The sequence below is a fragment of the Poecilia reticulata genome, chromosome 5 (assembly GCF_904066995.2).
Source record: "Poecilia reticulata chromosome 5, P_reticulata-male-v2, whole genome shotgun sequence".
Classification (NCBI taxonomy): Eukaryota; Metazoa; Chordata; class Actinopteri; order Cyprinodontiformes; family Poeciliidae; genus Poecilia; species Poecilia reticulata.
In genome coordinates this window covers 10,304,050-10,507,388 of record NC_088834.1, presented here as the reverse complement: position 1 = coordinate 10,507,388, position 203,339 = coordinate 10,304,050, and the positions used below count along the sequence as shown (strand labels likewise).

The 203,339-nt window shown below is 37.9% G+C and overlaps 4 protein-coding genes and 1 long non-coding RNA gene across 23 annotated transcripts; 3 read left to right on the top strand and 2 right to left on the bottom strand.

Moving 5' to 3' along the window:
* Nucleotides 1–1,322: 1,322 nt before the first annotated feature.
* gli1 (GLI family zinc finger 1) lies at nt 1,323–57,121 on the bottom strand. 5 transcript variants are annotated; one of them, XM_017305036.2, is made up of 14 exons: nt 56,670–57,120; nt 33,910–34,019; nt 15,023–15,132; nt 12,082–12,323; nt 10,779–10,880; nt 10,467–10,665; nt 9,950–10,118; nt 9,692–9,802; nt 9,354–9,497; nt 8,615–8,764; nt 8,116–8,280; nt 7,739–7,981; nt 7,309–7,615; nt 1,323–6,618 (listed from the first exon to the last, which is right to left on the bottom strand). In XM_017305036.2, exons 3-14 carry the CDS (start codon nt 15,091–15,093, stop codon nt 4,055–4,057), a joined length of 4,467 nt encoding a protein of 1,488 aa, XP_017160525.2. In that variant the 5' UTR covers nt 15,094–15,132; nt 33,910–34,019; nt 56,670–57,120; the 3' UTR covers nt 1,323–4,054. The 5 variants fall into 5 exon arrangements, with proteins under 5 accessions (XP_017160525.2, XP_017160528.2, XP_008406681.2 ...); XM_017305039.2 differs by lacking the exon at nt 33,910–34,019 and having other exon boundaries at nt 9,354–9,494; nt 9,692–9,799; nt 56,670–57,121; XM_008408459.3 differs by lacking the exon at nt 33,910–34,019.
* A 1,047-nt stretch (nt 57,122–58,168) lies between these two features.
* On the top strand, nt 58,169–77,349 carry LOC103464398 (uncharacterized). 3 transcript variants are annotated; one of them, XR_533650.3, is made up of 9 exons: nt 58,169–59,786; nt 61,725–61,792; nt 61,922–63,576; nt 65,390–65,491; nt 65,679–65,757; nt 71,414–71,515; nt 75,289–75,783; nt 75,858–76,014; nt 77,071–77,349. It is a non-coding gene; the product is annotated as an uncharacterized LOC103464398 (long non-coding RNA). The 3 variants fall into 3 exon arrangements; XR_014087541.1 differs by having other exon boundaries at nt 58,243–59,786; nt 61,922–61,966; nt 71,414–71,451; XR_001776582.2 differs by having other exon boundaries at nt 58,247–59,786; nt 61,922–61,966.
* LOC103464397 (inhibin beta B chain) lies at nt 72,904–77,685 on the bottom strand. The gene is made up of 2 exons (XM_008408458.3): nt 76,905–77,685; nt 72,904–76,054 (listed from the first exon to the last, which is right to left on the bottom strand). Exons 1-2 carry the CDS (start codon nt 77,272–77,274, stop codon nt 75,273–75,275), a joined length of 1,152 nt encoding a protein of 383 aa, XP_008406680.1. The 5' UTR covers nt 77,275–77,685; the 3' UTR covers nt 72,904–75,272.
* A 2,103-nt stretch (nt 77,686–79,788) lies between these two features.
* On the top strand, nt 79,789–130,361 carry r3hdm2 (R3H domain containing 2). Of its 13 annotated transcripts, XM_081606999.1 has the most exons (29): nt 79,789–80,071; nt 80,402–80,455; nt 87,710–87,767; nt 104,006–104,150; nt 105,454–105,613; nt 105,726–105,945; nt 106,533–106,577; nt 107,461–107,547; nt 107,696–107,819; nt 108,305–108,383; nt 109,006–109,065; nt 109,715–109,855; nt 110,221–110,329; nt 111,045–111,140; nt 112,262–112,311; nt 113,670–113,723; nt 117,859–118,094; nt 119,269–119,444; nt 119,911–120,009; nt 121,144–121,437; nt 122,518–122,653; nt 124,021–124,178; nt 124,466–124,605; nt 124,767–124,867; nt 126,124–126,293; nt 126,491–126,635; nt 127,583–127,677; nt 128,216–128,300; nt 128,857–130,361. In XM_081606999.1, the coding sequence occupies exons 6-29, from the start codon at nt 105,787–105,789 to the stop codon at nt 129,237–129,239; spliced, it is 3,222 nt and encodes a 1,073-aa protein (XP_081463125.1). In that variant the 5' UTR covers nt 79,789–80,071; nt 80,402–80,455; nt 87,710–87,767; nt 104,006–104,150; nt 105,454–105,613; nt 105,726–105,786; the 3' UTR covers nt 129,240–130,361. The 13 variants fall into 13 exon arrangements, with proteins under 13 accessions (XP_081463125.1, XP_081463126.1, XP_008406678.1 ...); XM_081607000.1 differs by lacking the exon at nt 87,710–87,767 and having other exon boundaries at nt 106,536–106,577; nt 112,280–112,311; XM_008408456.3 differs by lacking the exon at nt 87,710–87,767 and having other exon boundaries at nt 106,536–106,577.
* Nucleotides 130,362–148,056: 17,695 nt separating this feature from the next.
* On the top strand, nt 148,057–156,242 carry LOC145551582 (uncharacterized). Its single transcript, XM_081606708.1, has 2 exons — nt 148,057–149,641; nt 151,670–156,242. Exon 1 carries the CDS (start codon nt 148,057–148,059, stop codon nt 149,437–149,439), a length of 1,383 nt encoding a protein of 460 aa, XP_081462834.1. The 3' UTR covers nt 149,440–149,641; nt 151,670–156,242.
* The last annotated feature ends 47,097 nt before the right edge of the window (nt 156,243–203,339 follow it).

The window sequence follows — 203,339 nt, the reverse complement described above, 5'->3', positions numbered from 1 at the left end:
TCCACTTAATCTTGGCAGCTTGCTGGAGCATGTGACTGCAGCCCCTCACAGGTTGCTATGTGCTGTAGCTCATATTCATAACAAGGGGTTTTCCAGTTTCTCCACTGGATAAAAATAAATTCTTCCAGAAGTTCTTATCTAAATTACAAAAGGAAAAAAAAAAACTGTGATGAAAAGATAGAAAATTAGTGCAATTTAACAGCTCACATGGGTGAATGGGTATACATTATACCATGTAGTACTAATGTTCTTATGGATGCTGTGAATGGAACTGAATGCATTTTTTTCTCTCAGGCTGTGCTGCCCTCTACAGGAGAAAAAGAGGCCCTACATTTGTTGGTCAGCAAGAGTAAAGGATCAAAAGTGCCAAAATTAGAACATTTAATTTGAAATAAAACAGTGTGCATTAAAATTAAAACAAAAAATAAGCAAATAAGTATTACTATAAAATATTTTTGGGTGGCACAAAGAAAAAGAAGGTCCTGAGTTCAAATCCAGGTTTGTGGTCTGTCAGAGTTTGAGAGATCTTCTCCTGTATATGTGGGTTTTCCTTCAGCTGCCTCCCACAATCAAAAACCGTGACTGCTGTGTCAATCGAATACTCCAACTCTCCTTAGGTATGAGAGCATGAATGCATGGTTGTGTTTTCCTGTGAGGAACTGGTGACCTGTTCAGGGCCAATTCTGTTATTTAAATGATTGATTTAAAATCAAGAAAATGGATAATAAATGTGGAAATAATGAAAATGTTGCCATTACATATCAAGTTCCCATATTATATAAGACATATTACTATAGAAGATGCTTATTATAGCAGAATTAAAAATTCCAAACTGCTAATATGGGTCATTAAATGGACATTTGACATGTTGAACTGCTCAATCATTTAAATAAAGATTAATTGTAGCCTCTCCCCTCATCACTGCTTGATACCTTGAACCACTAAATGAAAGCTAAAATATTTCATCTTATAAATATCCATATATCTTTGAATTATTTCATTTAATATAGATTAGTTACATATGTCCAGTTTTGTTTATCATATGGTGAATTTATTCCATCTTCCATTATGATGTACTGCAGTCATTGTGCAGAATTAGCTATGCTATAGTTGATGGTGATTGGTCCAAAGTGGACTTTCTTTGTAGCCAATCAGATGTTAGGATCCTTTATGGGGACTGTACAGATATAGTTAAAATTACAGTAATGAGCTGCAAGCATATCTGCAATAAGCCAAAGAATCAGTAGGCATTACTTATACATTTAAGATAAGATGAAGTCAATAATATGATGCCCTTTGGCCGTCTATGAACCACTTTGCAATCAGTTGTAGTGACTTTTATTACAACACACCAGACATTTAAGAATTTGACAAAACATTGGCACCCATATCAAACTGCAGGTTTATTTATGAACTGGTAAAATATAGCACATATGTATAAAAATGTAGAAAATTGTACAGAAAATAAAACACTTCACTTTATTCTATTAGTTTTTGCTACTAAAATAGCTTTGTTTTGCTAAAAGTGATAATCTTTTGCCAGCAAAATAAGTCAGAATGAAGAATGACAGTTACAAAAAAGAAAAAAAAAATCTCACACACACACACACGCACACAAGGAGGGCAACAATCATAAGGTTCATTAATATAAAAAAGATTTTGTACAAAACATATACATTCTACATGATGTCACTAACAATTAATGTCCATGTACTTTGGGGTAGTGTTAGTGTTGAGCTTTAATACTCTATTTGTGCATCTTTTCCTCTGTTACCTTGAATCTTTGGTACAATGTGCACTTATTCCAAACTGAGGAAATATTAATTGGTGCTAACGCTGAGGTGACAATACTGTGATCTGCTGAATATTCATGCTTTATGAAATACTTTAGTGTGGCCTCAGGAAGCTTAAAAGGCTCTGATCTTTGACCTAATCAAATACTGTATGAAGTCTGTATAGTCATGTAACTGAGGTTGGCGTGAGTCACTGAAAGGCACAGGGATATTTTCCAAACAGTGCTGTAATCAGTGCAAAACCACTTTACTAAAGCGAGCTGCTGCTTTCTTCCTGGGATACAGCTCAGCTGTTAAAGTACCTCTCTGTACCTGATAAACACTTTACTACAGTGGTAGCAGGATTAGCCTTTTTGTGAATTAGTTATGCAGAATGTAACTCTTTGGGATTAGAGCCAAAGTGCAGTAGGTTGTCCTATGAATGTACCTCAGTTTCTAAAATATAGGAAACGATTACACATTAACTCAATATCCTCAGTTACTATCACCCTCAGCTGTCCTGTGTGAGCTGGTGGTTAGATTATTGTACAGAAAATGCAGTCTGTTAAAACATACATGCTGCCATATATAAATCACTGTTAATGCTGGCGACATTTACTGGAAACACTGAAAAAGATGTGTTAAAAGTTCCAAAATATATGCACCTTTTATTGCAGTAGCAAAATGTCATCCTGAAAAAAGACGTTATTTACGTGCTTTAAAATAAATCAAATCTCATTTGGTGTATATTTTGTATTAAAAGTTGACTTGGGAGGCCAGGAAGTTTTATTCAGTAATTAGTCTGTACAAGACATCCTGAACTGATTGAAATGCCAGATTATTTTGGTATTTCAATCAATAGTCCATTTTTAACCTTGTCTTAAGTTTTTATCCATAAGGAATGGGTAATACACCTATATCTAGTCCAGAGAAATCAATTTAATCTGTGCCGTATTAATGTTGATTTAAAGAGCAACACAGTTTAACGTCATTTTTTTGTCAATGTCTCTTGTATTTTACTATTTGCTTTTCCCATTCATTGCATTTATGCAATAATGAGAAAGTTGCTGATCAGTTTCATTGTATTTATTTAAAATAATAATTTTAAAAAACTAAAGCCGGTATAAATGTACTCAAATTCATTTTTGACATTTCAATGTGAGATTATGACACTGCAATAAAAGATGAACTAATTTTAAAGCTTTTATCACACCGTCAATAAGGACGCCAGTAAACATAAATGTACTATAATTGAGCTTTTCTCACATTCTGTACCTCAGAAGTGGTAGGCACATTCTGTTATAAAGACACCTGATAAAAAAAGTAGCTGCTTTAGAAACACTTAAAGTAAACAAGTGGAGTGCAAACTCTGTCTGGAAAGGCAAGTCAAACGTACATGTAGTGTGCACACTAAAGATTCAAAACAAGTCCTGAGTGTCAGTGTGTAGGGATAGGTGTAGGGTTACAATGCATGTGACTGCTCTGCAATGGTGCATATGTAGGAATACTGATATGTTGCTGGTATAGATTGTGTTGATACTGAAAAGGAGGAAATCAAGAGTAACACAGAAGATTTACAAGGCCAGAGAAACATTTCTCAATCACTAAAAGCATAGCTTTCTTGTCTCTTCAAACAAACAAAAAATACTAACCCCTGAACATTGAGCTTCAAGCAAACTATCAAGCAAACTATCAAAAGACAACCTTTCAATGTCTCATTGTCGTATACACATTTTGTTTATATATATATATATGTATATATATATATATATATTTATAAAACATATTCACATAAATCCTTCTTTGCTCCATTGTTGCCAAAGCCCTCTTCGATTGATAAAAACTGTTCGGCATCCTATGTTCAAATTAAAAAATAGTTCTGTCTTACACTAAGGCACAGAAAAAAATGTACCAAGGCAGCAGGGGAAAAATTATAAATGGGGAAAAGCCGGCACTTTTGGTTTTAAGGTTTTTGATGGTGGTTTGCATATTTTTTAAAAGTGATTAGACTGTATTAGTAGCTTTGCCTCAACTTGCACCCAAAACCTATTAGACTACATTATCAAATCTTTTTATATGAGTCCCCAATAAGCTATTGCTGGTTTTAGTACTATTGATCCATTTTATGAACAGTTCCACTTCACAGTCTTTCTGGTCTGGCTAAGCCTTCAGTCAAAATCCCTCAAAGTGACAGAATCTGATTTTGAAAAACAAAAACAAGGCCAAGGCGAGTGTTTATTGCTTGTCCATAGCTAACGCATGCTAAGATGCCCTATTGTCCCCTAAGACAGAGTGTTCAGGTACTTATTTTCCCCAGCCAGTGAGGTAAGCATGGATGTCATGTCACCCACAGCCATGTTGGACAGGCCAGTGCCCGGAGCCAGGCTGACGGACGTTTGTGGGGTGGTGAGGCGGGAAGAAGCCTGGGAGGATGATCCTGGAAGACCTTGGAGAGGATTGTTGACTGGACTAAATGAGGAAGAATCAGCTTCATCGATGATGGAAGTAAAGTCAATGCGAGCATTCTCCAAGTCCAGGTTTTCTAAGGCATTCGAGATGGGACTAGATTCCGGATAGGGAGCCATAGGGGAAGATTTGGTGTCACCTGCTGGGTCCAAGTTTGGCGGTCCCATATTGGTCGGCTGGTTAAGGCAAGGTCCATTCTGGGGGTCCCTGTGTTTTTCCATATTCATATTAATCTGACCTGTGTAGTACATGTTGTTGTTGTTGTTGTTGGAGGGAGAAAACATTTCATTTTGAGGGTGCTGTGGATGCTGGACAGGTGGAAGGCGCACCCCTCGTCTGGGGCTGGAAGTGGAGTGCACAGGGCTCAGGTGGGGGGAGCCGCCAAGGTAACCCCCTCCTACCTGTGGCAAACTGTTCTGGCGGCTGAGAGGCTTGCGTCCCTGAGGTGGCCTAGGCACAACCATTTCCTGATTGTAGCATGTGCCCTGGAGACCTGTCAGGTGCTGATCTTTAGGTGCAACTGCGGTGGGCCCTCGGCTGTGGGCAGCAGGACTCATGACCAGGTTACGTTCTGGGTAAGAGGGATACATCTGGTTGGGATATAGGTTCTGATTCTGGTGCTCTGGGCTGTGTTGCATCATTGCTGCTTGAGCATTCAAACCCATGTTGTCAGAAAGAGAAGGTGGCTTTATTCCACTCTGCTGCTCTTGCTCTTGTTGCTGCTCCCACATGAGTGCTTGCTGAGACTGCACATAATTCCTCACCATCATTTCCTTCACCTGCATCATTGGGGTTTCTGACCTTTGGCCTTCTGACAGCGCAGAACCGGCACAGCCCAAACTTAAGCCACCTCCACTAGGATACGAACTTGGGTTCTGCCCTTGAAAATCACAGCTTGGGTGGCCAGAGTTTCTCATCATCACTTGACCACTCTGTTGGGGGAAAGTCTGTGTTTGCTGCAGGAGGATTCGTTGCTGTTGGAGCTTCGCACTCTGACAGGCATCTCCACCACCCATACCAGGGTGAAACTGTTGCTCGGGCTTGATGAAAGGTTTGTGAGTGCCATCAGGATTGTTGTAGAGGGCTGTCTGATTGTTAAAGTGAGCTTGTGTTTGTTGAGGCTGCAGACTGGAATCTGAGAACCGCACCGATTGCTGGTTCTGAATTGCATGGCTTGAAGTTTGGATTTGGTTGTGGTTGTCATTCCAAGGACCCCCACTGTCACTGCCTTGACCTATGCCTGGGTAATGCGGACCGGACGGACTCAGCTGGCAGGTGCTCATGCCATACTCGGCCTGTTGGAGAAGTGTATTTGACATCCCATCTGGCTGTGTAGGTCTTGCTTGACCTAATGGATTCCCACTAGCTCTGGATATGACTTCTCCTCCGTGTCCCTGGTAATGCCGCTGCATGTAAGCGGGATCCGGGCAGCCCAGAGAGTCATGGCTCGGGGACAGCTGGTTTGAAAGTGGACCTCCACCTCCCATTGTTGGATTCTGTTGCTGGAAACTCATAAAGTTTCTCTCTACAGGGGTCATCATCATGGAACGATCCCTGGGATCAACAGTGTTGAGATGGGGCTCCATACCCATAGCTTCCATCATTACATTTTCTGTGATGCTCGGTGGACGTGGGGAGTACATGTGGCGGGAAAGACCTGTGTCAGAGCCACGAAGTTGCAGTGCATTTCTGCGGCCCATCATGGCCACATTATTGAGGCTGTTGAAGCGTTTGGGTAGAGCTTGTGGGTCTGCTACTGATCGTACCGGATCACTGGCCCGCCTGGTGTTGTTACCTGGAGCCTGGTGAGGGTAGATAACTCCAGTACCGTATTCTGTGTTGGCACTGTGCCGCCGAGGACCTCCTTGCTGAAGGAAAGGAGGTAAAGGCTGCCCTTGGTACTCACTCAAAGGACCCCCCCTTCTTACTGGTGTACCGGGCTGCTCCATGTTAGGTAAAGGAGTGGGTGGAGGTCCGCCAGTGGCTGCAGCATATTTGGCCTTCAGACTGTAGTGCTGAGCAGGTGTTAAGTTGGGGAGACCTGGTAACCCTCCACCTCCGGGACATGGAGCTCCTCTACGATAGGTTTCAGGTGAAAGAGGGTCTCCCCCAGCTTGTTCTGGACTCAGAAGGTGACATCCGCCCCCTGCTGTCCCTCCTATTTGTGAGACATCACTGGAGCGTCTACTGGATAGGTAAGGGGAAGCCATAGAGGAGCGACGGCTCACTGTGTATGCTGAGCTTAGGCTGCTTGTGCCACTTCCTCTCCTGTCATTAGTAGAGTTTGCTATATTTCCAGCTCCCAGCTCGTGGTTGGACAGCTCCATTACACGTCGATTAAGTGGAGAAGGTGCACACAACCCCATGTTGTCCCCTGAACCTAGAAAGAAAAATTAAGGAGAAAATTATTTAAACGTCTTCCACTGTGCCTGGCAATGTATTCAATTAACATTTTTGCATTTTGATAAACCCATGCTTTAATGGGATTTTGTCAGAATAAAAAAAAAACTTGAAAGTATGGCATACACATGTTGCTTTTTGCTGTTCAGCAAGTCTTTTGAGGCATTTCTCTACCAGCTTTGGCTGATTGTATTTTTGCCAAATAGCAAAGTTCAATCAAAATAGATGGACCATCTGTAAACACAAACTATTGTCTTGTGCCACATTCTGAAATAGATAATTTCTAGATTAAAAACAATAAATTTGCAGCTATGAGTGCATGTTTCGAGTAATTTTCCAGCTGAAAGATTAACTACTTCCATAAGACACTTGCAGCGCTTTCAGCATTTTTATAAAGTGTTGGTCAATATTTACCTTTGCTAATCTTCCAATCAACTTAGGGATTGGAAGATGAGCAAATGAGATATAGGGATAAAGGGGAGTGAATTCAACTCAATGCCACACTTTCAGATTTTTATCTGTAAAAACTTTTGAAACTTTGTACCATTTTCCTTCCACTTCACAATTACGCACAATTTTGTGTTGCCCTATCACATAAAATACAGTGAGTTCTGTAATCAAAATGTGACAAAAAATGAAATGGCTCAAAATCTTTCTTTCCAGTAAGTACCAGAAATGGCAGGAAGTTTGTTACTGGCGCAGCGGCCAGGAGGAGTCGGCCTTCGAATTTGCTTTAGCTTGTCAATCTTCAGGTTCTCCAGCCTTTTCAGAGCCTGAGCAGACATTCCCATTGTTCCTGGCTCCCCTCCTCCGCCGCCTCCTCCACCTGCAACTCCATCCTCTAAAGCTGTGAGGTCATCCAAGCTTCCTGCTGCATTTAGGTTCATTTCCACACCACTGTCATTGTTATTGGTGCTCCCCAGTGGAGAACGCTCGCTGCTGCAAGACGACTGAGCACCAGGACTTGGCTGGGACTTCTGAAAGTCAAACGAAGAGATGAAAAGTTTTAGTGAATCTTCTAAGAATAGTTAAATAGATTTGTCTGAGTTTATTCTCTTTGCTGTTCTCTACAGCAGCCTTCAGTAATGTTTGTCACTGACCATGGTAGTCTCAGGCGCCAACAATTTGCAGTCTTCCCTGCATGTCTCCTCCTTTTCGAGGAGCAGCTCCGATGTTTGGCCTCCAGGGGTCAGCGCTGAGCCAAGGGGTCGTGGGCCTGTGTCTCCACGATGCTTCTTGGTGATATGGGCTTCGGGGCCATGTACTGTCTTCACATGCTTACGCAAAGAGCTTGGATCTGTGTATCGCTTAGTGCAACCAGGGATCTTACAAACATATGGTTTCTGTAAGACACACAAAAACCCCCCATAAAAATTCTTATACAGTAAATAATGGGAGAGGTTTCCCAATAAAGCTAAATTGATTAGCCGTCAGATAGTTGTTCAGTTTCACTCTTTAAACTTGTCTGTCTTAGTACCTCATTGGAATGAGTTCGATTCTGGTGCTTGGCCCGGTCTGAAGCGTTGGAGAAGGCTTTATTGCACCCCTCATGTTCGCATACGTATGGTTTCTCCCCAGTGTGAGAGCGCAAGTGGGTCTTCAAATTCTCCAAGCGAGAGTAGGCTTTATTACAGCCTTCAAACTATAACAGAAAACATTCGCAAAAGTTTATCGTGACAGTCAGGTAACATTAAACATGATCAAATAAATAATGCATATCTAAAGCTTTTATTAAAAGATCTGGTGCTCCACAATAATATACTTGTTGAATTAAAGAGACCCTGAAAAGCTTTTCATTAATATGTTTTAATAATACTTGTGGCTGATATAGAGTAAGTCTGCACAGATTGTAAGCCTAAAGATTATGAAGATGAGAAATTAAATCGCTTTCCTTCTAAGCTACAAAAGGACATTCATTTATCTGCACTTTAACTTTAGATCAGTAAATGGAAGACAAAGACTTCAAAGATCCTTACAGTGCACTTGTGTGGCTTCTCTCCTGTGTGTCTGCGCATGTGAACCACGAGCATGTACTGAGCTTTAAAAGGCCTCTGCTCTCGAGAACACTCCTGCCAATGACAGACAAACTCCTTCTTCTCTCCGTGGATGTGCTCGTTGTTTATGTGCTAAAAGGATGACAAAGACATAAAAAATAGAATGAGTGTAACTGACTGAAGCTCCAAAGAGTACGTTTTTTTTTTTTTTTGAGCAAACAACCAAGATGCTATGTTTAGCAAAATGCAACCACTGCACATTTAGCTGAATACACCATCCTCATGGTGAAACATGGTAGTGGAAGCGTCATGCTGTTGAGGGGGTCTTTTCTCAGCAAGAAGTGAATCAGAGTTAATAGGAACATGGATGGAACTAAATACAGGCCAATACTGAAAGAAAACCTCACAAAATTAAATCATCATCCATCCAACTGAGCTTTTCTGTGAAGAATGTACAAAAATATCCGTCTTCAGATGTACAAAGCAGTTAGAGACACACTTAAAAAAAAAAGTTGCAATTAGATCTAAAAACTATTCCAAATACACTCCACACCACTAGATTTTTATTTACATAGCATCCTGGAACCCATATATCATTTGTTTCTGCATCACGATATTCACCTCTTTGGTGACAGATAAAATCCAGTGACGTTTCTAATTGTATCAAAAAGTTACGGTTTTGTTTTAGTCCAACTGATTGATGACGTGTAAAATGTCTCACATGAACAAGTTGGTCTTGTGTGTCAAACTCCTTGTTGCAGTTCTCCCAGCGACAGTTGGTTTCATAGATGGTCTCCGGCTCCGGCTTCCCGTCCTCCTTGTCCAAGTCGTCTCTGCCATCCAGCAAGCCCATCAGATGATCCTGCTAAAGCATTTTTGTAGAAAAGAAATCTCATTTAGCTCAGGCTTACTCCAAATGCCAAATTGGCCTCGTCTTACAGTTCAGATTTATTCTGCTGCTGATAAAACAAAAGTTGGAACATGGCTTTCTGTCAAATATGAAATGATCATACCTGGAAAAGATCAGATGTAAATATCACAAAAAGGTCATGACTTCACCTGAGTGCCGGTGGAGGAAGGACTGGCTACATCTCCCTCTGACCTTTCCTCCAGGTTCTTTACATTCATGCCGTCCATCACGCCTACCAGACCTGGCTCTGTTTTCAGCTGCTAAACAGTACATACAACATTGTTTTCTTCAGTTCGTTCATACACGTCAGATTCCTGTGTGAAATGTATGTTTTTTCACTGCATCATGAGCAGAAGCTGCTGATCTACTGTCAAAGCTTTGTGATGTCGGGTTGAAAGCCATCTTACATGTCCATGCTTAGGTGGAACGAGGAGTCGGGGATTGTGGGGCGGTAAACGGGAAGCTTGGCAGGGACCTGGTGTGTGAACACCCAGAGGTGTGCCACCATTTCCTCCGTATATGGAGCCTTGCTGTCTGGAGTGGCAGCTAATGTTGCCGGAATAATTCAGAGATGGACTGAGGAGGCAAAATATACCACATTATCACTCAAAGAAAAACAAATTGAACACTAAATTACTAAATTGTTAACATTTAAAGAAGATAACCAGAACACGTTGCTAAGTTGTGAATTAACAACAGCGTTTATGAATGTAACAATATAGACCACAAACATAATCTAGGTGCCACATCAACGAGATGGGAAACGTTTCTAAATGATTTATCATGGTGCCATTTTTTTATTTCACTAATAAACAATACATTTGAAAAACATCTATGTAATTAGTTTTTGTTCCATCAATAGTTTCATCAGGCTACGAACACTGATGGTTGAGGTACTAGACTCATAAAAATGTTGAATTATACCTCATGGCGCTCACAGACAGATGACCATAGGAGCTGGCTCCGTTGGGGTTACAGCGAGAGTTAACGAAGGCCACGAGCGAGTTGGGCGAGGTCCGAATGACGGTCTGCAGGTCTAAACTGGCATCAGACAGAGGTGAGATGGACAGGGCTCTCTTTTTACTCAGCTTCAACATAGAGCGAGGTGTGGAGAACCTTGAGCCTAGAGGGGACAGAAGTTTTTTTGAGGAAAAAAAAAAGAGGATCAGTCTTCATCTTAAATAGAAAGTTTGTGACAGGAATATGTTCATTTTAAGCAGCTGCTTTTTTCCCCACCGTCACCAGAGCCGATCTGCTCAGAGCTGGGCTGAAGCTGACAGAAGTTGGGATGCGACGACATCATGTTATTCTGGTTGCAGTAGGGGGCGCTATTGCTACCTGTAGGATTTGAAAGAGAAAAGATCGAAGTTCACATGCAAACAGTTCCAAAGAAACATAATCAATTCATGAAATTAGACTAAGTAAGATTATTTATAAATACACAAAAGTAAACTGGATTAAAATTTAATTGTCTGAAAACCTAAACTGAAAAAGGCTGAACTGGTGACAAGCAAGATGATTTTAGCCAGTTTGTACTCATGATGTTATAAATGCAGTTTCCAAAACTGGAATTCATTTATTTATATGGATTTGTGGTGCGTGTTTCTAAGTCTAGATAAAAACAAAAAAAACTGTTAAACAAGCCAATCTATTTAAATAAATGATATATATTTAATAACATTCTTAAAGTGGTGCAGAATTTGTTGTAGGAGTTTATTTAACAAGTTGAACCCCAGACATTTACTGTACATAGCATATGTTCATTTAAAAGACACATTGGAACCTTTAGTCACTAAAATTAAGACCTGCATGTCAAATTTTTTGAATTATATCTAGAGAATTGCTTAATCTCTAGTTTATTTTCACATAAATAACCCTTCAATCTACATCATTGTGTTGTTTTAAATACAAAGTACAGAGAGAGATTCATAAGAAAGTCTTTCATCAGACAGTGAGACTTTTAAGTTGACTATCTGCCTTACAATTCTCATCACTGTGTATTTATGCAGGATAAACTCAAATCCTCCTACACTCTTGTTGGTCACAGTTCTAATTCTGATAAACTGTTTAAATATTGCTTTAACTGTGAATATAGAAGATGAATAGTTAAGTGAGTAGATATTTTGTTTTAGCTATTTTCTAAAATATGTTTTGAGGAAACAGGCCTCTGTGTCACATCATCCTCCATCGATAGTAATAGATTACACATGAAAAGATCTCTAACTCAACTTTTAAAACTGAAGTATGAATTCAAAAAAGCTAAAGTTACATTTGTGATTATGGTAAAATATATATATATATATATATATATATATATATATATATTTCTTAATTTTCTTCCCTAATAAATCAACTGTGATGTTTCAAGTCCGATACTTTTGGAGGGACCTGCATTGTAGTAAAGCTGTCCAACTGCAAACTTCTCATCATTCCTCCTGTGGAAATCTGTGGAGGTTAAGTTTCAGTCTCTCAGGTATCTTTAAGTCCTAATCAATAGCAGCTGTGAGGTTAAGGGGATGAAAAAGATACGGTGACTCACCCTCTGTGGGAGGCATGCCCCTGTGGCCCATCATACCGTGTGGTGGAGGGACCTGAGGAGGCCTCATGTATTGATCCAAGCAGTGGCTGCTGTTTCCCTGAACCGGACCTGATCCAGATCCATGAGCCATGCTGGGAGTCATGGGATTGTACATAGTGTGGCAGTCCTGGGGACCGCCGTCGAGGTGCGGAACTCTGAGGGGCGACACATCGCTGTAGGGAGACTGGTCCGATGGTACAATGCTGCCAATAACAGAGAGGCCAGAATTATGAGCGTTAAGTATGAGGAACGAAATTTACAAAAGCTTCATGGTGAAATTTCTTTCTTAATCATACAGACAAGATTTGATACAAACTGAGACAATAATTGAATAATAAAAATACATAGAATAAAAACAGACTGATTTAAAAAAAAAAAAATTATGTATATTTCTAAATAAAATTGTATAGTAAGACTGAACATGCACCAATAAGACTTTAGTGGCGAATTCCAACTTCCAGTTTTCTTTGAGAGCTGATCTGCTGAATCAAAATTCGTTTTTGTTCCCATTTGCTTACTTAAATCTACAAAACCAACAAAACCCATCTGGAAAACTACTTTAATTCAACATTTAAACGTGGGAAACCCACATCCGAGTCAATTAGAATATCATTGGAATGTTACTTTATTTTGTTATTTTAATTCAAAAAAGGAAACGCACATATTGTTTCATCAACACAGAGAGTTGTATTTTAATAACGCAGTTCATCAGAGAGAATGAATGCAACACAATGGTTACATAAACAAATTGCTTTTATTCAGAAGTATTATATTATGGCCACATTTTGTCCTACATCACCACAAAGGAGGAAAAGCCACAAAATGTTCTCTACACAAGCTGACTGTTCACAGATTGCTGTAAACAAGTACCACAGCTCTGAGAGAAGTCTAAAGCAAAGCATCGCCTCTGAAATAATTGGACTCCCGATAACCAAGTCCTCTAACAGCCTTTTAAATTACTCTGTCCTAATATTTGATGCAATGCTTTGCACCCACCACTAGATGTTGCATCTCTCTAATCTTGGTCTACACCATGGAAATTTACTAATCTGGGTTTTCCCCCACAGAAGAAGAAAGAGTAAGCCTTGGAACTTTCCAGCGGCTCCCATAAATTTCAATGGATGCTCTGACGCTCAAAATCGGCCTCTGCCTATTTTCTTCCATCTCTCAGACTCTTTCACTCCTCAGGATCGTCCTCTGCTCCTCCGCCGTCCTTTCACTTCTTTCATTCTTTCTCAACAACGTGTATTCCACACAGGACCTTAATCTCTCCTCTCTAATCCACTGTGCTCCCCCCCCATTCTCGTTTCTTCCTTCTTTTCTCTTCCACCATTCATCCCTTCAGTTGTACTTTTCAGTTTCTCCCTCTTCCCCCCTCAATCCTTTCTGTCTTGTTCTATCTTCCCCTAACCCTAAACCTTCCTTCCTCCCTCTCTCTATCTATCTCTCTCTCTTTTCTGCCCAGCCACCTTTCTCTCCAACTCTCCCTGCTTCTCCCTCTCTCTGGGTAACCTGAGTGGGGCGCGAGGCAGTCATGCAGAGCGCAGCGGGGCCTGGTCAGCCTGTAATTAGCAGCTGTCAGAGAGAGGCCGAGTCCACCCGCAACCTGGGTGGCATGAGCGAGGGAGGGAGCGAGGGTGGATAGCAGAGGAGCGTAGAGCAGGGAGTGAGTGGCAGAGCTAGCGCTGTGTTCACAACAACTGAACATAGACCTGGGCTTCTGCATCCTTAGAATATTTAATTGAGACAGGAAAAGTTTCTTTTTTGACCTCCAGAAGAAATGCTTTGAGGAATACTGAAAATAAATGTTTCTCATCTGCACCAGGATCAATGAAAATACTCAGAGCTCTGCAGCTCACATTATTAGAATAGAGAACACAGATAAGCTATTTAAAAAAAATGAATATGCCTACCTGTAACATCACCTAAATATTTTAAAAGTAGGTTTACAAACTGTCTTAATTACAGCATTATTTTGAGATTTTGACTCATGTTAAATGAAGGCCTAGATGACTTTTCTTATTTTTCAAAAAAAAAAATAAAAAATCTGAACACTTTTTCAACTTGAAGAGTAAGAAAAAAGAGAGTATTTTTTTTTTTCTCATAATTTTTTTTATATTTTTGAGAGTGTGTGTCTTGTCCTGGCAGCTTAGACAAGCAGGAAAATGAGACAGTCTACCTGTTACACTACTGACTACTCTAAATTATCGGCACAAAGCTCCAGATTTGGTTTAAGCGCTCATTCATCCTGCAGTTTACTGGGGTAAAGTGGATTTACCCCAGTATGAAGGACCGACCAACGCTCAGCTGAATATGGGAAGGTCTGAAAATGATGAAAAGGTGACACAAGGATGCCTTCAGACTGTTCACAGATGGTTGTGAGTGAAAATCTCAGTAGATCAGCAGTTTCCAAAATACTGACACCAAACAAACATATCAATTTTGGTAGAAATCCCCTTTCTGCCTAATTCCGATGCATGGTTAAAAACCATTTAGTAGCCTGTAAGGAAACGAAGCAACTAAAGATTGCATTAGGTTACTGATAACTGATTGGTTGATGTGGTATTTGTGCTAAGAAATAGTTGAACAAGTGTTTCTAATAAAGTGGCTGGTGGGAATATATGAGTAAATTATTTTAAATAAAAAATAAAAGTAAGGAAAAAATTGCTACGCCACTCAAAACTTGGAATGTCTAAATATTTTTCTTTATATCATATAACCTTACAGATGTGGCCATACATCTGTAATGAAGACATCTTTCTAGTATGCACTTCTAACTGAGCCATGTTGAGGTATGATAGAGTATAAACCCATGAACACATGAGAATTTGTATAAATGATCATGAAAACAAAAAAAGAAATCGACTTGCAAAGTTTCTGTGAGCAGTTCTGCTGGTCTTACCCTCTGGAGGGCTGGCTGGGTGAGGTCTCATAGTAATACAGCCCCTGATGTGGCTGCATGTCCACTGGCATTGGAGCTCAGAGACCGACTGCTCCCCTTACAGCCTGGACCTGCAACGCAGAGACAAGGACAAGGTTAGACAGAGGAGAAGAAACATAAACAAACCCAACCCAAGCAAACAAAACTAAACTCCACCAGAAAGAAAAGGCCAAATACACACAATTGTGGTTGGAGGAAAAAAAATACATACGTAGGATGTTAATAACAGACTAAACCAAACCAAGAAAAACAGTTTAAGGAGAAAATAAACTCAGCAGAGCTTGAGTCATGCTTATTTTAAACAGTTGGTTTAAAATACTAAGCCCATCACTCATGTGTAAGTCACGGAAAGAAATTTAGACGGAAAAGGTTTCGAAGCTTTATAAATCATAAACAAAAGCATGCAGAACTTGAGCAATAAGTTCAACTTTAGCAGTTTTTAGGAAAATGAGTGCAGCACAATTAAGAAGTTTGTTTTCTCCGCATTTGATGCATCCTTGTTATGATCAAGAGGTCAAAAATCCCAACTTAGGAGTTGATAATACACAATTTGTAAGTGAATATTTGGTCAAATTAATAAAATTATTGACCATAATTAATTTGTGCTGAATAAATAAGCTGACAAAAACTGTAGGTGAATTAATTAATATGCAAAAGCTATTGCTATCAAGAAATTGACTGGTAGTTTGAATCAGCTCATTTTCATGTAAAAATCTTAGCTTTTTCAAATCAGTTTGCTCTTACTAGCATAGACACTGTCACTAACTGAGGAACAGTTAACACTAACTTCTTTCTTTTTCAGTGTGATGTTAAAGAAAAGAGTCAGAAATAAACAAAGATTTTTAATACAGATTCAGATTGCAAAAGAGCGAGAGAGACTTTAAACAAATCATAAGCAGAAAATATTAGCAACGTCTTAGAAATCTTGCATGTAAAAAAAAAGGCTTGCATTCACTCACACAAATACTGATTTCTTTATGTTTTTTTTTTTTGCCTAAACGCTAATATTAAAAGATAAGACTAGCTTAAAATAAAAGAAAAATGCTGTTTTACAATAGCTATGTGGCAACTCTCACATACAGCATGCCATTTCGAATAGAAATAAGATGTTTTCTGCAACATCTACACAATATCGTACAAATAAGGATTCTTAATAAAATCAAGAAAATTACAAACAACCTGGTGCATCTTTTTTTATGAGACTGTTACACAACAAAAGAATGTTTTCAGTCAGAAACTTATTCAGAATAGCTGTAGCACAGACTGCTACAGGAGAGTTTTCCTGCTGACAGACATTAGCATCTACAACAATTCAAATCAAAGGAAAATGAATGTGAATTGTATTCAAAAGTAGCTTTGAATTTATTTGAACATTACTGCAAACAAGATGATTAAAATATTATATAGTTTAAATAAATGTACTGTATTTTTCCACCCTTATGTTACCAGTTTGCTCAGAGACAGTTAGAAAGATTATTTGAAAGCCAGTGACAACAAACATTGAACTATATCTATCTTTTCTAAATACAGTTCAAAGCTTTAAATGCAGACACAAACCCTCCATGCAGGACAGAAGAAGTACAAGATCTGGGTTTAGCATTTAATACCTTAAAAGGACAAAAAAAAAAATAATATGCTTGCAATAGAAACCGAGGAAGAGGAGACCAGAACAACACAGGCTTTTGTGTGAGCCTAATATTGAGAGGGCATCTTTCAGCAGGATTGTATGTGTAAGGTAATTCCAGCCATGAGACCTCTGGAACAAAGACCTGCTCATTACATCCAACCACATCAGTGTAGCCACTAATAGCAGCAGTGTGTGTGTTTAAAAAAGTAATTAGAACCAAATAAGATCAAAATAGGAGCCAAAAAAAAAAGAAGGAAAAATTTTAATCATTATGTGTACCACATCAGAAGTCTCACCTTTTATCCTAAAATCTTATTGTGGATGTGAAAACAAAATATTACTGCTTCAGTTTTTGTGACATGGGTCCCAACCTAAAATGGGACAGCTCCTGTCTAATGCAGATCAAAGCTGTATAGTTAGAGTCTTTATGTGGCAGCACAAGTGTTAAAAGGGCAGCAGGGACCTATTTACGCCCAACAAGTCACCAAGGGGGAGATTTGGTGCAAAAGTTAGCAAGTGTCTAAATCACATGTGCTGTCTGAAACTGACTGAGCCTTTGGATGTGTGCATGATAATTATCCTGTAGAGCTAAATAGAGATCTTGCTGAGCACCTCAGCTGTCCAGAACTAATAAATACCATGATGGGGAGACCCCCAGCCCCAAACGTGCACACACTCACACACACATCAACAGTCACAGCTGTTCGTCTCTACAGGGGGCCAAATAATGATCCAGTGGCCACCAAGCCTTTCAGGGGATGTGCAAGAAAGAGTGTGTGTGTGTGGCAGAGACGTGAATCGGTTTATTCTGTGTAAACCCAGTAGCAAATGTGTGTGAGGAGGGAGAGCATTAGCAAATGCATATAAGTGTGTGTGTGTGTGTGTGTGTGTGTGAGTGTGTGTGGTGGATAAACCACACACACACTCAGAAAAAGCTGCATAATGTATGAGCCAACCTGCAAAGAAGCAAGGTGGAATTTTTATATGCCTAACCCTGTTTCCCCTGAGGAGTGAAGTATAAAAAAAAGTGTGAACGTGTTACTGTTACTCAGCTTCATGCACACACTCAACAGATTGTTCTGTAATTAATTTAACATAACATATTCTTTTGAGCTGAAAATGTTTGCAAAATGAAAAAGCTCAAAGTCTGAGAAGCTCTCACATTTTTTGTTCTGCTAGTAAAAGACGAAGGAAAAAAGATCTGGCAGAAATATTAAAAGTATCTGCCACAACTTTAGAACCTTGCGAAAACCTTCAGATTTTTTTTATTGTAGTTTTTTTTTTCTTGTATCTGCATTCACTGAAAATTTAATTATAATGTTGTGTAAAAGTTTACTATGCAGTGTTTTAAAGTAATCTTGATTTATAGTTTGCAAGACTTTCTGTGGGAAGTTTTTAATTAGATTTTGGCTGCTTCTTCACTAGTTGTGCAAAATGCACAAATAGACAAACAGAGAACCAAGCAACATGTTTTGGGACTAAAAAAATATTAATAAAGCTGATGCTGATAGCCCTTAGAAAATAGAAAAGTTATTTTCTTTGTGTAGAAAAATGTGTTTAAAAAAGAAGTCTTCATGTGGATCTATTTTTCACTTTCACAATTCAGCCATGTTTTTATGTTGTTAAGATGTAAAAAACAGCTGCTGTTCCACTAAACCTCATTATGAAACATCAATAATCATCTAATGTATGACAAGTTTTAAGTTAGTACCACTGGGTAATCACCTGGTTGGCAAAATAATCTAATTTCATATCTTAAAACCTTTTTTTTTGTTATTTTCCTAGATTCACTTAAAGAAACTGTGAACATGTTTTATGTCAAGCCATTGAGTTTAAATCTTATTTAAGCTTGAAAACAATATTTTTTTTCTGAAAATGATCAAGTCAAAGAGTTAAAATGAGTAAAAAGGTAATAAACTGCAGAAAGTATAAAGGTTGGCTGATCACCACCACAAAATATGACAAGAAAGTCTGACTCCTTGGAAACTACAAGGAAAAGACGGATGACTCAAGAGTCTTGTATATTTTAGTATGCACCGATGAATGAATTTACGCACCATGCTGACACAGGTGTCATATGTGCTGCGCTACCATATTTTGTGAGAAACTCTGTGGGAGTTGGCTCTCTGTGGTGCTGCATTTGAGAGAGATTGGGAAGCAGCATATTTAAAAAAAAACCCAAGGTCCATAAATCAGGCGGCTGACCAAACAAGTCCTCTCTGCTGTGGCATCACAGAAAGCTGGGCAGAAACCAAGAAGCTGCGGATGAGGACAGGATGTCCAGCCACCGTCTACACCCAGAAACCTCCTCATTCAAACCCTGCACTAACCCTGAAACATCAAAGACCAGAGCAGGACACTGGTCTACATTTCATACATTCTGTATAAAATAGGAACAGACTAAATCATTTCTAAACTTTTTAATGTATAATGTGACATTTATGCTAGCACTTCAGTTAAAAAAAAAAAAAAAGCCTTTAGAAAAAGCTAAAATTTCCTTAGAAGTGCACACATATATTTCAAGTATTTATTGAAATATATCGTCTTAATTTCAGCATCTATTCTTCTGTGGTAGGAGTTTATCAGATTCCCACATCTAAGAACATCTTTATCGCTCTCATCCTTTAAAATATTTCATAGTGGAATAAATTGAAGATGGTTGCTTATAGGCAAACCCTGATTTTGGTGTTGCCTAATAAATATCCGCTGCAGCTTACATTGGCCATTAATCAACGAATGCCAAAAACCAAACGCCCACAAACACAGATTTTCATTTTTCCAAATATTCACACAAACCAACAGAAGATTTTGTTCCAGGCCTTTTATTAGAATGCAGGCAATATACCATTGCTCTTACAGAAAAAAAAAGTTTGACTTTAAGACCAGTAAAATAAGCTTTTCTACTGCTAACTGTAAATAGAAGTTTCACTGTTCCAACCTCACTTCTTAGACATGTCAGTGATGCAACACTGCATGAATTTTCCCCAAACCACCCAGCCCAAAAATGACAAATGGCTGAAAACTAAACTTACTGTGCTCCTTGAGGGGAAGTGTTATATATATATATATATATATAAGTATGGATGCATGTGCATCCACAACCACTGACCTCAAGTTACAAGTTGGCATAAAAAGCATAATTATCATTATGTCTGTATCTCTCACTGGCACAAGCTCCATGTAAATCTGTGCCAATCAGAGGATGAAAGGGGAAGATTTTTTGTTAGCTAGTGGATCTCATCACTCAGATACAATTTATTTACACCTATTAATTTGTGCATTTCTTACCAGTGCAACCACGGCCTTAAATGTATATAATGTGGATAGAAATACACAAAGTAGTGCAATTGTGAAATGAAAAAATATTGCATTTCTGTTCAGCCTGCCTGAATCTCCAGCTTTACTCAACAGAAAATATTTGTTTTTCCAATTCCTTGCAAAATAACTGATCTGTAAGATTTTGTCTCTGAACATTGATTTTTAGGACTTGCCACATTATTCTCAATTAGATTTCGTTCTTCACTTTGACTGGACCATTCTAACAAATTAGTATTCTCTAACCTAAAATATGGCATTGTAGACCTCACTGAATGTGCAGCGTTGTTTTCCTGCTGGAAGTCTGAGGTGTTTTGCAGACTCCAACAGCTTTCCCTTCATTTTGCTCTGTATTGTCCTCCATCTAACTATGAATAAATTCATGATGCTGCCACCACCACCATGTTTCAATGTCAGGATGGTGTGTTTAGCGTATCATTAATTTTTGCCCTAGACAGTGTTTTTTCTTCAAGCCTAAACAATTAAATTTAGGTTTAACTGAAGGATCACGTGCCACAAAAGGGAGGCCTCGTGGTTTTCGTCAGCTGTATTTATGCTGGTATTAATGATAAACAGTTAAAGTCTATTTACCAATTCGATAACTTCTGGAGAGAAAGGCGAAAACACTGAAGTCTAAAATGAAGAGGTTCAATGGATTTGTAAGAAATTATCATAACCCAAAGTGTTAGTGAGATTAAATCACATTTACTGCAAATTTTTATTATCGTATTATTTCTGGAGCAGAAACAATTGTTTTAGTGAAGAAAAGAGACAAAAAGAATAATATGTAGAAATACTGTTTCTCCTCTATGTGATCTCTACATCCTCTGTTATTCTACAGCAGCTGGAAGCAAATCGGCATCCTTTGGTTTACTAACTTCAAAAATAAAGAGCAGTACCTGTGTAATTTAACTGATTGTTAGACTTTACCGCAAATGGTCTACAGTGCCTCAGCAGGTTGAGTTCTCAGGTGGTGGTTTGTGTTTGTGTAACACAAAGAGAAACATTGTTTGGGCTTGCCCTGCTGGACCATTTGTGACATTCTCATAAAGTGCGGGTCCTCCTACCTCTGGGGAAGTCTCCAGAGAGGACAGACATTTTCACAGGTCACTGGTCGTGTCAGACAAAAGGTCTGATGCTCCTCTTCTCTTGGGTGTAACTCGAAACTGGGGCTCCCACTCTCCGTGATGTAAAAAAGCACCATATAGTGAAAATGCTCTTTACGCTTTACCTCATATTGTTTCAAATCTCAGAACTAAATGTGTGTGTCCTGTGAATGATGTATTACTTTGTCAGCCTTTACATATACCAGACAGATGAAATAAATCTGGAATAACATCTTTGGAGCTGCCTGCACGCTTTGTAAACACCCAAAGTATTTTGCTCCTTCTATCCCCTCCCACCCTTTTCGTCCTCTCGTTCTGCCTTTTCCACTGCTCTGTATCTCTGAACTATCTCCTTCTCCCTCGTCTCCCCCCGCTGCCTCCACCCTCTCCCTCATTCCCTCTCTGCTCATTCCTGCGCGCTCGCCCCTCCCCCTCCTGGCGGAGCAGCAGCAGTCGAGGTGGGTGTTCTCTGGCTGTTATGACTTGAGAGACGATAATGGCAGCTATAATGTAGCCAGCCGTTCCTGATGTGGCCGGGTTTGTGGGGGATTCTGTTGTGTTAGCGCTGGAGACGGAGCATTGGAGGGAGGAAAAAGGGGGTGAGAAGGTGGGGCTTGGGCCCTCGGCCAACAGCGTTTCAGATTCCACCTCGTTTTTTTTGCCCCCCTCCTGTTTCTTCCCCTCCTCTCACACTAAACTTTTTTGGCCCTGTTGTTTTCCTTCAGTGGTAAACTTTGTTTTTAAGTTCTGCCTTTGTTTTTGTAACCCCCACTCGCCTCTTTTTCTTGTCTTTCTCCCCTGCTCACCCTTCCCTGTGTTTTTTACCCCCTTTTTTACCCAAACTGAGTGAATTCCTCACAGCTGCTGTAATGTGATGGGGGGCAATGGTGTGACCACTGAAAGGCCACAGAGATGGAGACATCACTGTACTGTACAATAAGCTGTACTCACTGACTTGCTGCAAGGAAGATTAATGTCGTATCCAATTATGAACAGCAGTTATGAAGTTTAATACCAAGTGTAAGGCAGATATTTTGGAGAAAAAAAAGCTGGCCGTTCAGTACACATCACACTTCTAGTAAAAATCCGTAAAAGGCTGAAAATATAATTTTTCCGTTATTGCAGCAGCAAAATCTTACCCTGACAATTTTTAAAAATGGAAAACAATTCACTTTTTTTTTTTAAATGTGATGTGTACTCTATCAATTTTCCCAGGCCCTTTAAGTAAAAACCGGACCCACAATACCACAGATTCTCCAACACACTTAACAATGGGCAGGAGATGCTTTTCTACACATCAGATCAGATCCATTTGGAGAGTTTGTTGCTAAAACTTATATGACTAAAACCCATGATTCCAGTTAAAGTCTCAGTACAGCTTAGCAAACCCCAGATGTTTGCATTTGTGACAGTAGGAAAGAAAAGAACATTTTCCTGGTATTTCTCTCAAGCACAATGGCATGTAGATAAAGTCTATTCATTGTTGTGTAGACTTGGCGAACCCACAGTTTGTTTCTCCGTTTTTAATTGTGATTTCGTTATTTCTCTTCTTTTTGTGTTTTCCTTTAAAGTACAGTAGTAACAGTTCTCCAACATGGAGTGGGATATGATCCAGAGATGGGAAGATCAAACTCTAACTTCACCACCACTTTGTTTTTTCCTGTTGATGCTGGCCAAAATACAAACCAATCAAAAGTCCAGTTCAATACATTTCAGCTCGTTAGTTTCTGATTGTTTTAAGAAAATAGACATGGACAAATATTACCCAATACAACTGTCAAAAACGGTTTTACATAATAAGTACTGAAAATTATAAATTTAGTAGTCACTGGGCGAGAAGCAGAGTACACCATGGACAGGTCGCCAATTCATCACAGCATCACACAGGACAAACAATCATGCATTCATAATGCTTAAATATGCAGCATGCAGTCTTAAACTCTTTATCCAACCAGAAAGTTATCATTTATCAAAACTGCTGTAAGATTCAGTCTTCAAAAACCTCTACTGCTAAAACTACTTTTTGTCAACACCATAATCCCCGTTTCAATCACCACAGCATCCGACGCCTAATTTCTCTGCAGACAAAGTCTGGGCAGAGAAAGCAGCGGAGGTGACCGTCTCACAGCTGGGGCTCTCACCGTCTTTAAACAGCAGAATGAAACGTTGATCCCTTATTGTTACACAGTCAGAGAGACTGATGACAGACATTCAGGAGGGATTCAACAAAAGCACCTCACCATGACACACAGCCAGAAACAAGAGATCAAACTTGTACATTGAGTGAAGATGCTTCGTCAAATTGCCAATAATAATAGTATGGAGATAGAAATAATAAACTTTTTCCAAATGAAAATCTGAAACAGTTGCAGAAGCACCTCTTTCTGCCTTTATAGTTGAAAGTCTTTTGGGTTATGTCTCTAACATCTTTGCACATGGACAGTCCAGCTTTATAAAGCTTATTGTACTCCTTTGTACACAACCTTATTTGTGGAGAGGCTACGGAAAAAGTAGCACACAGAAACTCACTGTGGCTTACAATACGTGTGATGCTTAAGGAGCCAAGATGGAGCAGTCCAAGACAAATGTTCATTAGTGGTGTAGAGACTTTTCATGCAATATACGGAATCCGGTTCAATGTAAATAGTATATTTGTCAATGTAAATAGTATATTTGTCCCTCTGTCAGAGCTTGCATTAAGCTCAGCTAGCATGATGCAAGTAATTTTTGGCATTTTAGCCTTTATAGTAATTTTAAAAATTATGGATTTCATACTTTTCTCCTTTTTATTTTTGCTATTGACCCATGCATAATAAACTAACACAAATGCAAACCACCCATTTGAGATTTTTATGTGTAAAAAATCTTGATGAAATATGTTATTTTTTCTTTCACAATTATGCATTACTTTGTGTTCTATCACATAAAAACATAATAAAATAATAAAATGTTATCAATTCTTTCACAACGCATTCTGTCTTATAGGGATGTTAAACTACAGCCTTTGAATAATATGTGTAAGGTTAATCCATCATCCCAGTAAATTATGGCCTGAACACTGTAACTAAACCATCATTTTGGTGCAAATGTACAATTAACTGCCTTAGCTGCTGAGTCTTGATTACTGTTTTGTCACTGTTGGTTTGATTAGTCAGTGAACTGATTGTGTTTGTTGTAGGATTAGGTTCAGTTCACCTTTCATTGTTTCCATTTGCCTCTACAAGCACTGATTTGTACCGTCAGCCGCTGAGTAGCTCCACCTCCTCTGAGGCCGTTCAGATGTTCTCAAACAGCTTTATCAAGTCAACAGATGTGCAGCTACCAACACATGTGAGCCTGTTTCCTTCATCCTACATCTCTCTCCCATAACTCACTGCTCCTTCGCTCTTTCATAATCCCAACTTTTCCTCTGTCCTCCTTCCAGGGCGCCCACCCACCATCCTCCACATACCGGTGGTTTTCCTGGTCTCCGCCCTCCTCTCTCTCTTTACCTCCATCTTACACACACTCACACCCACGCAACCATGTACACGTTTCTTTTCTCTCGGTCTACGAAGCTTAAAATGCTCTCGTCTTACTTTCATTGCATCTGCTTAACTCCTGCCTGTCCACATGTCAACTAGGTAAAGGCCAAACTACGAGGATCGCTTTGAACTCCTTTTAAGAAGAGAAACAGAGGAAATAAGGAGAGGAACAGAAGGGAGGGAAGGATGGATGGATAAAGCAGATGAGGAAAGGTTGATTCACACAGCTGGCTCCCAGCTGTGGGCCAAGGCAGCTGAAAAAAAAAACAAAAAAAAATGTTGCCATCTATAAAGAAATTAAAGCCCATCAGTTTTAAGAAAGGAAAAATATAGTTTCGCATTGTACATGTAACATTGTCATGCAAATACTGGCTTTCATCAATCTTTTCCAGCCCCAAAAAGTAAAACTCTCCACGCAGAAAATCATTTAAGACTGCACCTAAACTCTGAAACTGGAATCCACAGTAGTGAATAAAAACCAGATAATAATCTGCCTGGTTTAAAGAAAAACCACAGTGATTATAAGAAAAATAATAATCCCAACAGTCTTGGGTGGGCAGGCATATTTATAACAAGTCTGCTGGTACTTACAGTATATTCATTTGCCATATAACACAGCTGGAAATGAGGACAGAGAGCAGAGGTGGAGAAATGAGAGAACAACAAAAAAAAGAGACAGAGGGTCTCCAAGAGATGGAGGTGGAGAGTGGTGGATGTGTGTGGCTAAAAAGCTGAAAGAGACAGAAAGACAGAGACATGACATGGGCACGCATTTGTGTATTTATGTGTGCCAGTGTGTTTGTATTCGGTGTGTGGGAGAAACCGCAGCTCAGTCCCTCTAGAAGACATCGAGGTCTGCAGGCCACTAGACGAACACAGTGACCACAGCGCTGAGAGGCACTCAAGGAGAGGAAACAAGAAGACATACGACGCAGGAAAGACAGTTTAAAAACCAAACAGACAGGACTAATCATGAGAGAGCTCCTTGGAGCATGGCCAAGCCTCATTTTTCTGCACTCGGCTCTGAAAGGTCTTTCCTGTGCAGGTGACTGCAGACGACAACAAACTGAATGTACTGGTGGAGAAATACTGATTCATAGGCAAACTTAACCTTAAAAGGTCTCTAAAAGTTGTCTAAGTGGTACATCTGAGTGTAGAGGCAGAAATTCCAGCAAATTTGGGATCATATTGTACAAACCTTCTTATTCCCCATGTAGCTAGCCACTAAAAGCTCGTGAATTGCCTTCTTTGTACTTTATGAGAGTAGTAGGCTATATTTTAACTAATCACAGTTTTCAAATATCTAAATGCAAGCTAACAGTATTTTTTTTCTTCACAGTTATCTTTATTTAAAATGGAACAACTGTTAATTAGTTTGACATTGGAGTAAAGCACTAACTTTAAAGGCAGTATTAACAATGTCTATGGAAATGGCAAAATGCATCAGCTACTTTAAAAGGTTTCTCTGCAGTGCGGAATATTTCTATCACTGCCAAAAGCAACTTTTGTATCATTGCAAAAGTGACAGAACAACTACAAACACGTAATTTCTTTCTCCTCATAAAGAACATACAATGAGAAAAATGACATTTATTTTGTTAAAGTAACTTTTTGTATCTAAGTGATCAACCATCATTGGGAGGGAAGCAGCAGAAGGAGTCACCTGTGGAATAGTGGTGCTACTCCACAAAGTAATATCTCTCCAACGGCAATAAAGACTAAAAACAAGAATAAAATCATACCGGAACAGTTTTATTAACATATTAAGCAGCTGGTTTTCACCAACTGCTGAAAACCAAATTACTTAATAGATTTTTATGTTCAATCTGATAGAATGACATAGATTGTTGTATTTGCATAAACATCTTATGTCGAGCAGTGGTTGTTTATTCTGTCACTGTGTTGCCTTGCAAGGGTCAGCCGACATGTCCATGCTGTATCTTGTAAATCACTCAGTGTTGCTGATGCCCATGCTGAAAATCTGAGAATAAGTGAATATAGAAAACGGATGGGTAGATTTTTCATGTATCAAATGGCTAAAAAGAAACTGCTTTGCATTCGAACAGGAATAAAAAATGCTGCATTTGAGGTAATTAGCATTTTCCTAACAGCTAAAGGACAAGTGAAGACTTGCCTTTATACATTCACAGTTCAGTGAGTAAATATTCCTACCTGTGTATGTATGCAGTCTTAATGGAGGATGTAGAATAATCTCTTCATTTATCATCAACATACAGGCTCAGAGGAAAACCTTTGTTTGATAACTACGGGTTTTCAAAACAGAAATCTTTTTGACTTGGTGTGTATTATGTGCGCATGTTAGAAGCTTTTTAAAGTGAAGAAGAAATCTCTTTGTGTTTGTTCACAGTTACAGTGTGAGATAAATATTACTAGAATTAATGACTGGTGAAGCATTTATTTATGCACAAGAGAGAGAGGACGAGCTCCTCTTTCATTCTGCTTGACATTTACTAAAATAAACTCATCGATTCACTCAGTGGCAAAGACAAAGACAGACTACAAGCCGAAGTGTGCATTGCCTGTGTGGTCCTCCTCCTAGCTGCTGACTTCATAACTAATATACTACATGACTTTAGTTTAATATCCAGATGTTGGTAGGCAGAAAAGGCATCTGCGCCTTCACTGACTTTTAATTGTCTGGGATACCTGAGGTGATGTTTGGGTTTTACTAAGTGACTCAGACACACAGCCCCCAGACACACATGTGTAAACACACTCTTTCTCAGAAACGGTGAAGGGATTGGCCCAATGCTGGCAGACTGGCAATTTTATTCACAGTCTGAAGGAGATGAGTCCCAGCTGACCATGAGAGCTTACAAACTAAACAAACAGAAAGCAAAAATACATGCATACACCATCAAGTTGCATCTTTTAGGTCCCAGGACTTCAAGACGCCTTACTGCTGCTAGAAACAAACGTGTGCAAAGCAAATTGTTATTTGACATTCCGTTAGGCTGACACAATATTAGGAAATCGTGCTATTGCTATATTTTTGTTCGCTATTGCAAAGAATGTTTCAGTTAAAATCCCCATTTTCTCCGCTCCTCCCTTATTCTTTCATTTGGTATCATCATCCATGTCAGGTGAGGGCATCAGACTCCATCCAGCAAGCTGAATTTATCATGGCAGCAAAGTGGGAATTTACTGCCTTCCTAAGAACCCTTTGTTATATCATTATTGCACACATTTGGTATAGCGAAGATGATCTACTTTGATGTATTGTTCAGCCTAAGATTACATTGTTAACTACAAAGCTCCACACTGGGAAAAGATAGGAGATAGAAAACTGGGTAACAAGACTGAGTGAGAAACACAGAGAAGAAACAAAGGAACAAAGGAATGATTAATAACAATTAACCATTACATATTAATCTGTTTTTATTCACAACAGCACAACCACACAGGGGGCTGTCAGTCTGAGTTGACTCGTTAACCAAATCTAAACTTGTGAAAAGATCAAACAAGCCACAAGGTGGCAATCTGGGCTAACACAGTTTGTTAAGTGAGGCATGTCCCAACATTTAAATGTTTCTGTCTTCACCAAACTAAAGGGATCTTCTCAACACTTAAATTCTAACACATACACAATGTTTTGACTAGATATTAACTCGTTTTTGCACTCCAGAGCTCAACATTACATTAGTTTGTGATTGCACTCCCAAAACAGGCGTCACCACTCTGCTCTGAACCCCCACTTCACACTAACTCCCCAAATTGGTCCTGTGACTAACACTAGAGCCAGATTAACTGAAACCCCTCGTGTCTCAGTCGATGTCAAGAGGGGAAATCTTAACGTAGGTTAGAAAGTGTTGCATGAAAGGAACTTGTGAAAATACTGCACTGCTGCTGAAATGGAAAAAAAGCACCTTCTTATAGAGCCCCATCTTACCAAGCATTGTGAACATTAGGGGAAAAATATGTCCAAATATGTTAGAAAACACATGCAAGCAAACCTTTCCACTCAAACCATCAGGTTCTCAAAACATAAGATTACTCAGGCAGTGTATCTCATTGTATGTCTGAAAGCTCCTAAAGCCATGAACACTAATGTTTACCTCAACGAGTTATGCTGAAACAAAGGACCTCTTTCTTTGGCCTGTTATTATGTGTGTGTGTGCGTGTGTGTGTGTGTGTGTTGTGGAAGTTGTGATGACACCAACATTATCACACCAGAATCAGTATTTAGACAAAAGCTCATTACAAATAAAGCAAAACAACAACCATGCCCTCATAGTCAAGCGTTTGAACTGAGGTTTGGGTTACATTTGGGTCTTGCACAATCAATGGAAGTGAATGCCCAAGCACAGAGACCAAACCTTATGTGGCTGAGTGAGAGTGTGCGTTTGTGTGTGAGTCTCAAGTTCCCACCAAAGCTGTAATTAAGTGGCATTAGCATAACTAAAAGACAACAAATCAGCTAATCAGGTGGTTGTTAATTGGAGGGATGAGGAGCTCAACTCCCCCACTCCTCCCTCCTCTAAGCATACATATGTATGTAGAAGTGTGGCTAAATCAGGTATAATTTCACCTCTACTCTGACAAAATGGGCCTCAAGAAAAGATGCTCTGTTTGTGCAATCAGTCCTTAAGTCAGGAAAAAAAAAAACTTTGTGCAAAATTGTAGTTTTAGTAGTCGGACACCCCATAAATGCAGAGTTTATTCTTCAATCTTTTACCAACACCTGAAAAATGATTTAATTGCCACCCCTAACCAATGCAATAAAAGTATCAGCTTTGACAGTTTTTCTCCTGCGACATATCTTGTCTGTATCCATTTAAAAAAGATCACATCTTATTTGAGTTGTAATCACTTTCCATTACAGCATATCTGTCAACAAGCAGTCAACGTTAAGCTGTGTTTAATATTTTCATTTACCCTGGAATGAAGTCTGACAGATCGTCTTTCACCATCTGTCAAATGTTGAATTTAACATCAGGAAAATGTTGGGAGAAGTGTTGCAATTTTTCTGCTGTTTGTTCTTGTAAACACTGATCCTATCTCGTGCATGAGCAAGGGGCGCCTTTTCACCACAGTTCTGCTCTGAATTCCAGTCTGCGTCTTCCTGCAGAGCTTAGCGCTGAGCATGTTGCACATGCATGCATGCTAACAAAATGTACACTACACTAAGAAAGCACAAGAATTATTATAGAGGTTTCATCCAAAATTTCATTAATTTTACAGACTGAGCAATAAAAAATTAAGTGAAAATGCTGAAATTTAAGTGGAAAAACCCAACAAAACTCCAATCCTATACAAATGCACTGCAGCAATAGATCTATTTCCGTTTACACAGATTTCAAACATAATCACCAGTACGGAAGTATTTTTTGAAGGAGTGATGGTGATCAGTGCTAAAGTTTCCCACAGCTGTTCTGGTTTTGCATCCTGCTTTGAAAACTTGCTAAGATACTTTTCAAACTAGCCAATACACAAGTAACAGTAAGTGTATACTTTTAAGTGTTTGCTTTTCTGTAGCATACAGAAAAGCATACACTAAGATTGTAGTGTTATGTTTTTCTGTATGCATACAGAAAAGCATAAGTGTATGCTACTTATGCTTTACATAAGCATAAGTAGCCTATGCTTATGCTACTTATGTAAAGCATATGCTACTTATGCTTTACATAAGTAGCATATACTTTACATGAAAGTAAAGTTCATCTTTACTTTTAATGTAAAGATGAACTTTACATTAAAAGTTCATCTTTTAATGTAAAGATGAACTTTAATGTAAAGTTCATCTTTACATTAAAGGGTGCTATGTTTTTGTTCCTGAAGTGACTAGTCTTAAACATTTTCAACACCAGAAGAAGACTGAAGAACCTGGTCAGTTATGATTCCATAGCTGGTTGCCAATTTGGAAATGCTTGCGTAGAGTGAAAATGACAAAAGAAATAATTGTAGGTAAATGAATGCAGGTGGGCATGGTCAGGCAAATGAGGAGGCGAACACCAGCTGGGAAGGGGAGCAAATGTAAAGGCTGGCTTAAGAAAACAAATTCATATAAAAATCATTAAAACTTACTAAAACCTGCGCATTTTACGTTTTGTGCAAAAGTGAACACACTTTCTGTTTCCTGTCGTGAAGAGGGAAAAAAAGCTTACATGATTCACGTTAGATGTTAAAAAATCTGGCAGCTGCAATGTTTCTGTGCAGCTTTGTGACTCAAAGTCTGTGTGTGGTTCTCTAAGCCTGCTTTGTCTCAAACAGGGAACGGAGAGAAATCAGAAGGGAGGACTGAAAGACAAACGAATAAAGAAAGAAAAAAAACTGAATAACTGAGACGACGAGCAATCACAAAGGGGAAAGTAGGGCAGATAGTGTTAGAGCAATTTGAAGGCAGGAAAAGGGTCTTGACTCGTCACTTCAGGATTTCATCAAATAATCTACTAAATGTACAAGTTTCTACTGGAAAACGTTTTTATAAATTAAAAACAATCAGCAAGTTTGTTTTATTCTTTGACAAAAGTGGCCTCCTTCTTGTTTGCCAATCGCTAGTAATTATTTTAGCCTACAAATATTTTTAAACATTAATATTTTGGTGACTCAATACTGAACTGACTCACTTATTTTGATCAAACTGTTACACAGCACAGCCTGATTCATTGTTCACCAGTACCTAAGGATAAACCGCTGCCTTTCTCCAACAGATAATGGACAACAAGTAATCTTGCAATGCACATAAATCTAAGTGTATGTTAAAGTTACCATAAACAGTGAAATGTTTAAATAAAGCTCTTGTCTCCCTATTGGAAAATATTCAGTATTGTTCTCATTTACAAGTTTCCTCTGAGGTTTAACAGGCAGAAATCTAAGATGATTTTTTTCATCTTTTAAAGCCTCTTTTAGTAAATTCTGACTTTTTTACACATAGATCAAATTTTAGTCTTTGTTGTTATTTATTAAAAACTGTGTAAAATATCTTCTGCTAGTTTGCCCATGCTGTTAGGGACAATCAACAGAATGATGGGTCCCAGAATTCAGAACCAAATCTAATATAAATCAATTAGTAGGATGCAGACAAACTCTTACTGAAGAGAAAACTGAATTCTGAACTGAAAAAAAAAGTGTTATAGTAAAGTAGGACTGAAACAACCGACTGGACTAGTTATAACAAATCAATTACTAAAATAATCTGCTAAATTAGTAATTGATTAATTGCAAACTGAAGTATACAGACTCAAAAAATGGCATTTTGCAGCAATTAAGTCAAAATTGTACATTTTGATGAAAAAAAAAATATTTGTCTGTAAATAAGTACAACTCCAAAAGTGGCAAAGTTTTAGCTTCAACCAGTTAAAATTCTGTAAAGAAGACTTTCCTATCTGATTATTAATAGGTGAACAAATTAGCTCCACACTGCAGTGACTGAGTTTCACATGTTGATGTTAGATGGATTTTTTAGCTGCTGATGCATCCGTTGTCACAGTGATCAAACGTACACTGAAGGAATGCTCTTAATCCATTATAGGCAAAAAAAAGTTCACTTTCTGATTTGAAAAATTTACTGAATTATTTATTTATTTGCACCGTTGAGTGTACTTCTAATACTATATATATAAAAAAAGGCCGAAGTGGTTCAATGAAAAATCTACCAAGTGTGCCAATTTTTTCATCCAATAAATCATCAGATTTTTTGTTACTAACATAATTGCTGGCTGCATCCCTTTTGTAAAGTATTAGGTTACGCATAAATCATTATTTCTGAGCAATTCTACAAACGGAGTGATGCAAGTTTTTCATTTTTGATGTTTTCCTTTTCAAAAGACTTGTTCTGCATTTAAATTAGGTGACAACACAACAGCCTTTTATGCAATCAGCCAAAAAAAAAGTACCACTGTTAGAGGAAAACTGCATGGACTGCAAAGATTTTAAGTTGCCCATGAAACTGTCATAAAACTGATAAAATTACTTCCGTCAGAGGACAAACCAAACTGAATGAAAACCCCACCTGTGTAAAAGACAAACACCATCCTCTTCACTACATCCTGATTCATTACAAGCTATAACGCTTGACAAAGAATGAGATTGTGCCCTTCATCTGCCTCTTCATTCCCTCACTACCTCTGGCTCTTCATGAAGAACAGAGTGGGAGGCTGAAAAGGTTAAAGTGTAGCTGCAGGTTGGAGATCCTGCGTCTGCCAGGGGCACCTGAAGAGGGGCAAACATTTACCAGCAAAGAAAACAGGGGGAGAGAAAAAAAAAGCTCAACAGCTTGCCCAAGAGCTGCAGGGTCTGCACTGAGTGCCGGTGTAGAGCCCTCGGTGAGTTTGTCATGTAATTGAGTCAATTGTTGACCCCCTGTTCAGCCTGCCTCGGCGAATCTTTGGAGGAAAAGCCTGCCGAATAATTAATGTTCTCTCCCGTGCTTTCGCTCTTGCTCTTCATATATCCATCTTCTCCTCCTCTTCACTTTGCCCCCTCGTCTTCCCCCACTTGTGTTCTGTTGTCCCGCAGTATAAATGTGCTGCGGGTAAAAGGCCGTCATTTAAGGAGAGAGGGGGTTGCTGTTCAGGGATCTGCTGAGGCTTACAATCTTCCTTTCAGACCAAATCTTTCTTACCCCCAGCCCTCTTTTCCCTCCTGCATTCTCTCCCTTTTTCATTCCTCCTTTTGTTTGCGCCGTGGGATGAATTTTAATCACTCTGCTCTCCACCTCCAATCTCAGTCCCGTCCTATTTTTTCCCCCCTTTCGTTCCTCAATCTGGACACTTATTTCTTTTCTAGCAATAATATTCAGCATTAGTGCAACATCTTCATCCGTGTTGCAACAGATTTATCCCCATTCAAGGTAAAAATTAGGAAGTGCCTCTTCAATAAATAAGCATTTACCTCTCAGGCCTTGTGTTTTTAAGAGGTGCCGTGGCAGATGAGAGCAAGAAAATGGGAAGAGAGGATGAAGATGAGAATGACAAAAAGAAGGGGGTTTATTTTGGGGTGGAGGGGCAGAGAAAGAAGGGGAAAGGAGGATTGCATTCTGTTTGTAAAGAGTGATCATTTTTAAATGCCTCCTTCATTCGAGGACACTTTGTTTGCACAGGAGCTCGGCTGCTGCGCTCCTATTGTGATGCTTATCCCAAGGGACAGCGCAGTGCAGGGACAGTGTTTCTGGCCACATTTCACACACTTTCTAAAAAGCTGCTGCTCTCAACTAGTCACATGTACATATCTTTAAGTTGCAAGGAAATGCTGCGGTAATGTGAAGAGATATGGAGCGTAAGGTTCAACACAGTCAGTGAGCCACTTTTAACTGACCTGGACCAGTTGATGGCATTTACGAGGCGACCAGAGGAGGTCAGATGGCTCCTCGGGTTTTACGGCGATGTTAGGTTGTCATCTCCAACTCTTGTAACATACAAGATTATCTGAAGACAGCAAGATCATTGAGAAATATCATTGATACTTTAAAAAACCTGAAGAAAATCTCTGATGTTGGAAATAACTTTTTTAATTGCTTTTATTACAATTCATTTTATGTTTAAGCGTAACGCAAGTAAAAAATTAAGTACTGAATCTAGGATACGTTTTACTACAATCATGGGTTGTAACTAGAAACGCACTAATTAGACGCATCTCTGCTGCTGCTCATTACCAAGTTTGTCTGGCTCTGATTTCCCTTCAACGGCCTACACATGTTTGCTACAAATCAGCAAACATTGACTATAAATGAAAAATGTCCGACATTTTTCGAAGTAGAGGTAGTAATTTTAAATCCAACCAAGAATGAAGGGATCACAAGATTTTCCCCCAATTACACATGAAAGCATCAGCCTCCAACCTTCATCTATTAATTACGGAACTCAAAACAAAAAAATCCATTACAGGAAATTGCTGTTTGTTAAACTGTTTATACATCAAATAAAGCTAAGACTTTCAGATTTGGTAAATTTAACAAACCGGTCTAAAACGTATGCTATGAACAAAACGATCACGTGTCAGAGTCAATCAAGGGTAAATTAAGATCATTGGTCAATTTATTTATTTACAGTGGAGTCTCAAAATTATTCAAAAAGCTGGTAGATTTAATTCTAAAGTAGTATTTTATTTTTCCTAGAATTCATTATTTCCTTTGAATGGACGCAATATAAATGTTATAAAGTGACCCACCCATATTCCCGACTTGAATCTCACAGTCAATCTGTGGAGGAAGCTGAAGATTAAGGTGATGTTCTGAAGGCCTTACAACCTGAACGACTTGGAGTCTCACATCAAATAAACTGAATAAATAAACATCATTGGAAACCTTCAAAAAGCTGGTCAGCAATTATTTAGGCAGGATGTCTGGAATCCTGCTATGCCAAGGATTATCCAATGATAATATAATTTTTTGAAATGTCATTTCTGCTTTTTAAGAAATATAGAAATAAAAACAAACTTACAAAAAACTTCTTTATGGATGAAAATGGTTTTAAAATTAAATCTGCAAGAAGTATGAATACTATTGGACTTAACTATTTTTATTTATTTATCATATATATATATATATATATATATATATATATATATATAGTTTGTATTTCCTGTTTGTTTGACCTTGAGTGCTTCAGGTAACATGCTCTAATGTAAAAAGAGACAGATGTCTATAATTATTTAACATCTCCCCTCTTTCTACGTCGTTTCTCTCCTGAATACTTGTGCGTGTTCTGCGTTGAGAGCTCGACATCCCAGTCTTTCCTCCGCTGTTGGAACAAGGAGAGTAAAATCCCGACCAGTTTCTTTGCTCTCCTTCCCTCTCCTCCAACTGCAGCCCTCCTCGTGGAGTGTTTGTTAGGAAATCCTGAACAAACTGCAGCTGTTTGTTCTCTCTTTGTCGATGACGGGTTTTTATAGAGTTCTACTGTTGACAATTGTGTGACTCCTGTTGGCCTCACACAAGCTGGATAACACTGTGCAAATAGGTGTATGTACACACACATTCACAGTCTATCCAAAACACACTCGAGGCCTCCGTCCAAATCACTCAGAGATCATCGCGAGGAGATGTAGATAAAGAACGTGACACGTTATGTTTCATCAAAACACTGAAAACATACTGCTGTAATGGCACACTGAAAAGGAGTGAGCTATTTCCTCAGCAGAAAAAATATCTTACCCTGTGATGCTATTTATAATTCGTGACCAGCAAATTAGCAAAACGATTCCCAAACCGTGCCATCAGTGCTCGAGCGGTGCATTTCAAAGACTACATATAAGGATTTGTTAATCTTAACAAGAGGAATTAAATCATATCGACTTGAACAAATGTATGTGCTAGCGCCTGAAATCACACAAAAAATGGTCTTTAATAATGTTAGACAGTGAAGAGGATTTAGAAGAGAGCAAATCAGGTAGAGTTGTGTCATTCAGAATTAAATAAATGAATATTGCTATTACTAAAAAAATGTTAAAAAAATGCATGTGTTTAATTCATAATGGTGTTTCATTTAATGGCACTTTTATTTTGTAAAACTACTTTACGAATTTTTGGGGACTTTAATTTTTTTAGGTCAGGTTTTATTTCAGGCTCTTTCTACATCATGTTGCTATATTTAAATGAAGGGGTGGAGTTTTCTCTGTGGGTCTGGACCGGTCAGAGAGCAGCGACCTGACATACCGTGAACTTCAGTGCATTTGAATGAAATACAGCAAAGTCTGTCATTTTTTTAATATATTTATTTTGTTTTTATTTCATGAAGATATTTAATTTATGGAGATTAATTATTAAGTAGTTATTAATAATAGTGTTTACTAATTTAATTTAGCGTTAAATGGCTCTCCATAAATAAACACTTCATATATGTATTAGGGTAACCTGGACAGCAACTAGGATGCACTCATTTTTACTTTCTTCAGTAAGAGTTTTACTCATCTCAAACAAGAACAAGTGTTCTCAAAAGTAAATCTTCTCTCAGCCATATTTAAAAGTAGAAGTAAGGATTATTGTCAAAACACTACCACTTTGTAGTTTTCCTATATTATTCAGGTTTTTGCAAATGTATGCATTTTCTACAGTCCAAATAAAAACAGACATTTATTTTCACCTTTGTTCTTGGAACACAAATGTAAATTGTAAAGATGTAATATAGCAGTAAGTAGGGAGCGGGATCTGATAGCATATTTACAGCGAATAAAATGCAATTGTTAGTGTGGAGTCTTGACAGATAATGCCAAAAATGACGTAAAGACGTCATGCTTTTGATGAAGTCATTGCCAACATCTTATCATGGGATTCAGGTCACAGGTTGATCCACTGATTAGCAAACAGACCCATGAAAATGACCATTTACTGTGTTAGTGTTTTTTTTCTGCCACAAAACAATAAAAAAGATGAGGAAGTTGCAATTGACTCTTCCAAAAATATAAACCAATATGTTTTGCATTCGATGAAGGTAACTGAAATAAAATGTTTAGTTTTCAAAATGCACCTTGTCCATATATCTTTTTATAAAATCAAAGATTTTTTTTTTTTCATTTCAGCATGACCAGATCTGAAGAAATATTATCCTTAATTAACTAAGAACAGAAAATAAAAATATTGCTGTTCAGCCAAAAAACTTTGTATTGTATTGATTTTTTAAGACATAAACAGTCACGTATTTTTGGAAGGTTGTAAAGGAGAGAAGAAACTGTGGGGAAAAGTTGTCAAGTTAATACCAGGAAATATTTTTTGGATTTCTAGGTTTTTTTTTTATACAGTACAGAGATGAAAGATAAAAAGCAGCAGGCATGACGTAAGGAAATGAAACAATAAAGCGACACAATCAACTTCAATATTTGCAACGCTGACAAATGTACCTTTTTTAATATGCTGGGCTTATCTGTTCAGTGTCAAAATAAAACGATATATAACCAATGAATCAATAAACGAATGCCCTAAATCATATGCATAAAGCAGCAGTTGGCACTGCGCTAAAACAAAACCACAGTGACTGATGATCGCCATGTCATCATCAGTATGAATGCAGCTAACTCAAACAGGATAGAAAAGAACTCTTCAGATTCCTTGGCAATGACTCAAAGCAAAAAGAAAGCGTAGGAAGGAGGTAAACCGCAGCACAAGCGACTGAAAGAAAGGAGGAGGCTGACAAAAACACACAGGGAGCTAAGCAGAGCTTCAATGTCAATGGGGGAGATCATGGATGCCAGTAGGGTGCTCAGCCTTCTGCACAATAGACCCCCAACTGAGCCAAGACCCTTAATACCCATGCTCCCATTTCACACATCTTCTCAAAGCAACCATGCAGCTCACATCCATCTCCCCCTGCCTCCACCTCTGTACTCTGGTTGTGCCCCCTGATTGCAGCAAGCTGACAATAGTGAGAAACTCCTACTGGTGTAACTGGGGGCCGTCCGGGGCCCCACACAGGGACCATCAGCATACCTTGTCTTTGTGTATTGTAAGACAATAGTTACAGCTCAGGAACGGCAGCAAAAGCTTCCCCTGTTCTAGCAAGAAGCTGTTAATAGTTACACTGGCATCAAGTGTCAGCGACAAATGGATTGTTATTATCTGATATAAGGTGGAGTGTGGGGCTGATAATGAGGCTTTGTGTTCAAATCAGAGCTGCAAGGACTTGTAGTGCTGCTATTGAAATGATGACTACAACGTCTTCATGACAAATGCAAGTAAATCACATCAAACTGATCTGCTAAGCACTGATGAATATTTTTGTAATGCAGCATAAAAATATGTCTCTGCAAAACATGAGAAAAAAAAAACAGAGAGAGAGAGACTTGTTACCAAGACGTAAAGAAAGGTAACAGGGAGAAATTTATTCTGGGCTATTTGTAAAAATCCATATTAGGTACTAAAGAATTTTTGTATCAAAACTAGGGGTTAGGGGTTACATTTTTTTAGTTAAACTAGGTTGTTTTTCCATTATATTTCCTGAAACGAATCCTACTTATCGCATCAGTTTCCGTGGGGCATTATAGGCCTCACAAACTAGACTTTACTCATGGCTTAGCTTAGGTCCTCTAGCCTCTCAGCTCTGCTACTGGCCACCACTCAAGCAGACCCCCTCCTCCATTTACAAGGCACTTCAGTAGTCAGCTGGTTGCTAGACAATGTGCTTGGTTATGTGGGTTATGTAAAGACCCTCCTGCACACAAAAGCCAATGTGGGTGCCTGTTATGTGCCACTCTTCAGATCCCCGGGTCAGTTAGCAGGAGAGCTCTGGTCCTAACACTCCAAGCTGGAAACGTTTGCTCTCCAGTGTTTTTGAGGAGACGGAAGGGGAAGCTGATCATCTCTTATGTGGCTCCGATTCTCTCATTCTAGTTCGCACAAGTTTTTTGGGAGGCAATAACACATGAAAAAGGTAAATAAGAATCATAGGTATAAGTTAAATTAAAAATGTTTAAAAAAAAAAAAGTATTACTTCAACTCAATTAAAGCCAAATGCAAAGCAAAAAAATACAAGAAAGGGAAACACTGTACTGGCTGCTACAGTTTTGTCTGTGTGTCATATGACCTGTTCTACTTCTCAGATACAGTCATGTGAAAAAATAGGATATCCTATATTCTCCTTTGTGATTTTTTTCTAACATATTTGTGCATATGGATATTTTTTTTAGAAATGTAGACAGTAATAAGAGATTCAAGAAATCTACATAAACAATCAAGACTGGTGAAAACATTGTAAAGCATATATGCAATTCCTGGTGAGGAAGGATGAAATAAGACACTCATAAGGAAAACAGCTTTTTTTTTTTTTTTACTTTTTAAACTTTTGTCCTCAGCTAGAAAACAAATTCTTGCTGATATATTTTGCTAAATGTACAAGCACAATTCAATTCTTTATTTCTCTGAGATAAATAGAATATGTTTAATTATAAATTCCTCACTAAAAAACGAATCATACTTAGTGAAGTGTCACCATTAAAGGCTGATAAGCAAATATTCTAACAGTGGCAAAAGCGTTGTCACTGTCATAGCAAAAGAACCTGATCTGAGCATCCCTTCTTCAAAATTATTTTTTTTACTTCTCTCTCACCACTACAGCCTTAAAATCCAATATGGCTGCTGTTTAGCTAAATGAATTAATTTGTATTTTTGTCATTTTGCAGCTCATTAAATCCGTTACTCATGTGGCCAGTGGCCCTGTACATCTACATGTGAACATGTGCTTCATGCAGAACTAACTTTTATCTTCGAAGGCAGATGAAACACAGCAAGTGTTTGGAGTCTCCACCCTCCACGTGTGGAACGGCGTGTTCCTTTTAAATATGTGATTTCAGCCATTTTCTTTCCAAGCTTGTAATTTTAAGTTAACATCAGTTTCTAAAAGTTAGATATATTTTTCACTTTACAGAACAAAATTCAATTGCATCTTTGTTACACATGGAGCAACAGGCGAACTGACTTGCAGTTCCTACCACTGTGTAACATTCACATTCGTTTGGCTGCATGGCAGAAAGTGTGGAGATTTAAAAAATTGCAAATTGTAATCAGAAAGGTGATTAAAGGTGAGATGTTTTCATCGAAGCAAATAGATGAAAGAGATTTAGGTTGCATAAACGTCCCAAAAAATGTTTACTCCTTTTTAAATGGCCATAGACAGGAGACAGGTTGGTTGTAGTATCATTTACCAGCACAGCTACAATGCTTAAAAAGGCTTAATTGTGTCCCTTTTCACTATAAACATAATGAAAAGTTTGGTTTCAATAATTCGCACATGCATATCTTCATAACTGTAAATGCTTTTTTGAATAAATGAACGAACAGAGCAGTGGTGACCCTCTCCAAGGGTGGGCTGGGGTTGAAATTCAGATGCCAAGGCTTGGACCACAATCTTTTGATTGAAGAGGTTAATGCAATTCTAAGGAAAGAATTAATGCCAATCCAATCTCACACACAGCAACTGTTACCTTTCTTATGGATCCTGCTCCACTCTCCTGCTACTCTTCCTCCTTCTCGTATCTCACCACATCCACATCTTTCTCCTCCTCCTCCTCCTCACTCCCACTTGGACTCATATTATCCTGCCTCTCTTCTAGATCTCCACGACCACAGATGACACTGTCCTTTTCTGCAACTTAACAGCAACAATGATAAACTTTATAGCACTCTTGCAAAGAATAGAGCTAGAAGACATATACAATATAAAAACCAAGAAAAGAGCTGGAACATTCAGGAAGCCTCCCGAACATCCCGATGGCTAACTCGCTCTGTGTGTCTCTGTGTGGGTAAAGGTCAGAAAAGAGTCATCTAGATGGTAAACCACATATCTCTGACAAACCACCATGGTGCTCTGATGGGCAACTACCTCTGAAGGAAAGCCTGGCGCTGTGTGTCTCCGTCTATACAGATGAATCAACAACATTCAATTCAGTAAACACACATATCCAGCAGATACCAAAGCATCCACAAACTTGCAGGATGTATTCAAGCTTAATGTGGAAGAAAGAAAAAAAAAAAAACTCGAAACTTACGGCTGTATAAAATGCAACTGACAACTTGTTTAGATCAAAATATCCTTTCATTAAAAAAGACCAATTATTATTTCCACGGTTGCTTTCATAAAACAGCCAATACAATCAACATTAAAGCTAAAATAACTATTTCTGAAGACTTTAACTTAGTTTTAGGTCATTTTAAAACTTCAGTGTGCCCCTTTCTTGTGCCCATTTGCTGCTTTTCGTGATATTAAAAAGCATGCATGTGAGTATGTTCATGTCCTACCTCTGTGTCCTGAGAATCAATGATTGTGTACAGAAATATTTCAAAGTATAACCTACCTACATTTTGTGTACTTGCTATCACAAGCTGACAAAAATCAAGTGTTTTTAGGTAACCTGAGCTGAATTTGGACTTAAATGAACTCAGACTAATTGAAATGTTCATCATATCCTAGACAGCCACCTCCACCCACAGAGAGAGAGAGCACCCATATCTCTTCGAATCAGAACACACTGAAACACACAATTGCACACGCAGACGTCCACAGACACACAAGCTTGCATGCTGACATCCCATCGCCCTCGCACAAACCCGGTCTGACAAGCTGCAGCATGTGTGATGGAGCTGGCTGGTTGGAAAGAGATGTCTCTCTGCCCCGAGGCTCAGCTCTCTCCGACAGGAAGCTGGAGTGTGAGCTGGGACACACAAGATGAGGGAGGGGACGAGGACATACAGCACCAGCCAGAACAATAATCACCACTGACTGGAAAAACCGCTGCCCGTTCTTGTCCAGTTAATGATTTTTAAAGTATGATTACAAGACACAAGTGCAAATGGATAGACATACGCTAAGTAATAAGCCAGTGATCAGACTTAGACATTGAACAGTGATCATAGGCCAAATAAGAAAAAAAAACATATTTTATGACTGATCAAATCTAAAAACTTTGAGTTCTGTCAAAAACACAGACCTCACAATCCTACATGGCTGCTTTGCATATAGAAGTTATGGGTGGCTTCAGGAAAAACCTGTATTTCCATTCCTGAAAACTTGAATGCCTTTAAAATGTCTTGCAAACATATTCATACCCCTTGAACTTTTTTTTCATATTTTTGCAACAAATATGTCAATGCATGAATTTCAGTTACCCAAAGCTGATTTTAGGGCAAATAGTCTATTTACCAGCAGTGAGGATGAGCAGAAGGGAAAAAAAACACATTTTTCGTTCTCTTTTACGTCTACACTAATTTCAATTACAAAGAAAACAAATCCAGTTATTTGGGACTGTTTCAGTTTCAACCCGAATAAAACAGGGGGAGGGTTGATGCTTCAGCAGTTGGAAACTTTATATGGCCGTAAATAGTTTCTGGAGACATCATACCTCACTGTGCCACTGCTTTCATCTAGGGTTACAAGCAGTGACAGTAAGTCTGTGACGATGACAGCATCACATGATGAAATCACGGCCTTACAACTGAACAACTATAAACACCACATTGCCAAGATTATTTACAAAGCCAAGCATCTAAAAATTGCAGCCTGGAAAACCTTTAAAATCAAAAGACAGCATTTGATGCTGTTGATGTTTGTTGCTTTGAAAAAATAAGAGGTACGTTGTCTTTCATGGGCGAACTCCTGATAATCAACACTATAGCTCGACCCACAAATGCATTTCTGTACAAATGTTGCACAATTTAAATGACAACATAATTCATTGACACAAGGAAAAAAAATTCTCAGGAACTCCACTTTGCTTTCTTCATTTGCTAAAGTTATATAGTGTAATCGGGGCCTAATGTCAGTGAGGAAGTTTTCCAAAATGGTATGCCGTGGTCAGCCTCTGTTCTCCCAACAATACAAAGCTTGCTACGTATCAGATCAAAGAATTTACACAAACTTCATAGTAATAATATAAACTTTATTTATAAAGGGAAAATGTACATATCTAACGCAGATGTCACCATTTGATGAAAGATATGGCATAAACTAATTCACATCTGCAGTCCCTTGACAGTTTACAAAAATAGATATACAATATAGAATTATATTAAAATGGATCAGCACTGTACTGAAACTAGCATTAGCACAGCCTAAAGTTTAATAACCATCAAAAGATTGCACAATATCTACATCTGGAACCGTTCGCCCAATGTACGCTTAAACATCTGCACACGACACACACAAGTGCTCTTCGTGTCTCTGCTCCACAGCTGCACAATAAGACAAGTGTGAATAAATAACATCTTTGAGTGAGATCATGTGGTTTTTACTGGTTGAAACTCTGAACATCCATTTCCAGTCATATCTCAAATCTAAAACACTCAGAACTCAAAGCCAGAATCTATCTGTCAGCACACCAGAATGCTTTATGGAGCTTAAGAAGGCCAATACATGATCCATCACAGAACAACTGACTGAATTCAAAAAGCACTTAGGGAAATTACAACCTGTTGCAGCGTCAGTAGGTCTGCACAATGGCAATTTTTAAGATGCAAGTCAAGTTCCAAAAAGTCTCAGACAGCTGACAATCTGACACTGTGTCAGTCAGGGGTCACAAGATTTTATTAGATGCCCAGTAACTCAGTCAATACCGACTTCTGTTAAAGTATCAGCTCAGCAGTTCAAATACTGCAATATTACTTTTTAACCCAGCACAACATAAGGCAGAGTCTTTCAGACTCTGCATTAAATAAACATTTATTTACTATTTATCTAGAATTTGATATTTTGGGGAAAAAAGTTAGTCTCAGAGCCAAGATTGTTAACAGAAGCTTAGTTAGAAAATCCTGACCAACTGATTGGTCAGCTTTGTCAAACCTATAACAGTGGTATTCAGTAGCTGCATTTCCTTTGACCATATATTTGATCAATTTCACATTTTGAAAATAAATTTGCTTAATAAAAACACGGAAATTTCAAAAGAACTCTTGTTTTTCGATAAAATGTTTTGTCGCTAGAGTGAGGTGGTTTTTTGGCTGTATCGAAATTGGTTTATTTTGCAAAACTGCACTGGAAACACTTTTTCGCATCACACAACTCACATGATCAACAACCGGTTGTTGCCACTAGCACAAACCATGTTGAAGAGAAGAGAACTGACAGTAGTTGGAGGATCATGGCAGCATGACTTTCAATGATTTATCATGTAAACAAGGCATCTAATAAAGAAAGTTTGTCACATTATGAGAATTATGTCATTGCATGATTTCGGGGTCCTGAGGAGGCGCTGCTCCCAGCATGCATTTGGTGAAAACGGGGGTTTTTGCACATTTCTCCAGATCTATCACAGCAAGAAATCTCAGCATTGTGTGAGAGAAAGGAAAATTGAGCGAGCATCCCTGTGACCACACTCTGTATTCAGCAGTGTGGTCCCTCAAACCCAGCATAAACACCCAGCATGGCATTGCAATCCTCCCTGCAGCCCACCGACCAAGAAGCTCCATCAAACAGGATCTTCCATTCTACTCCCCCCATATTCCCAGTTTTTACCTCCTGTACTCTCAGAAAACACACAGAACTTCCCACCCTCCCTACAACCAGTTGCTTTTCCATTCTCTCATGCTCTCCTCAACGTTTTGCTAGCAGGTGCATTACTCTGAACTCAAACCGACTGTACTCGTCCTCCCCCAAAATAAAACCAACCTGGTTGAAGGCAAGAACAGCATTGGTTAAAAAACAATGGTGCAGAATGAGCGACAGAGTGAACCTGAAAAAATAACAGCTGCAACAAATGTATTGTGATTTAAACATTTGTTTCATGCCGAGTGCAGCAGCAGGTCAGTTCACAGCAGGATCTGCACCTCTAGGCATCCTTAGTGGCACGGCTCTCTGTCCTCAGCTACAATTAATCTCTCAGTGTTTAATTACTGTGCTGATCAGTTCTGAGGAGGGATAGCTTTGTTAGAGAAAAACCTCTAGTGCTGAAGTTCTCCAACCTCATTTCTTTTTCTTTTGATAATTAAATTATGATAAGTAATATTAAGTGAAGATTGTGGGCAGCTCAGCGGTATAGCAACAAGAAGTTTCAGGTTCCAGGCAACATTCCTGCTGGAGAAAGGCAACAGCAGTGTTTGAAGTCAAGATTAACCTTAGTAATACCAAATGTGAAGCTTGTAACTGCCCGAAGAAGGTGGAGTAACAATGGTGGATTACCTTCAAATTCAACACTTTCACCTCAAATCAACAGCCAAATGGTTAAAACTTTGACACAACTGGACTTAATCTGACTGTGGACTGAGAACTGAGAACTCAACTTGAGAAGAAACCAACCATTTTACAAGGAACCTAACAATTTATGACAGGAAAGGTGGCCAACCATCTGCTACAATTGCACCAGGATTTGGATGATGGCTACAAAAAGCAACTTCCTAAAAGATTTTTAACAAAGAGTCTGCAGTTATTTTAAACCTTGTGTTATGAAAAAAATCTGCAATAGATTCAAACTTATACACCCAATTCCTGATTATAATATTTTTTTAAATTGTATTTGGTATTATCATTACACCCTGCAAAATAAAACTTGCATTCCAGCTTGATGCGAGCCGTCATCTGGAATCCTGTCATGGTGTGAAAACCCTCCTCAGAAATCGCACCTGCATCTATCCAGTCACAACATGTAGTTAAGAAATTTGCCTTAAAAAAAACCTCTGCAGGCGAAATGACATGCATGGAGCTTTGTGTGTGGCCAAAAACACACAAAGTATACAAGAAACAACAAACAGCACTGTAGATTTTAATATCTTGGACGCTATTAAACCAACAGCTGCTTCTATTTAATCTTTACTTTGAAACTGTACTCCAACTTATGACGGAGATTTACATAAGATTTATAAAAATAAACATACAGCAGCAGTAAAAATAGAATCCAGTAAAAAATACACAGTTTTGGGCTGCTTTTATAAATAAAAATATATATTTTTTTATGTTTTACTCCCTATAATCATATGTGTCTTAGAGTTTGTCTTTACTGGCTCTCTTTTTGTTATTTATTGGCTACCAGGAAATGAGGGCCCTCCCTGTGTAATTAATGGGCACAATTATGTAATCGAGGAGTGGTCTGCAGTCTGTTGCAAACAGCTCCAGATGTACTGCTGGCCTGGTGTTTGAGAGGAATTCAATTCTGGTGATCACCTATGATGGGGTCACCACCAGTACCAAGCCTGGGGTCACTTCTCCCCTCCCCCCCAGACACCCGGACCCCATTTTCTTTCTCTTGTAAATCGAGCTTTAATGGTTTACAAGCCTTCCAATAACCATAATACCTTCAGAGTGAATTAGCTTGCAAAGAAGGGAGACACACAGGCAGAAATGAATCAAAGTTCGCAAACTACTCAATAATAAAGAATTGCTATGTGCTCACATTGAGAATTTATATGTGCATGTCGTTTTTAAGACACAAGAAACTTTGGAGGGAAACTGGTGAATAATTAACTTTAAAAATATATTAATTGTTAAGAAATGCTAAATGTGCACGAGTAACATTTCCTAATTCAGCAAATTATCATTCCATGTTTTGTGAAAGGGCTGATGAGGCAAGGGGGGTTAAAGTTACCCCATCAGTTTTATGCTCCTGACTTGCTAAGTATGTAGTCAAAGCCACGCGTCAGATGTCTTGAGTAGAATCAAGCAGGAAATTTACAAGAGGGTGATGGATAGGGACCAGGCAGCTCAGGAAGACTCAGAAATAATTTCCAACAAGTAAAGTAGAAAGTCAAAATATATCATTTAAATTTGAAGCATTTGCTAAGCCTTCCACAAGATCATTAAGTTAATCCGCTGTTATCTTTTGAAAAGTATGCTATTGGTGGATCTCCGGAACAGATTTTTTGTGTAACGTCAATGTTGCACCACTCCTCCTGTGGTTCTGTCCTGCTAGCTTCATTTCTGAAAGCTCATAGCTCTGCTAGAAGTTATTGTATGCACTTGTGACTTATGAAAGGCCAGAGTCAGCTCATCTGCAGGTTTGGAACTGTCCATCCATCCATCCATTTTCTGCCGCTTATCCGGGGTCGGGTCGCGGGGGCAGCAGCTTCAAAAGGGAGGCCCAGACTTCCCTCTCCCCAGCCACTTCTTCCAGCCCCTCCGGTGGAACCCCAAGGCGTTCCCAGGCCAGCCAATAGACAGTCTCTCCAGCGTGTCCTGGGTCTTCCCCGAGGCCTCCTCCCGGTGGGACGTGCCCGGAACACCTCACCAGGTAGGAGTCCAGGAGGCATCCTGACCAGATGCCCGAGCCACCTCAACTGGCTCCTCTCAACTGAAACGTCTCAAACCTGTAGGTAGGGTGGGGTGGGGTGTTGCCTGGTCATTGGGTGAAAGGCGGGGTACACCCTGGACAGATCACTGGACAAACAATCATGCACACACACTCATACCTAAGCTTAATATGGAGACATATTTAACAGTCCTGTTTTTGGACTGTTGAGGAAGTAACTAGAGAGAACCTACATATGCACTGGAGAACATGCAAACTCCTTGCAGAAACAGGTCAGGATTCAAAACCTGGACCTCCTTGCTGCAAGGTACTGTTGGTATTATAGTTCTTAAATGAAAACTGGAATCAGTCGAGATTACCATCAGCAAATAAAAGTTGTGCAAAAACCATGGATTAAAAATTTTTTTACAAATGTTGAATTTCTGTATTTCTAGTGTTTACTTCCCACTGGTCTTTCTGGTTGTTCTGTTTGTATACCCAAGATTATTGCTTCAGCGCATTAACTTAGTGAATCAAGAAACCAACCAAACCACCCTGTGTGCTGGATCTTAGATCATTTGAGCTGATTCAGATGCTGCTGATGTCATCCCTTTTGTAGGGAACTATAAGGAAAGTATTTCAGAAGTTGTTTAAAAGAAGGACCAAACTTGGCCAATTTAAACTGCGTGCTTTTGTTTGTAAAATGTTAACTTTCTTTGATTTTTAATGCATCCGTGGGGTTCTTGTAACCGTGAATCACTTGAAGTTATTCTCCCTCATCCCCACATCCTAAACTCATTCTGCTGGCTACATGTGGGTCCAGATGATTCTTCTGCTGAGTAAAACAGTCAGTGCTGGCATGAAATACAGAGGAGGCAGAATTACATCTTATCTGATCCCAGTTCATGAACTGAGATGCAGATCGTTTCTGTTCTTTCTCGAGGACAAACTTGCTCTCAGGGGATATCAGTTTTTAAACATGAAGCAAGTGGTTATTTTGAAAAAGAAAGCACCAATTTCCAAACCCATGAAATAATTTGTTAATAAAAACAGTTGTGCTACACTTTTTTTTTTTTTACCAGAAACCGTCCAGAGTTCCCTACATAAAACCTGCCTTCAAAGCCCCAGACGCCATGAAAAGCGTTGAAAAGCCGCGGTTGCCAAATAAGAAAGAGCCAGCCACTGGAGCTCAGTCAGTTAGGGCAGGGCCAAGCACCCAGTCAGCCAGTCAGGACGGCTAAGTTGTAAATGTGTTGCAGCAGGAAAAGCTTTGGAGCAAGGCAAGCAGTCTGCAGTCTGCAACTTTCCCCTGATCCAGCTAGTGCACCGCCCTCCTAGCAGCCCACCCAAGAAGCAGCCCATGGGCATAAATTTGAGAGGCTGACTAGCTGTGGATTTAAAACAATCTGCATCTCTCTCCCTCTAACTCCTACACTATGAAATGTTTCACTCTTTTTTCCCCCCTGCACTGTCTTTTGCCCTTCTTTCCTTTCCAGCAAATTCCACTTTTAATGAGACCAGAAAGCTCTTTCTCAGAGCGTGCCAACAAAATTATTTTCCTACAGGCTTAATTAAGTTAGCAAAATATATTGAAAATGTACAGGATATGTATTTTTGTGTGTCCATCCAAGCAACAATAAAGAATTAAGACTTCTGTCTACTTAAAAGGAGGCCACAGAAAGCTTTGTTGAAATAAGGTTAATTACACCTAACAAAACTGAACCCCTCTGCAGTTTGTTTCTCCCTGAAATTAGATATTTTCTCTGGACACAAGACGTAAGTTTTAAGGCTGCGGAGCTAAATGAACCCGCTTAATTAAACTTCTTTTTTTAACGCTAAAAAGAATATACACCCAGCTTTAGTTTGCACAATTACAAAACTGAAAAAGCACTGAATCACCTCTGATCACTACATGCTTCAGTGTGTCATAGCCTGACTGTTCAGTTGCAGATAAGTCTTTCTGAAGAAGCTTTTTTTTTTTTTTCTTTTGCTCAGTTTCTGCCTCATCAACACATGTTGCTTGTAAATCAAAATCAAGCTACAGAAATTTTTGCTCTTCAGCTGGAACATCATGTCTGAGGTGTTGTCGTAAACGTGAGGCTGTTTGACGATGAGAGCGGTTACCTTTGACCCACAACAGATTCCTCTTGGCGTATCAGTGACGACTCGGGCCTGCATTTGGCTCGCAGCAGTCGTAAGTCACATACGCGCGTGTCACTGTGCAGTGAATGTTTACCGACTTCCTGTTATGGCATCTGATCTGGCTAACATGGCAACGACTTAGCCGCTGCAGCTTGTAGAAACAGAAGCGCTTGGTTTAAGCAGAGAAAAGACATGAATGGGAACATTTTGAAAAAAAGAGATGGAGGATAATTTATTTATTCTGAAGAGGGACATTTGGAAGAGACGTAACAAAAAGAAACAAGAAGAATTATTTTCTTTGTGGTTCTTGAGCATTGGCTACAGCACCAATGTGGTTAAAGCCATCCAGTGCATTAAAAGGTCAATTTCCATTTTTAAAGGAACACTCAAGTTTTCAAAACATCAAAAAAAAAAAATTATTCGTACGTTTGAAACTTTTTGTAATGGCAAAAAAAGAGTTTCCTCCAATAGTCATAATGCTGGATTAAAACTCTCAGAAAAATTACAGACTCAGAAAAAGGGGGGCAGCCAGAGATTGGGGAGTCGGGTTCAGGTTGATCAACCTGTTGATCGATCGCTGGCTGGTGTGAGACGTGTGATATATAAACTGAGGAGATTGAAGTGATAATGCAGTTTCATGATTCTGGTGAGTGGCGGAGACCTAAGGAGAGGTAAGTAGGTCTTCAGAGGATGTGGTTGGCAAGGAGAAGGTGGGCAGTGCAGCTGGTAACTGTGATTCTTCTACTGTTCCGGGGGGTGGAAGCGTGAACAGGTGGAGGTCTGAGGGTGGACAGGCAAGTGATAGTTCGAGTTTCCTCAGGAGGGCAGTCAGCAGTGAGAGGCCTGTTGCAGGTGAGCTAACACGTAATGCATGGAGCAGGGAAAGGCTGTGAGCCAGTACTGAGTATCCAGAGGTCACTGGACACAGTTTGAGTTAACCATCTGGGCCTCTACCTCAGGAAACCGCTCCTCTTTTAAACTCCTCCTGATTACGCCTGATGAGGATCGGCTGGAAGCCACACCTGCCAGTCGCACCCTGTGGAGGAGGAAGGTACAAGAAGCACCACACAAAAACAAACTGTCCTGTACACAACCCCTGAAGACGAGATCGAACGAAACAAAGTGTAACGTTCCTCCTTCATCACCTGCTGTTCAAGCTGTCAGTCAGCTGACATGGATGCATTTTTGCTTTTGAATAAAAGCAAGAAGATAAAAAAAAATGCATTCACAGAAAATCCAAAACTTGCTTAACCCCTGTTAAAAAGCTGTGCTATTTTGATTTAAGAAAAAAAAATCTTGTACACCTTTACTGTGACTTATATCCAAATAAAAATAAATCTGTAACAGGAAAAATATTTTAAAAGCTAAGAAGCTCTATAACCTGTTTCTTCAAGTGTGTACATCCTTAAAGTAATTCTTTATTGAGATTATAGCGTATGTAAAGTTCACACTCGCCATCAAAGATAAGAGAAAAGAGAGAAAATATCACAATAACCTAAACAAAAGGAAGGTTGTTGCTGTCATCTCAGCTAGATAATGTTTTGTGTTAATGAGCAATATTATTTTGGTGGAGGCTGCTGGTTATCAGCAGCTGATTGTCAGTTTGGTGGGATAATTTCCAGACTTTGAAGAGAGCTAAAAAGGCAGAGGTACAACATTTTCATAAACTACTGCCTGGCCCAAAATCCCAAAGTTTTCTCAATCTTACCAGACTGGGAGCAGATAGACAAGTCCACAACTCATTGAAGCTGAAGTTGTTCAACTGGGAAAGCAGCAGCAGGTTTAAAATGAAGCTGCATTTGTTGTTTCCCATTGTTATTAATGTCTTCAGATTGAGCTGTTTTAAAAGGCTAAAATCAGCTAAATAGGTGACCCTATAACTGCCTGTTGGACCTCCACCACTTTGGTGATTTCTAGACTTTTCTATAAAATTTATACATCTTTTTACTATCCACCAGAGAATTATTGCTAATGACAACCTTTAAATGATCAATGTTGTTAACCTGTAAAGCATAGGTTTAAAGGCATTTCATACTTCAACAGAGCTGCTGTTTTTAAAGGGGAAGTATTCTGCAAATGTATATAATGTTACAATGTTATTCCCTCATCAAGCACATACCTGGAGTGTTGCTTTGACTCATTCATGCATGTTTCAGAAATTCTTAAATATCACATGGCAGCCATTCAGTGGTTCCTAAACATCTGCTCATACATCGTGCTGCATATTTACCCAAAGCTAAGCCTAAGAGCTTTAGTCCCCAAACTGAGTTCCCACCCCTCCCTTGTGCCTTCCTGTCTCAGCTCCTCCAGACTAGCAGCAGCAATTAGCAAACATCTGATGAAACTGCATATGTGCTGTGTTTATCATACAAACTAAGATTTAAAAGAATGGTTGAAAACAGCACCAATAGAGGGCATGGAGAAGCATTGTTGTGATGATGTGCTGGAAAGAGTAGGAGATCCTTAAAGAAACAGGCGCCACTTTCTTTAATAAATTGGTGTCTAGAACAGACACCGGAATCAGAATCAGATCCCGAACAATTCTTTATTGCAAATATCCAGCTGTACTTATGAATTAAACTAAAACAAGAAAATGCTAAATGTAGACGCTTGCAGCACACAGACACTGACGGGAGTGTGTTTAATGTGGAACTGCATGTTTCTCGAAAACATATGGCAAGCCAACATTCTTAGGAAGTTATCTCATCTCAGATAACAGAGTTGTTGTCCAGAAGAGTCATCATAAACACACGCAACATGAATATCCCGCTGCACTTTCTCCTTAGTCCCTTCGTTTCTGAATAGTAAAATCAAAGCATCCATGATGCAGTTAAGGAACTCTATCATTACCTTACTTGTTATAAAACAAAAGGTATAAATCTTTGGAAAATGAATATGACGCAAAACCTGTGATGATCTTTATCATGTCATATTGTCTCTCCTTCTCTAAAACAGCAAAAGGGAAACACAGACGTGTCATTTTTTTCTTCTAATTGATGAATACTACAGTCAGACGTCAGACTCTGTGTTGTAACTTCACTAATTATGTCAGCACCTAAAAGCATTGTGACTATGGCAACCTGGTGAAATAATAAACACCGCCTCTTCTTCACTTTCTGCCTGCCGACAGTAAAGCACAAGATGAGTCATCAGCAGTCGGGAACACACACATTGAAACACACAGACAACCCAAAAAAACCAAAACACACACACACGCACACACACAAGCAAGTTAGAGTAAAAAATAGTCTGAATGAATCTGCAGGAACAACATAAGAAATACTACAAGACCAGGCTGTTCCTGCTTCTTTCAGTCAGAGCCACAAACTGAGCGGATTTAATGGAGAGTAATGAGCATCAGCGTGGGCTGTTTGTGCACACAAAAACAACCCAGCATTTTCACCTGGATGCTATTAGCTGTCGTTTGATTTCTAATATCAACCACATGAGGTGATAGTTAGGCTTGCTTGTGCACAAACCCACACACGCACACTGACACATGGAGGCAAAGAAACCCACCGCCCCAATTCAAAGCAGAGGCACCGAACGACCGGGAAAAGCGTCAGCTCCTCCTCTTACTGTCGGCAAAAAATCTACATCACAGGCACGTATATACAGCGCTGCAGGCAGTAAATTTGAACTTTTTCATCTGTTCTACCTGGCAAAAGTATTCACACCACTTAATATTCTTCAGATTTTCCCACATCACAGACGCAGCCCTCACTGTATTTTACAGGGACTTTATGTGACGTACAACACAAAGTACAGAATCTGAACAATGGGAGGAAAAGAACACATGGTTTTTAATAAATCAATATCTGAAAAGTGTGGTATGGATTTATATTCAGCCTCCTTCAGTAAATACTACAGAAAGCATTTTTGCTGCAATACAGCCACGGGTTATTTGAAGTTTACTCATGAAACTTAAGTTTTTGCTTGTTTCTCTGAGCAAAATTGCCCAAGCTCATTCAAATTGGACAACGCACAGATTTCAAGCTTTGCTACATATTCTCAGTTGAAATCTTAACATTGACTGGGCCATTCCAACTCATAGACGTGCTTGGAGAAATAAGCACATCTTGGCTGGATGTTTAGATTCACCTTGTATTTAGCACAGTCCATCTTCCTATCAGTTCTGACACACTTTCCTATCACAATTGAAGAAGGACATTCAAGGAGCCAGATGCTGACACTACCATATCTCACTGTCCTCATATTATATTCACCTTGAACTCAACATCTTCCCACCATGAAATATGTTGCTGTTGGGGTTTTTTTTTATTCCACACATACCATCTTGGAAGTAGGTCTCAACTGGCCGTCTCATCTTAGCCACGTCTTTGTGGGTTTGTAGTTTTGCCATACTCTTTCCATTTTCCAATTTTTGGATTAAACAGAGATCTGTGGGATGTTTAAAGCTTGGGAAATAGTTTTTTATCCTAATCTTGTTTGCAATTTCTCCACAGCCTTATGCCTGACTTGTGCTTTGTTTCCTGGTTTTCATTGTGATGTTCACATATGGACTTTACTAATTAGGAGGTATCAGAATACAGAAGGCTGTCTACAAATGCATGCTGCACTTATCAAAATTTTGCACATAAATGTGGTAAAATCTGAGTAACATTTTGCTTTCAAGAGTAGTAAAAAACCAAAATAAAACACATTTTGTTTTTAACGAGACAAGATATGAAGACACTGAAGTGATATGCGGTACACCTCAATGCTTCCTCACCAGAATATTTTGCTTCATGAGAAAACATCTGATGAGTCACAACAAGATTAAAACACGTGTGATCCTAGAATTAGGTTAGCACCGCTACCAGCAGTTATCTTCAGCACTGAATTGATTTCATAAAAGTCTTTTTTCATCAAAAACAAAACAAGAAGAATGAAAACCTCCCTTGGACTAATTGCATCAGACCCAGCTGACCTCTGTCTCATTTTTCTATCGCTTTGAACTGATCGGCTGTGAAGATCATTCATCTAATCCCGTCCGCTGTGATTTGTCCGATGCACCCTCTAATGGGTGGGAAATCTCAGAGTGACCACGGACAATGATTTTCAGAATATTTCCCATGGTTGCAACATTTCCCCTCACTATTATGTGTGCCCTTTGACTAATGCGATTCAAGCTTGCTAAGTGTTTAATGCTTTTGCCCTCTGGTGTCAGCTCTTTACTTAGTAGAACCCCTCCTCAATGCTCTGTCTCACTCCAGCGTCATTTAGTCTTTTTACTGTACAAATCTCTGTGAAATCCACAGCTAATTCTTACGCTTTCAAATGGGCTGGGAAGCAAGTTTTGCCTCCAAACAGTTTCTTCACTCTCAGCCAAAAATGGACATGGAGTAAACTGAAGAGGTGCAGCAGATCAGAAACAACGCAAACTCAAATCTGATGAGGCAACAATCCTCTCTGAATGCCTTTCTTCTGATATGTTCATGTGCCTGGAAGTGGTAAAGAGGACAATGAGGAGACAGAAGAAAAAGGAGCGAGTTCTGTGTCCTTTGGAGCGTCCCGGGCCGAAGCTGATCGTCCGTGCGGTTTGAGCCAGGCCCGGCTCAGACAGACAGACAGACAGCTGCTATTAAACCCTGATTGTTTCAGGTTCACAGGGTGTGAAAGGGTCTGATTGAAGGGCTGTGATCCCAGTGAGGGTGGTCCTTCTCCCCCTTACCTCCCCTCTCTCTCCCCGTGTGAGGAAGGTGGGAGAAGAACCGTGTAAGGGAAGGGGGGTGACGGGTTGCAGGCGTCACGTGACGAGTTTCTTGCTGTGCGGACTAAAATGGAATCTTGACAAAAACACACCACTTGTTGCTGCCTGCTTCTTGTTACACCTGTGTCACATAATCAGGGGCCAAACCGTCCGCCCCCACTGCCTACCCTAAACTCCCCAAAAAAGTGACTTTATCATCATGATTAATACCAGAGAGAGCTTTGGCCAAAGTTTTACTTGTTTTTACTTGTAGACGCAAATCCACCCAAATAAAAATTGTACCAGGTCAAAGAAAAACCCATCAGTCCCCTGATATGACTGTGGTAAATCACTTCAGACCTGACCTGTGACTGCAAATCTGAGGTCAGCTGCTTCCTGCACAGTGTATTTATTTAAGGCCAACCCCATTAAGGAGCCTTTCGAGCTCAGTTCACTTGATAAAGACCAGAGATGACGAGGAAGCTCCCCTGCAGAGCTTTTCTCGTGTGGCCAAAGGACAAGTGCAGTCTCGTCCATCGAATGCTCCCCCACGTAAACCTCTAAAGGAGTCAGAGTGATTGCTCATGATGGAAAATGACCCCGAGCTTTTTATTCAGCTTCTTTCAGCATAAAAACCTGATAACAGTAGCTAAATCCACCTCGTCCAGTTGCAAAGCAGTTAAATAATTTAATATCTCATAAATCTTTTCAAGAGTCTTCCTCTTAATGCAGTCTACAAAGGTATACGTGTGAGTGAGGAAGGTTCAGACTGTGTGTGCTCAGCACTTCTCACTGTCACTTTGGAAATAAATAAGTGTTTGGCCTCCCCATTGAGGCTGATGTTGACGCTCTTCAGTGCAGGGCCACTATTAGCAGTGGCCTAATCTTCCCACATTAGCAGCTACAGCCCACTCTTACTCAGATAATTAGATTAGAATCCATCATCTATCCCAGATTAGAGATGGATGATAGCAGGGTTCAATTCATAAGAAGCACCAAAAGTGCAGATGTCAGAAAACCATCAACGTGTATGCATTAAACGTTTTGACAAACTGCAGCAAGAGGTAAGCAAGTAGGACAAATACTGGCACCAAAAGTGTTGCGAATTACAAGAAACAGCTGTTCTCGGGTGGCCCTGCTACTGTCCTCGGGCAAACCTGCAGACCCCCACCCCAAAGGAAGCAGTTTTAGGGGGGTCTGCAATTGAGCCAGGAAATTCAGCAAAACGTCAGCTTGTCCTCTCATGTCTAAGCAGAAAACAATTTCAATATCTTCCCAGGTATCTTTTAAACCTGGGGAAGTAAAATATACTCTACCCCATGAAACCACGAAACCCACAAAAACCGAACACAATATCTTATCAGTGAGGTGGAAAATTTAAAACAAAACGTAAGACGAAAAAAAGAAAGCAACACATAAACAAAGACATGAAAAAGCCTACTGTAACACACAGTTTAAAGTTTTCATCTGATTTAAAGAGATCCAGGCTACAAGGGTGATTATAAGGCTGCGCAAAAAGTTACTTTCAAACCAAGAACACGCGTAATCTAGTCAATTAATAATTCGGCTGTGATTTAAAGAGCGACCATAAATCATCAGCTCTGCTTACCTCAGGGTAGAGGAGAAATATTCAGCATGAAACTCCCTGACTGGAGTCCTTGGAAGAGCTCAGAGGATCCAGGGACTGAGAAAGTTTCCAGTAAAGCCTCCCGTCTCTTTCTCTTTCTTTCTTTCCCCTTTCTTTCTTTCTCTCTTTCTCAACTTTTCTGGCAAGCAGGCGGATGGAGATGAGTGAAATCTTCACAGAAACCGACACATTGTTCCTTCTTCAGCAGGGATCTTGCATACTTTCGAATTCTTCAAAGTGTCTTTAGGCAGACGTTGACAAAACTGCACCCCATGTTCGGCTCTGGAGTCCCGCAAAGCGCCTTGGAGTTGGCTGCACAGCCAATGCGGGAATGCGCACCCCCTTCTCCCTCTCTCTTCCCCCTCCTTCCCTGTCCTCCCTCCCTTTCTCCACAGCCTGTGGACCACCCCGAAACAGGAAGTTCACTTTTTGTTTTTCTTAAAAAAAAAAAAAAAGAAAGAGAGGGAGAGAGAGAGGAAAAAAAAAAAAGAACCACACTGCCTCGGTTTTCTCCTCAAACTTAACATGCAGCCCAGAAACACAACCAAACTGATGGTCGGTCAGTTTCCCTCCCTCTTCTCAGTAAATAAAAGAACATTCCTTTAAAGTAATATAATCAGCTATATAAAGGCATTACAGCCTCCAAGTGTTTATCAAATGCTTGTACGTACACGGCTGCGTCTATATTAAGTAGGTTCTTATCTAGTAATTGTGAAAACCTATCTATAAATGTTTGTGTTTACTTTAACAGTGTAACTTCATAGCAGCCCATCGGACAGCGTGTGTGGCTGCCTGGCTGGCTTCTTGTGGGGATGCTGCAGATTGCTGAGCCTCAACCAGTCAAATCCACCACAAAACCTGGACTGGAATCCAATCCGCTGCCCTGGAGCCGGACCAGAGCCGACGCGACCACAAAGTTATTGGGTTATTAAAGAAGAAAGCCGTGCGTCGACACTTAAACCTAAAACCAGACATGATTATTTCAGGAAGTGTACATGGACACGTGGGCATTTAATAGACATATGAGTATTAAAAGAAAAGTTGTAATTAGATTTTTATATTTTTTATAAATAATCACATATTTTGGAAATAGTTATTTATGTATTAATTCATTTATTTATTGGAAGTGTGGAATAACAATGTTTCAGAAAAAGAGAAGGACCACAGTAAATATAAAAGACAAAAAATATATACAATTTTCTTTGTTATTTTTTCATCTTAACTATTTATTGATTTATTTCTGAAAACATTCATCTTAAAATGGTATAATGTATCTAATTAATTTATTCTATCTGGATATTATCTAGTAGTTTGTTTATTTATGTATGTATGCTGTAATGTTACTATATCAGTTGGTGAAGAGAGTTTATGACTTCGTTGACTTCTTAAGGTATTTTTTGTTTGATTGATTTAATTGCACAATAACCCATGAAATAACCAAGTGCTTTTTACAGTGCTTGTTATTGAATAGATCTGTAAAGATTTAACAGCACTAACAAAAAAAAAAAAAAGGAATGTGTTAAGTGTTTTGTATTCAAATGTTTAGCAGAATCCAAACTTATCACCACGTAACCAAGAGTGTTTATTAGCCGCACGTCAGTGAATAACTACATTCATGAGGCGGTTTTATTTTCAAAGCAGCCGGGAAAGCTGAGTCAAAGCCTGAACAGTTGGTGACCCGAGCCAAGGCTGGAGTCCATTCACAGCATACGGCCAGTGGTTAAATCAGATTTTGTCAATGAGAGTTGTGGTGGGCTTTGGGCCTAATATAGCTGCAGCAGCCAAGCAGGGAAGCCTTGGCTGTTAACCCTCCCACAGATGCTGCAACCATATGTTTCATCTGACAGAGGGGAGAATCTCACACCAGCTTCACTTCAGATTATCAATGAGTGGGATTAAAGGTGAGGAGAGTTTATCGTGGTTGTCGTTAAGAGCTTTTTTGGGCCTTCTGAAACTGGAAAGCATAATTTAGCTAAATATAGGAAAATATATTTATACTTCAGATTTCTTCATTGAGAAGATTTGAACCAGATGGTTTCAGTGCAAAGTTGATGAAGATGACAGCATGCATACAAATTGTTCAGTTAATCTAGGACTATTTAGCAAGTAGTTCATCCACTCACTATTCAAACTTTGACATGCTAAACTATTAAATATAGATATTAATTAGCATCATGAAAAATGTTCATAGTAGAATAGTTCATATCTGCAGCTCTTATTCAGTTTTGTATGCAGCAATATACAGACAATATTGTACTCATACAATATTCTATACATACAGAATTTTGTTAGCTAATGTTTGCAGTTTTCTTAACAGCTAACATTAAGAAAACATTAGCTATTTGAAGCAAAGGGAGAAAAGGTGAATGGGGCAGAAATAAAAAGTTACAGATGTCCACCTCCAAAGCCTGTAGAGGGCTTACCGCACCAAACAGATTACCAACAAGGTAAGCCAAAGGAAAAGCTTTTAGCAGTATCGTTAAGGTCAATAAAGGACCAAAAGCTGCTGACAGGATGAAGTCTCACTGTTGGCTAAATTCCTAAAACTGGTTTTGCACAGTGTTATCACATAGTCTTCCAGTGTTTTACGTACAGAAATGTCTTAAATATGTGGAATAACAGAAGGTTTGTTATAAGATTATATGCACACCATACAGCAACAAAAACATTTGAAACCTTATTTAATATCCACTAGATGGAAGGAAAGTGAAGTCCCTTTCCTTATGGTGATGAATCCAAGGTTACAGAAGGCTATGGAGGATCATGCATGTTAGCCAAGTGAGTAGAAGAGAAAGCAGCTGTCACCAAGGCTCGGGGCATCTGGACACCATTCCCCAGTCCTGCAAAATCCAGCAAATCTTTTACAGGATTTGTTTTTCCATTGCAGATGGTCCTCTGCACATGTTTTCCTCCCATTGGCTCGGGGTCCCTGGCTGGCAGTGCTGCAGCCATGTAGGTACCACATATAAAGGTTTGCTCTGTCTGCAGCAAGCCTCTGCACACTGAAGGGAGGAAACTGGAGTTAAAGACAACAATGTGACCGGCAGCTGGACGTCTCCATGAGCGCTTTAAGCATTTTTGTAACAATCAGGTGCAAAGGTAAGCGCTGCACAGAGATTTTATTTCTAGTAAAAATGTAAATTTATTACAGTGTCTGGAATAATTTTATTCTGATTTGTGCTGCATGCACAACACATCACTATCTACCTTCCTGTAGAAATGTTTACTTCTTCTTTCTTTCTTTCTTTCTTTCTTTCTTTCTTTCTTTCTTTCTTTCTTTCTTTCTTTCTTTCTTTCTTTCTTTCTTTCTTTCTTTCTTTCTTTCTTTCTTTCTTTCTCCCCATCTTTCTTTTGTGTGCTCTCAATTCATTTTTTTCCGTTCTCATGTAACAGATAAAAATATTTAGTAATCAAAAGTTAAAAGGTACACATATATAATTTTAAGTACAGAACTTACAGTTTCTCTAGGTGATAAATCCTTGTTGATCTTATGGAATTATGCATTATTTGCCGAGAGATAATAATTGGTGTGAGATAATAATTGGTGTTAATTGATGTGAGAAAATAATTAGTTGAGATCAAATTCATACCCCTTCACATAGATGTGTAGATATAAAATTGAGAATTTTAACAATATAAGATAGGTTTAAAACAGGAAGCTTGTTTTTTTCTTTTGCCCCTTCTGACATTAAACAGTAAAAAAAAACTGTTTTAGGGCGATAGTCACTAGAGGGCAGCATTTTACAAGCCGACAAGCAGACAGATGAAATGCTCCATGTATAACATCAGACTGGCATAGAATGCCAGGAATTTATGATGTAAAAAAACGTCTAACCCTTCAACATGATGTCAGTTTCAACTGAAAAATAAACAAACACCCTTGAGTGATATAAAATAAATCTAATTGCATAAGTGAGTATATCTTATTCATATTTTGATTTATCTCACTTTGCTTTTAGCCTTCTTGGGTAGACACCTCACATTAAATAGCAAACAGTTGAGTTGTCATTTTAGGATTTTTCCGTCAGATGCATCTTTTTTTTTTAATGTGTTAACTAGGAAGAACAATTTAGTATTTTTTAAAGCCTATTTCAAAGAAGACATTGAGCCCTCACTTAAACATTCAGGCTAGAATATGTCACAGTTTGACAAAACCAGACTTCATGTTTTGTGTTACAGTTTTGCCACACAAATGACAACATAGAGCATCACCCAAAACAGCACCATACCAATACAAAACTTGGTGGTTGTAGGATCCTGAACTGCCGTTGTGTTTCCTGAATGGATGGGCAGGGGTATGTTGCAAAGTGAATGGAATTAGGAAGAGATCCAAATACCAATGAATCCTGAATTCAGTCAGGTAGCAAGTTGAAGACAAACTGGGATTCCCTTTTTCAGTACCATAGTGGGTTCAATGCACCTCTCAAAGAAGCAATAGAAGTTATTTTATATAAGGAAATCAAAGGTTTACAACTGAGATGGAAGAATGCTGTTCTTCTTTTTATTTTATTTTGTTTTGCTTCTACTGCTGAAGCACTAGAGGTGCTGCACAGAATAAGTGTGGAGATTAAGCAACAACGTTATTCTATAATTTGTATATTTTTCTCCAAATAGATGTGTTTATTTTTTGTTGAAAATAGAGCTTCAAGTTTACAGGATATACATCACCTTAACTACGGATACAGGTTATTTTTTTGTTTGGTATTGTTTTAATGGTTTCATCTTTTAAACCCCAAAAACCTGGCACTTCAATGGGAGGACATTCAATTTTGAAATAATTTTGTTGTATGACTATGTATGTATAGCAAAATCTTTCTTACAGAAATCGGTGAGTATATGTGGTCTTTTATAGTCTATAATATTCTTTATAAATTAATACCAGTATTTATACTCATAATGTTTTCTTCAAGCAGACAAAATCTGTAAAATTGCCCTGTTGTGGAATAGTTAAAATTTATATCAAACCTTTTACCTCTCATTTGTGTCTCTGCATGATTTCTTTGTGTCTTTGTGTTTGTTGTTCTATCATCTGGACAGATCACACCAGCAGACATTGTCATGAAACAGCAGGAGATAGACTGAAGCACTATCTTCAGATCAGGAAGGTATGCAATCAAACATTGCGTTGCAAGCTTCTAAACATTGCAAACATGATCTTTTTCTAAAAACCTGACCTAAAGGTTTATGTGAAACAAAGGTCAGCCCTACTTAAATATATCTCAACTCTCCACTAGGGGGCAGCACATTCTGCTTCACAGCAAGAAGGTTTAAACCTGAAGGTGGGTGGAGCCTTTCTGTTCAAGGTTTTGTAAACTCCTCCTTGTTTTTTTCCTCCTGCTTGTTTCTTTCAACCCCCACAAGTTTTTGTGTTATGTATTTGCTTCGTTTGTCATAATCTTTATCAGGTACAGTTTTTTTTAAATATCATTTTATGTTCTCTATAATGCAGCTTAGAAATGCTGAAACATTGTGAAACATTCTGCCTTGGTTAATATATATGTAACATTGTCCACCATGCTCCTTATTTCCTGCCGCAACTCCCCAAGCTTACATCTGTAAGGTCTTACATTACACACATTAGATCCTGACATTCATTGCCCTGATTGGATGGATTCTGTTAAGTTGCCTCTGACAGAATTAGGTCCCCATCGGAAATTGAGTGTGGTAAGACCAGTTAAGATGGAGGTAAAGCAAGAACTGTGGCATTAATTCCTTTAGCTGTGCTGATGCAAGCTCCTACTGGATCCTGGACTGTGTAAATCCAGCAGCCTCTGTTCTCATTTGAACACTTTCATTTATCCACTTTTAAACACGTAGTCACAGAGTGGGTAATAAACAGATATTCTGTGGAAGGTTATCGTTTTTCATGAGTCAAAGTATATGAAGTAATATAGGTATCTAATAAATGCAGTAGGAAATTATAAGTTTTTTGTGTTTTGGCAACATGAGCAACCACAGTAAGAGCTTTTGTGTTATCTATTTTGCTGATTTTAATGGGTACCTTCAGTCCAGAAAAGCTGATAATGATGACCATAAATTAAATCTTTGAACTTGGATAAAACAGCTAGAACAATTTTTGAAATAATATTGAAAGGGATTAGAACAGGGATTTCTGGTCTCCTCCAGCATCTCACTCCGTCTCAAAAAACAAATCCACAACTGTGACGTTCCATTCATACGTTTCCCTGATGTTGTGGGTTTTACTTGCTTTAGCTATGTGTAGCACCACATGTCATGCTTCAGTTGCCTTGTCATTTGCAGTGCTAGCACTACTGTCTGCTGTGACCTTAGTTCATTTAGCCCTTTGTTAAAAACCCCCCCAAAAAACAAAAAAACCTCTTGGAATTTTGCAAACACTGTAAGTGGAGCATCTTCAGAACCAACCCAAGAAAATACCAATTTTAAATAATTATGGTCATACTTGTGCCAAATTTTTAGTTACTTTGCTTGGCCCGGTCTCCTTACTCACTCTAACTTTAGATACTAAGAACCAATCAATTTGATAAAGTTTGCTAAATTATCAAAATTACTTTTTTTGGTTTATTTATTTGTTTTTTTCATTATGTTGTGCCCCCCTGAAGCTCTCTGGTGACCCCCAGAGGGGGGCACGCCCCACACTTTGTAAAGCCCTGCTCTACAATTTATGATTCTGCCCAACAAATTGGTTCCCTCATATACTCCTGTTGTGGCAGACCTATAATTTTCACTCTATAAAGCTGCATAAAAATATTTTCTCTTGTGACTGTGGTGAAACCTAACCATGGTTCTGTTTGGAGTACCTGCTGTTGGAGGAAATACGCAATTAGCTACCAGCTGCTGAACTAAGTTGGCTGCTGGAAGTTTAGTGGAACATAGAACTGAAAGGGAAAGCAACACTAACATTTCACAGGTGAGCTCACTTCATTTCAGTACTAATATTTTGTCCTTGTTAATTTGATTGATTTATGAAGTTATAGATTAAAGATGATATCTTCTGCAACGCATGCGCTTGTTTCTCTGACTGAACGTGCCGCAAAATTAGTAGGAAACAGACTTGCCATGCATCAGTTAATAATTTCATAAATTATTTTAACCAAACATGGTGTTACATGCACTGAAAGGTATATCATGGACACTTTCTAATGGTACTTTTCTATAATGGTTCCAGTTCCTACTGTTAGATATAGCAAAATAACAGTTAAGCTTTCTCTAGCATTTAGTAAATGCCTCCGCAGTACAGCTAGCTGATGGAGGAAGTTTGAAAGCCATAAGTGTCCATGAGTCAAATGAGGACTCAGAGAATAACACTCAGAATTGTTTATTTATCTCAATATGGAGGGTTTTAATAGGGCAGATCATTTTTGTAGTGTGCTATTTACTTTTTAACATGAGTACCTTGCTTTGATTAAGCTGTTCACTACTAGTTTGAAAACTTTTCTAGGATGATGCAATAGGTCAAGTGTTACCAATGAAGTGTGAGGAGTTGCCGGGGGTCAGGAGAGTATTATTATACAATGATATTTATTTCTAAATTAAGGTGTAATACTGACATAATCAAGTCAAAAGTGTAAAGCAGTTTGGTTATTGCAAAGAACCAAAAGCTTAGCTGTAGCAGCAGAAAGGAATTTTCTGTATTAAATTAAACATTTTAAAATGTGTTGTTGAGTCATTAGTACCTTTATCGTGTGGCTTCCACTTGTTACCCACTAAATTTGGACTTTTTTCCAACATGTTATGCTTGAATCTTGTACTCTGGCAGATCAATTCTTGATCAGAGTCATGGTCTTGTGGAACTTGTCAGTATCCACAAGTCTTCTGAGGCATTTTGCTGCCCTCAAGTGGCCATAACACTGTTAATTTTAGATCACATTATGAAATGCATAGTTTTATTAACCCTTTTTAAGCAACAAACTGTTTGCTCTACAATAGTAATTTGAAGAAATGTTAGAAGTATTGCAATTACCAGGCATTGACTGCTTCAGTTGTTGTTCCAGCGTGTTGTAATCAAATAATGCTAGGGCATGTCTTCCTTACATACAATTCTTAACAACATCAATATGTGTGTGTCTATTGCAGTTTTACAAGTGTGTGCCATCTGTAGCATCTATTTTATTATATTATTTAGCTAGGGACAGCAGAGGTACAACTGTTCTTCTTTCTACAACTCATCTGAAAGTGACCAATTTTAAAGCTTTACGGTGGTTCAGCACTGAGGTCCTACACTGGAAAAGGGATATAACCTTAGAAACGACCATCAAATATGTAATACTTCATTGGGCAATGTATATAAAAATGTTTAATTTGGTACGCAACTGACTAAAACCTTTTGCTCTTACATGGTGCTTAGATCAGCATCATTCCTGGCACCTTTATTTGAGGTCCCCAAATTTCTGTCATGTAACTCACACACATTACAGTAAAGATAAAGTCTCAAAACTGCAAAAGTTGGACACGTTCAGGTAGCAGTTCGGGAACAAAATGAACTTCCTTAAGCAGCATTAACTTAGTATTTTGTCTATTGCAACTGCTAAACCACAAGCATGGCATTCATCAACTATTCCTGAACCAAGTCTCTCTGAATAGCTGGGGATGCCGTGAGGGATGCTCATGGGGTCGTTGCTTCATAACACATGTTCATCACTTGCTCAATTTCTTATCTGTTGGAGTACTTCAGATTTCACTGTGAAAGTACTTATGGGTTTTTTTTCAAAATGTCATTAAAGGTTCCATCTGCTACAAATTCATATACCCTCGACATGTTGGCATAGCTGGTGCTCCAACAAGTTTGCATTTCAATGAAAGAGGCTGATTGCTGATACAGCAAGGTATGTAGTTTCCACTAAAGAACTTATTTGAGTTGCTGTGTCCCAAAAGTAACCTTCAGTCAATGGTTTCTGAATGTTCATAAAACTACAGTCTCAACTCCCATTGCTTGTCAAACAAATGCTAAGCACAATCAACGTCTGGACACTGTTTCTGCCCTGCTCTGTACTCAAGTATGCTTTTTGCTAGGTACTGGTGGTACCCAGGAACTTACAATCTACCACTGTCCGAGAAAGGCATGCAAAAGTGTGTTCTATATGCTGAAGATGTAAGTATGTTGCTTCTTTTTCATAGTTCTCTTAATTTGGTTTCAAACAAATTCATTTGGTGTTTTTTGTGTGACGGATGATCCCAAGAGACAATCAATCATATAAGAATATTTCTTTAAAGAACGTAGACTTCTTCAATCTCAGAATTATGAGATCACATAACTGCCCCTTTCTACTTTTGGCACAGATTTGTGTCTAGATTGCAGGCATTTAAAAGTCCATAAAAATTTTACGAGGCACTTAAATGTAAATGTTTTGATATGTTTCAACCTGTGATTCAGGCGCAGATTCTGACTTGCCCCAGTCTAAGGTCTTAGAATAGATTCTTTGTGTTTTGTGTTTCAAGATATTAAAGGTAGGTTGGAGAATGCTGTTGTTAGTAAAGACTCACTAAAATGAGTATGCAAGGCCTATGCTTAGTCTTTCTATGTTACAAAAAGGGTAGCAGCATACCGGTATCTTCGCCAAACAGCTCTAAAAGTTGCGTCAGCTCAATACTCGAGGGATATCTTTTCAATCATATATGAAGGATTTCTTTAATTTAGTCTTTTATTTTACACATTTTAACTTCTTCTATTGACCATTTCCATTTTAGCAGCTAGAAATCTATTTCAACCACAAATATTGAATTGAATAGACCGCTTATCTTACCATAAACTAAGTACTCTGCCGCTTAAGGAAATCATCCTATAATGAGAATTTATTTCATCTATATCAACAATGAATGAAAAAGCACTTGGGGTACGGGTATCAAAGAAGATATTTTGCATAGTCTTCAGCGGGAATTCCCAGGGATGTTAAAATGTTAGTACCTGAAGGTGTTGAGTATCTGCTGTTGCTCTGATTAGAATGGCTAATGGCTAATGGTCCCTAGATCCTTTGAGTCTTTCCACAGCCTATTAGTAACAGTCATAAACCGTTTGTACTAAAGTGCTAGTTACCATTAACATCTCCACTGCCATCAGTTTTCACTCATTCATCCTTAGAGAAATCAGTCTAGTGCCCTCTGCTGTCCAAACAATGAACAACTAAGAAAAGAAATTCACTATAAGTTGTATCTTCAAGTGTAATGGTGTTAACACCATAAAAGAAAAAAAGAATGCATGGATTAAGCATGCGCAATACATCTGTAGTGTGCTATTTACTAGTTCCTGCTATGGTGGATTCAGTTCTCTAGATACACCACCAATTTCAACTCAAATTTCGTATTCAAATTATGTCTATTTATGGAATGTGATTACAAATATCAGCAAAATCTAGACCCCTTAGGTCCTCTGATGCTAAGTGTTATTTGTGTCTCAGCCTGACAACATTTTTGAGTTAAAATATTAGGATGCAATGACAGAGTAAATAACATGATTACGGTAAAGTAAGCGTTAGTTTAATTGGATTATTGGATTATTCTCAATAGTAAAGAATAGTAAGGAATCTGAGAGTGATTCTCTGTCTTCTTACTTTAGAAACGCCACCATTTGGTAAAACTGGATCTTGTAGTTCATTTCATAATTAATATTTGTTTATCAATCCCTGTATTGGTACGGTATAGCCATATGCAAATGTTAGTAAATAAAAAAATAGCAATGATTTAGTATTCACAGTCATTTACAAACTTATCTTGAATCATTTGTATAAAACACATAAGACACATTTTAGGTGACTCATTAAAGCCAAATTAAAAAAATTCACATTAAAAATGTATTAATCTGAAGTGAATTTAACACTTAAAATTTTAAAATGATGCAATTTATTGCAAGTTTATTAAGTCTTGATTTGCTGTCATAATCTAATGTTGCAATATAAGTATTTTTTTATTATTATTATTATTATTTCTGGTATATTACTGTGCTAGCTTTGTTCTTTGTCTCTATTTTTTATTTGAACAAACACACTCAAAAAAATAGTTGGACTCAGATGAGAACTATTAGGTTAGAAAGTAAGTTAAGGGTAAAGCTTTGCCTAGGTTCCCGTTACAGGATATTGTTCTGGAACAAGGTACTCCTGACGTAACTCAGACAGATAAAGCAAGTAACTGGGACTGTCGTAATGGGATCATCCTGTGGATTTAAGAGTTATTTGAAGGTCTGTGTTTGCTAAAACTAGAACACAGTAAACAGTGCAGTTCCAGATTCTTTAAAATGACATTGAAAGTGTCTCCTAAAGGTCCACTGCATTCCTCTATTTTACCTTTCAGAGCTGATGAAATGCAACCATGCACAGTAGAAGATAATCTATGACTTTTCTATTGTATTCTGGGACCTCTGTGATCACTGGTAGAGTTAAAGAAAGTTACAGAACTTCTCTTTATTTATCATGAAAATTGGCATCTATACAGGACATATTTCAAATTAAATATGGAATATTATCGTTTAATTCTCTTTATAACCCAAGTGGCTTTATGTAGTGAAAAAATACATTTTCTAGCACCAGGTATTTAATTTAACAAGACTTAACATTAAATCTAATTGTTAATCCCAGTGAAAGTCACTTTCTACCCATCTGTATGAATTGCTGTCATTTAATTGGATCTTAGAAAATGTATCATACATTTAGTAACTTTGAGACTTGTTACATGGAAGGATCATGTAGCTGTTGTTGTACGCAGTAATCTTCTCACTAAGCCTTGCATCGTTGTTTACTGTTTACCTGAGGAATCAGTAGAGAGAGTGGGAACAGTTTGGTTTCACGTCTCGTCCTGCCATGACACCTTGAGCAGCGACTCTGGCTGACACCTTTGACCTTCAGTAAAGGATTTGTGGGATTGTGAGTGGAGTGAAGGATTTAGGGTTTTAGTGGCACATGGCAAAACAGTGGGTCTGTGGGTCAGTGTGTCAGTATATCAGTGAGTCAGTAGGCTTTTCATTTTCCCAAACTAGGTCAGCTATCTACTTTCATTAAATGAGGCTAATGCTGGAACTTCCTGGTGTCACTCTGCTCACCTGCTCACATGTCAACATCTAACTCTCCTCATGCTCATGTTCCAACACCATCACATGTGCACTCACACCTTCAGCCTTCACCCATAGTCCTCACCAAAGAAAAACAAAAGGCATTTATTCTCTGAGTTGTTAGATAGAAAGGCAAAGTGTATTTTTTTATATGTTGGGAGTCACATTTGAAACAGATGCAAAATCATGCTTCAACATCTTTCCACAAATCCAGCCGTGCTGAGCCGCAGAGAAAACATGATGTCACAGGTTGCTTCCAGGAATCAAATTACAAAAAGTGTACCACTAAGCTGTAACTGAGGAGACAAAACTTAACTGAACCATTTTTAAATTTTCCACATTTTTCCCACAATTTATGTTTGCGTTCAAGCCAATGTGAACCTATCCAGTTAAGATTACCAGAGCTAAATATATTTACATACTTTGCATAAATTTTCTTAGTATGTTTCAGAATTATCTGATAAGCTTTATGACATGGGTAACCTTACACGATGTTCTCTCCATTAGTTGGCCTGTAGTGTGACTGACTCAGGTTTGTTGGCCACCATGCTGCTTGCACACACCTTTTCAGCTCTGCTCGTTCCTGCTTTGAGCCATTGCATTACCAATTTTGTTGTCATTAAGCCAATTTGCATCCACCGTGCTTTGGATCTTTGCATGCGAGCTTTTACTTTCTGGTAAATGTTTTTAAATGGTTTTTCAATATTGCTGTTTCCTCATGATGCCCGCAACTTTGTGAATTGCACCAGTTGTTCCTGTAGCGTAACACCTCCACAACATGATGCTGCCTGTACTTCACGGTTGGGATGATGTTCTTAGGCTTTGAAGCTTCCTTCAGTTTTTTCAAAATGTTGTTAAATGTAGTGTTTATGTCCCTCTGTGAAGTTTAATTTGGCTTTTCATGTCACTTTTGGAATAATGACTTCTTCTTCTGTGTGGGATTTCAGCTTTACCAAATAACCTTTGACAATTCTGGCCTTTAGCAAGCACCTGTTGGAACTTTGCATCTGCTGAGCTTATGTTATGAAATATTTTGCAGTCCAGTGCACTGACAGACGTTTGTAAGTGCTTACTAGAGGGATGTTGATGTGATGACATGCTGAAGGTGGTGTGTAATTGAAAAGGAACTTCTTAAAAAGACAGAGGCTCAATTTCAAGCTGTCACATTGTGAAGTCAAATTTCTTTTAAGTCATGTTTGATATATAAAGCATTTTTATAACAACTGAAAGTGAAAGTTACTTGATTGTGCTATAAAATGACTCTATGTGGCTGGAAAACATATAACACTGCTCCTTTAAATATGTTTATTCACTTGTTCTTATTGTTGTTTATTTTTTTCCACTTCATTGAATTATACAGCACTTTAATCAATTTCAGAACTGTATGTGCTTTATAAACAAATTAACATTTACATTCCAGCCGCTGTTAATAGAGGACTTGTTTCACTGTGGATGATTTATTCAGCATCTCCTCAATATCTTACTTTTTGTTCTGGGTTTATACACATACTTTGAGGCAAAACAGGTTTCTAAAATCATGTCCTTGAAACCCAGAGGTTATTTTCTGGCTGGAAATGACACAAGTATCACCCAAAAGACTATAAGACAAGGTACAGTGGCTTTTTGAAAAGCAAAACAATCTGAGATGTTCTTTATGTCTTAACAAATAGTGTTATATTAAAGATAGTTCAGGCCCTTCTCTTTAATCGTTGGAGACATCTTTTTTTCTTCACTAGTTCACTTTTCTTCTCACAGTTGTTGACAAGCTTGCTGCATGTCTGCACAGGTATTTCCACATTTCTTTTTAAATATCACTGCTGTCTTTTAGAAACCGTGTGCTCATGGAAATTACATTAAAGTTATAAGAGACATAAACCAATGAACCTGCAATGTAACTGACAAAAGGTGGTTCACTCAAGAAGCTGAAGAAAGATGTGCCACACTGCAGGTTTTTAGTTGTGAAACATATGAATCTTAAATGAAATAAATACATGGTTAGTTGTTATATGGCAAAAAAAAACTATTAAAAAAATTCCCTTCTGGGCACTGAATGTGGGGCAGTGTTACTGAACTTTTGTTCCTCAGACAGCAGAATTGGTTGCCCAATAATTAGAAGGTCAGTAGTTTGATCAATTGCTCAATCCGTCCACATGTTCAAGTGTTCTTGTTGAAAATATTGAAACTGAAAAATTACTTTGTTTTAATGTGATTGTTATCCCTGTATATTTTCTAAGAACCTTAAAGGGTGTAGAAAAAATATCATTCATTTCAAAATGTTATGTCTTGGTTATTTCTTATGGCACTTCAAACCAAACTGTACAAAGCAATAGATCATGCTACTCCAAACTATTTTCTGAAAGAAGAGGTGTGACTATTTGCCTTTTTTAGAAAATCACCTGTGATGATTGATAATTTGCTATTGGCACCAAAACTAAATTCTCCGATATAGCTCCCTCTAAAAGTTGGTCCTACGGTTGCTCAAACAAGTAAACAAGCAATGTGCAGAGTGATTTTAAAGTGAAAGTTCAGTTTTCTGGCTCTTCTAGGGTCATTTAGGAATTATCTTTTAACTAGTAGCTGATTGAAATTTGATTTTGCACCTGATTGATAAATACTGAGATTGTCATGTTCAAAAACTTCATGCAAAGGACACATTTTTGAGAATACATCTCATTAACTATTCTTTTCTCTGCTTCTTGGTAATTTACAGGTTCGCTGTGAAATGATTCCCTTTGGTTCAACCACAAGGTGCTGTCACATCAGACATGATCAGGAGTTATTCACCAATCACATCTAGCAGGTTCCTTCTGATGTATGCCACAAATAATCACATTCACAAACTCAAACATATTTATAATTCGTAGGTTTTACCAAGTTATAACCACAAACATCAGTATACTTTAATGGGACTTTAAATTGTAAACGAACAAAGATGGAAAATAAATGTAAACTTGATGAAAAATGTTACATTATCTTTCTATTTTTTTTTTTCAAATTAAATTGGAGAAATCTGTCGTCAGGTTTTCTGAATTAATTCCTGTAGGCTCACGTTTTTCTGCATTATTGCTGCTTCCATCTGTGTTGCATCTCAAGACAGACATGTATCTTCCTTAATCCTCGCAAACTACTTAATGATCAAAGAAATTGGATTTGTGGAATCTGTGAACATTTTCTAATCTTACACAAATATTCTCCCCATTTAAATCTTAGCGGATTTAAATGTGAACTTTGACTAGACCATTTAACAAACTTTTCTTCCACTACTCGACCAGAAAAAATGTGTGTTACTGATGATAACCCTCAAAACCTATGGCTAGTCAAAGAAATGTTACTCAGTTGTGTGACCAAAGTTGTGCCACATAATAGTTGAGTTATTAATGATGAGGATTAGGCATTTATTTGGGATCGAATATGGATAAACAGCATCTTTGCTCTGAAAAACTTTTTTTTGTGCCAAAGTGCCTCAGATGGTGATTATAGTCCATTTTGGATGATGTAACATGACTGTGCTGTTGGCCCCGTAGATAGAGTTGAGAAATTATTTTTCAGGGAAAGAACAATATGTTATGACCTAATGATTTTCATGAAAGTCAAATGTCAAGGTTGTCAGCATTTCACAAAATTCAACAAATTCAAAGCTCAACATAAAACGTTTATATATCAGTGCAAATGCAATTTTTCTTCTGATGTTCAATATGTTTGGTGCATTAGCTTGCTATATTTTAACATAGTAACAGCATTTTATTTTTTCCTCGCATAAATGATTATTTATTTACTCCGATAGTAGTGCCTCAGATTTAGATTGCAATCAATATATAATATAAATGCATGATCTGAAAGTGATTGCATGCCAAGGGAATGGGCTGACTGTTTACTCATCAAACACAGACGGTCCATAAAGCCACTTCTACTGTTTGTATGAGCAAACATGCTCTTTGCCCTAGAAACTGCACCAGTATGATCATAAGACACGTGCATCTTCTTGGAACTAAAAAAAAGCAAGACTGATGATTGTGTGAACAAAAAATCTTATTGTAATGAATTGATAGCTTATTTTCTTAACATAGGTGCAACTACATGAGCGTTGCTTACTGTGAATATTTAAATGAGAATGAGATTCATCTTCTCTCATGGGTTCATCCCATGAGCCTTAAGAGTTAAGGACATGAATTAAACATACACAATTAATGCAACACAATATACTGGTTTATAATACATATTTTATTGAAAAATGCACAGACATTAAATTAAATAAATTCAATATTATTTTAGTTTAAAAGTCTATTATAAATTGTCAGTGTTATACAAAATATAGAATCATACAAAAATAAAGAAAATGATTATATATTTAAATAGACACAGAATGGCTTCTGTCATCAGCAAGTATATTTACAACATAATATGTTTGAACAAAGCTAAAGCTTAAGAAAGTAAGCAAATGGACATTCGCTCCCTGTAGGACTGCTTACACTTTAGGTCATGCCCACCTTAGCTGTAAGTACAGTAAAAAGAAATACCCCTCCAGCAAAGTTTGCACAGAAACTACAGTAAGGGTGATAAAGTGCTTGTCTTAGTGGTGCTGCGGTGGCACTAACATGTCACAATAAGCCCTGGGACAGGAGATATTAGAAGATATAAACAGGGTAAGCTACAAAAAAAAGACAAAAAATGTACATTCATAAATAGAAGATAATGTGATCATGTTCAGCCAAGAAAAGCTTTGATGATTTAAACCAACAGAGAAATAGTTGCCACGAGGTCCTGATTGAAGGAGAACACTGGGTTACTGAGATGTTCAGCAACTGAGAAACACCTTATTGTGAACTATGCAAAGCTATATTGTAAGCAATTTTATGATTTTTTTTACCTCTAACTTACCCATTTGAAAATTGCAAAATAAGGCAAACAATGAATGAACAATAAATGAAAATGTGTGCTCAGATACCATAACAAGCAATTTGACCACCAGTGTGCTTTAAATTAAACTATTCCCATTGAGGTTGTTATAAATAATATCACACCATATGATTTCCAAATAGGGCTATTCTGGTTCAATGACCAAAAAACAATGCCCATCTCAAAAGGGGGGATTGTAGAGCCAATAAGATGTTCTAGCAAACAGAGACAGCTTTTTTATCTATTACTGGAAAGATACTAAATTTACATCACCCCTGAAAACTTTAGACTTTGAAGGCTATAATTGCCAACGTGCATCAGCACATGCTCATTGACCCACCTGCCTCACAGACCTTCACATGAGCAGACACTGAGGCAATAGCTAAATGTTTGCTCATGCTGCTGAGAAATGACCCTAGGTTCATAAACTGTCGAAGCCACCCAGCTCATTAGAAACTTGTGTAAAGAATACAGTGAATATGTTGTTCAAACATATTTCAAATGTATGTTACGCCTGGCTGCCCACAGTCAGGACTCAGGCAGATTTTACCTGCTCTAACCTCTACATCTATGTATGTATCTAGGTATCTATGCATACAAATGTAAAGCATATTTTTGATTTAGTCTTCTCAATGGTGGGATTTCACATTTCATAAATCTACAGAGAGATCCTTGAAATTGTCTTAAATGTGTTCAAAATCCCTGCAAGTCTTCAAGATGCATTTAGAAAAAAAGAGAACATATTTTGCCATCAATGCTTGAATATAAAGAACAAGACCAAATAGTTAGCTGTCTCTTCACAGCCTAAGAGGATGAAAGGAGTTGAAGACAGAAGCAATAAAATAAAGATTTCTAAAGTAATGTGGTATCTTAACTAGTCGGCCTACAATCCAGACCTGAAAAGCAGTAAAAAAAAAAAATCATAAAGCACATAAAGAAAAAAACAACTAAATAAGAAAAAATAAAAATGAAATGACGCCAAGATAAAAATAAAAATTGCATTACATGCCTCTGCCTCAATTTTTTGGAAATTATATTGTGGATTTCCTTTTTTCTTCTTTTTTTTTTACTGCAGGCAACAGATAAAAAAGATAATTTACCGAGTCTATTAAACAAAACAACAACAAACAAAGAACATTTTAAATCAATCTGGCAGATTCGTATACTTTCCAAGTAAAAAGTGGAAAAAAATTTCTGAAAGAAAAACAAGGATTTTACTTAGGAAATTAAAAAAGTCTGATTATTATTATTATTGTTTTGCTAGACAGATTTTTTTTTGCCCAATCAATGTCCCTGAAGTACTATTTATTGTTGCTCTATCTATCTAACCTTAAAACAACATTCCAATTCTGCAAATATAAATCTTTTTTTATATTTGTATTTTTTTTAAAAACTAAAAACTTTTCTGTAAACCCTTTGACAAAGCATTTTGTTTCTTAAAATCTCTATAACAATTACTAATAATACCATAATTTATACACAGCGATTCAGTTTTAAAAGTACACAAAAACGTTACAATATAGGCATTCAGTGTCTTTGCTTATATTTATCATGGTCTATTTTAGCCACGTGTGAAAATCTCCTACTACTGTAGGAAGTCCAAAGCAAACATCCCTCTTTAATTTTTCAGTCTTTAATATCTGCGTATTTCAGATTGCCTCTAATGCTATTGTTTATGTGCATCCGCAGGACTCAACTATCATGTCAGGGACGTCTGTTTTGACGATGCTGTGCTGAGAGTTGAAGTAGACCATGGACAGAGGCCGGCGCTCGGTGGGGATGCAGCATGAAGCTGTGGCTGTGTTGATGCCATTGACTTTAAGCTGGCTGAAGACCGTAGCATGGAATGAGGATGCTATGCCCGGGGAGCCGGCTAGATGCTGGGGGCACTGACCCATGCAGTAGTTCATGTGGTAGCCTTCAGGTGCAATGATCCACTCATCCCACTGGATATCCTTAAACTTGATGTAGAAGTCTCTCTTGCAGCATACCGTCACCTCATCTCCGCAGCGCAGTGATCGCTTTCTGATTAAGTGCTTGGAGTGGTCATCACGCAGACGCACCTGGGCCACCATGAAGGGCTGGTTTGCTTTGTCAGCCGAGCCATTAAAGGAGCAAAGGTTCCTTTCACCCTCTTCGCAGCTGACCTCAAGCCGGAGTCGCCGCTGACCTCCGTCCAGAAAGGTCTGCAGCGTGTGGGTGATTGGGAAGGTATGCCAGTTGCTCTCCTTAACCTCCAGCATCTTTTCTATCACCAGGGTGCGATTAGAGTCTGAAGTTTCTTCATCTGCTGAGAGGAAGACCCGGGCAAGGAGGCGGGAGCTCCGGTGAGGATCTTCAGACGATTTGGCATAAATCCACAGAGAAGACTGAAGGACATGGATGCTCTTGCCTCGTTCCTGCAGAAACTGAAAGGTAAGGCTAAGGCTGGCCTTGTCACCGCTGTCTGAATCATCTATGAAACAATGACAATTTAAAAACAAACACAGACTGTTAATATTTTGAACATTTCAAGAGGTTGTCATCTTACAGCCAAAATGGAATGTACTGAAATGATTGCAAGATAAAGTTATTAAGTCCACTTTCTCTAAATAAAGGTCAGGTATTTATTTTTTTTACCTTTACTTTTTACTTTTGTGATAGTTTAATCTGGCATGAAGAAATGATTCAGCTTTAGCTCTTTAGCTATGTCTTAGATCCGCTTTCAAGCACTTGGCTTTTGGTGCATCCACCTTTTCTTGAAAAACTTTGATGTAGCATTCGATATACACAACATTTTAATCCCACAAATTCCTATATGTTTAAAGGTTATGTAGTTTATTAAGTTATTTGTTCTGCTTTCTAGACTTACTTGGGCGCCAAGCATCCTAGTTATTAGTAAGTCGGCTGCCTTTAAAATGAGCCTTTTCTTTTAAAATATTTCCGAATGGAAATGTTCCTTTATAATAACACAGTTTCCGAACTGTTTAAATATTCCAAATGCAAAAACCACAATAAAATCTTCAGGACTGTTGAAGGGGGCGTGGTGTTAATCTAAAATCAAAATTCAACTAAATGAGCAATTTGCACAGGAATCATCTAACTTCTCTGTATACAAATATGTATATTTGAAAGTAATGCGATTTCACTCATTTCTCACATGAGTATAAGAATTCAAAATAATAATAAAAAAAATGTATCATATGGGGAACACCGACCCATGCTCTATTTTACGCACGAACTTGCGCAAAAGTTGCGCTCATACAAAATGTTTAAAAGTCATGCCAGAAAAGATTTACAGTATGGAAAATGAAAGAAAAACTTACTTGTATCTGCAAAGCTCACTATTTCATAGCCTTGATCTTTGGTAGGTAAACTGTTTTCTAGTTCAAGGGTACCATCCTGTCTGACGCGCCCCGAGTGCAGCTTGCGCAGCGCAGTTAGAAGCGCCACTTTTGGCACAGTCTGAGTGATGTTCGGTCTCTCTTTCAGGTGGAGCTTTTCCAAAAGTTGCTGTTTGGCGATCTCTATCATCATCTTCTCCTCTGCGTCTTTCTCCATTGCCGGTAAGCCACAGGAAGCGCAGGCTGGGGAGCCGCTGACCCGGAGCCCCTTCAGCAGCAAAGTTGCCAGTAGCAGCAGTGAAATAAGTGAAAAAGACGGCGTCATCCTCCAGCATAAAGAAAAGTTTTGCATTTTTGTTTTTGAGTTGTAGTAAGTTTACTAATAAAAAAAACAATCTCCTAAAGCCTCTCCCCTGAGTGCTTCTTTCCACCCAATGTTGTCAGAGGTTCTTGCTGGCAGCTGTGACACAGTCAGGACAGAAGCTGGAAAGCAGAGTGGCGTCTCACCCTCCTGATGCTGCAGATATGTGGGGTAATCCACCAAAACTGGTGACACGTTGGAGAGACGCACCAATGAGCGCATCGGGGCACCGGGGAAATTACGCATCAGAGTGTTCTCTCCCACAACACGGACAATCGCACACGGCACGCGCTCACACGTTGGCAATCGATTAACGATTACTCTTTCTTAACTTTGTGACAGCCTGATCTCATTTTATGGCACCATAATAAATGCGTAAAGTTATCGGTTTGTGGACATAGATCCGATCTCATTTCTGTGCCACCATAACATCTGAAGCGTTCAAAGTTGCAAAGCTTTGCCCTTTTACCCAATTTACGAATGGTACCCGAGAAGCACAATCAGCGTAGTTCAACATGTGAGAAAGGGCTGGGCTCTGTGAAAGCGGGGGCGGCATTTAAAAAACAGGTTCCGTCATGTTGTGTGCACGGTCACAGCACAAGAACCATGCAACGAAGAGGACGCCTCGCTCATGTCTGTGCTGTGTGACGAAGAGGAAAAAAGAGCAGCAGAAGAATAACTCCGTCAAGCCGCTACAAGTTTTCTTAGCCCGGGTTGTGGTGATGTCTGTGAAACAGTAACCAACAAACTTTGAAAAGAAAAGATTTAGATCAAATAATGTGCTACACGTGATATTCAATACGTTAGTAGCACCAGTTCTCCGTTACATAACTTATATAAGCCAAAAATACTTGCAAACAGTTATTCGATAAAGTGGTAGTGGCCTACTTTAGGCCACTATGTAATGCTCAAATATGATGTGGCGGTAGCGTCCTTTGATACTTGCATCCATTTCGTGGTGCATAGCTAATGATATTAAATACACAATAATGAGGTACAACTTTAACTGTTTCCATATAAATTCTAAGATGGTTTTAAATTTCCATTTAATGTTTTTACCTCAAGGCGAAACAGTGAATTTTAGGGGGGATTATTCTCAAGTCTCTGACACATGACTACTTGCCTGCCGACATGTGGGCAATAGGAAGTACTACAACTAAATCCACAGGCTGTCCAAAATGTAATAAAAGACTACAATTGATGAAAATCTTAAATAATATAAACTATGTTCTAAAACACAGTTATGTTATATATTGGTCAAATTATAAGATTACTTTAAACCTTTATCTGTCAGGGTTGTGAATAATTTTGAACTTAAGAGTAGTTTTCTTGGGAATGTTTTTAAAAAGCATTTTTATTCTTGCAACAGATTCCCAATTGAGCTAGGTCTGGACTTTAATTCTAACACAGATTAAATTATTTCACGATCTCTCTTTTCATATGATTGGGGTAATTTTTTTACAGGTTGAAATTAAAACCATAGGAAATGTTGTGAATATGTGTGTTCAACTGATATTTGTGAATTGCACAACATTGGTGAGTGGGAAAATGAAGCGGAACTTCTTCCACTTTGTCACAAATCAACAACTGGTTAAAACTTTGACAGAGTTGGATGTTCCGACAGTGTGATGACCCAAAAACATGTTAAAACTGGTTTTAGATATAATAACGGTGACGTTGAGCTGCTGGAATGGTGCCAACCTCAAAACTATTGTAAATGCAATGACTATTCTTAAGAGTTGCCCCACCCATACCAGAAAACCTGATCTACCCTTAGGTCTACCATTCATGCCAATAAAGATCCTGCCAGAATTATGACAGAAGCCTGTTGCTTGATACAAAAAATGTAATTTTGGTAATCATAACTGACCTAAAACTGAAAAGGTTAAGTCTGAGAACTGGTCCTGAAGAATTGGTCCTGGCTCCTGGTATGGCCCCTGTACTGAAGAGATAATACTAAGTTAATTTCTTATGATGATATGAGCTGGCACATTAACTGTAACTAATTGGTCCCTTTAACTTATTGTTATTTTCTTTTACCTTCACGGTTTTACTTTCGCAATGAAATAAAAAAATATGTGTTGCACTCTTAGTGCAACTATGTTGAGAGGATGACAGTTTCATCTGACAGATCAGGGGTTTGCAACCTGCAGCAGTTCAGGAGTCACAAATAGCTCCTTAGCTCACTTAATATAATTAAGTGATGAACATTTGCATTGTTATTTTTTTTGTTTTGTTCTTTTGTGTTTCCTGTGGAAAAAAAAAAGAAAAAAAAAAGCAAAACAAAACACTGACCCTCTTGGTAATTTGCGCCACAACTGCCACTGGATTCAACTGAAGGTCCTTGTCTGAACGACAACGACTAAAAGGGCGCCCTTTGGTTTTCGCTTGTTGTTTTCGGGCTTTTTGCCTTCTATTTAAGATCGATAACGCTTTAACAACTTTCTCCGCACTCTGAACGTCTCTGAGTGAGCGACGGAAAGGTACGTCACTGACGTCAACAGTCAGTGAGGGGGGTGGGGGGCAAAAACTGACGCCGACACTCAAGCCGGAGCTGAGAAGAGGGGGACTAGTGTTTTGTTTATTTTTTCTTTAATTTATATCGTTTTATTCTTTAGTGTTGTGTTTGTATTTTGCAGTATTCCATTGACAGTATTGACTGCCCTGCTTTTAAGCGCTTGCTTTCCTGCCGTTAACTTTCGTGGCGCTGTCCCCTCACGCGGCGCTATTTTGACAGTCGGGTCGCAGTGATCCAACTCAGGCTAGCAGCAACATCACATTAGCAGCGGTAAGTCATTCTGGGAGCTAGCAAACCTAATCCCCCTATTTAAGGACACAGCAGTACTTGGATTGCTTTATAACAAGATTCCCATCGCTGTAGACATGTATTGTCTTGCCTGATGGACGTTGTTAACTTAAACAGTAGGATTTATGAGCTGTGGATACTTAGCGTACATTGAAAAGAAAAGGCTAGCTAGCCTGGCTAATATTAGCTTGGTGGCTAATTATACTCTTTGGAGGAAGCAGGCTAGAACGAGAAGCTAGCTATTGTTAGCAGCTAATATTTTCAGTCAACTGCACAGCCACGACTGACCATACTGCCGTATATCCTTCACAGTGACAACTTTAAGGATTTTCCACACAGGAGTCTAAACACGCGGCCACCAAAACGGTAAGCTGAGCCACGAAGATGACTTGAGATAATCTATAATTGATGATCTACTATATTTAGTCCCATTTGTAATGTAACATGAAACACCATCTTTAAAGTCCGCGTACTCAATGGCAGGCACGAGATGGCTAAGATAGCTCACAATCTTCTTCGTGGTGTGAGAAAGATGTTGCCGAGACTCGGCGTTTGTGTGAATAAAGTGGAAATTAAGCCATTTATAGTTGCGGATGGGTCCAAATGTTAAAATTGGAATACATTTAGAGAGACGTTTAAAGCACGCATCACTGTGCTGTAGATACTATGTGTGTGTATATATATTTATTTTATTTTTTTCAGTGAATACAAGAAAATGACTTATGTGTAGTTATGCTATAACAGATGAAGTAAAATAAAAACGGAACAAAGTTTTTAATTGGATGATTATGCCAGTTTTTGTTTAGAATATGCTAATCTTCCTTGATTGAATGGATGATATCGTTCTGATACTTTTGATTTAACGTTAAAGGGACTGTATTATGCATTTTCCAAGCTCATAGTGTCGTTTTGTAGCATAATCAAGTAAGGGTTACCTTCAGTTCTTATAAAATTGTGCATATGTCAAACATAACTTAAAATAAATTTGACTTCACACTTTGACACCTTGAAATTAGGCTTGTGTTTCTTTAAGAAGCTTCTACTCTTTCTGGCATTCTGCCTTCAGCTTATCATCACAGTGCCTTTCTATTGTGTCGTTTCAACTGGTCTTAGGTATGTTGGACTGAGAGGTGGTTTGCATGATAAACTCTGCAGATACACAGTTGTACCAGGTGTTTGCTAACTGCTGCTACCGCTAGTCTGGTGGAGCAGAGTAGGGAAGGCGTGAAGGAGGGGTTGTTCAGTGAGGCAGAAGCTCGGCTGGAGACTGCAGCTCCAAGGTGGAGCTTTGTGAGATTAAGTGTCTAGGCACCCCCCAATGGCTGCCATGGGAGATTCAAGAATTTCTCAAACATGCATGAATGAGTTAAAGCAACTCTCAAAGTATGTTTTTGATGAGGGATTAATATTATAATATGAAATAAAGCTCAAAAAGTCAATTTTATATTAAAACAGCCTTTTAAATTGCAATTTTAAATCCCTTTTAAAGTACTCTTTATTCACAAGCAACACCATCATGCAAACAATACATTCTTGAAAATGAAAATAATTGGATTTCATTGGAATTGAATTGAAGATCTCTTCCTACTTGAAGTTTAGGTGGTTGTTGTGCTCTCCCTAAGCTGGGTTTTCGCTGTACATTTATTGACCATCCCAACCTAAAATATTTAATTGTGAAATAATTATTTTAAAAATCTCACGTTGTAAGCTTGTTCTTGTGGTTGATGGTAGAGGTGTGCTGATTGATCGGCCACGGATCAGAATCGGCCGATTTCAGTGAAAAAGTGTATGATCGGTGGCCGCCGATTTTGCCAATCACCAAAACCGATCACATTTATCTCACTTTGTAGCCTGCGTGTGCAGCGTATCTCCTCTTTCCTCCACACTGCGCAATTGCGCGGCAACAAATCCTGTCATGTGGAACTATAACACTCAGAGTAAATGGGCACGTTTGTGTGTTGCGGCGGAAAATTACCTCGGGGTGAAGCACATCAAAATACATCATCACAACAAATTTAATATGCCATTTAAAAAACAAGCACTTGACAGGGTTTGGCTAAATTGATGCTCAATGCAGGAAAAAAAGGACATCCAGAACGGCCAGATAGCAGGCAAAGCAGCGCACAATACCAACACTCACCCAAATTAGCATCATGGTCAGAAAGCTAAACAAATAATCTGAAAAATAATTTAAATCTTCGAGCTGGCGGTGTAAGATGCTGGTTCTGCTTTCGCTCTTGGACCGTCGCTGTGCTACTGGTAGTAATATTTCACAGACGTAGCGCCGCTCAACCTCCACCAGACGGTGAATTCTCACTCCGAACATCTGCTTAAAGCTGCATCCTGTAACTTAAAAAAAGAACAATTTTAAATGTGTATTAAAAATGTCTATTATGTCTAAATTAGGTGAATTTATTGCCAGATAATTTTTCCATTTTGCTAGATAACATAGTATCATTTATACCTAAAGCGAAAAATTAACAACCATTCCAGGCGATTGGCAGTGATCGATGATCGGCAGAGATTGGCCTCATGGATGATCGGTATCGGAATCGGCAGCAAAAAACCTGATCGGAGCATCCCTAGTTGATGGTTGTTCAGTGTGCCAGGTGCATCTCAGCTCTCTCTCAACTAAAAAAAAAAATTAAATGAAAGGTGTCAAATATTATCTGGAAAAATTGAGCAGTGTGACTTTCACTGTGACTGTGTCTGAATCGTGCCCTCTTTTGCCCAGCCATGTCTCAGTTCCCACCTCCTCTCCCTCTTTTCAGCTGCTGACTGACAATAGGTCCATTAACCGCTGTAACTCAGCAGCAATTTGTGCAATCTAGTGTCTTCCATCTAGCAATGTGGCACAGGTTACCATTAAGCTTTTATAATGTCCTGCTTGCACAGTGTGACACATTCAAGTCTTACGATTTTGGAATTTGCACACTGTGTTTTGGGCTTTAATTAAAGGTGGAAGCTGACAGCGGAATTTGAATGTGAGCAACAGGACTGCCACACATTCCCAATGTGAAAATGTCACAATGGGAAGTGACATTTTCAATTTGGTTTATTAATATACACTGCTGTAGTTTCTCAGTCATTTGTAACTATTTACTTAGTGCTAATTCGCAACAAACATTGCTTCAAGGAATTTTACAAGCAGAAAAGTCAATCAAATTGTGCAGACAGACTTAAAGTCAGTTACATGCATTTCAAATTGATCATAGTCATCAAATAAAGTTGGAAAGTTTAATTTTCCAATTGTATAAAAAGTTTTCTTAAGAAATCTAGTTGATTGTATTGACTTGCTGCTTTCAATCCTATAGATAGCAACAGTGGACAGTTGCTTGCATTGTGTCATTGACTTTGCAGCAGTCCCTCATTCTCAGCGCGAATGTGGTGACGACGAAAAGGAAAAGTCCCTTTTTAACAGGAAGAAACCTCAAGCAAAAAAAACCTGGCTTGGTGTGAGTGGCCATCTGCCACAACTTACTGGTAGTTTAAGAAGATAAAGCAGATGTGTAAATAAAAACAAAAAAAACGCAGATGTACTGGTCAAGGATTTGTTTTTATGTTTTATGTCCTCATTTAGGAAAGAAACACAGCTACATGGATACGATTTCAGGTCCAGAGGATAAGACGGAGCACAAAGTTGCTCACAAGAAAGACTCAGCCATTGTTCCTCAAAAAGTTTATTCTTTTTGAGGAAAGACAGAGAATAAACTTTTTGAGGAGTAGATATTCCTTAAAATTTTTACTCGATTAATTAAAACCCTATGAAGTCCTACTTGTTGAAGCTATAATTCTTTTTACACTTATTTTGAGGTATCAAATCAGTATAGGCTTTCTGTACGTTTTTTTTAAAAGTCTAGCATTCAATCATTTTAATTTTAGACCTTGTAAATACGGGTGCACTGATAGCAGTGTCCTGGCCGATTGCCAATTAAACTTTTAAAAATCTGACCTTCCAATTGAGATTTTGGCCGATACCAATTTACAGAAAATAAGCTATAAATTATTTATTTTGGAGTTGCATTTATATCTAAATATTTCTTTAGTTTAATTTTAACCTTATGCATCTTGGGGAAAAAATACTTGACTTTTGTGCAATATGTCAGTTCTTTTCTGAATGAACAATTGCGTGCTTTCATTAATTTAGTTACTGAATATTATGTCATCAATAATAAACAATGGAACTATGTGGACTGTCACAAATCAAATAATTTTTCTTTGTAACTCAGGGTGTCGTTGCAGGTTTACGGTTGTCATTGTCTTTGTATTTACTTTGTGAATTCAATAAGCAAGTTGGTGTGGCTGTTAATATGTTTTGCTTAACTTGGAAAAACCTTTCGTTAAACTGAAAATTTTCCATTTGGAGTTTGAGTGACATTTATTTCTTTACAGATCGGTTTTCACTATATCAATTTTAGCTTTGCATAGTATTTATGTCTTCTTAAGTTTACTGTCCTATTGAAGTCTAATTTCTCGATCCACAAGATGAATTTACAGTTTGTAAAACACATTTTTGTTGAAAAATGGTCATTGCTCTTTGTGTCTTGGCTATAGCCCTACTTTTTGACAGTGAAGCTGAAAATAGCAAGATTGCTGTGATAATTAGATGGGATCACAGCACAGGCTTTCAGAGCTGTGATTCAACCATCTGTTCTGGGAAAGCGACATGTGCATTTGTAAATGGAAAAAAAAACATTATTTGCATTCTCAAATGATGTGAATTTTAAAAATTGCCAATTGAGGATTACCAGCAGAGCCACATTTGCTGATAAAATTGCCATGAAAATCTGTTCTCTAGTAGTTTAATGGACTATTATAGTTTTCTGTGGTTAAAGTTTCTAACAACAAGAGCAATTTTCCATAAAAACTGTAGGTTTCACTGAGAACTAGGTTTTCTGTTTGAGTTGTTAAAGTGCTGACTCTAGCCTAGATAAGCTAGTGCTACTATAGCACCAACTGTTATTGTCCAGAGCAAAGAGCAGTTGACTTCATAGTTTTTGATTGAGACCAAACAGACTTTTTGTGGCACCTATTTAAAATCCAGTGCAATGGAACAAGATGTGTTATGAATTTTGGCCTGCCTAGTGTTTTGCCTTACATTCACAGTTACTTTTTTCAAAGCTAATATTAAACAGTACTTGCAACATCACAATTTATGCAATTCATGAACTAAACAGTTCACATATTTACAGGATAATAAAGGATGCAGGTGGAAGATACAGGCGGAAAGATTTGCTTAAAGATTCGTCAGTGGAAATGTTCAGTGATAAACCAACATGGCTCTGCTGTAGGAAAGAAATCAGACATGAGCTGTTATCAAATTGAAGTAGGACTAGCATCAGTTTCTGGTTTTACAAAAAAAGGCTTGTTGTGGCTGATGTCTCGATGAAAATGTGTGCTCTGTAACAAAACAGACCCTTCCTGAGGTGTTGGTGTAAGGGACAAATCATTGAGAAAACATAATCTATAGTGAGATCTGCTCAAGGTGAGTCATTGAATCCACTATCTACTGTTGCTAAGGCCACCAGTGAGAGAGAGAGAAAATAATCTGCTTCTCTGACAACATATTTTCCCCTTTTGTACCCTGCAGCTTGTGAATCTTTATGTGGTATCTGTTTCTGCATTGCACGAACATTTGTAAATGGATTTAAAACAATTTGTTTTGTGAAGGTGCTTATTTTAGTCTGCTAATGCCCAACTGCAAGTTTTACGACCAGACCTTATTGTTTTTGATTTCTTATTAAATACTCATAATAGCCAGAGTTGTCATTGCAAAAGTATGATTTGAGTATTTTCTAGAATACCATCATGAAAACTCTTGACTGTAATTATGTTTGATGCAGTCAGTTTGTCAGCAAGGTATCCATATCAGCTTCTGTTTCTGAATCTGTCTATAGAGCAGCATAAGTAGAAGAGTGTCTTTTTCTAGAGAGATTTGAAGAGCTATTTATAGATCTCTGCCAAAGCACCAAGCGTGGTGCTGTTGCTGCTGCTTCTCTTCTCTTTACCGCTCCTGAGTCTGTTCATCTCCCTCTCCATCTTTATTTGTTCCCCTTTCTTTCATGTTCTTGTGACTCCTATTGCATTTCCGTTTTTAGTGTTTTTGTTTTTCAGTTTGCTTTTCATGCCCATCTTTCGCTTCAGTTATATACATTATTGACTTGAGCAGAAGGGAATTGACAGCATCAAGTCTGGCCTGAAACTGGGTATGTGTCACTTAAGAGTCAGTGATCCAATAGTGGAGGTTTTTCACAGAACACATAAAGGAAAAACCAACATTTCAGGTTTTGCTTGGTGTTTGTGTATGCCTTTCTTATAGGTTTTCAATTGCAGCAGACTTTACTCACCTACTAATAAGCTCATAATGAAGAAATATATTTTCAATAAATTTTTATTGTTTTAGTTTCTCTGGTTTTAGAACAGAACTAAAACCAAGTACTGCATGTACGTTGCAGTTTTGACATGCAACGTACATGCAGTACGTTGCATGTCAAAACTGAGGGATAAACCTCATCAGTCACTGTTGTTCCTTTGACTTTTTATTCTCGCTGGATGACTCCTCTTTCTCTTCGCTGCTTTCCATCTCTAGCAGTTCTGCAAAAAGGAGCAACCAGGTTGTTCAAGTGCAGTCGCAGCTGGACTTGTTTTAGGCATTAGATGGCATTAGTGCATGGCATCCCCTTTATCCCAGTCATGTGGTCACCCTAAGACAAATTTGTCCAGGGTCATGCTAGGATTACAAAGTCATCAATTGGTTTGTTGTCTTAATGTATATAAGGTTTGCAAGTTTTAAGGGGAGTAGCTATTCATTTTCTCGACTTGTTAATGTTTTGCACAATTCTTAGACTGTGAGTGTGTTGAGGTGACTGCACTCATCACAGTCACCACCGCAGCTAATGCTGCCCTGTTGCATCCAAGTAAAATGTATGATGCAAGCGTAGAAAATCTGCCCTTTTGATGAGAACAAAAAAGACTATGTAAATTTGAACCTTCATCTTTTTACCGATGGACAACCTTGAAGGTAAATGAAAGGGTTTCCCTCCGTGCTTTAGGTGCCAAACTAACAAGAGAAACAAGGTGATTTGTTTTCAAATGAACTGCGGCCAAAAAACATTCTGAAAACAATATGTTGCTTCAGTACCTGAGCTTACTATTTATTAATACAACTCTAAGCTTTTCAGTAAGGACAACGTGCTTTTAACGCATTGATAGTTATCATTGCAATAACTATATTGGTTGCAATTGATACACATTTTCCCAACTCTAATGTTGTTTCTCGTTACCACAATGTGCCCACCACTTTTTATGGTTTTATTAATTATTAGTTTCTCTAAAATCTGTGTCTAATGTGGGCATCAAGGACAGTGAAAATCCACTCAACTGGTTAGATTAATTTTTTGCATGCTGGACATGAATGCATGTTGCTTGAAATATAATATCCTACCAAATATTGCATTCAGTCAGTCCTTTGACTGATTGGATGCAATCAGTAGTCACTGATGCTGTGATGACAGTTGTGATTCAATATATTGTGAAGATATATTGTGAAGCTGTAAAGTTGTCTATGCTCAACAAAAAGGTGACAGCAGTCATCATGTCTTTGATACTTTTGTCTTATAGTTAAATCCTCCATGAAGATTGATTAAGAGCCCTGTGACATGTTTCTGTAGCTGCTGTGGTAAGTCTGTGGAAGAAATACCTTCAGTGAACTAGATGGCAGTAAGATGAGTTCCTTAGGTCATATTTATTATCTGACTCTTATACACACTTAATTTGTTTGAGTATTTGAATTAGAAACGCACATAATAGCTTAGATATGGGGCAGGAAACTTGCAGAATTTTGGCTTCTTGTGAGTAAAGAAATGTTTATATGACATTAAAAGTGAAACATTCAAAAATAGTTCAACAGTAGGTATCTAATCTAAGAGAAATGGTGACTTATAGACTTTATAAGATTAGGGACATTGCTAAATGTTTTTTTTTATTTAACTCATATCTTCAGGTTACATAATTCCTCCATGAAACATCAGATTGACATCTTAAGAAAACATTCATATGGAGTAGAAAAGTTTTAAGTGCAGGTTTATAGTGATGTAATTTTTATGTTTTCAAAATGAATAACATTATAGTGTGATATAACGGAACTGCATATTTAGAAGTGACAAACAATGCTGATAGCGTTTTATTTACTCTTGTATATTCTCAACATTGTATGTAACTTTGATTACTGTTCCTGCCATATTATCTACATCTGGTGTTTTAGTTGTCAGAAACTGGCATGGTCACTATTACTCAAAGATAATTAGAAGCTGGGCCAAAACCTTAGTTGACCACACATGTTTCAGTTGAAGCTTTACCCAATCAGAACACGGCTACAGAGCTTAAGCAACTGCCTTACATAAAGTTTGCTGCTAATATAATTTTTGTCGCTGAACTTTTGATTGCCCCTGTTCCGCAGCATCTTTCAGCTGACGTTTGCAGTTAAGTGACTGTATGGAGAACATGCAAATATGTTGTCTAGTGGGAATAAGGTTTTCCTTGCTAATGAGGTGGTTTAATTTTTTTCTTCCTCAATCTCCTTTTCTTCCCTTCTCACATTGCTCCCTGGGTATAATTTTTATTTTTCATCCATTGCAGCAGTGCTAGAGTTTCACCAGCAGCTGTCAGTACTTGAAGCTTATTCAGTTTGGCCAGACACAGGCTGCAGATGATGACAGAGCTTCCGAAAAATGGAGAGTGATGAATGGTGCCTAGTGTGTCCTCAGACTATGTGACGTATCTTTCTTTTTTCTTTTTTCTTTTTTTTAACAGAACAAAACGAAACCTTGAAACTGCATCTATTAAATTACCATTTACTGCAATTACTCATTACAGAGAAGTGCTGTTGAATCAACTGATGTGCTAACGGATCCAAGCAGCCCTTTTAACAGCTGGGCTTCTTGAATGCCCTGCTTCGGCAGTCATTGCAACTATATTGTTACAGAGGCAAAGAGCAAACAAGATGTGTAGGGGAGAGAGTGAGAATCTGCACGAAAGGGAGGGTTTGAGGAGCAGGGAGCGGTACAAACTGTGCGCATGATAGCATAAGAGTGGTAGGCAAAGAGGGGGCTAGTTTGCGAGCAAGGTTTTTCTCTTTTCCGCTGTAGTGCCTGTGCCACATTCAGATAAAGGGGGGGAAGCCAGAAGAGACCATTCTCATAAAACCAATTAAAAAAGCAGAGCCGATAGTAGCTTCAGCGAGGAAGGTAACGCACCAGGCGTGAAGATGAAGAAAAGTACAATGAGCTGAAGATAGTGGCAGACCTCGAGTCTCTTGAATCTCTCTTCACTTGCTGCAGAAAATGGAATTCCTTCATTTGTACTACTACATGCTGAGGTAAATATTTTAAAAGCTTGGTCTTGATTGAGTGCTGCATTCACTAATTAATCCTTTTTTTTTTAACTGTGGTAAAGTTCTTTTAGTTGTGAGACTCCTGCCTTAGCAGAAGATCAACAAGGCTGTTATCTACATGTAGTTGAGGTTGTGTTGCATCTGTGTAATTGTGAGCTTTATTAAATTGGTGTATGATGTAGTTTTATTAGCGATTATTTATCATGCATTGGCACTACTGTAATGACTTATAATGGCAAGAACATCTTTTAAATGTTCTTCCTCTTATAAAAAATGTAAAAGATCCCTGCAGCATAGCTAAAGTCCTAGAGTAGCTTGGCAATTGTGGCCTGTATCTTAAACAGTTCTCCATATTTATCTAATTTAATTTAGGCAATTCTGTTCTGGTTTTGTTATTGTTGGTGGTCTTTAATAGATGCTTACTAGTCAAGTTTGTGCTTACTGGTCAGTTTGTGCTTAAATAGATGATATAGATGTACAGACAAACATTGTTTTTTTTCTGAAGCATTGATGAGGTAATAAGGAATTCCCTTCCTCTGTCTCTGTGTGGGAGGGTGGGGTTGGTCTGGTGGGGTGGAGAGTCACCAAGAAGTAGGCGCTTCCTTCCTTAAGCTGCAACACTGTCAGTTTAAGGGAGGAGGGAAGAAGTGAGGCTTTAAAACCACTTTCATAAAACACATTTGACATTTCATCATTACCCCCCTCCCATAGATTGATAGGTGCTTTACAATTAAGGGGTATTCAATATGTAGGCTTGATTTAAAGCTAACCTTTGACCTTTCCTGTGAGTGAAATTCAGGTTTATCTGAACATTTGCAATTGCGTCTGCACCTTTATTTATGGAACACTGTGTGCAGGAACAGAGAGTAGATAGGAAGGTGAGAGGGAGGCTGCACAAGCGTGAGAAAAGCATAACAACAGATCCTTCTTGAATAAAAAAATCTATTGCTATAAATAGCAATCCATTCTAATGGTGTGAGCACAGATTCAGGTTTAGAGGGCCAGACTTTTCCTCCCCTTAGCTTGTATGGTGGTTCTGCTGTTTAAAAATCAGCACCACAATGCTCTTCATCATTTCCTCCCCTTCTGTTTTTTTTGTTTTTTTTTGTTCACTTGGCCTAAATCTGTCTTGTGTTGTATCTGGCCTGTTTATATAATGAGTGCCTCTATGTGCATGTGTATGCATCTATCTCAGCATTAAAAACAACAAGCATACATCTCCTTCTCATCAGCTGCTGGATCTGTTCAGTTTGCCTTATTTTTACAAAATGCAAAGGATTTAATGATATTCCCTTGTCGGTTAGAAAAGACAAATGCCCACCAGAGCAACCCAACATTAGATAAAAAAGCTGCATGGGTGTTGGGTTTCAAGACATTTTCCTTCTTCAGCTGCTGGATCTGTTCAGCTGGATCTGTAGGTTTTAGTCAAAAACGTACAGAGAAATGGGACCAAAGAATGTTTCCCAAACTGCACACCAAGAACTGATGTGACCAAACATGAATGTATACCTTTGAGTAAAATTCTGAAATCCTAATCTTTACTATGGGGAAATCGTTTTGTACATGTGATTAATAGTTGCGTAGTTTCCAACTTTGTAAACTGATTTCCTACGTTGTGCACCTACAGGAAACTAAGGGTGCATTTACACCTGCCCTGGTTAGTCCACTTTAATCGAACTCTAGTTTATTTGTCTAGAAAGTCCGGTTGGTTTGGGAGGTGTGAAGGTGCAATTGAACTCTAATGCAGAGTTTCAAACTTGAACGCTTGGCAGTCAAGAGTTTGGAAGTCTTGAATGCCAAGCTGGCCGTTCCTGCTGGGCATTCTGAGTAAATAGACTCACACATTTGTTTTGGTTTTTTCTCTAGCGGGAGAAATTACTTTAAATTTTTTACCAAAGACGAAAGAGAAATTCTACAACCATTAATATCTGACTCCACTCCACTTTTCTTTACATTTTACGACGAAGGAAGTAGTGCTCTTGTTTTCTTCTGAGGTTTTTGTGTCGTTTTCTTCAGTGATTTTCAGTGCAGCGGCACCACAGGCAAGGGGATGAAATGGTTTTGTTGAACACAGTGCAGAGTGAAAACAAACTGCACCAGCGGGAAATGCAACAAATGTTGTAGTTTTGGTCCCCAATTGACCCGAGTCTACTGGACTATCAGGTGTGAAAACACCCAAAGTTGTCAGTATGCTAGCTGAGGACTGATTGTTTTGTTAGAGGAAGCAAATAGAGGAGCCAAAATAAGAAAATGAAATCTTATAGCAAACTTCAAAGAAGTAAAATTTAAAAATTATTATTGGAGAAACTATATACCCTCTGATATATAACGGGTTATGAAGGACAGGAGACTCATGGGGAAGAAAAACGGATGAAAAATGTTTCAGATTTTAGGTATAAAACATATTTAACAGATAAACAGATGGTAGAGCACATTGCTGATGTGACACTGCTGTCAAGTCATCTATGAGACCCAGAGACTAGCTTCTAATCTGAGCCAGAGCAGCAATGACATTCCACAGAAATTATAAGTAGGAAGCAAAGCAACCATGAAATTAACAATGGGGTATTTCAAATCAAAGGACCCGGTGAAAACATGACTAACAGTTTTCGAAGTTTATTAGGGATAGAAAACAAGTTGTAAAATGTCCACTGAAGTTTAGGATTTGCTCTCTTGCCACTGTGTGTACACTTTATAGTGACAGCCTGGCAGTTTGATTGACTAGATATTTTTCCCAGCATGAGGCTAGCTAGCAGGCAACTCTAGAACCTTGATCACTGTTGTTGCATGGCAGGCTAGAGACCCTGCTAAAAGTGTGCATGGTAAATCAGTGTGTTTGTGTTTATCACAAAGGAAAATTCTCATAATTTGAGACAAGCCCGTTTTACATACAAAAAAATGAACATATAGAGTTTGATTCTTACTTTATTAACTGCCAAATTTGAAGGACTCTAATTCCTGGTTCTGTACTATAACTTCAGCCATATTAATAGAATGAGTTTTGAGTTTTGCCTGACTAAAGTAGAAAAGCACAAGGCTAAATCTGAAAACCTGAGTTCCATAAGTTTGCTAACCTAGAGAAAAGTGGAAGGACCTGGAAAATGCCTTATTGTTCTTGTGCTTAGAAGGTGATTGGCAGATATTGGAAAAATATTAACATTTATAAAATTGTAGTTTCAACAAACTACTGAAAAGCAATAAAAAAAAATTGTGTTGAATATCAGGTACCTGCCATAATCCTTTCTACTGTTCAAAATACAGCCCATACCAAATATGAATGTTTTGAGTTGTTTTTATTAGAGGGCTAATAAATTGCTAAAAGGAAAATGTGTGTATATATATACATCATCATCATTAACATAAACCTGCCTGAATAATATACAGCAAAATTTTGCAGTGAATCAAATTTAGTTGCATTGCAGAATATCCAAAATGTTCCTGATTTACACAGATGGGACTACATCTCTTACAGTGGATCGCAAGTATACAAACTTTTTTAAAATGCTTGGTTGTATAAACAAAAATTGGGACCATCTCATTAATCTAAAATAAAGTTCTGTCCCAGTCGGATTTTTTAAAAACTTTTTGTCATTTGCATCCTACATCCATATACTGGTTTACATTGTGAATACAAAAGATGAGAAGAATCTTGCTGTGCATAAGTCATCATACTAAAATATTAAGATTGAAACAAACACTTTGAAAAATATTTATTAGTCCATAGCTTTTTCGTTACCGTAGCAACTTTTTTTTTTAAGTCGCTGGGTTCCTTACAGTTGAGAGCTAGCATTTGTGGCATCTTTTAGCTTTTTTTTTTTTTTTGTTAATCTCCCTCATAAGAAAAGCAACTCCAAAAGATTTTTTTCTTGTTGTCTAAGGAGGGTTGCTTTTTATTTTTTTCTGAATTTACTTGCTATGTTAGCAGATTAAAAACCTTCCAGCAGATTATTGTTTTAGTCATGTGAGCAGCTGTGGCGAGGGAAGGAGCTCTGTTGTTATTGCGTCACTGTTGCTGGAAGAAGTGTGGCAATTTGGGTAGGTGTGAATAGACTTAAATTGATTTTGATGCAATTGAGTATGAATTTTTTATTTTCTGTAGTTTTTTTACATTGAAATAGTAATTTTTTTTTTTTGACAAGAAAATAGGCATAATTTACATCACAGAATTTGTCCCTGGCACAGTGACAAAAGTCCTCAAATATTGAAGTAAAAACTGCACGCCTCTTTAAAATTAAGTAGAAGAAAAGACAAGCAGGCACTTGTTTGCGTTCTACATGTAAAAACATCCAGACCCTAATAAAATCTCCCTAAGGAAAATGTATTTTGCTCTGATGAAACAAAGTTTAAAGTTCTGTGATATTATCCAAAACGTGCTTAGCATCTCCCAAGAACACCCTGTCCATCTTAAAACTTAGCTCTGGGGTTCATTTTCTTCAAAGAGAATTAGAATGTGAACAGTTTGAAAAACCAATTAGTTTTGAACTACAGCTAGTTGAATATAGGCTAGAAAGATGAATAATGAGTTTGTTTTTCAACATTGCATTGAGTCCAAGGATATATCCTAGTTCACATAAGAATGAGGTTATTAGAGGAAAATCAAAGTTCTGGAAAAGCGTAGCCAGAGTCTCAAACCTGGTACTTCAACGAGGAGTTGTACATGTTTGACAGTTAACTATTTGACTCAAACATTAAGATGAGTAACCGTTAACTTACCCATGAATACAAGATGAGTTTTGCATGTGAAGCTACCTACTATCTTTCCCATTAAAAAAATAGTAGATTCTTTAATAAATCTGGATGTAATAAAGCAATATTAATACTAGCAGCAATATTGATGTCAGTAATGATGAAAGTTGAACATGAAAGTTGTCAAAACATGTTGAAATATAAAGACATAAGTATAATCAACAAGGGTGTTGCTGTAATGGATTATTGTCACACCAGATTATTTCATTGCTATAGTAAACTATATGTGATTAAGATGCAGATTGATTATTAAAAGTCACATTTATCACAGCTTTTTGTGCTTTTTTTGTCCAGCCCTATCTGGAAGTCTCACTTTGCTGATGTAAGCTCAATCTGTTCATTTCAAGGTGCAGCTTCAAGAGATCAGATAATCTCTGCCCTCATCAAGATGGAGTGGAACAGAACTGCGTGTGGTTAGACAGCGTGTTAGGGAAAGCATTCGTCTGTCTGCTCATTTCAATAACTGTGTTTGTGAATGAGTCACCTTCTGATCTCTCTGAAAATTCCAGAGTGTCTGTGTGGACACCTCCAAAGCATATTTTGTTGCATGTGTGTGGGCTTTGCTGTGTATATGTGATGGATCTGGGTTATCCGAGATTTAAGTAACTCGTATTGCTTCTGTTCTGTATGCTGTTTTATTTTTGTGATTTTATGCAAGCATCTAAGAAAAATACACCGGGCCTTGTGGTTGGGAAAAGCATGGGTCATGAGAGTGAAAAGGAAAGGAAAAATATGGGGGTGTTCAGGGATATGGCAGCTTTTCTCTTGGTGACAGAGCCTGTTGCCATGGAGCTGGTCCTCCCATTGGTGGAAGCACAGTCCAATCACATAAGAGTGCAGATTGTTTCATCATTGAGAAGTTTTTCCTCTCTTCCTGTCTCACTATCCACCCCTTGCTCCTCCATGTTTCCCTCCTGTCTTCTCTTTCCTATCTCTCCAGCACCCTCTTCCACTGCTCCCTGCTTCCAACACTGAAGGAAGCCGATAAATTACATAAGGTTTATAATAATCGCAGTAGCTGCTACCCATTTTTATTCCGGGAAAGTCAAACCAGCCATACTGGCACTGCAAGCCGAGATGTCCACAGATCTTAACATTCTTAAGAAGACAAGCTACCTAAGCACTTTGAAAATCAAAATCTATTAATTTCACAGTTAAGAAATGTCATTTAGCTGTATCTTGTCACAAAAGGTTTAAATGTTTTGACGAGCACATTAGAGACAGGCCAGCAGCTAAAGGGTCTCTGGTGCTGTTAAATTTTTTAGTGCCTGCCAAACTACAGTGAGGTATCTTTCTCAGACAGCTTAAAGATAATATTATTATATTATGTGACTGTCTTTACTCTGTTGCCTTCCCAAAGCTTATCTTAGTTTGGTGAATTATAACGATTTATTAATGATTCTGAGTTGTTTGGTTTTTTTCTATTGGTCTAATTTCCCTTTAGTTTTCTGTGCACAGTTTAATTATATGTTTGACTAAAAATGCATAGCTTGAGTACTTGGAAGCTTGTTTTTCAACTTGATTGAGCATCACCAGCTCTTTGTAGATCAAATGTCATGTTGTGTAGAGACACACAGACGTTTATTACTTTTGAACGCATCCATCATAGTTTCTATTTTGTGTGCTATGATTGTATATACAGGTCCTTCTCAAAAAATTAGCATATTGTGATAAAGTTCATTATTTTCTATAATATCATGATGAAAATTAAACTGTCACATATTTTAGATTAATTGCACACCAACTGAAATATTTCAGGTCTTTTATTGTTTTAATACTGATGATTTTGGCATACAGCTCATAAATACCCAAAATCCATGTCTCAAAAAATTACCATATCATGAAAAGGTTTTCTGAACGAGCAATGAACCTAATCATCTGAATCAACGAAGTAACTCTAAACACCTGCAAAAGATTCCTGAGGCTTTTAAAAACTCACAGCCTGGTTCATTACTCAAAACCGCAATCATGGGTAAGACTGCCGACCTGACTGCTGTCCAGAAGGCCATCATTGACACCCTCAAGCAAGAGGGTAAGACACAGAAAGAAATTTCTGAACGAATAGGCTGTCCCCAGAGTGCTGTATCAAGGCACCTCTGTGGGAAGGAAAAAGTGTGGCAGAAAACGCTGCACAACGTGAAGAGGTGACCGGACCCTGAGGAAGATCGTGGAGAAGGGACGATTCCAGACCTTGGGGGACCTGCGGAAGCAGTGGACTGAGTCTTGAGTAGAAACATCCAGAGCCACATTACACAGGCGTGTACAGGAAATGGGCTACAGCTGCCGCATTCCCCAGGTCAAGCCACTTTTGAACCAGAAACGGCGCAAAAGCGCCTGACCTGGGCTACAGAGAAGCAGCACTGGACTGTTACTCAGTGGTCCAAAGTACTTTTTTCGGATGAAAGCAAATTTTGCATGTCATTCGGAAATCAAGGTGCCACAGTCTGGAGGAAGACTGGGGAGAAGGAAATGCCAAAATGCCAGAAGTCCAGTGTCATACCCACAGTCAGGGATGGTCTGGGGAGCCATGTCAGCTGCTGGTGTTGGTCCACTGTGTTTTATCAAGGGCAGGGTCAATGCAGCAGCTATCAGGAGATTTTGGAGCACTTCATGCTTCCATTTGCTGAAAAGCTTTGTGGAGATGAAGATTTCATTTTTCAACACAACCTGGCACCTGCTCACAGAGCCAAAACCACTGGTATTACTGACTATGGTATTACTGTGCTCAATTGGCCTGCCAACTCTCCTGACCTGAACCCCATAGAGAATCTGTGGGATATTGTGAAGAGAAAGTTGAGAGACACAAGATCCAACACTCTGGATGAGCTTAAGGCCGCCATCAAAGCATCCTGGGTCTCCATAACACTTCAGCAGTGCCACAGGCTGATTGCCTCCATGCCACGCCGCATTGAAGGCTGCAAAAGGATTCCTGAAAAAGGATTGAGTGCATAACTGAACATAATTATATGAAGGTTGACATTTTTGGTATTAAAACACATTTATTTTATTGGTTGGATGAAATATGCAAATTGTTTGAGACAGGGATTTTGAATTTTCATGAGCTGTACGCCAAAATCACCAGTATTAAAACAATAAAAGACCTGAAATATTTCAGTTAGTGTGCAATGAATCTAAAATATATGACAGTTTAATTTTTATCATTACATTATGGAAAATGATTAACTTTGTCACAATATGCTAATTTTGGACCTGTATAACTCCAAACCATGAACTGCAGTCAGATGTAAGAAACCATGTATCTATGGTGTACACAGTCAGTTTTTAAGAATATCACTCTTTTTATATGCACAGGTGCAAAACTGAAACAGGACATCTGCATTCATTTGTTCAGAAAGAATGATTATTTAAAAATTTCCTGTGTAAAATATTTCTAAATCTTGCTAGGCAGGTTTCTTAGAAAGGAAATACACTGGGGAATTACCGCTGGGTTTGTTTGCCAAATTATTTTTGTACTTTTTACAAGAAGTTAAGTCGTGCATTTGTCTTGTAATCTTCACTCTTTTTGGTCAATCCTGGCAAATGTTATCTGTCCTCTCAAGGATGGCAATATATGTTACTGTAGTACTGTGTGGAAGATAACAATTGTTATCCAACCAGAATGGCTAAGCAATGCGGAGGTAGCCCTTTAGCGATTGGCTGAACGTGCTTTCATAGTTGCATATAAGAAAACAAACTGAATAATTACTATACGGGAAAATGCGAGTGGCTTGTTTTGTAGCAGTTTTTACATGAATGAGTGAAAGAATTATGATGTTCAGTTTATTTTTTATCATATTTTCCGTACTTTTGTCACTCTGAAGTACAAGTTGCATCACTCAAAAAATGTGTAATGAACATAAAATAAAACACACAAGTGGCATTTATTTAGAAATGTGAGGGGAATCTTGTCCATGTTAATCATTTGATCTGGTCTTGTTTTCTGTTGCCTGCACCGTTCACAAGACTCTTCCAGTGGCACGTTCTTTAAAAAACCCAACTATGGACTTGTTCTTCTGGCTTTGACTATCTTGCTTTCAGCCAATGATTAGCTTTACTTACGGCTGCAGATAGTATTGTTTTTAATTCTTGGTTCATATCATTCAGTGTACCGGTCAAAAAGTGCATTTTGATGAGGAAAAAAATGTATACATATAAATATATACCTCACAATAAATCGGAGGACCAATCAAAATATGAAACAAGTGTGCCTTCACTTATTGTCTGGAAAATATGCTAAAATATAAATTACTTTGACAACCCTGTTATATAGACATGAATGTGCCTGTAATTATCCCAAGTCACATGTATCTTAGTGCCAATATTTCTTTTAAGATTAATTCAGTGATAATTTCAATTTCACAATTTTTAAACAAATTAGAAGGAATATTTGCATTATGTATAAGAGAGACTAATTAAGAGGAAAGTAAATTAAAATGGGAAATACAAGTTGCTAAATAAATAGCGAGGAAATGTATACTTGTTGCTAGGCAACATCCCAAAGAAGGAAGTTGTGAGACTGTAGGAGCAGGTTTAGATCATGTGAGAAACCTGTGAAAATATTTTTGGAGAGTCGATGTTTCTTCAGGCTCTATATGTTATCAGCAATGCTTAATTTTAATACTAAGATTAGGATTTTATCTTTGATTTTATGTTTTCTAAACTCTTGAAGAAGCAGGTTTAGCAATCATATTTTTCTATTCCGTTTCATTTTAGGAAAATATCTGAAAGTGTTGGCCAGTAAATAGTGTCTAAAGCGTTATTCAGTCTATTATTTTTTTTAACTGCTTGAGAATACTTTTGGAAAAACAAGTTCTGTATAGAATAGCAACAGCCTTTATTGTTCCTCTGTTTAATATCAATAAATAGCCCTGCTTAGTTCTTGATGATGTAGAAAATTATTCAGTTGCAATATTGTCGTCTATTATTCCAGTGAAGATATTGGTTGCAATAAGCCCTCATTTCCCTCTCCTTATGCTCTGTTATCATCTCATGATCTATCTCTACCACTTTCATTGAGCTCAAGCATTTCAGCCACCACAATCTCAGGTTTGGCCATCTAGGGTAGTCTGAGACCATTCTGCTCATCAGATATATTTGACAGCAGCATTAAATACATTTCACTTGAAATGTAATAGTTGACAAAACCATGCATCCACACAGTCCCAGTGGTTGTGGAATTGCAAACATTAAAATATGAATAGCAATTAGATAAATAATGCAGCTATGTATTCTCAAGAATTTTATGTTTTTTCTTTGTGAGATTTTTAAAGTTTAGATTTTTGTTCACAAGCACTCATTTCCTTCCATCATGATCTTTCTTTCTCTCCCATCTTCATCAAAGATGCATTTGTGAACAGGATCCCCTCATTGTCCTCTTGAATACACTCCTTATGGAGAGTATCATGAGGACAGGATTGTCAATTTTATGGCCAACAAATATATCTCTACTTAGCTGTGCACTTGACTCATCTGTCTAATTTATCTACACAAATCCTTGTGTCCTCTCTTTCTCACAGAACACGAAGCATATCAGTGTATGTACTTTATAACTATTAGGAGAAACAGAAGAGATGTGCAGTAGAAAGGTAGGCTGGTAGGTAACTAGGGAGGGAGGGAAGGGAAAGAAGGAGAGAATGACTCATAGCTCGTCCCACAGGACTGAGTGGGTTGGCTGAGTGGAGGAGGATGGCGTCAGCAGCAAACCCGACAATTTAAGAAAATACTTCAAAAGATGACGAAAGAGGGAGAGAAAGGTAACTTTTAGAGGCGGGTTTAACAAGTAAGATATTGATGTTTGAGTTCAGCGTGGAAGGATGGGGGTATCCTCATAACCAAGAGGAAAAAAGAAGATTGAGTGGCAAGTAGAAGTAAAGAGACAGATTAAAGAGCAGAAACCCTTTCTTCCTCTGCGTTTGACAGTTCGTGATTCCCTCATCTGTCTTTGTGTGTTTGTTGCTGGTGTTCTTTAACCTACTATCGCTTTCAGTCATCCATTGATGCACTAGCTTTTTAAAACTTTCATTGATAAAAACGGGTATCTCGGTGTCAATACTGTCGTATCTAGCTAAATCTTATGCAAGGGAAGCAGAGACGTTGTTAAATTACAATTCTCCGTGGGTTTTTCCTTTACAGTCCCTCGTTCTCTGCCAGCCCCCTCCTCCCCGCCCTGTGTGAAACTGCAACCAACGCAAAGGGGAATCCTCTCTGACACAGACAAGCACTGGTGCGCAAACACTGTGAGGGCTGCTGATATATGATATGTGCAGGCACTGAGCTTGCACAAACTCTCCCGTCACCCCCTAACCCTCCCACACACACACACACACACACCCCCACACGGTTCAGCCTCCACTCGGTGAAGACATAACCTTACTGCCTTGAGTAAAATGAGTTCTCTCTGACGTCAAATGGGCGAGGTGCGCAGCTGAATACAGACGAGCTGAATTGGGTCGAGTTGCCTGTGTGTCTCCCACTTCCTTCTTTGGGTTTGTACGTGCATGCTCCCTCCTGCTTTGCACCTCCATTCACCATTTTATTCATCTCTCATTCAGTTTCCACCAAAAACAGAGGCATGATTCTTCATTGCAGACATTTTTAGGTAGTTGGGTGAATTAAATGACTTGAGCTGAGTATCAAGTGTATCAAGTGCTGCCCGTAAGTATAATTAATAGTCTTCATTTACAATGTGTCTGTTAATTAAAAAATGCTAATCAGGCATATGTCCAGGAAAAAAAAACAATGTGGTATTTGTTTTCTTGCAGTACTATGTAAGTTTATTCTTATGTTGTTTTACAGTCTTAAAGTTGTTTAGAGAGAGAATTAAAATGTCTTGGATTGAAAGTCTGTTTGGGTTTTAGGACTATATAAAATAATCTCTCCACACTTCTCAGCAGCTGTGGAGAAGGGACTTTACCTTTTATTTCTGCAAGTGTAAACTATTTGAGATGTTGTCCTTGTTTGACAGTTGGTCTTGACAAGAAACCTTGTGATATACTTTATTTTGCTTAGCCCACTATCAGATTCGGTGTGGCTGCTTACTACCGCAGTGTTGACCATTGTCATTACTCTTTCTTTCTTTTACCAAACTTCAGCTCTGGGGCTGCTGTGATTTTATAGTGGTAACTTGATGCAAAGAGGCAGAGTAGGAAACCTGACCACAGCGTGCATCATCTGTTTACCTGTCATAAGGCAGCAGGAAGCAAACTGCTTATTTGATGCATCAGTTGTTGCATATGGATTAATTAGTAATTTTACCATAAAACTGTATCATGGTGATCGCTAAAAATAGTTAATCAGAAAGATATAACCTTTAGCATACATTTGTAGAATTTGGCAATCTATAGGCCAAAAAAGCTAACCTTTTATTTGAAAAAGAAATAGAAATATTTTTCTAAAATATAAATGTTTTAGAAAAAGAACTTTTCCAAAGGCAGATTTTATGTGTGACTGCTTTACCCCATGCGTGCACCTGGGAAGCATTTACATATCACATGAAACTTAAACTGACTACTTTTTTACTTGATGTCTTGGAGCTTTTGGATTGACCTACTTATTAAAATAAACTGCACATTACACTGCTTTATTACTTTTGAACTCTTATTGTCTTTAATGGATGCATATCACAACTTACGATATCATTTTAGACATTGTATGCTGCATAAATTGCCGTGCATCAAACACATTGACTATGTCAGCCAGTCATAAATGGATACACATTACCTGTGATGTCTTATTCTTTGAAACCACTGGAGATTTAGCATTAGTTTTCAGAAATCTTATTGGAGAACTCTCGTTTCACTGAATGTTTCATGTGAACATGAAACATGCATTTCTGCACTGCATGCTTTCTTTAACTCTCTACACAGCACACACTGTAAGAAATGCATTAGAACCCAAGTTTTCCATTCCACTAATTCAAGGCCATAGATGGTTAACAATATAACAATTAGTTAGCGAGTGAGATTGAATGAGGATAAAACAATTTGTCATTGCAGCTAAATGAAGTCCAGATGTTTGCTGTTTGGTGCCAAGTGACTGACCCATAGGATGGCGCTTTAAACAGATGATTTATATTTTTTCATAAGTTGGAAATGCTACTGAAAATGTATGTTGGTACTGCAGCAAAATACTTTAATCTGTTGTCTGTACTCATTAGAATTTTGCTATTTGCTATTGCCTGGATATCTAGCTCACCAGATATCCAAGCAATGTAAAATAACCTGGATATCTAGTGAGCTACATTAAACTACAATAATATCTCAAGTTAAAAGAACCTGGATTAAATGGTGTAACTGTCGTCAGTGTTTGTCTTTGTATTAGCGATGGTGAGTGCTCTCTGCATTCAGTGTTGTTTATTATTACTCTTTCGTTCATCCCCACTTTACTCACTCAAATCAAATGGCAGCAGTTAAGAATGACGTTATCGTCTCCTTGGCAACCCAGTGGGCAACATCATGTCTGTGTTGAAAGAAGCTATGGAGTGTTGATGACAGAACTGTGTAAACATAAGAGGACTGGGAGGAGAAGCTGGTTTATTCATAAGCATCCCATTAGTAGTTTTGAGCTACAATTTTTTTCTGCTTCCTCTCTGTTATTAAGCAAGCACTGACATTTGAAATGAATAATTGTCGCTGCTTGGTAGTTCAGAAGCCTTCTCTCTGTTTCTCCCAGAACACACAGAGGGCTATTTTTGGAATGACTGAGTCAGATCTACCTTACAGTGTGGCTGTTTTTTGTGCTGCTGTGGTAGATTTCTGCAAGCAAAGTGAGGTTGGGGAATGTGGGTGTCGTTGTCAATGATCTAGTGTTGCTGCTGATGCTGTTGATAATGACGACTTTGCTGCTGCATCACCTTGGTCTTTCCCACATTGGAAATCCCTGCCTCATCGGTTTCCTCATTCCAAACAATACAGAGATCTTGGTAAATTTATTGTTGCCTTGGTTTGTTTACGCATGTCATCCATTAAACATATTCTTAAATTTGTGCCTCCTGGAATTCTGAACCCCCCGGAATTTACTGACTTGTAAAACTGATCACCAGTAAATGTGTTCTTAATGAGCACTATACTATAGTTCAGTAGTTTGTCTTCCAAATTGCATTTTTATTTTTAAATTAAATATAAAATCTATAATGGTAATTTTAGCCAGAATCGTCATAGTTATTGTTGTAAGATATATTTTTGTTGGTAATGACTTACCATTTGATATACAATTTGTAAATGGAGTTGAAGGTGTGGAATGTAACAAAGTCTGGTCATTTAGAAATATTTGTGTTTGCATGGATCTGAAATGATGGCAATGACAGTTTTTGGATCCTTAATTTCTTTGTAAGCCCAGAATAAAACTTTGACTTGTTTAAACTATTGTTTCTCTAAATTCCCAAATTTTTTTATACTTCCCTAATTATTACCAATAATGGAGAGCAGCTCCAGACTGTGGAACTGGGATCTTAGGTAATCTGAGATTCTCTCTTTTTTGTCCTTTTGGTGCTTGCTCAATTATTTCCAATGTGAATTTTCAGAATTGCAAGCACAGCTTTCAAATGTTCATGCTCAGATTGATTTTAGCATTCTAAAAACATGTCTTCCAGGCTGTAAAAGTCAAACACTGAGCAGCGAGCGTTTGTGCTGATTTTAAAGCCCATTCCCAGTAAGCTCTTAGCTCTCAGCTGCTCTGTCCTCCTCCCTGCCAGAAATAGCAGCAGCAGCAGCAGCGATGAGTCACGCAGTGTGTGAAAGATGACGTCATTCGTGTCTTCCTCTTCTGTTCATGGTGCCCAGGGCTCCAGACTGTAGGCAAGTAAGCCGAAGGCAGAGACGAGAGGCCCTAGACGACCTCTAAAGGTGGTGACTGGCCTGTTGGTGTCCCCCCTCCACTTCACACTCGGCCTGGCAGAGTGCTGCCTCTTCAATTCATCTGACTGCTGTAAATATATTTCATTTCATGTGTTTTTCATTATGTATTGTTGATATTTCCTCACTAAATGTCTCTCGCAGCAAATGTTTTTCTGTTTTGAGAAAATTACTGTTTAGAAGTTTCCTCTGTGTTTTAGTAGTTTGCTAAAAGGGGCCCTTAACTGTCAAAAATGTTTGATAAACCAAAAATCTCAGTTGAGCTTCACAAAATATGTAAAAAAAAATGTATGTAAAAAAACCCCACTTCGGCCTTAGTAAAAAGTAATACTGTACAATGTTATTTGGTTGCCATTTGTTTATAGCTTATATAACATTTCACTAAAGAAATGTGCTATTGTTAAAGCAACAAATGATCTCATTTGATTTGTTTGAACAATATTGGAAAACACAATACTTATTTTTGTTGGTGTCTTTTGTAAAACACAATAAAATATTGCGGTAAAGCTTTAGATGACTGTTTAGTTCCAAATAATTTTTTTTCTCAAATACGTTGACACCTTGAGTGTTTAATTTTTCATTATCATAGCCGGTCTTCAGTGTAGCACAATTTTATCTAGAAATTACTTAAATATATTTCTAAATTGTTTGAAACATAGTATCATAAGAAAATAGCAAATTTCTGGTGTCTAATGCATTGTTTGCAGAATGACTTAATGAATGAACTAGTTGTATTTGTTGCCATAAAGGTAATGAATCCCTTTCATAAGAAATGTTTTATTCTGAATATGTAAACGTGGAGGAAAAATTATTTAGAGAAACAATGAGAAGACTTTTGATGCTGATTCCTGTTTTTTGTGAATCTTTGACTTGCATAAAGTAATTTTAACTGATTCTAATTTATTTTTATAAAAATATACACAAGGAAACCATTTCAAATATTTTATTATAATAGGAGGGAAAATGATGCCATGACACTGTTGCTGTCAAATAGGATTTTTTGTCACTTTAAAATGGAGATTAAATTACTATTGAGTTGAGATTGTAAATTGAGTTTTCTTTTTTTTTTATCAGCAAGGCTAGGATTACACAAATGGCCTCTGTGTAAATTCTAGAAGAGAGGGGCTGGTGCTTACTGAAGCTCTGAAATGTCCAAAACCATAATTGTCCATGTCGCAGAGGTTGAAAACCATAAAGAATAAAATAAAGCACAGGATTATACTTCTTTCTCTTTTTCTGGTATCGTGATGCTGTAAATCAGCTGATTTCTCTGTGCATCTCCAAACAGTTATTTTGCATTTAAAACCATTTTGCTGTCTTAAGTTATACCTTTCATATGGTTTATTACATTTTTTGTTGTTTTTGTTTCCCGACAGCCTTTACCCCAAGACCCAAGGCTTGCCATGGAATTCACTTTACCCCCTGCTGTCGCCCAGCCTAGTACACTACCTTAGTGGATTCCCTTCATCTCCCTGTGTGTGGTTCTTACCCACACTCACTGTAAAAAGTTCAGCATAGACCTGGTACCTTCAACAGGTAACTACTTTAAAGGACAAGGAACAGCATAAAACTTTGTGCTCAGTTGTAAAAAAAAAAAAAAAAAAAAAAAAACTACATCTCTTCTGAAAATGTGCTTTTACTCTCATAGCCACCCCTGGGTCCTCCACCAATCCCCTCCCCACTCCCACCCTCTCCCCTCCCCTAAGAAGATGTCACTGAGCCTGACAACAGACATCCAGCAGGAGGGAGAGAGTGGGCTACAAATCGAGCCCTGCAGTCGAGGTAAAAGCTCTCCTCAACCACAGAGCACCAAGGATGGGACAGGAGAGGGGCCAGAGCCAGATGATAACTCTCCACAGGATGCGCAGGTAAGAGGATGTGACAATAAGAAGTCCCATCTGTATCTCACTTGATGAGTGATAAAATCACTTCAAATTCACTTGGTTTCTCAGCGGGTTTCTCTGCTTTAAAGTTGCACCTGTTCTGCACAGTGTGATGAGCTCTGCAGCAGCATGGAGGTCTGAGACAGGAAGATCTCTACTTTAAATCAGTTTTTGAATAGAGATCTTTGTCATTTTTGTGCTTTAACAATACAGAGGCACTAAGTAAACAGAAATGTTTGTCATGCTGTTCATTTTTAGTACACACATAAGTTATATATATCATTTTAATACTTTTTGAAAGGTATTATTAAATATCTATAATGTCATTGGTAGCTATAGGTCTGCTTACATGATGCATAAGGATGCAGAAGGTTGTGGCATCAAATTTAATCAAATTTAATGTTTAAACATTTTGTTTAAACATTGAGCAGGGAAAACCTAATATTTGTGTAGATGCTGCCACTAGAATGTCCTGTAATCTTTGAATTGGCTTCTAATTCGAATCCATTATTGTTATGAATATTTAAATTGCACCCTAATATTAAAGTATTATTTTTCTTTTGCTTTAATAGCAGAAGCGGGCTACTAACCACAGCCATGGCAGGAAAAGGGCCAAGGTAAGTGAATTTCAGCATAATTGATATTACTTTATAATCCTGGTGCTTGAAATGACTTTTTGCTCATTTGCTGCATGGGATATCTTTTCATCCTTCCGGCTTTGTAATCCACTGACCTACAGTCAACTGTTTGCATTATATCATTGGCTTAAAATCCTAAATCTGATAAGAAGGTTAACAGTAAATGTGCTACTGACCTTAGTAAGGCTTTGGAACTGAATGTTTCATATAATCAGAAGAAATAGCAGAGCAAGCCAATTTCTTTTGAGACTAGAATGATAATTTCTTAAAACAGATGGAATTGGTTTAATACATCTTTCTTAGGCACTTTTCTTTTATACTAATTCCAGTTAATTAAATTTGCTTACTAGATAACTGCATACATGTTCTTAAAATATTATTAAATAGCTATTGTGAAAACATCATCTTGGTGCGTGGTTAACCGTCTATTCAGTTTATAGTCTGACTACATAGTTCAGTGACTTTCTCATCAGTTTATATATTAAACTGTTCTTTTTATCTTTCTTTTCCATTTTCATGTTTTATGGGAGTTAATTTGCCTTTTGTAGGATTATGGCAAGTTTTTGCATTATGATGCATTGGAATATATATTGGGTGCTTTGGAAGCAGAAATGGAAAAACTAGGCGACAAAGGCAATAATTATTACAACAAATCTCTAGATTTTGCACACATGGCAATTGTTGTGCTGTATTTGAAAGTTTATTTTATTCTTCTCATTGTAAGCATCAAACATGTCAAATATTTGACAGAAAAAGGCAAAATAAAAATAAAAATTCTAACACATTTTTGTCTCAATTTGGATGTTTTTTGTATTATCATATTTTATCAAATTTCTTCTCAAATTCATCTTGTTTGTTTCAGTCTAATGCCAAAATGAAATTAGTACGGAGTCTGGCAGTATGCGAGGAGTCATCTGGTCCTTTCCCCAACGATGGACCCCCAGAATCGGTATCACTTTTTAGTTTTTTTTTTCGACATAACCAGTTACCACAGTCTTTAACTCTTAACTCATCCCTGAGTTTAGAGCTGCTTGTTGCTTTTTTTTGTAATTCATTACAAATATTAAAAGGCATTTTTTTTTTGTTGATGTCTAAAGGAAATCATCCAGCTTCACATCAGTTGCCCATCAGACAAAGAGGAAGAAAAGTCTTCAAAGGACGAGTATGAAAATGAAGAAAAGGAGAAGAAGGACAAGACTCCTCGAAAGATGCTGTCACGTGGTAAGACACGGTTTGATGGTGGTCGTTGTTTGTACCAGAGACTGACATAATTGTGCTTCTTTAGATTGTAGGATATTTTGTAATGTGAATGTCTCTTCATCAGGGCTAAGAGATACTTTTGAAACAGTTTCAAAGTACAAATAAGACAATTATAGTACACCGCATTCTTTCTCTGCAAGACTCCTCAGTGTCAGATGGAGAGGAGCAGAAGATGAAATGGCTTACCTGTGTGTCTGTGCAGTGTGGTTTTGAAGTAATGTTGCCCTCTAGAGGGTGTTTCTCTCTGTATATTCTGAACACATCTAGCACATATCTGACTATTTTTCAAAGCATTAAACATGTCTATTTATCTTCAGCCACTTGAGATATCTTCATATGGCATATGTTCACAATGTATCTTGTTTTATTTTTGTTTTTTTGTTTCTTGGTTGTTTGTTTTTAGTGAAATTATTTTTATTCATTCTTTTTTTTTTTTCCTCCAATAGATTCCAGTCAGGAATACACCGACTCCACAGGCATTGATGTTCATGAGTTTTTGGTCAACACACTGAAAAACAATCCCAGGTATGAGTACAACCAAAGACTCATAAGGTTATAATAAACATAGTAAATAATACAAACAGATCAGGGATGTAAAGTAATTTTATTTCTTTAGGCATTGAAAATAAATGCATTTTATTTGCTAATGTTGTTTATGCACTTTGTAAATATTCACACAAAAAGTATTTAGAGTAATCACAGAATTCCACATCTGTTTCCATCATGGATAACAATACATTTGATGGTGATATTTTGATGCACTTTTTCTTTTTTTTCTTTTTTTTTTTACTGTGTGGAGATTGTACAGTGTAAAGACTTACCAAAGTAGTAAAATCATTATATTGTTGCTAATAGGGTAATCATAATTGCTATTGTTGTGTGCAAATGTTCATACTATTATCTCATTGCATGTTTTTCTGCATTTTTTTCTTGCCTAAGTTGATCTTTAGAGTTCTTATAAAGTGGTTAGATTAATGCCTTCAATTTTCATGTAAAGAAACTCCTGGTATTTTTTTCTTAACTACCATCAAAATAATTTGTTTTTATTGATTTCTCAAACTTAAGTGGCGAATTTACTATATTTTAAATGGAGGACTCTGTGGTCCCCCTGAATTCTCTAATTTGTTTTCTCCCTTTGACCCACCAGGGATCGAATGATGCTGCTTAAACTAGAACAAGATATCCTGGAGTTCATTAATGACAACAAGTAAATCTGTCTTTCATTACACTAAATTTGTTTTTACACTTAAGATCATATTTTTTTTCCTAGATTGCTACATTAGTGCATTAATCTTTTCTTCCGAGTGAGTTTGAACTTGATTATCCCATTGTCTACAAGATCCCCATTATGTGCCAGAAATAACTTGCATTTAGACTAAATAGCTCTAAATTTTAGAGCTACTCAGTAGAGAATCTTGACCATCATCACAACCCTAATGTGTCCACTATCACATCTGAAAGTGATGCCTAGATGACACTATTTAATGGGCTGTTATTTTGAGTGCCATACATTCACACCAATCATACCAACAAAGACAGTTTGACTGACTTTTTTGATACCCATTTTTAATGACTGAGAAGCTACAGCTCACAGAGAGTGATTGAAATTCTGTTGTTTTTGGAAAAGAACACATTGAGGGAGGAAAATGGGCATTATTTGCTACTGATATAGCCACCTCAGTATTCAATAATAATATCACAGTTACATTCTTACCTATTACGGTTTACCCCTAATTTCAAGTCCCAACTTCTTAATTCTCTTTTTATGCTTTTTCAACATTCAACAAGAGAGAATTCAACTTAAGAGCAAATAAGTCATGTAACAATTACTAACTTATGCTTTTTTCCACTTGCAGTAACCAGTATAAGAAATTTCCTCAGATGACTTCGTATCATCGAATGCTGTTGCATCGTGTGGCCGCCTACTTTGGCATGGATCACAATGTAGATCAGACAGGAAAGGCCGTCATCATCAATAAGACTGGAAACACTCGCATGTGAGTGTGTCACAATTTAGTACTGAAACTTTATAAATGTTTTGAAGTTTTCTTTAGTGACATGTTTTGAAGTTTATTTACTATCTTGTTTGGCATACAAAATACTTTTGATTTTAGTTTGGAGATAATGGGACATAGTAGATATGTGCCATGGACAAATCTGTGATTAGGCAGATTTTCGATGAGTAACTTGGACTCACAAAATGTATGAACCATGAATAGATGAATAGGCAAAGGTCAACTCTACAAGATAAAGCTTTTTAACATTTTTTCTTAGTTCCTTGCCTTTTGACTTCTCTTAAATGTGGTTCACTGTCATTTTGCATCCTTTAATAAATAACTGTTCATTATATTTTATCCAACAGCCCAGAGCAACGGTTTTCTGAACACATCAAGGATGAACGCAACATGGACTTTCAGAAGAAGTTCATCCTTAAAAGAGATGATGCTAGTATGGACAAAGATGATAATCAGGTTGGTTAGTTGTCATTACCAAATCCATTTAAATCACCATACTCTTATACCGACATACATTTGTTAGTGGTCATTAAGTCACAAAAGGTATCAAGTACACCAAAGCAAGGCAAAAACAAAGTGCTTAATCTTCTATTTGCTCGTTTGATTTCTTTCTTTTAAATCCTGATACATACAGTCATAGAATTGAAAAAGAGAAAACTTGCATGTTTGTCAGCACTGTTACTTTCTGGAACAATAGTTTTTGCAATGCAGACGAGGAGTTTGCAGTTATTCCACTTTGCTGTCAAACGACTAAACTTTCTCTTTAGGAGTCACGACTACAGCATCTTCCATTTGTTTCAAAATTGCCCTGCTGGCAAGTTATGAAATCTCAGCATGTTCTATACTTTGTCCACTTTCAAAGTAACAACTGCACTATTTTCCATTTGTTTAAAACTACCCATACACCTTTTGCAAGATTTGGTACTTTTTATTAGTGCTTTATTTAATTTGGTCCAGCATTTTTCTATAAGCTGGAATAATTTTATTTAGGCCTGGTTGCATAAAGAGAGAGATTCTTCATTTGAATATTGGACCTATAATTTCATCGTTCAAATTGTTTTCAGCATTTTCTTTTTTTTTGACATGTTTAGCGAGGTGAACAAACATGGGATAGATTAGCACTGCCTTTACCATTTTAAGTTGTAATACGTTTTGTCTTTGCAAATTTTAGATCCGTGTGCCACTGCAGGATGGGAGGCGTAGCAAATCTATTGAAGAGCGAGAAGAAGAATATCAGCGGGTACGAGACAGGATCTTTGCCCGAGAAGTAAGTATTTATTTTCTACGGTCCTTTTTTTATTTCATGTTAATATCATGTTTGCAACATTTGCTTAGAATATTTTTGAGTGTATTCTAATTATTGAGCAATTATTTGGTCAAGATTTAGATGTCTTGGGTATTTTAATTATATAAACTATGAAATTGTGGTAAGTTTTAGACTAGTCAGGAAATCAGGAAAAAAAATTGTTATACAAAAAAGAAATTTGAACTTACATGTGCTATGTAAAGGAAAGTACACTGTAATTGCTTTTCAGTCATAATTCCATGATTACATTGGCACAATCTGAAATTGCTTCACTTTCAGAACGTCAGGGAAAGAAAGTTGTGTAACCTTTTGCAGAACATGTTGTTCTTAAGAGACTTTCAGACAGGTAAAAAAAAGAGGAGAAAAAGTACTTTATGTATTTTGTCTAAACTTAAAGGGCTTATGTAAGAATGTCTTGAAAGGGAAAATATGGCATTGAAGGCCTTATTATTAAAGTAATTCTTTTTTTTTATACAGTGGAAAACAAGTTATTGTGCCTTTTTCTATTTTACCGTAATCATCTAGTGCTAACAAATTATTAGTTCTATCCTTTAAGGAGTTCTTGAATCTTAGGTTTGGAGGAAACTCCTGCTGGGTTTTCTTAAGGCTTTTCCACCAAAACTGTTCTAGTGCTCATTCAGGCTCAGTTAATACACCATTTTGACAGCATTTGTGAACATCCCCAGCCAAGCGATCTCTTTAATCAACATTTTTATGAGTGGATGTGTTACCCACATTTACATATGCAGCTCTAAATAGTGTTTGTTGGGCAGATTAGAAGCCAGACTGACTCAGGAGTTTTAACCATGATATCACAACATCTGATTTGATTGTTTGCCTCAAATCTTCTGAAAAAAGTGGTTCTCTCCTTATAGACCGGCCAAGACTTAGTGTTGTGATACAACAAATGTTTTGTTGCTGGCAGCTGTAGAAACGGAAAAACCTGGTGCTAAGCCAGCATTTGCATCAGTTAGGTGGAAAATCCTTGTTGTTGCCTAAACTGTTGAATTTTGAAATGTTGACAAGCCAAAATGATACTGGGAACGTGTTACTAATAGAATTATGCATTTCATAATGTGCAGGTGTCCTTTTTTTTGCAGTCGTCTCAAAATGGATACATCAATGACAACAGGTAAGCTGGTGATTTCCCTTGGATAGCTTTGTGTGTGTTTCGTATAACTGTCGTTTTCACCTCTTTCATAATTAAAACTGCTTATTTAGTTCTCAGTTGATAAGGGGGATCATAAGGCATTGGTAATCAAGTCTTGTACATTGGTTCCTCTAAACTTGTCTTAGTACAGTGGTTCTTAACCTTTTTTGAGGTACCGAACCCACCACTTTCATATGCGCACTCACTGAACCCTTCTGTAGTAATAAATAAAATATGATTTCCCCCCCGCCCAAATTCAAGACATAGGGGTGACCCAACTAAAGTCTAGTCGGGTCACCCCAAGAACACTAAATCTTCTTAAAAGGTAGAGTCTCTGAGAACAGTTCTTCAAAATATAGTCGGTGTTTTCAGCAAAGTTGAGCTGACTGTCCAGGAACAACCCAAGGTATTTAAAATTTGCCACAGTTTCAACAGGTTGGCCATCGAGAGAAACTGGAACCACTTTAAGGTCTTGTTTAGATCATTTAATTAGCTCTACATTCTTAAGAGAATGAATAATAAATAATAAAGACTTTGCGGTATTCTGATTTAGTAATGTAATTATATTAATTGTGTTACCACACCCACAGCACTAGAGACAGTAGCAAACCCGAAAAGATGCGACTAAGGAGCAGATTTAGAAGTACACTGAAAGCTACAGAATTTGGTAAAAATGGTGAGTTTTGCTGACGTAATTAAAGACACAAGTTCAAATCCATGCTGAGAGTGGAAGTCCTTCAAACAGTGCTCCTCCGCAGCTCTGATTGGCTCAGCAATGTAACGTGATCCTCTGCAGCAAGTGATAGCAAAGTGGGGCGTCATCACGACTTTACACAAGTGTGTCTTTACCTCCGCTGCAGAGGCTCCGCCGAACCCCTGAGACCGACTCATCGAACCCCTGGGGTTCGATCGAACCCAGGTTAAGAACCACTGTCTTAGTAGTATTTTCTTTAATGAGAATCTATGAAATAACTTGTTTAAAGATGTTTATTTTTACTTATATTAACTACTATGTTATTTATTATGACACACAGGTTTATTACCCTTTCTGTAAAGCTAAGTTTTAGTAATTTTGCAGTTTTTACTAATGAGTTAGGTCACCCAGCAGTTAGTCTCTTAACATTTAGTTTGGTAGATGAGGGCCTAATTTGCTGAGAGTGAGACAAAGAAGCAGCGTGGGCTTCTCATGAGTTGAATTTTTGTCTTGTGTGCATTTCACCCTTTCTTCTCGAGGTTTTTTTTTTTTTACTGTTCCTACCTTTCCTTTTCTTTAAGCCATTTCCTGTCCTCCTATTCAGACTTGTAACCTGAGCATTTTCTCCTAATGTTAACCCCAACAGACTTTCCACTGAGGGCTACTGCTCTAGCTCTCAAAAGAGGAGACAGATCTTTAGGTATTGGGGAGCTGCTGACTCACTAGTGTGTTGCCATGCCCATTTTTTGAAAGTGGTCTGGTGATGACATTGGTGACCTGTGGTGATTATTATCTTTGCTTGGCGTACTGGGCTGATAAATGGCTACGTTAGCATTGCACCGTGGATGCATGGCTGCTTTGTGGTTTCACTGGAAACTGATCTACTCACCCTTCCACCCTTCCACCATCAGCTACACTGTAATGGAAAAGTATCCACATCAATTTCACAGTGATCTGCTTGTTTTGTGGTTGATTTAGCTGTGTAATTATCAAAATGTTACCCAACAGAAAACTTGTTTGGAAATTAACATGATGTTAAAATAACATTAAAATCGAGAAGAATCAATTATGTTTTTTAACATTAACAATTTTATTTTTAAAATTTGAGATGTGCTAATTTTATTAATGGGTCAAAGTTTATTCCATTTAATATCAACAAAAGGTAAAATCTTAGATTTATTTTCTGTAGGATTATTAGACCAAACAAATGTAAAACATCCTTAAAAGCCATTGACCACTTTTCTGCAGGTGCCAACATGGGGAAAGCGTAACTTTCTGAAGTGAATTAATTCAATCAACAAAGCAAGATCATTTATGATTTATAGTTTATAATGTCTTTTTCACATTGAACAATGTCCAGAGAGATGCTGTTTCTTTGTTGTGCACACACATCTGTCCCACCTTAATTCTCATTCAGAGAGCCAGTCATTCACACAGTGCAACCATTCAGCCTCCATCTTAGTACTCTGGCCAGACAGTTTTAAGGCTTTGTCTTTTTTTTTTTTTGGGGTTGTCTTTTTAAATATAGTTTTGTTTTGTTTTCTTCAAAGTTCCATTAATCTTGCTCTGATCAGTTGTAATCTTCTAAATTGGACATAAGTTGTAGTCGTAATCAAACTTCAGGATGCTCATACACTTTTTACGCTGTCAAAATTTTCTCCCAGTCTGTCACATTCATTAGAATTGCCGTCACATGTAATTCACTTGTGTCGGAGATGGTCCAGAAAGTTTAACTTGGACTGTTTTAGGCTAAAGTGGACAAAATATTCTTCCATCTTGGGCCCACATGTATTGATGTGCAATGTAAAGCTTCTAGAGAAAAGACAATTTCTTGCAAATCACGTTGTCTGATTAACTTTTTTTTTTTTAAATGGTCTGCAATGATTGGTTGCAATCATTGCAGACCATTGAAGCGTCACAAACCTGGCAATTTATAAGTAGCTGTAACAGCTGGTTTCTAGTGGGGTTATAGTGGAACTGTTGAGTGAAATTAACATTTCTTTACTAAGCAGTGTTTCTACTTGCATCTGATCAGAACGTCTTATTTTTCATCCTTTTATGATGCTATGAAGATCTAGCTTGTGATCTGTGTAAGCATCAGCTAGACGGTACAGATTATCTTCTCCAAATGTCATCTATAGCATTGTAACAATGATGGGTAAGCAGTATAGTAGTAATTATTTTTTCATTCACAGACCTTCAAACACTTCAGTTCTTTGTTGAATACTTCTTGTTCTTTACCTGCTTTTTAACTTTGTTGCCCAAGGTAACTTCAACGTCTAACATGCCATCTTAAATATTTTGTATTGTAAGAACAGGCTTTTGCAGATTAAACAGTGCTTCGGTTAATTTGACATCATATTTATCATCACATTCAGTCGTCCACTGATGGTTTTACCTGCTATTCTGTTTACATGTGAGAGGTTTGCTGGCGTGAGAAATTGAGATCAAATCTCATGTGATCAACAGCAGAATCCCTTCTGCTCTCTTCTTTTGCTAATCCTGGCATCGTCTTTGTTTGCAGCGTGAAACCAGTGTGTTCCAGCCTGTTCAGAGCGTCAATGCACTCACCCTTCCTTAAGAGGTTGAGCAGCACACAGCCTCAAAATAGTTCCTCCATTAATTAGTCTTTCTGAAATATTCATGAGCCACATTAAAAACTACTTGCTGTTCAGTAGGGTTTCATAATCTGAATCAGTTCTACCATAAACAAAGTTGCAAGTCCTTTAAAAAATTTATAATTTTCCCTTCTACATAAATAATCAAATTTCATCACTGTTTTACCTCTAAGATGACAATACATACAAAGATGACAAGTGTTGACAGTTCAAATTTTATTTTATTTGAAAATTGCAGAATTGTTATTTTTGATGGGCAGGATGCTGTTGAGTACAGGTTGCACATATAATGTGGCCATTACCAGAGTGACAGTTTCATATCATAATAGGTTGGCAGAGAGTAAAAATACCGAGTGCTCATCTTGTAGGTGGTGTGTGTGAGTCTGAATGTTGATGCACATTTACTTCTTAACATTATACTGTTTGTACATTTTGTGTTAAAATTTTGATGTTTGTCTCATTTGCTATTACTCGAAGAGGGCATGATTTTTTGTTTTGTTTTTTCTTTCCTTGTATTTAGCAACTTTTGATGGTGTTCATTTCATTCATAAGATCTTTGATATAAACCGTGCCCATAGTATTACATGGTTTGCTTTGTTGTGAGTTGAAATTGTGAAACTTTCTCATCTCCTCACCCGAGTAACACCTGGTTGATATTGAAGCATCTTTTCCCCCTGCATGCTTGTTCTACCCATGAGTGGGTTTGTTTGTGGGAATGTGTGTGTGGTTGTGTACTTGAAAACCAAAAATAATTTGCTTTTGATATGTTGCCTGTGTCTGTACTTTGGTTATACAAAACCAGCCAATATGCATCTTTGTTGAATGTTCTATTTGAGGCTTGTCAAACTGTATCCTTCCTAGCTGCTGATGACCTTACTCTGCTCTTCTTCTTGCCTATCTTTCTTCTTTTGTGTCTACTTCTACCCACACACCTCTTTCAAATACTCCAAGAACACATCCTCCTTTGTTATATAGTACATCTCTCCTTTAACCCTATACAGTTGCATGTAATATTATTCTGCACCTGCAAATAATAGGTGTTTGCAATAAACATATTGCACAATAATTTAATAAGGTTAGCTAAATAAGGTTTAATTTAATTTAAAATAAGGTTTAATTTAAAATAAAATTTAATTTAATAAGGTTAGCTAAATAAGATAAGGGTTTTTAGAAAAACAATTCAACATTAAATTTTCTTTTCAGTCACTATTGTAGAATTGTTCATAGGGGCACTTTGTTAATCAGATATGGTTTCAAGCACCCTTGATTCAAACAAACAATCAAGGATTTGATTAGGTGCACCAGGTGTGCTTGAGATAAAACAGGTCAAATACTCGGACTAATTAACAGTAACATTTGAATGCATGTTAGAAATACGGCTAAGTCGAAGGAATCATTTAGAAAATTTAAGGAGATGAAAGGACCAGAAAACTTGAAAAGTCTCAAAATTTTCCTATGACTAGAAGCACGGGTTGCTATTTATGTAGCTAAGGAAGAACAAGGAGGCTACCAAGGCTGAAATGAGATTCCTGAGGTGGCAGGTACTCAGAAACCCTTGAGTAATTGAAAGACTTGCACCAAGACTTGGTGGCAACAGCAGCTGGTTTCAGTTTCCAGTATAAATGCCAAAGTGCTGAAAATACTCCATGCCTGATCTTCAAAATGCACAACAATAGAATAGAATACAATTGCTACAATTTCCTGTAGCATTACTAATTACTAAACCGAACAGATATGGAGGTTCTGCTAAGAGGTGGAATGAATCAAAATTTAGCCTTTTTATCTCAATGGATCCGTGATATGTCGGTAGTTGAAATAAGTATAGGCTGAAAATAACATCATGCACCCTCTGGCTTGGACACATGCAACATATGGAGAGCAAGATGAATTTCATTATCAGGAAATCTTAGGAGAAAATGTTGTTCTGTCTGTAAGGAAGCTGAAGCTTGGGTATCATTGTACTGTCAAGGGGAACAGTGATCCCTTGCAGATCTGAAAAGATATTAGGACCATCATAAAACTAAAGATTTCCTTTATTTTGCCAAAGAATAATTTTTTAAAAGGTTGAATAATTTTAAGTGCAACTGACTCTCTACCTCTGCTTATTTTTGCTAACTTCTTGCACTTGATAACTTTACCTCATTTCTCGACTCAACTGTTTCTATTGTACAGTGGTCACTGTAAAATCTTGATCCTCCCTGTTCTGTTGTCTTTTAGAGGGAACCGTGAGAGCTCCAGTCGAGCATCAAGCAGTCGTCAAAGCAGCACAGACAGTGATATGAAGTGTCTGGAGCCACGACCTTGGAGCAGTACCGACTCAGACAGTTCTAACCGCACCCTTCGACCACCCGTGACGAAGGCCAGCAGCTTCTCTGGCATCTCCATCCTCACCAGAGGGGACAGCCTTGGCAGCAACAAAGGATCACAGGGAAGCTGCAAAGGCTCTCGCTCTGGTAGGGACTGAAGAAAAAAGCTTTTGGGTCTGTTCAGTAAATCTCATTAGGCCTAAGATCTAGTAACTTTTAGGTTAAACTAACTTTTATTAATTGCATACATGTGTCTTTCTAACTACAGACCAACTCTGTATATATTGGGGTTTTCCAAAATACTACAAGTAATAGAAACTTCTCTCACTGCAAAGTAATCTTCCTTAGAAAAGTGTTTTCTGTATATTTTTAAGAACCAAAGATGGTTATTAAAGTTATTGACTGAGTTAAAGAAAAATCATCCATCTTAATGTTTGAACAATAAGTGAAATAATGCCCATTGATACAAGGTTACCCCAAAATGGAATGAATATAAACTTGGCCTAATAATTTTGCCTGCATAGACCAAAGTAACCATGCAGACTCAATAAGGCCATTTATCAAATCTTGTTGAACTTTTCAGAAAGTACCTGATATGAAGTCAGACCTAGTCCATTATCAGTTACTAAAAACGTGAGAGTTTATATGAAACACTTTTGTTTTCTATGAGACCTTTGTGATTTGCGGACCAAGCTGTTTGAGGATTGAATTAAGCCTTTTTTTTTTTTTTTTTTAGCACCACAGATGCCAGGAGAGGCTTATGACTCATTTTCACACAGGAATTTATATCCTATGTGGCAGCAAAACATGTGACAGAAGCAGAAACCCATTGGGTTTAATACTTCAAAGCACTATAACTTTCGAATTATAAAAATGCAAAAGCTGAGTAGCAAAGCAACACGACAGCCACAACACATCATAATAGTTGCAATCTTGTACTAGTTATTTCTTCACCAGAAAACATTGTATTGTTGCTTTTTTTCTAGTCCTTTAGTTATGATTTGTGCATAAACAAGTTTTAAAAAAATGCACATTTCAATTAAATCAAAATTAATTGAGGACAGGATGATGTATCACCTGGGTGTCTTCCAGTTAATGATGAAACATTCTATAAACAGCAATATTTACAGCTGACTCTGCTGTTGGCTCTTTGAAGACAATTAAATATAGACATTCAATTCAGTTGTTTATTACTAATAATACCAAAGTAGTGATTTTTAGTACTTGTAAGTTATACTCGGTTGTGAAGATTTTATTGGTAGCCTAAAGTGGAAAATAATATACTGCAAACGTGGTGTTTCTGTCTCCTTTTCCTTTCCAGGCTTGCCCTTAGTCAGTCCTGATATTTGCCCTCTGCCTTCGGTCTCCCAGTCCAGCCGTAGCCTCCTACCCTGCCCGCCGCAGCCGCCACAGCAGCCGCAGCCCCAGGCTCCACCCCAAACCGCTCTGCTACCCACCCCACAGCAGCACCCCATGGGCAACCACATGATTGCTCAGGTAAGAGCCTCGATTTCATTACAATTAAAAAACAAATGAGAAATAGAGTTATTTTAAATGTTTAAAGGCCAAACTGGAACAGTCTTTAAATCGGCTGTTTGTAGTATTTGAGAGTCTAACAAGGTGGGTAATCCTGAGACGATGCTGAAGTTTTGATTATATGCAGTTTTATGTTGGATATAACAAGATACAACCATATTTCTAGACATTTCCCTTTGTTTCATTCTTTGTAGTTAAAACATTTTATTTTAAATATGGGTTGTGTTGCATTTGCATATTTAAAGAACTGCTTCAGTTTCCATTTCTCTCATTTCTGCTCATTAAAACTTCACCAGTGTGTTCTAACCCTCATTTTTCCTGTCTTCATAATTCTTTCTTGCTTCCCTTCTCTTCTCTTCATTTTTCCCTCCTATCTGCCTTTCTTTCCTCTGCCTGTACACTTGCTCTTTCTTTCTGGTGTGTGTAGCCGGTGGCGTCTCTGCAGCCCTCTCAGCCTGTCTCCTACTCCAGCCCCTCCTGCCCCCAGGTTCTCCTGCCAGTTTCTCCTCCCCAGCAGTACACAATGGTACTGATGCCTCTTGTAACTTCATTACTTCTGTTACTTTAGTCATAGATTACATCAAGGCTGACATCTTCAAACATAAAGGGTTGTTCTACTAAAAAAGCTCATTCTGCTTTTTTGCTGTCATTATTATTATTCATTATTATTAGATGGGTATTTAGCCGCCTTAGTTTTCTTTCCATAGTACACACTGACACGTCTTAATCAGTTTTACTAAAATAGATGTAGCAAAAGTGGTGAAAAAATTAATTGGGTGAAGGCTTTTAAAAATTAATGATTTTTTATTTTTTTTGTCTGGAACAAGATTGCGTTTGATCTATGGATTAAAGTTCAGCTGAACATTTCCAGACTTAGATTTGTTACTATTTTTTTTTCTATACGTCCACACAGAATATTTTGATGGCTGTGGTCTTTAACTTGCATGCTTTTTCTTTAACAGCGATGGAAGTTCTGCTTTGTCCTTTCATTGTGATTTTCTTCTGCTGCTTTATGGCAGCCAGCAAATAAATTGACATATGACCAGCTATTAATAATTGCTCATGTTTAAAACTTATATCACTGTTATAAGGCTGCAACTAACGATTATTTTAGTAACCAGTCACTAATCAATTTGCCTAATCTGCTGATTTTTCCAGTTATACTTTACAATAATTAGTATAAGCATAACTAACATGCTTATACCCTTGTATTTTTTTTATCTTAAATACAAGATTTATATATTTTTTTGCAGTTTTTATTTAATCGTTGCTCTGAATGCGGCGGTGTTCCAGCAAAATCACATTTTTGTGAGTCTGTATACTCACAAAAATACTTATCAATAATCAATTACTAAGTTATTTGACAATTATTTCAATAATTAATTAATCCAGTCAATTGATTCAGCCCTACACTGTAAAGTAGGACTGAAACAACATGTGTACAAACATTTTGATGACGGGAGTATTTTCAGAACAGATGGTTTCCAATAACATTTTGGACAGAAATGCTATGAAGCTATTAATATTTTTAATAGAGTCTTATGATCACTTTGTCAGTTTGTAAAATATGAAACTCCAGATCCAGCTGTACTGAATGTCCTCACTTGGAGTGTATGCCATAATTGAAACCCTCCATTCCAATCATTCCCATTGTTTCCAGGGAGATGAGCTGGCACCCCAGTTCACACAAATGACTCTGAGTCGGCAGGGCTCCAGCGAGAACCCTGAGCCCCCACCCATGTATCAGCCCCCTCCCACTGTGCTATCGCAGCACCCCCCACCCCAGCCTGCCTACATCATGGCTACAACAGGCCAGCCTTTGCCTCCACCATCTGGCTACCAGCCCAATACTGGACACCCGCATCCTCCTCCGCCTCCGCCTCCTCCATCCCAGACTGTCATACAGGCTCCTCCACCGCCGCAGGGCTACATCCAGCCCCCTCCACCGCAACAGGTATGTGGGTTTAACCAACGTCTGATTACTGGAGTTGCATATAGTTTCAAATTCATCTTTAAACTTTTGGTGGAAGAGCGTAGGTCCTAACATCGGTATTCAAAAATATTTCTCTTTACATCGCAGGTGTGTGATGTAAAACATTTTTTCATGGGCTTCAATACATGTTTAAAGAAGAAAATAATACAACTTACATGTGCAGATATGTTTTTCATCCAGGAAATATTGTGGAAAGTTATTTTCCGTTTCTCCACTGCAGCAGGTTTAATTGTGTTTGTCACAGACAGCTTGTTGTTATAAAAATAAAACGTATTTGTGTGACTGGCAACAAGGACAATATGGACAAGAATATTCTGAAAGCTTCCCCAGAAAGTTACACTTCAGTAAATGGGACTTTAATTTACTGGATCAGTTTGGAGTTGCAGACGGTTATTTAGTGATTATCAGTTATCAGTCTTTTCTTCAGTAGATGTGAGGTTATGTCTATGTTGTTTTCTTAATCAGATCTCACAACATTGTTTCAATAACTAATTCAGACAACCTGCTGCTACAATCCAATAACAGATATGTTTTGTTTTACATGTTTGATAGCTTTTGGCTCTGACTGCCATCTTACAGTTTGAGTTTATTAGACTGTGACCTTGAATTTCTTTCTTAATTTTAAACGGCTTAAATCTGGTTTGCTTTGCCATACAAAGCACAACCCCAGTTCTTATGCTTTTGACCCTCTACTTTTGCAGAATGAGGAAACTAGCAATGAAATATTTTGCCATGGCAACTTGTAAGGGGGGGATACATCACACAGCTCATTTCTGCTGACTCCCCTGTGGCTAAAATCTAATATTCCAGGTTTAATGAGAATCATAATATTGATCATGGGCTTCAGAATAGTGCTTGCTCAACTCTTACTCTATGTTATGCTGAGTTAAAATTAAAAGTCCCAATGACATATACTTTCACTACATTTAGGATGTGCATTGATGCAATAAAATTAACCAAATAAATAATAATTGGGGATTAATGCAATGCCTTGTTTCTCAACTGGACTTTCTCTGATCTTTTTGTTGTTTCATTCCTCAGATACAGGTGTCATACTACCCTCCTGGTCAGTACGCCAGTTCAGGACAGCAGTACCGCGTGTCCCAACCTATATCCCACCAGGTGTCTTATCAAGCCCAACGCACACAACCAATGCCTCCGCCCAATCAGCAGTCAGGTCAGTACATTTTGATGTACTGCAAACTTTAAAACGGTCTCTACTTCAACTGAAAAAGCTCTGTGTTCTCATGGTGCATCGCCTTAAACACCCATTTATTTGTCATTTGATTTGAAAATAATTCTGCTTTGACACATTTAATATCAATGTTTAATTCATTTGTACAGCACGATTAACACGTCAGTTGACCAAAATGCTTCATAATCACATCCACAATTCTAAAATAGTAAATTGAATAAAAACTGTAATAAACATAAATAAAACAGAGTTAAGATTCAAAAGTAACTCAATATTAAACACCAAATAAATAATCAGCTACAGACCAGAGAAAAGAGAGGAGTTTTTTTCTGACATTCAAGTGAGGTTGCTCTCTAGAACAACACCCAGATTCCTGACTTGTACTGGACGTACTGGGACATCAAAGAACATCAACTGCACAAGAGGAGAGATATGATTTGCCAAACCAGATGACCTCAGTCAAAGTTAGAAAATTTAACCTCATTCAGCCATTATCTTTAATTAACTGGCATCTTGCTTCAGCTATCTTCTTCCACAGCCGTTGATCATTTTTGTTGTAACATTTTTCACTTCAGTTCCTGTTGAATTTTCTTATGAAAGCTGTTTCATCAGGGTCTTCAAATACCGATTGTTGGCACTATTTTGATCTGACCCTCATGTCACTACAAGGGGTCTAATCTGCATGTTCTTATTCTCTGTGTTTGTTATAGTTGCTATTAGTAATATTCAATAATTTGTCTGTCATGACAATCTTTACTTTGACAAATCTTCACTTTTAGGATATTTAACATATTTGATTAGTATTGTACTTAAAACTGAAATATACGATGAATAGACTTGCTGTCTCTGACCTACTTCGAGTCATCCAGGTGAAAGGTTTGGTTTAAACAACCTTTTCCCTGCATTATTCAGCTAAGTAAATTTGGCACAGTTCAATATTCAGCTCTGTGTCTTTCAAGGAAAAAGTGGCACGGCATGACTCTTTAATTTACACTATGCAAAGGTGGTCTGTGTTAATATACTGGGCGATAAACATTGTTGACGGCTGAAATGGACTTTGAGTTGAAATGAAAGTCTGCCCGTCCACATGGCTAATAAATACTAAGGTCAGTGAGATCTTGCATCAACTATAGTTGCCATTTGGATTTAATTGTGAACACTCATAAATTGATAAACCATAAACTTTTATGTTTTGAAATTATTTATTGATATAATTGATCAAATGAGAATCATTTACTTTTTAAGTTGGCATGAAGCACATGGTTTTTCTGCATTTTTAATACGTCATTTGAAATGAAATCAAATATTTTGTCAAACCTCTGTCTGTTTTTGTATTGTGCTCTCATCAGGTCTTCAGACCATGATGCCTAGCCAGCAGCCAAGCTATCAGAACATGATGGGGGTGCAGCAGCCTCCAAATCCTGGTCTGCTCAGTTCCCAAAGAACGAGTATTGGAGGCCAAATGCAAAGTATAATGGTTCAATACCCACAAATGCCATCATATCAGGTTTGTGCGCTTCTGATTTGTCTGTTTTATGTCGTTCTTTTAGAAATCATGCATAAATACAGCTTGCAGAGTTGCTCTACTTCACTGTAGCTCTAATACACATTTGTTGCAGCAGTGGGGATATATTTGGAACTGAATTAAATGTTTAGAAATCTGAAGTGGTTTGATTAGCATTAAAATTTGAAGTTGACGATGAAACAGTAACTCATTGTCTGACTTTAAGTACTCTTGTGAATCAAAACCATTTACATTTTCCTCCCACTCAATATTTCCATTTCTTGCGTTAGGTGCCAGTGGCAAATGAAAATCAGCAAGTGGTGCAGCAGCAGTACCAGCAGCAGGTCATGGTGCCTGTCAGCCAGTCTGTCCAGGGGCCTATGCCTGTCTACTACAGTGTTATTACACCCACACAGCAAAATAGCACAAGGTACAAGGATTTGTGTGAAATGTTTGCCACTTGACCTCATATAATTTGAATGTTATTCTTTTTAATATTAATTCAACATCTTTGATTGCTGCAGACCAACATTTTCTCTTTTTTTACTTTTAGAAAGTAACCTTTAGCTTTTATTCTTGTTTGTGATTTAGCCCGTCAGTAGGTTACCTGCAGCCTCCCAGCTCAGAGCAGTTTCAGATCACACAGTCACCGTCTCCCTGCAACCCTCAACCATTGCAACAGCAATATTCAGGTATGGCCTCCTGTCACGAAGTACTATTATCAATTATAATAATACAAAGAATTCATTTTAACTGTTTGTTAAATATTTTACTCTTATACAAAAGTCCCTTATTTGTTTTATTTTTTTAAGTCTGTACTTTGGCTGTACACGTCACCTAGACTCAGAAAATGCCTGATTTGAAATTTACAGCATAACTAACTGAGATTACAAGAAAGTTGATCAGCCATCAGACAGTAATAGAATGACATCTGTGGTTTGTAAAACTAGGTGAAAGGTATTGTGGGGAAAGGTCACTCAGGTTTGTGGCGTGAGCTGTAAATAAATGTCCTTGAAAGGGGCAATGTTTGAAGAAAACAAACCGAACACGTTTTTTCTTTTCTACTCCTGATCAAACCTGAACTTGTTTCCAACAATAGTCACTCTATCATGTGACATGCTGTCCTTCACTCTGTTCTGTTTGTGTCAAGCTACCCTTTGATCTTATTTTTAACTCTGCGATCTTATATGCATATTTCTTCACAAGTTAACTTGGCTCATCTTGTAGTTAAGGACTAAATTTAGTTAGTCTTAGCATTTGATTGTTATTCCAGGTACTTCACTATCTCTAGTTCTATTATTTACAGTCTGTTTTATGAACTGTGTTTTTGTAAATCACGTGTTATAAAGGTAAAGCCTGTCTACAGTTCTCTCATTATAATATATTCTTGTTGGTCACTTTATTAGGTACACCTTCCTAGTACATTGGTTCTGATCCTTTTAAAACTATCTTAGCCTTTTATGTCATAGTTTCAGTGAGGTGTTAGAAACATTCTTTAGAAATTCTCCATATTCTCATGACATTTTTACGGAATATTCATGATTTTAATACTGCATTCCAAGCATTCTCCATTGGATTGAGAACTTGTGGCTGTTGTCAGAAATAATACTCATTTTTAAACAAGGCTCAGTTGGTTCAGATGCAAAATATTTGACATTTTTATAATAAATCTGTTTTGAAGTCTGACTATAAATTATTCCTTGTATTTCAACTCCTGCAGTTGTAAATCCATCCTCTGCATTTATAATTTTACAGTGGCCTTTAGTGACATGTTAAAGAAAACATTGTTTTCAATGGGTAGTTTGAAGCTACATTTAAGCTGAATTAAATCTAATATGTTTGGCTGCACATGAAAAGCACAGGGTCACAGAAAAGGTCAGCCCTTCCCTGTCTCATAACTCATAAATCATCCATTTATCTTGGCTTTATCTTTGCTTTGCTCCCTCAGGAGTGGCTCCTCCAGGGCCTGGGGTGATGGTCATGCAACTCAGTGTCCCCAACGGACCGCAGCCTTCCCAGAATCCTCCTCTTGTTCAGTGGAACCCGTGCAAGTACTACAGCATAGAGCAGCGGCCCAGCAAGCAAGGAGAGCTCTACAAACCTGACAACACTCCACAGGTAAACAAAAGCATCAAACCCCTCTTGATTATGAATAATGCTATTTGTTATTGCAATACCTTTTTTTATTCTCTTATCTCCATCATCCTTCTCTGGTCAATTGTAATAATGATTTACTTTAGTATGTAGGTTCTGAATTAAAACTTCTGTCCACTTAATAACCAATATCATACTAATCTTCATTTTTCTTTATTTAGGCCAGCACTCAGCTGACCAGTCCCCTTGCCTCTCCCACGCAGTCCCCCACTCCGTCTCCCTCTGGCAGTCTCAACAGCGTATGTCCAGGCCTCGGACCACTTCCCCTTATTTCCCAGTTTCAACGGCCGGGAGGACCGGCTCAGGGTGCGTGTAAAGGTCCAGATAAATAACCCTCATGAAATCAGATCCTGATGTTCCTGGACAAAATGTCCAGAGAACGAGAGTGAAGAAATTATGTTTTTATCTTTGACAACCAGCCAGTGAGGTTGTACTTTGTACAACCAGATATTCTGCAGTTGTAGCTCCACCCTAAATGGAGAGATAAATAAAGTTTGTTTATAGTATGAATCCTTAACTTTATGCCACGTCATGTTTCATATTTCTCACAGACAGATTCTTATCTCGAGAATAATAAAACTCGTATTTGTAAATATTTCCTAATGATCAAGTACTCCTACACTTAAAAAAATTCTAACAATGTTGTATATCAAAATCTGGTTGGATTAAAAAAAACCTTCTCTATCTTTGGGTTTTAGCTGTGTTTATAAACCCCCCACCATGACATGGCCTTTTTTCTTTCCATGCATACCTTTAAATTTGACCAGGTGGCTATTGGCCTCAAACTAGTAGTGAGATCACTCCGCCTCAGCATGCTGAAATGACTGGCATCATGGGGTCAGACGTTCTACATGACTTTACCTCATGTCTGTCCTCTGACCTATATTTATTTAAACTCTGAGCCTATTTACTGATGAATAGATCAAAGATTTGGAAATCACCATTATACATAGAAACCTGGTGTTGCATCAGTCTGACATTCTCGTCTGTACAGCACAGCATCTCAGAAAAACAATTTGTTGGGCATTTCCATTTGCATTCACCAAAATCATCCTCCTGCTAAAGAATAGAAATACCTTTGTGGTTTATATGCTTCTTCTTTTTATTATTATTATTATTATTATTAAAGCTTTAAATTGCTGCTGTGGAAATGTGAAGATGTTTTTTTTCTATTTTTTAATGAACACAGCTATTTCAAATCAAACATTTAAACTTTGTAGTTTTGATCTTGACTTGCGTTTTATGTCCTTCAGGTGACGGTCGATACTCTCTATTGGGGCAGCCTCTCCAGTACAGCCTGTGTCCTCCACCCCTCATGCATGGCCAGTCCTCCTATAACTCCCACCAGGTTAGTCTGGGTTTTTCTTTTTATATCAATAAAAGATCAAATATTGCCTCATTAGGGATAAATTCAGGCTATGATTTGTCCATTTTAATAAATATTCTTCCACAGACTTACAATGTCGAATCTTCTGAATTATTGGGAAGAAATGAAGCAAACTCTGTTGCTAGATTACAAGATGATAAACTCTGAGAGGTTTTCTTGTCTGTGACGGGCCTGAACTCTCTCCTCCCATGATGCAAGGAGAGTGATCAGGCTTGCAGGTTAAGTGTCCATCTTCAGTCCTCAGTGGCTGATGTCCTGCATGTTTTATGCATCTTACTGATCTAACACAGCTGATCTGACTACATGGATTACCTCCTCAGGGTGTCTTTAAGTAATGAAGCTAAGAAAGATGTAAAACATTCAGAACAGCAGCGCTTGAGGATTGCTTTTGGACACCACAGGGTTAAGGCCTCCATTTGTTGCTTATGTCGCCACCTGGTGTTATGCAGAGTTATTGCAATGCATTATTGAGCTCTCTAAAACCTGTTCCTGTGTTTAGGGCCAAGGAGTAATCAAACACGGAGCACGAGGAAAGAAGCAAACACTCAAATCTGCATCAACAGATCTTGGCACCACAGATGTTGGTAAGTTGGAAACTGCATGAGACACAGGTATCTTATTTAAAAACGCTGGTATTGTAGGTTTTTTTTAAGTATGTCTCAGACCTTAGATTAATGCACATGTAGTCATGTTACCAGCATTTCTTTAACATGGCAGCAAAGACATGCTGCCTTTTAAAAATCACCACTGGAATATTTTCCCCTTTGGGATGTTAGCATTCATAAATTAAGCATCACAATGAAGAGATACATGGGAGGATCAAATGTTGAGCACTACTAATGCAATGTGTGACACGGCTTGTAATATTCTTTTAAAAATAATACCAGTAACCTTGGAGATGACCCTGTTCCATCGCAGAAATGGTTCTTTATCACTACATGTCGCTCTCTGACCTCAAAGCAAGCTTTATTGTTACAGCTACTGTCTCTTTAGACATCACTCCAACAAGATATGTCATCTAAAGTTTAATTGTATTTAACTTGCTGAAAGTATTAAGCAAGTTGTGGAGTTTTTTCCCCTTTTGGGTAGTTTTTGAATTGAAATCAAAATGTTGTTCATCTCTGCTTCTTTCTCATCCAGTTGTGAGTCGAGTACTCGAGGTGACCGACCTGCCGGAGGGGATTTCACGTCCGGAGGCCGAAAAGCTTTTCAACCAGCTGTCGATGTGCGGCGCTAAGATCCAGTGGCTAAAGGAACCCCAGGGAGGCCGAGGAGTAGCCGGAGGCTGCGGCCCCTGTGTCGGAGCCAGCGCGATGTCTGGGGTCGGCATGGGAGCCGGGGGAGGGAAGGGTGACGGCCACGACCCAGCGCACCTCTACACAGTAGTTGCAGTGTTCCCCACCACCATGGCTGCACAGAGTGCTTCCTTCAAACTCAACAACAGCGGAGCCAGCCTCTTCAAACTTCGGGCTGCCAAAAAGAACTATGACCTTCGTGTGCTAGAGAGAGCCAGCTCTCAGTGAGACGAGACGAGAGGAGAGGGCGAGGACAGACAGACAGACAGAGACAGACACAGAGACTTTTGGTGGAAAAGGAAGGACAACTGAGTGGGACTGCTCTTAGTGTACAATTTAAAATCAAAATGGAAAAAAAAAAACTTGAGTTAAATGATGTGTCAAATGTATAAAAGGGAAGAAGGTGTGAATCATGAGGTGGCTGGTGTTTGGGTGCAAATCAGATTTTTGTTTTGTTTTTATTCATTGGTTTTGTTTTGTATTTATAAAGCAGAAGAGCACACAAGACACGCAAGCATGTGTTTCACTGTTGCCGTGGAATGTGTGCTGCCATGATACAATTACACACACCCACAAACACACACGCAAACAAACCAAAAGACACAGACAGATACACAAAGTGCAGGTAACAGGGTCACGTAGCACATAACAAAAACACACTGGACAGTCGATCTCAGTCAAACCTTTTCCTCCTCCTCCCTCCCTCCGTTTCTCTTTCCTCAGCTCGCCGCGTCCCGATTGTCTCTGAATCTCACATATTTATAAATTTTCATACGCAGAGTTGCGCACTCTTTCTGCTCTCCTAAGCTGCCATTTCTCCTCTCACGCTTCCTCCTCTCTTTCTCTGCTTCTCTGTTCCTCTCATGTAGTGTCACTGCGCTCTCCTCTCTTGCTTTCTGTTTGCCTTACTGCTGTTGTGGATTTCTGTATTGCGCCGTTTCTTTATTTCGCAGAAGTTTTCCTTTTTTGAGGGTTCAATATATTTATATAAGTGATGTAAGGAATTAAAGAAAACTATATATTCAGTGATTTTTCTTTCGTTCCCGAGTGACGAAGTTTAGGCCTTCCTTTTCTCCTTTACTCCTTCCTTCTTCATCCCTGCTCCTCTTTGCTGCCCTCTACCTCACTTCTTCAACCCTCTTCCTCTCTCCCTAAGACTGCCCCGTCCGGTCCCCGACCTCGTCCCCGACGTCCCCATTGTGTTTGCGTTTTTCGTTGACAGCCGTGCAGAACGTATCAGAAGAAGTAGTTAAAGTGCACAATGATTGCATATGTCTACTGTAAATTTTATTTAATCTGTTATTTTTGTTTGTTTTTAAAAATATAAAAGTCAAAAAATCTATGAAAACACGTCCTGGCGTCGTGTGGTTTGTTTGAATTCATGGAAGTTTTGGTTAAAGCTGAATCTCAATCAATTAGAATATAATCAGAAATGGTTTATTTCAAGAATTCATTCATAACACAGTGATATGCGTCTTAAGAATTGTTCAGTAAAAGTCAAGGAAAACCCTAAATATTAGTAAAGAATTTAGTTTTACATAAGACCAAAACGATTTTTATTCAAAAACGTTAAGACCAACACTGTCGGCTTCAACACTGCTGGCAACATTCATTATCCAAGCATAAATACTGGGAAGTTAAGTGGAAGGAAAATGTATCAGCAGGGGGTAACTTGCTTCCTTAGGATTGTGAATCAAATCCCATTCAAGAGTTTTGGTCAATTAATAAGCTGTAGGTGAAGGCACTGCTTTTAGAGTTACTACACTCACAGGTGTTAAGAAAGGAAACTGCAGATGTGTTGTTTCTTCAGAGGGAGTTGCAAAAGAGCACAACACAAAACGGCACGACACCAATGTGACTTTATGGCACAAAGAATCTAGTAACGACAAGTGAAGTTGCGGAGTAAAAATACTGTTGAGTGTGTGGTTGTGTGTTTGCAGATGTATTGTAAACACACACACAGAGTTGAACACAATACATCTCCAGTGGTCACTGGGTGAAAGGTGGGGCCCACCCTGGACAGGATACCAGCCTATCCATGAGCAGAGGAATATGTTAGCATTTTAGCCTTTGCACATTGATCAAAAGCTTTCATATGTGAGCATACGGTTCGATCTGTTGCTCAGACACAACTACAGGCTTTAGTATGTCTAAGAAGAAGAAAAAACAGCTGAACAAAAATATGAAGAAACGCTGAATATTTTGGCACTTATTGAGCTGTGTCATTGTTGGCTAACATATGTACCTAATCATTTTTCACCAACAAATTAGTGAATTATGAGACGGGAGCATTTGCAGGTCTTCAAAAGAACGCAGAGCATTTTAACAGCTACAGGAAACCAGTAATTAGACTGGTTTACTGTGTGACGACCATCAAGAATGCTGGAGGAAAACCTTCCTGATCACAGGCTTGAAAAGGCAAAGATTCCACCTCAGTCCTCTACCTGATCACTTAATCATCGTTTGTTGAATCAGCTGCACTTCGCGTGCTCCTGTAAATGCTGAAGCAGATTTGTCCCCTCTTTATTTAGTTTCCTCTCCTTCGCATGTCCAGCGGAGCTCGGATGACGAGCCACCCAGGCGCGCCTCCTCCTTTCGTCTGCCGTCTGTCAGAGGAAAGGAGCCACAAGACCTGCGCAGGTACCGCCGCCAGGCTTCAGCACTCCTCTGATTGGAGAAGAGAGCAACCCCTCAGACACGGGTCACTTCCCACTGGGAAACGGCGTCCGCTTCATGCCGCTCTGGACCAAATCACTGAGAGGAAGAAAAACACAGCAGCTGTGTTGTCATCTCCAACCTCCTGTGACCCTGCCACTCCAGACAGGAGGGATGAAGGAGGATTGCCAAAATGCTTGTTGGTGTGTGTCTGTGGGTGGTTTGGTGTCGCTGTGTGTAGGTGAGCACACTGGTGAAAGGCCAAGGGCACTGAGGAGGAGACGGCTATAAGTGTGGCAATAAATCTGCTCACTCCAGGAGAATTTCTGTATCTGTAAGGAGTGCACCGAGGAGCAGATTTCCAGTTCACGTAAACATGGAAGCAAAGGCTCATCTGTAACCTTCAGGAACATTTGAAGCCTCACGTTTTACTTTAGTTTATTTAAATCAATTCACAAGACAAAACACATCCATTCAAATTAATCATCTTCTCCAATCCAGTTGTAGATGTCCAAAGTGCCTCCCATCAGACATCTGTGACCCTCCGAAGGATTTTATGCAACGGTCACTTGTGAGTAAAGACGACAAACAGAGGAAAGTTAATGAAAATCCATCCATCCATTTTCTTACACCCTTGTCCCTTAGTGTGGTTGGGAGGGTTGCTGGTGCCGATCTCCCGCTAGTTAATGAAAATGTTAGTTAAAACATAAACTACTAATCTATTTTTTACTACTCATTTTTTATTTATTTCAATTTAATTTCATAGGATCACAAATATCCAGTGACTTTTACTCAAAATCAGTTTTAGCAGATGTATTTTATTAACTCAGTGACCCATATCCTGTTTTTCCCAATGAAACAAAAAAAAAAGAAAACATCAAAAAATGTAACGTAATTGTATTCAATATGTGAAAACATCAGAAATTATTTTTATGTTTATGAAAAACAAACTGTTTTTCTACAAAAATCAGACTGATTTGTTTGTTTTGATAAGCAAGTAAGAAAATGTAATAGTAATAAACATTAATGTGTCTTTGCTTATTTGCGTAAAAAAAAAAGAGATTTTTTTTCTTTTTGTTTCTACCTTCAACTTTACAATTTCACTGTCAAAAAATGTTGACACCCCTGATCTAGACGCAAATATTTGGCCATCTTTCTGACTGCTGAAGTTTACTCCAAACTGTGTCATAGAACAGGACAATGACTGAAAGACCCAATAAAAGTCCAGACGCAGAACTGATATGAAATAATATGGCTCAACCATAAGAGAGCTGCGCAAAAGTGAAATTTCTCCCCACAAAGTGAAACTGAAAGACTCCTACATCAAGCTATTGCAGCAAAAGGTGGATTTTTGGCTTCATCTTAATGAAACAAGAGTATAAATGTATCAAACTAAAACACATTTAAAAGGTGATTGTTTGCCGTTAAAATGTATTGCTAAATTTATCCAACAGAGGTCGCTGTTGTACTGGAAAGAAAGCAAACCCTGCTTAAACTGCCACTAACCCAATTTAACACACTGCTGGGATCCAGCATTTGATAATGACAGAAGAGTTTTAATTTATTCGGAAGACTAAGACAAGGTGTGGTGAAACTGGTGAAGAATCACGTTTGGGGATTAAAACTTTTAAAGCAGCTTTGAGGTTTAGAGTGACATCTGAATTTCTAGCATTTAGTTAACCTAAATGTTAAATAAGCATCCTCCTTTCTTTAAATTCCTGATTTGTGTTACAGCATCCATCACAGAACCAATAAGTGTGCCATTTGCAAATTGTACCAGAAAAGCCTTTTGCAAGCATTAAAAAAACATATACAACTTTGTGGGGCGTCAAGCTGCAGCCGTGGATGTGGAGATAGACGCATCCCTTTTTAAAGAGCGCAGGCTCTGCATCATCTCATTGAACCGCCACATTCAGAATCACATTTAGCATCAAGTCGAAGAGAAAATCCATCTTCCCTCCGCCAGCCGCTGAGAAATGTTGCAATGTGTGAGGAAAAATAATAACATAAAACTATATTAGAGATCCTCTTTGCCTACTGTAGCAGAGAAGGTATTGATTTTTAGAGAAATATTTCACAAATCCTCTTCACTGGGCCGATGCTAATGTCACCTCTCTCTTTTTCTTTTTTTTCCCCCAGGTGTCAGGGGCAACATTTCCTTTTTTTTCCCCCAGACTTTTCATCAAGCTTTTAAAAATGTATTTTTTAGAAAGTTTTTACTTTTGGGTTCCTGCAGGTTTTTTTTTTTTTTTTTTTCTTGTGAAAATTTATCTAATTTCATGATTTCACACCAATCCTCTGAAGCACTGAATTAAAAAGGCGACATGATTCTTTTAATAAACGCTTAACACGCCTTTTTTATTCCCCTCCATTTTTCACTGAGGTGTTACAATTCAATTATCTAATTGCATTTGGATGAATATTAATCTCAATTTCCCTTACATTTTAAGCAACTCCTGAGAAATAGCTGAGATTTGTATTTTTATTTTTAAAAAGTAATGATGTAGGTAACGGTGTCAGGGGTCAGCGTTTTGGACCAGACAGTCCCGCAGACAGAGACACTTTCCTGACTGGCACCATTAATCTGTTCAGGGTGTTAATATAAAACCAGCTGCTCTACCACGGGGGAAGACAGTGGCAGTGGCATTAAATTGTGCCTGTGGGTGTTTTCCATCCTGTCTGTCCATCAGAGGCGAACAAGGCACATAAATACATAAGTGCTGGTTAATACATGTGATTTTATCCGTGTGCAGTAATAAATTGAAGGTTGCTGGTGACACCCATACACATAAAGTGACAAGACAAGTTTACAGATTGAGTCCTGAGGCCCACGGAGAGAGAGAGAGAGAGAGAAAGAGAGAGAGAAAGGGAGGCGGAAAAGCAGCGGAGGCTGGAGAGAAGGCTGCAGGGTTGGAACCAATTAGGCCAAGAGAGGCTCCCTCCACCTGCACCCAGGCCCCTGGGGAGAGCCCCAGTGACAAGATGAGGGATCATCATCATTACCATTATTTATTTGCTAAGCAGAGGCCGACTCTGGGGCCAATCCTAATAGCATTCCCGAATTGCAATGAGCGGTTTGCGTTTGGGGGCAGGAACGGAGCTGGGGAGGAAGGTGTGTGTGGATGTGGAGTCGCAGGGCGGTTAACAACCTGCCGAGCCTGAGTTTAGAAACAAACACTAAACTATTGCGACCGACTGATGCTGAAAGTAATGCTGTTCAATCAATTATGCAGGCCTATTGTAGGTTCCCCAAACTATCATCAATAATATATGAGGCTTACCGAGGGGTTTGGTGGAGGAGTCAGGTCGACCTGGCCTCTGAAATCAATCTCGCCATTTCAGGTGAATGCTATTAAATTCAGAGGAGCAAAAGCAGCCTGTTCATATTACTACTGAAGTTTAGAACAATTTAGAAAATTACCTGTTGATTTTTTTTCTCTCATTTTTTTTTGGGGGGGGGGGAATCTTTAAAAAAAAAAACATCCAAAATGAACATGGCCAGATGAGCTAAAGGAATATTTTGGCAGGAGATCACAAAACGTAATTTTAAATTTCACTCTGTCAATCAGAAACCTTATTTAGCCTGTACAGATGTGAGGTCGGCTGCTCTTTGCTGTGGGACATCCGATATTCTCTCAGATTGGAGAATTGGTTTTCATAAAAGACTCATCTGCCCTGGTTTGAAAAAGCATTTGCCCTCTCAGACTTTTTATGCTTGCCTTTTTAAAATGTTTCAGATGATTGAAGACATTTTAATTTCAGACCAAGATAACGAGAATCAATATCAAATCAAAACTAAAATGTTCTGACCACCTTATCCAGTTTTAGTACAGTTTTATTTTTCTACTTTGCAACACAAGAGTCACAGAGTTGGACTAGACTTTTTTTTTTTTTACGACAATGGAAACATATGATGCAAAACTGACTCAGTGTAAAAGTTATACTATAATTTTCTTAGGTTTAAGTCAAATGAGTCCCAATGTATTTAACTAGTTTAATTCCTAAATGGAAATATCACGCTGATTTTTTTGGACTGCTTTTGCAATTTACTGCTGCTAAGATACTGTGCACTGAGAACTACTCGGTATAACCTCCATTTAAAACTCTCTGGACTACCTTCCCCTAAAATATCCATGAGGGAGAGAAGCTCCACTCTAACAACATCTCCAGAAGGACACAATTGTTTGCTAAAACAAACTTTGACTTCACCTGTTAGCACGCCGCACTGTCAGCCAGTTTCATCTGAAATCTAGAGAGTAGAAGTATGCAACATTCTTGTGCTGCCATGTCCCGGTGAGGTGTAATACTCCAGATATCCTCACTATGTCCATTTCAGCACTTCAATCGAATCTACTTTTATTCAGCAGAGATCACACGTTCCCCATGTTTAATCACTTCAGTCGGCGTGTGTGTCTGTGTCAGAGAGAGAGAGAGTCGGGGGTGGGAGGTGTGGATGATACAGCGTCTGTCTGTGATTCAGGTGTTGTGGTGGAGTGACTATAGTTAGTCCATAACTCATGATGCTCTCCATTCAGAAGACACCTTAGGGCCGCATAACACCCTGCGAGACTCAATCACAGCCTGCGCTAAATCGATAATCCTGGAGATAGTTGGGAGGGAGAGGGAAAAAGACTGAGAGAAAGTTGCTGGAGGAGAGAGAGAAGGAGAGAGAAAGAGTGGATGATGTGAAAAGGAGACGGGGGGAAGAGGGAGAAGGAGACAGCTGAGAGGGAGATCAGGGGCTGGAAGAGGGAGATGAAAGATGAGGGCTGATTTTCCCACAAACCCCCAAAGGCCCCCTTGCTGACTGTGTTTTTATCTGATGATGTGAGGACATTGTAGAGGCGAAAGGTGAAAGGAAAAGAGAGAAAAGAAACGAAAGATGACTGAGGAATAATAGCCCAAGGAACAAAACTGCGCAGTGCGAGTGTGCATGTGGTGAAAAAAAAAAATGCATGTTTGCTTCAAAGTTTTAAGAGATATTTGGAGATGTTATGATTTAATCTCTGCCTAGCTTTAAAGGAAACAACCATTTTGTTGTTATCCCCTGTTTTATTTACATCACGTTTTAACCATTTAGTGACTTCAGACCAAAGCAGTTTGTCTTGTAATCCTGCAGAGGTCACACTCGTATCGGCTTGACTATTAGTGTGATCTTTTGACTTCTTAGAAAGAAAAGCTAATACCGGTCTTTTTATATATATATATATATATATATATATATATATATATATATATATATATATATATATATATATATATATGAAAGGGAAGAATTTGAAAGTATTCTTAATCTTAAGCTGCATATTAATCACAAAGATTGGTTTATGTTTGTACTATCTGTTGTGAAATGTGCTTATTTACCCCTAGTGAAGCATTCTCTGGCACAGCTACCTTCACACACTGCCCCCCAGAGGCTTGTAAAGATGCCATCACAAATAAGATTTGGATTTAATTTGTTTTTGGAGAAAGGATTTAGGAAACTTTGATGGGACTAACCCTCCCTCTCCTTCGTCCAGTGGCTCACATTAGAGGTCACCATAGCAGCTCATCTCCTCCCCCTCTCACCTTCATGTCCCTCCAACTCTCTTCAAATCTTCCTTCACCACATCCAGGGAACTTTTATGTGGTCTTCCTGCTTCTGCGCTCCATATTCAGCAGCCTTTGTTCAATATATCCACTAACACTTCAGTGCAAGCCATCTCTGCCTTGCTAATTTTGTCTCCAAGCTGCTTTATTTCCTAATTACAAGTGAATGTTAAAAACATCTCAAATGCCAAAGTGGCTATAATTTGGTTTTATTGTTGATTGGCCACAAGTTATTGATTAGACGCCAGATTTTAATCCCAGCTGCAGTTGTTCTTCTTCTATATTGCTCTAAAGCAGGACATCAAAGAAGTCTGCATCAGCAAAATCCTTTTAAAATTTGAACTTGGAGACGATTCTTATGAAGTGTAGCCTTGAATCATCAGCTCTAATTTTATTGCTCTGATTTTATAACTAAAAATCCCATTTTTTATGTTTGCATCTGTTGCCTATCTCACATTCAGCGTCACTGTTGAAACACCCCTAAAGTAATTTGTTATTAAATGGATAATGGCCAATAAGTTAAATGAATAAAATGCTGACATTCTCTTTTTAAATACAAAGCCTTACTGCACCAATTGCAGCTGTAGTTTCAGCCAACTGAAAGCAAATTTAAACTGTCAATTTAAATTGATTTAAACATTGCATTAAATTACCCTCCACACCTTTCACTGAAACATTTAATATTTTCTGTTGATTTAACTGTAATTAAGAGACGTGCTTGGACGTCTGGTTTGTGGTCTGAACTGGCCAGATGAGAGACTGACACAGATTGTCCTGATGCACAGACTGAATGACATGTAAATACATTTAGACACACTAAAAAAGAGCATTTGTCCCAATCATCCTTTTTCTCTTTTTTTCATTTTTTTTACCTCACTTTGGTAAAAGATCCCTGTAAAATAATCTTGACTGTAGTCTATTTCATATTTTGAAAGACTTCTGATAAATGTTCCCAAATAATTACCCAAAAGGTCTGGAAGTGACTTTATTTGGGAAATATCTGACACTTACCAATCACGAAGGTGCCAAGGAAACCCTTTGTCTTAAAATGGGAGGAGTGAGTGAGAAAATGTAGAGGAAGTGGCACTTTGGTGAGATGTGAATTCTGTAGGGAACCAAGAGGATACTTCCTATCAGGCATTTGTGCAAAGATCACACAGGGAGCCATCAGCTAGTCAGTTCAGAGATGAGCAAAGATGTAGAAAACCCACATCTGTCTTGTAGTTTTCTCTGTCACCCCTTCGCTCTGTCTTTGCACCCTCCTCCCCTCATTTACTTTCACTCACAGCCTCTCCAACTTTCAGCTGTGAACTTCCCTGTTTATCCAGCTTTTCCACTCGGAGGCATCATGGTGTATGCCCCCCTGCCTCCTCTTCTTCTCTATGACTCGCTGTTGTTTTTGAGTGATGTGCGGCTGATGGCGAATGCTGGGTGATGACAGATGGATGTGACAAGCAGATGGTTTTGCTTGTCATCTCTTTAATCACACAAACTCAGTCGGCCATGAAGTTGGAGTTCTGTCTTGTCAAAGCAACACAAAGTGCAGACAAATTTACCCAGCATGCCATAGATTTTGATAGAGAAAAAGTGATGGCATTTGTCGAGAAAAGGACCCAAATGTAAATGGTGGTCTTTGTGTTGAGGTCGGCTTTGATACTATTTTGACGTGTGCTGACTGCTGTTAGTTTGCAGCAAGATGAACGCGACATATATATATTTATATATATAAATATATAAAAATAGCTGGAGGAATATGGCACAGTCCGTGTGCAGAGTCCTAATCAAAATATTCTCCTTAGGGAATGGTGTTTTGAGATATGCATGTATGAACAGAGCCTTGCTAAAGTTATACCTATTCAACTTTTTACTTACATTTTTTCCCTTTATAGCCACCCATTTCAATTATTTTATTAGGATTTTTGTGACAGGTCAACATTAGAACAACAGTGAAGTGGAAGGGAATTTATGTGTTTTTTTAACTAATAAAATCTAATGCATATGCATTTAGTCTCATTTACTCGGACACAGACGAATACAATTTAATTCTGTAATTACTGCTGTAAAAAGTCATCTAATTCTAGTCCTGTGTGTAATTTAATCTCAGTATGAATACAGCTGTTATGTGAAAGCTTCATATTAGTGAACAAACAGCATTTGAAGTCCAAAGAACACACTAAACATGTCTGGAATTTTAAAGCAGATTTAAGTAATAAAACATTATTTCAAACTTTGTGCATCTCACAGAAAACCAAACTGATTCAGACATCCGTTAATCAGCCATCAATTGAAATCATGTGTGTTGAAGTCAGGAAATGCATAAAACATGCAGGTGGAAAAACACTTGAGGGCAATGAGGTCATTGACCGATAGAGTCATTTTAATTGTGCAATGAAAGTTATCTCCTTTTACAGGAGCTTTCCTTCCCTCTTTTTCCATTAAGCTTTATGAAATAGTCCCAAAAATGTGCCACATGTCCTTTTTTATCAAGAGCTAAATAGTAGAGAAATTAAGCAGCTATTGAAGCTGAGGGTAGCTCACTGCTCCTGGATTTCAAAACTTTGCTTTTCCTTTGTCATGCAATGAAATGGGGATAAAAAGGAAAACATGAGATCATATTTCAGTTTCTCCAGGTAATGTTCTAACACACATAGTAAAAGTCCAATTAAGTTTTCAATAAAATTCAATGTCCGCTGAAGGTGACAGACTGTTTTATACATCCATTAATAGCTTGATGACAGTGACTCACTTGTGTGTGATTTTTTAAAGTGCATTAACACACTTCACAAGCTAGTTTTGCTTACACTAAGCACAAGAGCAGTTTATGAATTGCTAAATATGAAAAATGTTTTAGGTTTGCTGTTTTAAGGGTTACTATAAGATCAAAATTTCAGCTCACCAAGCTCACCAGACAGGAAATCGTTGTAAAACAACAAAGCTTGTGAGCAAACAGGAGGTCTCACTTTAGCATAAAGTGTGTCTGTGTCAGGTGGATTCTTAGTTAAAACATGTCTGTAAAATTCAGTAAAATTACTCATGGAGGATCCACAAATTTGAGTGTAACAATGTTTTATAATAATCTTACTCAAGTAAAAGTGAAAAGTATCTCTAAAAGTTTTTTTGTTTTTTTTCTGAGTGAATGTAACTAATTACTACATCCAAAGATGACAAATGAATGCTAGGATAGCTTTGAATGGATGCAAAAGTATGGCTATGAAAAATACATATGTATATAGAATAATGAGAGATTTTAATAATAAATAAGACACAGTGTTTTATTAAAAGCAGAAAGACATTAAAATCCTTGTTGAAATGTTGTTTCTGACAACCACTCCAAACATTTCTTAGCGATCCCATGATGAAACAGAAAGCTCACAGAACAGGTTAAATTTCTTGAGATCTTTGATCTTATGAGCCACCTGATGCCTGAAGCCACAGAAATGAAAAAAATAAAAAATACACCAGGAAAACCACTCTTTTAGAAAGTAAGCTTTTTTATTTTATTTTGACAGATGAGACAAATTACATTCGTACTTCAAATGTATCTTTTCTTAGAAAAGGCAATGATACAGTAAATAGATTGAAGTGTTTTTGTGAGTATTTTGTTGATTGAATTTACGTACCGGGGATTTTCACACATCTCACCAAGCAGGTCCAGGATTGACAGCCCACCATCACCTCTTGCCTCTCCTTTGCCCCCCTACTCCCCCATGTAAATGTTTGTTTAGATCTGCCTCTGCTTCACAGGCACTTCCTGTAGTGCAGTGGTCACATACAATATTCTTAATCAGATTCATCCCGAACAACTTGCAGTGTTTTTGTTTCAAGGGGGAGCTTTACTGGATCAGACATAAATGTTTTATCCCATAACATTTGATAAGAAAAAGCTAATTGAAATTAGAGAAACTTAAAAGTCTCACGTACATAAGACCTGTGGCCAAGAGGCCCCTGCTGAATTTTCAGATGAGAAACATAATTAGCATCTAAGTGATCAAGCCAGCACAATAAGCTAATTGTCTGATACGGCGTAATGTTTAACATCAAGCAGGATCCCACACTCATGAGGTCTATATATCTTTACTCTGACAAGGAGATAGAGTCAGTGATTCCTGCAGGTGTAGTGATACAGTCTATCATTTCGCTCCATCCCTTCCTACCTGCTCTCCTCCCCTCATCCCACCATCAGACTTTCACCTTAGCCTCATCTTCAACACAGCCTTCAATCTCAAAGTGAAACTGGCAAGGTCAAATTGACTTTAGATTAATTAACTGTCAATTAAAGGAGTAATTGTTTCGTAATGTCCTGCGCCCTCAAGACAAGGTGTTGGTACTGTCAGGACTGGTTTAAGCCGATAAGCCTGAGAGTGAAGCCTCTCAGAGAGGCAGCGAGGTGACAGGAAACCAGCGGATGTGTGTTTGTGTGGAGGACGGGTGCGTTTATGTGGGACCTGTAATGAGACAAACGAGGGAGACCTCATCCATTATCCCACAGTAACACCGCTGCTGGAACTGCAGCAGGTCGCCCTCAGGTGGCTCCATATACATCACACATGCCTGACAGAAACACACACGCACACACACGCACACGCGCGCACGCATTCCCAGTGGGTTTGTATTCCTCACTCAAATCAGCATTCATCAGTTCATACAGCGGCTGATGAGGAGATATGTCCACCACCACAGTCAACCGAAAGGACGAGAGAAGGGCTCGTCGAAGGTGATGAAAACAGAATAAAAATGAGAGTTGGAGAAAAACAACTGAAAAGAAAGACGACATAAATAAAAAGAGAGGGGGAGAGGCCGTGCGGTGAACGTTGATGAAATGGTGATTGCCTCTCGCTCGCTAATGGTTGGCCTGGAGGGGTGTCAGACAATGGCAGCTAAGCTCTTCCTTCTGCATTTGTCTTTCCTCTCCTCGACATTATCAGCTACATTTGGCTCCGCAGACAGCTGGAAACCTTCTCTGTTGAGACAGGAGGACATACCAGAAAGAAACCAGACAGTTTTTTTTTTTTATTAATATTAGTAAAAGATGTTAAAATGTTTTGTTTTCCACGTCTGTAAAGTTCAGAATTAGACAGATAAAACTGCAATAAAAGTCACAATTGTAAAAATCTTCTGGTTCTATTATCCTTCAGATGGTTTTGCTTTCCATGGTTCCCAGACAAAAAGGTATATTCCTGTATTTTATTTGCAACACCTTTTTTGTTTATTATTTACTACACTTGTCTTTAGTTAATTGTTGCTTTTGCTAAAGGCCCCAACTAACTATATATATTACTATAAGGACACCAATAGTATTGCTTATCTCTGCTTTATGAGGTGCAGGCAATCAGTAGCAGGGAAAATGGATGGTGCTCCTGGATTGGCTTGTTTGCAAATGGCAGCTTATATCTACCATAAAAGTTTACAAAAACAACAAATTCCATCATCACATTTATGTAACTAAAATAAAGTCAATTGAAAAAATTGCTAAAGAAGTAAATACACCCACAATTTGAAATTGGCCAAATGCTAAACGGGCGTTTAGCAGTACCTTTTTTGACCATCAAAAAAAGAGAAGTGCAAATAAATAGTTTGTTGCTACTGTTTATGTTTACTGCTTGAATGTTTCATAGGTTCAACAGAAAACAATGCGATTGTGGTTGTGTTTTACCCACAGGGCAATACTCAGCATGTGATGACATAAGCTGTGTGATTATGTCTAAATGTTTTGCAGAAGAAAAAAATCACTTTTATTAAAGTTTTTTATTTCTTAAAAATACTTTAAGAAAAGTGTTTTGTTGAAATAAATCCATGTTAGTGTAGACAAAGCAGTAGTGTAATATAATCCCTTCTAGTCTTTCGCTCTTTTCACATTCTCATTTTAGAAAATTTCACCCTTTCATTTCTTTTAGCCACTCTTCAAAATAAGAAATACATTTTATCCAAGAATGTGTGTTGAAGAGCGACATACTGCGCTTTCCCCCCCATAACTTCAATGTCTTCATTCCTTCACTTTACTGTGTATATACCTTTATTTTGTAGAACATTTTTTAAACTGATTTTTTTAAATCAGTTTCTCTCCCTGTGTATATATTTACATATTTTTATTTAATGACCAGTTTTATTTTCATTGTTTTATTGGGTGTTGTCTATTCGCACATTTCAAAAGGAAACTCCTCCCAACACCAATCCATTTCAATTACTAGATTTATCCCTCTTGGTAATCAACTCCATCATCCACTCCTTCAAACGATGGTTCATTATTTACTACAAGTGTCTCTTACAGGATTATCGAGTCACATGAATGCAGACTCCTCTAAATATTGATCGAAGAGCTTGTCTGCTCTGCATTTATCCGTTTGGAGGTCCAGCGCTGCAGCTCATTGTGTTCAGGTGAGGCACTTCAAACAACCGAGGAGCAGCAGCTGGAAACACATGGAAGCAGGACTGTGTAAGAATAGATGGGTGGATGGATGGATGGATGGATGATAGACAAATGGATGAATGACGGGTAGATAAATGGGTGGGGTGATGAATTGCTAGATGGGTGCACAGATGGATCTGTTGATGGACTGATTATGTGAAAGATGGAGGAGAGGCAGAAGAAGAGTGGAACGGACTGGGAGGATTGTCATCAGATGAGCTGATGAATAAATGGGCAGACAGATAGGTGGATGGCCAGCAGGAGATTGATAGGTGCTTTCCTCAGTGGGCCACCTGCATCCTCAACATTTAGAGGAGGGTGGAGAGTGGATACTCATCTGTAATAGGGGTAATGGAGCTCAAAATAAACTCGCAAACAACTCTATTTCCGTCTCTCTTTTTTTCCCTCTACCCCCTGTAACCCTCTCAGCACACTCCCAGTCCCTCTTACACCCTCAGAACATTCGCCATGTACCAGTCACTTCATCTGGTTTTGTTTGAGGAGCTGCTTGAAAGTGAAAACAAGCTAAAACACCATAGAGAGAAAACACAGTGGAGCAGGCTTTGTTAAAGCCCACACAGCAAAGCGACAATTTCTCCCCACTTCATCATATGACGAATCTCTCTGCTAAACATACATTTTATTAATCAGCAGGAACGTGTTTAAACTAGATCAAATAACAAATATTGACATAACATGATGTAAATTGTGTTTATGTGGATTTACTGAGCTATGGTTTTTGTTTTAGAATAAAAAATGGTGAGCTTTTATTTTGTCATTCATGTTACATTTGCAACTGTTATATTACACTATATGACTAAGAAAAGGTCAAACTCCCTAAATGTTATAGATTTGGGTTTAAAATGGGTTTCATTCGTGCTGTTGTGAAGTGTTAGTATTTGGTCCTCTTATATATAGCTCAAAAGGTTGGGCTGAAACTTCATCCCATTGTTAAAGAGTTACTAGACCCTAAATCAACTTTTGTTTTTGCAGATAAACTATAAATTGTATGGAGAGCCATTTCAGCCAAAATTAAATAAATAAATGGGTAAAATAAATAAAAAATTAGTAAAATAAATGAAAAAATGAAGAAAATGAGTGAAATAAATAATTTGTTAAATAAATAATTTAGCTTTTTCATTAACCCAATTTTTCATTTATTTATTTTTCATATTATCAATTTCTTAATTTCCCTTTTTTCATTTATCTATTTTTCATTTACCCACTTTTCATTAATCTATTTTTCATTTAACCATTTTTTAATTTAGCTTTTTCATTAACCCAATTTTTCATTTCTTTATTTTTCATATTATCAATTTCCCAATTTCTCTTTTTCATTTATCTATTTTTTATTTATCCTTTTATCCATTTACCCATTTTTCATTAATTTATTTTTCAATTAACCACTTTTCAATTTCCCTTTTTTATTAACCCAATTTTTTAATTTATTTATTTTTCAGATTATCAATTTCTCTATTTCTCTTTTTCATTTATCTATTTTTCATTTATCTATTTTTCCTTTGTCCATTTTTCATTTATCCCTTTTTCTATTTACCCATTTTTCATTAATCTATTTTTTAATTTAACCATTTTTTGATATCCTTTTTCCATTAACCGGATTTTCTATTTCCCTGAAATAGTTTCATTAATCAATTGAAGTTTCATTAATCAATTTCTCATATATCCCTTTTTTATTTACCCAATTTTCTTTTATCTATTTTTCATTCAACATTTGTTTGAAAAATCTTTACTTTTCCCATTTTCCAATTCCCCTTATTCATTTAGTATTTCCTTATTTTCTTATTTATCACATTCTATTTCCCCGCAATACTTAGGAAAAAAATAAATGCAAATGAGGAGAGGCACGTCATCAGGCTACAACTTCCCCAATTGGTTGGTTAGCGTCACACCCATACTTTGCTTCAAGAAAGATGGCGACCTACTAACGGGTTATCAATAAGCTGAAGCTCGTTAACTTCATTAGAAAATAGTGTTATTACTCCTGACTTTAGTTCTCGTGTGGCCGCTCAGACAGAACGTGTTTCAGTTGGTGGCTCTCATGGACTCAGAGCTTCACCGTCGGGAGTTTTTATAGTTTGAAAGAAGCGGCCGCTGAAGTTGGCTTACGATTGAATGTTCGGGACACCTTCGTAGCTACCAGCTGTGATCCAACTATAAGGAGCAACTTTACTGTACATCGTAAGTGAACTGCAATATCCAGAGGCAGCTCTACGGAGCATCGAGCTGAAAGAATGAGAGTGGCAAGCCTTGGAGATCTTCATCGGAGGCCATCTTTCAGACATGCACCGCTGCTGTCCGTCCAGGATCCTCCGGTTGCCCAGACGTTACACGGTAAGCTACCGCTGATGTTTGTTTTCCAACTACAGTCATATTTAATCAATAGGGCTCAATTACGATCGCGGGAGGTTTTGAGTTGATCTCGGCAGTAGGTGACAAACTGAACGTCTCCAGGATGTTGAGACCAGCACGTCCTCTGATCCAATACATCTTATTAAGGATAAAATCAACAAAACGTCTTCAAATTAATGGCCCAACAGGTTGATTAAAGACAGTAAAAAGGTAGGAGAGGTTTAGAGTCGATCGCCTTGTTTTACCTTTGTAAACAGACAACCTGAATACAGTGACCTTTAGTGAGGGTACAGAAAGAATGGAGAATGGATAAAAGCTGAATTCAAGCTGAATTCGTGCTACAATCTTTGCCTCTCTTGGTTACATCCCTGAAGTGTGCCTGGACGGACAGCAGCGGTGCATGTCTGAAAGATGGCCTCCGATGAAGATCTCCAAGGCTTGCCACTCTCATTCTTTCAGCTCGATGCTCCGTAGAGCTGCCTCTGGATATTGCAGTTCACTTACGATGTACAGTAAAGTTGCTCCTTATAGTTCAGTGTTTCTTGACCTTTATAGGCCCAGCGCCCCCCTATCCTTTATCCAGGTCCCTCACCGCCCCCCCACCAAAGAATTTGCAGGCTACTTTGCACTGACCATTATTTTATCATTAATATTACTATCACTATTGTAGATGTTTTGTTTCTGTATTTATCATCAAAAATAATTTCGCAGAGAACAAAAAAGCCATGGGAATAGATATTATTTTCACAGGCGTCTATGAAAACAACTTAAAATTGGCAGGCCTAACAGCAGCCAATCAGAGTGGAAACAATATTCTTATTCTTTGCCATTTTCTAGTTGTTAAATATTCCACCAAATGACCAGATAAAAGATGTTCAACATGCCAGTTTAAACTTTGAACTATTTGCAAAGGACTGATCTCTGCAACATTAAAACATGGACAGAACTGTAACTACATTAAACATAACTCTTCTTCTCTTCAATGTTTCTGTGCTGCCTTCAGGGGAATGGGACATCAGAGAATCAACCATAAAATGTCACCCTCATGGCATTTATTGTGCAAACCAGAGCTTTCAGAGGAAAAACAAAAGTTTCAGGTCCTTTTAATGCCATACAAATATGAGACAGAAACATGGATTATATCTTTATATAGACCTGCCTATTGATTTATAGATTAATAGTTTTACTGGACAGAAATTACAAAGAACAAATCTGGTTCTTAATCAAATCCTAATGAGTCAAATTGAAAGTGTCATGGAGACATCAGCCTCATGACGTTAACACTGACATGAAAAATAATATTGAAGAAATAAATATATCAAATCTAATTAAAACATAAAAATAAGTGATACAGACTATAAAGTTAAATAACGTAAGATATATTTATTCTCGGTACTAGATGTGGTCTCAACAAACCCATGGCACTTCATTATTATTTTACCTTTCATGTGGAAATAGTGTCTGTTTATTCTTGCCATACAGTCCTCTGTATTAAGTATTGCTAGAAAGGTCTTGCCATAACAGTTTATTCCTTGTATTTTTAAATTGAATTGATACATGGGTCAGCATATTTAAATATTAGTGGGGACTACTGATGTTAGGGCTATTGGTCGGCAGTCATTCAGGCCTGTCACTGTAGAGATTTTAGGGACAGGGACAATAGTGGTGGTCTTTAAGCGGGAGAGGACAGGTGACAGTAACAGTGAGGTGTTGAAGATGTCTCAGACAGTTGATGTACACATTCCCTCAGAACCTCAGCCTTGGTGATATATTACCAGTTGTACTGTCTCCAATGGCCATCAGCTAAGCACAGCTGCATTCAGCCTTAAAGTTTGTTTTCATTCAAAATTCAGCAGTTTTCTAGTTGTTCTGCTGAGGTAGTGACATCAATTTGTGACATCACGTGAATTGATGTCACAAAGAGAATTGATGTCACTCTTATGGAGCAAGCTGCACCATCATAACCATTGCAAAAGTCAAGAGAAGGAGAAGGATTGTCAACAATTTCTAGCTAACGGACCAACAATGAGTGAGAGCAGTAAGCCATCGTCTTACTTAGCTAGAGAGACAAAGAAACTCGAAGGCATCTTGAAAGAATTCAGCAAGTTGTCTATTGAGGGAAAGACTTTGACTAAATTCAATGAAGAGCTCAAGATTAAAAAGGAAAAGGCTGCATATGAAAACGACAAGCTGCTTAAAGAGAAAGAAGAAGAATTTAAAAAACTACTCAAAGTAAACAAAATTTTAAATGAGGACAATACCACCCTGGAGCAGAGAAACACTGCCCTGGAGAAGGAAATCACTGCTCTGGAGCAGAGAAACACCGCTCTGGAGCAGAGAAATACCGCTCTGGAGCAGACAAACACCGCCCAGGAGCAAACAGACAACACTCTGGAGGAGATAAATGCCACCCAGGAGCAGATAAACCACACCCTGGAGCAGAAAAACAACACCCAGGAACAGAAAAACACCACCCTGGAGCAGAAAAAGACCACTCTGGGGCATAAAAACAGCAACATGATGCTTAGAAACATCAACCTGGAGCAGAGTATCGCCAAAGTGCAGGAGAAATACAAGACCCTGGAGAAGGAAAAGATCACCCTGGAGCAGAGAAACACCGCCCTGGAGCAGACAAACATCGCCCAGGAGCAGATAGGCAATGCTCTGGGGGAGGTAAACGCCAACCTGGTCCAGACAAACGACGCTCTAGAGCAGAGACTCTCCAAAGTGGAGCAGAAATACATGACCATGGAGCAGAGAAACACCACCCTGGGGCCGAGAAATGTCAACCTGGGGCAGAGTAACGCCGTACTGGGGCAGAGAAACGCCGTCCTGGAGAAGAGATGCACTGGCCTGAAGCAGAGAAATGCCGTTCTGGAGCAGAGAAATGCCCCCCTGGAGCAGAGAAACACCATCCTGGAGCAGATAAACGCTGCCCTGGAGAAGGAAAAGACCGAACTGGAGCAGAATTACACAGAACTGGAGGAGGATTACAAAGATCTGCTGGAGAAAACCAATGAGCTGCTAGAGAAACACAGCATTCTCAGACAGAAAAACAACATCTTGGAGGAGGAAAACGATGCCCTGAAGGTCAATCGCATCGTCCTCCAGCAGGAAAGCCTCGCCTTGCAGCAGCAGAACACTGCCTTGGAGCAGCAAAACACTGCATTGGAGCATATAATGACTGAACTGCAGCTTGAAATGGAACACCTGAACAATAGGCTGAGGGACATAGAGGAGCAGCAGAACCAGCTTCCATCTGAAGAAGAAACCCACGAAGACATCCAGTCGGTTACAGACCAGCCACAGGAGCAGCCATCTGTATTCAGACGAGTGGTCAGGGGCTTCACTAATACACTTGTGAAAATGTATAAAGCAGGCACACTGAGGTATTGGGTTCAACTTTAGTATAAAGAAGTGTCATGAGAGCCCAAGCCTCATGCTTGATTGTCGGTGGCAGAAAAGTTTGAGACAGCAGGACTGCGGTGTCAGCGGAGCTTGACACTTGGGGGCTGATGGTGGAAGAGCTAATCACTTGAAAGATGTTGGAGGGAGAGCTTGAGGCCCGCAGGACTGCGGTGCTATGGGAACTTCACTCCAACGAACTCAGGTCATTGTGATGATTGAATGAATTATGTTTATGTCCACTAGGTGGCAAGCATGCATTTATGTGAATGCATAAATGTAAAGCATAGAACACAGAAGAAGACAGTTACATTTTTTTATATTGAAAAAGCATATGACATGCTTTGGAAGGAGGGCTTATTAATTAAGATGGATAAAATGGGAATAAAAGGGAAAATGTTTAATTGGATTAAGGATTTTTTTTAAAGAATAGAACGATAGAAGTAAGAGTTGGGGTAAATTGTTCAAATATTTATGCTATACAAAATGGAACTTCAGAAGGTGGTGTATGTAGTCTGTAGCTTTTTAATATAATTATTAATGATATTAGTAAAGCATTATATGCAGATGATGGGGCATTATGGGTGAGAGGAGGCAATATTAGTATTTTAAAAAATAGAATGCAATCAGCAATTAATAAGGTTGAAACAGGGTCACATGAATGGGTGTTTCATTTGTCTGTTGAGAAGACACAAGTAATATGTTTTTCAAAGAAAAGGGTTAATCCTACAGTAGATCTTAGGTTATATGGGCAAAATTTAAAGCAGGTAAATATTGTAAGGTATCTAGGTGTAAGGTTTGATGAAAAGCTTTCATTTAAAATGCATACAGAAGATTATTGATAAATGTAAAAAAGGTATTGATATATTGAGATGGGGCTGCACAGTGGCGCAGTTGGTAGAGCTGTTGCCTTGCAGCAAGAAGGTTCTGGGTTCGATTCCCAGCCCCGGTCTTTCTGCATGGAGTTTGCATGTTCTCCCTGTGCATGCGTGGTTTTTCTCCGGGTACTCCGGTTTCCTCCCACAGTCCAAAAACATGACTGTCAGGTTAATTGGCCTCTCCAAATTGTCCCTAGTTGTGAGTGTGTGTGTGTGTGTGCGTGGTTGTGTGTCCTGTGTGTCTCTGTGTTGCCCTGCGACAGACTGGCGACCTGTCCAGGGTGACCCCGCCTCTCTCCCGAAACGTCAGGTGGAGATCGGCACCAGCAATCCTCCTGACCCCACTAAGGGACAAGGGTGTAAAGAAAATGGATGGATGGATATATTTGTCAGGCAATGATTGGGGGCATCAAGTACATCTTTAAAGAGAATGAATGATGTTTTAATTCGCTCTGTGTTGGACTATGGATGTATCGTTTACAAGTCAGCTGCAAATTCATTGTTAGTCGATTTAGATAGAATACAAACTAAAGCGCTCAGAATATGTTGTGGGGCTTTTAGAACATCTCCAATTCCTGCTCTTCAGGTTATTACTGGAGATATGCCACTGGACTTAAGGCGGATGAAAATGTCAGCAAATTATTGGTTAAATTTACATTACTCAACAGGTATTTAGAGAATGTTGGGAGTATGGTCATAACATAAGGAGTTTTGGATGGGATGAAAATATTCATGCACATCATTTGGGGATAAATTATATAGCATGCTGTAAAACTGGAAGTAAATCTAAACTTGCTCCATGGATATTTGAAATGCCAATAGTAAATTTAGAAACCAAAAAAATAGAACAGTCTTGTGGAGGTTTGTATCAAATTATTCAGCAGTATTTAGAAATAATGTATGAAAGTATGACACAAATGTATACAGATGCATTTAAAGAGGAAAATGGTAAAACAGGAGTAGCAGTATATATTCCTAAACAAAAAGTTTTTATAAAAAGAAGAACAGATAATTTATCAATTATCATTTCGACATGTTCTAGACTCAGAAATATATGTGTGTAAACTGCTTAAAGAAGCTGTGTCACTTTGATCTGACTTATTCTTGCTTTGTTGTTTGTGTGTTGGTATTAAAAGCATGACTCAGCAGTTCGGATGAATGCCCCACTCAGAATACATTTCGATGTCCATCTCCTATCCCATCTCCTTTAATCGTCATACCGCTGACTTCTGCACTCAAACCCTCTTATGTTAATGCGATTTCCGGTTTCAGCCGGCATGATCTTAAACTATTTTATATTAGCTTTATTGATCATTGCGTCGTTGCAAATAATTACAGATAACTGTTATCTGCAGGTGAAAAATGCAAGACATACAGATGGTCAGCAAAAAGCGAAGAGTCCGCAGAATAAGAAAGACGAGTAAAGTGGAGGAATCGATAGAAGGTAAGCAGTTTTTATTCTCTTGGGAGAGATTCAAGAAAACTGTCATGATGTCTTTCAGCAGAAAAAAAAACATTCACTCAAACTACTGGAAAGTCAGGAAAACTGGTAAGTTGTACTGATGATCTTGACTGGGTCTGCAGATACACTAAATAGAAACCTGGTGCTTATGTATTCTGAGTTCTACCCTTAAATGTACTGTTTATTAAATTTATCTCTATTTATTTGCGGGTTGACTGACATTTCCAGGTGGTGACAGAGAGGAATGTCTTTCCAACGAGATAAGACTGACAGACAGAGAGACTGATGGGCACCGACTGTACAGTGCTTCAAGTTTTTGTTTTGTCAGGGTGCGGCTGAATGGCAGAATGGTGCCAGTGATCAACAAATATTCTCAGAAAATACCAGGTCTCCAAAATTCTCAACCCCCCCACCGCAAAAAAACAAAAAACCTAAACCTGATGGGGACAATTTGATCTTTATTTTTTGTATCATTCCTCATTTAATTAGCTTAAAGAAAATTGCTTTCATTTGAGAAATGCGACAGTGATTCAGCAAATTTAAAAATCATTTGATAACTTTCATGGTTTGTTTGTGGAAAATCCCTAAAACAATTAGAATTTTTTTAAAACCTTTATTTAATACCCCTATTTTGTTTAAGGTAAAATTATTTGATTTAAGCAAGTCCATACAGATAAATACCTTTTTTTGTCCAAAAAAGAAAATTGTCTGATCCCAGTATTAACAAATGTTCAATACCAAAATTCAAAAGCTGCAGCAGAATTGAAATTCTGGATCATTATTGATGGCAGCTCAGTTGAAGCATCCCTGACTGAATTCACATTTTGTTTATTATTGTCTCTGTAACAAAAAGTGGAGTGGTTTGATCTTATTACCTGGACTCACCAGGAGGCTGAAAAATGAGATCCTTCTTCATACTGACATTTGAACAATGTTTTAAAGTTTGCAGTTTGAGAAGACATTTTATAGTCTGCAGAAAGGGTTATACAAGGATCTATGTTGAAACTATAGTTGTTTTATTGGTACATTAATTATCTGACAGTTGTAAAAATCTGGTTGACTGTAAACATTTAAACTGTTCTATACTTTAAGTATAAGTTGTCTATGTTTACATAAATATGACAAATGCAATGATCATGATCTCCTTACTTCCCAGTCGCAAAAGTAACATAATCTTCATTAATTTACACTAAAAACCATCTGGCAACATGTAAAAAAACACACAATTGTTTACAAAAAAAAAAAAACATCTAAAAATGTGAAAAGTTAAACCACAGCCAAAAAAAAAAAAGAAATTTGCTGGAAAACAAAACCAAGTATTTACACTGAAAACATGTCAAAGGGGTTATTTCTCTCTAAACCGAGGAACAGACTGCCCTCTCAGTACTGGCTCCGGTTTAGAGTTTGCTTGACAGAAAAGTGTTGGCATTTGTCTGAGTAAAACTACTGGCTGGCAGCCAGTTTGTTCCTTCATTTAGTCTAACTTCTACTTCCTCACATTTACATAAAACCTTATCAAACCACCAGTCAAGCCCATTTCCCACAATTTATGCATATTAGTTAGATTTAAGGAAATTGTTGAAGACCTGATTGTAAAAGAATCGGATGAAATGTGACAGGAATGATGGAAGTCAGAAATGTCGAACTGAAAAAAACTGGATTAACCCGTACACACCGGATGAAATGATGTCAATTTAATCTGCAGTTTCACATGACATCATTATGATCTAAGCCAAACCTGGAAGCAACATTAACACCACAATTATGCAAAGTGACCTGTGGGTGCAGAGTTATTCACCGTCTGCGGTCATCGTTTACAGATGTGCCCTCTGATCATGAGAAATGGTCAAATCTTTTTGCGCACTCCAAGCTGAAATAAGCTGTGAGGTATTACAGCCATATTTAGGAAAGTATGATCTCACACAAGCAGCAGCAGCAGCACATCTTTTACTCCTCACCCACTTGGTGAGCTCTGTCACCAGTTTTAGTCATTTTTAACCTCATTCCTCCTGGTCAGAATGTTTAGTTTGCAGTCTACATATCTAGTCTTCATAAAACAAGGCTGATTATCTTCATCACCTTCCTAAAGCCCAAACACACACAGATTGCATGGATGATTATAGAGCAATTAAAAGGACAGAAATGTCAGATACTTGATGCTGCTTAGTGGATTGCAAGGGAGTATAACAAATATTGAACTGTTAGATCATAGGACCACAATTATTGAAATCAAAAACAAATTTTGTTCAAAATACAGTGCAAAAAGTTCTGAATGTTAGTTTCCTAAATTTTGTAGCAATAAGCAGTTGATAAAAAGAAGTCTACATAATTCCTAAAGAACACCTCTTAGCTCCTAAGAAGATTTGCTTTGAGCACAATAGGGGTTCACCTTTTAAAATAAGATGGGATGTTTATTTACTCAGCAGCTGAAGGGAAGTTAAAGAAGAGGCTCATGGGACGACGAGCCTCGGGAGACATGTTGACAGCAAATGATAAATCTGGATGAACCCTCTGGAGGAAACGAGGGTGAAGAAAGAAAGGTTCCCCGAGAGGTTGGTGGTCTGAGATGGAGGGAAGATGAGCTGATAACTAAAAGTCTGCATTGGCATTCACATATGCATTTGAACCGCACCAGAGTTCACTTCAACCCAACTGAGACCCAGGTTTTTAGGAGAACTAGAGTTTGCTGTTTTTGCATCAGTTTTATTTCTTTTTCAAACCTCCCCAAATGAACCAAACATTTTTTAGATAATCAAATTAAGAGTTTGATTAGAGAAGACTAAACTGCTTAGCTTGAATTATGATCAGTATAATTAGAAATTTGTTTACCTTGATTGATGTCCTTCTCTGTGACAGGAACAATTTGCATTAATTATTCAATTAATTTAATCAACAAATTACCTTTTTAAGTGTTTTATTGTATCTATTTTAAATAATCATTTGGGGGGAAAAAATGCATATGTGTTATTTTAAAAGCCACGTTCTACACGACTACATTAATGTTGAAAAACCAATTTCATTCAGTAAATGTTTTAAAGTTTGTTTTTTTAAATATTAACTATTGCTTCGTGAAGGTGTGAAACCCTAATATTACAAACAGGCAAACATTAAGATAATATTTAATCAATCAAATGGCAGAGAAAATGAATGCATCAGTCAGCACCATGTTTTATATGCAGACTGTTTATATTCAGAAGCGTAACACGATCTTCAGGAATATGCCACAGTTTTTTTCTAAAACACATTCTCTGGAAACAAAAGCCTTTTTCCCCTCATTTTCACTGGAAAGAAAATCTGATTGTGTTTCTGTTTGTGTGTAGAAATGGAAGATAAATTCTCCCTCTGGAAAATGAATTAGTTCGCAGAGTGTGTCTTGGTGAGAAATGGGTCTGTCATAAAATAAAGACATGAGGATGGTGATAATAAAGCAAAGTGATCGCAGAATCGTGGTTGCATGCAACAAATGCAACAGCAGCAAACATTGAGATTTAAAAAAAATACCTCTGGTTATTTCCAAGAGGCAGAGTTGTAAGGTTACAACTATTTTTTATTTTTCTGCTTCGTTTATACTTTTTTTCTTAGCCTACAATTTATATTTGGACCTGTGTTTGTTATCTTTCACCAAAACATACTGATATTTCAGTAGCTGTACAAACACCTACCTATGTCCTAGCTGTCTGCTGCTGAATTAATGGCATTCAGACAGAGTGTAGGCACTTGAAGACAAGTCCTGCTCCTGCTGGGATCTTATCAGTGACCGTGATGGGGGGTAATCAGAAGATGTAATACATCAGACGGTTGACTGACCAGTCAAAATGGAAAGAGCCTCTCTGACTTGGCCACAAAGTCATAACACTGTGAAGAGCAACCATGTCCTTGAAGTGAAGAATTAGGCAAACGTGGAAAAAAAAATTCAACTACACCATCTAGTAAAGATGGATTTGGTTATCTGTGTGGTCCCTCTGATTCTTTTATTGTGCAGACAAGATTGGTTTCTACATGTGGTCGTCGTCTCCTGAAAAATGTTTTTTAGGCTTTTACCAGCACCAAAAATAACATTTATGTGAAAAAAACAAAGAATAAAACTAACAAAAAACAGTTATGCATCTTTTGATATACAGCCAAGTTTATGTTAGCTTGCATGAGGTTATTGTTCTGTACATTTTAGATTCTTATTCAAGTTGGACAATAAAAGTGTATGTGTTAATTCAAAATATTTTTTTCTTTACTCGGTAAGCCAACAACAAAACAGAAGTGTTATTGTCATCCTCCTAGACTCTGAACTTTGGGATTTAATTGGTGTGAGCTTATTTGGCCTCTTTTGGTGGTAACTTTTTATGTTGGGGACAAAAAAGCATTGCAAAAAATTACAAATGTTTAAATTTGAGGACTGCATGTTCTAATAAAAAAAATTATCAAGTGATGTAAATTTTAAACTTGTGAAATAATAAATTTTTAGGTTTCTGCTAAAAAAGAAAAAAAAACATCTTTTAATATATTTGTGATATGCTGGAAGATTGGAGAGGAGGGAGATCCAGGAGAAGTATATTTTGGTACAGTGGAAGGAACATTTTATGGTCTAATCATAAGATTTTTTTTTTATTTTATTGCTCCCTTTTTGTCCTGTCTGTCCAACATGATGTGTGCTACTGCATTTTTTAGTCATATCACCCTTGTGAAAGATATATTTTATCTGGTTAAATATTTAATATTGATAATAAATAGACTTTGGTTATTTCTGATTCCCTTGCTTCTGCATGGAAACTAAAGCAAAGTTTTTGGTTATCCTTAGGCTTTATAATTATTATAAAGTTTATTTGATAGGGACAGACACACATCAACATAGACAAACTGAATGAAACAGCAGTCCCATGTTTGCATCGTGGTGCAATAGCAACAGCTAATTTGCAGCACTTGTCCCTAGATGGGCGTTTAAAAAGTAACTCTAAAAATTGAAATGACAATCAGTTAAAATAGCACAACATAATGTATACAAATAGAAAAATGTAAAACATAAAAAATGGGTACAGGTCTGTTTTTGACATAAAAAGAGTTTTGTTGATTTTTGAACATACTAAAACTGGTTACAGACTTTAAATGAACAGGAAGTGAGTCCAAACTGCAGATCCTCTCACGGACAGAACACTTTGAGCAAAAGTGGTTCTTCGAAAGGGGACCTTACAATTTCCATCCAAAGCTGCTCTGGTAGATCTGCTGTTGCCCTGCAGTCTCTGTATACAATCGCTTAATGGTGTTGGTGCAAGTCCATTTAAACATTTAAAAATAAATTTTAAAACATTATAATTTAGAAAATGTGTAAAATCCAAAATGCCAAATTTAACCAAAATGTGACAGTGATGGAATCTAATCTGCTTTTGATATAAAACCTTTAAGGCCCGATTATACAGACTTGCTAATGGTTTGAGTTTAGTTTGGTTGAGTTTAGTCTGAGACCAGACAGTAGCTCCGTAGGCAAAATGTGAGAGGATCAGTGAGTTCAAAAACATCTCTGCACAGTGAAGTGTCAAACAATGTCTAATAATTTTAAAACAATTTATATTCGATCTAACAGTTTTGCAGATTTTATCGACATTGTCCGACTGTCATTCGACAATGACAGTCGGACAATAAACATGTCAGAGGGGTAGATGCATCTCCTCACACAAAAATTAAATCACAAAGTGTAGGACAAAAACATTTATTGCTACCATACCAGGTGATTTGGGCAGATTTTTGCTGCTTCTCATTTTCTGTTTCTCTCCGAGATTTCCTGAACTCAGCTGCCTCAGCTCTTGGCAGCCACTGGGGAGTGAGTCATCAAAAGGGCCTAATTAGTCAATCATAAGGGGACTTTGGACAACATGCTAGCATGTTGTGCTTCAGCTAGCAGGAAAAATAAAATATGTTTTCCAGGAATATGAACAAAACTGTTCTTGTAGAAAGGGGTGAAAGTAGTTTTAAATTCTTGGGGGTTCTATGACAAAAGAGTATATATATATATATATATATATATATATATATATATATATATATCCCGGCTGGGGAAGTTTGCGGTGAAAAGGAGACCCTTGAGTCTGACAGCGCCACCTCTGCTCTTATGATAGCGGCATTGAATCACTGGACCCGTCAAAAGAGGGCTAGGGAAGTTTGTTTAGACTCAACGGTCTCAAGGAGTCTCAAGTTTAAAAGCTCAACCTCTGCTCTGACGGAAGCGGCATTAGAAGACCGGACCCGTAAAGAGAGATCTGTCCTAGGGGACGATTTGGATGATCTTTTGTCAGAGGAAGTTTCCTCTGAAGAGACTTTAACTAGTACACTGCATCCCTATCATGTTCGACATCTTATGATACCGGAATTTGCCGCAAAGAGAACTCAAGATCAAAGTGCTAAACATCAGCCCAAACGTCACCCTAGAAAGTCTTGCTGTTCTTTATCTTGAAGGACAGCATGTAACAGCTGCCCCGGCTGGGGCAGTTTGCTCATCAGGCCACAGCAAACAGAAAGATCATTCAGGTCGGTCTGATGGAGAGAATGCTGATGAAGGGAATGATTTCTCCATTCATCCTAAAGTGCATAGATTGAGAAGGGTTGGAGCGATAAGGAGGAAAAAGAGGCGTCCAAAAGCTGAACCTCTGCTCTAATGAGCTGGAAACTTCCCCGGCTGGGGAAGTTTGCAGTGAAAAGTAGATCATTGAGTCTAAAAGCTCAACCTCTGCTTTGACAATAGAGGCATTAGAAGACAGGATCCATCAAGAGAGATCTGTCCTATTGAGCGATTTCTCAAATCTCAAAGAAGAAACTTCCCCGGCTGGGAAAGTTTGCCTCTATCGTTTGCTCTGACGATAGAGGCATTAGAAGACAGGATCCATCAAGAGAGATCTGTCCTATTGAGCGATTTCTCAAATCTCAAAGAAGAAACTTCCCCGGCTGGGAAAGTTTGCCTCTATCGTTTGCTCTGACGATAAAGGCATTAGAAGACTGGACCCAACAAGAAAGATCTGCCCTAGGGAACGATTTCTTTAATCTTAAAGAACAGGAACAGGTGAAAAGGAGATCATTGAGTCTAAAGCTCAACCTCTGCTCTGACGAAAATGGAATTAGAAGACTGGACCTGAACCTGAAGAGACCACTGTCCAGGTAATGATTTTTCCAATCTTCTCTAGCAACAAACATGGATACAGGGATATGGATATGGATGGATATGCTAATGAACAGTGAAAAACTTGCATAAAGTGTAAGGGAGTTGTAATTACAACTGTCCATCCATTTCATCCATCCATTTTCTTCCTCTTGAGTCGGGTCGTGGAGGTAGCAGCTTACAAAGGGAGGTCCAGACTTCCCTCTCGCCAGCCACTTGTTCCATGTCCGCTGGGGGAATCCGAAGGCATTCCTAGGCAAACAAGGAGACATAGTCCCTCCAGCATGTCCTGGGTCTTCCCCGGGCTCTCCTCCCGGTGGCACGTGCCTGACACACCTCACCAGGGAGGTGTCCAGGAGGTATTCTGACCAGATGCCCGAGCCACCTCAACTGGCTCCTCTTGACGTGAAGGAGCAGTGGCTCTACTCTGAGTCCCTCCAAGATGATCGAGCTTCTCACCCTATTTCTAAGGGGGAGCCCAGACACCCTACAGAGAAAACCCATTTCGACTCTTGGGACGTGGAATGTCACCTCTCTGGTGGGGAAGGAGCCGGAGCTGGTGTGTGAGATTGAGAGGTTTCGGCTAGAAATAGTCGGTTCTACTTCGCCGCTTGGCTCCGGTTCTGGAACCAGTCTTCTTGAAAAGATTACCCACCTTTCTTGGAGTCCTTGGAGGGGTTTTTAATTTAATAATAATTAAATTATTATTTAATTATAATAATTAAATAATAATCTAATTATTATTATATAATTATATAATAATACAAATATCATTTAATAATACAAATATTATTATTATAAACATAATAATAATAATAATTATTATTATTATTATTATTACTATTTATTATTATAAATAGTAATATTATTTATAAGAACATAATATTTATATTATTTATATATTCTTATATATAAATAATATATATTTATAATAAACACACTGATTGTGTTTTTAATAATAAAAAACAGTGTTTTCTGATTGTTTTTTTAAAATCACAATAGTACTATTTCAGGTGGATGCGAATACATAAATCGGCGCCCCTCCCCCCCCCCCACAACATATGCTCGCTCGACCCCTGTAGCAGCCTATACCTCCAGTAGCCCAGCATCATGACCTGTTTGTTCTGAAGATCCTGCAGCTTCCACTTCGTCACCCTGACTCTCATACTGATAGGAGGAACCACAGAGCTCAGTTAGGTTTAAAGCTCATCTTCTGAAGTTGGGATGTTTTTCCTCCAACAGGTTAAAGAGGAATCACCTCCAACCAGATGTTGGACTGGATTTTATTTCAATGTCATTTGTGAACGTTAGAGTGGAGCTATAAAAGTTGAAAAAAGTTATCATTTTGGAGAAAGTCTCATCAACATCAATATTTCCACTAAATAAGAGGCAAAAAAAGTAGCTTGATAGAGGAAAAGCCTCTCAGACTCTGAGCTCAAAGCGAGATGTCCAAACTATCCATCCATTTTCTATACACCCTTGTCCCTAGTAGACAATTTATTTAATTTCAAATAATTATCACGGTAGACGCCATTTGTTTGTTAAATACTTAATGAAATATATTTACCGTGTTTGTTGTAAATGACATATAGTCACAAAGAACGAGATAATTAGTCCAAGTCAGAAACTACAGGGGCTGTGATGAGCTACAGCAAAGGTAAACAAAGGTAAAACAATCTGAACAGGTGATCAATAAAAACATCTCCTACCTGTTTACTTTCCATCTCTCATTGTCATTTAAGCACACCCGTTGCCATGGCAACCGCCTGCGCGCCACAAGCCGACCAGAGATTACGTTAAAAACATAACATTCAGTCCGTTACAATATTAGGTTTTCAGGCTTGATATTTATTTTGCGACCATTAATAAGCCTCTGTGAACACAGCGGTGGTTGATTAGTTAATTTTAAACTCCTGCTCTGCTCGTTATTTTGGCCTGGAACCGAAAGGCACAGATTTGCGCAACACCTTGTAGAAACAATAATTACATGAGATCATTATTTTTGCTGGGTCTTTAATATGAACATCTTGTTGATTTTTTTAATTTTTTTTTTTGTTGTTGTTGTTCTTTAATAAAGTTACGAACGTTTTAATAAGGAGCCAGAAGAGCACGTGCTCATTTCAGCGTCCTGGCGGCTTTCAGTTTGTCACCTACCGCCGAGATCGACGTGTTGCACCGCTGCTCTAGCAACAGCTCAGAAACAACATGAAATGGGGAAAAAGCTATTTATTAACTGATTAAGTCGTATTTTAGATTGTTCTTGAAAAACTAATCAGTCACACCTGCACCCATTGATTCTTTACAGCAGACAGCCGCTCCCCTCTCTTGCAGGTACTGGGTACTCCCGCTAAATCTTTTAGGGGTACGCAGTACTCGACCGTAGCCCCTTACTTTCACCCCTGCTTGTAGATAAAATTTAAAATTAGCATCTCCTACCCTCAACTGAATTCACGGTTTTCAATAGCCTATGTGGTCATGTATTTAAAAAAAAAAAAGGAATGAATCACTATTTATGGTTAATCTGTTTTAAAAGCTTTTCTAAATGAGCAAAAAATACATATCAGACACTTAAAATGAAGTAATGATTGAACATCTTAGCTTCAGGATCAATTATACTCTGAAAAAGAAGATTGCATCTCCAACTTGTGCAACCTGTTCACAAGTAATTGAAGTTTATCTTATTCTGGATTGCTTTAGGTTTTCGTTCCTTGACAACTTAATAAACTGAATAAATCAACTTGGATAAAGTTAATTTGCTCACTTGTTGTGACCACTGCAATTTTTAAAGTTGGAGGTATAGTCTCTCTTTTCATTGTAGATAAACTGGAGACTCAAGACATTGGCAAATCAAAAAAGTACATCATGGATATTTAGAAACTATTTGAAAAAATCTGCTTTTGAAGCTGAAAAGTAAATTCTTATGTGTTCTATGCACTTCATATCATTTATCAGACTTAAAACAACATTTAATCATCTTCGAAGCTTTGATTTTCATTCTTAATTACTTCATTCTTTTTAATGTCACATATTTGTCTTTGGACTGGAGAGTAGAGTGGTAGTTAGCTAGAGTAGGGCTTGGGTTCACATCTGAGTTTGGTCCAGTGTGTGTAGATGGAGAGTCTCTTTTGGAATCTGCATAAATCTGCAACCTCTACATGGTGTACCCTACATCTTGCCAAATGAGAGGCAGAAAAGGCCCAACAGCCCATAAATCACTCTAAACAGAATTAAACATGTGTAAAATAATATACGGATGGATTTGATTTAGTTTACCTACATATTGAGCCCTAAATTTTAGTCAGTGCAATACCTTATTTGAAAATTATTGTACTTTCACTCCAGTTTGCACTACATTGTAAACCGTTCCGTTCCTTTAGGTTCTAACATCTCCTCTGTTAAGTAAACTGCATTAACTAATGGTGACACTGCAGCATGGGATTGTTTAATCTAAATTTTCTTATTCCATCTGCCACAGTGCTTCTCTCCAGGGGTCCAGCGCTGCTCAGGTGCTGGCTGTCACTGCTCTGCTGCTTGCCTGCCTAAATGAACAACCCTGTCTCAGGGTCACCTTCAAACGTTCACTTCCTCTGCAGCTTTCTTCCTTTGTGTTTCTGCTGCCTCCATTTTAAGTCATGCTTTCACCAATAAACACTTTTACAGTTTAAGATATAATACCAATCTTTAAGAGATGCTGCTGTCTGCACATTTCTGTTAAACTAGAGGATTGGTGTTTTGCTCCTAGCAACTTATCACTTTCTTCTATATTTTTTTTTCACAGAAAGCCTGGATTGATGTTGTTGAGCACCAGTTTTATTAAAATAGAATAGTCCTCATCCTTTAAAAGTGATGGCTAACATAAAAAGTGTAACCTTTGGACTTTAGAACAATATTTTAAAAGTTGAAACAAGTGGTTTTCTAGTTCTCACAATTCCCTGTAGGTTTGCTTTTGTGAAGCTGACTTTGCCAACATGAAACCTCTGAGGAAACAATTTTTGAAATAACTTGGTTATTTCTATAGCACATAGTTTTGCAACATCAAATCATGTGATAGTTTATTATGGCAGAGAATATTGTGCAACTAGAAAATTTCTGAAGAAATTTAAAAGGAGCCTGCCAAAGTGCCCTGAACCCTGTGTTCTGATGCTAAAAATGAGCATCAATGCTAAAGTAAGCTACAATGTACTCAGTAGCACGTGGAGAGTCGCAAGCATATTGAGTAACATGGACTTACTCCTTTAAAATTAGCCAAAATGCTAATGTTAGCCGAAATGCTGCCAGTGGCATGTGTGGGGTGTCACTGGCATGTTATCTTACATTGACTTCCTCCATTCAGAGTGCTAACCATGGTTAATAAATAACAAAATAGCTAAAAAGCTTAGTCAAAAGAAAAGGCTAGCATATTGTGCTAATGTTGATGCACTGCCTTCTAATTTTAACTTTTGCTAAAGGAAAAATCTGATGTTTAAATTTCATCTTATCTGCTCAGACACAACAGATTTACAGTTGGTAAATTTTGCAAAAGTAAAATCAGATGTTTACTTTGTGGCACTTGGTTACCACAAAATGCGCTCATCTCTTAGGAACAGTTTAACAACAAACATTGTTATTGTTCAAAAAACATAAGATTTCTTTTGAAATACTATTTATCTTATACTAAAGCAGAGATTCCCAAACTGTGGGGCGGCAGTGAAGGAGACCTGCTGCTGCTGTGCAGGTGTGTTAGGATCATGGCAGCAAACCAGCAAAAACGCAAATAACTTTTCACAGTTTTTTCTCCCCAAACTAACAGACTATGTTGAGTAAAGGTGTTGGATGCAGGTAATGTTAGCTAAAAGATGAATAGCTAATATCAATACATCACCTTAAGCTTAACAAGTAGCCTGTAGGCTACCGATGTTGTTGTCTATGTTCAGCTACGTACATTAATTTTGCCCCCAAAAAAGTCGATTCCCCCCCTGTTCTTACAGACAGGGAGTCCCTAAAGCTGTTTTCGCACTGCAAGGAACGGAACGGAACGGAACGGAACGGTTCCAGCCCTGTTGCGTTTGCATATACACCGAGGGCGCCATCGAAGCTGTTATTTTTGAAACTAAACAGTGGTTTCGATGTAGCGGCCGAAGCCTTTTCCTCAGAGATGCGGCGGAAAACTTTCTCTTTCCTCGTTGACCGATCTAGCTCTTTCTGTACTCGTTCATCAGCGAGTAAGCGGAGGAAAAAAATTACCTCATAATTAGACCAGGTGATTGCACTATATTGAGACGAATCCATTGCTAATTAAAACTAATAATAAAAATATTGAAACGAGCACTCTTTACAAAATAAAACACAGTTTAGTGAGAGCCAGCGGTCAACGGAAAATCAACGTCTGACTCCATAACAACCAGCGGCCAATCAGCTGCTGATTCTAAGTGGAACCGCTTGGCCGGCCCGATTGGAACCACAGCTCTTGTGCAACCGGTTCCACCCAAGGGGCCAGGTGGAACCGGTTGCAAGTTCTAATGCAAACACGGTCGAAACCGTTCCGTTCCGTACCGTTCCTTGCAGTGCAAAAACGCCTTAAGAATCCTCCCCACACCCCCTCGTTCAACCAGACAGCTATTTGTAATCCATAGGGGGTGGGGGGCAGAAAATGTTTGGAAACCACTGGGAGGGAGGGGGCGCAGAAGAAAAAGTTTGGGAACCACTGTACTAAAGAATTGTGCAGTTATTAAATTTTGCAGAAAAGTGAAAATGTTTTTTTTTTGTCATTGATGGTAAATATATTATAAAACAGACATTCAACACAAAAATAAAAATCGGATTTATACTTCGTGACAGTTCGTTACCAGAAACAAAATGCTCATCTCTTAATAACAAATTAATAACAAGTAATATTGTTTAAAAAACAATATTATCTCATCTTCTCCTGCTTATCTGCTTAAAGACAACAAATTAACAGTTGGTAAATTTTGCAAAAGCAAAATCAAATGTTTACGTCGTAGCACTTGGTTACCAGAAAACACGCTCATCTCTTAGCAACAGATTAACAACAAATATTGTTATTGTTCAAAAAACATAAGATTTTTTTCTTCTCTTCTGAAATTTCTACTCTATAATACTCTATAATAATGCTCTCCTATGCATTGCTATGGCAGACCCCAATCAGATTCTCAAATGTTCTTATCAGAACTAAAATCTCTGATATGTGGAAAGAACAGATGTAATGGAGCTTTACAGAGTAACCCGATTTACTCAGTTCTGTTATGCCATAATGTAAATTGAGTCATCTTAAGCTCAACATGCTAACTTTTAAAAATTAAGATGCTCTCATTGGTAAGTTTTCTGTTTAACTCTCCATAAGACCTAAATTAATTCCTATTTCCTCAGTAATTACTGAGATATCTAGTTTTTAGCCTTTTGGACCTTCCCTATTGATCAGAGGATCAATCTAGCAATTAATCACCTCATTAATTACTTCAGAAAGTGATTGTGATCAGATTGGACGTGAAAGCAGAGAGAGAAGAGACAACATACGATTTCACTGGACCGTGTCTTTTCCTAAATCCAAGGAACATTTTTAGATTTTCCTTTTAAACGTTGTTTAGTGTAACAAACAGCATTGATATGTAATGGTTTTATTGCATGCATGCACTGCTTTACTTTTTCCACATGTTATGTTACAGCTGCATTTATGAATTAAAACTGAAGAAATATCTCAAGGAGGATCAGTGGAAACAGTTCAGTTTTGATCTTCATTGCAATTCAAAGGAATTTTGAGGAGGTTAATTTAATACAATCTGGAATAAGGCTGCAACATAGCAGAATGTGGAAAAAGTGAAGCGCTGTGAATGCTTGCACTGCATCTACACATTTATATATGCAGATAACAAAACAGCCTGTTTAGCATTTCTTTAAAATACAAGACAATTAAATATTTTTCAGTTCTCTGGTTTTTCATAATTTAAAATATCCCAAACACCCCAAGTCTTAAATATACAGTTAATCCACAGCTGAATGACCCTTCCTGAAACATGAAAGCTGCAATTTTTCTTTCTCTTTATCAGCCTGCTAGGCCTGTGTGGCAGGAAAAACGCTTTTGCTTTTGTCGTATCTGCTTCAGATATGAACGTTTCACGAGTTTGGATCTCTTGCTCTCACTATCGGAGAGGTCTGATAGTACGAGCCAGAACCGTGTGAGATAAGATCCTGAAGGCTAATACTTCACCTGTCTTCCTTGATAACTCACAGACTGCATCATAACATTACCTCCCGCCTCTTCCCTTTCTTATCGCCCTTCTGTAAGAAGACCTCATTGTTTCAATCAGACTCAAACAGCAATCGTTCCCTGTAGGCACCACTCGATGCTTCTGTAAGTGTTACGCTTGTTGGATACTAATTGCATTCAACCAGCAGGTAATTGAAGTTTTTGCTCCACAACTTGCGGTCAGCACAGAAAAGATGACCTCAGTCGCCAACCTAATCAGAAGGTTGAGCACCAGCGAGAGCACGCAGGCAGCGCGGTGAGTTGTGAGACGCAGCGTGGTTCCCATTAGTGTCAGCCACGCGGGGAAATATGGAGGTTATTTAGCTCCAACAGAGGGACTCAAAGCCCGATTCTTAACATTGAACTGTCGTGGTTAAGAGGCTCCCTGCTCTGCAGATGCTGGATACTTCCTGGAAGAAAAATCTTTGATGATGATTCACAAGATTTTCACCTTCTCTGTGAACTCATTACGTTTGCATAAGGGGCAGCTTGACCTAGTGTCACTGATCCTTGCGTCTTCATGATACGTAAAATTTAAATACTGAGTATATAAATCTCCATTCCTAAATAAGGATTCATCGACTGTAAAGGTACCGTTTTCACCAAAGAGAAATAAAATGAGCACTGGGGTGTGATCAGTGTCTGGTAGGATGTCTGTGATTAATTTTAATGATAACATTGGTGAGCAGCTAATTAAATTGTATGACTGCACATGGAGGGGGCTGATTAGGAAAGGTACTCTGAGGGCATGGAGATGACAGCAGGTTGTTATTTAAGCCTTGGGCAGTCTGTCTAGATATTTAGAAATTAGCTAATTTGAAACCATGAGGGGTCGCTCACAAAGTACACACCAGCAGACGAAACATTTTTCACAGACTGAGTAAGAAGTTTGCTAACTAAATAGTAATATACTGAGACCATCAACATATCCTTCACATATATTTTCATAAGACCTGACTCAAATGTAGAATAAAATCATCTTGCTCTAGAAATTAATGAACGTTCAATAATGAAATTAGTGCACTGATTTAAAGGAGAACAAAATTCATGACAGGTACACTGACAACACTGTACATTTATGATGTTTCTCACATTTCAAGCAATTCCAAGCAGAAATAAAACTTGCAAAAGTTTTAAAGACCTAATTCCTTAAGCTTAAAAGTAAAGAAAAATCTTAAACTTTAGAATAAAACAAAAGGGAGAATCAATTTTCAAATGCTTACGTGTAAACATGAGCTGTGTTTCAAAAAATAACCCAAAACATAAAAAATAATAAATTAGCCAATATTAAAGTGCAACAAGACTCTGACATAAATTACTAAGATAAAAAACGACAACTACTCAATAATATAAAGCAAAACAAATATTGAGTCTGTTGAACTGCCCAATCCAAGGATCTGATTTTATTTCTGTATTAATTTTCAATGTTTTGTTTCATAAAAAAAATAACCTAAACAAGTATCTAATTCTGGTTAATGTGTGACATGTTAATGATTCTATTTAGATTTATTCAATTGTTTTGTAAGCCCTTGAATCTGAAAAAATAAAATAAAGTTGCATGTTTGTCATATGAGATCAAAAACAATCCTGCAGTGTGGATCTTAGTATTCACACTTCATTTATTACCGTGTCACTCGGATTTATAGGATAATTCATCTTTGTTTTTTTATTCTAAACTTTGGGGACTTACACCACAATCACTTACACCACACATCAAAACATCACTCACACCACACATAGCTTTTATTTATTTCTAAAGGAACGTCTCAGTTCAAACATACAGATGTCTTCATTAAACATACATCTGGTTCTGCTGAGGATCTTTGCTTGGAGATATTTTCTGAGCAGCTAGGCTAATGTTTCCATATGATTTGAAATGACTTATCACAATATATTTTTGTTTAAACATATGTTTTTTCCACTTCAAAAACACAACTGTTAATATTAAACTTTAATATTAATATTAAAGTTCCCCGATTTGAACTTTAATATTGATGGCTAGAGTTGCGACCGTGTGCTACACTGTGCTCATTTCTTTGCCACAAGGCTGATGGTTAAGCATTGGCTGACTATACCCTGCAAATGAGGTGTGAACTGGATCCAGAATGTCTCAATGTTCTGTTCAGATTATCTTGCTTCAAAGGAGCCAGATGTCCTTGTAATAATTTTACAAGGTTTTGATAAATAGTTCTTGAGGCTTTCTGAGAGATCTTTTCTTTGTTTGTTCTGTTCTTTGCTGCTGTTTTTCTCAGTTCTTATCCAGTGGCTGTACTTATGGCAGGGACAGTGGGTGCTCTAAGAAGTGAAAAAAAGACAAGTGAAGCACTAAAGAACAAATGTCAGAGCTAATAGAAACATCTCCAGCAGATGAACAGTGTCTGAAAGTCAGGTCTTTGCAAAATAGGAAAAAATGACTTTATATAGATTCTTAGAGACGCATCAACCTTCAGCTGAAAATCTATTGTGTGTGAAGTTTTCAGCTAGTAACACTTTGGGAATCACCTTCCTGCTGCTAAAACACTACTTTTGTCAAACTAAATTCTTATTTTTTTTTCTTTTTTAGATTTTTCACAGAATGAACTAAAGAAGAGGAACAAGTTATGGCAAAAATCACAAAAGCTCTTATTCAAAGTAGTTTTCTGCGAAGTTTTCTTTTGAGTGTAGATATAAAACTTAGAAACATGGCTAAATGTTTACTAGCTAAGTATATCTTAAATAAAAGCATTTCTGAAATGAATAAGAGTAAAAAATTAGTCTGTCACACAACCTGATAAAATTGACAAACCACTTTCACTGTTACAAGAAAGCAAAGCTTTTTGGAAGAATTGTGAATGATTGAGGGTTGCTAGCATAGATTCTTACATGGATACAAATTAAACAAGACACTGATACACAAACATGATCAGGATAAACATTGAAACATTTGCCCTGCAGAACTCAGAAATAACCAAAAATCAGCCTGATCACCACCATACAAAAATGCTGCCAGGGAAGGATGTCTCACTTCTGATCGTCAGTGGAGGGAGACGAGAGGCGAAGGGATATGATCTTGGTGTTCACTGGATTTTCTGCAGAGCGGCCTGAAAAAGAGAAGAATTGGGGTACTGAGGCAATTCCAATTTGTCGTGAGGGTGTCGCTCGCTGGTCACCGAGAGTTAATGAGGCGAGGACCCGAGCTCTAAGTCATCCTGCCACTGCCGCTGATCCCAGCCCTGATTACTGTAATGAAACGGTCAGGGGATTATTAACCAAACGCAGCTATATAGTATATGTACACACACAGGCAAACAACCGTTGCACAAAGAGAGAATCTCCAGCCTAACAAACAAGATTAACAAAAGTCAACAGAATAGAACCGCTGACACAGAAATGATTACATAAATATCGCCTTTGCAGAATTAACATAACGCAGCATAGCTGCTCTGCTTCAGGGGTTTTCTCCAGACTGACAGACTGAAGATGATACAACCAGCTGTTTGTTGTGAACATGTAACAGTGTTGGACTTGTTGGCTTTGGTAAGCTCTTGTTTGCCAGAGAGATTATGCTTACATGCTTACAAGTTGATTTGTCTGAGAATCGTAGCACCAAACCCTCCAGATGTAGGTCCTTTTTCAAGTAATTAGAAGAAAAATAAAAGAAAACAATTGTTAAGCAGGAACAATCATCATTAAACTGGTTGGTGCTTGAATCTTTAATGCCCATTTAGTGGTAAATTCAGAATAAAATACATGCACTGGTCTTTACAATCTCTCTTTGTTGTTGTTCACGTCTCTTTTGGAACTCCCTTAAAGATTCAGTCTGAAAAGAAATAGTCTCTTGTTGACGTTTAACTTGTTTTTATCATTTAGATCTGGGAATGAAAGTGGTTTCTTATGTGTTAACATAAAAAAAACAACCTTGTTTTGCTCATCCAACAAAATATATATGCTGAGGAAAAAGGTAGGAGACCTTAATCACAATAATTTGACTACAACAAAGCTACTTGTAACTTTCTACCAGTGTCTGACATTGGTCTGAGCCACTTCTCACCTCCAGCTTAAGAGGAGACAAATATGTCTCAAAGACGACATATGACATATTGGATTTCTTTTTTTATAGATTTAGAAAAATATGTTGTCCTTAGTAATACTATTCCAAGTATAAGCTGCATAGTAAGAGAAATTAGCTACTTTTTCTGTATCTTATAATGTTATTGCTCTCACAGACAGGTTTCATTTACCGTAAATTATTGCCAAATTAAAAGTAAAACCTATACGATTAGATCTTTCCTAAAAAGATAAATATAACTACACAATTAAACTATCTTTTACTTATTGTGCTTTGAAAGATGAAACCACTGGACCCAGTTTTTAATCTGAGCAGTTACTCCTCTCTTACACAGATGAGAGCAATCAGTTCGTGCTTGGAGCAGACCGTTTGTCCGTCTGCTGCTCTGCTGCTCCCACAGAGAGCAGTGGTATTTTTTCACTGAATTATCTCCCCTTAATGACCACAAGATTCTAATTAAAGGCATGATTAGGAATCGTTCTTAAGCACCTTATTGGAAATTAAGTACAATCCATTCTACCTGACAGCGTGTTTCGAGAGATACACTTTTGCTGATCACCAGGAACTGCAGGGGGGAAAGATGCTCAGTCTTGCTTTTTTGTTTACACAGGCACAGCAGGGCTGTTCTACGGCCAGTTTTCATCCACAGATATATTGTTGGGATGTGTTTCCCAGGATTAATGAGACCTCCTTCTCCCGCTTTCCCTCAGAAGAGATATCAACCACTTTCATTTTTTCTTAATCTCCCTATTATTTCCTTACTATTGACACCTTGTAGAACAAATGATCCCCCTTTTCAAGGTCACAGCTGATTATTTTTATTTCATGTTATCTATCACTGTTTATTGTGTGCAAATTTTCAAATGTAACTTCTACAGTACATATATATATATATATATATATATATATATATATATATATATATATATATATATATATATATATAAAGCACATGTGCACTAATTTGTTTCATAATTCCGCATATGAACACAAAAGCATAGCATGTTAGATACATTGTAAAATGCCTTTGAAAGCTATTGTGGTTGTGTGGTTTGGTATCTCGAGAAGAAAACAATATGACAAAATTCAGTTTCCAGAGAGAGAGACCAAAATTACAAGTCAAACTAAATACAAGTTTGTGGATTTTTGCACTTTGTTTTCTATCAAATGGATATGTAGCTCAGTTACACTTTCAAAAAACAAACATGAACAGAGCCCTGCATCTTTAGACAGCGCTCAATACCAGAGTGAAAGAAAGCTGTTATTTTAAAGGCTTTGGGGACGAACTTTTGGTTCTTTATGAAGGAATAATCAGCAACATTTGTCCATAATGGAAAGAGCTTGGTGGCTCTTTTACATATTTATTTCTTTGTAAAGACTTCTTTGTCCTAATGTGAGTCTGTTTCACAGTTAATACAAGCTGAAGCCTTTTGCCTTTGCTTTCAAAATTCAGAGTTGTGTTTTCATCCTGGTTCAACACTAAACCAGGAGAGTTTAGAGTCTCACTTCCTGTTGCAAGCAGGAAGTGAGACCTGCTGTGGGTTTGCAGGTGGAGAGGAATTAGACAGCAGCATATTGCAACAATCTGTCACTTCTAGCTTTGCTTTCTGACCATCGCAAAGATATGGACGAAAAAACAGTCGATTTTGTCTTGATTTATGTAAGTGTTGTTAGTTGACATGTCAAAACTAAAAGCAGATTTTACCAAAGAGGAAGTCCAACTTTGTAGTGCATTGTGAGCTTGAACCCATTTCTGCAACATTTTAGACTAATTTTACTTTCTGACAATAAAGAAAATGAAGCAGCTTTTTTTGAGAGGATGGCCAGTTAAAAATAATTGTTTAACAAAGAGAACAATAGGAAATTAATACACCATATCTGGCAAAGGCCAGGTTCCAAATGTTAAACAATAAAATAACCATAATCCTAATCTGAGCATAATATCATGTATTTCATGAGGAAATAAAGTTGCGTTGCAATTGTGTAATTAGTTTAAAATGTTACAAGGCGAAATATGAACATGAATGAATTCACTTTTAACCTGTGAACTGAACTAGTTCTTGGTAAAACCGGCTTCTCTTTAATACGTTTTTATATTTACCATCTGGGAAATAGTAATTATATATATATATATTAATTTTTTTGTTTGCCTTTTTGCTTTCTAATGTATGTAGAATACATGTTGATAGGTACCCAGAACACACAACTTCAATTAAAAAATAATTACCTGTAAGTTTAATATCGTGTATATAGAAAGCATCCTTGCATTTTATGAATTTGTCCTCCAGCGGGTTATAAAATACAATTCATTCTGTAATTTGCACACACATCAAATATAGATGCCACAGACCAACATATACAAACTTAAATGAACCTCCACCTACATTATCTACAAAACACGCCACAAAAGCAATTCTACTGTATTACAGCCTATTGATTTGCTCCATGCAGCAATAACAGCTGCCGACTATTGATTCCAGTTAATTCCGTTTACAATATTTGGAACACTTTACCGGGGGTCTCGCTAAGCTTAAAAGTCGTTATTTTCGACTTTTAAGCTATTAAGTAGGCTTTACCACTAGTACATGAGGTACTTTTTTTTTTAAATAAACATTTGCATAAAAATAGTTTCTTGATCCTACATTCTCTTTTCCTGAAACTTTAGCATTTGTCATCACTAGCGAGGAGGGAAGCTGCAAAATATTTGTGTCCACCCTTTAGCCAAAAGACTTGAATCCATTAACTCACGTTTTAAAGATGTATTTCTTGTGTGCTGCATCCCTCACTATTCTAAGTTTCTCGAAAAGGTCATTTCTATCCTGTTAGAAATGAAAATCCTTTAGGAAGAGATTCTCTACCCTTTTATAACCTTTACACAAGAAATCCCATCGGGTTGACTCATTGTGCAGCAGAGGGGCTCATAAATCTATATCCTATGGAATGGACATATCTAATCAATGGCTTTCGGTGCTCGTCTTGTCTAATCACCTCGTCCCACCCATTGATCATGACAGTTGGGTCAGAACTATGGACGCAATTACCAATCACAGCGTATTATGTGCATGCTCGAAAGCTTGTAGCGGCAGCATTTCTTGCTTTATGTGTTAATTGAGCTGCTGTGGGAGTAAATGGATTGGGGAGTTCAGGCCTTACGAGCTGAAGTGTAAAGCCTGTGTGTGTGTGTGAGCTTGTGTGTCTTTGACAGGAGGGGGTCAAATGTTCCCTGGGGCCTGCAGCCACTCCTGACCTCCCTGCAACACCAATTTAGCCATCAGTTACTCCGTGCACAGCCTGGCGTGGGCCGTCAGTGGCTGTAGACGTGAACAGGTGACATCTTAACTAACTCTGCTTCTATCAATTAGAGTGAGGAGGAAAGAGCCGGTGGCACCAAAGGAAGGCCAGAGGTCAAAGAGGGACACAAAAGAAACAGACTTGCGGACAGAGGAGGCTTAGAGATGCTGTGAATAGAGTGGCTGTTCAGTCAAAGAGTATGTTCAGAGACCTTATGAGGAGTTTTACCCCCCATACTATGAATGACGTTTAATGGCAAATAAATGAAGAAAGGAAACCTACACTGATAAAAACACCAGTGAAGCATGGCAGGGACTCAGTAATGCTCTGGGCTGCTTTAACTCTTCACGTGTGTCACGTGTGTGGAGTACAGGGATCAATTATCAAGAATTCCTGGGAAAGAAAATCACAGGAAGTGAAGGCTCAGATGTCACTGGATCTTCAAACAGGAAAGTGAAGAAAGTACATATATTAAAGACTGTCAAAGTTTTCTTTTTTCAGAAGAAGGCCTGGAATAGAATGACCATCCTAGATCCATGGCTCAAACTCTTATCGAAACCTCTGGTGGGATTTGATAAAAGATGGGTGCAAAATGGGTGAGCTTCCAAGTAATGAAGACAGTTATTGTGACTTTTACACGTGGAATTATGTTTAAATTGGAAAAGCCACTTCCAATACTGGTTGTGTTCAGCAATTTGCATTGTTTTTGTTTAGTTTATTTCAACAACTTTTTGGTTTAAACCATAATTTGCAGGTTGAACTGAATTTTAGGTGCAACTCTACCTTTTAAAACAAACACTAAAAAGTTAGCAAAACACTGAAGAAAAACATCTATATGGGCTAGTGTCACATTTTGGCCATTAAATAGAAAAAACCCCGGCGCTGCATGCAGGTGAAACACCATGCGAAGTTTACACAGCTCAGCTTATTGTTTTATTATGTAAAAATTGCTTCATTTTTTACCACCAGAAAGTCGTATCATAACCAGTTGAGGAACCTTTTTTTAAAGTTTTTCAAAAGTATCTTTTGAGGCTTAAGTTCTGTTTTGCAGGATGTTGTGTGCTTCCTCTCCACTGGTTTCCATGGAAATGTGGGATTCACCATAGCAACCACAACTCACAATTCTTTTGAAACTTTGGGTGTGTCCAAACTGAGGGACTTCTTCCTTCGAAGGCCACCTTTAAAGGGCGATTATGTCAAACTCCTTGGAATACGGTCCACAGATGCGTCCCTCTTTTCACTGGATTTGAAAGATGGCTCTGGTGTTTTGTTTTTCACAACTTTACCACCCTATCACAAGATCCACGGCAGTTTGAATTGGGCATTTTTACTCTTCTAGCAATGGTGACGAAGAGAGAACAGAAGATGAGTATGGTTTTAAATGTTCTCAACTCTTTATTTTTCTTTATCCAACACATTATATTGGTGCAGCTTTGACCTTCTTACAATGGCTAAAATAAGGAATGGTTAATGTGTTTTTCAGCTGTGCATTATCAATGACTTCTGTGCTATATTAACTTAACCTTCATTGGGTTTTCAACTGCCTTTCTTATTTCTTGTTTTTTGCTAACGTTAGCAATTTCAGGACCAGTTTGCTGCTTGACAGAAAATATGCTCACACTCTAGAGAAGACAAAACATTAATAAATTAAAGTAAATATTAATAAACAGACCAACAGAGATTTTAATATAAAAGCTGACATTCTAATACATACTTGCTGTTTAATAGGTGTTCCATCACACTCAGGCTGAGATGTAGATGTAGTGAGCTTCGTGTGTTTCAGACAGAGCCTCATCAATCTTAGCAGTGCTGTCCCCACAACAAAAAGGAGAGGAAAGCAAATTGCTGTATTTAATTAATGCACTGCCTCCTTTGTTCCACTGCTGCTCAGCATCTTTCAGTCTGCAGTCGGAGAGAAGAAACAGGAGAAACTCACAAAGCACAAACAGTGCGCAAAAGAGAGGCAAAAAGATGGAGTCAGGAAGAGAGAGAAAGCCGGAGAGGGTCTAAAAAATGAATGGTCGAGCAGAACAAGCTGCATCCATCGGCAAACTTTATAATGAATGTGTAAGTTTGGCAAGCATGATGGATGAGTTGAGAATAGTGTTTGTCACAAATGCAATCTTCTTTGAATCGCTCCGCTGTTTCCAAGTTCAGGACAAGAGCTTTGTGCTGTTCCGAGGCAGACCGAGCGGCGCCCTAATCGGGCCATTAACATTTAATGATCTGACAATTAGCTCAACGACTTCAGAGCACACATGTGTAACTAATTCCTCATATCATTTGTGTAAATGTTAATCTTGGTTGACGTTTACATTAACATATTGGACAATTAAGACAAAGCCACAGCATATTCAATTATGTTTTTAAGTGATGTTTGTGGCTGTGAAGCTGAACTGACATAAAGCTTTGATGCTGATTGTGGTAAAATTCAGCAGATAAAACAATTTTCACAAACATCTTATCAATTAATACTTTTAATGTGAGGACTGTAAATGTTAAATAAAGTTTAAATAGTGCAATTGTTAAATACAGTTGTTCTTTTTTTGAAGTTTTTCACAAACTCTGAAACAAAGATTTTTGAGAAATATCGAAGCAACATCCCCAGAAATCAACTAGGAAAACGTGGCTGTATATTGGTCTTTCAAATGAAGATTGGCCCTATGTATACTGAAAAAAAGCTACAGAGGCTTACAGGAAGCAAAATGAACATTTCAGACAAAAGCCCTGATATCGGTCCAATAGAACATCTTTGGACCATACCAAAAAAGTTTTCAAAATTAAAGCCAACTAATTTGATAAACTTATGGAATGGTATCCAAAATGTTTCACTCCAGTTTAAAAGAGATAATTACACCAAATTCAATATTTCAAAGTGAAATATATTTTAACTATGAATAGAAGCTATGAAAATACTCTTTGTCATTCAGCAAACAGAAAACATTTTGGTCACATAAATGATCTGAAACATCAAACGTGTTTTTTTGCGTGCATGTCATCTGTTTTCAAGTGTACCTTCTATGGGAACTATTGTTCTCCTGTTTTCTAAGCAGAAGAGTTTTGTGAGCAACAGTGTTCTTAGTCTGGAGTACAAGAAAATATTTCAGAGATGTGGGCCGGTTGCTCGGCCACCCATCAATATCATGTTGAGGTGACCTGCCATGCATGTCCTATCTGCTTGGATCAATAACACTGACAGTTTGCACACCCACAGCAAACCACACATCTTTACTTCCGCCTTCTGAGGGATTAAAGTCAATCTCTTCAACATCATTATCATACAGGTTCTAAAATAAAATCAAGATCTTTGAGAGCATGGCAGTGATGATGACCCAAAATGTATCACCAGACTTTATTTAATGGCTTATATCACAGCATGTTCATATTTTAGAATAGCTTTGTTAGACCTTATAGCAAAATCTAAACATTTATGGTCAAAGATTTGATCAATCCAGTCTAAAAGAGTCTCTGGGCTTGTGATGCTCATATAGATAAACCCCAAAACACGTGAAGCTGTAGCTCTGTTGCAAAATGTGTTTCAACAAAGTATTTACTCGGAGTTGTTGAAGACAAAAGCCCATCTTCTTGTTCAGCAATTTTTGTAGAATATTTTGAAAACAACTTAACATTTTCCATTCGTTTCCCAATCACGCTCCCAATCATCTTGTGTTGGTCCATCCATTTTCTTTACACCCTTGTCCCTTAGTGGGGTCGGGAGGTGCTGGTGCCTCTCCAGCTAACGTTCCGGGCGAGAGGCAGGGTCACCCTGGACAGGTCGCCAGTCTGTCGCAGGGCAACACAGAGACAGACAGGACAAACAACCATGCACACACACACACACGCACGCACGCACACACACACACACACACACACCTACATACACACACACACACACACACGCACGCACACACACACACACACACCTAGGGACAATTTAGACAGGCCAATTAACCTGACAGTCATGTTTTTGAACTGTGGGAGGAAACCGGAGTACCCGGAGAAAACCCACGCATGCACAGGGAGAACATGCAAACTCCATGCAGAAAGGCCGGTGTCGGGAATCGAACCCAGAAACTTCTTGCTGCAAGGCAACAGCTCTACCAACTGCACCACTGTGCAGCCTCATCTTCTGATGGTCCGTCACATAAATTCCTAATAAAAGAATCAGTAAAGTTTGAGGTTGTAACTTCACATCATGTAAGAAATTAAAGAGGCAAGTTTTATGACATAGCACCGCTCAAAACTCCTAGTTTGTCGTCATTTCGTGTTTTTTTACTTCAAGGAGGCAAGCCTTATTTGTTCACCTATTTTTAATATGGCATGTTTCCTCCTATGTGGCAAACAGAACAAAAAACGAGAAGTGAAGCATTGATCACACCGGGTCAGTATTTGCTTGATGTTGTCCCTTTGTTTTTGTTTTAGAACAGCTGATTTAATACACTAACTCTAGGTATTTCTTGATGTCCAACAGTTTTTGTTTTCCTTTTGTCCCCTCATTTTATTGTGCACATCACATTCAGATACAAGGAGCAGGCAGAAATTAAGAGACAAAAAAATATTTTAAATAAGCTCTAAAATGCTGGGAACCTTTTGATCAAAACTGCTTGAAAATTAGTCCCAGTTTACATATTTAATGGGGTTTAAAACTTTGCACAAGACTTGACTTTAAATATTTTAGTAACACCTGTTCTTGTCAGTTTTGCGGCACATACTGTGCAGCAGATCTACAAAATGTGTAAAGATCCATGGCACCCCTGTGAATAACAAGAAAACATCCCACATATAGGTCAAAAACAACCAAAGGAGCTGTGCCACACGCTGCAGGTCTCTGTGGAAAAGAGGACATGTGGGATGAAGGGGGAAGAGAAAAAAAACAGGAGAGAGAAAGGAGAAGGTGTTCACCTTGAGAGTGCTCATCCATTACAGGAAGGCTGAGGCCCGCTCTGTCACACTGTCACAGTGATGCCACCTCTACACCACCTGAAAGGTCACCTAGCAATTCACTGCACTGCTTTAAACACACACACACACACACACACACACACGCCACACACACTATTCACGCATTACAGAAAGGCAGATGGACGCAGTCCCATCTGTTGCCCTGCCACGATAAAGTCATGCCTGCAGCCACAAATAAGCATGAGAAAAAGATGATTTTCAACCTGCCAGTTTTAAACTAAACTAAACAAAAATAAAGCAATAGCTTTTGAAGCTTAAAAGGAATCCACATATTGGCAGATTTGTTTTAAAGTCCTCTCCTCAGTAGTTTATATATATATATATATATATATATACTGGGCCAGACAACATGCATTTTAATTATCGCAGAGTGAAAAAAACTGAACAGGTGGAATAGCTATTCAGTGTTACATAACATGTTGCATGGGAATTTACAAAGGGAATTATTCAATAACTGGTAGTGATTGCCAAAAAATGTTGTGAGGCATCTGCAGTGGCCATGACCCTTTCCATACATGTGGACACATTTGACACTGATGTCACTTTTGCAGAGGGCCTTCATCATGACCCTAGGATGACCCAAAATAATCTCTCACTATGCAAAATGTTCCTGAAATTGTTAAACCCAACAATATTTTTGAACCTGAAACTGTCATGAAGTTTTTTTTTTACATGATATTGGCTTCACTCATGATCATTATAACCATGTGATATTTTTGTATCACATGGTTATAATGACTTACAGTTAAGAAAAACCCAAATTTGAATGTCTCAGAAAAATAGAATATTGATAAGAAATTACATATTGAAATCTCCTATTATACCCTAATCAGTTTATTAACTAATTAGTCTCTGAGGCTGAATCAGTAGGAAACACAATCATGACGGTGACCTTACAGATGTCCAAAAGACAACTGATTGACACTGTCCACTAGGCAGGTGAGCCATAATAGGTCAAAGACAGTGGTGGTGTAATTTAGTTGCTAAACTACATCACTGAACTATTGCACAGCAGATGTGTGTTAGTGTACTCACACTGTTGGGCTTTCTGTTACAGTGCAGCTGTTACCTGTGCATGTTTTTCCTTAGAACAAACTTTGATGAATACTTCTAGTTAAACTGATTTTGTGTCACTAGCTAATAAAATCCAAAAGGTGAAGACCAGATAGTTGACCAGCTGGAAGATCACACTCAACTTTTTAATGACTGAGAATGTCGCACTTATAAACTGATTATTATCATTATAGGTTTCTCCTATGGCGTTAGGTCTCCTGTAGTGACAAATCACCCCATTAATAACAGTTCACAAAAGGAAAGAAATGTTAATTCCAGTACCTGTGATTACATCTTTTTTCCCTCATCTGTGACGTACTGTCTGCCAACATTTAGCACATTTACCTCGATTAGAAAACACACCTGACAATCAAAAGTTACAGTTTTTGATTAAAAAGTGTAAATGAAGCACATATATGTGCAGTTTCTTCCTGTTAAGTTTAAAATTTGCAAACTGCATATGGAATGTGAGGAGAACATAAAAATAGAAGAATAACTCAAAGAGTTGTCAGATTACAGCCACAAACTTTGATGTGTTTTATTGGGTAGAACGGAGAACGGAGGCAAAACATCTAATGTATTCGATTTTTTTTTCTTTTTTAACAATGGTTTTCTACCTCTTGCCACTCTTCCATAAAGTCCAGATTTGTAAAATGCATTACTGAAGTTATTGACACATAACCAATCAATAAACCAATTAAAGCCAACGTGGAAATTCCCATGATTAAGATCATGGGAATTTCTTAATCATGGGATTAAGAAATTCTTTTCTTAATCCCATGATTAATCCCAAGGAATCATGGGATTCTTTTCTTAATCCCATGATTAATCCCAACCATAGTTGGGAATCTGTACGCTGTGTTTATTTCTGTGCCACTACCGAATACAATAAAATTAAATAAATTTAAAAAATGAACTTAGCGCTCAACAAAGTTCATTCTTAATTACATTTCCCCAACTACTGGTTTTGTGTTTGTTTTTAAAACAAACATAACAGTAAAATAGTTAAATTAAGTTCTATTACTTTAATATTTTTGTGAAATGTTTGGTTTATTTCAATTCAACATTTCAGGACTCGGTAAATTTTAGTCTGAACTATCTTACCACTTTACTTTGTTTCATCACTACTCAGTTGTGTTTAGTTATCTGGTACTTGTGTAATGTTCAATGCTGTTTTGCATTTACATCTATAGTTTTGTGCAGTTACAAGTAATCCCTTTATTTATGACTTGAAGCTCATGTCAAATCACTGCCTCTATTTTTCTTTGGCTGTTGCAAACCGTTTCCAGTTGGGTCGGTGATCAGATCACACTATGTGACTGCATAGACATTCTGCAAAGTCCTGAGTCCACTGTCTCCACTCTGAGTCATCCTCAGAGGATGAAGATGACTACGGCAGATTAACTTTAGGAAAGCACTACCTTGTGCTATATTAACATTTATTAGCAACACTTATCCTGTCAAAAAAAAACAGTCTTAAACATTTCTTTAAGCAATTTGTTTGTCAATGTGTATTTTATCTATAATTTTTCTCCTATCTGTCATAAATATATGAGAAAACCACAATTTTCACTCTGGAGAAGAAACTGTAAACTTAAATACCAAAACGTCAGCTAAATTCTTCCTTGTCAGCATAAACACTTATTTGCTTATCGTTCGACAGGAAGCCCATTCTCACACATTCATATGAAAAAAAAAATGCTGAAATCACAAAAGGGAAAAAAAACTGAGAGTGAAGTGGAGGGCCGCAAAGGCTGGAGATGGAGTGTTAGTGAGTCAGTGAGGTAAAGCATGTGTGAAGGAGAGTGTGACGCTCTGTGTCTTTAGGATCTGAGGAGAACAGGTGGTGATATGATTTCAGCACATTGCTTGAGAGTCTGCCTTGCACAAATGTTCATCTAAGCATGCAGTTAGCAGGTACCACAGCATCTGCTTGCATAGAAGAACCTCACAGCAGGACATCTGAGACCATTAATAACCCAATAAACCTGCAGGATCTCTGCAGCACAGACCTCAGCAGACTGTTCAAAGGATAGCTGATATTAAAATAGTTGGGAATCTGTACGCTGTGATGAATTTTAAGATCTCCTTTCTTGCAAAATTTGCAAGAAAAGGGATCTTAAAATTAATTGTGTTTTCTGAGGTGACTTAAAGATTCTGCGTCTGAATCCTTTCTGCATTAAGTTTGCATGTTCTTTCTGGGTGCTCTACCGTCTTTCATACAGTAAACAAAAGTGACTGTAGCTGTTAAAATATTATTTATAAATAGTTGGAATATTTTCAGATATTGTCTATTTATAGAATTTAAATGTTTTGGTAGAGCTCATTTTACCTAAATTATGCCTAGAAGTACATGTTTCAACATGGCAATTTTAATTCTCATATGATTTGATTTTAAAGAGTATTTCTTGAGTTTAATTTTAAACATTTTTATTGACATTTTCAGAAAAGCTCTGTTTTCTCTGCTCTAATTCATTCCACTGAGCCATCTGAGGTTTTGCATCAACAATTTATAATATCCTTCAGACAGTGATCAATATGTCTGAAGTGCAGTTTCCATCAGTGCCATTAATTATCAACGATGAAAGTAAGTGGTTCCCAGGGTATTGTAGGTTTTTCTAAGCACTTAACAGCTACAGTTTTTTACAAATCTCTGTGCTTAGACAGAATATAAATGATTCAAAAATGGCATGAGAGCATCTGATTCACAACCAAATTTATTTCAAAGTTTTTAAAGAGTGCAAAAAAAAGTCAACCAGACAAATTTACAATCTTATATTTAACTGTGCTTCATTTATTAAGCATGTCACAAAATGAGATTTGCACACAATTTTGCTAGTGGGCAAACCAATCTTGATGTGTATGGTTAGATTTTAAAGACAACTTTAGGTTCACCTTTAATTGTCCTGACTTAGTCCAGAAACATTTGTTCAAAATGTGGGTTCTTAAGATTGTCAGAAGGAGAAAACCGGGTCAAAAATCGACATGATTCCCACACAGCTGCATCCAGTTTCTAATCAACCATCTGGTCCTCGATCAGCAATCAACTCTCCAGCTTAAACGTCTCAGTCAGCTCTTTGTTAGGGCGTCCTATTTTTTATTTTGGATTCATACCTGAGCCTTTGTTCTTGTAAATTGATACATTTCTATTTTTAAGCTTCACCTCCCTATTTTCTGCCTCTTCCTTTCATTTAGTTACAAACATGTAACATGTATTGTTACATGTTTATTATACTACTGTGGTAAGATAGTAAGCACCTTTTGACACTGTTCTCCAACATCTTATTTCCTTTGTACCTTCATTTTTCCTAACTGTGAGTTCATGTTTGTTCCCGTTATAGAACATGGTCAATATGTCACAAGTAGCTGATCATCTCAAATATATTACAAATGAAGCGAACAGAAAACACAACACATGCACTAGATTGCTTTAAATATGAAACATTATAGCTATTTTAAGACACAAACTGTCAAAAAGCGTAAACAACTAGTTTCAGTGCATTACTAGTACATCAAGCATCACTGTTTATGGGCAAGGCAGTCGTGTCTAAACTTGTTTGCAACTTTTCCAGTCAGACTTTGGGAGTCATTCCAGTTGACTTATGCTGAACTCACTGACTGCTCAATGAGCAGATGGTTATTTAAATGTAAGAAAATATTGAAGGAGGTCAAGATTAGAAAAAGATAACAGTATTTATATAATTTTCTAAACATTTTAGCAATCAAAGAGGTTTGAATTCATAGACACATTTGCTGCTCCCATTACAAGCACTCTCACTGCTGTCCAGAAACACTTGCTTGTTTCCTGGTTTAACATTAAACAAATTTGAGAGCCCAGATATGGCGTTTGACTTTTTCAAATTGAAGCAAATGACGTAGATGGTTGTATGAAAAAAACTGAAAATTTTAAGAGATTTTTAAAGTTAGACTGTATAACTATAACTTGCAATAAGTTGCAAGCAGAAGAAAATTAGCTCAAAAAGTTGGTGTCACAAATATTAAAATGAAATGCTCAGATATTTGTAAAACTAACAAGGCTTTGAAAAAGGTTTTACAAACTGTGAAGCAGCTACTGAACTGGCGCTTCAGTAAATTTTTACAATATGCAACTTTTTAACTGGGGCACTGGATCAAACAATAGTGGAGCATGCATGTATTAAACATAAATTGTGAAACTCGTGCCGTGTGTGAAAACCCCACAAAGTTCTAACATTTTTCTTTTCATTTGTAAAGAAAACGTCTCTACACAAACCTGGTGGAGCTGAAATAAGTCAGACAAATAAGACAAATAGAAATCACAAACTGCTAAGTTACAATTTCTACAACCAACTTTTTACGACTCAAGTCAAAAAAATCTACACCACCAGAACTGCAGAGTGAAGGGCCATATAAGAGACGGAGGTGGGGGAACAAACCTTTGGAGGGAAAGGTTAATTGCAACTAAGAATACATATGACTCTTTGCATTTTCAATCATTTGCCAGGACCTATTGCAAAGTTCTCTGACCTTTTGTTTGTCGCTGAATGATAAATCGCGAAGAGACACACTCGTCCTTCTCTCCAGCTCCTGTCTGTGTATTTACTGTTACTGGAAGTCCATGCTGCATCTCTCTCTCTCTCTCTCTCTCTCTCTCTCTCTCTCTCTCTCTCCAGTTCGTCCCTCTCTGTAGTTTCTCTCCACTTTGTAGATAGAGGGTCTGCATTAATAACACTGACACTCCATAAGAGGGTAGATAAAAGAAAACGAAGATGGGAACCAGTGTCTCTCAATATGCACACTTCATCATATCCCAGACAGCCGCAGGAACAAGGGGATGAGGATGCCAGAAGAAAGGAGATGAAGAGAGGGAGATGGTTGAGGTCAAAATCATGGTGGTTGAGCATGATAGAGAAAAGAAGACGAGTAAAGTGAATAATTGTGAGATACAATCTCTTAATATATTCAGAGCAGCTGGGAAGGGACAGATTGAGGTTTTGTGGCTTAATGTAATCAGTGAACACGCTGAAAAGAAGTAGCATTAAAAGACAACAAATGCTGGAATTAAAAAGAAATTTCTTCTTCTTGTGCATTTTCATCTAACTGAGCAAATTTTAAAGTCTAATTTCCATCTTCGTCACCTTATTGAGACATCAGTGGCTTCTGTGTAATTGGCACCATCTCCGTGCTGTCAGCAGATGGTAATGATTAATGGTGGTGTGCTGTTAACAGACTTAAAAATAAACTCCCAGAACCCAACTGAAGCTGTATTAATAAGATTTTTACTGAGACTCTGGTAATATTAAACATTGACAGTTTGCTTGCAGGCTCTAATTTACATTTTAACTTTATTATGTGCAGTGGCGTTCCAGAGCTTCTGACTCGATACAGTTGTCTCTTCCATGTGTGGATAAATCTGATCAAGAATTTATTGTCAGAAAATACATCCTTATTTTTTTATTTTTAAGACAACAGTTAAATAAAAATGAAACGCTTCCATTGGTCTTCAGTTTGTCTGAGAACCAGATTGGTGCTGGAGTTTCTGCAATCTCATAATGCTTTCAGTTATGTGTTTGCATTACACGTGCTCATTCAATTTATTTTGAATTTTTTTCCTCTATATTTTTTCAAATTGCTGACCAAACTTTTACCATCTCCACTCTCTCCAGTGTTTATTTACCTTGTCTATCTTATCAGCTGGTTGCCAATAACGCACCACTTGATTCTACAAATACATCTACCCTTATGAAAAAAGTTATTGATAAACAAACTTCCTCTTTATAACAGGTTTTGTTTGATTTCTTGGTCTTATCTTGTCTTTAACTTGTTTTGCTTTTCTTCTCTCTCCATAAAAAATGTTAAATCCTCAGTTCTGCTTTTGAACTTAACAGAAAATAAAATGAAAATTGTAGCTTTTTCTGAGCTTGTAATGGCATAAGTACAGTCTGTACTAACTGAAGCAAACAAAAAGAGAACAATTTTAGTTGGAGCTTTCCTAAGTCTGAAATTGTGCCATTTAAAGGTGTTATATTTCAAAGAGTAGCCTTGTTGCACAACAGCTTCTGTTATTGCAGAGTGTAGGAAAAGCACACGTGAGTCAATAAGGACTGCATTCCAGTTCTGCAGCTTTGTAGGCTTGTTATCGACATTCATTAGTGCAGAACTTTTCCTAAATGGAATGCAGCCTTCAGTACAACAGATGTTCCTTTAGTCTTTACTATGAGAAATACCAAATCCAGCCTCTCCCTGCTTTTTCATCTCCAACTAACTTCAAATCATATTGGTTTATCTACATCCTAAAACAGAATAGTTCAATACTTTTTTGACCTTCCTGGCTCTCTGTCTATTACAGTGGTTCTTAACCTGGGTTCGATCGAACCCTAGGGGTTCGACGAGTCGGTCTCAGGGGTTCGGCGGAGCGGAGGTAAAGACACACTTGTGTAAAGTCGTGATGACGCCCCGCTTTGCCATCACTTGCTGCAGAGGATCACGTTACATTGCTGAGCCAATCAGAGCTGCGGATTAGCACTGATTGAAGGAGTTCCTCTCAGCATGGATTTAAACTTATGTCTTTAATTACTTCAGCAAAACTCACCGTTTTTACCAGATTCTATAGTCTAAATCTGCTCCTAAGTTGCATCTTTTCGGGGTTGCTACTGCCTCCAGTGGCGTGGAGGTGGTTATACAGCTAATATAATTACATTACTAAATCAGAATACCGCCAAGTATTTTGTGTGTCGGCAGGGGGGATAAGAAGGGTTCGGTGAATGCGCATATGCGACTGGGGGGTTCAGTACCTCAAAAAAAGTTAAGAACCCACTGATCTATTAACAAGAAAGGTAACACTTTATTTGAAGGGGGGTGAATGTTCTTCCAAAAGACTTTGAATAATAGCCCTCATTTTTCATTGATTATGCAAGTTCAACGTATATAATATTCAAAGTAACATATCCCATTTATCAATGAATACTATTATTTAGAAATTTAATAAATTCCATCAAAATTAGATTAGCATAGAAATATCATTTTTACATTGGCACCAAATGCATAAACCAGGATATTCTAAACTTTATTTCTATTAGGAAGGGAAGCCAACATAAGCACAATAACTCTTAAAATAACTTCTTCAATAATGTGGGCCAGTTTTAATGTGGATTTTCACAGGTACTATACTATGAGTGAAAAGTGGTCAGTAATAATACAATAAGTTTCTTTCCTAACTGTGTTTTTTATTTTTGTGTGTTTGTCTAGAAAAGGTGTTGTGCTTTAAATCTCACCGAGTCAAAAGAAAAACCAGCTAAAAGATAGTTTGGAAGAAAGTCCTCAGAAATGAACCTTCTTAAAATGATTATTTTGTTGCATTTTGAAAAAGTGCTTTAATAATTAGACATAATTTGAGTTTTGTTGCAATGTTTTGCAGAGGGTTTGATATTTTTCAGAAAAAAGTACTCACCACATTGATATTATTGGTTTTTACATTTGCACTTTCAGAACAGAAGAAATGTATTAAAGTTGAGAGAAAACTTGTTGCAGGACGTGATCAAAGTTGCTGTTCTTTTTATCAGTTTAATCACCATCGCGTTTCAGCTGCAATCAGAGGGAGTGAGAGTTTTGACAAACAAAAAAAAAATGTAATTCCCTTTTATCTTAATCTTTGTGTTCTTTGTACTAAAGAACACCATGTGCACTTTGTTTCCAAAGCTGATTGTTCAAAACTCTGGCAGTAATTAAGCAGGGAGACACAGAGATAGAGAGCGTAAACAGAAAGACATCCTCAGTGGTTTTAATTGGAACAACATCTCACACCAAACAGAAGTGTCGTTCCTTTCCCGTCAGCAGCAGCAGACCCTCGGATTGTCTTTGTGCCCGCGCTTGCTCCTCTTTTTCCCACTTCGTCACTCTGGTTTTCTTTTCCTTCAATTAGCGCTAGCCAATCAGTTGACCAATTAAGCATTTTTATGACTTCCCGCCTTTCCTCTTCTCTTGCTGATGAACCTTCAACAACTTCCCAGTTAGAGGAACATTAATCAAGAATGGTCTGCACTGTGATAGCTTTTGGAACCTATTTGTTAAAAACTAAAAATATCACTCTTCATTGAGACATTATAGCAACGTCCCGATAGAGTCACAATCCATTCAGCAGAATCGATTTGACAGGCCATCAGAAGGGAATCTTGTAGGTCCATCCGCGCCCACTGTTTTCTTTCTGCTGCTGCTTTTTTTTTAACTGCGTTCCTTCATAAGCAGACGGAGGAGAGGCAATGAGTCAAGGCGGCCATGCATGGCCCTCCCGTGCTGCTCCGTGAGCTTTGTTTGAGCTCGAGGATGCTCAATGAGACGCAAAGAGTGTCATTTCTCAGGCCTGTCCCGCAGGCATGCCGAGAGGGCGGAGAGGGGAAAATAGAAGTGTTACAAACAGACTGTTCAATTAGGGGCAGGCTGGTGTGAAATTGCCTCCGAATGATAAGCTTCTATTATAGCCGTGGCTGCGTGTTCGCCTGGTAGGTGAGTCGTTTTCGTATCACTTATCAGTGAGTGTATCTTCATGATAAAACAAACATGACGGCTGTTATACTTTGTGCTAAAGTCTTATGAATGAAGCCATCAAACTGACTTAGGAAACAGTTACAAGGTGCATCAAACAAAACCTTCTCCCAGAAATGTTGCCTTTCATGTTCAGCCGTAGAGCCTGTCTATTTCACAGAGAGATGTCTCTTATTTAGCTCCATCTAACTCCACCGAGTTTAAGGTTGGAAAAATGCCAAGATAGAAGCATAGCTGCGAACAGTTGCCTCTATGGTAAGATTAAAATTGAATTTAAACTCAAAATGAAAAAAATAACCTCACAAAATCATGCCAGTATTTTCTACATCAAATTTATTGTTTCCTTACTTTGTAGTCAGCAATACAAATTTCAAAGGTAAACGTGAAGTAACGTGTGAAAGCAAAAAGAAAAGCAACTTCTGTGAGCAGAGGATCACACTAAGTTGGGACTTTTAATTATTTAAAGGCAATTAGAAAGATAACGGTTCTGTTTATGGCTTCCTTGCCCCCCTTCTGTGCTGTCCTCGACTTCTCTCTGACATTATGGATGCACCGGCCTACAGCCACTCCTCTAAGCTCATATATCACCGGGTAAAGGTTACAGAACAAAACTCTCTTCAGACAATGGCCCAGGAAAGGGCATGTGTAAGTTATTCTGTGGAGTATTTTTCTTTTTTTTCCCCTTCTCCTTTCTACAAAAAGTTTAAATTTTAACTTTGCAGAGCAGCATTACTCACAGAGTTGCAGTCACTTTGCAAGCACTTCTAACTTGAGAGGAGCTGATTAAGAGTTGCAGTGGCTGTGGAAATCAGGAGGGGGCACTACGATGATGTCTCTTGCTTCTCTTTCACCTTGTCTCCACCAGATGTGAAGCTTTTAACACCAACTCTAAAAAGAGATCTCATGTAAACCGATGAAGGAAAAATATGCATGAGTCACTTTTTGTTAGTTTAATTGGACTTGTGGCTGAGCAGTTCTTGACCTAAAAAGACATGAATTTGACTTCAGACTTATTGATGTAAACGCAGCATTTAACATCACTATGAGGCACATATAATTAGCTTAGATGAGGACATAATCTACTCACCTGTTCTCTCTCCTTCTGGCATATATATAGTATAAACACACAACATAGTTCCATTCTGTGTTGACATCATTGCCCACTGTGGATTTAGTTTTTTGTCCTGGACTTCATGTTTCATGCAGATTTCTATTTTGCATTCACTTTGCCTGCATGCATAACTATTTAATGCACTACCTATTACAACACCCTTGGAATAAATTAAACTTGAAACTGAGTACAGAAAAATAGTTTTAGAAATTATTTTGAACTCTTTATATAATTTAATGCAGCATGCACATTCACATAACATTGACATAGAAACATTCTCACTGGACAGATTAACTCTTCTAATAGTTTTGCTTTGGCAGATGAATTCAAAATTACTAAAAATTGACAAAACAAAAAGGTGAAATTGAAACTCTCCATTCAATTTCAATATCAGTGATTTTTTGGCATTCAGGAGGTACTAAATATTAGATGACTAAAGAAAAACTAGTCATGCATCGAGAGACAAAATATAGAAATGTAGAAATATAGAAATGTATCCCAGTGAAAAATAAAAAAACAATACTTTTCAAAGAAACATTAGATCTTTGCACAGTGTCTAGAAGACAACAATAAACAATTCTGCAGGTTTTTGACAAATTTACTACAAACGTGCATGTATTTTAAAAAATAATATGAAGCATTAAGTGCAGCCTCTCCGGGGTGACTACTGGCTACAATCAGCATTAAAATTGCTAATCAACATAAAAGTGTGATGACGTATTTGTCAATGACAAATATTTGAAATTGCAGGGAAAAAAGAAGACGGAATCTGGTATCCAACTCCTGTTTGTTTACAAAACAGTGCTTGATGTGCAGCACAGGCAGTGGAAGCAGGAGGCTAGAAAAACAGCACAGTAATGATAATGAACTTTTATCAAGATTACTAAACATTTCTCAACATCATTTAGAACCTGTTTGTTTTAGGAATATATCTATAAACCTGATCCTGTGGATTAAGAGGAACAAATAGGGTTAACATATCTCTGATAGAAAAACATTTTTCAGGCAAATCAAAATTATGTGGCTCTAAATAAAAATAAATCTTCATCCATTGTGGCTGCAGCAGCTACACTTACGTTTTTTTTTGTACTCAAGTACAAAAAATGATACTTGTGCTTTTTTTAACAGTTTAATATCAAAATAACTGTGAAATAGCTAGTTTCTTTTCACGGCCCTCCTATAAAATAGCTATAGAAAAGGTTCAATATTAATGCTGGCTCACAATAACTTATGCATTCAGTCATGGTGGTTGTTGTCTGGGTTTGACCCGGGTCTTATCTACAAATGTAACGGGGGTCAATGTGCTGTATCCCCAGTCTGTTAATACCCCAAAGGGATTTTAGCTTCACTGCCCACCACTGCTGCCTAGCGCCAGCTGCCAAAACCCACTAAAGAGAATAATTACATTTTTATGGATGGCTTTATCAAGCTGAGTAAAGAGGCTCTCCCACTAACAATGCCATGCAGGTATGATGTTTAAATCCCAATCCTGCTGAAATCAGCAGAGCATACCAGTGCTGTTTTTCCTCAAGCAAGTTCCTGACAATGAAAAATGTCCATATCTGCAACTACAGACTGAGATGTCTGTGTGTGTGTGGAGGGTGTATGAAAGACACATAACAAACAGCTTTAGAAGGACTGCCAGCAGTGGATAAAGATCATCTTCGTATTTGCATGAGTCTGTAAGCGGTTCCGTATAGAGTTGCAAAGTGAATTTGTTAGTTTAGTTAGCTCCCTGCCTCTGTTATCCTTAATCAGTGGTGTAAAGTAACTCAATGGGTCCCTGTACACTGTGTTCATTACCCTACCAGCTGGCCTTTCCAGCACCCTCCTCAGACAGATAAAAACTCCACCTGTATGCGTGTCTGAGGATCTCAGAGACACATTACAATCCACACCTATAAGACCACACCAGACAGGCTTTTAACAGACCGAGAGGAAGTGGTAACCACCCTCACCCCCAAAGCTATTATGCAGTCGTTCAATTTGTGAAGAAGTTTGAAGATTTATGGCTGACAGCTTCTGGGTAGGTCTTTTTATGCATTCCCTCACCATTTTTCTTCCTCCTCTTCTTTCCCTTTGCTTGCCGCACCTTTTGCTGATCATGCTGACGTAAGCTGAAAAGTCTCGCCGAGATGTTTGGGTCTCTTGCAGCTATGATTAAAAACCCCTCAAGAGAAGGTTGTGACCTCTCCATACAGCGCAACACCAGATGTCTCAAGGTAATGATGTCTTTAGCGTCGATAGAAAGATAAGAGGCGCAGACGTTTAAAAAAAGCAAAGAGCCGAAGATATTTTCTGTCGGTGATTAACTGTTTGATTCATCCGCCCACCCTCCCTTCTCAGGATTGCCAGATACAGCAGGTGTTCATACACAGTTTTTTTTAAAGCGCATGTTACTGCATGACAAATATGATTTAATTAAAAAGTCCAATCTTCTGATTAAAAAATTAACAAAGATACTGAGATGTCAGATCATTCATACTCATATAATTATAGTGCAGGTATTTATTAAAAATTTGCTCCATTCGTAACATTTCATCAAAATAAATGTGTCTTCAGAAGTGAAGGCTTCTAGCATGTATCTACTTCAATTAGAGCAAGTTCTGCTAAATGTCAATATTAATGTAAATGTTAATATTAGCTTTTCTGAAATATTCTGATTAACATCCATTCAGTTGTCCATCATTTGTATTCAATTTATTTCAGATACGTTTTTTAGGGAAACAAATCAAAAAAGGAAACCCAGACACCCAGAGGTAGGAAAAGACCATGAGGTTTGATTACATTACCTCAACTGTACAAAAAAAGATTCAATAAATTAAATATAACTTTTTGTAATACAATTGTTTTTTTGTTTTTTTTACTCTTAAGCAAAAATAATTTGACATAAAAAAGAAACCTAGGGTTAAGTGATGTGTTTTCAAAAATAAGTTTGCCTTCCATTCGACTACTTTCACCTAGAGTAAAGGAGCAAACCAAGAGTTCACTGCAGAAAGAAGCTAATAACACCCATCGCGTTTTTGTAAAGTAAGAAATGAAATTGTCCAAACTTCCATTAGCAGTTGGATGACAAAGATGACTTTAGGGCATGAAAATGAGCCGGTATATAATGATAATAAAGGCTATAAATTATAATATGAGGCCTATCTTTTTGCCTTATACTGCAGATGATATGGAGGGACACAACACTCCCAGGTCCAGACCCCCAGGAGCTGAAAGAAGCAGAAAATGATTGTCTATTTCTGTTCATCAGTGTCTACCATTTCTCTTTCACCTCCCAGAACTTTTCTAACACTTTGACTCTCGGGCTTTAATTATGCCTCAGGCGCTACCCGCAAGCAGCTCTCTGAGCATAAATACATAAATACGTGACAAAAAAAAACAACATACATGCAGGTGGACAAAAAGGCAGAAAAAGCTGTGGACCTCAGAGCTCCACAGAGACGCGTCATCTGAGCTGCAGCAAACAGCGCATTAATCCACGTCATTGGAATGTAACAAAGAATATGTCAGCTGTGGTTCCTCAATCCAGCTAGACAGTCAGGTGTTGTCTGCACTAAAACCAACTCTGAATATAAAGCAAAGCAGTCACTGTAATATTGTCTGACTCCGTTATTATGGGCTGAACATCATGAACAGAATACACGCGTGGGGACTACAGTATGCATGGGCCATTAATCAGGTACAGGGCCCGGAATAGGATTTGATTTGAATAGGGAGCACAAATCCAATACAGGAATGTGGAACTAAACAATAAATTTCCGTTACCATGTACTGTGCATGCCGGATTTTCTCACTGACAACCAGAGCGAGGAACGTTTCAAGACTGCATTAAAATCCCCGATCAGACGCCGGCAGTGTTTCCAGCACCTTCAGACTCCATCATTACCTATTCAGAGCCTATTCCACTGGACTGTCATGGGACTCATTACTCCATCGCTTTGTGAAGCCACAGACAGCCGCAACGCTGTGCGGTGGGTGAGAAAGAGAAGGCGTGCGCTGACCCAGGGCATAGCTGCTGACATGGAGTGTCTATCAAAACACACACAGAATATACAGGCTTTGACTGCACCGAGGGAGGTTCAGAGGTAAAACAGTGGCACACATAGTCAACCAAATGTTCAGGGGCCTCAGTGGAGTCCGTGTGAAAAAAGATGAGATTGTGTGAGGCTTTTGATAATTGGGAATGCAAGTGTTGTTTGCCTCATGCTAACTTATCTACATGCAGTGGAAGCAAATGCCTGGCCTAAAATAATTGAACACTACATTATTACTTTAGTGATGCTGTAAACAACTGAAACACATATCTTCTCAAAAGGGACTTCCTTTTTACTTGCATATTTTAATGTAGAATTAAAACATACATGATAAAGTAATGGCAAAATTCAGAGCCACATTCTGAAATCGTGAAGAGCAAAAAAAAAAAAGCTACATTGCACCAATGAAGACAATGTTCCACTGAGACATTTATAAACTTGTAGAGGTGCAAATTTTTCAATCAGAAGCCACTGTCCAGAAGTCTTTTGCTTCCTTCAGTCTGTATCTCCAGCTAAGCTAAACTTAAAATTGCTTTAAAATACATTTGCTGGGAGTTTTGGTGGAATAAAGGTAAAGCATAACCCATGTATGGAGGCCTTAATCTGCGACGCGGCTTCCCCAGTCAGTACCCACTTCCTGCACTAACATCATAATACAGAAAAGTGAAACTCTGTACTTCTTATACATATTTGTGAACGTTCAGTAAATTTGCTTTTCCAGTGACCTAAATTGTGATTTTCAATGTGCGTAGTAAAATGAGATAGTTCAGTATTTCATGTTGGCATACATAAACAACGAAAAGAAAAAAATTGATTTTGTTTCCCAGGACCAGAGGCGCTGGTTAAATCAAAATGAGACGAGTCTGTCATGGGCCTCAGTTGATAACAATGGAACAAATTTTAACTGTAATGAAAAGATTTTAAAGAAACAAAAGTGGCACAAGCTGGTACCCTTTGCACACATCAGCAATTACAGCTAAACATCGAGGGCACACATACATGCAGCTCAGTGTGTTATGATCCAGAAAGAGTGGGATAATGGAAAAGCCCGCGGGCGTGAGTGGATTGTGTCTTCTCTCTAGCTACAACCCTCCACTGTCGGCTGCCTCACAATCTGTCAGGCCACTCCACTGAAACCCACAGCCAGGCTTCACAACGCAGCTCATTATAGGAGCTTTGCAACAAAAAGAGCAGGAACCCACACATTGCAGCAAAGCCCATTTGTTTAATCTGTCTTATACCCAGGGGGTGGCTACTCAGGAAGTGGCTGCTGTAATCATGCTAAACAATGTCTTCTTGCGCCAAATGTGAGTTTAAGGTGAGACGATGTTGATCCAAAAAACTCAGTGTTGTGCACTCAGCCTTAATGTTTTAACCCTGAGGAGTTCAGATTTTAAATTTTAAATACCACTTTCCAGGTCACATTTAATCACACATGGAGGAATGACTACATGAATGTTTTTTGTGTCTGTGTGTTGCCCTCTGATGAACTCCTGACCTGTCCAGGATGTACTCTGACTCGCTACCAATGACTGCTGGAGATTTCAATAGTAGCGTTCCAAGACTGCAGAATCAAGACATGTGAGGCAATATGACTGCAAAGCCATATATTCCAGCCTCAAAACTTTATATGTCCCTAATTCTTGGATTATTCAGGATTATGTGACATTGATCATGCCTATTTGCTTCTAACTACATTTTTGCTACAATGGGACAAAGGCAAAATCTACTTTCTATTACTGCTCCCAATTGTAAACTGGCCTTTCCTTCCTATGTAATCTGTTTGATTCTAATATCTCTTCAGTGCTCCATCTGGACTTTCTCCCATTGACTTGGATGCCCTCTGGTAGATTTTCTACCGGGCCAATCAGCGAACAGAAGAAGTTGTGAATGATGACGTAGATTTTTTTGCACTGTTTTAGAATTGCAGTCTCCTTGTAGCAGATAAAGTGAACAAGGTAATTGAGTTCATGTGGGCCATGTTTCCAAATTTTGGATTAACATTAACAGGTTTCACCTCTGCACTTCTCTCATCACAGTGGATGATGATTCACAGCGTATTCTCAGTGAGTTTGATGGCATCCAATTGGTGCATGACGTATGTCATGGACAAATGTTAGCGATTGGCCACAGCAAGCAATCTTTTCTCAATGGCTGGCGGTCCAGTCCATCTGCACAAAGCAACAGAGGGTTTCGGCTTATTTTTACCAGACAAATTATAAACTGGATCAGATTTTGTTAATCTTCTGTAGATATTTGGTTCTGAGTCTGTCATACTGAACCTCCACTTGTGTTCACACTGCTCAATTTGGCCTTCATCAGGTACAAGGACATACATTTATTTGTATTAGAAATCTTTAGTTTTAAACTATTGTTTAAAAATCATCTTTTTATTTCCCCCATTAATTGTGTTACGATGGTCTTTAAAGTCAAACTGAGAAGCTGAGCTGCATTAACACTTTAAAAAAAAAACTTGCTAATGGCGCTTATTTTTTTTTCTGTGAAACATTCTCACACATCTCATTGAACTGATGACACAGCTTTATTAGCAAGAATACCCCTGTGAAACAAAAGGCACAAGTATGGAAAGTTATGTGGTAAACACAACAGAAATTATGAACTTTTTAACAATCAAACTTTTATTCTAGTGTCAAAGTGAAATCTTCCTAGCTAGAAAATCATTAGTTTTTTTTACTGATTTCTCTCAAGGTGGAGTATTTATGCATTTCTTGGCACAGAAGTTTGCAAGCTTAAGCAAACTAAGCCACTGCATTGCATCCGCCAGATCAATTAATGAAACATTAAAAATCAAATAGATTTGACAATGTGGAAACACAAAAATGTAAAAGAATCATATTTTGACATTATTCTTTGAACTTTCTTTAAATATTTACCAAGTCTGTATTGAAAATCTGAGTGCAAGTATAAAGTAGTCACCTACTCTCTATTTTTTTAGAGGTATAAATGTGCTATTTTTTTTTAAATAATGCAAAGAGTTGGTGACTTGTTAATGATTTACTTAAAAAGTGTTAATAATTTACTTAAAAACAAATTCCTTGTTATGCAAGCAGCTTAGATTTTACGTTTCACCTATAAGAGCTGTCCTTTTTCCAGATCTATTTAAATTTCTTGTTCTATTGTGACATTTTTGGGGACAATATTTAACAAATTGAGGTTTTTGAGTTTCAATAATTTCCTTTTGTTTTCCCTTTTCTTCCTAGATTAAAGTAATTAATTATTTAAGAATTAAAATTTAGAACTAAGCAAAAAAAATCTTGTTCTTTTGGACTGAAGGATAGATTTTTTTTTATTTAGGTAAAGATGATCAGTAGTAAATAGAGTTTAGTTGATTAATAATACATTCTTTAAATGTTCATTCTAACTACTTAGCTAAAGTGTTAATCACCCTCGCACCAAGTTCAAATAAATTAACAAAAATATCAAAATTCTTCTTTCAAATAGAATGCTGGAAAGTTCTTTCTTTAGTTCCAAATTTAAGTTTTGATGAGTTATGAGAGCAACTGACTTATTAGCAAGGACACAGTAAAATGCAATACTCTAAACGCACCACCATTATTTACTAATGTGGTGCTGTGGTAACCTCCCAAATCAAATTTCTCGCCAGCCCTTGTTTGCAATGTTTTTAAGATGTATTGTTTGCAACTTTTGCTGCATTCATCCTCCACTTGCTGCCATTCTGATCACTCCTAAATATGGCATGCTGTGGATCTGCTCTCCCGGGAATCCAGAGCTATCTTCAGACGACTCCAGGGAAATCTAGCTGATCTGAGTGAGGCTAAAAGAGATGGTGGGACATAAAAAGAAAGAGGTGGCCGGGTCGGGAAGAAACAGGCATGACATAATTTAATTCTATTCAAATATAGAGACAAATAAAGGAATGGGATGACTGCTGGTAGACAGTTGTTCCAAGGGGATTGCCCCTTAACAAGCTCCCTGGATGTAAGGGTAACTCATCCCATTGATAATGAGAAGACACAAAGGAGCTCATTATGAGCTACAGCCCGTCCCTGCTAACCTGCCCCGTCCGGCTCCATCCACATCTCTAAATGAAGGACAGGACGTGAGCGTTGCTTCCTCCTCTGGACAGCGCATGATAATGAAGCTCTGAGCTGCTGTTTGATGCTGATGTCTTGGTTTATAATTACTCACTGTAGAAGGCTGAACTCTTCATGGGTACCATCAAGTGTTTAGATATTTCAAGTGTATTCCTTTTCTCAGGTGGATCATAATAAATTCATGGTCCTTGCAGTGGGAAGCTCTGACAATAACATAGACGGCGCTGCAAGTGGAAGCAGAGAGCTGCTACTCAAAAGCACAACAAAATGAGATTTCATCATTTATTGGAGATGAATAAAAAAAAATCATTACTTTTTATTTTCTAACTAGTTTTTTTTTCCCCCTTTTCTTGCTTTAGTGTTTTTGTGTCTACAGTTCATGGTGAAAAGAAAAAAAAATCTAATCAAAGGCTTCTTTCCACTTGTGACTTTCAAACACATTTAATTGCGTGTGTTGGATGATGTTAAGGGCTCCAAGCCTTTGTTGTTAATTTTGAAGATGAAACCACTGGACTATTATTAGCTGTATTTTGTGCTGTAAATCTGTACTGGATGTTTATTCTGCCTGTCAGCTACAGCACATAAGGTAGCGTATTATTGTTTGTATTATAAGTTATCATGTGGACGCTGCTAATGTTACATGAACTCTCAGCTTTACTTCAAATGACTAATTATATGCAACATGCATATGCAACCATTATTTGGCTCTTTAAATCATGTCAATGAAATTGAAGCATTAATCACACCTCCCCATAGAGGTTTTATTAACTACCATCTTAAAGTTAAAGACATTTCTATTTAATTTTCATGTTTAGATTTTGAAAGAATAAACAGAAACGCAACAGTGTAAGAAAAATTACAGAAAGAATTACACCATATAGGTTGCATGGTGATGCATTTTGTTTTATGGTTGCCTGACAGCAAGAAAGACCTGGGGTTAAATATTAGCCTGGGATCTTTCTGCATGGAATTTGCATGTTCTGACTCTTCTGACGCAAGCATGTATTCTCTCCAGGTACTCCTTTGATTGCTTATTTATACCTAAATAAGGAATCAAACTTGTGTTTTCTTGGTTCTTGCATTTGGGCTATCCACTAAATCTCATCAACAAATCAAAAGCAGGCTTTATGCAATGTCGTTGTTTCATATTATCCAGCCAATAAATTGAAAGGAATTAGAAGTTCTTCCTCTTCAGCATCTCAGATTTCACAGATGTGAAACTCTACAAAAATCAGGTTTTCAATAAAACCATGTCTACTAAAAGTTACTCTGCATGGTAAACATATTTTAAACATGTGATCATTTCACAGGAAAACAGCAGCTGCACATTCAGAGTGTTGTCCTAATAAACGGTGTTTAACCTTATGGTGAATAATTATGAGTTATTTTGATTAAAATCAAATAGATTCATTTTTATTATGAGTTTGTGTTTTGTCATGAGTCCAGTGTAGCTGCAGCTGCCTTGCATAAACACAGCGATGCAACACTAGTTCCTAAAAATCACAAAAATCAGATTTATTTGGAGAAATATGCTGAATTTGATCTCAAGTAGGAATTCATTTTATCACGTAATATAATCTGCGAAAACATTTAAAATGGGGAGAGAAACAGATTCCTTCTCAAGATAAAGGTCGAGGTTTTGTTCACGCTACATGTAATATTTGCACACTGGTGCTAATAAGACAGTTTGTGGTGATGAAATTGTGTTAATGGTATTTGATCAAAATATATATTTTATTCATGAAAGAGCCCTTCATCTGAACATATTACAAGGTTTCTGTATAAAGTATTTTACTGACATCTCCATTAATGCTGCACCAAAGATAAAATATAGATGCAACAAAGAGAGTATATATATATTTAATAATCTACTTTTCTGTTCACTTCACTAAAATTTGCGTGTTGAGACTAAATTTCACCATGTTAATTTCTTGCAAATGTTGCACTACAATCAACGCACAACTTTTGATATTTATCCAAAACAGGCTCTGATCCCTGTGAAAAAAGAGTCTTATGTTATTTACAGGAGGAGGGTGACTAAAGACTTCACTGATTTGAGTTAGGAAAATAACTTTTTGCCGACTGCAATGTAAATAATGAGAGAGAACATCTTTAAGACATTCATCTGATTTTCCCCTGCACAAATATAAGGCTTAAAATAAGACATGATATCAGAGAAAGCAGAATTATCTCCAGGGTTTTCCATTTAAAGCACTTTTCCAGTTTGAAAATCTTTCTTCAACCATAGACCTAACCAGAGTCATTTTAAATTTCAAGTAAGTCTTGCATTTATACTATATAAAATAAAAAAAGTCACCTTTCTTCTCTTGAAGAGCAATAATGAGAACCAGGGTGGCACCCAGACCTGTACTAGCTGGCAGCACATTGCCTGGAGGGGAAGTTCACACTAATCAGGCTGGTGTGAAGGTATTATCCTCGTTGGTGTGCTTGAACTGCCTCATTAAACACCTCACTTGATGGTTACACCACCATCTAGAACTTTATCTTCGGTCTCTCAACTTTGCGTCTCTCTTATACGAGCAGCCAGTGCTTCCAGAGGAAGGAGAGCTCCAGCAGAGCTGTCCACTGTTTACAGAGCTGCTTTTGCAAATATAATGAACACTAGGAGTCAGGCTGTGATGCTTTAAAGGGACATTTTTCACAATACAGATATAATCTGTTTTTTTTTCTACAAATTCTTTACAAATTTACAAAAGTATTACAAATTCAATAATGCATATTTCTAGTGAGATATGGTATTTTCATGTGCGTTACAGTTTCTTCCTCCTGTGCGTGTGTATTTTCCTCCTGCAGATTTTCATCTGATACAGTGATGTATTAACCTTCCATCTGTCAAAATAAAACATTTGATGACAGAGGGAGATTAGTTTATTGTACATTTGCGGTCTAAAACCCACCAATAAAACTAACGTATCTACAATAAAACTAACTTATGTAATAAAAACATCAACATTTTATGGACAGCCATCAAAAATGCAGCATGTAAGTAATCGTTGAACTACAGCTTAACATCATGAGGAAATCAATAACTTTCTATACATCTGAATAATCATGAGCTAAAATTCAACACAAATCCTAAAAGTAGACAATGAAGCAACCCATCTAATAAATTTCAATTGAAGAAAAAAAACTAAAGAATTACAATTGACTCTCCTCCTCTGCCTGCTCTCTGTTTTGGGTCCTACTTCCATCGACAAAGCATGATTGTTGCTAATGTTTGAGAGTTGTGTGCTTGAACCTTTACTCTTGAAGTTAGCAGCGGCTGCTTCCAGTCATTTCCAGTATTGCTTAGATGTCATTTATTGGAAGCTGATTTATCTGCATTAAAAACCCTTAAGAGGTATTTGAAAAACCTTTCTGTAAAATGCAACACAACTTACTTAAGATGTAGTCTGTCAGATAAATATATATATAAAAAAGTATTTGTTCATTTTATTTGGTGTATTTTGTTTTCATGTGATAAAATCTGCCTTTATATTACAAATTCAATAATGAATATTTCTAGTGAGATATCAGAGGTAAAAAAAATATATATAGAGTATTTTCATGCACGTTACAGTTTCTTCCTCCTGTGCGTGTGTATTTTTAAACTCAATTTCAATTACAATTCATCAAAGTTGTTTTGATGGGCTGTAATATTACCTGCACAGTGGATTTTAGATGTCTTTAAATTCAAAGTTTTTAAAGGTTGCAAAAGAAAATCTTTTTTTTTTATGATTAGGTGTTTCACAGAAGAGAGGAAATGCAACAGCAGCTGCAGAAAAACCTGTTTGAAAAATAGCAAGTGCAGAAAAAACAGGCACTTTTCCTACCCAACCAACCTCCCTGGTGGCTGCTGTGGGCAGCAGCTTATTTGCTTTAACAACACAGTGAATAAGGAGTCAAGTGGTTGGATTAATTTGTTGGAGTGCAGAGGGAGTGCTCAAAGTTAGGAGTGCTGCAGGAGAGGACGAGAGGGAATGAGTGTCGGAGGATAAAGAAAGATGGCAGGCTGTAGGAGTTCAGAGGTAGATAAACCTGGAAAGAGAACAGACAAGCAGACTAAAGGCAACACAAGTAGGAAGAGGACAAGTGAGACGCAAAAGAGAGGCTTCAGTTCCCAGAGCTCTCTGACAGCCACTCATCCCCTGAGACCTCTTATCTACAGGGGGCATCTTTGACTTGATAATCCTGCTCTTCGTCACCCGCATCACCCTGAAACCCCTTCTCTCTACACACATCTCTAGATCTACGCCCCTTCCCAGGAGGGCGAAGCGCTACCTGTCACAGTGCCTATACCTCCAGGCTGCTTGTGGGGCAGGATACTGAGGGAGGTGGGGGTGGTAGAGTTGACACTGTGCCCGACTAAGAAGTCACCTTTCTGGGATATGAATCCTAATGAATGCGACGACGAAGGGGGTTTGGGGGGGAGGGTGGAGGTGGAAACAAAAAGCATGCTGCTGCTGTTGCAGAATGTGTGTGTTTCTGTGTGTGTGAGACAGATGGGGAGTTGCAGAGTGCTGACAGGCCCTCTATGCTTCCTGGCTGCCAGATTATTTTTGGTAATTTATAACCATTGTTGCTTAAAGGAGCTTTTATTTCCAACGGTTACAGAGGCAGTGGCACTCCAACAACAGCAATGAAACTCACTCCAGCAGATGATGTGCTACTGCTTTTTGTGTATTTTGTGCATTTTATATATATATATATATATATATGCATATATATATATATGTATATAATATGTGTGTGCGTGTGTGTGTATATATATACCGGAGATAGAAATACTCTCTTTGTGAAGCAATGCACAAATAAACAAAAGACCTAAAATTATATTGCAGCATTGTAAAAATAACAAACAAGCACAAGGGACAAATAATATATCCTCTTTATGGTATGAAAACTTATTTGTTTATTTGCAACCTCTATATTTTATTGAGGTTGTTTTATTGACACTAAATTGTTCATCTGCGGCTGAGCCCAGAATTATTCATACCCCAAGGAAATTTGGTTTTAAAATTATTTTCATTCAATCAGGAAGTTTGTTTCTGGATGGAAATTATGTAGCTATCTCTCAAAATTAAGTTATACTCAAACAATACAATACAAGTAACATCTGATTTGATTTCTAGAAGAAATATAAGTGCTTTAGAAAGAGTAATTAATTAATATAATCAGAAAATAAGAAAAGAAATCCTTATGCCAGAGGTAAAACCTAACCATAACATTCAAGCATTTCATTATTTATTAAATGAAGATAAAACCAAAAAGAAACAGAACAATTAAGTAAGTAAGTTTAGGAATGATGCTGTTTAGGAAGACCCCTTAAACTGCTTGTCAATTTGCTTGTGACATATATTATTGTTGATTATGTCGATCTGAATTATTTCTGTGCCATAAGGCTTAGGTTTCAATGCAAAGTTATTGTGTCTAAAGTTGATTAATAAAAGTAGATATTATAAAAACTGCTTATCTAGACTTGACTCAAGACCACAAACGTCGTCCTGGAACTACTGCTGGAGGAAAACTCCTGATGCTTCAGTGATAATCCAACCAAAAACTTTAAAATAATTTTGCATTTCACGGAAAAACTGGCAGACAATCTGCAGAAGAAACTGAGACCAAGAATCTGTTTTTTAAACGTCTGTACAGCCACAGACTTTCACACTGTGGTCGAGTCAAAATCACTTCAGCCGCAAATTATATCCTGTCCTGTTTGACAGACGTAATCAAATCCAATTATTCCACTCCTCCATTTGATTCCCATTAGTGTTCATCTCCCATTCTGCTCTCAAATTCCCATCCCGCAACAAAACATTTGAATGACAATGGCACAGTCATAACACCCGCAACAGGCTCCCTCCTCAGGCTCAGGCTCTTCTTCTCAGCCTTTCTCCCTGTTTCTCTCCTGCCCACACCTCCTCCTTTCTGAAATCGATAAAAAGGAAAACAAAATGACAGGGTTTCATATCGCCGCTGTGATATCCCGAGACTACACAGGGAAATGACTATTTCCACACACAAAAGGCTCCATTACTGCCAGGTGACCTCCTGTCTTTGTGTTCCTTAACCTCTGAGTTA

Coding starts and splice junctions, on each gene's coding strand:
- gli1 (XM_017305036.2), bottom strand. CDS start 15,093: ATGCCAGTGGACATGCAGCCACATCAGGGGCTGTATTACTATGAGACC. Junction 10,881..12,081: donor GGGCATGCCTCCCACAGAGG/GTGAGTCACCGT, acceptor CAAATCCTACAG/GTAGCAATAGCGCCCCCTAC. Junction 9,803..9,949: donor TTCCACCTAAGCATGGACAT/GTAAGATGGCTT, acceptor TGTACTGTTTAG/CAGCTGAAAACAGAGCCAGG.
- LOC103464397 (XM_008408458.3), bottom strand. CDS start 77,274: ATGCAAAACTTTTCTTTATGCTGGAGGATGACGCCGTCTTTTTCACTT. Junction 76,055..76,904: donor AGTGAGCTTTGCAGATACAA/GTAAGTTTTTCT, acceptor ATTGTTTCATAG/ATGATTCAGACAGCGGTGAC.
- r3hdm2 (XM_017304911.2), top strand. CDS start 105,787: ATGTCACTGAGCCTGACAACAGACATCCAGCAGGAGGGAGAGAGTGGG. Junction 107,548..107,695: donor ACGATGGACCCCCAGAATCG/GTATCACTTTTT, acceptor TGATGTCTAAAG/GAAATCATCCAGCTTCACAT. Junction 124,868..126,123: donor ATTGCAACAGCAATATTCAG/GTATGGCCTCCT, acceptor TTGCTCCCTCAG/GAGTGGCTCCTCCAGGGCCT.
- LOC145551582 (XM_081606708.1), top strand. CDS start 148,057: ATGAGTGAGAGCAGTAAGCCATCGTCTTACTTAGCTAGAGAGACAAAG.